Below are 288,358 nucleotides of genomic sequence, written 5' to 3' on the forward strand. Positions count from 1 at the left end.
CCTTTTTAAAAAATTTATATCAGTTGGCTACTGTGACTTAAAAGCACATTTTGCCAGCTGAGCTACTGATCCCTAAAATAACCCATGGGAGATGGAGCACTAGGGCTAATTTTGTCAGCCTGTGTGTGAACCCATGCGTCTCTGTAACCTGGATATCTCTGGCATCCTGCCTGGTACTGTATCACTATGCCAATGACTTCAAGACCAAATAGTTACAAGTTCAGTATTATACACTGGTATTATTATTATGGACGTTCTGGCATGCTGTAGTACTTTTGGGTCTGTAAGAGTCACATGAACAACACTGCTGTCTCCAGTTTCTTACTGGACTTCATCCAGAAGCCTCATATACTCAGTAGCAGTATTGACATTGAAAAGGAAAGGTATTAGATAAATGTGTGGATATGGAAAAAAAATTATAAAGAAAATATGAATTTCAAAACTGAGTTTAAACCTGTATTTATCTTTCAGGTAGTATTGAATTTTAAAAACAGCATTTTTAAATGTGTTTGGCTTACCTAACCTGCTCAAAGACTTTGTGTACAATTACATGGAATCCATTATTTGTATTTGGAGCAACTGAATTCTTTATTTTTGCTCAAATTAGTAGCACACTTAATTAGTAAATAAAGTAAATCAGTACCAACAGGCCTAAAAAATGAAGTGTGACTATATTCTAAAAACCTCAGCAAGCATAGCTTGTTTTATCAACGTAAACAATTGCAATCTATATAAATATATAACACCATAAGTGTACTCCATGTATGATCCCTGCTTTATTTTTTCCCTCCATAGAGCTTTTACAGATTATCATAGCACAATATTAAGTTTTTATTTAAACTGCTGTACACAATAGAAGCCATTACATGGCAGTGGTTACAATTTACAGAAAACAATGTGTTGAAAAAATAAAACCAGAAATTAAATAGTTTATTGGTATAAACTCATTGATGTTACATGTAGTTCTCCTACGAGGAACAGAAGATCCATCCTGCAAAATTCTTGGTGTTAGATGATAAAATAGGAAAGAACAGTGTCTGACAAATTCATAATTTAGTTACCATAGACTGTGTTGTTGGGGAGAAAGCTGATTGTGGGCAAGGATATGGACTTAAAAATGCAGTTGTAGCGATACTGATGATATTTAATATTTAATTGTAATTATTTTTCATCATAATTCAATGTTCATCATAATATTTGTTAGCGCTTGGCGATAGATCAGTCTACATCCATTAGGCAGTGTGGTCACCAGCCATATATACATGTTCTTCCAGGAATCCAGCACCTTCCTGCAGGGAAACAAAGACATTATTTAAACTACAAAAGTTTTTTTTTTATCAGTGTGGATGACCATTTTAGAAACACTGTCAGGCACCTGAGACTGCAAAGGCCCCTTTCCTTCTGAGTCTAATTTGGGATTGGATCAGTTGAACAAATAGCAAAAACATATGCTAAGAAATAAATTAAGCTGCAAAAACAGCAGTGATTTGAAACAAAGCACACATAAATAATTTTCTTGTATTTTTTTAATGTGTTGTACTGTTTAAGTGTTAAGAAGTGACCTACAAATAAAATGCTCCTGAAGGAAGCTACTGCAGCTACTTCTGCTGAGTTGATGAAATGTGATTAAGTCTCCAAACTGAGTGCATGGGGAGTCATTACAGTTTTAATTTATGGGTGCTACTGATTGGAGCATTTCAGTGGCAGTGGCCATGTTTTCCAAGTTTAGTTCTCTCCAAGTATGGACACCAAGTCATTTAGGCAGCTGGTGAAGACACACATAGATCAACCTATCCAATGGATCTTATTTAATTGTTTTAACACAAATGTCCAGCTACAACAGCACTACAATCAAAGCTAACCCCGAAATATTACCGTTCTGTTAAAAGTGTTGTGACAAAGTTGTATACGTGGTGTACTGATATTCTGAGAGCAAATAAAGTGTCAAAGTATAAAAAATAAATAAATCAGATTTCTCACCTGTGAGCGTCACGATGTCAGCTTATTTCTTGTCGGCATCTGCAATCACTGGCTCTGTATAACAAAGACACGTGATATTCAGGATACTGGGTACTGGCAAAGCAAGTCCTACAGCTGAAATAGAGTTTTTACACATATCCAAAAGACCTCGGATTTTAGTACAGCTTTAAGATCCTGACTTACGTTTGACCTCCAGCTTGCAGCTGACAGTTGCCTCTCCGTGATCATTCTTGGCTCTGCAGGAGTACACACCTCCGTCAAAGTTGCCAGGCTTTCGGATCTCCAGGGAGCAGATACCCTGGACACAAATCTGCCTGAACTTGGGGTCATCTCCAATAATCATCTGGTTTTTCATCCACTCAATCTTGGGCTGTAGAAAAACCGATTCATACAGTATAACTGGATGTAAAGAGCAAAACACCTTGCAAAGACTATGAACAGAAGTATTGTTGACATATTTGTGGCTTTGGGACTGAAGCAGAAACAACGTACACACACAGCTTGGGAGTTTAGTGGCATTAAAAGATAATAAATATCTGGTGGCCTCTTTGCATCGTATTGTGCTTAGTACCATTTATCCTACATCCTGTTGGTGACCTAGTGGATTGCAGACATGAAAGAAGAGGTAAGCAGAGATAGTGAGCTAATGAGCTAATGGGTGCAGCTTTCGTATGTTTAAGGAAGAAGGTGCCTATGGAACAGTCTAGCTAGCTTGCACCTCTGGTAAAATCGAATCTGCATGCACATTTAGACTTTAATATTTTAAAGACCAGAACTGTGTCGGAGGTTCTACATATGTAGCGATTATCTAAGCAAAGCAAACATTCTTCAACTTCTGTATTTTGTTAATAACAGGTAGTAGTAACAGGGACCTAATAATAAATGTGAATTACAGTGCTGAAGTATGATGAACCCGGGTGGACATTTGGGGTGTGGTTTTACATGAGATCAGCACTTCGAAGATTCTTACCTAGTTATTATCCTTTTAGCATTACTTGCGATTATTGTGATGTTTCTTTCTTTCTGTAAGAGTCTGTATGAAGAATTTAAAAGAAGGGTACGTCCCCACACTTTTATATGGCGATAATTTGCAAACAAAACTGCAACCAGAAAGTAGCCAATAAAATAGCTTTCACACCTGTCTGTAGTAGATATTTGGATTGAGGTGTTGACATAGAGCATTTTTATTTCGCTTGTCCTTTTAAAATGTGATATTTAGTGGGAGAAGAAAAACTGTAAGTATTTAAGCAAGCAGAAGAGACTGATCACTGATGTTCATTCTCCACCTCACAGTATAAAGCACCTTAAGACAGCGGTTCATATATTATGAATATATGAACCGAATTAGAGAATTACAAGAATGTAAATACAATTCACGTGGATTCATCAAGCAAGTTTTATAAAAAAAAAAAAAAGCTTCAATTGATCTCTGTGATCTAGCTTACAAGCAGTAACTTGGTCCATCAAGTTAATGACTGTAGACTGAACTGAAATTAAAAAGCACACTACTGTTGTCTTGAGACCAACAAGAGCTTACAATTGGTGCTGTTGAAGTGCTAATAGAGTGCAAATAGAGAGAGATGTTACTATACTTTTGGGGATCCCCTGACGGAGCAGAGCAGCTTGGTGCTGTAGCCAACAGTAGTGGCCCGGTCAGCCAGGGATGTGGTAAACTTGGGTGCCTCACTGAAGTCATGTTCCTTGTAGTCAGGAGGCTTGTAGTCAATGCCTGAAAATAGAGGAAAACACAAAATATGTAGAATGAAAAAAATTAGAAACATGAATTGCAGCCATGGCCTTTTCTATACATCCCCTCACATAGGTGATGGAGAACAAAACTGTCTGATGCAGTCATATCGCACATCAAATGGTTTCTAACCTGTTTCTGAGTGAAAAGTCAGTGTGATGTCTGACTGTCCGCTCGTAAGAAAAATAGAGGTAATTATCCAGTGAAATGTCAGAAAAACAATTTGCTGTTGTGTATATTGCGTTGTGCATCACGCTTTATCCAGGGATCACATAACAGATGTGTTTCTATTAGTGGAAACACATCTAATGTGGGCTGTCTCCTGTTTTGTGCCACATGTGAGAAAAAACAAATCCTGAGCAGCTTGTCCGGGGAAAGAAATGTGACTAACGGGGTCAAAAGCCATTTTAAGTCATACAAATTTTTAGCAAGCTAAATCGATTTTGTTTTTTAGTTTTTATTGTAAAACAAATCAAAATGTTCATTTCTGGCTCCAGAACTGTCCTTTATAGAAATGCAAAAATTGTCAAAGATTTCAGAAGTGGAGCATTCAGTCTGCACAAGATATTTTATTTTGAACTGTCTAGATTGTCTGCAGTTCCTGTAATTGATTTCCTCCCAATAAAGGAAATGGAAATCCAGCTGTTCTTGTTGCATTTAAGAGTAAGATTAAAGGGATTACAGTATTCTGTACTAGTGGGTGATACATTTTCTTAATAGTAATCAAATAGTTTAATGTTTATTGGTCCCCTGATTAGCTGTCAGGGATTTCAACCACACTTCACGCTACAGAAGTGAATTTTTGATTCATTTAGTTCTATTCCAAACAACTGTCCCTGCTCTCATTTAAATTTCGTTTAAATTCAAGAAAGGCTTACTGATGGCAGATGCCAACAATTTCAAATTTAAGGCAGGATCCACTGCTGAATGAATGAATAAATTAAAACATTTCTGATATCTTCCTTCTAATGCCTTATAGCTCTTTAAAAAAAGTACCTGTCTTCAAGATCTTGGCCTCTTCTTTTGTAACAGCAGCACTCTCACTCATTCCACACTTGTTTTCACCAAAAACTCTAAACTTGTAGGTGTTGCCCATGATGAGGTCTGAGATGGTGGCATTCAGTCTATGGTAATGCTCCAACACAGTGAACCAGTCCTTTAAACACACACACACACACACACACACACACACACACACACACACACACACACAGACATGATGGATTATTAGCAGACGTATTGGGGATTCAGGACATGCGGTATGTAATTTATCAGAGGGATGCTACTATTAATCATCAGAATGAGTTAGCTGTTATGACCTGAAAACAAGCGGCCCTTTGGTACAGAATACTTACTCCAGTTTTTTTGTCCGCCTTCTGCACTGTGTAACCCGTGATCTCTGTGTTTCCATTGTCTTTGGGTGCAGTCCACTCCAGAGCAACATTGAAACCCCAGGTATCCACAATCTTTACAGTGGCAGGAGGCCCTGGCAGCTCTGCGAACAAACAGGCATGGGTTGAGTATCAAATAGGACAGTTTTAAAGGCATCTCACACAGTATCAGAAATTTACTCACCAACAATTTGAAGGGTAATTTGAGCCTTGTCCTCAAAGTCATCCACCTTCACACACATCTCGTACACTCCAGAGTCCTCTCTCTCAGACGCACGGATGAACAGGATGCTGTCTCTTTCGGTGCTGCGAATGTTCACCCTCTTTGTGTCAAGGGGCTGCCCGTTCTTTGTCCAGGTGACCACAGGTTTGGGTTTTCCCTGAGAGAAGAAGCAAACAGACAGTGAATTCCAGTGTGTTATTTATTACCCATGGAGCGATGCACAGAAATCTTCCAATCTTACTGTGAAGGGGATGGTCAGATTGATCTTGTCTCCAACATTAGCGACATATCTCTGCCTAAGAAAACGAGGCAGACGGACCTTGGGACGATCTGGAGAGAAAATCAATGAGGAAAATAATTAATGGTTATTCGAATTATTCTCTTTTGCATGCCGTTTGCAAGATATGAGAATGCAGGACGCCTCCAACTTGCTCAGTGTAAATCATTCATTCTCTCTTTTAGAACCCACCTCCACCCCATCTCCGCCTCACGTAAGTCACTCCATCCAAGGCTCCATCTTATCTTCACCACCACCAACATCTAGGGTTGTGGCCTAATGCCATCACCCCTGGGATTTCATTCTCTTGTGTTAAGCCATCAGAGTCTAATCACGAATAGCATAATTGAATTCTGTAGATCAATAAATCACGTTCAATTCCTTCTAATGATTTGTCCTTATTGAACAGAGAAACCAAGAACAAGGCTCAGTCATAGGATAGTGACTTGTGAATCATAAGGTACTGTCGCCCTATACATTAGCCTGATATCATTATTTATCATTTGTTTTACTCTCAATGGGAACCATTATTTAACATCGCATTGTCCATTCATCCATCTGTTTGATTCATTTTCTTCCGCTTATACAATTCAGTGCCACAGTTGAGCTGGAGCCTAGCTGTTATAGAGTGAGAGGTGGGATACACCCTGGACAGGTCACATCTACAGACATATTAGAATCACTATTCAAACTAACATGCTTGGCTTTGGACTATGGAAGGATGCCAGGACACTCAGAGAGGACCCACACAGGCACAGGGAGAACACGCAAAGGTCCCACCCACTAGATTGAAACCCAGAACCTTCTTGCTGAGAGATAACAGTTCTAACCACCACATCCTCATGCTGCCTGCATTATGTCTTGTTAAAAAATATATTACAGTCTTTGTCAAGCAAGAGAGTCATTTTTAAAAAATGGGTTATTGTTATTTACACTAGCTGTGATATTTTTTTATTTATTCTTGATGAGTTTGTATAGTTGACTGTATGGGATTAACTGTGTAAATGTCATATATGATTATCTGATGATTAGCTGATGTTGTTTTTAACATTGGGGCTTAATGTATTAGCGGTAAGTGAGGGAGCGATTCGATCTATTTAGTGCATAACAACATAGGAGAGTACTTAAGCAAGATAGTATTTGAGTGTACAGGCATGTAAATTCATATATACGCATCTTTATTAATATGAAGTTGCATATGAAAGAATAAACTGAGACCTATGAACATGTAATTTTACAAACATTACATTTGTATGTTTTCATGCCAAAATCAATATAAATCAAATTAACATAAAGTTGATCTGAATGCCTTAATTGTTGCTTTATTTATTATCGTATTCACAAAAATTGATCTACACTTGTTGTTTAGTTTCTTGCTGTGTAGTCTCTTTTGTGCGATGTACCTGAAAGCTGACAATCAGTGAATGAAAAACAGAAATGTTTCAGATGGTTAGACACTTGGAAGGGTCCTGCTGTAGCTTGTTTGTAAAAGTGATCTGCAGAGAAGCAACACCTGCTGAGTGCAGCCCAGCAACATTTGTCAGGTCTCTAAATAAAGCAGGCGTACTGTAGTCAGTATATCGCTTCTCATGACGCATGATTTGGAGATTCGGTTACCCCCACTCACATCAGAATGCATTAAAATCGCAGATGAGATAAGCAGACACTCATCTGGACACTCCTGAAAGCAAATGATGAGTAAACATTAAATGGGATGTAAACTGTTAACTGTATAAAAAAAAAAAAATCAAAAAGAGGGTAAGCTAAGGTATTAGAAAGTATACACTGCATGTTAGGTGTCTTATCACTTCATGTGGAGAGGATTAACCTTAATAAAGATTTGTGCTGTAAAGTCCATGGCATGTTTCAAGATAAACAGTGAATCTCCAGCGGTGTCATGAGATTTAGGTGTCATCTGAGAGGTTAGAAGGATACCATCCACCCCCTCTCTACTCTCAGTCAGGACAGGCTGGAATTTACCATCCACCCCCTCTCTGCTCTTAACCCTTCCCTAAATGCTTGCAGTCAGATCACTTGACACCATCGATCTTGGAGAAGAGAGCCTGACATTCCCCTCAGCGTGAATCCTGGCAGGGATCACAAAGCAATGCCAACCCCTCCATAGAAAAGTCTGTGTTAACAGCACAGACATCCCAGTTATTTTCTAAAGCTTTGTGGTAATTTTGTAGGAAACCATTCATAAGTTGATTCTATATGGAGGCCACCCGCTATGGTGAACACGATGGTTAATGTGACTACCGAAAGACTGCCAGTTCAGCTGGGATCAAGTTGCCTTCCCTCCCTGTTTGACTCTCCATTACACATAACGATAATTTGTGAGGGGACCCAGAGTCATGCAGCTCCTCCTTATAAAGCCCTCAGGGTCCAATCATCTTTCACAGCAATTCAGCTCAGATACATATACTGTCTATGATTAACACTGTAAGGTGTGCAGCAACAGTAAAACCGTCCACTTATCAAGTGTGTAATTATCACACTGTTGCCAGCTGGGTCGGGGTTTCAACTTAAAGCGGAAACAAGAGAGAACACCACAGTTTTAAAATGCAACATTGCAGGCATGTGCCAACAGGACATGGACAGCTGAGAGGAAAAACATCGCTGAGCTTCTTAGCTTTGACTCCTGCACTTTGCAACTCCCCTTTCTCGTGATAAATGGCGCCATAAACTTTAGGCTATATCTGTTTCAGATGGTACGCACTGTCCACTGTCTTAAAACACTAAATTTAATCATTTAGCACCTGGGAGAAAGTTTAATTTCATATATATGATGTAGAACGTCTGTTTATCGAGTGGATTTCTTAAACAGCACTGATGTAAACATTGGGAAATAAGAGTAGAGAATGGCCTGATTTTGGAATGATTTTTTACAGCTTTTATGGTTGATTAATTGTAAAACAATTAGTTTATGGTATTAAATACATAAATAGTATGGACAATATATTAAATAGTATTGTTAATTCAGGATTTAGTACCCTTTAGTTTATCTTGTAAATAATTGGTTTTCCAAGAGGTAAAATTCCCTTATAGAAAATGTTCAGATTATGTTCTCTATTGGAAACACTTCTTACCAGCGACCTCCTTCACCAACACAGGCTCAGGGAGGCTAACGGGAGGACTGCGGCCACCTTCGTTCACAGCAACCACTCGGATCTTCAGGCGGTCACCAGTGGTTTGGTTCTTGATAATAAAGCGGGAAGACTTCTGCAGTTCCGCATTGACTGCTTTCCAATCCTCAGCTGGATGAGAAAAATTACACACAATGATGAATGAGTTTAAAAAGCTGTTGTTTTTTTTTTCAAAGGAAGAGTTTGCCCAATATGCAAAATGTAGAAAGAGTGAGTTTGATTTTGAGTGAATTTATACAAATTATCAGGCACTAAGAAAAATGTAGGACAGTGAGCACTCCTTTTTTTTGCAGCGTTCATATTCATTAAATTTCTGTGTGGGTCTGCTAAATCAAGCCTGCACTGTATTGCTGCTGACATTAGCTTAGTGCTGTAAGTCTAAATGCAGAACGTCCAGCAAGACTGCAGCAGCTCCTGAAATGCCTCTTTCCTTGTAGGGAGAAGTTAGGTAGCTCGTGATATAACTCTGCGACTGACACTTCAGGAACAGCTGCTGCTGATGTGCCTGACACACTTTAAAACAGAAAAGAATAAGAATTTCCTGACTATATTTTGAAAAAATAAAAATGATAAACTATGGTGCAATTAAAGATGCACGTTGTGAAACCGTAAAATCTGCAGCTGAAAAAGTAATTCAAAGGTCAGCTGACATTTCTGTCAGGGTATATTAATACCACTATCTGACCCCTTTCGTGGACATGCTGCTATATGATGCACGTGGTTCAGAGAAGAGCAGGGCTTACTTCCATCCTTGCAGACTTCAATGGTGTATCCATCTAGACCTGAAGCCCCAATGTTCTCTGGCTGGCTCCAAATGATAGTGACCGAAGTGTCGTTCTTATCCTCAACAAAGAGATCCACAGGAGCGCTTGTGGGCTCTGCAGATGCCACATAAAATACAATTATTACATGAATGAATTTTAAAGACAAAGCCTATAGTATGTTGGAATACATTTTCCTATTTTAATGTTGTAATAAGCACAAAGCAAATTACAAAAAACAATGAAATAGGTTTTGAAATAAAGTTTTCACTTTCAAGAAAAGGTTACCTTTGGGTGGTGGGGGCGTAGGTGGTTTAGGCTCTTCTGGTGCAGGTGCCTCAGCAGCTTCAGCTGATGTTAAACAGGCATTTGTATTATTGTTGGCAGCATATAATGAGCAGAGCGACAGCATCAAATATAATCCAGCTATGCATCTCACAGCTCTCTGTCCTCTTTGCTGGGAATTCAAAGGATTAACAATGCTATCACATGGAGAATTTCCATCCAGTTAGTCTCAAATGACAAAATCATCTCAGTTGTTAAGGAGAGAGAGGAGTGAAGAGGAACACGTTTTCTATTTTTGCAGGTTGGATTAACACCAGCAGAGATTGCTGCTGGTGCAGCCTCCTGTATCGCTGCACTCAAAGTAGTTATTATTAAGTGTTATATATTATCAATTAATGCATTGAGGAAGGTGGAACATGTTTTGAGACTAAGCACTGCAGAAAGTTTTATCAAGAAGTCACTTAGAGTAGTTGCTAAAGCACTAATGAACAAGTGAAGTCCTTTAATTTACCATCATCAGTGGAGGCAGCTGGCAATTCCTCAAAAGCAGGAGTGGCAGCTGATATTAAGGGTTAGTGCACTCATTTTTATGGTAGAAGACATCACTGAGTGTGCATTTCCGGCACGGAGTTAAACGATTCAAATAAAAATGAACACATACTCCTCTGTGTGACTGTGAGTCAAGTCAGTGGGAGCATTGATGTTGGCGCTAGATTTCAAAATCAGTGTTCAACAAGACGAATTTAAGTGTTATAGATTATAGAAAAACGTATTTTAGTCGATAAACATGCACTGTCAACATACATTCCTACAACAAACGTTTCATAATGCACTGTGACTTTTAGGATTATCTGCTTGTAAAACATGCATGTGATGCATGAAAGCACATAATAGGAGGAACTTAACAAGTTAGCGTTTTTGCAGAAGGGCAAAAGTAAGCATTTGAACAGTTCACACTGACCCCTCAGAAGTGCACGTGTCTAAAAAGTTACCATTGGATCAATTAAAGAGTTACCGACTTATCAAAAGTTCAGCCATCGAGAAAAAATGATTAAAGGTGGGCCGTTTGAGACACTGCTGTGCACGGGTAATTACCAGGTGGCGCAGCCTCTCCCTCGGTTGGGGCAGGTTCAGCTTCAGCCGGGGGGGCCTCCACGGGAGCGGGCTCCGGGGCGGGTTCAGGAGCCGGCTCTGGAGCCTTTGCCTCCTCTTTCTTGGCTGGTTCTTTCTTAGCCGCCTTCTTGATTGGGGCAGGCTTGGACGGCATGTTGGAGATGGCAGCTAATTCCCAACTCGTTTAAGTCCTTCGAACTGTATCCAGTGCCATCATTCCTGCGGGGGTGGCAGGCTTATATATGGCTCGGCACTTTCAGACGCCGCCCCCTAATAATGTATTACATGTAATGGATACCGACACCATGTATGACTCAGACCCCACTCAATTTGTCCCAGTCTGCACTCTCACTATACATACTGTACACTATTAACTGCTTTACTAATTTAAAAAAGCCTTTTTAAATGAATTTGATATGATGATGAACTCTATTACTTAATGGTTATTGCAATTCCTAGTAACAGGTCACTCATGTCAACTTGAACAAGAAGCAACAGAATAAATATAACATGTATTTTATTAATTTCAACAAACAGTGATAAGTGGATGAAAGCCTTCAGAAGCATGCCTTATCCATGTATTGGACCCAACTTTGAAGAAATATATCTTTCTCTCACAGATTTAGTTTTTCCTCCTCAGTGATTGTTGCCGCATCCAGAATGCTGACATATTTACAGACTTTACAATGATGCTCTGTACAAAATAGAGAAATTAACTTTTACAAAGGATTCTTTAGAAAAAGAAAAAAAAAGAAATATCAAATATCTGAGTATTAAAAAAAGAAAACATTATCATCTATTATCAATGATTTTCCTAAACAATGCATTAATGTTAACATTTTTTCATCACACAGCAAGTTTACATGCATTTACAACACTTAGAAACCCTTGACATTTGCACATTAGTGACACTGCATACAGCGTAACATTGTTTTCTTAATCTTAGTCCACAACAAGCTTTGCGAAAATATGACTATTCAGCAACATGTATTGGCCTAAGATGTCAGATTGGTTTTTTTTACTTGTTTTAATGCAGACTAACTGCGAACTATTTCCACCTCATCTTTTGATTTTTTAACCTTCCTTGAGGGGACGGTTGTGATTTGATAAACTGGAACTGAATTGCTTTTTATTTCGTTTTTTTTATTGTCATTTGACGATTTACAAGTCCAGCTGCATTACTTTAGTTGCCATTCATAAGGACAAAACACATCAGCTAAACTTATGAACCCTGTCTTCAATGTATCACCAAACAAATCCTCTTCTCTTTAAGGCTCTGTATCTCCAGCTGACACTTTTATCTTGTGGTGCAGTTTGGTCTGAATTAAGAACTCAAAGCCTGACTATATGAGACAAACACAGCGTTTGTCTGTGAATTTCATCATTGCTGATTGCCAACACCAGTAGAAGTTGCTGCATAGTCCCAGTACACTAGTAAGCAAACACAAATCACAGCTACCACAGAACAACAGGCACAACAACCAGTGAATGAGAAGCTGGAGTTGATGGCTTTAGTTAACCTGCAAAACAGATCAGAGAGGGGCTTGTAACACAGTCTGATACCTCACATATTTACAGTAATCAAAGTCAGCATGATGTCAGGGTAAGAGTCCCAGACACTTGACATCGTTTTTGCTCTTCGATGTCTTTTCTTCATTCATTTTTTAGTTTGCTTGTGACCAGTAAGAGCTGCAGATTAGCTTGAAAATTTAAAACCAGCCTTATACAAACAGTGCAATAAAGCAAATAAGCATGAAGCATCTCAGACATAAGTTTTTAGACTTTCTTATTGAGCTGTCTTTAAGTGGTCCAACATTCATTTACAGGTTTTACTTCAGGTGAAGTTTAGTCTGAGCACCGAAATGTTGGGGATAAAGAATTATTTCACCACCACTTGCACAACAATCTGTCATTTACTCCATAGGGGGCGTGTTCACACACATCTACACCAAATTCTTCATAAAGCATTTTAAATCTTTTTAACTCTTGCCTTGGAATAAGCATTCTCTACTACTTGATTCTGCATCATGTGCCCAAAATCCTCTCAAACGTAAATACTGCAGGACATCAACTCGGGTATATACCATATAAGATCTCACATGACTTCAGCCACTACAGAATGTCTTTAATAACATCTCCTATGAACTGTCACACATTTTCTTCCAAATATATTTCATATTTCTTTTGCGGTTGACAGAAATTACAGACAACTTTTTGCTAACCTACCCAGAACATCTACACAGCTTTTATCCAACACTAAAACAGTTTGGGACATTTTTAAGGAGCACCATGAGTACCGTACCTAAATGAAATTAAACATGAGTGGGGAGAAAATGTTATTTTTGTTTGTGAAGCGTGTAAAAAATGAAACGGAAACAGGCAGCTCTAAAGCCACCCTGCTCAGCCATTAATAAAAGTGTTTAGCAGTAGAACTTTGATAAGGCTTACTTTAAAAGCACCTCCTACATGACTGTTATACGGCTGCTGTATAGGTATTTTCTATACATTCATAGTTGAACTTAAAACCCTAACTTGACAGTCAATATGCATGATTAAAGTACAGTATTTGGTTCAGTATATTCGATATTTGCACCAACTAATGTAGATAAAGTAACTACAATGCAATCTGACTGTATTTACAGAATATACACAGTAACTAGTCTGAATGTTTGGGGAAAGACTTGAAATAGATGTGCCTTTTCCTACATAAATGTTCTAGAGAAACAATCTTGAATTGGATTTAAATAACATTTACTCGTTATGTCTTCATTAGAGGTTGTTTGTTAAGTTATATCATCCCTGTGTAGTAAGTATCTAATACCTGATACATATGGCGACATTGGTGGCACTACTTAAGTAGCGACTAAAACAAAATTAAGTGTGCAGCGACAAAGTGATGAACTTACATCACTGATAAATAAGTTCTGTTTTATGCAAAAGAGTATGACAGCAGATTTAACTCATAAACTATGAAAATGATAAAGAAGATGGGAAAAAGTAAAAATATATTTTGAAAATTCCGCTTGGAGTGTTCAGACTTCTTTTTTTTTTTTTTGCTGTGAAACGTAACCATGATGAACTGTAATATATAATATAGAAAGCTGAAGAAACAGCTTAGGATGCGGCTGTCTTAGGATGTTATTGATAAAAGCACCAGTATATTCTGCTTAAGTTGAGGTGACATTGATGTCTTTGTCTTAAGGCATATCATAAGTTTCACCTGCTCGGGCTGTAGAGTTCAGGATTGCATATATGTAAGATTTGGCCTTCAAAGACTGATACAGTAGATATGTGCCAAAGAACCTTGCAAGAAAGACTGGTATCTGTGATGCTGTCATACTCTTTTCCAATGGCTCTTTTTGACAAACACTTCAAGGTGCCCTTGAGCATAAAACAGGATTGACCGTGTGTTTTGTTGCAGAAGTCCCCTGAAGCTGAAGTGCTGAGCTGATGGACTTCTTAACAATCCACTAGCACCAATCTAAAAGTACTGAGGGCTACCATACTGGTAAAGATATCTGATTTATGTGAAGTGATTCTTAAATATATAATTAAGTAAGAGAACATAGCTTTTCATTTAACAGGTTTTTTTGAAAATACTGAATGGGTTAAATGATTTGGATTTAATAAGTCATATTTTCAAACTTCTCCTGCAGGAATGATGGTTTTTAATAGCCCCACAACCATTTCTGAGGGTCCATTTGTTCCTGAATATGCACTGCATACACTGCAGTACAGTAAGCAAAAACAAAAAAATTGGAGAGCTAAGTGTTTAGGTGTGAGCTTTGTATTCAAAGTTTAGGCAGGCTAGGGTCTTCTTTGTCTGGTGATTCAATGAAATTGGCAGCCTCTTGAAGTTTCAAAAGCATTGCCATCTATAAAAAAAACAAACAAAAGAGAGATTTGGGAAATTAGAACTTCTCAGGTTTGCAGATCAGTTTAAGAAATAATAGAAAGTATTGGGACACTGTCTGTATTACCAGAGGATCATTTTCCATGGAGCTGGGCGGAGTCTCTTTGTGAGGCCTCTCCTCACTTGGCTGGCAGGGGCTGCTGGAGCCGATGCTGGGAGGAGGTAGGTGGAACAATTTTGCCTGGTCCTGCTGGGCAGATGGCCAAGGCAGGGTGCCCCTCACCCACTCCACTGGGTCCTCCCATACTGCCTTTTGGCCATGGACCTGAGGAGTCACAACATAGCACCAAAGTAAAATTAGACTACAGCATTTCCTGTGAAAGGAAAGTCGATGGTGCTTTCAGAGAATAATCAAACTGCAAATTAATCTTGACCAAGTTTTATTTCAACAAGAATTACTTATTTTATTTGCTGTTATGGCTGCCCTAATCAATAAAAGCTGATTAAAAGTTTTCACTTTAAATGATTAAAGTGGTTCACCTTGATGCCATCCTTGGCCCCTTCTTGCAGGTATGGTATGATAGAGTGGTTCCAAAGATCAATGAACCATGATCGAAACTCATCCACTGTGACTGGACAGGATAAGAAAAAGCAAGGGCCTAAAGAGAAAAAAGCAGAAAGAAGAGTGAGAATGCAGCAACAACTATCACATCGAAACTAAACCTGTTTCTTCATTCCTAAAGTTATCCTCTCTCAAGTGCTTCATACCTATGAGGAAATCCGATGTGCTGTGCTTCTCTAGGAAGGTGTGCAAATGATACCACAGTTTGGGAACCCAGTCTAACACCCTGATTAGATCCTCATTGGTCAAGTTCCTCTCATCTTCGGACTCCATCAACTTCCTGTGCAAGTATCGCACAAGGAAGCCATTGGCTGGCTCCACATTATTGGAGAAGGTCACCATCCTGAGACAATGAGAAGCATTGCATGTCACAACGCTAGACTTAATAGTTTGTTAACAACATATTTCATTATTTAAGAAGGTTTACCTTAGCTACACAATAGATACATTGTAGTTATAGATACCCTATAAAGACGTCTTTTTATTTTGGTCTTTTGGCTTTTAGAAGCCTATCATTATCCTCTTACTTATAGTACTGGGACAGCATTATTGAATGAAGCATGCAAAAATTCTTCAACCAGCATTAATAGTTTCAACAGGTTATTGCTATATATTAGTTACATAGTCATTTATAACCAACCTGAAGCTGAGATGCAGGCCATGGTTTGCGATCATCTTCACTGGCTGATTGCTTGTTCCAACAATGTAAGGGCTAAACAATATTGCACAGTTAAGGCCACATTCAGCACCTACATAACTATGGTTTATCAAGTTGTATTCACGGAGACGAAGTTTACCATTTGTGATATTTGCAGGTTAGAGCACCATTGACAAGTTCACTGATGGAAGCAGGATCATGAATATCATCCAGAATCACCACCAATGGTATTTCCGTTGCGCTTTCCCGGTCTATTTGATTCGCTAAATTAGAAAGATAAAGCTGCAGATCCTACAAAGAAAGAGACAGAGATTGCAATACAAAATGATAAAAGTAAAATCATACAGGTGCAGACTGGACAAACTCAGTCTGTGGAAGAAGAATTGTGGGGATCTTTAATGGCACATCAGTTTCTGTTACCTTGCATGACTGGCGGTGCATGTTGAAAGTGACCACAATGCCATCCGTGACTTCGCGAGCACTGCGGTCCACCAGGTACTCAGCCAGCCGGGAAGCGAGGTACGTCTTCCCAGTGCCACTCGGCCCAGACAAGATCAGACGACGATGTTTGAGTAGAAGACTTATGTAGTGCTGCATCATGGGTTTGGGAATGAGAGTTTCAAATACCAGGCTGTCCACACACTTCTCCTTCAAACCTGAGCATAGTGAAGGAAAGAAAGAATGACTTGCATGATCAACTGCTCTAATAAACAAAGTTGATGGCCATCTGCTAATTACATTGGATGTATCAGCGATGGTGATAAAGTGCAGTTTGATGCATGATATTTAAATGCTTGATTGGAATTCTGTTAATATCTATACCAGAAAAAATACACATTGCAAACTGGACTGGCTTCAGTCAGAAGATGTTGTGAAAACAGATTTATATTACTTTGCATGTCCTTCATAATCAGCACAGAGCTCAAGCATTTCACTCTGAAAATAGTTCTGCATCAAGTGTAGGAAGTCTTTGCACCCCCATCCCCCAGCCTGCAGAAGTGCAATCTTCCTTAACATCTATGGGGCCCATGTGTCTGACGCTGGTCGACCAGCTGGGCCTGACTGCCCTGAGATCATGTTACTCAGAGCCCTGTCTGGGCTGCCGCTGCTTTCCCAGCTCTCCGAGCACTTGGCTCCTCGCATTCCTGCATGCGAAGGTGGAGCGGGGTCAACCACCAAACCAGAACCATGACTGTTCCCACCGATCATCACTCTGGTTTAGAATCACTGATGGGCTCAACATGTGTGCAACTCAACAAAACAAAACAGTGCCAAAGGGTAAATGCTTATACCATCCTAGTGATAACGCTAAGTGAGCCTCTGACAACAGGTCACGTTGTTGTTTACATCTATATCTGTTTAGACATGACCTTTGACCTTCTAGATATAAATCACATAATTTTATTGTATTGATATTTGTTGAACTTTGTTATAATATACATAGGAATGCATTTGAATTCTTGCATCAAGGCCAAAAATCATTTTTGTGGGGTAAAACAAACAAACACTTTTGACCATTAAATTCTAATTAGTTCTTCCTTAAATATAATTCAGTGTTTGAATCGGACAGACATATGGATAACATGAAGTGTAGTGTTTCAGGTCACAACTGTCGAAAATAATTATTTTAATAAAATAGCGTTTGGGGAGAAATAATGACCTCATCAGCTGCTTTGACCGAGGATCAGAACAGTGCAGTTCATTGGTTTTGACCACAAATGATTGTAGAGAAGTCGCCTCAAGCTAAAAAAAAAAGCCTCATACAAAAATCATTGTGAATTAGGAAATTTGAATGTTGAATTCCAAACTTTACGTTTCAATACTAATCTGAATGAATTTACTTCTAATTCTGTGAATAAAACATCTTAAATTTAGTAGCACTTTAGAAGTTATACATTTTCTGCAAACCTTTCAGTGCCACTGTGATGCTACTGGGGCCTCGTGACATGCAGCGAGAGGGTTGTGTCTCAGGAGCTTCTCCTCCCAGCACTCTCTTAATGTGGCCCATACTGTAACTGTAGATGGAATCTGTAGACAGTCCCAGACTGGAGGTGGGGTCCACCTTGGCTATATATACCTGGAAGAAAAAGTAAAGAAAAGCAGAACTGAGTAAAACTAAGTAAAGAAAACTCCTTACAAGAAGAAGAAGAAAAATAAGAAGAAAAATATGTACAGTACAACAAAAAAATATAACAAAATATACAAAGTATAACAAAAAATTACGAAGTTTTAGAGCTATTCCTCCACACAACACATTTGGTTTTATTACCACCACACAAATAAAATGAATGATCTTTCAAGCCCATTACCCTCGTAACAAAATCAGAAAGTTATTTTAAGTTTACAGATGCAGCTCAAAAACTAGAATTATGAAAAAGTTTGTAATTTCCATTTAGTCTATCATATATTAAATTTTCAATATTAGTTTTGATAGTTAAACCTTAAAGCTCCTTCCATAAAAAAAAATAACTCAAAATATTTGAATATTTCAATTTAAGTTTAAGTAAAGTACTATTAAAATGGTATGAATACTGTGTACCTGTCAGTTCAGTATATGCAATCACAATCATGCAGAAGACTACCGACTTGACAGTTGTCCAGACGATGATCACTGACATTTCCCACAAGGAGAGTAACCTAGCGAAAGTTATTGCTAAAAGGTTGACTGTCTTCAGAGGCTGTACTGAAGCATACTAATGGAAAGTTGACTGGAAGGGAAAAGGGTGGTAGGAAAAGGTGTGCAACCATCAAGGATGTCCTCAGTCTTGAGAGGACTGTTGAAAAAGTCAATTCAAGAACTTCGCAAGGAGTGAAGTGAGATTAGTTTAAGATACAGATATCTTCAGCAAAGTGCTACAACTACAGCTGGACCTGACTGTTGCTCAATGGTACAAAGTCTCATTTTTTTTTAGATGACTGTAAACTTTACATTTCAAAGATTTACTGTCTACTGTTTACATTTTAAAAATCAAGTCCCAAGAGACTGCAGGAAGAGTAGAGAGGTAGAGAATCCAAGATGTTTGAAGTTTAGTGTGAAATTTCCACAGTCTATAATGATTAGGGGTGCCATATCATCTGCTGGTTTTAATGATGGTTGCTGGTCCATGATGGCTTTAAATATTTCACTTTATGTGAATGTAGAAGATATGAGTTTTTGAATTAAATACCATTTTCAGAAGCACTTGTATGTATGTTTTCTGTGTCTTACTTTACACCTCTGAACAGCGCTCCTGATGCTCCTCTTGATGCTTAAGTTAATGTGACAGCTGAATTGTAATTGTAAGCATGCTTCAAATTTGCATTCAGCTTTTTAACAGGTTGCAGTGAGTGAGGATTTCTCACCTTAAAAGCCTGACTGACAGCTGAGTCAAGCATCACCCAATCCATCCTGCCATTCACTCTGACAGTGCCGACAAAGAAATCCTGCTGTTTAACCTCCTGTTGACACAAAGTGAAGTTAATAGGTGATTAACAGGTGGCAGAGGCAATTTAAGAGGAAAGGAAGGATTTAGAAAAAGCAAATTTACGAAAACATACATCTTTAAAGACACGTAGATCTGCAACACAAACCACGACCCTGACACGATGGTCATCTCTCTGTGAGGAAAGGCTGAGAGAATCTGCAGTGTGGATGTCTGCTAAGCAGTAAATCAAAGAGTGTATAAACAGAAAAAAGAAAGCTAATGAGGCACAAGTTGAAAGTTGAAAACAAGCAGTGTTAATTTTGCATTATATTCTGTATCTACTGAACTGTAATTTTAAAAGATCATATTTTATAGACTTCAGAACAAAAGCATGGATTTTTACATCACCATGTATTAAATGACCAAGGAAACAAGTAATGGATTTTGACTTCCTTGACACTGTAACTTTAATTTTTATTGTTATCAGACATTTAATCTCTGGGCATATAGATTCTAAATAATGGCATGAGGCAATTATAGGGATTCTAGAAAATCCAATGATTTCAGTGATACTGAATTACATCAAATTATTTTTTCTTCAAATAAATTCGGTTGAGAAGTTCTTTTTATCATTCAGATAAACATGCTTATTTTCACTGTTCTGTTTTTGTTTGTTTTTTTAAATCTAAGTACTATACCCAGTTATCTGACTCATTGTTGCATTCTTACTCCTATAAATATAAATGTCAAAGACTGAGCTGTACCTGAGCTGCTCCCCTCACTCAGCCCTCTGCTGTAGCTTTTAGGCACGTGCATGGCTACTGACTGTCGGGGTGATGAGCTTCCCAGAGCAGTGAGACCTGAGGACTGGGAAACAGAGCTGGAGGGTCCAGGAGATGGACAGGGAGACAAAGTACCTGTCTTCAGATGGTCGTTCTCAGCCTTCAGGTTTTCGATTGTCCTCTATTTAAAATAAATAAGTAAATAAGCAAATAAAATTACAGATCACTGCACTGTTTACCAATTGCAAAATACAAAACACTAAAGGTTAAGATTTTTACAAAAGCAAATCAACTGGTCTAGACAAAAATCTTCATAAAATAAACATCCGGCTGGAAAATGAAATGCACTTTGAGGCCAACCTTTTTATGAAACAAACAAAAAAACAAAATTACATGTACCTGCATGTTGTTCATGGCCTCCTGCAGCTGCTCCAGCTGATGGGCTGAACTCAGAGCCTCGAGGCGGATGTCTGTCAGTTTACGCTCCTTCTCCCACAGTTCTGAGCGCAGGTCTGTTACAACCTTATCATCACCTGCCTCACTCCCTTCAGAGAGTCTGGTGACAATGAAATTATGATAATGAAAATTATCATTATGGTACTGTAGCAGGGATCAGAGGAATGACAGGAAAATAACAATTTTACAGAGTTCTGTGATATTCTGTTTTCACATCTACGAGAAGTTTGTATTTATTTATATTGTGATTCAATTCCTTATTTGATATGCATATAAATAGAACAATGATAAAGATCCTTGTATGGTACCTTGAAGATGATGCTGAGGATTTCATTGACACCGGAGGGTTATCTCCATCATGGTGGATTTTGGGGGAGGAAGGTGCTGAGGATTCTGGGGTGGCAATCTCTTCAATGTCAGCATATGGCCCAGTTGGCTTTGAGCCCTTCTTACTAAAAGCCTTGTTGAATGAGCTGCGTAACTGTTGGGAGAATACATGAAATTGAGATGTAATAAATAACAAGCCTGGAAAAAAAACAAGAATAAAAGCAAAAGACAGCTGAAAAGAAATTCTTAAAAAGTGATTGTGATGACCTGAGAGTTCACAGAATGTGGCTTTTTTTAAACAAAAAGTAGGCAAATATAAATTTCCAAACAAAAAAAAAGTTGGTGAAATGTTAGATTTACAGCAAACTAGTTTAATAAAACTCATTTAGTATGTTGGGGTTTTCAGTTTCTGAAAATTGTAACAGCAGTTTGAAGTCCACAAGACAATAAATTTAATAATAAACATTTAATAATAAAGCATGATTAAATCATACAGTAATTGTGTATGTTTGAAAACCAGACAAACAAAAAAAAAGGATGACAGAACATTTCCCAACAGTTAGGAAGTATGACTCAAAGCACATGCAGGCTGGAGTGGAAAAGGTTTGAGTTTTATTTATTGTAACAACATCACTCACCTCAAAGACCTAAAATAAAAAAGCGGGGCAGCATGAGGGAGAGACCAGAGTCATATTTAATACGAAAGATGGAACAGGACAGGAGGCGAATCACACACACACAAGCAGGAGCGTAAAGTAGGACAACAACTGACTTTTTCAGTCTGAACACACAAGACACAACAAGAAAAGGAAGCAAGACATGTTCATTCATTTAAAATATTCATCCATAAAACCATTGAGCTGTATTGTTATAATCACAATTAAAAGCAATTATAATTCTATAGCTCCACCATACATTTCAGATGTTATATGTAAGACAAAAAGAACAAAAAGACCCAGTTTTATCAACACAGTCACTGAATGTGGTCAGTCTGATCAATTTGGAATCACTAAATTGATACCAATATTGTTACTTTCATCTCGTTTCCTGATGATTTGTATGAAACTATGAAATGTATTTGTTTTTCCTGCCATATATTGTCCTGCACAGACGCCATACAGGATGGTACATTAAGACTCCTGGTGAACTTCTTAGGCACAAATTTAGTCAGTGACCAGTGTTTCCTCACCCAGCTCTTCTTCTTCTTCTTCTTAGCCTCCTGCTCCTTGAGGCTGCCCATGCTCGAGTGGCTGGTGGTGCTGGTAAGACTGGAGAGGCTTTCTGAGGAGTTCTGGCGGTTGATCTGCAGCTCTGAATACCCAAAAGAAAATAGAAGAGTTGAACAAGGAGACAGAAGTATATGACAGTCAAAATCCTACTGTATATCATAAAGCGCAGTCTGTACCTTTGGGTGTGACATCCGGATTACTGAGGGCCCCCTGAATGATTTCCTGGGCTTCAGTATTTTTGGCCTTCAGAATGTCAATGGTGTCCTTCAATTCAGTAAGCTCAGAGTCCTTAAGGAAACATCAGTATGTAGTCATGTTAGTTGATGGGTTAGTAACTGAGCCAAGATTTTTCTGTACCGACGACTGTGGAATGCCTCTTAGCTTTCACTAAGGATGTCAGGTTGTGTTGAGTGACAACATCGAAATCCTATCATGACTCGCATCTCATTTTCATGACAACTATGCAACTTGGTCTCTTTTTCACTCACAAAACTAACCTAATGAGCAGAGTGCATAGTTTATGATTAACATCACTGGAATTTATTTGCTGATTATGTAGTAATTTCTGTCTGCTTTTAGCTGTCATGTAAGAGATTGTTTATGGCGTGTTTCTAGTGTTACCTACTTTTCTCATCAAATGTCCTCATGTAAATAAATGGAGACTGGCACAGACTTCGCTACCGTTATAGTATTCAATCATCGATGTAATATCGCCAAAATACCTTTTGATCTGAGGAGACAGACAGTGTCTGCAGGCGTGCTGTCATCAGGGCCAGACTTTGTTCAAATGCTGCGACCAGATTAGCCTATGAGAGAAAGACACAGAGTTAAAAGGCTACAAAGAGAGAGTGTGTGTCTGTGTGTGAAGGATGGTGAGGCAGCAGACAGGTATGAGTCACCAGCTGAAACAAATCGATTTGCAGCCTCACACACTCACACCACGTCAAACAAATAGCTTTCTTCATCTGCTGGGAGAGGATAGAAGGGATGGAAGAGTCAACAGCTGCGGATGATGTCAGAGGTAAAAAAAGGACATTATGGTAATGGTGGTAATGTTCAAGGGGATGTAGCACTATGGGACAAAGGTTGTTAACCTCAAAAGCCATGGATAACAAAATCACATTTAATTAGTTAACAGGTACATGTGAGTTTTTCTTTGTTTTACAATAAATAGTTTCTACAAGCATCTTTTTGCAGACTTATATTTTCAGTTGTTTTAGAATACCATCCATGTCCAAAAGTCCACTTGTTACTACCCTCTGGTATACATTTAGAGCTACCTAAAATATATTTTTTGTCTCATACTGCTTGACTCATCCTTAGGTTTGCTGCTGACCTCCTCAGAAGCTTTTAAAGCTATCCTAACCACCTAAGTAAAGATCAGTCAGCTACTGAATTGTCGCTAAGAGCAGCAGACCTTCAGCAAACCTAATATGTTACACTACCGGAAAGACGTTCCAGTAAAACTCATGTCAGCCTACAAATCTATAACCTAAAAGTAAAAAATAAGTTAAAGTTAAACTATACAAAGAGACACCTCAGAAAACTGTGCTGCAACATTTGTTTTAGATCACCTGTTTTATATTAAATAATGAATGTAACTGTTAGCCGTAGCTCTATTTAAAATGAAAATTAGCATTCAAATCGGAAGGCTTACGCCACACCACAACACAAGACCACCATGTCAGATGTCACAAGAGAGTGAGACAGGGTGCTCTGAAAGTAACTAACAAACCTGGCCTAGCTGCTACACACAGCATCCAGAGGTACAGGACAGTGGGAGGCAGGCAGAGGGCAGCAGTGAGTCCAGCAGTCAATGCAGTCCAGGTTGTAAAAAAGAGGGATAATGGTGTTAGGAGAGCGAAAACCTCTTACAAAAACATACGGACAGACCAACAAACACACTTAGTTCCCCATACATACATCAAAACATCCAGATTAGTCAACAGCAAAGCCTGTTAGTGCATGTGCAAAAGAAAAATGTTGTCTACTGCATCAGAAACTGCAGATTAAAGGGTCACAAGCTGTACAATAAGATAATTAAAAGTAGCTGGGATGGGAAAGCTGGTAGAAACAAAGTTACAAGCGAGTAGCCGGGTGTAGGGTTACATGATTTTGTTTAAGAGGATACAGATTTTAATAAATGCGGGGGGAAAGTAGTTATAGAGAGAGAAGACGTAATGCGGCCTAAGTGCAATTAGGGGGGTAAATCTTAGGTTCTGTGTCAAGCATGCTCTTTAAGTCGATGCCAGCGTTACAGTTAGACTACATTAAAGTTAACTAATGTAGTTTTTTTATTTTCTTAGGTTAGCAAAGATTTACACTCCCAGATAAGCCTCACAAAACTGAGGGTACACCTGCTTTTAGTTGGTTATGGGACAAAAGTTCAATGACTTAAATCAAGTGGAATTTACATTTGTGGTTGAGCACTTTGAGAGAATACCTGTTATGTAGCCAAGTTATTATCAGATTAACTTTGGAAAACAGACAAAAAACGAGGGTGGAGGGATACAGGAGGTAGGGGTAAGGCTTACGTACATTGGCAGAAAGCTGCACGGTTAAGTTGGCAACCTTTTCCTGGGAGGATTCCAGCTCCCGTCTCAACTTGCGGATTTGCTGTAGACAAATAGTAAATCAAGTTTGAACAGTATGACCACAGCACCATACACAATACCTCAGACATAAAACCAGAGCTGATGAAGATGTTAAAACAAACTTTGATAATGATAATGCAGTAATGGAATGTGTTAAATGCATAGCTTTGTTTGGTTAAATCAAAGAATGTACAAACAATGTAACATGAAGGTTAATGCTCCACCACAGCAATCAAAATAATCCAGAAATATACTCTAAACCAACAGAAATTGGATAAAAGTCTCTTTTCAACATATTTCTCATGCACTCAGAATTTAATGAGAACTGGCTGTCTTTATGAAATGTTAGAATGTATTGTTAAAGAACACAAAATATTAAAGATAAAACTAAATGAACTGAATGAACTGAGTTATGAGCTTCTGAGATATAATCTCAGACTTCCTGGAGCACCAGTGACACCATCTGATGACAGAACCCATTTCAACAGGAAATGACAGACGGTGAGTACAAAGGCAAAATGGGATCTGAAGATGTATGGCATGTTTGCCTTACCTCCCCTTGTATCCTCTCCTCATTCTTAAGAAAGCATGGCGAAAGTAAGAGGGATAGTGTAGAGGATTCAGTTCACGGGCAGTCATTAAAACTAGTCATCATAGTAAATATAACTCAGAATAGTTATCACTACCCCGATACCAGCTCATGAAGAGGCTTAGGAATCAGCTGGACAGTTCATAAATGCATACAAGAACTTTCCCATGTCAAACCAGTTGATAACTTGTAATTATGGAAGCTGGTCTCCTAATGAGAAATTCACCCTTATCCTACACAGGAAATACTTTTAAAAAACAGCCTCCTGGATGATTTGTAGACATAAAGAGGAAGTACAATGCTACAAGATTAAAAGTAAAACATTTCTTATGCTACAAAAAAGAGACTGTAAATACTCACTGAGGAATGGTTGGATGAAGCATTAGATGCCAAAGACAGCACAGAGCCATGCACTGAAAACACAAGGTAGAGTTGTAAGCTTAATATTAAAATTTAGTTTCACAGAAGGCAGCTTTAATTTGCAAAGTAACAAAGAAATGTTGAAATAATCATAGACCAAAATGATAAATAAATGACTAAAGAATCTAGAAATTAAATATTTTTTAATATACCAAAGGCTCCCACAAATCCTATTCAATATTCTATAACATTATAAAACAGTATGTGACTTAGCTGACTTCATACAGACAAAAATAAAGCATATCCTGTTTAAAATTCATTCAGATTTCTGTAATTAAAAAAATACTTAAGTGTAAAAACAAACCAATTCATTAAGAAACTGAAGTTAGGGGTATCCTAATGTTGGACTCTGTATTAAAATGTCTGTAAATTATCAAAGAGTCGTAGCAGGATTAAAATGTTGCTGTTTTGTATATATTTTCACCACAGATTATGCCCTTAAACGAGTCTAACATTCTGCTTAGATTGCAGATAGACAGATTGTGTGCAGTATGAGTAGACAGCTTTGTTTCATTTGAGGTCATATTGGAAAGCTCCCCTGCAGGGAAGTGAGTCAAACAGACTCACCATCCTCTCCTGGTTCACGGAAAGACCCAGACCGCATCATGCTTTTTGGACGGTCAACCAGGGACATACTGCTGCCCAGAGGGGAGGATCCATAGAGATCGCAGGCAGAATCACTTGGGGGGCCTATGCTGTTGGACCGCGATATCCTTGGGGTACCACTGGAAATTGGGGCAACTATCATAACAGATAGTTGGTATGGTTCAGTGCTCCACACAGATACATATATGCATACAAAACAGTCCTACACCTTGGTACAGTATAGCACTCTCATTCTGATGACTAAGTGTAAAGCAACACTGACACAACAGCAATATATATAGCCTCACTCGACCCCTGTTGCATTCATCTCCAGCATATTTTGAACCTAAACTCAAGTTTAAGTAGATGTTCATATGGCATAATTCAATTCAGATTTTCAAAAAATCTATTTTAAAACATCTGGCCAATACTTTTTCACTCACAATACAGAATGCATTACTGACAACTTGTGCAAACCCTGCTCAACTGTAAAAGTTTTTCTCTCAGCATGAGCTCCATAGCCCTGTCCTCTCAAAGCTCAACAAACAGAAGCATCGCTAATCAAAGATTAGCCCTTAATGTTAAAGCTCAAAAAGTGAGGGTTTTTAAAACTTGTTAGCCAGCCAAAATGGAACGCATAAACTCACCCACATTGGTGAGAGGAATCTTATTGGATAATGGGTGCAGGGTGCGGGTAGGAGAAGGCCACTGAGGGGGGCTATCACTCTCTGTCATGCTGACTATGTTGTGGGAGTGCCGTCTTCCTGGCTTACTTTCTTCACTCTCTGATAGGTTTGAGCCATAGCGTCTGCAAAAGAAAGGTTATTTACTTGAAGATGCAGCATAGTGCATGATTTTAAATAGACAATTTGACAATAAGTGTTTTGACATACTCTAAGCCTTTCTTTGGCAAGGTATTCCGATCTGTTTGCAAGCTGTAAAGAAAAGAGTAAAAACACAATTTTCAGAAAACATGGCCTGGGTCTGCCTAAACATACATTCCTTTGGCAGGAAAGTATCTGGACTATCTCCATCTCAATAAAGAGAAATTTTGTGATAGATGCAGCTCTTCATCTTCAAAATGAGACCTTGGACTCTCCTTTCCCAGAAAAAGGCACATATAATATGAGTGAAATGTGTGTCAGCTGCCCAGAAATGTATAGCCAAACCATCACATCTTAGCTGGGCTTCATCCTTAGCTGCTCGTAGGATAAATGCAAAGTCTTGTGATTGTTCTAATGAAAAGACATGTGGACATTTTTATAACTGAATTCTTGTGCAATGAGCATTTCTTGTATTGCCAATTGAATTAGGAATCCCTGAATGATAGCAAAATGAAAAATAAAATAGTTTTTTGGTCCAAGGTTTTGCTTCAATTTTTTGAGGGTTTGTTTTTTAAACTTTGATGCTTTTTCAAATTAGCTGCAGAAGTATTAAGCATTTTTTCTCCTCTAAGGAGACAAAACCAATTGTCTGTTCAGAGTTACTCTATAGCAGAAACTCTCTAACAACATACACTGATGACATTAAAACTGCATAACCCCTTTCTCCCCCCAAACATATCAGTTTTGACACAGTTTACATTACATATTTCAGACACTTGCCTGTCTGAGAGGGTGAGGGACGTCCTACTCCCAGCCCCCCAGGTTCCTGTACTCCTCTCTTCTTTATCACGGGTGTTTGTTGTAACAAACCTTGCACTTGCAGGCACACTCATCTGGAGGGGCAGGGACTCCAAGCTGCGGTGCATGCCTGACAGTTTGGGGTAGAGTATCGGCGATCCACTCAGGCTTTCACTTGCGTAAGGGCTGGGTGAATCAATATGAAGGACTGGCGCTGGGCTAGGGGTTAGGCGGGTGGCCGTGTGGGAACTAGCCAAGTCTTGGAGCTTGGAGTATGGGGGCACTTTGGGTGGAAGGTCCTGTATTGTCACACAGGAGTCAAGACTGTTTGAGTTGACCTTGTCCAGGTGAGCCAAGCTAGGAGGACGACCTAGAGACTTAGTGTTCAGCATCCTAGGATTGAAGCATGAAAGACATGATGATGAAAAAGGAAACTGAACGTTTTAAAACCTGTTAAGTATTGAATGCAGTTTATTTTAAAGCCTTTTGCCCAAATATATTTTTTTTAATTCAATTTTGCCTTTTTTTTCTAGCTCTATTCACTCCCCCTTCCATGTGCTTGTCCTGCTAGACCTCAGTGCAGATTTTGATACTGCTGACCATAAACATTTTATTACAGCAATTAGAGCATGCTGTAGGTATTAAAGGTAGTGGGATGAAGTGGTTTGAATTGTATCTACCTAACAGACTCCAATTTATTCATGTAAATAGAGAGTTTTATTCACAAACTAAGGCTAATTATGGACTTAGCATACATTTTCACTACTATGCAGACGACACACAACTTTATCTATCCATGAAGCCAGATAACACACACCAATTAGTTAAACTGCAGGAATGTCTTAAAGACATAAATTCAGATAAAACTGAGGTTATTGTACTTGGCCCTAAAAGTCTTAGAAATCTGATTTCTAGCCAGATGCTTACTCTAGATACCATTACCCTGGCCTCCAGTAACACTGTGAGGAATCTGAGTCATTTTTGACCTGGATATGTCCTTCGATGCACATATTAAACTAATATTTAAGACTGTTTTCTTCCACTTGCGTAATATCTCTAATATTAGAAACATTCTTTCACAGAGTGATGCTGAAAAACTAGTTCATGCATTTATTACTTCGAGGCTGGACTACTCCAATTAGTTATTATCAGGATGTTGAAAAAACTCCCTGTAAAGCCTTCAGCAGATCCAAAATGCTGCAGTAAGAATACTGACAGGGACTAGAAAGAGAGAGCAGATTTCTCCTGTATTGGCTTCCCTTCATTGGCTCCCTGGTAAATCCAGAATCGAATTCAAAATCCTGCTCCTCACATACAAGGGCTTGAATAATCAGCTCCCATCTTATCTTAACGACCTTGCAGTACCATATCACCCTATTAGAGCACTTCACTCTCAGAGTGCGGGCTTACTTGTTCCTAGAGTATTTAAACGTAGAATGGGAGGCAGAGCATTCAGCCTTCGGGCCCCTCTTCTGTGGAACCAGCTTACAGTTTGGGTTGGCGCGACAGACACCCTTCTCTACTTTTAAGATTAGATTTGAAATTTTCCTTTTTAATAAAGCATATTGTTAGAGCTGGACCAGGTGACACTGAAGCCCCCCTTAGTTACCCTGCAATAGTTGTAGGCTGCTGGGGGATTCCCATGATGCACTGAGTATTTCTTCTTCAGTCACCTTTTTCGCTCATGTGTTTATACACCTCTCTGCATTGAATTATTCGTTATTATTAATCGTTGGCTCTCTTCTACTGCATGTCTCTGTATGGTTCTGCTGGAGGTTTCTTCCTGTGAAAAGGGAGTTTCCCCTTCCACTGTCACCACAGTTCTTGCTCACTGGGTGTTATATGATCGTTGGGGTTTTCTCTGTTTTCTTTGTATTTCTGTAGGGTCTTTACCTTACAGTATAAAGTGCATTGAAGCATCTGTTGTTGCGATTTGCCACTATATAAATAAAACTGAATTGAACTAAAATGAAAATAAAACCCCTCAGAACATCAATAAAATGACAAACCTCGGTATGGTGGGTGATGACAGTTCGGGGTATTTGCTGCTGCTAGTTCGTCTCAGGCCATGCAGTTTCACGGAAGACTCTCCTGTTGATTCGGATGGTGTGTCCTCTCCTTTTAGCGAAGCACAGTCGATGTCTGCAACCACAGCCTTAGCTTTGGCCCTTTCCTTTTCTTTCTCTCGGTCTGTCTGGTTTACTGGGCCAGTACTTGTTCGATTAGTTATTTTAATGTTGGAGCTACTTGGTTCTTTAACCCTGGGGCCTGAAGAAGTTATGGGTACAGGTTTCAAGGACAACAGACTAGAGTCAATTGTACTGCTGACAGGGCGAGTTGTGGGGCGCCCAATCACACTAAGTGTGCTTGATTTGGCCGGTCGGGGCAGGCTGCGGTACTGAATGCTGTTTCGGGCGTTTGGCCCCAGGAAGCTCTGCTCACTGCTGGCATCAAAACTGTTCTTTCTACCCGAGGGTATTCCTCCTCCTACAGGTTTCACAGGGATGCCAGATGACTTGGGGGTTTTTCCCACAGTAGCAGAGCCACTAGAGATGGTGGCACCCCCTGCTGTCATGACGGTTGCTGTACCAGTTGCTGTTGGTGGTCTCTTGTAGCCAAAGGAGGTTCCAGCAGTGGGTTTAACTAGACCTGAAGGGGGCTTGCGGTGCTCTCCATGATGATCTCTGCCAGCATCTGAACGGGAACGCTGCAGACCAGCAGTTCTGATGGAAATCTTGGATTTGTCCAGTGGCTTCTCACTTTTTGGTGCTAGTTAGACAGACAGAAAGAAAAAAACATATTACATTGACATTAAAAACTTAAATAAATTAAATACTTGTAAAAGCAGCAGGAATTTGGGGGAATGTGATTTGTTCTATTTGTCTTTCAGCCACAATGACCATAGCCTTCCTCTTAATATAATCACACCCTGTCAGAAGAAAGTATTCAAATAAATAAATGGGTGGTTATTTGTTGAGGGATATTTATGGGCTAGCAAACCACATGAGAGTAGAAATGCATGTCATTTTTGCTATTACTGATGAGATAAAACAAAACATCTGTCTGCACTAAAAGAACCTTTATGTGTTCCTTGATGTTTAGAGTGACTCACAAAAAAACTTTTATTTAAAACGACGTTTTAAATAAAAGTTTTAACAATATTTTAAAGCCTATAATAGTGAATTAACCAACTAAATTTATTTGTTCATTTAAGACAAATGGAAGTAAATCATTTTTAAGAGGGTATATTGGACAAAAAGAGTTAAAGCCCGATATTTTTTTCTACTTACTTTTTTTTTTTTTTTTTCTAAACTTTAGCTACTTTAGCATTAAAGTAGCTAAAGTTCAGGTTACAGTACATTCATGAAAGCAGATAGAAAAACAGCTAAATTATGGAGTCATTGTCAAATATAGTATACGGTTTAAAATACAACAGCCAAGAGAACTTTTTTCCACCTTCAACCTGCAGCCAAATTACACAGAACTGGATATAATTTTAACGACTTACTATTTTTAAAGCTAAAATTAGGTTGAGGAAATTAAAATGAAAAGCAGGCCAGCCAAATGTTCTTACTGGAACTCAAATCTAAGCTATTATTTAATCATGGCTTGTTTTGTTAGGGATTAGAGGACATTTAAAAAGCTGCTGCAGATGGAAGGCAGTGCCTCTGCAGACATGTAGAGTAACACACTTTGCTTTAAGATAATAGAAGGTCTGGAACTGAAACTGCAATACTTTCTTTATTTAAGTGAAATGAATTTAAACTTATGTATGAATCATAGCCTAGCTTACATTTAGGAGTAAACTTCTGTATTTATTTTGTTACCAAACTCACATCAACTGTTCTATAAACTGCTATGGACTGCTGGACTCCACATAAAAGTGAGATAATAGACTGTATAAGTGTTAAAGCTATAAACATTTAAGAACATTGGCCACACACCAAGTTACTACATGAGATGAGCAGAAGAAATAATGGTTAGGGATAAAATACACGCGGATGCAAAGTAAAAAAAAAAAGTTTTTAAAAAGAAAATGTCACCTGCGACTTTGAGCATACTCTGGGAGGTATGGGTGATGGGGGAGGTCACACCCACAGGAGGATTTCTGCTTTTCTTGAAACTTCCTGGTTGACCCAAACTTTGAGGCTTCTTCAGTTCCCCTTTACCGCCAAAATCTTCACTAAGACTTGGAGGCTTCTTTCTCCACTTGCTTGGTGCCTCTGTCTTGAGACTTCCTGAGTCAAAGCTGGAGCTACCAAGCTTATGGGTGCTTTTGCCATCCTCACTGTACCAAGAAAGTCCACTTTCCACCAGAGAGCGCTTCTCTGCATCAGTGCGGAGCTGTAGAGAGAGGAAGGACACAATGTGGGCAACCATCAGACATGGTTTGTGTTATCTATGGAATTGACTGTTCTCTGTAATCTTTATCCCATCTGAGCTGCATTCCAGTGGGAAGGAGGGAGAGATAAACTGATACGCCCCAAGGGGATTAAAAAAAAAAACCCCCACAGAGACAAAAGAAAGGAGAACAAAAACATGTCCAAGGATTTAACACTTTAAGAGTTAGATCAACACATTAAACAGTAAAAAAGAAAATATTACAGCAGAGGACAGCTAGAGCATTATTTTTGTAATTTAGGGCTATATAGTAGAGAAAAAACTGCTACACAACAATAGAAAAATCATGTGGTGCACCGAGGAGGTAGCACGGAGGGCAAAATTGGGCATGCTGTTTTTTGGCACCATATTATCCTGTTATAGAGCGACAGATGGCACATTGAGTAGCTCTAGTGTTTATTTCTTCCAAGAGACCAATTTCTAAGTAAGTAAAAGCACAACATTTACCTATGAAAAAGGTAGAATGTGCGGCCACTTAACCAAATCAAATTTGATGCTCATTTCTTTTCAAATTTAACAGAACATCCTTTAGGAATGGAATACTTACATGGCACCTAATATGTTTTTCTTCACAAACATCAATAAAAGAGCTGATAAAAATTTCATAACTTAATATTTTGCGTTCATTTCGCACAGTGTTATGTGGAGAGACAATTATCTCCCAGGCCTTCAGATATGAAGGCAAGTATACAAGTAAATAAGCAGTCCTGGACTAACTACAGGTTGCTCTTTGGCAGGGCATAGGATCAACACAGCCACCTTCCTTTGGGAAAAGCATTATAAGTAAAGCCTTGGGAAGCAGTAAGGTGGAAGTGCAGTAATAGTGGAAGAACTGGAATTCCTTCGATGGTGACAGTCACAATTACACTAGGTACTCAAATTCTGGTTCTTCAGCCAGGGTCACCTAATTCAGCTAGTGAACTTCTGCTGTGTGATAGATGCAGTGAATCCTTAACTAGACGCATTTGAAAACTCTAGCAACTCTGCAAGATGATGATGATGATGATGATTGCACAGTGAAGCCCCAAAATATTCATGAGTGGAGGAACGCTCCCGCCACATGCATTTTTTCTGACTAGCAGGAGAGAGCTGTGTGTACCGTGACAAGGTAAGCTCTGTAGTGGCTTTTGTGGCCTCTGCCAAAGCAAAGGATTGCCTTTAACACACAACAAACTAAATCACATGGTGTGGCTTTGGAAATGGTTTCAGTAAAGAACTAAGCTGCAATCTTTAGCAATCTTTTGCTACAAACAAAATAAGCTGTGGGAAAGAACACATGCCACATGCTGTATTACAGGCCGGTACAGTATTTCACTAACCATAACAGAGGAGTTGCGCCTTGATCCCAAGGGTGTGTTTGGGAGGGAGTTGAGAGACGAGCTGGCGTTGAATTCCTCTGAACTGAGATTCTCCGAGCCATCGCCATCACCATCGCTGAGTCCACTGCTAATGGAGCTGCTCTCGTCCCAACTGAAACCAGACAGAGTAACCACTTAGCAAAAATGTGCCACTGAAAGTGTGAATGTAAAGCACGAAAAGCTGCAGAACTCTGTGTTTGAGGAGAAGATAAGTCTTGCAGCAACATTAATTTGTCCATCTGGCTTCAGCAGGCTGTCTCTGGAGGAGGCCACATGCTTAAACAAACAGGTAATTCCAACTTGGCTATTTTGCTTTGACTTAACAAACACATCAGAGCTCAAGACCATATGGTGAACAACTCGTCAGGCGTATATCCAGAAGATTTCTTTAATTTATGGTATACATACATCAACACTGTCTTTAGGAACTTCAAAAATAAGATTTAAAGCCATACCTACTTGTTAAGTCCCATATATTTTAATAAAAGTGCAAATTACAATTTATTCATTTTAACAAATCCAGAATCTGTGGCAGTTCAAATTTATCAAACGAGCTGTGTATCATAACACTGTGTTTTACCACAAAGTGCCAAATTATAACACCAGACGTCATCAAATAGTTGCTTCCCTGGGTTCCTTGACTTCATAAAATTTATGCCCGTTTGAAACTTTCATCAATCCACAAACCCCACCATTCACAATCTTCACAGCAGCTAATAAACCTTTTTAAACACACTGCACCACAACTCATGTGGGGAAACTTCAGTCTAGCAATCATAATAAAATGGTCAGCTTGGGCAGTAAATTTTAAGTCAGAAAAATGTGAACTTTACCATATTTTAATAAATCGTAATGACAGCACAGCTAGGACAGCACTCTTTGTAGTTTTTCAGCACAGCTTCAAGACATGCTGATGAATCGTGGTAAATAAAAAGTACTGCGACTGACAGTTCAGTGTTTAGAAAACAGTCTGTTATGCTCAAAAGAAGCAGGATGACAGAAATCAAAGTGACAGGCTCCTGAACCTTGCATGACCCTTCCCAACAGCCTTCAATGAAGTCCTGTCTCGCCTTGAAACAGATGCTGCCACATTGGCCCTTCTCCTGAGGCCAGAAGGGATGGGCAGTCCCTGCACACCCCCAGAGAAACTGGTCACTGGGCATCAGGTCTCTGGGTGCATTCATATTTGAAAATGCAGTTCAAGAAAAAGCTTCTCAGTCAACCAAAACATCACAGGATAAAACAGTTCAATCTGAGTGGGAAGTTTAAAAGAAGTGCTTTAGAAGTGCAATGATGCCATGGTGAACTTAAAAATGGTATCTCCAGAGAGCTAAATGCAAGTCCAGCTCATATTTGGTATAATTATGTTCCCCATCATTACTACTGGCAGCCACAGGTGGTAATCAAATTTGTGTTGGCGCTCAAAAATGTTGCACAGTGGAAAAGGTAAATTAATATGCCTCTTAAAAGCAGAGTAACTGCTTGAGCTGAATCAGTTCTTTTCCCTTTCTTTGGTTTCCCTACTGAGCTCAAAATGCTCTTTGTGGGTCTGCAGTCTGCAATTAGCAGAGCCATGGAACATGGAATTGCACAGGAAAATAGAGGGAGACAAAAATGGTTTATACACACATTCAGAATGGATTTAAACACATGGCATGAGTTGAGTTATAGATACAGCTGTAAAACAGGGAAGAAGCTTTTCTTGACACTGTGTGCTGGTTTTAAGGCTTTTTGATGTATAAAAGCAGCGTTTTAGTAAAGCGATTTGTGGCCACAGATATGTGACCTCTTGACAACAAGAGTGTAACGTAAAATAAATGTTGGATTTTAGAAAAAAAAGTTCTTACATACCAGTAAGAATAACAGTGAGAAAAGTTTCATGATTTACATTAGGCACAGATGTTAGTGGTATGTTTGAACAATAACTCCTCTGTCAGGGGCGACAGAGGGGCCATGAATAACCCCACAGGGATGTCAGCCTAGGAAGAGGCAGGAGGGCCTGTGGGCTGTTGATATTACAAGCCAAGCTGTCTGCTCTCGGAGGTAAAATCCAGACAGGGAGAGGGTGGGAGTAGGCTAGGATAGTGCATACTTCATACATTGGGTGGCAATTAACATTTTGTTTTCTCTGGCACAACTCCTACGCATATCTGATTTGAGCCCACTTGTGATTTGTGAGCTGCAATAGTGTGAATATTTCTTCTGTTTTAATAAGATTGAGAGGTGGTTGGTGGGGCAGAGCACGGTGTGGACATTAGTCACTGTCTGGAGCTGGAAGTAGATTTAACAACCTATGGTGGATTGAATGAACAAGAAAAACAAAAAATACATCATTTTTTTTAGGATTAAAAAGCTATCCAGGCTTCTCAGGGTCCGTCCTTTGATAATATTCTAAATATCATATCAGATTAAATAGCACACGGGAGGGAGGAAGCATCTTGTAGGTCAATTTGGCAATGTGTCTGCAAAGTTTCGGCTTAAAAAAAGAATAATGATGTGGCTCCTGGGAGCGCATGACTGTAGCTGAATGAGTGGTGAAGACATCCTTCATTATACAGATAGCTGTGGTAGCAGCGCTCCCGTGTCCTCCAAGAATAAAACTGTGTTTTTCCACAGATGCTATAACTTCAACTGCAAAAACAATGTCTGATCGTGACATTTAACTTCATGGCGCAAAATGTTACAGGTGAACGGAAAAAGTCAAATAATTAAAAATAATATATTAATTAGATTTCATCGATTACACCGTTATGCTATTACACTGATGCTCGACAATAAAGTCATATTTAGAAGAATTTAAATCCATTGAAGAGCTTCATTTCTTCGCGAAGAAACAGAATATTAGCGTCGGGGGCAAATAAAGGCAGATAATGTGCCAACGGCGATTAAATATTAATGATACATTACCTTGGAGTTAAAAGGAAAGTCCTCCTTGCTCGTGTCGCCGGCTGCAGCGGTGGCACTTTACCGACCAAAACACGCCCGCTCATTTGTGACTTGTACGGCTTTAGAGTGAGCGCAGAGTCACTCCGCAAGCAAAGACCCCTGCTCCCTCATTCAGCGAGAGGAAAAGTAGTGTGTCTCTCAGCATTCAAGCAACACCCCCTCCCATAAAGGCAAAAAAAAAAGAAAACGAACGAGGAGATCATAGAGACCCCGATAGCTGCTCAGTCCTCAGCGAGACAACGACCAATTGCCGTGGAGCGGAGTGGTAGTCATGGCAACTCCAATTACTCCCTATGGTGTAATCCTTTACTTCGCCCCATGTAATCCGAATACTTTGATTTATGTTTCTGCTTCACCTGAAGCGCTAATTACCATAAAAAAGATTATCCCAATGAGTCCAAGTACTGTTCTCATTTTTTTCTTCTAAAATATGAATTTTAGTTTTCATGTCTATAATAAAGAACATCTTAAAAATCAGGTACGCATAGCAAAACCTGAGAGGGTTTATAGAAGATGGAAACAGCTGCAAGGTCTGAAGAGTGGAGCCCAGTTCACGATTGCTTTGAACTTTAATGGCCAGCAGGGGCGACGCTTCTGGTTGTAAAAAAAATCCGATTTTACAAGTCTGTGGGAAAACCACCACCAATGTCCATTGACCTATGGCCTCTCTAAACCCTTCACTGATGTGCAGATGAGTTTATGTTAGTTTCAAACATAATGAATATATCAATATGTTCATTTTGTTAGTTAGGATCCCCATTAGAGTCATAAAGGCAGATAAAGCAGGTTATACTTAAGCAGAGCCTACTGTGAGCATTTTTGTTTGGTTGGTTGTTTGGTTTTGTTTTTTAATAAACACTGGATGGATGCACAGGTTCTTTTTAAAAACAGTTTTCACTTTGTTGTATCATTATCAGAAGCATCGGAATGTGTTAATAACAACAACAACAACAGCAATAATAATAATAGCAATATTGATTTTCACCAATTGTACATGTGGCTGTACAACAACTAAATACCAGACTCAAAACATTTCTTATCTGTTGCATAAGCCAAAAAAAAGTTTGTTTTTTTAAATAAAATAAATACATTAAATATGCACGAATCCTAACTGCATAGAGTAATAAATGATTCACCTTTTTTGCATTTCATTGTGCCCCCCCCCTCTTCCAAATGCAGTAAAATGAACAGACACCAACTATAATTGGCAGTAAGGCTGAGAGCAGACTTTCTTAATCCTCTGATGGATGCCATGAACCTTACCCATTATGGCAGCATAAACGATATCGTGAAGCATTAATACTAATGAGCTTAGCTACATATTATAGATACACTGCCACTAGGCCTACAACAAGAAGGGAGATTTGAGAGGTTGCTTTTAGCAACATGGGGTGCTGTAAATAATGCAATAGTGCAAGCTCCTTGTATAATTTTGATTGATTGCGTCCAAAAAGTTGGTTTAATTTACAAGGACGTGTTCCAATGGAAATTTTCCACTTTAGTCATGAGATCAGGGTGATCTTGATGTATATTAAGTGTGTCTTGGTGTAAATTTGTTTTGGAGTCCCTCTTTTCTCTAGTATCCAACAACTGCTGAATGGTGCTTATTGTTCATATAAAACTTCAGAATCACTCATATCCACTGACTTCAGTGCAAACAAAGTCAATCGTAGAGCTGAAATAAATCTTTTAAACATGCTTACAAAAGGACTAAGAATTTAAAAAGACTATGTAAACAGATATTTCTATACTTTGACTTCTTTTTACATTAAGGAGAAGATTATCATGATGAATTTCCCTAAAGATGTTTAACTTCTAAGGCCTAGTTGGAAAAAAGTCATTCCAAGGTAAGGCTTGAATCACTATGAGTGCAACCGCAAGCCCACAATGACACAAGGACCTCCACTGAGGCATGGGTAGCCTTGAAAGGCCTCCCTCCCCCTTTCATTGGCAGAGGTGATGATCTCACCAGATCTCAGCTCTGTAAACCTCTCCAGGAGGTAACAGCTCCGTGGACCAAGAAAGCCCCACACACCCTGTCCACATCATCAGTTACAAATCAGTTCAGTGTGTGCCTAACAAAAATCATTTACATTTGAAATGCAGTAGCAAGACACTTTATATGCAACATGGCAATAAATCATTGCTAATTTCAAAAAGTGGAAAAAACAAATATACAGGACATGCAGAAAAAAAAAGAAGATTTTCCACATTGGGGAATATTTCAGAGCCAGCTTGAATGGGATTTTAAAGGACAGTGGTTTTACTTTTTGTGAAAAATAAACAGCTATACTGCCGTCAGCCTGACTCCCAGACATAAAGGCATCCCTTAAAATATCTTTAGCAGAATGAGATTCAAACCTGATAAAATCTTGTTTTGTCTGTCTCCTTCTTTTCATATCCGTGACTCTATATACTGAAAAGAAGCTTTTCAGTAGATAGAGAAGCTTCTCAGACTGTGGCCCTTTGCGTTTTGCTTACATACAACATGAAACATTTTGTTTAAATACCTGTTGGTTACTTCTAAACTTTACTTTCAAATAGCTAAACACTGATGATTATTTTGTTGCTTAAAATAGTGAAATGATCTGAACTGTTTACGGTGCAAGAAAGACGTGTGTTACTCACATCTCCTGTTTATCTCAGCCAGGCCACAGTGGTAATAAACAAGATGACATCCAAAAAGCCTTGAAGTCATGTTTGTGCTGTAGAGTAACAGCTGTCCGGCACTGATAACCACATGGCATGTGTAAGAAACATCTTTTGTACATTTGCTTACATGGAAAGTTATTGAGTAATTATGCCACCATAAGTATTTACAGACTCAAAGTGCAGATTAAACCCATCTGAGAGAAACACAGCACCTTGTTTTTTTACTGAGGCAGAAAACCATTTTCAGGATTCGACCTCTACTGTTGTGATATTTGATCTAAATCATTTGTTCCATATTTCTCTGGTGCAGTAAAGTGTGTTGCATTGTGCAAGACTAAAAACTGATGAGAAATGAACAGGTTCTATCTCTGTCAGTGGCGAGATGTCTCTTCAGTTTGAATTCATCAGTAAAGACTGGCATCCAAATTAGTAGCAAACTGAATAATGTGGATGTCATAATAAAAGTTCATGTAAGCATTTTCCCCCTGAGGGAAAACAAGCATTACGGTAGCTTTTCATTATAAGTCTGCGCTGTATCCAAGTAGGTAAACTCAGTAATGGTCAAAGAGACTGATAGAAATAGACCTGAATGAAAGCTGTGAGTCCAGCAATGTGGTGCAATGACATTTGATTTCCAGCAGGAGGCACAATGATTTCAAGCTGTGCTTGCTATGGCTACAGTTTAATGTACATGCTCTGCAGCTGTGTTTTAAAATGAGGCACCACTTGGCATTTAGAAAAAAAAGCAGGACTTTGATTTTGAGAGCTTTGATGGCGAGAAAGAGCCGACATTCCTCTGTTGTGTGCGTTCAGCTCAGAAGTACAATGTGGGAAACTGATTTATGTCTGCTTAAATATCATTCATTCAGAGAGACTGCAGATGAAAAAGCTATGCATCTCAGATCTTCACAGCCCCCAATTCTGATCTGTATTGAGGTTGACCATAACTACGCAAATAGGACTGGGCAGCCTTCGGCACAGAGCAGTGGCACATCAGTAAAGCAAATGGGCCTGGGATGCATCACTGACCGTCTCAGAGACTGCAGCTGACCTATCTCTTCAGATCCCCAGAAAATGTATTTGTCGTCGGATTATTGGACTGGAAAATTAATGTACCATTTCCATCGACCTCATAGGAGACTTCCACCTCAAAGACACGGCAAACAATATAGACGCCACACCTAATTCTGAGGCTTTCAGTCCTCTTGGTGCCACATTTACAGCCTGATAGTGTGGAAATCTGTGCTGTGCTGGTATTATGACATTGTATTGTTTCATTGTGTTGTCCTGCACTCTGTTTTTAGTTTCTTATTAATATGGCACTTAACTCTGATCTTGAACTGCTTACTGTCTGAGTAATGCAACTTGTGTACCAGGAGAGTTGAAGCAGAACCAAATCCAATATATGACTTCAATAGTCATATTCAAAAGCGGATAATCTGACAACTCCCACTCTGAAAAAAAAAAAAAATATAGTGGGGAATCACAGATTAACAAATGCCATAAGATTCCCGTTTTTAAACATACCGTTGTGGGGGGAAAAACGTTGATGTATCACATTTTCCACTTGGGGCAGAGTTTAAACACCGTCTGAATCCAAACTGTGCACCCAGACGACCACACGCAGACATGATACACGGATGAGTCATCGTCCCCGGGTGTTGCAATAATTGTCCATTATTCACATGGCTGAGGACGATGGTGAAGGTGGAAGTACACTGGTGTTGGGGGAGTCAGTATGTTAGTGACCAAACGAGCTCCATATTGACCCCAGATGCGTTCGAGCTGCTGACTTTGGAAGAATGAGTGCACTATTTATCTGTCCTACTCAACAGTAACACAAAGGACAGTATAATGGAGATTGCTTTTTTCCATTATTGCCTCCCTGTTAACCATTTTGAAACAAATTCAAATTAACTTAGCTTAAAAATGTGTGTAGTAGACAGAATCAAGAAAATCAAATCCCTTTTTATTGAGCTCTAGCCCATAAATGACAAACTCCAAGTGCTAGCTCACTAAACTGTAATACCAGCAATGCCTGTGGGGAACCAGAATAGAAAAGCCAAAGACCAACTCTTGAGCAAATGTGTTTAAGTGGGTTTTAAAAAACATGTTAGGCCTCAACTGTTGAGGAAGCACTTGGTGACAATAGAAAGGTCCAGCCCAGTCGGGAAAGGGAAATTGAATGCAGACTAGCATGGGCATCTATCCAGGATCAGAGGACTGCAGCAAACCCTGTGCGCATTAGAGAATGTACTTGCCGACACACATAGTTTCCATAAAGCTGTGAAATGTTTTAAAAATTAGAAAACTGCACTCACTTTCACACACGCCAAGCCTTTAACCATGGAAATGGTGTTTTTATCCCACAATATATAGCAAGGCAAAGATAGCAATGACATATATTCAGTATATAAAAGGGCCCAAAGGTCCGAAAGAGGGGGGAAAAAGCTAAAATTATTGTTCCCCACATTTATTTTCATAGTAAATCACGGTTATCATCCAATAATGCAAACAGAAATATAAACAATGCCCTTTCATACAAGCACCTGTCCCCCAAAAACGCCAGATATAAAACAATCTGGTGGTTATCATGCTGTCTTTACATCAGCTTCTCGTTGTCTATCGATTATTCTCTCATTTTTTCTCTGCATATTTCGTTCACCCTTTCTCGCCATATCTCAAACAAACCAGCACAGAATGCACATACACATCCTCCACACATACATCAAATCAGCAGCTATCACACTGACACACAAGGCAGCCCCATCACTGGGTCAGTGGAAGACTGTTGCCATGGCAGCACATCCAGAGCCATGTTGCCGCATGATCAGAAGGGTGATGCTGCTGAACCAGCCCCCTTTCTCGGCTCTGCTCTGCTCTAGCAGTAATAAAGAAAGACATTATCACAGGACAACAGAAAGAGATAAACTATTATGTTACTCTTGTTTTCAGATGCCGTATTTCAGGACGCCGTATGTGAAGCAACTCTAATGATATAGTGTTATTTATGAGGTTACAACATTCGATAAATTTGCCCATTTGCTAATAAAACCATTTATGTACTATTTATTCAAGTCTTATGATAATGTTAACAGCAATGGCTTAAAGCAGGGAAAATAAATGAATCACAGAAATAACAGTGTCCTGAGTCTGTTACAGCTTTAAAGCATTGAATACTCAAGAGCTTACTGCTTGTTACTAAACCAAAGCTTTAAGTGAAAAGGCTTTGATAAACTAACTGTACATGCCCAGCATCAAGCAGCAGACAGATCAAAACGAATCTGGTTGACTGAGTTATGATTCCAAATGATGGCTGTGTCTGCTGGATGATGTATTTGCCGCATTGCATTTGATGTATTGATTTTATTTTAATGTGTTTACAGCCTCCTTATCTATTCCTGGAAAAAAACAAAGCTAATATAGAAAACTGTATGTGTAAGAGCAACAAATAACGACTGGCACTTAATTATTTTTTTTTTTCAAAAGTTCAAAATGAGTCTCCTGTTATGTTATGGTTCCGTTTTATTAGAGGTGAGGTATCTCACATTTTCTATTTCTTATATTAAGAGACTGAGGAAAGGCATAAAAAGCTTTCCTTGTCAAGAAAAAAAAAAAAAAGACAGAAAAAAAGAAAACTGACCTCAGATTCTTGTGGTTATCAGTAGCTCATTATTGAATTTAAGTGCCCTTTGCTCTACTGTAAGAAAAAAAATAATTTGAAAGCAGTCGAAAGGTTAAAACCCATTTGCTTTTCTCCTCTTCCAGTTTAAGGTTTTCAAACTGTTTATCTTCTGACAAAATACAAAAATGAGGCTTTATTTATCCCATTACGTAATTTCTTTAATGAGCATCTGTATTCGACATGAAAAGCTTGCTTACATGAATGCTTACATACACTACAGCTGAATGTCTGTAAAACATCAACCATAACTAACTCAACACCACTAAAAATCACACTGAATGCTGAACAGGAGTCATAATGTAAATACCAGATACGGAAACAACCGCCATCAATATAATGTGATTACTGGTCCACTCATAAACCAGCCTCTCAAAATATGGCTTTTAACGGGATGATAGCATATAAGTGATGGTTAAAAACTGGCAATATGGTGTGAAGAAGGCAGCCGCAGGAAACATTTATGATTCCTGACGTGGTCAAGCCTAAATAAGAAGCCAGCTCAACACACTAATGTAAGCTGAAACACAGCAACTCACTTCCTGAGCTGTCCTAGTGAAATGAGAAAAACTCTTGTTAGCTTCACTGCCAGCCAACATTTCAAGCAGACATCGAGTCTACTGAGGACAAAATGGAAAATGATGTACAATTTTGTTATTACACTGTATGTAATTATGGCAATTTTAGTTGTAACTGAATGTAAACATCCTTTTAGGAGAGAACAGTCAAGAAGAAAACTTGCAGAAATGGGAAATGGACTGGTACTTCTTTACCTCTACTAAATTTTGAGCACTCAAAAGTCTCATTTGCGCAATCACACACACATTCATGCAGTGCTTTTATCTATACCTAATGGAGAAGAGGAGGTGAAGACAAGATCTAAGTGCTTTCAGGATTGCCATCTTGGTGTTCTGAAACCAGAGGCGTCGAGTGAGGGTGGATTTGGCTAAGAAACACAGAGAGCATGCGTGTCCATATGGTAGTAACTTCAAAATCACAAGGTAGGGCCTCTTTAAAGCTCAGCCTGCTTGATCATTCTTTTTGACCGCAATTTATAAAATTACCTCATGATGTTTTAAACAGCACCTGAAACTATTAACTGAGATGACAAAGCAAGGAAGCTGAGGATGATTAGAAGATATGCTTCACTTTTCCAGGATACTCTGAGTGTCTCTTCTTCACTCACATTTTTTCATGTGTTTATACCCCATTCTGCATTTAATCATTAGTTATTATTAGTTTCTTGCTCTCTTCTTCTACTGTCTTTTTTTCCTGTCTTCATGGCAGGTGGGTGCCCCTCCCTGAGCATGGTTTTGCTGGAGGTTTCTTCCTGTTAAAAGGGAGTTTTTCTTTCCCACTGTCACCAACTGCTAGGGAGTCATCTGACTGTTTTTTATTTTCCTCTGTATTCGTTTAGGGTCTTTAAGTTACAGTATAAAGAACTTTAGGGTGAATGTTGTTGCAATTTGGTGTTATTTAAATTAATTAAATTGAAGTAAACTGGATTGCTGAGCTAGAGATGCTAGACTTCATTGTTCCTATAGGGCTCAGAAATTCAATAATGCCATTCCATCTCCTCTGTATTAGTGATTTGACAAAAACGATGGATTACATCACAGCAAAGTCTGCTAGATTGTCTTTGTTCCACAGAGTGTACAATATCAGTGTACAAACATTGATTATGAAGTGTTAAGTCATTAATATTTCATTAACTGTAGGTGTACACTGCACTGTTGGATGGCTTAAGATTAGAATGGTGACAAATGGAAGCAGCAGAACTGTACCTGTATATCCCCAGATCGTCTTGTTTGTCTTTAGACAGGGTATGTATCCTTTCTTTGTAATTAAATTAAGACAAACCAGCTTATGATTAGGTTACATGTTGCAGCTTTCTCTCAGACTTCTCCTGTCTGAAGAAGGCTGGAGCTGATGAGGAGACTGACTTATGTATCAGGTTATTGATGATGAAGACACACCGTAGCAGTGATAACGGTCTTTGTGAACATCTTATGTAAGCAGTGCTCCCTGGTGTGGATTAATCAATATCCATTACGCCTTGACCAATGTGCTGCAGTACCATTAGACTTGTTAACAACATGCCTTTTGTTTTATAATTTTTACAGTTGACTCAGTTTTCCATTTCTAGCCCATTTCTCTTGAGCCTTCAGGATTTTCTTTACATGATCTAAGTATTGCATACTACAACTGCATTAGTGATTTGACATTCTCAATGTGCCATTCATATCTAGCTGATTGTATGGGTGCTCATTTCAGATCAATACGTTTTATGAAAATGTAAAACTGGGGCCTTACTGAAAGGGGAGCAGAAATGGCACCTCTCCTTACAGTCGATTTTCAGTGGGTTTCCATGGTTACGCGGGAGGAGCCTGATCTATTTTCAAGAGCTGGTAGCTTCTCAATGAGCTGAACTGTAAGTGTGTGACAGGGGATGTGGAGTAAATGCAAATGCATCACAGAGAATACTGTAAAAAAATTAATAAATAAATAAATTAGAGCATGTGCTGCAGCGCCTGCTTCAGAAACTGGATTAGCTTGTTATCTACACCAAAGGGTGTTGGTATGTTTATGTGGCACAATTCATTCTTGATATAGAGCACTAGCACCCTATTATTCCTGCAGTCACGTCCAAGCCAAACCAGAAGGATTCCAACCTTCCAACTACAGTATAAGCACGAAAGTTAGTCAGGTTAGAGAGAAAACAGCACAAAATATTTCTGTTTCCTGGTATGTTTTGTAGACTGAGTGACCTGTTATTACGCATAACAGGAGGCATATCCATAGCATGCTTTGGGTATAAATGGTAAAAATGCTCTATGGGGACCCGTTTTTTTCCATCAAGAGTTCTTCCAGTCACCTTGAAAGCATGTCTAGGGATTGCTGACTTTGGTGGCCTAAAACAGAGAGCATGATGAGGCATTCTAAAACTAGTGTTACATAAAATGATTAGCATCTTTGCTGCCTGCGGTGTCAAAAAGCAGAGGTGAGGCTCTCCGCTCACCTCTCTAATGAATTTGAAACACCCCAGCAGAGCTACTGCAGCGAGAAACAAGGAGAAATACAGGGCAGATTTAAATGGACTTTTTAGTGCATGGATGTTACTGTGAGGAATGGACCCGTTTGACATAATCCCGCTTAATCCTGGCCTTATCAGCCTTCTGCTGTTTGATCTTTTTTCACCTCTCTCCTTCAAATTAACCATCTATCTTTACTTGTGAAGCCAGTTCTCCATGTTAATTTCATTTCATTTAGCCCTGTTCTAGTTTGCATTTTCTTCTTCTATGCTCCAATTTCTACTCATCTAAACTGTGCCTCACTTCCTCTCGTCTCCTTAGTGCACATAGTAAGAACGTGACCTGGCATGCAGGGCCTTTGGAGTGCTCCAGAGAGCTTAAGTCCCACTGCATGTGCAACCGTGATAAAGCTGCTACACTGGAGAAGTGTCCTGGATTCTTCCCCTCTCTCTCACGCTCACTGTCAGCTGTCAAGTTGTGAGTGGGAATTAGATAAAGAATGTGAGATGAGGGAATCATGGAAGATGGAAAGTGAGTGAGAAGATGAGCGAAAAAACTGCACAGGTGCAGCTTTCTACATATGTCATCGGAGCTATTTAGTGCACTTGTTTATACTGTGTCTCTTTTCAAGATTCCAACACCCCAGAAATGAGGGAGTGTTTACTTTGTGACTGAGAAAGCCCCAGATAACTTCTCTCCTCAGTGAAAAAGTTAAAAGAAGCTTTCCACACGGTCAGCAAAAACAGGCTCAGACAATGTCTCGGGCAGTTTGAGAAGTCCTTAAAGTGCAAGAAAATACCAAACACGTCTATAGAGATTGCTGATGAAAGCTCTCTGATAAGCCTGCCAAGCAACATCAGGCTCCAGCAACAAAGAGAAATTCATGATGTCGACGTGAAAAGTTTCCTTCATGAAGTTTTTTTTTCTTTGACCAGCAAAATATGCACACATTTGCAAATGAGGACTGATAGTATCAGGTAATGTCCAGCATTTCAAGAAGAGTGCCTACTTATTAAAATGCAGCTGAGCTTCTCATTGACCTTCCTTAAGTCAAAAGATGGAGGACAAACCAGTATGCACCATCTGCAGCAAACTATTGCTTCGTGTTCTCATTTTTTTAAGTGCTCTTACCCGTTAGCCAGGTTGTCATCATCATCATCTGGCAGGCTCTTCCCTAGAAGGTCAGTGTCACTCAGGTAACCAGACTTGAGATCGGGATCATCAACATCAAGGCTTTCTATGAGCTCAATACGAGACGTGCTGTTGAGTCGACTGGAGCAGCGAGCAGGCATTGTATGGGCTGTGTACTGGGAACCACTCTTACTTCCCTGGTATCCGCCACCTGTGGAGGATGGGGCATCGCCAGCTTGAAGACGAGGGCTGGCCTGGCCGTGGCGCCAGGAAAGAGGTGATGAGCGGTTGGATAGGCTGGATATGCTGCGAGCATTGGTTTCATCGCTGTCATAGCCCACATTACTGCTGTCCAGACAGCTAGAGGGACACACAGGGAGAGGGTCAGGGTGGTTTACAAACATGTTCAAAGCAACTGGTTAAGAGTCTTGTCCCGAAAGAAACATAAAAGAAAGACTCCAGATGTGCACAGCACACCCAGAAAACTTCTCTCTTTTTTCTTCTGAGTTTCTCTTCAAAGAAACCAACAGTGGCATTCAGTCGCTCTTGACCTAGATACACCAGTTGTGTTGTATCAAGTTCAGGGAGTAAAACTAGAAAAGATGCTGCTTAGGAGAAGACTAAAAGACGGATAAATTGCTATCTCTGTGTTGCATTGCATATAGCATTTCTCTCTCTTCTCTCTGTTTCTTCAATATACTGCTTTTGTGTACCAGGAAGTATTCCAGGATAGCAAGGACTCTGCTTTTCAGGACCACACACAGGAAATATTAATAAAAATTTTCTCTGTTGTAAGTGGGTCAGAATTAGAAACGTCCTCCAAATGGCTAGGAGCGTCTACTGTGTCTGTCGATTACATAACTAGATGGACCGAGTCACCCAAATAAATATTGCAGTGCCCACGACCATGCAAGTATTTTTATCCATTCTTCGTGGATAATTCATCAACCTGAAGGCTGAGAATTTCTGCATTTGTCAGTGACTTTAAAATACTATGATGATGAAAATTACAGGACGGTCCTGCAAGCAGCCATTAACAAAGTCTCAGGTCAGTCATTGATTAACTGAAGTCCTTTTGATAGCTGCCTAAGAAAAATTTAGCGTGCAATCACACAAATGAGTATTTACTATAATCACAACTCTTTGTTAAACAACATGTTTCAAAGAGGTTGAGCAGAGCAATTACATTAAAACTAAAAAGCTTTAAAGCAGCACTTCTCAACTTTCTGGTATAATAACAGCCATCACTAAACAAGATTAAGTTTATGAGCCAAACAGCCTCTTTAAACATCTAAAAGACAGAATAGCATCGCCCTGTGATAGTTGGGATAGACTCTGGATGGATAGAACTGAAAACATTAGTGCTAAACTTTTCCATATCTGTTAGTCTCTAACTCTGTCAATTATTTTGCAGGTAGTTTATAATAGTTTGTAATCAGTGCCATGATGCACATGTGGGTGTTTAGAACTAAATCTTTGTTATAGATAAGACATAAGACATTACTTATCCAAGAGAGTTTTAAAATATAGAGGCAATGGGTTTGGTGTTAAAATTATGTAAGAAGAAGGAAGGTAAGAAGGGCTGCAGCATTTTTTTTAAACATGTGGAAACATAAATGGAAATGCAGCACATAAGGCAAAAACAGATTGTACAGGTCAATAATGCTGAGGTCTGGATTCTGGGGAGGCTAGTTCATGACTGTATCTTTCTGTTTAGTTATGCTTTTATTTTTTTGGCAGTGTGTTTAGGATCACTGACATGTTGAAAAATGAAGCAATTTCTAATCAGATGCTTTCCAGATGATACTGGATCAAAATCTGGTATTTTATAAGACCAACACCTTTGGGTGAAATGCAGCACTAAACCATGACACAAATGCAATTATCTGTACAGTTATCTGTAGACACTGACTGTTTTATTTCTCCCCTGACCTCCTCCGTACATACTGACAATGATTTGAACTAAAAATCTCCCATTTGTTTTCATCACTCAATGTGACCTGTTGCCACTGATTTTCAGTCTCGTATTTGTGTAATTTGTTATCCCTCAGCCCTTTCTCATTGTTTCCCTTGCTGAAAAATAACTTGAGAAGATTTTTGGTAACACTTTAGCAAACACTCGCTGGATCAACTGAAGGTCAGTCTAATCTCTCTAAGTCTTATCTCAGGTTTTTTTTTTTTTGTTTCTCTGCTGTAGATAGTTTTTTAGGCCTGCCACTTCTTCTTTTGTCCTCAAAACTGCACACCATGCAGATATATGCCACCAAGGATTACCTTCTTGGTGCAATAAACCAATTTTCTGTTATCTTGTTACCAAGTGGCAACACTGTAAGCAGCCACAATACAACTGCTTACACATGATTATGTTATGTATCAATCCAGCAGGGTCTAAGTGTGTTTTTTTCACTTTAAACTGACTTTAATAAATGGATTTATCTCATAATTTTATCAATACATGTATATATACACTTTACTTACCTATGGCTCATCTGGGAGCCCCGCAGACTTGTCATTGTATCTTCTAAATTCTGGCGTAGGTCAAGGACATTCTGCACAGTCCGCTTCCTCTGGGACTCGGGGTCTGTGGGTGAATGATGCAGAAGCAAAGGTCATAAAACATTTAGACGATCACAATAAAAGCCAGACACACGGTGTTCTGAGCTTAGTTTTTAATGTTGAGTCATCTCCATATGCATGTTCTTCCTTTTATTATTTGTATTTGGACTACTGTGACCTGCATCCTCTGTGTAAGAACACCTCCCATGCTTGTTCACATCATTAAGCAGACAAATGTTACTCCATAGGCAGCTTCACCATGGCAACCCCTGCTCTACCCCCCCCCCCACTGAACTGATGTGGTACAGCCTAAAAATGCACCATTGGAAGGCTGCCATTGACTTCGACCTGCCGCCAGGGGGATTCATGCCACACCAGGATCGCTTTTACTTTCTTTCTAGAGATTTTCTGATCTGCTGAGCATTACCTCAGAGTCACTCGGTTCATGTAATAAAGCTAACTATAAGCTGAACTGCAGCCAGAACAGTTTCAGTGAAGGTCAGCTTATTTGGACTATACTCTGTGCACTGCAAAATATAGAGTCAGTGGGTTGTGACCGTGTCAAATCAATATTACAGTACAATTAGGAGCGCTGTTGTGGTAGCTGTAACAAACGAGAGAAACCCCCTGTCACATAAATGCAGGAAGTTGGGATTTTCCCCAGCAATGTTGAGGCAAAAACCCTCAGGCAGAAAGAAATTAATATTCACTGTATTAGCTGCAAAAGCTGAAGCAGAGGCGAGGATGTCAGGGGACCAAAAGACAAATCATATGCTCTTCTCATAAGTAGATATTGAACTAAATCAGCAGAGCACACAGACAGTGAATTCTAAGCCTCAATTTGAGTTTACACATTGAAATGCACTATTGTGATTTTTGCAAGTCAAACTAAAGCCTTGTTTACTATGCCACTCTGAAAAAACAGTGAGCTTTCTGAATGGTGTGTACTTCAGGGTACTATAATATACAGTAGCTACATATGTTAACTGCAAAAAAAGGACAACAACTAATTTATAAGCACACAAGAGCTGGTCCAGAATGAAATATTGATTTCATCTTTAGTGCTATTCTGACAGAAAACTGTCTGGCTCTGTTAGCTTTTTTTGAGTAAAGATTGCAGTGCAGCTGGAATGCTACAGTACAAACTGCAGCTAAAGTCAGCCAAGAATTCACTCCATTGTTCCCCATATAAAAGATACTCAGCAGTTCTTGCTATTGCCAAAAGAAAATAAAACATTTTGGACACTTTTGAACACTCATTATTTTTCATTTTATTACATAAATGTAATCATCTTCTTGCACAATTGCTAATCATTGAGTGTTTATAATCTAAAACATTGCTTTGAGAGATTCCTAGCAGATTAGACATGAATTTCAAATAAAAATGGTATATAGTCAACATCCTGTTCTTCAGTTCTTTATCTGTTTGTAGTCTAGTGGCCTTCTTCTAAACACTATACTCTGGGAAAAGCATAGGCTTCACGTGACCCCAAATAGTTTTAATATATTTGATATTATCAGAAAGAAGATTAATACCTTGAAATTGCAATGCTAACACAAAAATGTCCTATATATGAGATCAGCAGAGGTGTCCACTGAGCAATGAATCTTTTTGTCATATTGCATTCTTATTCAATCTTCTCATTTCCTTTGCGATTAATTCTGGGGGATACACTTCAGCAGGAATGCTAGACACAAAGTGCCCATGTGAATCACATCTGCTGTGAGTATTAGATTTATGTGTTGTGTTCTTGTTTAGTAGTGGTGTGGTACCCTGCATTGCAGTTGGATGGAGAAAGGGAAACTCAGACAGAATGCTGAAGCAGATCTGAAATGGGAAAGTCCTATGAATGATGCAACATCTCAGGAGATACTCCATATACTCACAATGTAGGAAAAGATAAAAGTTTGGAAAGACTCATTCTAAAATAGCTAGAGGTCCTCAGTAATTAACCTTACAAACACTGGTAGATTAACATTAAAGGAACCGCATGTTGCACCAAGTCACCAAGAAATACAACAGCAGGGTCTTGCAGTCTTCTTCAACCTCCACATTTCACTTTTATGCCTGTTCAGGGGGTTAAATTTCACATGGAAATATAAGAACTTGACAGAAAGAGGAAAAAAAGGTTTTTGCTTTAGGGCAAAAAGGAAGGGCAGGATCTTTTTGCAGCTCACATGAACCTTCTTATTTCAAAGGCAGATGTAGTAGATGACAACTGGAAAATATTTATCTTTCTAAGAAAACATGAACTGTGACTAATGGTGGAAAAAAAAAAAAGAGAGAGGTTAACATTAACAGTCATTGTTAAACAATCTATCTTTGTGGAGTGGTGAAAATACATATAACCATATAATCTCTAGTTCCTACCTTTTAAAAATATTGTGTAAGAGGAAAAGTGTCTTTGCTTCTTCATTTAAAACAATTAAAAATGTATAAAACACAGGTATGTGCAACAGAATATTGGGGCTACATTAAGAAAAAAAAAATGTTAATCTTTTTGAGATTAAAGTAGAAGTTTTGAGAAAAGTCCAAAGTCAAAAATATATTTTGAGAAAAAAGTCTAAATCCTATTTTGTGAAAGTCAAAATTTTGAGATGACAGTTGTTGTTTCAAGACAAAGTGCCACGGCTCCTACACCCTCTACATGCCTTGTGTAGAGTTTGTGAAATCGTACTTCAGAATCAGTTTTAGTGGTGGTGATAAGTATAAGGGCACTGATAATATGGTGCAGAAAGCTGCATCTGGTCAGATGGAGAAACCACACAAACATGAAGAGTTGGCAGTTTTGTACAAAATGAAATAGCTGGCAATGGACAGATGCAAGGATACCAACACTTACACCCTCGTGCAATAAATAGGATGGACGTTGTATCACATGACAGCTGATCAATTTGTCTACACACAGCATTTTTTAGAGGCTATAGCAGCCGTGGCATTTTGTCTTGAAACAGCAACTTTGATCTCAAAATTTCTACTTTATTCTCAAAATGATCAATACAATTTTTGTTTTTCTTACTGTGGCCCTAATACTCCTTTCTAAGTATGCGATAACAAGTGTTTCCCCACTATTACACTAGAAATACCACCTTAAAAGAAGTAAAATGAGAATGATAATGTGGCCTTTAAAAAGTTACCCTTATGATAACCTGTGTAAAAGTGAACTTCTCTGACACTTGCGTGCCTCTGTAGCTTCAACAAAAAAGGCAAACATAACCATAATCTCTAGATCCGCTGTGATAGATATAGACCACTGCTTCATTTCTGAAGATCTGGCATGACAGATTCCAATTATGACAAAATGAGATTTGTTCATCCCCATGTTGTCTAGGGTAGATGGGTTTTATCAGATGTATTTCTGTCTGTACTACTCTACTATTTTGTGGACTTCTTGTATGTGCTTTACTTTGAAAATAATGTAATGCAACTGATTTTTTAATTTATTCCTGCTCTATTCCAAATTCTGCTGCTCTGCGAAGCTATTCTAGATCTGAGGAGGGAGTTTTTTTATGTATCCATGTGCATGAAACCTTGCCTTGTGATGAGGAAGTGGTATGCACAGTAATGCTCCAGTGTCCTGCACAAACATAAATGGTTAAATTAATAAATTACCCTATTAACTAAGATGACCATTCTTGCCCTATTGGAAAACAAAGAGACCCACTATACTCATAAATAAATGCATCCTTTCAAGGAGCTCATAACGAGAGATGCTGCTGATGCAGAGCACATTAACCAGGCTTTGAATGTACTGCAGACATGAAAAGAAATATTTGCAGTAACAGGCATGTTCACTGTAAAAGTTCTGTAAACTGGTAAAACATAACATTCTGTTACAACTCTGACACTGCTGTCTTCAACCCAAAACAACGACATTACTACTGTAACATGAAAATATTTTTTCTCAGTTTCTTGCTTATTAATTCTTCTTCGATGCTAAAACTTAAATGTCTTTCCGTGTTTCCATGTATCCTGTTTCTGGAAGGCTATTTTTCTTTTCACAGTTCATTAAAATGATAAAACAACTTTTTCAAAAATGCCTTCCATTTGAGCCAGAGGAATACAGAAATATCAGCCTCAAGCACTGAGCTGCAAATTTAAGCTAATAAAGCAGATATGGGTGTGGCGCCGAACCTCCAGAACTCTTAGCAATTTTGGTTGTGGCTCCACAGTTAATTACACAAAAGGGATTCGAGCAGCTGACATGTATAACATTCAGCACAGTATAAAGTTCCCACTGGTCTCTGCAGTATGTAAGTGTAACCAGTATGAATGATAAATGTCCACATACTAATGAAGCGTGGATAACAGATCGAATCATTACAGATGTGTTCATTAAGACGCAACAGCAAACATGATGATGTTGAGTTGAATGGAAGAAGACATGCTTGCTTGTCTGTCAATGTATATAAGAGCAAAGATTAACAGTTGTGAAATACACACACTCCAACATGCCATTTTATACATCTCACGATTAGATTTGATGTTCAGTGCATCCAAATTAGATTATAATTAGATACACAACACACCTGCAATTAAATACAAAGCTATCTATTTAGAAAATAAACAAATACAACATCTAATCATCAGAATCATAATCACCACTATATTATAATCAACACCTGTATTAATCATAAAAGCTTTCCCAATACAAAACCTGACCTACAACCTCCACAGACAAAGACATTTTCTTTGCCATTTGCAGTGTAGTAGTACACTGGGTGGAAGCCGTCTGTCAGTGCTCTGCAGATGAATGAAGCTGGGAGGAGGCTAAATGTGTGTCTCTGTGCCTAAAAGGAACTTAATATGGCATGCTGTTATTCCCATTTCTGGTTTTTGGAAGCATATGTGGAGAAGCTGATGGACCCTCGAGTGCATCTGCACATGTTGCCATAAATGAGAATCTTTCGGAAGGAGATCAGCCTGTTGGTAATAATCCACAACTCCCCCAGGCCTAATGCAATCAGGCAGCAATGTTATGACTGCAAGCGAAAATATTTCACACGCCCAAAACCAAAGCACAAAAACCTGAGTAGCATGCTAGAGGAATAAGAATCATTTCAGCTTCATGTTAAAATGCTAAACAGTGCCTGTATTCAATAAAATAAGAGTAGCATGCTTTGCAAGCATGAAGATGTCTTTGTGCTTCCCCCACCCCACAGTTGGTGAGCTGTGTAAAATCCGTTCAGGGGAAATGTGGATCGGGAGCAGCAAGCAGGTGCCGTGTGGTGGCCGTTTCAAAGGGGGGCGTGTTGCAGATTTGGTTCATAGCACATCGTATTTGAGAAGCCCAGTGGTGGCAAAAGCATTAGGGCTTCTTGGCTGTACTCACCTAACATCTGACTGAAGAGCAGCTGCTCCAGGTCACCCAGCACTGTCACCACCAGCTCTGGGTCCACTTTCAGGAAAGGTTTGTCTGCTCCTTCTTCTCCTTGACCCTTGGCACTGCATTCCCCTCCAGCTCCAGCTCCAGGTTTCTTTCCATTGGCCTTTGCCTTGCTGGACAGGATCTCATCATCTGATTTTCCATCCTCAGGTGCTTTGCTCAAAGGCTTCACTTCAGCGTAAGGACCACGAGGTATGCGGCTCTGCTTGTTCAGGGCAGAGGGAGCAGCCAGAGGGCTAAAGGGCTTGGGTTTGCCTTGGAACAGTGAGTGTTCAGATTTGGATAGGTTTCGGGAGAGAGGGGCACCCCCTCCAGCACTGCTGCCACCCCCTGCTGTCTTTGGCTTGCCCGTTTTGATCTGCCCTGTTCCAGGCTTGGCCATGTCATCACACCACTTTGGCTCATAAAGGTGTAACTTCTTCTCGGCGTCAGTGAGCACAGCCAGGTTTGTCATAGACCTCTGTTTGCGGAGATTAGAGGGCACTGGTATCCTGCCCTCAGAGCTACCTGCCCGGTAAACCTTTAGTTCTCCCCTCTGTGTGCTCTGGGGCACTCCAGACTTGGCCCTCTTAGCTGCCATACCAACTCCTTTGCCATCTGCTTGGCCGTATGCCTTTGTGCTATCCGTCCTTTCCATCTTTAAATCTCCTTCTCTGTCTTTCACACTATTTCCAAGCATTCCTCCTGCATGAGACCATATCAAAAAGCATCAGGAGGAAGAAAACCGGCTTCTACACTTCCTTCTCTTTGTGCAAAATTATATATAGAAATGGTCCATTTAAAGCAATCCTGCAGCCTTTCCTTCCTCTGTCTCCCTCTGTCTCCTTTTCTTCCTGACAGGCTGCTGCAGCTGCAGCTGTTGCAGTGCTGCCCAGGCGCTCCCTTTCTCTCCTTCCTTTCAGTCCTCCTTTCCTCTTTTTTCCACAGTCCTCCCTTCAGCACACCCTCATGCCGCTGAACCGCGCAGCAGCAGAATGACAGCGGCGGAAGACGCAACAGTGCACCCTCCTCCCCTTGCTCTCTGCTGCCTCTCCCTCGCCTCCGCCTTCCCTCCCATCCTCCCTCCTCCTTCCCTCATTTTTCCTTCATTTAAAGATGCTTCGCTGTGTCTCAGCAGAATATGTAAAATACAACAGAATGAGGAAAATAGATCATGTGCGGCTTTTTTTTAAACCGGCACAATTTTCCTCTAACACAGCACGTTATCGCACCATCTCCTCTGGTTCCTTTGTTCTTCCCCTCCCCCTTCTTCACTCACTGTTCAATACTCTTAACGTGGTGCATGAATTGTTCTAGTGGAGGTGTTATTAATGTGTTAAGTGATACCCATTTACATATGTAATTACATCCTATAGCATAAATTAGGATGGCTGCCAGATTGCAACAAAAGGAGGAACCTCTATTATCTACAGGATTTCTATTTCTTTAAGATATCTATTCTTGATTTATGCCAAAAAAAAAAAAAAAAGGATAGTGGACCTTTAGTCATACTATATCAACAATAAGCACAAAAGCATTTAAACTTAATGTCAACAGACGAAATAAGGAAAAGTAACTGAATAGTTTTGTTCACTGCTTGAAAAAAAAAAAAAAAAAAAAAAAAAGAGGAAATATGACTTAAAATGTAGTGTATCTGCCAAAAGAGTGACTTCACTTTTGCAGACTGGGAGAGCAACAAGATGTGCCAGTGTAAGCAAGTAACACACCCAAAACCACACTTTGGAAATATCTTTACGTCACCAAAAGATGCATTTAAACACACACACACACACACACACACACACACACACACACACACACACACACACACACACGCAAAGATGCATGCACGCACACTTCAAATTGCAACTCCAGTCACATCATTTTGTGCAGGGTTTATTTGCTGACATACGAGTATAATCGTCATTCAGTATTAGACACAGCAGTCTCTGAAGAGGATTCAGGAGGCTCAGGCTCTGCAGAACTCGCATGCAGGCTGCTCTATGGAAATACTCTTTCGAAAATGCTGCATGTCATCCACGCCAGATATGCACAACCACAGCTGCCAAAAACCCCCACAAACACTTAACTGTGACAATGAGAACATGTTGATATCTAATCCTTCTATGAAATAAAAAAAAATCCTTTAAAGTACACAATTCACTTAGCCAGCATGACTAAAAAAAACGCTACATGGTGCAAATCCACCGGATATGTTTGACCTGCTTGCTTAAGTGTCGAGAGGGTTCAACTCTAACTCTCACAATAGGCTGGCAACACACTCCAACGCCTTTTTTATTAGGCTTTCAGAGCACCTGGGGTGGCTCATGGACTAGCAACCCTGTTTGATCTGGCAATTAGCTTCTGGAACAATGTCAACTCTTGTTCTTCCTCATCACGAGATCCAAGCCTCCCTGCCTGACTTGCGATCACTGCCGGTGACCTCACTCTTGCGATGCAGTGAATAACTGGTTTGTTTAGGGAGTGGGGATTTCATAATGAATCATAGGATCACAAGCCCCCTATGCATAAAGATTGCATCAGACATTGACAAACTGAATACTTTCTACCAAATGATGTTGAAAGTCCCTTAAGTGGGCCAACTAATTAATTTGGACCAGAGAGGAATAATTCAACATCAACTTTAGAACAAACAAAAAACATTTAGAGTATAAATCCCATTAACTTTATTTAAAAATTTTGTCCAGATATGGTCATTCCCTCTCAGAATTAACGGTCCTTTTCAGTTTTATCTAGTAAGTTTCTGGTTTACGACATTGTTAACCCTTTTACACATAGTGGTCAATACAGTGGACCTCTATTCAAAGGCTGTTTTCTTGTATTTGTGTCAGTGTTGATGGTATACTTGCACATAAACCACTACATTGGACACTGATGTGTCACTCCATACCCTGCCACCCACTGGTCGTTTAATATTACTATAGATGTGTGACGTGTTTCATTGTAATTATTGTTATTTAACCCTGTCAATTATGACAACCTCAATCAGGATTTTTTCTTAAGTATTTTGATTCATCTTTTCATGCCTAAAAATGAATAAAAATACTTCAGGAAAAAAAAAATCCTGATTGAAGTTGTCATAATTCATGCATGACAGGGTTAATTATGTTAGCATGCTGAAACTAACATAGAAAGAAACTCAACATCTAAATAAAGTTTTGACTGGGTTTATATGCAAAAACCCTTTTTGCCTGATGTAGGATTTATGGCACGTCATATGTTCATTTGCTTAGCTCTTTGGCAAAACAGCGGGAAAGATTCTGGGAACGCAAGCCGCACAGATGCTGTGAAGACATATTTGTGTGCAAGCCTCCAAAAAGCCAAGAGAGGCCCGATGGTGGTAAATGCTTGTGCAGGTAGCTTCATAACAAAGATAAATTGTACAGATACCAAACACTGGTTGTAATGTACAGATTTCAGTGTTTTTTAATTAATAGTTTTGTTATAAATTTCCTTGGTGGTAGCTAAGATAAACGTTGAATTAACACCAGCATTACAAACATGAATAAGTCCTATTACTGGAAGTTAGTAAGAAGACAATACACATTAACAACATATAAACCTCATTAGTGAGTGTCACCTTTAGAAAACATATAAAAACTGAATTTAAACTGCATCATCAAGCGAGAGGTGGGTGGAGCTGAATCTTTAATTTGGTTTCTTTTGTATGTGGGTCTGATTCACATCCTCCAGGAGGCCATATGTGAATGCAGGTGTGTGTGTGTGTGTGTGTGTGTGTGTGTGTGTGTGTGTGTGTGTGTGTGTGTGTGTGTGTGTGTGTGTGCGCGCGCGCGCGCACGCACGCACACTTCTATGGCAGGACAGCTACACAGCTGTCTGTGGTGCATTTCCCTTTTTCAGCACGTGTAATCATTTTTGGGGTGCTCAGCTGCTATGATGCAATGCACTCAGGAACATCAGGCAGACCAACACATGTGCATGAAGGGGAAAACCACAAAGAGTCACATGGACATTACTGGGCTTTCAGACAGAATGTGAAAAAGGCCTATTGCATTCTGAAAGTGTTTATTTGTAATGGTTTGTGCCATGCTGAGTTTGGAGAATATATTGAAATTTTTTAAGCAGCACCCATCACTCCATCAACTAGTGATTTACTACATATTCCACTTACTCGTGCCATTGCCATTTCCAGTTAATGAAACACAAATGTGTGTGCCTAAAAAGAACACAACATCTCTGATTTGTGAAAAATCAATGTTGCAAATGATCTAAACAACAACTGCCTTCCCGCTTCATATGTAAACAAATAGGTGGGATAACATATATTACACTGAAATTGATATTGAAACATATTGATCACAAAATATTGTCAAGAATCATATCCAAGCAATCAAACAACAACCATACAGCCAAAGTCATTAGAAACCATCTGTCCAAGATGATTTGAACAGCCTCTTTGCCATGTGACTTGACATAATGTGTGCAAGTGTACCTTTTGCAGAGAGCTGTAGGTCGAAGCATAGAATTAAAAGCACATGTAAAAATTGTGTTGAAGTCATATGGTAACTAATGCGATGCAAGAGTCTCTAAATACAGATGTAATGGAATCATTGTGTTAGCTGGAATGTGAGAAGCCCTTAAGGGCTTCTCACATTATGATTTTTTTTCCTGAACGAAAGTCTACTGATGAGCTCAAGCTGCAAGACACAATAGCAAAGGTTAAATGGTCTTGTCTACTACTTGCTGTTTGTAAAGTAGTGAGTCTTCCTATCCGGAAACTTTTCTAACTGAACAGTTATTTCTGCCGAATGGAACCATCAGTATTACACATGTACTTCATCTTCCAGCTATGTAGCTGAAGACATATGACAGGTTACAAAGACACATCTCTATGAATTTAAGCGTTCCCTAAGTCTTTCCACTGGGGAGAAGAGAAACTCCCAGACAGGAGGTGAAAGCTGATCCTCCCATCAAACCACTCAGTCTCTCAGTCATGCATCTGTCCACCCTCGGCAGAGGACCACTCAGTTGCTGGTCTGGTCTCTCCCAGAGGAGGCTGGCTGAAGGCTCTCAACCCTCAAAGTGATTAAGATAATTAAGAAGTCAGTTAAAGGGTTTTCAAATAGCCCGTGGCATTCATGTGAGGCCATTTTCAAAGTCTGTGTGATTTGGGTGATCCAGAAATAAACAACATAACTAATTCAAAATACTTGAATGCATCCCTGTAAATTCAGTTTTACTGGGATGAATTTTGCTAACTCAATCATTAAAGAGGCCATCACTGTCTGTTCATTTGAGTCAATATCGCTTGCTGTTAGGCTGAATGTACTAGTTGCCCAACCAAGACTAAATCTGGTCCAGTTGTAGTTATTGATTTCTGTATTCAACTCATGCCAGTAATACTCATACATGTCCAAGCCCATGTCCTGATATACTATATAAATATCATTTTGGTTCATTGCTAGTTGGCTGCAATGCGATGGGGCTCATTATATGTCCTATATAGCACACTATAATATTCATGTTTTTTGGCTGTAAATGATGGGATTTTAACATGCTGAAAATAAGGCCACACCCACACAAAAAAGGAAAAATGATATGATGCTTTCATAAGCTGTTACAGGTGCAAAGATGCTAAAAATTGGCTCTTTTAGTCCATTGGTAGGCGGTTGCTGAGCAACATAATGGTCACAATATCTACTAAAAATAAGACCATAATATCATTTAGTGGATCTAAAAATTAGACGTTACTGTCATGAAATTGAAATTAAGCAATGCCTTTATAAAGTGTTACAGGTTCATAAATGCCGCCAATGGGTCATCTTAGCCCATTAATATGTGGTTGCTTGGCAACATGATGACATCATGCTATATCATGCAGAATTCAAATATTTTGCAGATATAAATTAGTTGCTGTTATGAAATTAAGTATGATGCCTTTATAAGTTATTATAGATGCCTAAACATTACAAATAGGTCACCTCAGTCTGTTGATAAGTGGTTGCTAGGCAACATGATAACATATTTGATAAAAATAACCTTTAGGGGTCTAAAATGTACCGAAGTGCCAAGTTTTGATGTTCAGCTTTTGATTGTGTAGGAGTTCACAGACAGACAGAGACTTCATGCATGTAAGATACACAAATAAACTGGTATCTGCAGCCATGCGATTCAACACTATAGTGTATGTATGCCACTTACTGCCCAAACAAGTTAAATCTGCTGATGCTCTTCATTCTCTTTTCTAAACATCATTGACACTGGGTCAAAGGTAAATAATAAAAAATAACCACAATATTACAATCAAGAATTCAAGAGTTCAGATAAAATTGATTACATCATGGTGGGGTCCACGTTTTAAATGTTCCACACTCTGTTGCTCACACTTTGAGTTTTAGTTGTTTGTGTGTTGTTGTCTGAAAAGATTAGTGGTTTTTCATTTTTGACCAGTTTATTACTGTCAATCATTGTGACAGTTCTAAAAGAACTTGGTCCATCTCCAACAATGGTTAAAAACAATGTTTAATATTAAAATATAAAATATAGAAGCTTCTGTGTAACAGTTTTACAACATACAGGTTTAAATAATAATTTTGTTCTGTGATGTCTGTTTATTTCTCTTAATTAATATTACTTACTTACAGTAGAGCTTTAATAAAATAGTCTCTCTAATTTGATTTAACAGATCTGCCATGCTGGTAACTGCTTCAATCTTCATTTGGAAAAGTGTATCCCTTAAAACAATGAAATAGTGACCATACAAAATATTTTAACACACTGTGCCTGTTTATGTTCACACGTCATGTTTGTATTACAGTGTCCAAGCAACAGGATGTGTGAGGAACAGGGCTGATGCAAAAATAACTCAACTTTTTATGTTTTACACAGCAGGGATGCAAAAAAATGGAAATTTGATTGTAATGGCACATCAGAGATGTCAAAAACATTGATAAACAGTGCTGCATTAACAGTGGTGTGCGATTTGAGAGAAGTACTCTCTGCCAACAATCTGTTTTCCCACATGCACACAAAGAAAAAGTGAAGTGCTTCAGGAAATCCTGATGAACATAACAGGTGGTACAAGCAGTATAAAGATTTTGTTGCGAGTTGGCGGCAGTTTGGTGAGAACAACTGTCAAGCTGAACTGAGTTCAGTGTCAACAGTCAGCCATATAAAAACTTGTGTTACACGATGCATATAATACAAATGGAAAAACAGGGTTTTTTTCTTGTTTTCCTTCTTTTTTTGCATAAACTGCCTGACCCTTTCAGTTTTAAGTGAAAAAAAGTTCATTTTTGTAATGAATTAAATAGGTCCTTTGGGGATAACAATACTAGAAAAGACTTAAAGAGTGAAAAGAAGAAGAGTGAATTGATTTAAAGTCAAAGACTGATGGAAATCCATCAGTCTTGCTCATAATTTTTAGCATCCTGAATTCACCCTTTTTTATCATTAAGCATCAATTTTACTGGGTTTATATTGGCACCCATTTAAAAGCACATGTGAGTGTTTCATGTATTTGGAGGTGATTTGTTTGCCTTAACTGAATATCAAAGAGCAAAGAATAAACCATAAGAGAGAAATGGAATACCAGATAAAAGATTAATGAGTTTTACCTTAAATTTGATGCCACTTCCACAAAAGAGTTGTTGATTTTTCTTATATTTATTTACTCATATGAATGAGAATAATTAAACATTTCATACGACAACAGCAAAGATCACAGAAATTCCAAAGTCTATGACCCTCCAAAGTTATTTGGGAACTCCTTAGAGGTGCAAGATCCCACATTAAGAACAACTGCTTTATAACAACAGATGTGTCCAGTAGAAAGATTAAGATTTCAAAAAGACTCACCTAGATCATCACAACAGACCTCCATGGAGTCAGAGGAGCAGTCACTGAGATCATCCAGGGAGGTATCTGTATCCTCGTGAATCTTAAACCTACCAAAAAAAAGAAACAAACAAACAAACGGTGGTTTAAATCCATGTCTGTTTAGACATAACTTCTGACCACTGAATACTGCATTCAAGAGAGTGAGGCTATATGCATAAACTAACAGACACCAGGGAGCGGAGGGGGGGGGGGGGGGGGGGAGGGGGGGGGTTGTCTTTCTTTTAATAGCACCATGAATAATAAAAAAGTATGAGAAATTATGAGTGTGCATTATTTTCTCTGTGTCCTAGAAATAAACTGCAATCTATTGTATATCTTCCTATCTTAAAAGGTGAAACACTGCCCTCACCTGAATCTAAATGGAGCAACAGCAGCCATGTTGACCTTTCCTGGCTCACTCCCTCTGCGTGGCAGGTTGAATGTTTGATGGGAAGACTTTGATTTGTTGAAAAGCTCCCTGTCAGAAGCTTCCAGGTCATAGTTGGAGATGTTCCTCACTTCTTTTTGGAAGTTCTCTATTCCTGCTGAAGATACTCCTGGTATCTCATTCCCATTTGCATTTTTACTATAAAGAAGACGTCCTCTTCCGTAGCCTACCTGAGGATTTGGTGGGCGGTGTCGCAAAGTGTTACCCTCTTGTGCATTGTCCACACTCCTCTGACGATACTTTCCAAAGGTCCAGTTCTTGTTAGTGTTTCTTCTTAACTGAAGGTCTCTCAAAGCTTTCTGGGTTATCGTGTCGCTGCGGATGTCTGATGTGTCTTTAGAGCGTGGAACTTCCCTCTTTGGTATCTGAGGGCTGCTGTAAGCTGAGCAGGTTCCATCAGCTCGCCCTGCAGCTGCTGAGCTTCTATGTGAATGCATGCTAGTCTTTTGGTGCAGCAGGTTGTTCTTTAAAGCGGCACCTCTCAGCAACTCCGCAGCTCCTGAAGAACCAGAGAATGAAGAATATGTAGGCCGTCGTTTTGCGCTGTGCTGATACTGCATTGTGGGATTTGGGAGCCCACTATATTGCTCTTTGGGCTCTGCCTTTGAGACCGACATTGTGCTTCGAGGTGACGGCAGACTGGAGCTGACACCTGCGTCACTCTGCCTCCGAGATATGACTTTGATATTCACTCCGCTGCTCATGGTTGTTAACAGTCACTGCTCTGAGATCTGGAAAAGAATTCAGGAAAGACAAATACAGTACAGCAGTTACAACAAGTACAAGATAAAAATAGATTTTCACAACAGCAGCAGCAATAGTAGTACATGTTTGTAGCAGTATTATGTGTAATAATAAATATTCAAATGTTTCAATATTGCCTTCTGTTATTTTGGTTTATTTCTGATTAGTTCAGTTCCAGTGTCAAGGTTGAATCTTGATTATTAAGAGGTGGGGGGTGCGGGTTGGTGTGGGATGGGGTGAGTACTTCTACTGATAAATGGCTGATATGGCAGGGCCATCAGCTAATGCATTCATCTGGGCCTCACAGGCTAAATAAGCTGGCTCAGATGAACTGTTCAGTCTCACTTCCAATTCACCTTGAATTAACCCTGTTAATGTCTGTGGCTTGATTAGTTTATGTTTATTCAATTATCTTCAATTACACATCTTGTGTGGACTCCTTGCCACTTACTTTTAGCCAGTTTGTGATAAACATTCTGCAGATTTTAATAATGCCACCAAACAATGACAGAGTTGGTTTTGTGTGGGGAAAAGAAGTGTTAGAAACAGAAAAATCAGTGAGCATTTATTTAATGGATGCAGACCTTTAAACATTAACATAAGGGCTAAGTCACACTATAGTACATAGGATCACAACGTCTTTGCCCGGTGACTGGACTGAATTGTTTTTGCCGTAAGCAACCAATTGCAAGTAGCTGGAGTGACCAACTAGTTGACCAGAGGTTAAGAGTGTGACCGCTTTGACTGCAAGGTCACGTGGCTGGAGGCAAACTGTCTCTAGATAATTGTGATCTTACTTTGACTAACTACAGTTAAGGTTTTCAAATACTATCTAAGTAATAAATGCAACCAGACTGCCAGAACTTTGGAATCAATCTGCACCAGAGAGCAAAAACTCATCTCTGATGCCTTTTTTTGTTACAGGCTACTAAACTTAACTGGTTTCCAACTGGTTTTATTTCAGTTATATTCCTGTATGAACCAGAGTCAAATTCTTTGTTTGCGTGTACAAACATAGCCAAATTACATTTTCCACAAAATACGCTTTCAAAATCCTACTCAATAAGAGAATAGCAAATCAGTTGACACTGGAAAATCTATAGATCTAAGTGACCTTCTTACTGTTATATACTGAAAAAAAATAACATTTTTAAACCTTTCTGTGCACATCAAAATATACAAATGTTTATGTGTAGACATTTATCTTTGTGGATGATGGATAACGAGTGAGATTTTTATCTTACTAAATACTGTAAAACAGCTGCACATTCCAGGCTGTCTGCTTCAGAGACACAGTTTCTAACCACATGACTTACTGAGTGAATACAAACATGAGCGAGTGGGAAGGAAGAAAGAGGAGAAGATGGTTTGAGGGGAAGGAGCATTATACCATTATGTATCGATTACAGCATCAAAGTAGCTTGAAGGTCTAAAAAACAGACCAGTCACCAGTTCAAATTCCTGTTTGGGGAGAAACACTAAGATCAGAAACGTCTCATGATGTTTGTGTGCCCTTTGATTGCACCTCGACATGAAGCAGTGAAGCAAGAAAAAAAAAATCCAGGGTTAATAATAATGAAAGGAAAACAACACTTTTTTAAAAAGATACAATAGATTAAATTGAATTGTGATCAAAATAAGAAGAAAACAATTAAACTGCCTAATTTCTAATTAATCAAAGCACCATGTGCATTTCAAAATGTGCCATATGCTTCAACAGCTTTGCCTAATGTATTCTTGGTCCTTTACCCACAACCTCCAGTGTGAAACGTGCTGTGAAAGCCAGTGGCAGACTGACACCATTTGGCACATGCGGTAGGAGGATGGCTCCTTTCAGGCCATGCCAACACCGTCTGTCCCTGTCATGGCCAGCAGACAGCACCTCTCCTCCACAGATACAATGTAGTGATTCAACAATATATACCACTTCAATGAACTCAGTGAGGATGACTTTCCTGAATGGATTGTATAGTAGGTGTTGCAGATTCACATTTTCTTTCCTAGAAAAACTTTCTGTCATTAAAGCCCTCAGTCAAAACTGGAATCCGTTTTAAGCTCGGCAACTTTAATTCTCTATATTTTTTAACTATTTTCTGTGTAACAATGATGGAAATCAAAATGCCCAACCACTGGATCAGACATAGTGATGTTTCTGAACCCCTTTCAACATTGCATAAGGCTATACATTCAACACCAAATCAGATAAAATTGATGGAATAATCACACATTTATAGTTCATTTAACAACTACAACAAATATTGTGCAAGTATTTGGCTATTTACATTATTGTAAATTAAAATCTAGATGGTTATCTGTTTTGGACATTTCACTTAGGGGATGATGCGCCTTTTCACAGTTTTCTGACACAGTTTCATAGATCTAAATATAAAATTTATGGTTCGTAGATAATACAAAGAATTGGTTTCAGCCCTACGATCAGATAACTACAAAGACTATAGTGGATTCTGATTAAATATACACAGAAAGGAAAATAATGAGCATGCCCTGTTAACCCTGTCAAGGCAGACGTTGCCGATTTGCAACAGTTAAAAACTAACAACCTGATTATCCCACATACATATTTTATGAGTTTTTTTTACTCAGAAGTACCACTGCAGGACTTGGTTGTGCATTTGCAAAAAAAAACTTAATTTGAGCCTGAGAGGGTTAATCTTTCTGAATATGTACATACAAAACCTCATTTAAGCCAATGTAAAAAAAAAAAAAACCACACACACACACACACACAAAAAAACCCCTCCTTTGTTCACATGACTCTAGTGTCTGGGTTTTTTTTTTTTATGATTAGCAGTGTGTAGTTGTAGTGTAGACATTCCATTAGCTACACAATGCTCATAAAAAAAGTTCCTGAAATGTTTTCAATCGCTTCATGTTTGTCTTTTAATATAGAAATCATTCATTTTACTGCAGAGTTTGTTGCACTAGTTGTTTCAGTGTGTAACAATTAGTTTTTGCATTTTTCTTTCCCCAAAGCAAGGTACTTTTTGGCATTTAAAAAACACTTTTATTTTGTGTTTACTGTATTAAGCTAAAGTACATGCTTCCCAATAGTTTGCCGAGATACAGTTTTGCAAGTGCTCATTCCATTAATTTAGTCTATAATGTGATTAAACATGTGATTTTAGTCTAAATAAATAACTGTTACTAGTAGTAGTTTTAATGATAGTTTTAAATAATATTTGGTAATAAAATCTGCACAATACTTCCATGTGTTTTATTGGGTTTTTTATGTATTACTTGAGTGATGCCTTGAAACCCTTATACGTACACTGAAAATAAGGAAATTGGGTGGTTGTTACATTAACTAAAGTCTAACTTGTAATTTGAACAAAATAATTTCATGTTTCTATGGTGAGCGTAATTAAATCATGTAGGATCTGTATGAAAGTCAACAACTTAATTTGTTCTTGTTGAGATGACATGATAGGATCTAGTAAGAGCAGTTAGTTGCCTGGACTCACGAAATTTACACACACCATGTGTATTTCAACCTGTCAAGGACAAAAACGTACAGAAAATTCTGCATCAAGACTTGCAATCATAGCTTTCCTACTTTTGTTAAGCCTCGATTTACAGGTTGTTGGCGTGGTGGTTAGTGCTGTTGCCTCATAACAAGAGAGTCATGGGTCCAAAACCACAATCTGGCTAGTTTGCAGTGGGGTCCCTCTGAGTACTCTGGTTTCCTCCCACAGTTAAAAGTCATGCAGTTATTAGAGTTAAAATAAGAGTTAATTGGTGATTCCAAATTACCCATAAGTGTGAATGTGAGTGCAAATAGTTGTTTGTCTCTTTGTGATAGACTGACGAGCTGCCCCAGTCCCCCTGCAACCCGGATAAAGATAGGAGGATGGAAGTTGTTGTAAATCCATTCAATTTTTATGTTAACCAGACTCTAGACTTTGTTGAACATTATGTAATATGAAGACAACATTTAATTATTTAAGTATTTAAGTGACCGAGCAGTATTGGGGTAAAACTTATTGAATAGTGTTGGAATAAAGTGACAAAACTGTGAAGGACTAAAATATTCCAAGAGCTCAACTTATTTCATTTAAACATGTTTCCATCATGTTTTATCAACACAAAATGCACAGGTTTATTGAATATGAATAAGTTGTGTTGATTTAACTCAGTTGTTTAAGTTTCTGCCAAAGCAAAACAACTGTGTGCAACCAATGTCCACTACTGAATTAAGTAAATCCAACATGTTCTTTTTTCAGTGTATGAGAAATACTGCTTATATGCATATGGATATGCACACACAAACACAATGGTTTTCATGTCATATTGAAATTAAAGCCACAACACACAAATACAAACAATTTAACACTGATAATTTAAAAGATTGCAAAGATAACTTATATTAGTTCCATTTTTTTATTTTTTATTTAAATTTAAGTTTTCTAAATAAATAACATGGTAGTATCCTCATTGAAAAAAAGTTACAGTTTTACCTATATCTCAAATAAATATTCTCTTTTAAATCTACACTGGCATAGCCAAAAGAAAATTTTTCATCTCACCTGAATAAAGAAGTGTCCAAACTTTGTGTTCCACAAAGAGACAATAAGCAGTGTGATGTGCAGGCTAACTGGCTCTCATAGTAGAGCTACACCTAATAGGGAGATGCAACTTAAAGTAAGAGCGCTGTTTTGCAGAGAGCTTTGGCAAATGAGAAGTCAGTGAGAAAACTAGAGGGAAACCTTCATCTCCAACAGCTCAACAATCTCTAGTTTCTCTTCTCTTCCCCGAGGCCACATATACACACACACACACACACCCACTTCACCTATTATGACCAGAGATTAGTGAGTCATACTTAAGTCTTTTGCCATTGGAATCATGTGTCACAATTTAAACGTGACTGTAAGCTTTTTATTTATTTATTTTTTTAAACATGCCAGTCTTTCAGCAAGCCATCATCAAAGCACCTTGCCAACTCTATGAGGAGCTAAAATTGCTAAAATTGTTCTCCAAACCTATCATCAAGCAAGAAGGCCAGACTAAAGATACTTAAACAGACCAACATCATGTCTGCAGAGGATCAGTTTACTCTACTCTAAAGTGTCCAGACTGCTCAGGAGCCCTGTACAGCTGATAATGTCAGGCCTGATAATGTACTCATAACACATCAGCAGATTAAATTTCAGGAAACGCCATTAATCCATTTTGGAAAATGTCTGAAATAAGGATAAAAAAAAAAAATCTAGAAATAATCAACATTCAGTGAACCTTTTAAATGCTTATCAAGCCACATGTAACCATTTTATTTCGCTTGCAAGGCCTAATTTTGGTGCTGGAGAAATACACAGTCCCAATCTCTTTGCTGCTCACGTTTCTCCCCATGTAGCCCAGCTCCAATAGATAAGCGCTGAATGAGTACATCATTACATTATCTACATAATTCAATTTTCTCAAGACTGTCATATTATCTACTTTTACAAGTTGCCTGATCTAATTGTTATATATAGCACCAAGGCCCAGATTCCTGATTTTCACCATTTCTTTCTGTGACCTAGCTTTCCCAAGGAGAAACTCTGCTGGGGGAAAAATGAACTGAGGTCAGCTCAGAATGATCAGCAGCACACAGATGCACACATCCAAATTTAATATATGCATATGAACTATGAAAATATGTAACTAATGGAAGGTTCTTCTTATATTTGGTGTAAGGCACAGTGTAAGTGATCCAGTTTCCAGAAGATAATTTAATCCAGTTAACAAAAAAATGTTAAATGAAAGTTGCAAATAAAAAAAGAAAAGAATAAATAAATAATAAATAAATAAAATTTTATTTATATATCACCTTTCTAGACAGAGTCAAAAAGTGCTGCACAAAAGATAACAAATAATAAAAAGGTAAAACAGACAATATAAAACAGGTAAAAATTAACCAAAAACAGTTTTAAAAAAGGTGAGTTTTGAGTTGTTTTTTTTAAAACCAACTACTGAGTCCACAGTTCTTAATGTATGAGGGAGAGAGTTCCGGAGTCTCGGGGCCACAGTGGTAAAAGCTCTGTCACCCTTAGTTCTCATCTTAGTCTGTTTTATAGCAAGTAAGCCCGGATCAGATGACCTCAGGGACCTGCTAGGGACATAGGGCTGTAGCAGATCGGAGATGTAGGCTGGTGCCAGTCCATGCAAGGCTCTGAATGTCAAGACCAGGATCTTAACATGTACTCTAAATTCAACAGTAAGCCAGTGTAGTTGAAATAGCAATGGTGTCACATGTGAATACTTGGAGGATTTTGTCAACAGCCTAGCTGCAGCATTTTGCACAACCTGCAGACGATCCAGAGAACCTTACAAAAGTTACAATAGTCCAAGCGTGAGGAAATAAATGCATGTATAGCAATCTCCAGTTCAGGGTGAGATAAAATAGGGCTTAACTTAGCCACACTTCTTAAATGATAAAAACAAGACCGAACCAGAGATTTCACGTGCCCATCCAATGTGAGAGTCGAGTCAAAAGTCACACCTAAATTCCTGATAGAGGATTTAACATACATTAAAAGAGGACCAAGGGTTTTCACTATCTGGGATAAAAATCTGTCCGCATATGAGGACTTCAGTTTTCCCCTCGTTGAGTTGGAGGAAATTTGCAGCCATTCAATGTTTGATGGAAATATCGTGATGCATGCTCAATCATCCAGGCAAGGACATCCCAAAAAGTTGGTTCTGTTTATCTAAATAAAAAGAATCAGCTTTTTGAAATAAGAGTAGCATTTGATTTATCTTGTTGCTTAATAATCAGTGTTTTGTGTTGAGCCACATTAGTGCTGTGTGACTGGAGCTCACAAAGTTAGTCAATTTACTAACTTTACACTTTCACATTTGGGTAAACTGAGTGAACTTTGATTAGCACAATGTATTCACTCATTCATATTCAATGTGAGAAGAGACACTCAGATCTGCTTTTACCCAGCCACCTCCTCCAGCTTTTCTTGGAGTGGTGGAAGAGTGGTTGTGGGGGACCAAAGCATTCCCAGACCAGCCGAGAGCCATAATCTCTACAAGTCCACGGGGCCTCTGAACCTCCTCCCATTTTGACAATCATAAAACACATTACCTAGGAGGCATTCAGGTCAAAGGCTACCTAAAACTGGGTACTTGCAATGTGTAGATGTGTAGTGGTGCTACTGTAAGCTATCTAGTAAGTGCAGAGACCCTTCAAAAGGAGATTGTTTCTGCAGTTTGTATCCATGAGCTTATCCTTTTGTTGACTACCCACAGCTTTTGGTCATAGATAAAATGGGGAAGGCAGACTGTTTGGTGAACTGACAGCTTTTCTTTCACTCACAGCTCTCTTTACACTACAATAAAGCTGTATGGCACAAGTACCATGGCAGACATGGCGTCAGTCCTTTAAATTAAATTTCCTTCTCCATCCCCCCTTACTTGTGAACAATATCCTGATAAAGTGCAGCCCTGGTGAAGCTGAACTCCCATTGGGAACTGAGTCTGACTTTTAATGCAAACCAAACACTCTATGGTTGTACCTGGACCAAATAGCCTGCAATCATGTGTCTAATACCCAATATTACACTTATAAATAATAACCAATACTACACATCTTTATGGTGGAACACTGTAGCAAAACTGCAGCAGAGTTCCAATAACCAAAGAGCCACTCAGGTTTGAATCAAGCAGGTCTTTTCCTACCAACCATATCCCTCAAGGTTTCAGTGCCACTGCCACAAAGAGTCTATAAATTGGGCATGATTCAGCACCTTGCTGATAGATACCAAGATGGCCGGTGCATAAAAATAAACAAAAGCAAGGAAGTACCCCTGATGTTCACCTGTGAAAACCTGAATAGTGGACACAAGTATACCCACCCATGATTATTGCCTCTCATCTGCAACTTCTGCCCTTCTCCAGTACACTGGATCCTGATCTGTGTTGTCAGGTACACATTACTTTATCTGCACCGTTGTTTGTTTAAGTAATATGGAAGATGTTAATTTTAACAAATGACGAGTACTAGATGTTGTGGTTCTATGCATCTATCATATAAAAAACAAATCACATTTTATTCCTGTGTGTTTGATGACATATTAATTCATTTTAAGAACAAATTATAATTTGTTTTCAAACACGTTTTTGTGAACATCTAATATATTTACAGCAACTGTTTAAGTGCCCTACTGAAAAACTCGCCATATTTCTATTTTGGGAATTACTGCAAGTTTTTCAGCGATCACATCACCTCCCTAATTTCAACACAATAGTTAAGTAATCCCTCCTCAATCCATCACACTGACTAACACATTTATAGCACTCTGCAGGAGCGCTCATCAGCCGTGTGTCTGCTTACATAGAAAGGCATGTACATTGTTATGTAAAGTGAGTTTCGTGATCTCCAACTTCTCATCACTTCATTTAGTCTTGTAGATATTTGTTGTTCTTCAATTAGTGAAATGTTACCATGAAACTATTAACTACTGACATATTGTCTTTTTTTTTTTTATTAAAGCTGTACTTTTTGTGATGTTGAGATTAGAGGGGACATTTAGGCAAGTGCATTAATCCAGGGATTTACCCTTATTAGTCGCTTTATGTAATTAACCATGGTCAGTAATGCTAAGGCAGGATCAACAGCATTAAAAAGTTACATATTAAGTCCATATTATGGGCCACTGGTGATGTATTGATCTATGTGTTTTAAAGCTTGAGTGGAGCACTTGTCCTTATAAATGAGCATCAAATACATTCATGTTCTTGCCAAATAGGCAAAATAAATGCTTACTAATCCTATTAGAATGAAGTAAAACTCCCAGTACTGAACAGTATTTCATAGTTGCATCCCAGCATATTTTCCCTGCACTGGTTTTTATACATTTCTTGTCAACGACCAATGCGTGGCTTGCAGAGATGAAGAGGGGAGGAACTGTAATGGATATGTATTGGGGAGATGTTAACTGCATATAGTAAATAGTAGTTTATTTATGCATGGGTCTGCTTGTAGTTTATCACCTTACGTTTAGTGATTATCTTGCTAGCTTTAATGATCTGTGCAGTTCATTGATGTCAAATTCTGAGCCATCATGCAATGCCTTCATGAGGCAGCAACCAACACAGAAGCATATGTTGCCAAGTGCTCAAAAACCCTATGATTTCATGATAAGGAATAATCGCCACAACCAGCAAGTATATAATGATTCCTTCTACCAAAAAATGTCAATTCAGAGATTTTTTTTTGGATAAAATGTGACTATCTTGTTATACTTTCAAGTGTAAACTATTCATTTTTTTTGTTCATTTATTTCTTTATAAATGAGTTTGAACTAAATTCCTTTCAGTGTACTGGATCCTATAGTGGAATTACCTAGGGGGCATCCAGGAAAACTTTCTGATGCTACAAATAAGGGATCAGAGGACTGATTACAAGCTTAAGATGAAAGTGATTGTTGGATGCAACTGTCAGCAGCAGTTCTTACAGATACTGCAAGTGCCATGTATAAAATAGGGCTCTAATTTCTGTAATTTTCTGCGCACTTGAGCTATTATGAGCTGATTTCGGTTCCTGCGCATGGAGGAGGACAAAAAAGGGGGAACAGGCGCATGATGGTAAAATGCAAGCTGCATCCAGAATAGAAACAGCTACATTATATTGCAGATGCTGAGAAAGAGCATCGGCTCCAAATATCCACACAGACAGCATGCTAACACAAAGCAAGCCAATAACCCAGAGTGATGACAAAGCTGAGTCTATGTTGACTTCAATCCAGCAGCCTGATCCTGAACTTGAACAAGTCACAAAGGCAGTAAGTCAGGTTTGCAGCATTGTGGCCTGCATTTCTACCTGTACATCTTTCTATAGTAGAATTACAGTGACAATCAATTTGTAATTGTGTTGAACTGGCTTTCAGCTTTGCAGTGTTCATGCATATACACTAAAAGAAAGAATGGATGTGTGCCCTCATTAGGATAGAGATTTGTGTGGCATGTGGGACTGTTAACTGGCAATTATGTGACATCTTATGAAGTAAACTGGAAGTAATGTAACGGGTAGTGTAGCAAATTACTTTCTCCAAGAAGTAATTAAGTAACATACTGTATTATTTAGTAATTAGTTGTCGTTTAAAAAAAGTGAGTGAGGTCATTTCATGTAGACATGCCACATCATGTTGCCTCTTTGACATAAATGATTTAATTTATCTGAATTACAACAAACAAAAGTATACACAGCCCTGAAGGATTATGAGCAGTGCGGTATGTTCAGCTGTGAAATCCCTTAAGCGCACTAAAACAACCTGCTGCTGTAGTTATGCAGCTGTTATGCAACTGACACGGTTGTTTGAGGTGAACAGAAACTCCTATAGAAAAATGAAAACGTTTGCCCTGCATGCTGCAGCACCGTGATGAGTCTAAGTGTGGGCAGTTGTCTGTGATGGTTCAACAGCCTTGTGAACTGGGTTATTAGAACAGGTAGGAGGGGAAATGTGGATCAAAAATATACTTTAATCATGGACCAAACTCCAGCAACACCCAAAATAGAAACAGTGATTCAGATCATGCATAAGAAAGTAAGACATGATTTGTTACTTTCATCTTCCAGGCTGCCTGAGGTTAAAAGATTTACAAGTTTCTTTTCTTTAGCCACATTCTGCTGAAACTATATGATTGATGACTGACTGACTACACTGAACTAACTTACACCATACCATGTACAATAAAGCAGATAGTTTGCCAGTGACAGTCTTTAGTTTGCAGACATTTATTTTACATGGTCAAACTCAGACTCACCAAAGTCCTTCTTTCACTTGCCACAGTCAAAGTCACATCTGATATGACCGACTGAGCATCTGCTCATGCCATTCCCGAAAGCTGTCACCACAATCAGCTTGTCACAATAGCCAGCAGTAAAATGAAAGGCAGAGTAAAGCCAGGGCTTTCTTTTCTTTCTCTTGACACAAACTTGAAAATTGTACCGTATGACAAGGTGCTTCACTATGATAAATGAATGACAACTACCATACATGTAAGAATTCGCTTAACTACAACACACCTTTAGCCAGAAAGGAATAAACTGCTTACAACAGTTTACAAAGTTGCAGTGAAAACTGTGTACATTAACACTGGTGAACAAAAACTCATGGAAATTTTAACCCTCTTCATCTTGCAGTGTTATCAGTCCAGATTCAAACAAGACTGAGCTTTCCTCCTAGTAGGGTCTTAACATAATCCTAGCTGAAGCCTGTCAAGTCAGCAAACTGAACTTTTCCGCAAACAGCTAAGGTTTCCACGTGAAACACAAAAAAAATAGTGAAACAGTCGTGCTTTTGTTATACAGTTCTCTCTTATAATGCATTGTCCCAGTGCTACTGCACATGTGGGGTTCAGAGTTTGTGTTCTTTTCCCAGAAACTGGTGATACTGTTTAACTTAAAACACAGTCCATTGCTTCAGCCACATACCTGCCAGCAAGAGACCTCCACAGCTGCCAGATGTTCAACACAGTTCACACATCCAGCAATGTGGCGTCCTGTGAATGCTTAACAAAGAATTTGAACCTCCCTAGGTTAATATGCATACTGTTTTCACTAACAGTACACCAAAAATGCTCTTCCATCAGAATCTGCTCAGCTGAGCAGATACTGATGGAAGAATAGGGGAAGAATGGGGGGCAACTGCGCTGAAATGTCAGCGTGCCTGCAACATGTCACTCAGCAGCTGACAACAGCGACATAAATTGTAACCAGAAGACTTAAAACTGAGGCGCTGCTCTTCCTGGAGGTTTTCTTAGTCAAAACAATCATTTGTTTATTTTTATATGTGTACACTTTAACAAAAAAGCAATTAGAATGAGTCATGACATGCATTAATCTTTCTTCCACGCCATTTACATAAAAATGATCCAGAAAAACCGTATGTGAGTGCACAGCTCAGCCTGACATTGTCACCCAGAAGCAGCCCACGATTGCCATCTTTGGCATGCTTCCCCTGGCAGCCATCACTGACCCTGCATAAACAACAAAGCTAGAACATGCACAAAATGGGAGAAGTCACCCCTTGTCATGTCTGAGCTCTGACAAAGGTTTATTCTGAACACCCATTATTATATAACAGCTTTATAGGGAACACATAAAATATGTATCAAGTTTTCCGAAGCCGGCATACATGTCATTTTCGGTTAGCCAAGGTGGAACATGTCTGCTACTGGAGCGTGTCTGCGGACGAGATTTTCCAAACACACACACACACACACACACACACACACACACACACACACACACACTGGATGCAGGACGCTCTGAGACGTGGCATTTACAAGAAGGGAAAATAAATAAATAAATCTCCCTTTGAACATCATGGTCTCCAGCATTTGAAAACATCCCATCATAACGTCATTGTGCATGCGCGTGTTGTTACATCACAACTGTCGTTGTTATTGATGGTATTTGTAACTCAAAATGAGCTATTTTACTGTTCAGTAGCTCACTGACCAGAATGCCTACACTGCTACTTCTTTTGACAGGATGATGAAAAGGAAACTACAAAGCATCTGCAAATGCGGCAGGTCTGAAAGTCTTTTGGACATGATGGGTACTCCCGGGAAGAGGCTAAAATATGCCCTTAGCTACATTTTCTAAAAATCCCCATAATAAATGTCTCACCACAGACGACTGTTTCTGTGTTGCGTCATGATAATCCAGCAACTCTGAAATTAGTTAAGTTCAAGTTGCATACATGATAGATCTGTTTTATTTAGAATGACATCACCCACCATTAGTGTTATAGTGTTATGCCAAGCCCCATGTATGGACTCCCTTTGTAGAATTGAATTACTTTATGGTTTGCACTGTATGCATTAGTGCATGCTCACGTTGAATGGTACTTCAGTTCTGTTTAGTACAGACCAGCATGTGTCTGCGGAAAAGCACTACCAAGTACCAAATTGAAAAAAAAAAAAAAGTGCTGATAGAGCATGCTTTGTCAGATTTTTTTCTTGGTTTTTTTTTATCCCTCTAAACATCACATTGATGTTACACAGATAGGCACATTTTTACCAGACAGCAGTTTGACTCCCAGTAATTTCAGGATTCATAATCCTCATCGTATTCTTGCCCAACTAATGTTATTCCCATAATGTTAGCAATCTAACACTTTCCACTAAGATACTGAAGCTTACCTTCTAAACATCAGCATAGTGGAAGTGCCAGCATGCACACAGTACGTTAGCATGATGAGTGCAGCATGTAGCTTACACAACCACCTCACAGAGTCTCCAGGAATTTCTTTGTTTTCCACTGCATTGTGGAGGAGTTTTTCTATATCATTTGGGAAACCATTAAACATCTGAGAAGTTGTTTGTTTGCTTGTTTTTGTTTTAATCTGCCATCGAAACTGTAGCTGAGTTTTGGCCATTCGGAGATGAAAAGCTGTAAACAGTTGTAAAGATATTTTCTTTCAGTTGGATTACTGGTCAATGAAAAGAACTCAATGAGCTCAGTGCAATAAACCCAATATTTGAATTTATATCAGCCTCTCAAAGAAATATCTTGAATTTTGGGCTGCTAAATACTCTGCTGAATCTAGGCCTATTGGCATTGAAGCAGCCATTAAAAATCACACAACATATTAGCACACGGACTTGATAAAATGATATATTTCATTATTTTTCCCTCCTTAAAACTAAAACTCTTTAAATTTCAAAGGAAGTCTTGTCTTCCAGCACTGAAACAAGAGCTCATATTGATTCAGTCTTTGATGAGGACATCAAAAACCAAATCACGAATAATCACAGGCTACTGGAGCTCAGTGTAAACTTAGTAGATTAGCAGTGATATGGATGAGCCTGACGCAGAAGTAGCCTCCAGCACAAACAGTTATGAGTCAGCAGTATATCCCAGACATTTGCTAGGCATATGACTCCCTGTACAAGGCACGGACAATAAAAATCTTTGCAGGAATTAGTTGAGCTGTTTGACTGTGTCCTATTCCCCTCAGGCCCTTTTTCTTTTTTGTCATACACATGATAGAAATCTCTCCACAGGACACTGCTGTTAAAGGACTGTGTGTGCCGATTCCTCGCATGCTCAACAAATACTACATCAAAATGCACTTATGGTAGTAGAATCATTCAACTGAGATGTTTAGAGAGAACAGGAAATAAAAAGCTAGTATTAACTAAATGAAGTCTAGTTTAATTCAAAATAATTTAACAGGTAGCATATTTCTTGCAGACATTGTTTTCTCTATTTATTAAGCAAGAAACCCAAACTTACCTATAACTGACGCTGACAAAACTTAATGAGATGCTAACAAGCTCAGAACATGTGGATGCTGAGTGATGAGCAATATCTCCAGACCTCCATCAGTCCATCCTCGTTGCAGCCCATGTGCTCAAAGTCCTGTGGAAGTCTACTGTCCGGTATGCAAATACCCAGAACACCAAAGAAGCAGCTTCCAGCTCTGAAGCATCTCAGCCTCTGTCCGATGCCTGGATCAAAGTGGGACTGCTCTCTTCCCGCTTGCATAACAATACTCTAGACACATCCTCAGCTGCTGCTGGTGCCTGTGGATGGGACTACTTAGCTACCAGGCGATCTCTCTCTGACTTGCAAATGGACCTGGCACCGTTCCAGTCCAAGTCTTTCTGAACAAAAGTGCTGAGCTTAAACTGGGTCATATACCTGGTGAAACGCTCATAAAACAGCCTCATACTCTGCACTTAGTAATCTCTGGCGCTTTCTGTCACTGCGTAGCTTGGCGGGTTGCGTATGCATCTTTTCTGCCTGGCGCTCGATGTCCTGAGTCACAGCTAGAGCCAGTGAACTGGACTAATTTGAATTGTCAATGCATGTTTGTAGTTTGCTGCCTACGGGGCACAGGCAGCACGACCCCTACTGAGAATCTGGGCCAAAGGAAGCCGGCTCAGAGGTGTCAGCTCAGGAAAATAAAGAATGACAGGAGCGATGATATGGTGACAGCATGGGTTCACACATTTTTTTTCCTCATAATCTTTGAGGCTGGGATTACAAACTGTGACCAAGACAGCCCTCTCTGTGTGGTACAACCAAATATTAGAAAGCGAGTCATATGATCAGCTTACAAGGTTGAATATGTGCAGGCTAAGGACATGTAGTGGAATATAACTAAAATTAACCTGTGCTGAAAGCAATGAAACTACACACTTCAAACGGGTGTGAAGACGGAGGGCAATGAGTGATTTGATGGTGGGGTACGCCATAATTCTCGCACATTTGAGAAAATTGCCTGCCCTTGAAGTTAAATCGCTCTGCAGGATGACTTAAGTTCACAAGGGGAGATTATAGACTGTGGCAGTTTAGAAATTAGACCCCTATGTCCTCTGTGTCTGAGTCTTAAACAGGAGATAAGTGAGGATTACAGTCAAAGATGTGCACTGGCTGGACGCAGAAATTTTCAGAAAACTGTAATTAATCCTCACGCTGCACAGATACTCCACACGTTTGCTGTCTGACCTTGAGAGATACAAATTACTATCTACATTATAAGATCCCTCGCACAGGGCTAAACATAGTCACAGCTTAATTAAAGGTGGCAAGATAAACAATCAGTAGTATTACAAGCAGGTACAAACATCTCAAGTGAACTGCAATGATAAAAAAAAAAGTCCTTCATCGTCTTATTAACTGTGCACTTCACACTCTGATGCTTGCATGTGCTGCGTCAGATAATAAGCCTTGTCACCTTTTGCATCAGCACACAGCACATATAACACAGACAGAAAAACGGGTGTGTCTCAAACATAAGCTCTGCCCATATGTGACCTCTGCTGGCTAATTCGTGTAGCTACATCTCTACGCCTCTCATTATGGCCACAGTGCGTGCTGCAAAGCAGGACTTTGCAATGGATTCAGTAAAACATCAAACTGCTGCTCCCTGAATCAGACAGAGAGGATTGTTCAGTGCTGAAATCCTGCCAAAAATCCCTCTAAACACAATTATCTCATTCCCACCCCACCCTAAATGCATCCAATGTTTTTGCTGAACAAATCACGGTTATATTTTTCCATCCTAATCTGCTCTAATGACATTAGACAAAACATTGCAAACACTTTTGGTTACTTGTGTTTGAAAAGCTATTTTTGCTTTCTCACACAAAATAATAGAGATTCAGAATGGAGGGAGAACAGGTTTACTGCTAAAAAGTTTAAATTCAATACACCTTTCAATGTGCCGAAAAGGGCGCCTAGTGCAACCAGTGACTTTTGCATCAGTCTGATCCTTAAATGCAATATTTAAGGAAGTTAATCAGAAAATTACTAAACAATATTGTTTATTATTTCCTTTTCTTTTCTTTATGTCTTTTTCCTTTTTCTCTGTTTGATTAAATGGTGTGGAAAAGGTCAGCAAAAAGTAAAAACTTGCCATAAAAATTTATAAAGATGAAGGTAACATATTAAAGCGCTTGTTTAAACTAAAGATATAAGGTGAAATAAAACCAGAAAGTACTCTCATTAGAGAAGCTCAGCTGTGTAAATTTGGGGCATTTTGCTTATAAAATGACATAGATTACTTTTAAAGATTCCTCCACTAAACAGTTTAATCTTAAGTAGTGAAATGAAAACAAACACAAAAACAACCAGTGAAAAATTGGAAAAAATTAGGCTACATGAGGTTGTTTTGGCAGAAGTAACACATGACAACATGAACCAAACTATGAATATCAATCAGTTGAATACGAAACACTGCTGTGTACCCAGCCAAACACACCAACACAACACAAACACATTCTCAGTGTGAAGTCAGCTCACCTCTTCCTCCTCACCTGATAACTGGCAAAGCTTCTGCAAGAAATGTTGCCAAAAGCAAGATCATTAGCAAAGAAGTGCTGGATTTAAGTCAGGTGTTTTGTTGTGTTTTTAAAAAAAAGGACCAAATTCCTCCATGAGACTTCAAGAGCAATCACTGCTCCTCCACACACTGATGGATGGACCACAGCCCAGCTCCGTCACTGCCTCTTATCATGCTTTCCCTCTCAGTCTGTGCTCTTCCTCTGGATTAATCCATTGAGTAGCTGTCACTCCACCCCTCTCTTCCTCTTGTTTCCCTCTCTGTCATGAGCCTAATCACATGTACACATACTCTACAACTAGCCAAGGCGGATGTCCACAGAGCAGAAACAGAGGGCTAGTGTTAGCCAATGGCAGGCTATAAATAGGCTTCTTGAGTTCATCATTGTCTCTTCGTATGATGGTGAAGAGCCTGGAGGGCTTAGAGGGAGGGAGAAAGGCACAGCATCACTATCTGCTGGCTTTTACTTCTCTCCTTGCATCGGCTGTAATCTCCATATCGGTTTCACTTCTCCTTATCTGTCTCTTTCATAGGGAGATATCTGAACCTAGCATCAATCATGTTTACGAATGAACGAATGAATGAAAAATAATCCAAAATACAAGAAACTGTGACTCTGTGTTATGATTTACTGAACAGTGGGATGATTTATATCATACCATGCATCAATCTCTTCCATCTGAAAGGTCATGCGTGCATTTTTTTTTCCACCAAGAAGGGGAATGCCTTCTACAATTGTTGAATGTCATAGTGCACAAGATCAGCAGCAAAATGTCAGCAATTGTTCTTAAAGCAGAAGCAGGTAAATGCACATGCCACAATAAGCAAAGCTGCTAGTCTGCCTTAATAGACGTACAGACATGTTTAGCTTCAGTTCTTTTTCACATAATGTCTGTTGCTTTTATGAAATTTTATATTTCAACAAACAACAAACTGTAAGCGTTATTATTGTGGGAGCATTTAGGAACCACAGCAAAGTGGGGATTCCAAGTTCTGAGACGCATAGTGCATAAAAGTCTCCAACGCTCTGCTGACTCAACAGCAGAATTCTAAACCTCCTCTGGCATTAACATCAGCACAAAAACTGTGCACCAGTAGCTTCATGGCCAAGGAGCTCCTGTAGGTGTAATGTGTCGGTGGCCCAGTACTTTTGTCCATATAGTGTACATGTGAACTAAATGCAACTCGAGAGAAATATCTAAACTACTGCCCACAAAGTTGCATCAATCACTTAAACTCAATGATGTCTTTGAAGAAATTACTGAAGGAAAACGAACGTTGCATCTCTTTAGTAAAACACCTTGTAAGGAAACAGTACAAACTTTATCCTTTATTCATGCTTATCTGAGAGAAGGAATGTGTGCAAGCACTACAAAAACTGGGATGTGCACATTTCCCATTTAGACAAACACAAATGACTTTCTCCCTAAAGAATAATAATGCTCTTATCTAAAGTCAGAACCAAAACAGTTAAAGCTGCTCTCAGCTGCAACATGGCAGACAAATGATTTCATTTTTTTATTTTTTAAAAAAAAAAAAGGTTCATAAATATTTCTAATGGGTTTCTTTATTCCTGCCAAATCACACAGCTAAATGAAAAGTTCTGCTGCTCTTTTGTGCTATTTAATTATTTGTTTCTCTAGTGCAATCTTACTTCTATGGTTACAAAGAAGGTAAACCTAAAACATATATTTTTTGTCACTGGGACTTGTGGAGGATGTACATGTACTTTATATCTTGCTTAGTTTTCTCAGAATTTTATTCAGTCTTTTTATATTCTAATGATTTTCTTTGCTTATGTAACGTACTTCGAAATACATTGTTTGAAAAAAAAAAAATGCATTTCCATTGCCCTGCTTTTCTTCCTCTTGTTCTTCTTTCAGGTGCTCCCTTTAGGGGTCAACAACAGCTCATCTGCTTCCATCTCACTCTATCCTCAGGACCATCTTCTGTCACACCACCCCTCTGCATTTCCTCCATCACCACATTCATCCTTCTATGAGGTCTTAATCATCCTCTCTTGCCTGGCAGCTCCATATTCAACATTCTTTACCCAGAATACCTACTATTCCTCCTCTGCACATGTGCAAACAATATAAGCCCTGTCTCTCTGTTGCTTTGACCGTGTGTGTGTGTGTGTGTGTGTGTGTGTGTGTGTGTGTGTGTGTGTGTGTGTGTGTGTGTGTGTGTGTGTGTGTGTGTGTGTGTTTAAAAATAAGTCATTAAATGATGTTTATCTAATATTTACATCAGTTTTCAATTCTCAAAGCTCTCAAAATTCAACCTTTTACCTCTTCTTACCACTTGGGACAATGAGTGTGCAAACTTACAAGTTGCAGACATTTAGTAATTTGATTCAAGAATACAATATAAAACACATGCCACGACAGTGAATCTTCATTCCTTCTCTCTCCCATCTCTCGATAACTACTCATTATCTTCCTCCTCCTCTTCCTCCCTGCATCTCTCTCCCTCCGTGTCTTTTTGTCACAGCTCCTCCCTCACTTCAACATGGGCCTCCCTCTGTTTCTCTGCTAACAAGTGTCTCTTCTCAGCTCAGCTGTCTCACTGTTTCATCAAACACCCACTGAGAGGAGCGTCGTTTTGACTTGTTACGGGTAAGATAAATTTGAATAATTTTTTTATATCTCAGCACTTAATCATACAATTTCACGCTGCAGCACAAATTTGTCTTTGCTTTGTGCAAGCAATAAATGCACGATGGAAGTTTTACTTGAAATTGAAATGTTTGGGGTTTTTTTTTTGTTTTGTTTTTTTAAATTGGGGAGTAAATATAATAACGTAAAAGAAGCACTGTAGACACACAATTTAGAAATAGTCAAGAGGCTTTTCCTGAGCATCAGTAGCACTGGCATCCAATAAGAAATAACTGCTGTTTAATATCTAAAAATACCTTCAAACAAACTTTCATTTTTTGAGACAATTTTATGTGTGATTAGAAATAATTAATTATACATACAAAAAAAAAAAAAAAACCACTGTTGGATCGTCAAAAGTTGTTAACAATGTTGTTGTGACTACAAAACAAATTGAAAGTAGATTATTTGATTTCTCTGTGTATGACAGCACGAGCCAGGCATATCTGAAATGTCACATAGTGTGTTTGCCATTAAAATGCTTTGAATTTTTGAAACCCAGAGCGATATTGATGTGGTGTTTATACAGAGCCTCACGTCATTTTATCTCAGTAAGCTGGTTTAGTGCTATCTAAAAAATGCAAGATACTTTGCATTTTACAATAAGGTCTGAACAGCCCTTCTGTTATCCACTCAACCCAGCAGGCTTAAACTGGAAAACAGAAGAAAGAGCAATATATCAGAGAAAACTGGTGCTTCTCCTTTTATAGGAATTGTTGTATCTAGCCTCAAGTGCTGCAGAAGGCCTCTGTCTACTGACCAAGAATGATCTGATCATTATATATACAATGGATGAGAAATATACATAAGCAGCTCTCCTGTGTGTTTGCAGAATGCCTTTAGGGGGAGGAAATAAGTGTGGCTGCTGCCAGAAACCTGTCTACTTTGCTGAGGAAGTGCAGTGTGAGGGAAAGAGCTGGCATAAATCCTGTTTTCTGTGCAGTAAGTATTGAGAACTTAAGGTAATCCGAATCATTTGATCAACAACTTCTTTAAATCATAAGAAGTGCCCGGCGGGAATGCAGAGTATTTGGCATCACAGGAGTAAAGTGAGCATCCACAGCTTTTCACTAAGACATCTCAGTCCTTATTTGGATCCACTGCAAACATGTGACAAATACTTGGGGGCTTCCTTTTATGGCGAAGGAAGGTACACACACTCAGTCTCAAACACTGAGCAGTATTTATCTCTGAGACTGCCACTGTGGTGTACACCATTCCCTTCTGTCACACAGACTTTGTGGGTATGCCACAGCTAAACATCTGTTTTTAGTAAAAAAAAAAATGGCGGCTTGTGGTGGGTGACTGCTTTTGAAAGATAAGCTCGTGCTGTAGATGCTTGAGAACTAACGAAAGAAAACTATGTGTATATTTGTTTTTCTCCCTTTATCTCCGTTTTAAGTGGTGTGTAAGAAAAACTTGGACAGCACAACTGTGGCTGTTCATGTGGATGAGATCTACTGCAAATCCTGCTATGGCAAGAAATATGGGCCAAAAGGCTATGGCTACGGAGGTGGAGCTGGCACGCTGAGTATGGATACGGGAGAGGGTCTTGGAATCAAGCCTGAAGTGTGAGAAAAACATCACTTCCTCCTTTCTTTAACTGTTGAAACATTCAGATGTATAACAAAGAACTCTATCAAAACAAAGACTAATATTTTATTTGTGTTTGATTTACCACATGATATAATAAAACACACCAAACCTCTTCAGGTTCTGTATTTAAAGCTTAAATGACAGATGAGTACGAGGAAAGAAATACATTGAATTTCTTTTTCTTAATTCCATATGAAAAGCTTTTCCCCCCCCCATGGCAGACAAGCTCCTCATCGCCCTACAAATAACCCCAACTCCTCCAAGTTTGCCCAGAAAGCAGGAGGCTCAGACGTGTGTCCACGCTGTGGGAAAACAGTGTATGCAGCAGAGAAGGTTGTTGGGGGAGGCAATGTAAGTAAGAAAAGCTGCAGTCGCAATGTGCAGTCTTGTTTCAAAATAAAAGTAGATGACGATTTAAAACATTTCTTTCATGTCTCTTCAGTCATGGCATAAGAGCTGTTTTCGCTGTGCCAAATGTGGAAAAGGACTGGAGTCCACAACCCTTGCTGATAGAGATGGGGAGATCTACTGTAAAGGTTTGTGTATAAAAGTATTATATAAAAGACAAAAATATCCCCGGGTTCACACTGATTAAATATAGAAAATGCCATTTTTATCTTGTGTAATAAGTGTATAGTACATTTATATTATATTACCATATTTTAATTACCAAATAAAAAGACCGTAAACAGACATGTCAGTTTATAACTGACAAAATAATAAAGCATATTAAACACTTCCCATCTCTCTGTTCAAAGTCACTCAACTGAGTAACTTGGTTAAAGGACAAAATAACATTGAAAATCACTATGATATCTCTGGTAATGTGTAACCATGTTTGAGTTGAACTGCATGTCCACTGCCAAATTACTTGAGACAGATGCTCAAATGGCAGCAGCTCTGACACATTGACCAAGATTTCATTAAATTTATGCATTCATTTTTTTATTTTTTTTATTTTTTTTATTTTTTAAATTAACACCAATTCTAATGACAGGCCTCATTGATTTTATGACTGTAAGGCCAATCCAATATCAATGATCAATGAGGCCAATCCAACACTTTGTGTGATATTCATTAATCACAGGAACATTTCAGCAGACAATTAAGTATATGTTTTCCACACATTCCTTCTGTCTTCCATCAGAAAGCACTAACACATTTATGCATTGCAAAATGGTCCACTATAGGTCTTTCTCAGTTCTAAGTTCATGCATTCGTAGTAAACCCTTGACAAACAGCAATAAAATTATAATTTCCCGGTATATAGTTAATATTTTATATGCTTAAATGTTGATATCCTTATCAAGCTCATAATTCCAGCATTAGTTCTATATTCTATATACAAATTATGCACAGGATTTCTCATTCATTTTAATTTCCTTTACAGGTTGCTATGCAAAGAACTTTGGTCCAAAGGGTTTTGGCTTTGGTCAGGGTGCAGGCGCTCTTGCTCATTCCCAGTGAAGCCTGAAGCCTTAGCTCACCTGGGACTGACATCTGGTGGGCTCTGATATCACAGCTTCTGGGATCTCTCAGTCAACATGAAGCTTATTTCACTCTGCCCTTTCACTTTAGCTACAGGCAATGAAAAATGAAAGAAGCACACATCAGCAGCTCTTTGAAAATATTCACCAAGCAAAGTCTGCTCCTTACTTGATGTTGCATTAGACTCCAGTGTATACAACCCCAAGTCCAAAAAAGTTGGGATGTGTACGTGTTATAAATAAAGATGGACAGAAGTGATTTGCAAATCTCATAAATCTATATTTTATTCACAATGGAACACAGAAAAGGCATTACATGCTTAAAATGAGGTATTTTACTTTTTCATTTTGAATTTGCTGGCAGCAGCATCTTTCGAATAATTTGGGATCACGACAGAAAAGGAAGTGCAAACGTAAGACTAAAAAACACAAAGCAGTAGGAACAGAAATTCAACAATCTGGAAAACACTGCATCCACAAATTGATGATCAGCATTCTGAAATTTTACCAGAAAGTAATATACCATCATCAAAAGATTGAGAGAATCTGAAGAAATCTGTGTCCAAGGGACAAAAATGAAAATCAGTACTGGAATCATGTGATCATCAGTAAACTCATCGGGACGACATTAAAAACATAACGGTCATAGATATCACCTGCATGTACTCAGGAACACCTCTAGAAACCATCGTCTCTCAACACAGTTCACTGTGTCATCCACAAATGCAGGTTAAACCTCTATTATTAGTGCAAATACAGAGTTTACAGAAACAAGTTCCAGACTTGTATGGACCGTTAAAGGAAGACGAGTTGGTACACAGTGGTAAACACGGCCCTGTCACAACTTGCTTGGGACAAGGCTGTGACATGTTTTTGCTGTCAGATTCAAAATGACCACATTTTATTTTAAATTTGTACATTTTCTCAGTTTACACATTTGCTATGTTTTTTTATTTTCTGTTGTGAATAAAATGTGAGTTTGAGATTTGCAAATCATGGCATTCTATTTACCTGATTACATTTGCTACATTGACATAAGTGTAGCAAACACATCGACAAATGTTACACTGACATCTAATTCTACTTTAGTAGAAACACAAAGTGTGCACTCACTGAGTAGTTAACAATTTGGCTTAAACAGCACTAGAACATGTACACAAAAGCAACTTGGCTTATCGAGCGCTAAATTTAAATAACATCTAAAAACAATAGACAACAAGAACAAAAGAAGAAATTATACACTGACAACTGTGAGAAAACAGTCTTAAATCATGCCTCAGTTACATTGGTGCTGAAGCTTTTCTTACTGCCGAATGTTATAAATAATATCTTAAGAAATGCATTTTTTGCTCTAACACAAAATAAATGTAATGGCAAAAGCAAACAGTAAGTACTTGTCGTAGTGCAAAGTTTTTCATTGTTGCTTTTTTTTTTTTTTTTTATATCTGCTACTCAGATCTGATTAAATCAGAATGGATGTTTATGTGATCTCAAGTGTGCTTGACAATCTTTCTAAACGATCATCTAACTTAACAACATGCCAGTTGTTGTGGTGAACAACAGAGCCATAGTATTCAGCCCCATCTCTGGCTGCACCGAGGAGTTGGCACACTTGCCAAAGCGCTATGCAGCTGTGGTGGTGGTATTTGTAGAGGAGCTGTTTATTTTGGCACCATCTACAATATGTGTGAGTCACATCGGCAACAAAACTACAGCAGAAAGTCACGCAAACATCAAGTGTTACAGGGAAAAGCGTAACTCTTTCATTTTGCTGATATGCTTACATAAATCTACACTAGTCACCAGAATGTTATGGCTAATATTGTGTAGGCGATTCAGTTGCAGCTGAGGGTTTCCTGTGGTGTCTGCTATGGACTGAACTTATTCTCTCCTTCATTCTTTCTTGGCAGTCTGGTGGCAGTTGCAGTCCTGTTTCTTAAAACCAGTGTTTTGTTATGTGTTGTTTGGGAGTGCCATTGCCGTAGGGATTTGTGCCATTTTTGGAACAATGTTTATGTGGGTGGTAACATACAGATAAGAGTCAGTACTCAAGCTTTTTGAATCGACAGCATTATCAATCACACATCCCTCGTCTGTGATTTTAATGGTGCAGCAGTTTGTGTTAAATAGGAAAACCCCACAGATCCCCTTAAGCCAGTTTCTGTAGAAAGCAACAGAGTAGCACTCCATCACAATAAGATGCCTTTTTCAATTATCAATAGGTCTGTCTTTAAATTTCTCCATATATTGAAGTAATGTTGGTGTACTTGTTATACACTACCATATCACATTAAAAATCCAAGAGCAAAGAAGGGAATATGCTGTCATGTGACCACTCAGTGACAGGGCACTCAGTTCTATGTCATATCAGACTTTACAGAACAAGTAGTGGCACTACAGTTTATCCACATACACAGTAAAAAACCTGAATCATTCGGTTGACATTTTAAAGTTTGTCTTAGGAAGAAAAAAAAAAAAAAAAAAAAAAAAAAAAAACCAGAAAACACCCAGAGACTAGTGCAATGTACACCACATAATCCCTTTTCATCTGTATTTATCCTTCCTGCTTCCTGGAAACAGTGCTACAAACACTCACAGGACTGCCGATTCTGCCATATATGCTGTGGAATCAGAATCAGCTGCCATGAGCTAGGAGGGCAACTCAAATCAGATGCAGGGATTGAGTCCTGACTTAGTGAGAGCAAAAGATTATTTCCTGCATAGTCCATTTCACATCCTTGCTTCAAAAATAATAAATAAATAATAATAAGACACAGCTTGAATTATAACTGAAAGAGTACAAACACATTGTACTCTTGCTATAGTTTTGAAAAACTAAATGTTTTCCCAGCTTTCAGTCATCACTGGGTGACAGGCCTGGGCTGTCCCAAGTCCCAGTCTTGCCTTTTGATCTGCCCCTTTATAAAAGCAACACATCAAACAAATACAACCATCAATTTAAGAGTCTTCTGATTAAAGATGACTGTTTGTGTCCCATACTTGACAGAGCTTCAACATAGTTACTTTGTCAAATAACTGTTTGTGTTCCAGCAGTCAGGATGTCCACTGGACAGGCGCGTAGCCAGTTGACTGACTATACTGCAAACTCATGGCAACCACCCTCTATCCTTTCTGGCTGCTGCAGTTTCTGATATTGACAGCATATATGGAAACAATATAGTGCCCCACTTCTGGTCACATGCGACCAACAGGTGGTGCCCGTTATCCAGCAGATCTAGGCTTTAGCAAATTTACAGCCACATGTTTTAGGCTCTGTGGATGGTTATATCTGGCTGTCTGTGTGAACTCTAGATCAAAGCTGCTGTATCAAATCAGGACTTTGTTAGGCTATTATGTACATGACTGACTTTCAAACTGGACTTTCATGTTTGTTGTACTAAGTGGAGAGCATGTCGGTAACACAAACATCGCCCAGACACAAATAATTTCATGGATTACTTTAAGGACTTACTGTCCTTGTGAGTGTGAACTGAGCACACAAATGTGTGTTCACAAAGACAGCCATATTCATCTGTGTTTTTATTTTGCTTGGAGCACACAAACCCCCAAATACAAAGCATGCACACAATTGCAGACTGAGACCCAGTATCAAAGAGTGGCAGCATCACACGGTGTTGCAATTTGTCTATGTTTAGTTGTGAGGCCGTGGCCAAATGAACACTGGAAACTGCATTCCTGTCTTAAAACCAAGGGCTTAATGTTGTCTGCAGCCATTATCCTAATCAGACCAATGGGGCCCTTCAGTCTCAAAGGGGACATGGCAAGTCTCCAGTATCTCTTTCAACAGCCACAGAAAACTTCAGAAAATCATCTGTACTAACAAGACAGACTGTAGGCTGCTTTATAGTTGATTTAACTGAGGTGATGAGGAGGTATACACAAAACTCTGACCAAATGTCAGAAGAAAACAATAACTGATCCCGCCTAGAATTTTAAATAATTTACTTTTGTAAAAACAGACTAAAGATGAAAAATTTATTCAGAATGATGTCGTTTATGCCACTTTGCCACACATTAAAGTTCACACATATTATTATGAAGAATAGAAAAGCGGTGATCTGTCAACACAACACAAGCAGCACAGGCACGATTATCTTGAGACCACCCCCTCTTATGGTGTGTGTGTGTTTTTCTATTTAAGTCTTATTGTGATAGAGAGGAGGGCCAAAAGGGAGCTGGAGATAAATGTTTCACTGTTCTTCTCTCCATCACTTCGTCTTTGTCTGCATCCACAACATCAGCAAAGAAAGGTAATGGCATAGTCTTCCTGCTACACCGAATACTAGCCAGTGTAGTTTTCCCTGTTCTTTTTCACTTTGTAATGTATTAATTTTCAATATATAATTTTATTACCAATATATAAACTGCTGGTATTTAAGAAAAGATCAAATAATATTTTTTTTCCAGATAATACTTTGGTCTATTTCAGCAAATAGCAAAAAGTAATAATAATTAAAAAAAAAAAAAAAAGACATGTATTACAGGTTACCTGAACCGAAGGTGACAACTCCTTTTTTTGGTTGAGTTTGATCAGTAGTCTGACATTCAAAGATTTAAAGTTCAATTACCTACAGGAAGAAAAGCAAATCATGATAGTTCTTTTTTTTGTGCAAGAATTTAAAATTGTTTTTCATAAACCATAAAAATAACAAATATGTCAAACAGTAAATAACCTGAATAGCAGGAAATGTATTGCTCTTTTTTAAGCATTACAACAAAGCACTCCCAGTTGTTGATCTGCTAACACTGTTCAGTAGCTCAATAGAAACCTGTAATCCACAACTAGATTCAGTTCACTCCCTTAATAAGCAGTAAAGGCCAAACTGCTTACTTCAAGACAATAAATTATGAAGGGTGTCTGCTTGTTTTGTCTAATGTGCCTATAAGCTAAATATCTGCATGGCTATAAATTAAAACAACAAAGTACTGTAACACAATATGTTACACCATCGATGGAGAAAAAAAAGAATATCATATGTGTCATATAACTTGGTGAACATCAGTCATGCAGTTTAAGTCTGGGATGTTCTAAGATTTATAGAGCCAGTCTATATTTGTGTCTTGATCCTACAAAGCAGTGAGGGGGAAAGTGGGAAATAAATGCTATCAGGAGTGGCTTCCATGTCGAGGGCCTGGCATGCTTTTCCATGTCTGCCATCACTTCCCTTTCATTGTTATCAGCACTGAGAGGCAACTAGATGATTTTATCCAGGAGGCTCAATGAGCACAAAGTAACAATGTCTGATAAATATAATAAAAAAACATTGCTAGATAAAATAAAGTTTTGTCATCCGTTATCAATTTCATGAATAACCGACCTCACTTGTCGTAAAGAATCTGGTATAACAGGCCTTGGGATATCTCTAATGTATACTTTAAGTCTTTTAACACTATACCATTGACTCGCCCATTGTGTCTTTAAGTGGTTCCCACTGTCAAGCACTTCAAAAGCAAAAGGTTTTATTTTTGTCTTCCAGGGGGAATTGAATAGTCAAGATGCCTGAGAAAGCGTAAGTATATTGAGTTTCTATTATTATTTTAATTGCCGATTGAGAGGATCATTTACAAACAGTAAATAGAATTTAATCAGTAGAAATATAATTTAAACATGACAGGAGCAGTCAAGAATTACAATGAATTGAATTTCCTGTCATCAATAATAAAGCACTAATGTTGGCCTTCTGTTTGAACCAACAGACCAGAGGTAAGACTGAACTAAATAGATTTACACTTACTAATGCTTCAAAAACAGCCACTTCAATCAGCATTACTGTAGACTAATAAAATGTCACAATATGATTAAAGAAACTGCTTTTTGCAGAGGAAATCTAAAATCTCAGCCTCTCGCAAGCTCATGCTGAAGGTGAGTAATCTGCAGCATTTGGCACACAATAATATCTCACTCAGAAGGATCGATCAAATAATTACATTTACTTGGTGTCTCGTGTTTCAGAGCTTGATGGTAGCCAAGGCCAAGGAGGAACTGGAGCAGGAGATTGTAGAAAAAGACGAGCAAAAGGCAAAGTTTCTGGAGGAAAAAGCTCCTCCAATACGGACCGGTGGCCTCTCCTTAGCAGAGCTACGGGTACCATTTAACATTCATCATCATTTTGCTGCCACCCACAGACTAAAGTTACGTGTGGTTACAGAAATTACACTGTCAAGAACTCAGCTATTCATCTCAGGACATTACGGGGAAATGATCTAACTTTGCAGATATTATGTGAGGAGCTGCATGCCAGAATAGATGTGGTGGACGAGGAGCGCTATGATATTGAAGCCAAGGTCTTGCATAACACCAGAGAGGTAAAAAACACAACTGTAGCAAAACTAAAAAAAAACAAAAAACCCTAAAATAAATGTATATATCAACATCAAATAGATACATTTATATCTGTATGTCACTTTATAATATCTTATTTTGGCTTCAGATAAAAAGGTAAGGGGTTTATGTCAAATTATCACCTCTAGATCAAAGACCTGAACATCAAGGTATTGGACTTGCGAGGGAAGTTCAAGAGACCTAACCTGAGAAGGGTGAGGGTCTCTGCTGATGCCATCCTGCGCTCCCTACTGGGCTCTAAACACAAGGTCTCTTTGGATCTGCGAGCTAACCTAAAATCCGTCAAAAAGGAGGACACAGAAAAGGTGAAGTCATGAGAAAGAAAAGTAAAATATACAGACACAGCTACCGACAGGGCAAAAAAAAAAAAAATGAATACAGATAATCATTTACTCCCCTTGTGCACAAGATGTGCACATCAGGTCTTCTGCTGATGTTCTCGCCAAGTATGAGTGGCAAACTGTGAAAAATCATATCTCTCATATGTATTCTGTGTGTGCTGCAGGAGAAGACAGTGGAGGTGAGTGACTGGAGGAAGAATGTGGAGGCCATGTCAGGCATGGAGGGCCGCAAGAAAATGTTTGATGCTGCAAAAGGCCAAAACCAGTAAAACAGCTGGCGAACAAACGGCTGGCTTTCATCTAATCACCATCACTTGCATACCAAAGATTTCTGAGCACAAAGCATAAGGGATGCTTGGTGACTTCACATATTCAAGTCGTTTAAATACTCAGTATCTTTCCTCAACACTGAAATAAACACAGCATCTCTATTCTCATCGTCCCTGAGTCATCTTGTTTCGAAGAAGTGTTCAGTGATTTCTCGGTTTCTTGTTTATTTGTGTAAGACACAGAAGCATATCCTTTGTAATAAAATAGCCTAAATGAAACTTTACTTCAAAAAGCACACAGATTCAGTTCTGTACAGCTGCACACGCGAAACAAAATTACCTGCCAAGAGATAAACGTGCTCAACAGTACAGCAACTGGAAATCTGCAGGCTAAGGTAGCATACAAAGCGCACATACTTACTGTAAGTTTGGTAAGTGAACCAGCAAAGAATAAACCCTGCGGGAAGAATCAGTCTGCCATGAAGACTCCAGGACAGGAAACTCCAGTTTTAGCTCACTCGAGGATGAGAAACAGAGAAGAATCACAGAAGCAATGGAAAAACACAACTATCTTAAAAACGCATCTGTCCAACATGACTGGACTTTTTGTGGACGATGAAAACGCCACACGAACCTGGAACTGGAGCAAACACTGGGCTGGGGACCAGTAGTTTAAATAGACCGCGTCATTGCAGTCTGCGCATGCTCCGTGTAGCCAAAAAAGAAGAAGAAAAAAAGAAAACCACCGCCGTTTATTGAGCAGTGAATTTTGCACATGTCCCTGCATAGGTCAATAGACTAGACACCACGTTGCCATTTGCCGACACTAGCCAAGTGTGCTTGTAAGTTCTGGGACCACACCCATCTCTGAAAATATGTTTATCGACTCGATGTGAAATAATATGACGACGTGGATGACTGAGAACCGGTTCTCAGTCATCCACGTCGTGAAAAAGGTATTTCGTCTGTGAAGGCCTTCACAGACGAAATACCTTTTTCACGGTATTGCAAAATTCCGTTTAGTCTTGGACAACTTCTAACTAAAATGCCCACCAAGCAAGTTTTCACAAGTCAGAATAATATAGTCTCCTTTCAGTCTCACTACTCTCAGAAAGAAGGAATATGTTTCCAAAATGAAAAGCAGAGAAAATTGTTTTCCTCTGCATGCATCAGGAAAAGAAAAGGGGGGTTCATGTGGGTTGTAACCTTGAGGTAATAGGCCTACTTAAAAAAGCGGAAGTTGTTGTTGACCCAACCTGTGCACGGAACCTTTCACCTGTAACCTCTTAACCATCATTTTCATGTGAGCTGGTGCACTGAGTGGTGACCAGTGTGTGACAGTCACTTTTCTTTCTTCATATTTCCGACATATAAAGAAACATAATAAACGGTAGTTTCTGCTGTTGGATTGGATCTAATAAGGGGGAAAGTTTGGTATTTTGCTAAATTGCCCCCCATTAGTTACTGATGACCAAGGATGCTCAAAATAATTCCTAAAGATTGCAAACTGGTGCTCTGGTCCATATCAGCAAATTTTGATTTTACCACACGGTGGCAGTATTTGCTTGTGACTTCACTTCAAACAACGAGAATAATTGTGGGTTCGGTAATGAATGCGTTGAGTAAACGTTCAGATGAAAAAGCTATCAATTAAGTGAAAGTTGCAGTGATAGCCGGTGGTACAGTAAGAAAAACAAAACGTGCTGGAGTTGAGAGTCTGTGTGTCGTGGAATTAAAGGGAATTTTATAAGTGGAATTCCGAGGAATAAACCTAAAGGCTTATCTGTGTTGTTTTAGTCGTTGACTCAGGTGCCAGAAAGGTGGGGTTTTTCAGCAATAAAGTCAAGAAGAGAAGGTGTGACTTGACGGCTTTTGATCCATTCCGCTAAACAAATATTTAGAAAGTAATATGACGTCTAAAAGGAGGAAAAACAAGTTTGATTTCAAAAACGAATAAAGCCTAACATGGCTTACGAACATCTGTTTTACATACTATACAGAGGCGATTCTAGGTTCAAACGTAGGGCGGCTCAGCTCTCAATCATAATGACAGCAGTGCCTTGCAATTAATATTAATGGAATATGCTGTTTGCATATGCAATTAACATTGCAATTAACAAACCTCAGTTCAGTTGGATACACATTACAATGCTGGATGAGCGATTGTAGTGTCTAGGAAGGATTCAGAGTGAATAATCACAGATTTCAATCTAATCTACCAGTTTTCTCTCATTTCTCATCCTTCTTCTTCTTCTTTGGTGCAACCCTATAAATACAGGGTACCCCTTTGGCCTTTCCCCTTTTCTACAATTCCCCTGTGGGAGAAGTTGGTGTCATTGTATATTTAGCCACCCTGATGTTTCTGATTGTGTTTTTAGTTCAGATATTGCCATCATTGTGCCTCTCTTTGGTAGATACTGTAAATGTGTAGTACGTGTGTGCCACATATGTGTTATAGACACAGTTAATAGCATGAACTGTGTCTATAACTGTGTCTTCCCTACTGTTTCCATTTGGTTGCAGAGGCTGGGGTGGGCAAGTTAATGACTTGGAGGTCTTTGTTTCTTTTACCTTTCATTGTCAGACATAACGCAGGAACACACCGGTTACACAGACACTTCACAAGTCACAGCGTTGTCCCTGCATTATCAGAACAGTTTGAACTTTACAGTTTGAACATCTTCTTTCTGCCACAGGAACAAACGTCTTACTTAGTCTATGAATGACAAAGCAACAACGTCTCTGTGTGAGTGCACTATAACATCATGACATCAACAACACTGGACATAAAACTTGTTTTCAACCTGATGTAAACATACACGTTTGGAAAATATAACACTGAAGATAATTCCAGAAAATAATTCTAAAATATGCTATTATTAGTGCTATTAATATAGCTATTTTTAGGGGTGCTCTGATGAAATTTGGGGGTGCTTGAGAACCTATGTACTATACCAATGTTAGAGATCTCTCCACAGAACATATCTTTATTAACATGATAGTGTTGTAACCTGTGGTTTGCATCACGGTTGTATTACATGGAAAGCAGAGGAATAGATGCTTTTACTTTGTAAAAAGCAAACTTTCAAAAAAGAAAAATGAATGATTAAAAAAAAGGTCAACATCCACCTTTATATTTGTGAGCTTCAGCCTCGTTCTTTATGCGTATGGCAAAATAGTTTTTGAATCAAAGAAAATCAAAATAATGATATGACACGTACAAGCCAAAATGTGAAAATGTGACCAGCTTTTTTTTGTATGCTTGTTTTTTTAGTGGACAAATCTTTAACAAACGTTCATCTCAAATGAGACTGAAACAAGACAGCATGTTATTTACCCTGGTCCACACTTATGGGTACACAGGGTTGCATCATTGAGCCTGTTAGGAAATCACACTGACAGTAAATTCCTCGACCAAACTGATTCTGACTCTGTGAATGATTAACACAAACACAATAATGTGCATGCACACAAAAATACAAAAAAAGAAAACATAAATATAAAATTATCTGATCTATGATGTCACTCTGTGTAAATACTTCACATAAAAAAGCAATAAAGAAAGAAAAAGAAAATTATGATAAAATGCCATAATTCATCGGGCATCAGTTTCATATTAGAAACATGTCAAGAGGTTCACTCGGTGCCGTAAAGGAATAGTTTTTACAATTTCCGGCAAAGAGCAATGTTCTTTTTCAGTGGTCCTATATGAGCTCATTTGCAAAAAATGTAACTGACTGTACTTTTGACAAGACGTGACTGACATGTGATAAAACAGAGCCAACCTGAAAAGAGTTAGGGTGGAGGAGGAACTCCCATTGAATAACCTTTGCAAAGAAAGTTTTGGCTTCAGCTGTCAAGACTAATCTTGTGGGGTCAAATACATTACCAAAAACACCGGGAGTATCAAAAGACTTGGCACGGTCATAAATGATGTTGTTGGTAGCATGTTTTTGCATGTAAGGACTGAGGGCAGAGTTTATGATCAAAGACAATAAACACAGGCTGGAGTCTGAAAAAGGGTGTGAATTTTATGTGAGTACTGTTTTTGGTATTCTGCTGTGGGAAAAACGCAGTTACTTCACTGTACAACAAAACTGCAGGCAAACCTTGTAGAAATGTCATACCCATCTTCAGAATCCTAATAGGAAGTGAAAGCAAATATCAGGAGAGCCTGAGCCATGCAAGAATGTATTTGTGTGCAGACAGAAATATTTTTATAAGTATTATAGGTAACCTAACTCATGAGAAACTGAAACCTTCAGAGAGCAATAATCCTGTGCTGTTTGGCGGCGGTTTTACAGAGTAAAAATAGTCAAGGCAAGTCCATAGAGAATACATGTTTTCCCATTCTAGTAGATGCTATCTGCCATCTGTTTGCAGGTATGTGCCCACCCATTGTAGACATGGGCAGCTTGCCGCCATGTGATCCACTACTGGGTTTAAAAGCTTATAGCCCACAGTGAAGGACACAGTATACAATTCCCCATTGAGCCACATTGCACGAGCTGGGTAAGTCTGCATGCTCCTGTTCTGTCTTTTTAAAAAATCTAACAAAATCTGTAACTATTTTATACTTTTTTGTTAGATTTTGGGTTTCTCTCAGTCTGTAGAAGCCAAGTTATTAACTTGGCTTCTATGTATATTCGCATTTACAGGAACTGTATCCTAAACATGTCAGACACAGAGGATGCCGAATACGAGTAAGTACTGAATTATTTTCTGTAGAAACAAAATCGACGTTCGCAAAGTTATGCCAGCGCAAATGGAATTAAAAAGTGAAAGAAAATAAAATTTTGGTCTGTTTTTTTATTTTTTCAGAGGACAACGTGAGTCATTTTGTCAGTTCTCCTAACCCATGCATGGGCTAGATAAGTTTTTGACCGTTTCTGTTTGCACTCTAGTTTACAAGCTGCAGATTCATGCAGCTGCATGTCTGCATGCATTACATAAATCCAGCTACAGTAGAAATGCCTCACCCATATTTACTTTGCCAAAGTTCATTGCTTTTCGCTGACCTCTGCTCTTTACATTGTGAAAGAGATGAATATATTATTGTTTGTTTATACAAACAATATCTATGACAACAATGCAAAATTTTGCTTTTTTTCTTTTGTCTGCCACTTTGTTGCTTTCCACTCTTCCATTTAAACATTCATCATTACTTAACACAGTGCATCTGCTAAGCTGCTGGCTTCACTGCACAGCCCACTGTATTTTTGGCATCTTGTTGCCACTGTAGAGATGGCTGCTATTCTGTAGCTTTTCTGCCAGATTGACCTTTGTCCTCTGAGTCAGTCCTCTCAGTCTGAGATGTGAGATAGTTCACCTTTTATAAACATCCCAGTGGATCTGTCCTTTCCAGTCAAATGGTGCAGTGGGTCACCATTGCAGAGACAAAGGATCATACCTCTATTTCTGTCTCCTTTGTGGGGCTGTCCAACCAAGCCCATGTGAAGATTGGCTGAAACCAAGCAGCACCTGTCTCCCTCTATGGAGATAACAGTAGCTGTTAGTGAGTAATGTAGGTCAGGCTATGTTCTCAGTAGAAGCCCTTGGGGAAGGTAGCAGCAGGAGCACAATACACACGTTCGGTTTTATTCCTGTTAGAGGACCTCCCGAATGCTGGTTTGACTTACCTTCTTTTCAGGAGGCTGAGTTTCCATTTGTGCCCACAAATGTTTGATGGAATGATTCTCCCTACAGACGTGCGGTGAGGATAGGAAAAAAAAAATCCCCAAAAACAAAACAAAACAAAACAAAAAAGCAGAATTTAAAGTACTCTGAAAACAGGGAAGCTGGTCGAAAAAGCCAAAAAGTAATTTCCCCACTTTATTGATATTTTTTGTCTTTGGTTTAAAAGGAATTTTTAAATACAGGAGTGTTATGACTAAAGCCACTTGTATTGTCTGGAACACTATCCGAAAAAGCTAGTATTTTAATTTTAATATTAACATAATACAGTCAAGCAAATATAAAAATATAACACAACTATAAGACAAAAGACAGCATCATAAAAAGAACTTTAACTCTATTAAAAAATGAAGTGATTTAAAATAATCAGATTTTCTTCTTACATTTTCAGGTAAGGTATTACAAAGCCACGGGACCATTATTGCAAAGTCGTGTCACTTTTAGATTCAAGCCTAGACTTGACAGAAGGGCTCCATCTAAGGAAAAAAAGTCTGCAAACTAGCTTATAGCATTTCTGTTATGTAGCTTGGAGGGGTTATCCAGATGAGCTCTAAATAACAAACTTTTCATCTATGATGGAAAAGAAGGAATTCCAAAAGTCAGGTAAAAGGAAAATAATGTGTAAAAACATTAAATGTTATTATTTTTTACAATTTTCACTAAACTAAAGTTTCATAGTTGAGAATGCACCTGAACCACAGAAAATATGTTTCTTTTCTTTAGGTGTATATTTTATAAGTGTAAGTAGTTTGTAAGTAAAGTTATACATTTTAAGTGTTAACTCAAAATGTTGCATCGATAGATAAACATTCTTTGTATGGACAGAGACTAGTAGAGACATGAAGATGTCTTTCAAGATAATCTGAAGCAGCCTGTTCTAAAGTGAACAAGAAACGCTTGTATGACTGCATGGCCCTTTATATCTATCATCTCTTTGGGAGACGTTCCTCTTAACGGACTCATATACTAAGTGCTTTACGAGCCTTAGGGTCATTCCAACGCCATCATCACTGACAGCCACTTAGTGACTAAAGTGACAGTGACTAATGTTTTTGTTGCGTGAAGATTTTGTGTAGGTTGCGTCTCATTATTAGGATTTCTACTTCCATGGCTTTATGCTTTAAGCTGTGAGCTTTTTGTTTCTTTAATCAGCATTGACATTGCATATCATCTTTCAGAAGATGCCACAGAGGAAAATGAAGGAGGTACGGAAGGGTTATTTACAAAACACAGGAACTACTGTGTGTCAAAGGATAAGTGTTCTAATATTTCTCAGTGCTTTAATTTAATTTACTAAATGCTTTGATTTTTTTTTATTGTGGATACACAGATGATGCAAAGCCCAAGCAAAGGTAAGAAAAGTTTTAAAATATTTGTATAAGTCAAACACAATACAATTTCCAATAAAATACATACTTAGGTACATTTTTTATTCTTGTTTTCCTTAGGCCAAATTTTGTGCCTGGCTTGGCAGCTCCCAAGATCCCAGATGGAGAAAAAGTGGACTTTGACGTAAGTTAATTTTAAGGCCAACTAAAATGAACAAATAATCCAAACACTCGTAAACTATAGTCCTTTGTTGTTTAAATAAAATATGAGCTTGATGTTTTCAGGACATTCAAAGGAAACGAATGGAAAAAGACCTGACTGAGCTCCAGACTTTGATTGAAGCTCACTTTGAGAAGCGTAAGAAGGAGGAAGAAGAGCTTATTGGCCTCACGCAGCGTATTGTATGTTATTTTTTTCTTTTTATAGTTTCAACAACCATTTGATTGTGTTACGTTTCAACTGAAAATGTCCTTCCTTTTCAATATCAGGAGAAACGCAGGTCTGAGAGAGCAGAGCAGATGAAGATCAGAGCAGAGAGAGAAAGAGAACGGCAGAACAAACTAGCAGTAAGTGTAGTTGCTACAGAGTAACATTTTCAGAACATAACAGATATTTCCTACATGTTTAAGTTGTCTAAGAATCCACAGTTGTACCTATGAATTGTATTCAGTTTGTGCAAATTCAGACACTTCCAGCAGTCAAAATAGTGTGAACAATCAAAGGTACTCTACATCATTTCAACAGGAAGAGAAAGCCAGAAAAGAAGAAGAAGAAGCCAAGAAGAGAGCAGATGACGATGCAAGGAAGAAGATGATTCTGTCCAACCTGACTTTCACTGGATACAGGGTAACAATCTAGTTTACCATTAAAGCATCTTACTATAAAGTCCATATAAAAGTGCATTTCCGCTTGTGCTTGTTTCCTTTCCAGCAAACACAGAGTGGGACAAAAAAACCAACAGAAAGAGAAAAGAAGAGAAAGATCCTGAATGATAGACGCAAAGAATTAAATATTGATCATTTGAAAGAGGACAAACTCAGGTAAAAGGACACTGTTACTAAAACACTTTACTTTCTCTTGATTTATTCAAAATATCTGTCATGTACATAAAAATTATCTTTATTCAAGATCTGATCACTATACAGTAAACTGTGATAACATTTTCTCTACAGAGAAAAGGCTAAGGATCTTTGGGACTGGTTGCGCCAGCTAGAGGCCGAGAAATTTGAACTTCAGCAAAAATGCACAAAGCAGAAGTACGAGGTAAAATGTCAACAGATTCTTGCTGTTGCAGACAAAGATTTCCTCTGAGTGGACAGATTCAGGCCAAGATGAAAACAAAGCATGAAAGTGTGGTGCCTGGGAACACCCATTGCAATGAGTCACAACTGTTTTCTTATATATAATGAGTGGAACTCAGCCAAAGATCCAAAATAGAAGGGATATAGTACTCATCTAGCCAAGGTTTTGGTGATTGTGACCCACACCTGTTTTCACAGCTTGGCTTGTGGATTAGGCAGAGGAACAATAGGAGGGTCCACGACCCTCTTTGGGACACTCCCAATAAGACTTAAAAATCTGAGATTCTCCACCAATTGCTCTTAGAACTGAAGAAGCTTCTCAGATGAGAGGTGAAACGTCTTCAATAAACTTAAAGAAGTCCAGATGTTTTAATGCTTGTCTGTCTTTCTGTGTTAGCCCTGCAAGAGATTCCCGGGGTATATCTGCCCTCTAGTAGCTGAGACAGGCTTTAGCCCTCGCCCCATGACGCTGATAAGCGTTAGTGAATAGATGGATGGAGATGACTGGGTCAGAGCAAGTGGTCCAAACAAGGAACAGTGGTGAACCAGTAGCATGGATGGCCAAGGCTCATTGATGCACATAGGGAGAGAAGGCTGACCCCTGTGTTGAGGTCCAACAGATGTGCTACTGTAACTCAAATTGCCAACAAAGTTAATGGTAATTCTTATTGCCCCTACTGGTGCCTTTGCACCACTGAAAGTGTAACGGCGGGATGCACCGGTGTGAAGAAGAGGTAGACCCAAGAGCAGACACGGTGGAGACAGAACTAGGTTTCCAAAAATAAAGCAAACCTTTATTGCGGCTGATGGCATGACAAAAACTATAAACACAGAGTAACTAAGCGGGCTATGAAACACAGTGTCACAATAAGGGAAACTACAAAAATATGAGATGAGGATAACAGATGATCTGAAACTGACTGAGCGGAAACACACAGACTAAGTACACATAAGGAATGATCAAGGGAAGAGGAATCACATGGGGAAAACAACTGACAACAATTAACACAATGACAGGACAGGGGGCGTGAAACTAAATACAATGAACAAAAAACACAAGGCTCTTTCAAAATAAAACGGGAAACATAACAAGACCCAGACATGACTCGAATTTGACAAACAAAGAAAACTTGGACATGAAACATGACAGATAAACACACGAAGACTTAACCTGACAATCTGACACAGAAAACTTCACACAGGGATGAGACAAATGGGGAGCTTGATAAATCATAAACTAAAACTGTAACCTAGGCATGACAGAATGTAACTAGATAAATGAAAATAACATCAAGAACCTCAGAATACTGGGTCACATGACCCAGGACCATGACAGAAAGTGCTAAAAATGGGCACATGAGGATCAAAACTGGACCGCGGAGCAATGGAAGAATGTGGCCTGGTCGGATGGATCATGTTTCCTTTTACACCTGGCAGCAAGACACCAGTGATACCTGCTTGGAATCCTTGGGTCCTGCTGGATAAACAAGTACAATCCATGGAGGCCCCGCCTTGCCGCTTACAGGGCTTAAAGGATCTGTTTTTAACATCTTGGTGTCAGATACCATAGCACACCTTCAAGGGTCTAGTAGATACCATGCCTCCATGGTTCAGGGCTGTTTTGCCAGCAAAAGGGGGATCCGCAAAACATTAGCTAGGTGGTCATAATGTTATGTCTGACTGGTTTAGATTTAACCTCCACAGTTACTCTTGAAAAAAAATTGTAGTTTGATTTTCTTTCATGTTTTCCTAGTTGCACGGTTTTTATGAAGATGTGATGATTTTTATATAGTAAAGCAAATGCTAAGAAGTCAACATGTTGGTTTTTCACAGTATAGATATCAATGAACTGTTAAACTACTGTTTTCTCAGGTCACGGTGCTGAGAAATCGTGTCAGTGATCATCAGAAAATGTAAGTCTATTCTGTTGTGGTGTCTGTTGACATTGAGTAGCAAAGGTAACGTACAAAAATTAGGATTTTATTTGCTTTCTAACATATAGCATGGACTAAAGACTGCAAAGCTGGGTAGAAATGTAGAACTACAGCAAAGTAAGAGGAGAAAGTAGTAATGAAACTTATCAATAAAAGGTTTCCACCTCCTCTCATTTCACCTTCTCCCCCCCCTGCTTTCTAACAACAATGGTCTCCATTCTTTTGAAACAGTAGAAGAAGTAACCGTTTGTCTTGGCAACCCCTATAGTAGGGCTAAAATTTCCTGAATATATCCAGTCAAACAGGACTGGGAAAAGTGTATGCTGGCATGTCTGAAGGACACATACACACCCAAATTAAGACCATGCATATTTTTCCAGCTGACGCCATGTAGGCTTTACAATAAATATAGTGAAGGGCTGAATAAAAACTAAAAAGTTCTAATACTGGTTTTCATTCAGAATATGCAAAGCAGGAACACACCTGAGTCGATAAGAGAAAAACTTTATCAGACTGAAATAAATCTGAATTTATAAAAACCTCCATAGGTTATAAAGGTACAGGGGACACGGACTTGTGTAGCAACAACAGATAAACATAGTAGGCAGTTATTGGTTAGCACATCCCATTATACAGCTATTAAAAAGCTTTGAGTCACTCGAGTATCTGAGGGCTGCTTTTGTAGTGTGTTCTCCAACACAAATGAGTAGAGTCATGGTAATTCTATATTCAGATCATATGCACAAAAATACGCACACTGTTTATTTTTTATTCAAAAATTTTAATCACTAAAAACCTTTCACTAAAGTATTTTAACTCACCATATTCTGAAAATAATTCAAATGATAATGAAAACATAACTCTTGTAAGCTACTGAAATGCACCCAGTGTGGCATCAAGTTTGTGGAAGTCACAGGCACAAACATTTGACATGGGTCTGTAAGTATTTTGACCATTTTTTTTTTTTAGTAATTTTGCAATTTTATCTATGTACATTGAGATTTAACAAAATATTGCACTGCATTGCAAAAATGACTTTTTCTACAGTCACCCATTTCTAAAGGCTCAAAAGTAATTTTCTGAAAAATGGTTTCATGGCTAGATAAGGCCTCTTCCCTTGTTTTTCTTGACATCTTAAACATATAAAAGAGTTTATTCCTAATGTAAAATTTGCATTTGGTATCTATTCACTTTTTATTTGAAATTTGTTCCAAAGACATGTTCATGCAAGTGAGCGAGGCCATTATTAATCTGAGAGACAGCATCAAAGAGATAGCAAAAACCTTTGGAATGGCCTCATTAACAATCTGGTTCTTAAAAAGGAGGAATGCACTGGCCAGCTCACCAACACTAAAAAGTCTCAATGACCACACAAGACAACTAAAGAGCATGATGACAGAATTATTTCCATGGTTAAGAGAAAAAAAGATTTTTCAACATCAGACCCAGTCAAGAAAACTCTCTAAGAGGTTGTAGTATAATTGTCAAGATATACTTTCAAGAGACAGTCATAAATGGCCATAAAAAGGATTTAAGGTGCAAACCACTGATTACAATCAAGAGCAGGAACAGCAGCCACACAATAGGTATGAGTTCCTAGCTTGGCCAGAAAACATCTAAAAGAGTCTGAACAGTTCTGAAAAAAATCTTTAGACAGATAAAACCAGGAGTAACTTCTACCAGTATGATGGAGAGGAAAAGTAAGTAGAAGAAGCTCTGTTCTGAAGTATATCGCATCGTCTATTAAACACGGAGGAGGCAAAGTTATGGCACAAGTGTGTATGCCTGTTACTGGAACTAGGTCACTAGCTGCAATTGATGTTTTAACTGCTGATAAAGGTAGAAGAATGAATCCTGAAGTGCACAGGGCTACACTCTCTATTCAGATTCAGTGAAATGCTGCAAAACTGATCTTAATGCAATTACTGCTTAACAGTGCAAATGGATATTGACTCGAGTTACTTCAGAAAAAGCAACCCAAGATTTTAGCAAGACAAAGAAATGTGATGTAAAAAGTCAGTGACATGAAGTTCAAATGTTAGAAAAGACACAGGTAAGCCCTAAGACAGAAAATTTACCTAAAATAATTTAAATTTCAAATGCAGCCACAGTGACTTATTTGCATCAGTAGAATGAAATACATTTCTAAAGATCAATTCAAGGGTCAGCTCACAAGGAACGCAGCCACTCAGCCTTGCATACAGGTTTTCACAAACAGATATACGACCAGTGGGAGTGAATACAAGGTTCAACAAGCACTACAGATGACCACCAAAAAGCTAGGCTGTGTGCTCGCTGATATGATGATTCTCTGCTGACTTTCATTTTATTCTCAGTTCAAAGGGAGGCAGGAGCAAGCGTGGCCTGAGGAAGTAACGTCTGACATCAGCTGGAGAAAAACCAGCAACACCAGCAATCTGTAAACGACTGAGAATAAGAAGCTGGATAATAATATTTTCTTAATACTTGAAAATGCAAGAACAATAAAAAAAAGTACGCTCTTTTAGATGTTGTTAGTGGAATACAGTGCATGTTAAGTTACTGATAGCAGACGGATCAGATGATGTGGTTTAACTTGTGTTCATCTGACCATGTGTAACACGTAAAGATTTTTTTTTTTTTTAAAACTGAATCCAAAAGTTTAGAAAACTGACTGAAAGAAATAAGAGCAACTGAACCTATTCTGGTGTGTAGGATTTTGTGATTGCAAGAAATTTAAATAAACTTGTATCTAACAAAATGGATGTAGCATTTGTATCTGTGGCTCCAGCACTCGTGGGAACTTACAGATGAATACCAACTCTATGATAGTTATAAAAGCCACACCTGCTTTAATGAAGCCAGATTGTAGTTTTTGCCAAACTGGACTTAATAGTTTTATGTGACAGATTCCAGTTAGTTTACTTTTACTTTGCCATGCTGTTTTATTTGTGGCTTTTGACATATGACATCCACATAAGGTTGATGCATTCTCACAGTAATACAAGCTTTTTATTAATGAACACATTCAGACACATAAATCTCCAGTGTACAATGAAGTGATTATTTAAAAAAAGGTCAGCTGTGCCAGAAGTCTAAATCTAAATAACACCCACGGACCCAAAATCCCCTCATGGCTGTTCAGTGGATTATGTGGTTTGAAATGTGGACGACCAAAGTTCAAATCTGGTCAACAGTTATATAATAGAGTGAGCGCAACAACAGCTGCAGTGCCTGGATTAATAAAATAAATCATAGGGGTGGAGTAAACAGAATGTGAGAGATGAGTTGCTAATCTGTCCTGAAGCATTTCAAACTGCAGTCAAGGGGTGTGACAAGACATGAATGAGATTGGAAACTTCTTCATGCTGAACCAGTGACCGTGAAAAAGGACTCAGAATTACTCAAAATTCTTGGATTACCTTTGCAGCCAAAAGAATATATTTATTTCAGCTTTATTACCAGTACTGTGTTCAATACAGCTAGCTAATTTCAAAATGGCAATCATACATATGAAATAGATGGACATCCCAACAGCAAAAGTTGTATTTACAAATGGAGATACACATCAAATGTCCTACAGCAGCCATGCTAACAGAATATCATTTATTTTTATTTGGTTATGTTATGCATTGTCAAAATTTTTTACATGTGCATTACATGCTATGACACACATTTTAGTGCGAGATGAAAGCCGAGGCATTGTGTCACTCTATATTTATGCAAGCTCACGGTTCCAAAGTGAAGGCTTGGACACAAACTGTATATAAAAACATGACATGACAGCATTAAAAATGAGAAAAGCAAATAAAAGTGTGCACTTTCTGCATTTTCGCTCTTATTGTACTAGACTTTCACCCATATTCCAACAAGGAAACAGAAATTTACATCATATATAAGATCATGTAGTGATTTGTTCATGGATGCACTATGTAGAGTTTATGGATGAAATGGGAAATGTTGCAACTCTGCTTCTGTGATTTTATGTCCTGTGGGTGTGTAGACACATTGCAGGTGAGTTACTTCACTGAACAACTTTCAGAGGTCTGATAAGCTGTTAATCAACAACCTGAAGTGACCGCTGTACCGCCATGGTGATGTCATTCACAAATAAGGACTTGCTCATCCCTTGCTGCAGGATAAATAGTTAAATATAAATGAGTGTTCTGCATCGGTCAATACACTCGTCTAACAGTAAGTGGTGCATTCAACTCAAACATTTACCTCATTTGCTTTAATGGCAAAGGTAAAAAATGATTTATCTTGACAACAAACATGTGCAAACAAAGTCCCCCAAGTGATTTATAAAACCTGAGCTGCGGGATTCCTCAGCTACATCACTCATGTCTCAGTCGTTTTTAAGCTGGCATTTTAATCCTTCAATCTTTCTACATGTGATTCTCACAAATACCCGAGGGAGGTGTGGAGTCTAAGGTAAGATAATCGGAGGACACACCCAAACATGACAGATCTTAGCACTCACCCGTTTCAGGAAGCTTTGTAAATCTTTGTCTGACCAAAGTTTGCAGAGAAACAGGGCTGACGCTTTGCTGGATTTAGGGAAGTATCTATGAGAGAGGGGAAGGAAGTGTTTAAACTGGATTGAAAGCATGTACAATTTACAAAAACAAATTCCAAACAAATCATAGATATTCCTCACAGCTTAAATAAACCTGTTTGTTTATTTATTTAAGTCATATACAAACCACCAACTTCTCTGCAGTTAAACAAAGAATCTTACATGTTTTTGCTGAGATCGTTCAGGGAGCTTATCAGCTTGTTGTTTAATAAGTTCTTGTTCATCTCGGGATTCCTCATAAACAGGCAGCTGGCAGCCTGGCAGGCCATGGCAAGAGTATCATCAGATTCATTCCCTCCCGTGGTGCCATTGCTGAGGATCACCAGCAGCTCTGGAAGCCCTTTACGACCTTTAATGATAAGATAAACAAAATCCCCTCACTGTTTAACACAAACTAACATTTGTAAAGCTGCAAAGGATTTTTCAGGATGATAAATTTCACGGTAAAGACTATTCTATTGTTTTAGGATGATAAAATTAAGAGTAAAATGCCTTTTGTTTAGATTTAAAATAAAGTACACAATAAAGGCAAATATAAAGATTTTGAATTAAAACCAATTCTTACTGATGGCACTGTGCAGGACAGGGTTCTTTGTCAAGTTGGCTATTAAATCCACTGTGCTCCTCTGCAGGTTGACTTTTTTTGAATTCAAGAGGGGACTGATAACCTGAAGCCCATTCAGTTTCTGTACAATGGTTTGACCAATTGCCCTGGAGACCTGTGAATACAAGAGCCCATATCAGCCTCTGAACTCAGCAAATGACATGACAGCTGTAGATGCAACCAAAATTAAGTTTAAAAGACAAGTGAAAATTTTATCAGTGTTAGACAACTATTTGTAACATATTTCTCCTTACGAGGCCTTCCTGTGTAGTGAGACTCTGCAATATTCCACAACAGGCTTCCCGTGTTTCTTCTCGCTGGCTAGAGCCAAGCAAAAACAGGTAACTCTCCAGGGTTTTGGAATGAAACAGCCAGCTTGCCCCAGCAGGTTGTGACTCTTCAATAACTGGGAAGTCAAAATGATACTGGACAAGAAAGAGAGCAAGATCTTTATCTATCTCTGGCCTACTAAATTGTCCTCCATAAATGAGTTGAAAAAGCATTTTTTAATCTCTAAATACAGGTGATTGTTTTTAAGTAGTGGAGACTCACAGTGTGCATAACAATTTTTGCAGGAACATGAAGTAAATCTGGGCAATTCAGAAAAAAGTGATGGTATTGAATGCAATACGGCAGCGGTCCCCAACCCCGGGGCCTCGGACCGGTCCGTGAGTCGTTTGGTGCCGGGCTGCGAGAGTTGAGGCTCAGGTGTGAAATGTATGGTTTTCAGGGTTTTTATCGGTTTTCAGCGTTATTTTGTTATCGTTTTTATCGTTAACTAGGTTTTCCTGGGTCTTTTCAAGTGTTTTATGAATAAATTTTCTTTTTTTCGGTACCGGTACTAGTTTTATTTTGTTGTATTTATCCGCGACACCTTAAAGGCCGGTCCGTGAAAATATTGTCGGGCATAAAGCGGTCCGTGGCGCAAAAAAGGTTGGAGACCGCTGCAATACGGTACTACACGTTGAAACCCATCCTGCGTGCTCTCCTTATTAATGTGCCTATTTGGATTTTTTTTTTTATACAGCACATTTTATCACAGATGATGTCAATGTACTTTAAGTTAAAGGAAAAATCATGAGTAAAAATGCATAAAAAAAAAAGCCATTTCATCACAGGGTCAAGTACACCACACAACAATTCATCCCTCCACCCCCAAAAATCATGTAGCAACTCTACAAAATGTTTAATACAATTTTGTTTATTGTTAAAAGATTTATTTTAGAGGTCTGTTTGGGTTATAAGCCAACCGTGAAAGAGAAAGTCGGAGATGTACCAAGGGGACACGCCTTTACGAGATTTGAAGACTATTAAAAGATTTCTCAGTCTCTGTTGTGACTATTGGATTAGTCATTTCCGTGCATGTCTAAGAACTGTGGTTTTTTGCTTTTTGAGTAAACATTTTTTAAATAACTATTGAGATGGTGAGATGAAGATATAAACCATTTTCTAAGCATCAGTTTCAGATACACTGAAAAAAAAACATTGATTTTAAGTAATTTTTCAACTTTACATGTAATTTTGTTGCATGAGTAAAATGTAAAACAATACATTTAATAGAATCTGGTCAAATTAAATTAACTTGATCGGTATGCTAAGTGTATTTCTCTTATTGATTAATTATTTGAATAAATATACCTTTGCTTTTAGTTCTATTCAGGATAAAAAAAAATATGTTCTTTAAGTGCTAATATGCTTTTCAGGTGATGTGACTTTAAAAACTGACATACAAACCCAAAATAATGTTTGAAGAAGATTCTGTCTCTTAGTTTATTTTGGGGTTTTTTTTTACAAGAACATGTCAGTTTTGTTTTGAATCAGCTCTAAAAGTTTTATCAAATGAGAAACAGACTGAAGTATAAGGTTACAATTATCACAGACATTTAGGAGCCAGATCGGAAAGTTTCCCACTGTCACTGTCAATTTCAAACACTGGAATTATTAATGACTTCTATAATGTTGGTACAAGTGATAAATCATTTGTCACCCTTCCAGCAGAGGGGAAAGGTAGGAACAACAGGTTCTGTCAAGACTGACAGGTACTTGTAGGCACGTTTTAAACTACTTCTGATAGTTCAAAAGTACTACTTAGGACTTTATCCATTCTAATATGTGCATTTGTCTTTCTCACCTCACGTTCTAGTGATTTGCTCCGAGTGCTGAAACAACCGATGGGACTGATATTGTCCTGGCTGTTGCTCCTGTATATGTTTTTACCCAAAGCATTGATCCTGATGAACAGCTCAGGAGCCTCGGCCTCCAGCTGGAATGTCAGATTGTGCAGGATGCACACACAGTTTTCGGCTGACTGATTTCAACAGGGGAAAACATAGAGACGATAACAGTCACACATAGGAGTTCATTGAGTTCACTGACATGAAACATGTGCAATGTAAACTAATAAAAAAGATGAATTCAAATGAATTTTTATTGACATAGCACCTAATCAAAACATTTGCATCAAGGCGCTTTATACTGTAACCCTACAATAATAAACATAGAATAATGGAGACAGATTTTCAATAATTATAATAATTACATCATGAGTTATTATGGAAAATTACTGTAACATGACAGATGGTTCTTTAAGATCATTTGATTACATAACAAAACAAAACATAGCACTTTTTGAGAACTTTCTAGGTTCTAAAAACATATGTACAAGCTGAACACAGCAGTTACCCTGCTTTCTCTATAGTATGTTATGCAAAACTTACATATACAATGCTTTTCACACAGTTTACCTCATCATCTTCTTTTCCTGTTTGCACACACTCTTTGATATAAGCGACCAAACAGTCGATCAGACTCCGACATTTTCTCATTGTCTGTCTGTAGCTTTGCTTAGAACTGCTGAGGTTTCTGTTGAAATTAAAACACAAGATACATGCTAATTAGACACCCCAGAGTAAGAAATACTGTTGGCAAACCCATCTACTTTTTAATATTGGTAAAAATGTGAAAGTACAAGCAAAGTATATAAATACTTTACTCAGTCATTGTATGTACTCCACTGTGTTTATCTGTCAGACTAAAGCAGTTACACAAGGCCTCACAGAAAAGGTATCAAGAATTCCCTTGAAAGAAATCACATCTAAGAACAATCGAACCCTTACCTTAAAAGTAAACAATGTTAATCCTGTACAGTCATTATTAAAACAGAAAACAAACAGCTGCAATGTAGAATAATACAGGAAGTCAGGCAGGTTCTTTAGATTGGAGTCATGTTTTTAGCTGATACCCTATCATACTCTACGTTATTAGATTACAATGTATTACCAACAATTACAACAGACCTCTGAAGACAATCCTTCAAAAGCAGCAACCCCAATGAGTCATTGAGCAACCCTGATAAAGAAGCTAGCTTACCTTAAAAAAAACCTCATACATATTTTTTAAACACATGTTCAAATTGACTCAAACAGATTTTTGAGTTAATAAACTACCTTGTGTGCATCCATTATAACAATGGAACAACAATACTCAAGAAGGCTGTAGTGTTTAAATAATGTTCAGTTGTTACTAAGGGGCCAAAGGCGTGCAAAGATGATATCCCAGAAACCCTCAGCAGCCAGAACTGTTCATGCAAGGCAGCCTGGATCTACGTTTTTATGCTGTTTACAGCTAATTCTGACACTACCATTTAAGTGTTGCAGTAGGGATCAAGACAGACCAGAAAACATTTTTTCCAATGTTCTTTTATCCAATTTCAGTGAGTTTGTCTACACAGTAGCCTCAGTTTCTTATCCAACAGGAGTGGAACCTGGTGTGGACTTCTGCTGTTATAGCCCATGTGCTTTAACATTCGATGTACTACGGTTTCAGAGGTGATGTTCTTCAGGCCATGGTTGTATCAAGTGGTTATTTGAGTTTCTGTTGCTTCATTAGCTGAAAGAAGCCAGGGCATTCAACTCTGTTCTGAGCCATCAAGAAGGCTCACTGGATATTTTCCCTTTCTTGGACCATTCTCTGTAAATCCTAGAGATGGTTGTGTGAGAAAATTCCAGTAGATCAACAGTTTATGAAATACTCAGACCGGCCCATCTGCCCACAACCATGCCACACTTGAAGTCATCTTTCCTCTCCATTCTGATGCTCAGTTTGAGCTTCAGCAGATCCTGTTAATTGTGTCTACAAACCTGAATGCACTTAGTCGCTGCATGTAACTGGCTGATAGGATATTTATGTTAAGTAGTGGAATAGGTGTACTTAAAAAAGTGCCTGGTCAGTGTATAATCTGTAAATCTCACCTCCATAATGATTATTTAAGACCTCTCACATGTGAAGGAAGCCAACTCTTACACAGTTTTATGCTGCCTTTGGTTTATCACCAACCTTCTCTATCTCATATCATTATAACCCAGTAAAATAAATCAGTAATTAAGGAAAACAATTATAAAAGATTGTTACATAATGCAAACTTTACTGGTTGTTTGATATGTATTCACTGCTCAGAAACACAAAACAGTAAAGGAAAAGCAATGAATTCATTGGTGATGCTCCGCTAGAACATGCTTCTTCTTACCTAAGACATCCTGTGGTGTGAAAAAAGATGTCAGCATCTTTACTGTTCCCATTGAGCTGGTTGGGACCTGTTGTGTAAGGAAGAATTACACGCTCCATTAAAACGGGCAGTGCACTCTTCAGCAGCTCTGGCTTCAGATGGTCTACAGAAGACAGATTCCACAGAAGACCTGGAAAGATAAGGAAACATGACCGGTTAGATCAAAATGTCAATCAGCACTCAAAAAAATGAAATTGGGTGGTTGTTACATTTACAAAATTCAAACTTGTAATGTGAACAAAATAATTTCATGTTTCTGTGGTGAACGTAATTAAATCATGTAGGATCTGCATGAAATCCAGCAACTTAATTTATTCTTGTTAAGATGACATGATACAATCTAGTAAGAGTGGTTAGTTGCCTGTATTCACAAAATTCACAAGATCACACAAGAGTTCAAACCACAGGAAAATCACTGGGGTTAGAAGAGACAGACAACCATACACACACTACGTATATATGCCTTAGCTATTTATTGCGGTTTAACCTGTAAAGGACAAAAACGTAGAGAAAATTCTATATAAAGCCTTGTAATCATAGTTTCCCTATTTTTTTAAGTCTAGATTGACAGCTCGGTGGCACGGTGGTTAGCACCGTTGCCTCGCAGCAAGAAGGTCTTGCAGTGGGTTCTCTCTGGGTACTCTGGTTTCCTGCCACAGTTAAAGTCATGCATAAGTTAGGTTAATTGAAGTTTCTAAAATATCTGTGAACATGAGTGCAAATGGTTGTCTGTCTCTCTGTGATAGACTGGTGACCTGTCCAGTACTCTGACTCCCACCCTATCACATCTGGGATAGGCCCCAGCATCACTGTAACGCTGGTAAAGATAAGAGGAGTGCAAGTTATTATAAATCCATTAACAGTTTATGTTAACCAGACTCTAGACTTTGTTACACTTTGTTGAACACTCCAAAAAAACAACTCTTTAAATGAACGTAAAATGATTTCCACATTAATAAATGGCTTTCTATCACGATTAAGCATTTTTGTTGCACTAACGTAATTTGCATGGGTTGGATCAACTCAGTTAAATTAAGTTGGACTCAACTGTAGTAAAACAGTTGATTCATCATTAATTATGCAAGTTAGTCCAACTCAAGTACATCAAGTTGCAATAACAGAATTGCATAATGCTAAAATAAGCAATTTAATTACGTGGAAATTCTTTCCATGATTTTTTTATCTTCAGTCAAAGAGTTATTTTTTTGAGTGAAATAGTCAATCACTGCCTGTCGCAAAAAATATAAAAGAATTCATGCTGATTTTATAGGTTTAGGTTTATATATGTATTTGGCTGTTTTCTCAACTGTTTTACTATTTTACGTGTTATTCAGATGCAATCATAGAGTTAACTGTTCCTTCTTCAACACATTTACAGAATCTTTGTTTAACTGCACCTAAATGAAAGCCGTTTGGGTAGTTTCCTCTGAAAAACAGTAAACATATATAATGTGCCAGAACTTGATGAGTATGTAAACACTGTTATGTAATACTACACACCAGTGGCTCCCTGTCAGACTTGTTTGGTTAGGTGTGTGTCCGTTTGTATAGAGGTGCATATTTCAGTGTGATAATATGTACCTGTCAGCTGTTTCTGTAGCTCTAAAGAGTTTGCCTCTTTGAGCAGAGCAGCAGCCTGCGTGATGCCACCGCAGCGCTGTATCTCCTCTTTGTTTTTCTCGTTTTTGAAGGACAAGTTACGAAGAGCAGCTGAGACTGTAGAGGTGACTTGCAAACTGGGGCTGCGCAGCAGATTCACCAACGGAGAAATGCCATTAAGCTTTAAGACCTGTGGGAACACATGACTTCAGGATAAGTGCAGCTTGGAATCATTTTTTTATTAGAAAGAAAATGATTTTTGTTCAAGTGATCATTTAGCATTGAATCCATGTGAAGCTTAATATAAAATGATTGCATTATTAAAGACCATAAAGTACATTTTAACAATGGTATAATTTAACGGCTACTCAGCATTTGCTGTAATTGGAAACTGCATTCACTGCTACTACAAATCCAATAAAGCGTCACTGAATAAATTATGACTGAAATCTGAAGGATTTTAAGTTTAACTGGTTTTGGTAATATGCCAGTTGCAATTTTTTAGAGTATCAAATAAAAGATTATTTATATAGCACCACATCACAAAAGTCAGCTGAAGGTGCTTTTTACTGTAACACAAGTGATTCATATTCCATGCATTTCCTTCACCTTTGTCATTTGCCATGTCTCATAAAAGCAATACTGATCCAGGTTACACTTAGGAGGAAATGATAAGCATTCCAACACCACAGCAAGATAAGATAAAAACATATGAACATATTAAGAACATATTAAGAATGAGGTAAGCTACCTCCTCTTTAGCTTTGTCGTCAATGAAAGTGTTGTGCTGGATGTAGGAAGCTCCACAGTGCTGATACGTCTCCTCATCACTGGCTAGATAGTCCACAGCCTCCTTCATAGTAATATCAACTTTATCAATTTTGGCATTTCCATTGGAGCTGTGAAAAAAATATTTAGATATTTGTTTTTTTATTAGCAATTTTGTTTAATCATAACATAAAATTTAAATGTGAAATTCAGGAAATGATAAACTGTATTTTCCGACTCACCCAGAATCCATTTTGCTTTTGAATGAAGGCTCGGTAACGATCAGCTTTGGGGATTTAACTGTGTCTATTCGGCTGTATATGAACTGATTGTTTGCTTTAGTCTGACCATTTGCAGCATACTGTGGTGGGGGTACCGTGGTCCTCGTTATAAACTGGCTGGTGCCGCTTTGTGACCTGCTGGCACCAGTCTTCGTGGTTTGGATTCTCTTTGATGGGCCCGAACGCGATGGTACAGTGCGCTGATGTAATACCAGATTGGGCTCGCTGCGGCTGCTGTTGCTCTGACCGGCTCCCATAGGCCCAACTGGGGCATAGTGACTCTTATATTGATAGGCAGAAGATACTGTGTATCTGTTCGCACTGGATCCCTGGGAGATGTTGGCTTTTTGCTGGGTACTGTTTTTCTCATAGCTGAGCTGCAGAGCCACAAAAAAGATACATGTGTTTGCAATCAAATATATTACTGTGTCACGAAGACTTATTTTACCAGCACTGAGACTCGCATGGAGCAAATCAAACTGTGAAAGAGCATTTTGGTTTGCAACCCTGTGGTGTAATGCCTGGCAAGCTGTTAAATAGATTTTTGTGGGAGGAGCCTCTGGAAGGATCTGAAAACAATTTTTGTGTCTTCACGTTTTCTATTCAAACCTTATATTTACATAGATAGATAGCTACATCTATACATATACATAAAAGAAATAAAATAATAAAATAATGATAAATCAGTACTTCCCAAAGATAGCAATGCAGGTAAGATTTTAGAAGGTTTGGGTGTTGAGCAAAAATTACCCCACAAGACTTGTCTCCAAAAATATTCTGACTCTGGAATGATTCCAAAAATACACGTAAAAAAAAAATAAGGAAACAAGATTAAACTTGATGTGTGATTTTGAATCCAACCCTCAAAGGGTTAATGATTGACCATTGTTACACAATTTCGTTCTCAACAAGTCCCACAATGTGTCTCAGTGGAATATTTCATTCACCCACTATCTGATGGTTGATTTAAGAATTCTTTTATTTTTTAAAAATATAAATACATTTTTGATAATAGTGCCACTAATTAAACAACAAAAACAATAATATTAATACTAATAAAAGAAGATGATATAATGTATGTGGTATTTTTTTAAAATTTAATACAGTCTAAAATAAGGCTCTAATATAAATAATGTCTTTTGGTAGTTTTTTGCCACAATTCCGAAAATGTCAGGAATCATTCCTAAATGCCACAAAATATTTGTGTTTACAAATAGTGAAAAAAAAAAGATATTCATAATCTTACACTTCTAGAGTAGCCATTCTTGAGAAGCATAATTCCATTTGTGCTCTGCGGTGATTTCGGAATTTCTTCAAACACAGAGTCATACGAAGGGCCTGAGGAGAAATGTAGACATTCTTAAGCTGTAAAACAGTACAATAATCACCTGATTTATGATCACCAATTTACAGCATTTGCCTTTAGCAAAAAAAAGTTAAACTTCTTGTTTCCTGTCAGCATATCTGATGTAGTGTTTATGCATAAATTTACCGTGCTGATAGAAAAAAGAAGGAAATGAAATAAAAGTTAGACAACACTTCAGCCTAGTAGAAAGCAGTGGCCTTAAGTGGGAGCATAAACATATCAGCGTCTATAAGGGTTCTTGTCTTTAAACATGTAACGGTCACACTGGAACTCTCATTTTATGAATCCATGTATTAAATTCTGTGAGAAAGTAACACTACACATGTGACATCCACTAACTTTTGGTTTCTTCCTGAAAGAAAGCTTCACTGTGTGCGCTCTCTTTTAACTCTATTACGCCTTTCCTCATAACAACTGATTGCACTCTGTTAGTTAGTTAGGCTTCTGAACAAGTGTCCATTTGTTTACTGACCTTTATGTGCACACTCTGCAGACTGTGCTGTGCTGGACTTGCTTGCTGACATTACTCAAATTATTTCTGAAGTGCATCCTATTGTAGCTCTGTAAGGTCAGTTTTGCAGTATTTGCGGTTCATAACAATCTTACGTTTGTCTTTAAAGCTACACAGGCTTATATTGTCATTTCTATTGCACCGATACTCTGAATCCCCAGTTTGTGAATTGTATTTAGGTTATGTAGCGTCTCTTATAAAAATCCAATCTTTGTTAAATGTTATAATGTGAATAAATATTATTTCCTCCCCACACTTTTTATAGTAAATGAACATTTGTCATACTTCCTGTGGTATAGTAAAGCTGAGCTATGTCAAAAACAACATCTATAATAACTTAAATAATTTGCACCTATCTTTCTTATTTCAAAATATTTCTTATATTTTAAACACAGGTATGTGATTTGCTTGTGTTGTTTCTTTTTTTGTAGTAGCAGTAGATATGATTTAAAAGTACACAGATCAGAGGTGACATTAATATTTCTTTGCAGTTTATGCTGTACATTCAGTTGCACAACCAGTACATTTTGTTAACAAAAAAGCCTAAATTATGTTTAAATGCCTTCTCAGTACTACTGGGGGGAAAACAGGATGAAAACAAGAATACTGAAGCCTTTAAGCAATTTATCAGTTATTAAAAAAAAATTCTATCCTGATGCAAGGGGTCTCCTCTCCTGACCTGACGATGCACCCATGGAACACAAGGGCTCAATGATCAGATGAATAAGCATGAAAATGCAACAAATCAAATGCTATCTTAATTCAAAGCTGAAGTTGAGCTGATGTCGAGTACTCTCCAGCACAATCAAACACTATGCATAAGGTAATCTTTCAGAAAAATATTAGAATCCAGAGACTTGGAGAACCAATAGCAAGGCATTCTAAGACTGATTCTCTTGTTATAACCATAACAAAAAGTCAATTTTTCATTTTGCTTTGATGCATTGTATTATTCAGCTTGAGCTACAGTTTCTCTGTAATTAAAAACAGAATATTATCAACAAAAACATCTACAAATGATTATCATATTAATATGAAGTTTTGGTTTATGTTGGCTTCATATTCGAACATAAAAAGTTATGAATTTCGTCTTGAGGGACTAAGGAGAGATGGTTTTGTGTTCTGTATAGACCTTAAACGGTCTTAAACCCAAACGGGGGAAACACGTTTCTTGAATGGCTTTCTACACGCTAGCCTTTCAGTCCTGAAGAAGACGACAGGGTCAACGTTTTTAACTGCTTTCTTTCACTTTCAGGTTCACAATCTCCAAGATCTCCTCCTTGATACTCCTAAGCGTCCAAAGCTGTATCTGTGCTCTGGGTGTCGTGGCTGATCTTACTTGTTGGAGACAAAGAAGTAGATCCACTCCTGCTGCTGGTGCTGGACTTCGACTTTGTCCGCTTCATACTTTGAACTTGCTCCAGGACACGTTGCTGTGCGCTTCGGTTCTGGTTAACCGACGGCATCGCAAGTGACGTGTCGTCCACATTCCCGATGGAAATGACAGATTTTAACGGGTTTCCTTTCGACATTTTTCTAAATGTCCCGACGGCTCCGCGGGAGATAAGTGAAATTCGACAGCCGCCGAACGTGCAGTCTGAAGAAAGGCGCACCTTGCCCTGCCCTGCGCAATAAACCGCGCCCATGCGGACACAATAGGACAACAGGACTGCCGTAGCGTGACACTTTTACTTTTTTCTGTTGTTTTAACATACAAGCATAAGAAACAGTCTGGCAAAGAACATAACATAGGCGCGTTTAAAGTACTGGAAAATAATAACAGTGAAGCAGTCTATTTGTCATCGAATATTTCTACTTTATGTAACTTCGTTGTAGTTATGCTGCAAGTAATTATTCACCTAGAAATGAATGCCAGGTTTAGTTTTTGTTTAACCAAAACCTATGACAACGAGAGAAAATACTAGATTTAAAGCACACATGTCAGCAAAGTGAACTTGTACACACACACACACATACACACACACACTGTTTGAACTGAAAAGGTCAATAGGCACTCACTCAAAAGATATCAGCTTAAAAACAATCACAGGAGTAAAAACTGATTGAATAACTGAGTGATTAAATGTTGTGTTGTTTGTGTCATGGAAACAAGACTTTTGTTGCCAACTAAAGTCAAGAAAATAAGGGTAAGGAAAAAGAAAGTGTTGAGTGAAGTTAACCCATGTTTAGACCTGTTCACACGCTCTTTTTCCTCCTCCTTGAGCACAGAGAAAGCCGGAAAAGGCTGCAATTTCTACAGCATGCTGCAAAAGAAATAAAAGTATTAAACAAAACAGGTGACTTTGTTGACTTATATTGTGTGCAATATGTCCCATAACAGGATAATATAACTTGACTAATAATAACTCACAAGAAAAAAGCACAACTGATAAGGTGCTACTTACATGTTTGCTAAAATTTACAATACAAGTTCCTTTTGCACAACAAAAGTCTGTAAATAGCCTTTTGAGACTATCATTTACATTACCAGTATCCTTTTTCCATTTTACAAACGCCAGGCTATCACTTTGTTGGAGCGAAAATTTCAAACCAGTTCTGATGAGTTGTATACCTATATCATTTATGGAAGGTTATTAATTAGATTTTGGAAAGTGCAACAGAATAACTTCCAAACATACAGTTTTAATCAAAGTTGCACAGGTGTACAACACCTTACATGTCAGCGCGTCTTAAACATATGCCATATTTGTGTTTCAACTTTGAAACTTCTACCTTGTGTGCAGTTAATGTATTATTCATATTTGCAGTGGGGGGGGGGGAGCATTTGAATGCACCACACCCATGTCTGAGCTTGTCTGCTGTGCATGCTAAAGGTGTGAGCTGGCATCTAATCTATCATGTTAGGTTGTCGGCTTCTTATGTTCTCACTGGCTTTGTTGTTTTCACAGCCGTTGTCTGGTATATTTATGATTGTGAAGGCTGTTTTTTTTAAATCAATGACATACTTAGAGAAAGACCTGTTCTGGCACTGTACTGTACTGTACTTTGACTGCTCTCTAGTGGTGAATATGTGAATCTCAGGGAATACAAACTACAGTTTGAAATGTCAGACGCCATCTCCTGACGACTTGTCAGGTCTACATAGAGCCACAGCAGTTCATAAGCATGTGCATAAAGTCTTTATTATTGCTTTCATGATCATGCCCATCACAGTTTCCAGTTGGAATGAACATCAAGTATCTGAAATTCTATAAATCATAATGAACTTAAGAACTGCGAAGTGCTTCTTCTTCACTGAGGTGAGAGTAAACGTTCAAACTCTTGAGTTACAACATGGTATTTTAGCAATGTAACATATTAAGCAATCTCCTAGCAAAACTATAGGGAAGTGGTTCACCAGGTTAATCAACAAAGTGCACTGCACACTAACTGATGTATTCTGTTTTTATTTTCTGTGGTATATTGTGCTTTGTAAAAATGTGACCAAAGGAGGTCAAAGTCAAGAGCAGAACATTTTCAGTATTTTCAATCTATACTTGAACATATGAGAGGAGTGTAGATTGTCTTTAAGATTAAGACACTATAAACAGAGAGCATGACAAATGATACATGCATACAGACTTGGTTCCTTTATCTACAGTACAAAGGATCCTGACAAGTGCTGTTGTAGAGGAAAAATATTACTGACTGAAACGTAAACCTCCTACATGTGGAGTGTCTGTGTCTTCTATTGCAATGGAAACCACAGAGCTACTTTCTTCATGTATTTAACACATTAAAGACCCAGTCAAACTCAACCTGGAACCATAATCTCTGTGCAGTTGATTATTAAACTCAAAAAAGGGAAGCGTTAAATTAAAAACAGAAAAAAATGGTCCCGGTGAATCTACTGGTGGGTGGAATGCAAATCGGACCTGAGGCTAAAAAACACAAATGGTCAGACTTAATGACCTTCAGCATAACAGCACAGAAGCATTACAGTACATTTGTATATTCTAGGTACATCAAGTGAAATCTAGGTGTAATAAAAGCCTACAGATCTCTATATAAAAGTATATAATGTCAATGCATGTGCCCTGCACTACTTTCAGAGAAGCATTTCAATTATGATTGATTCTGCAATATGAATATAAATCTCCAAAACTAAAATATTCAGGGGAGCAAAGCTCCTCACATTTTCACTATAAAAGTGACTTCAAAGTCGCCTTTTCCACTTTGACATTCTTGGCCTCTGCATTACTCCTCTGGCTCAAAGGCACCGGGCTCCTGAACCTCTGGGGGCCTTCCTGAGGGATTATGAAGTTGAGCTAGACAAAAGCCCTTAAGCTTCTCTTGCAGACTACCTATACCCAGCCTCATCTGGTCTTCAGCCCCCTGAAGTGATTTCAGCTCCATTGTGTAAAAGATGTACAACATGGAGGTGGTCAGCAGAATGGCAAAGCACAGCACAGCCAGCAGGTAGAAGGAGGTACGAGGGAAAGGCTGTTCTGCTCCCAGAGCTAAGTAGGGCACCGCGGCGATGACCAGCTCCAGGAACAGCAGAGCCAGCCCCATCACTCCAGTGCGTGCTGCTGTGTAGCGCATCCTCTCAGCACAGTGCAAGCCCACTTTGACTTCAGTGCGGGCCTCAGTCACAATGTCAACCAGTTCAGCCAGTTTCCCTAAGTCCATGAAAGAGAGACACGAGAAAGAGTGGAGCCTTTATACCAGTACAAAGCTGGAGAGCAAAGCACTGCAGAAAGTGTTGAAGAGTCAAGCTCTATACTGGACAGGATTATTGTTACAACAGAACATTAAATATTCACTGTGCTCCATGTTATTTAACCCACTGTTCCTGGCACAATTTAACCATGGATGAAATTACAACATGTGGCCTGGAATAGTCCTTTTGGAAGAGCAGCCAGAAAACAAAACAAAACACCAGCATATACTTAAAGCTGGCAATACAGCCTGGCTACAGAGCTTCTCTAGGGCTGTTATTTCTTTTTCTTTCTTGTCTGACAGATTAAAATTGCTCTGATAGGTAAAAGTGGAGGAATCAAAATGGATTTTCTATTGAATAATTTATACCAAAGTAATTGGACAATCAATCACCTTTACATGAGACAACCTGCTGGCATGGAGTGTGCAGATACCTGTAGTAGAGTCCTTATTCTTCAATTTTCTGTCACTTCCTGTTTCAGCCGGAGTGTGCGGCTCCAGCCTCAGTTCAGCAGTGAGAGCTTCATGGTCGGAGTATGGGAAAGGATGGTTGGGAACGGAGCCTTTGGTAGTGGACATGGAATCACAATGGATGTCGGCTTTTGAAGAACCCTGGGAATAACAAGAGGGCAATCATGCTTTAGCAGTTACGTGGCTTTATGAAAATCATCAGATGACATGCTGCTTTCACTCACCTTAAATAGTATGTAGTCGATTCGAATCCCCTTCTCAAAAGGTACAAGCTCCTTTTTACTAATAAAAGGGTTGTCTGCTATAAGAGTCATACCATTCTCACATCCCTGCAAGAAAAAAAAAAAAAAAAAAACTTGCTTAAATTCAATTTACATAAAACCAAAGTGTAACAGAAAGCTGCTTCTACTTTTACAACCCTGGCATTTCTTGAATACCATTTTACTTTGCAGCTCAGACCTTAAGATATGAGACCACAATGACACAGTAGCAAAGCTACTTTTGAGCCAATCTGTTGTGTGCAGCTCTAAGAACCACAATGAATAGCCAAGACTTTATGGTCCAACTTCCTATTGCATCAAAATAAATGTGTTAGAGCCTGCATAACTGCATGCATGGCAACTCTATGACTGCCACTGTGCCTCGTATTTCAACTTGAAGTGATGTAAATTTAAATGCACTAAAATCTGCAAGGATCTACATAAATAAAAACAGGTACTTGATTTCATTACTGCACTCACTGTTTGAATACAGATTAATACTTCTACATACATCAAATTTAGCTGTTTCTAAATAAGAGTCTTGCAGTCCAGTGTAAGCCCTCAGTAGTCTGTTCCCAAGGTCCTGAGGGTGCATGTTGAGGTCACCACCAACAATAACCACATCTGCACCAGCAGAGGTGTGGCTAAGAAGCACAGAAAACAAACAAACAAACAAACAAACATGTTAGTCATTGTATTCTACAAACTAGATAAATGTTACTTGTAATATTACTTCAAACATTTTAGTAAATATGTAAACAAATATAAAGAAACAAGCAAAGGCACACTACCGAATGAACTGCTGCAGCTCCCAGGCCTGAACCACTCTGTGAGGTAGATAAGAGTCCTTCTCTCGGGAGTACTCTGCATGCAGCTAAAATCAGTACACAAGGACAACAGCACATTGATCAATAATAGAAAATCATGTACAGTTAGGGCTGAAAACTGCTGTTATGAAACCTTACATGAGTGACATAGACATTTGCAGTCAGGCTGCCGAGGTTTAGGATAGCCATGCCAACAGCTTTACCACCAAACCAGTCTCCATGGTGAGCCTAATTAACAAGGAAAATAACAACTGAGAATAAACAGTGAAAACGAAGGGTGATATGAAGAGTACAGATAATTTTGCATGAAGCCAATGCAGGGGGAAAAAAGTTGACACTAATACTGTCGTGCTATTAGGGTTTTGCCAAAAAATTGAATTCTTTGTTACATATACTTAACTACAATCCTAATAAAAAACAGCTATTTTTAGTTTGGTATTTACCTAACATTTGTTGCTCCTGGTTCTGCTGCATGTTTTATTTATTTCTTAAAGTTGTGCATTCTCACATAGAGCAATAGCAAAAGAAAAACAACTAAAATTACTGCTAACAAAAAAAAAAACTATTTTCGAAGTATGTGAATACAGTAATTAAATGAGCTACTCCCCTAATGTCTACTCAAAAAGTCTGTTCACACATTTATAAATCAATTACAATTTCACAATATATTTAATACAGTTAAAGCCTTTTAGCACAAACAAGTAATTTTACTATTGTTGATGCAGTGTTTTACTTTGGTGAATTTTAAAGGTGCAACTCTTACAGAAGATTTTTTATTTGTTGATAAACACGAGTACAAGATACCGTTTTCTCCATCTCCATCTCTCCAGACTTACCATGTAAGGATAACCATTCAGTGAGTAGCGATAAAGAAATGTGTCGCGGATTCTGTGTTTGGAGAAAATGGCCAGTCCACTGCCTATGACGCCACTGCAAAAGAAACATGTGACAAAAAGTTATAAATAATGACTCATGTACTTGGTTTCCATGTAGTTCAACAGTATCTTAGTCTAAGTACAAATCGGTAGTATCTGCAACAGATGTGAGAACTTATCTATTAGAGTTGACATTTTTGTGAGCTACAGAGGGGATTAGAAAGGTAGAACCTTAGCTTAATCACAGTCTTGTTCTTTTGTATGGAGGTCAAGGAAGAATTAAGGAGAAAAAGTTAACCCTTGATAGTTTCAGTGAACTTCTCACACACACATATATATATGTTATGCAAGCACATTTTACAGAGATAAAGACATTATGGCCTTTTGAAGATATGACCAATCACGACCTTTAATCTCAGACTGAGATGTTCAAGGTTAAAAATTAGAGAAACTATTTCACAGTGAGCTTTTGTGTGAGACGGCAGAAACATTACCTTCTGAAGTAATGAGAGTGAGGGTGACAAGAAGCAAGTTTCTTTTTCAAGAAGAGATAGTCTTTCTCACTCCACACCTGTAAAAACATTTGCATGTCACTCAGAAAGTTGAATACCACACATTATTACGAGTATTTACCCATGTCTAATTTTAATTTATAACTTATGGTCAAATTACTTTCCTTGCACTGCAGCCTACAATTTGTTAGGGACTGTTTGTAATTTTAAATCAGTCCAGATGAGACTGAAGTGTAGACTTTAACCATGGCAAGTTGAGGCATGTTCCCTTTTTGATTCACAACAAATAAAGCAGGAATTGAGTCCAAGCATTGAAATTTCAATCTTGTATGTTTTCATTGGCCTCTTGTATGTTGTTAATGCAAGTGAAGGAGGGTGAAACCAAAACAAACCAATGGGTGGGACAGCAAAACATACAGGTGTAGCAAAATCAACAATATGATATCATTTTAAAAAGAAAGAATACACTGGCCAGCTCAGCAGTACCAAAACACGTCTTGAGGAGGCAGAGGTATCATTATCAAGGTCATGAATAGAAACTAGCTGTACAACGAGCTATTGTTGATTACACAAGATTAGAGAAAGACCAGATTAGACTTTGTCAGAAAATGTCTACAGGAGCTGGCATAATTCTGGAAAAGATTCTTTGGACAGATGAACCCAAGAGTAACTTGTGCCATGATGACTGGAAGTCAAAAGTATGGAGAAGGAAAGGAACAGCTCATGATCCAAAACATAGAATATCTTCTGTCAAACAAGGTGGAGGCAATGCTATGGCATTTATGGCTGCCAGTGTTTGATAACGTGACTGCTAAAAGAATTAGCACTCTGAATTCTAAGGTTTATAGGGTTGTATTCTGCTCAGATTCAGACAAAAGCTCAAAAGCTGTTAAACTGATCACAAATGATGCTGCAAAAGCAAACAAGAGTTTCTGAGGCAAAGAAATAAGATATTCTTCAACAGCCCAGTCAGTCCGAGGCGGTGCCTCTGAAAATGGGAGACTATGTATAAAAATAGGTGTAATTCCTGTACATCAATCACATATTGAATATTTTATTTAAAATCCACTGTGGTGCTGTACAGATGAGAAATTAAAAAAAACAAACAAACAAACATGTAGTTTCCCAACACATGTATGACCTGCAGAGTCTCTGTTTTTATCAGAACAGTGAGTCTGCAATCAACCGTTTTGTAAGCTGGCTTCCACCTACCTCTTGCAGTAACACAATATCATGCTGTTCCTTATACAACATTTCACCAATCATGGCATAGCGCTGTGGACAGTATTTGCTTAGATATCGGATCCCCCTGCAAAAATAAAGCGCATGGAGCATGACTTATTTTTTAATGGGTGTATCACAGCAATGCATTAAGAATCTCCACAAACCACAGCCACTGACCAGCAGTTCAGAGAGAAGACCCGCACTCTGACAGAGTCCATGTTAGACATGTTGGCGTATCAGTGAAGCTTCAAATCAGGAATGTCGGCTCACGTGAGGTGACTAGGATGGATCCTAAAGTGTCACATAAGAACAGTTGTTAGATACTGCCTGAGCTTCACTGCCAATGTAGTTAGCTGAACATCTGGGTGTGCTAATACACCCTATAAATACACAGGCAATAAGGGAAAAAATCTGGATAAGAAGGGGATATGCACATATCCAAATAACACAGAAATAAAGGTTGAAGTGACAAAAATTAAAATTAATAAAAAAAAACTGCTTGGTAAGCACAAAATGTGAAAACGCAGCACACTGCAGCCTGACTGGCAGCTGACATGTTCAGCAAAATTGTTACTGACAACAGTGTAAACAGTTTGAACAGTTCATGTGAAATGCTCAACTGGCTGTGTAATATTACATATTGATAAAATGTGCAGATGTGTTTTTGCAGCTGTGTATTATTTATTTTTTTATGTTGTAGATACATATTCTTTCTTCCTGCACTATCATCCATCTGTAGGCTAAAGACAAATTTATAATATAGGGCAAAACACATGATTAAAAGCTGACCTAGGCAGAACTTACTATGTCACATGTTAGGCAAATTTTGCAGGTTTTTTTTCCCTTTTTCTTTTTAAAGGAGACAAAGTTGGAGTACAACTTGCCTGCCGATTGCTGACATAGCTAGAGAGAAAAGGGGGAAGCAGCAATGCAGTGAAAGAATCAAAGGGTCAGAAGCATCATTGCTTTAGCCCACACAAAACATGATAGTAGAAGCTTATAAACTGCCTGGCCAAAAAAAGTCACCACCTGGATTTAACTAAGCAAATAGGTAAGAGCCTCCAATTGGACAATTACTGCATGGGCGATTAACTTTCAGCTGGCAACAAGTTATTTAACCCCAACTGGTGCAATGAGTTGCTTCTTATTTCATAAACAACCATGTCGAAAAACATCTCGTGGTCGTGGAAAAGATGTTAGTGTGTTTGAGAAGGGTCAAATCATTTGCATGCATCAAGCAGAGTAAACGTCTAAGAAGATCGCAGAAACTACTAAAATTGGGTTAAGAACTGTCCAATGCATTATTAAAAAGTGGAAGGATAGTGGGAACCTATCATCTTCGAGGAAGAAATGTGGCCGGAAAAAAAATCCTGAATGATCGTAATCGGTGATCACTTAAACATCTGGTGAATTCAAATGGAAGAAAAACAATAGCAGAACTCAGGGCTAGGTTTAATAGTGAAAGCAAGATCATTTTCACACGCACTTCAATTTTCTAGGAAACATAAAGATTCTGACTCTGGAGCAATGGAAGAAGGTCATGTGGTCTGATGAGTCCAGATTTACCCTGTTCCGGAGCGAGGGGCGTATCAGGGTAAGAAGAGAGGTAGATGAAGTGATGCACTTATCATGCCTAGTGCCTACTGTACAAGCGTATGGGGGCAGTGCTATGATCTGGGGTTGCTGCAGTTGGTCAGGTCTAGGTTCAGCGAAAGTATATGCTCCACGAATGAGGCCAGCTGAGTACCTTGCTATACTGAATAACCAGGTTATTCCATCAATGGGTTTTTTCTTCCCTGATGAAGCGGGCATATTCCAGGATTCATCGGGCTCAAATTGTGAAAAAAATGGTTCTGGGAGCATGAGACATCATTTTGACAAAAGGATTCGCCACCACAGAATCCTGACCTTAACCCCACTGAGAATTAATGAAAAAAAAAAAAAATGCAACACTGGATGGAAATAAATATTTTGACATTGCAGAAGCTTATCAAAACAATGCCACAGGGTGCCTAATCAAAGCTAAAGGCGGTCCAATGAAATATTAGACTGTGACCTTTTTTTTGGGTGGCCAAGCAGTGTAGCATAAATAAAATATACAATGTCCTTGCTATTTAAAGACTAGCATTAGAAAAATGGTTGAACAAGGGGTTCTACACCAACCACAAAGCAGTAAACTCACAATAATTACCTATCGTAGCCAGATAAGTGTTTCTATTAAAACTCAAATGTGCCCAAATCATTCAAAGTCTGTTTAATGCAGAATCAGTGAAGAAATGCAGGTTGTTCTCGGTGTTATGGCAGGAAAAGCAGATAATATTCCCGGAACACTCAAGAAGATAACATTTTAGATACCTCGGTACTTCCACTGCTACACTAGGAATGCTTCATTAGTGGAAATTTGATACTATGTAGTATAAAAGTCAAAGTGTTAATCGCTGGTAGGTAAGCGTAGTTAACTAGTGAGTGTAAATAACTGCTAGTAAGTTCCAGATATCCGTTTGGCTAGTCTGTAGAAGTGAAGCTGGGTCTAGTTTCCGTTAACCTGTTGCCGGTTTTTATATTATGATTTATTAATTGGTTTAACTCACCTCGAGTCTGTTGACGTCAGCTGAAGTTAACTGGGCCGTTCATGCAGAGATGCGTCGTAAATTTATACAAAACACTTCCTGCTGCCGTACTAGCTCACTATCACTGTTACCCTAAGTAATAATAATGAAGACAGCACATTATCTGTCGGTCGGCATCTCACGAAGTGAACAGACTTTAATGGCATTCAACGTTTAACATTGCTGCGTGGGTTTCCTGTCTATGTAAAGTCAGAAGGAAATAAATAATGGTTATGACCTCCGGTTTTATTTTTTACCACAAAATAAAACCAGAACATCAGTATTACTATTTTTAGCGAGAGGAAATATCTCATTCCTGTGTATTTAAAATAAAATAATTGCTGGTATAAATGCTTTGTTACACGGATTTCATTTTAAATATCCCAAAAATTACATTTTGTAAAAGTACTTTTATTTTGAAAACCTTGTTTCCGGACTTAGGCTTCCTTGGCCGCGCTCAATTGTGGGACGTGAAGTTCTTTAAGCCAAAAACCATGGAATCAGTTGAAAAGGCGCTCAGACTAAATTAAAACAGTAAAATGAATATATTTCAACCATTTAAAAACTGCTACAGCAAAAATGTGTAAGTATTATGACACAAACAAAAAATCTAAGGAGTAAATGCAATGGCACAGCTAGGGCTGTGCTTGTGCAATATGACCAAAATCTCATATCCCGATATAAGAATTCTATCGTCCCGATAACTATATATATCACAAAAATGTAACATTTTCTCTAAATTCTGTGAATCTCGGGCAGCTTGACTTGCGTGAAGTGTTTCCAGATGGGCGTCGTGTACCTGGAGTCCAGTGTTTTAACCGATGCATAAAACTATACATTTTTAGACATAAGTTGTAACGGCCGCAGTTTTCTTTGTGAGTAATGAGTATTTATTACACGGCGTGCTGCGAGGAAAAGCCTGTTCTGACGTTTGAGTCTAAGGTTTATTTTTTAGCACCTGGCGGCTCTTTTTTACTTCTCATCCATAAATAATCTGCTCTTTCACGTGAGTCAGTTTATTTTGAAAAGTCTCAACAGGATCTTGAGCTTTATTGTGAAAGGTTTATGTGGAACATAAACAAGTGGACACGCGATGCTGTTACCGTCGTTGTTGCTAACCACAACGCATAAAAAACGCGCTTGTCCGTCCATAGTGTGGTTATATAAAATATAAAAGAATAAGAGAACTTTAAGAAATTAATATAGCCACTAGAGTGACCATCAAAACGATGAAAAAATATTGCCGTAAAGAGTTTATTTTGCGACACCACGAAACAAACGATAGCATAAAATGAAACGATAGATGTTTTTATATTGTCATCCGATATATATCGTTATATCGAACAGCCCTAGGCACAGCAATAAGTCAGGTGGTAAATAAGTCAAGTGAAACAAAATCTGGAAAAATGGGTGCGCTAATGCTCTATAAATACTCGGGCAATAAGGACAAAATATGGAGAAAGTAAGGGAAATACACATATCCGAATATCACAGAAATAAAGGTTAAAATGACAAAAATTTAAATTAATAAAAACTGCATGGTAACACAAAATGTGAAAGCCACAGCAGGCAGCACTCTGCAGCCTGACTGGCAGCTGATAGGTTCAGCAAAATTGTTACTCACAACAATGTGAACAGTTCATGTGAAATGCTTAATTGCCTGATTAATATTAGATATCAAGTCAAGTCAAAAAGACTTTGTCTATCCCCATGGGGCAATTAAGATAGATGATACCTTGCCAACCATACATACAATACACAAACATCACATTGGGGAGACAGGTCAGGCTAGGTAGCACTGGCCGGTCGACCACACAAGCAGCGACCACCGAAACCATAGAAAATGCACAACATGAGGAAAGACAAGGAGAAAAAAAAGAACTCCTCCCAGGCTGAGCTCCAACATGGAGATCAGTTTGAGAACAGAAAAAAAAAAAAGCTCAGCACATAGCACATGAATCATCACATCTCACAATATAGAAGACTAAGCTTCGAAGGCGTTTGGAAGGGGTGGGGGGTGAGTGTAGGTCTGTGTCAGTGTACATGCGTATGTGTGTGTGTGTTCCGTGTTCAGCCGAGAGAAGGTGTCCCTTCACCCAGTTAGGCAAAAGTCAACAATCTTCCGTCGACGCAGGTGGCCTTGAATGAGGGAGAAGAAAGTCACAACAAACAGTCTTATTATCTAATGGAGAATTTGTTATTCCCTTCAGCTTTTGCCTTGAGCATCCAGCTAGAGCCAGGGGGGCCACATGAGATGAAGATGGTAGTTGTTTTGGTTAGTCCGAACAAACTGCTTCCAGTTTTACAGTAGGTTTAATGTCCGTCACTGGTCACCAGGTCTCTCAATTCCCGTTGTTCTTCTTCAAGATCTTATCCATATAACAGAGCCATGAGCTTCTCCAAGATCGCATCCATATTGCGTAATAAAAAACACAGTGTGAGTGCTCACAGCCCTGCCCATCGTCTATCATGTCGGCCAGCCTTGTGGGATTTTGAACAGCTGTAGCTGCTCCTTGTTCTTCAATAAGCCAGGTCCGAGCCAGCTCCATTCAGCCAGAACTCTGTTATCATAGTTCCGAACTGGTAGATGTCGTTCAATGTCCTCCATCGAGAGTGTCGCCAGACACACGACGCAACCGACCATCGAGTATCCGGCAGCAAACGTCTCCGCAGGACAATTGGGCTCTCCCAAGCCCAGGAAGATGTCAATTCCGTTAAGGGACCAGTTGATCAAATCCATAATTCTTCTTTAGGTTTTTAGAGAACAAGTCTGGGAGACTCTCTTAGGATTAGAGAATAAGCGAGACTATACAAGACATGAGAAGCCAAGCAGGAAAGATAAGGGAGAGGGGGAAAGTGCGACCGCCTCCTTCAAGAGCCGAGAGAATGATAAAATTTGCAAATCTTTTATTGGAGCTGTGTATTAATTTTTTTTCTATGTTGTAGATACACATTCTTTTTTTTTTCTGCGCTATCATCCATCTGTAGGCAAAAGACAACTTTATATTATAGGGCAAAACACATGGTTAAAAGCTGACCATTGTAGTTAAATCTGTTAACTGTCATAGGCAGCTCCATATTCAATATTCTTTGTCTATTATATTCACTATCGCTACTCTGTACATGTCCAGTCCATCTCAGCCCTTCTTCTTTAACTTCCTCTCCAAATTGTTTAACCTGAACTGTCCCTCTGAAGATGGATGGATGGATGTCCCTCTGATGTACTAATTTTTAATCCTGTCCATTGTGGTCACTTCCAATGGAAATATGAGCTACCTTTCATTCCTCTTCTCTCCAAAGCATGCCTGCATTTCTTCAGGCTCTATTCCACCTGCTCCCACTCTCACTAAAGATCGCAGTGTCATACAATGGCTTCATACTTTCTCAGTATGAAGAAAGATCCATCCATCCATCTTCATCCGCTTTATCCGGGGCCGGGTCGCGGGGGGCAGCAGCCGAAGCAGAGAAGCCCAGACCTCTTTCTCCCCAGCCACCTCCTCCAGCTTATCCGGGGGAACACCAAGGCGTTCCCAGGCCAGCCGAGAGATATAATCTCTCCAGCGTGTCCTGGGTCTGCCCCGGGGCCTCCTCTTGGTGGGACATGCCCGGAACACCTCACCCAGGAGGCGCCCAGGAGGCATCCTTGTCAGATGCCCGAACCACTTCAACTGGCTCCTTTCGATGTGGAGGAGCAGCGGCTCTACTCTGAGCCCCTCCCGGATGGCTGAACCTCTCACCCTATCTCTAAGGGAGAGGCCAGCCACCTTTCAGAGGAAGCTCATTTCCGCCGCTTGTATCTGCGATCTCGTTCTTTCGGTCACACAGCTCATGGCCATAGGTGAGGGTAGGGACGTAGATCGACCGGTAAATTGAGAGCTTCGTTTTTACACTCAGCTCCCTCTTCACCACGACGGACCGGTGCAGCGTCCGCATCACTTCAGCCGCAGCACCAATCCATCTGTTGATCTCCGGCTCCCTTCTCCCATCACTCGCGAACAGGACCCCGAGATACTTGAACTCCTCAACTTGGGGCAGGAACTCTTCCCCGACCTGGAGTGGGCACTCCACCCTTTTCCGGCTGAGAACCATGGCCTCAGATTTCGAGGTGCTGATCCTCATTCCCGCTACTTCACACTCGGCTGCGAACCATTCCAGTGCGTGTGTTAAACAATCTGGTTAATAAGTCCACTGCTCTCTCTCGTAGACATCTCCTCCCCCACATAGGTCATCTGGACTAACCATCTTTTTGGCTTCAATTCTCTTCATAGCAGCCTTCACTTCCTCCTTACTTACCCTTAGCAATCCCTGATTTCATAACTGTCCACCATCTACCATCATCTCTCATTTTCTTCATTTATCAGTTCCTTAAAGTACTCCTTCCATCTTTGCAGCAAACTCTTTTCACTCATTAGCACATTTCCATGTCTATCTTCAATCACCTTGACCTACTGCACATCATTTTCAGCTAGATCTCTCTGTTTAACCTGTCATTAGTCCTTTTCTCCTTCCTTAGTATCCAGTCTCACATACAACACACTGTAAGCCTTTTCTTTTGTTCTCCAGCTAGCCTTCAGTACTCCTACTGTCTTCATGTCTGACTATATGGAGAGAGGAGAACCTTCCAGATAGACAACCATTTCTATAGCACTCTACCAATCAGACCTGCATGGTAGAGTGGCCAGACAAAAACCAAACCTCAATAAAAGGCACATAACAGCTGGTCTTTGCCAAAAGGTACCTACCTGAAGGACTCTCAGACCATGGGAAACAAATGAGACAAAAATTGAACTCTGAATAACAAGCGTCATGCCTGGAGGAAACCAGACACTACTCGTCACCTGGCCAATATCATCCCTACTAGTTATGGATCAAACAATACCGAAGCGCTGTTTTGTGTATCCAGAACAAAGACCTGAAGCCCTGTAGCGGTATCGGTGCGTGTATCACGTATCACGAAAAATCACCAATACAGCTGCTGTGTCGTACAGCGATGAGGCACCAAATTATGTTTATTGGAAAGTGAAAATTTTGACTCATCTGCATTCACGTTGAGAAGAGAGAAGATTGTCTTTAGTGCAGTTTGTGTGTTTCTTTTTGCCACATTTGTGAGAATGTGAGAAAAAGGAACATTTTCTCCAGACTGAGATCATTTTGATCTCCTAGCACCAAATAAGGTAAATGTTTTTCCCTTTCCTTTTTCTACTTTTGCTCAATTGTCATCAGTTATTTGTTATCCAGTTTTTTTTTTCCGAAGGACTCATTTAAATTTGTTATTAATTATTTTGACCAATTTAACTTTCTCATGCTTAATAGACATATGTAAACCCTGCCTTCACATACAAGTATACAAGCACTCCCACTATCACAAGCACTTAGATTTTCTAAACTTCTCTTTCTCACTTATAATTCCTTGCAAAAAAACCCAACAACAGCATTTGATATAGTGTATTAGTCAATCAATCATTTGTTTGCTATAATAAATCAATCAATAATAATTGAAATATAAATACTTTTATCACACTTTTTGCACAGCATTTTATCATGAACTGGTTAAACAGGACCCTTCATCATTCATGTGATGTCTAGATGTCAGAATCAATTAACGTAGTTCAGTCTTTCTTTGTCCAGGTGGTCTACAATGACTATTTAAATCCTGCAGATGTTGCTATTGTGTTAGACACCAACAGTGTCACACGTGTAGACACAATAAGGGCAATATGCAACACACCCCATGAGGTATCATCTACCCATCACTAACCACTACAGTGAAGCATGGTGGTAGCAGTATCATGCTGTGGTGATGTTTTGGGTGGGAAGAACTGGGAGTTTTGTCAGGCTTGAGGAAAAGACTAATGCAGCAATGTTCAGAAACATCTTTAATGATAACCTACTCCAGAGTGCTCTGGACCTTGGACTGGGGTGAAGGTTCATCTTCCAACAGGACAATGACCCCAAGCACACAGCCAAGATAACAAAGGAGTGGCTTCAGTACTATTCTGTGAATGTCCTTAAGTGGCCTGGCCAGAGCCCAGACTTGAACTCGATTGAGCATCTCTGGAAAGATCTGTTAGTAGCTGTACGTCCCCATACAACCTGATGGAGCTTGAGAAGTTCTGAAAATTAAAAGGGAGAAACTTCCCCAAAATAGGTGTAACTCAAAAAGACTGAAGGCTGCAATTGTTACTTCAACAAAGTTTTGAGCAAAGGTTGTGAATACCTATGTAGATGTTACATTTTTGTATTTTATTTTTAATACATTTGCAAGAATTTCAAGCTAACTTTTGTTAAGGGTATTGTGTGTAAAAGTAAATAATGAATATAATCAATTTTGTAATAAAAATCTAACATGATAAAATGTGGAATAAGTGAAACATTGAATAGTCTATGGAAGGTTAAAAGACAGCAAAAAGCAACAAATTATAACACACATAACCTTATTGGAAGGCGACAGTGCTAACCACTGCACCCACTGTAAAATGAATCACTATAGACAAAACAAATTTACAAACAGGTTTAATGACTTTTCTGGGGGGGAGGGGGATGGCCCCAAAGGCACCATGCGTCATGTATTGTTAGATACATTTGTTGATTACATAGTCCAACTTCTACTCAAAGTATAAAATTGCAATGCACATTGGTAACAAAGACAATAGTAAACCATCTTAAACCGAAAAACAAAGAAGAAAACTGCCCACACCATTCAGAATATGATACATTAGATATCTCATTATTAATTATCAATATCAGCACAATCACACATTTTTTTTTCAGTGAAGCATATGGCAAACACTGAAAGTCAAGACAACTGAATCAAAACAAAATATTAATCTTTATAATGGCAAAAATGTCTGTATAAAAGATAGACTGAGATACCTACTAGAGGAGGAGTGTTATTGTATCTAGCTTGTGAAATATGACATTCAAAGCCAGGTGCAAGTATGCCACCATACAATATTTTAAATTTGAACTTGTCCAGTGAACCTCACAGAGTAGACACTCATCTAGCAGGACCCATGAGTTGGCAGTAAATTCTATCTCTAATATAAGTCCTACAATACTTTTAACATCTCCATCATGGTGGAAAATCATCACCAATACCCCACCCTTCCCTCCTGCTATTTCTTGTTCAGCCCTATAAATAACAATCAATGGTCATACTCCACAGCACAGAGACAATAGCTCTCTTTCAAGACAGTTATTCAGATTGATGTAACAATTATTTCATATGTAATGTCAGTAAAAAAAAAAGTCTTAAATATCAAAAAGTATTTTAATTAATGAATGCAGCTTCTCCACACATTACAGAGAGGAGTGAAGCAAATGTACCAACTTCACAGCATACAGTCTCCTTTTTAAACAAAAGAAACAGTGGTTAACTTCTCTCTGCTTTAACCATGGTCTCTGTGCTGAGTTTAGCTGATCACAAATATGAAGACCCCCCCACCCCCAAATACTCCTATGTAACATATATTCCTTTAGTATCCACTTACTCACAGTACAGAAACAATTCATTTTATTCAGTAACGCTACATACCTCAAGGCAGAAAATAAGCACTGTGTTGCTGCACTTCTTAATCTTTTAAGTGCAACCGAGCACACGTCTTCAAACAGAGAGAAATAACAGGGCATCTCATAAGTAAGGCAAAGCCCTGGGTTTATGTCAGGAAAGCAAAGGTTCAAGACATCCCTAGTGTCAAAATCAGTTATAGATAGATGCTTGTAAGACCTGATTTTTTTTTTTAAATTGTGTAATAATATAAGTATTAAAAAAAGAACCTTAATAACATGGCGACACAATTAACCTTCTCCCTGTACACTTGGACTGTAAAACCTGGGATGTTGTTTTTGTTTTTTTGTAACATAGACCTCATCAGAATTAGTTATCCCACTCCTCTGCGTGCCTGAATACAAGAACTGCCCCAAAAGATGTTGATCTGAGGTTTCTTTCCACATTTTCTTTTCAAAATACCTGTATGAATATTTTCTTTTCATTTAAAAACAAGAGGTAGTAAAAATAAGGCAATCCGAAGTGGCAGGCAATCATAATCTTTGGAGAAAAAGGCACTTGGTTTCCTAAACACAACTTGACTCCACTTCCATGGTAATTTTCTCTCTACTTTTTCAATGCTATTTACACTTCTCTTGTTGCTCAGAGTGTGTTCCCTTGGATACTTTAAGAGTCTTTTCAACCCTAAACACGTTCTCATCCCCTCGATAAAACATTTCAGGCTCCATCGATTTTTGCAAAAGTGACCCACTTCATCTAAATCATGTTTAAACACATGGAAAATAACTTGTCTGCAATTCTTCAAAATTTCTTTGCGTGCTGGCATGTTGAGATTCGCTCTTTTTTTTTTTTTCCTTGGATACTTTTTTAAAGCATATAATGTGTCCATGTTAGTTCGGTCTAGCATTGCTTTGAATGTTTTCATAATTTCTCCTGGATCGTTGAGCTGGTTAAAGAGAGACTGTGCCACACTTTATTGTGTGGCTTTTCCAAAACCTCCCTGAAGAGCTGTTAGTCTTTAACAAGTCTGTAGACGTGATACTGAGCCCCGTGTTCACTCGTGGAAACCTCAAAAACAAATGCTATACAGAGCAAGGTTTCCTGTGTGTCGCGATTCGTCACCACCTGAGGAGAAGAACAGTCCATTTAGAAATAAGCCCATAATGATCAGCTGATTTGCTGATAAACTGGCCTTAATGTGGATATTAAGCGTAAATGTAAGGTTAAATGTTGAATTAAGCAGCTATAATTCGCTGTATTTTACCTGTAGGATAGTGAAGTTTTCAAGAACACTGTTCATCATGTATTTTTCAGGTAAGTGTTTCAGTTTGTGGATAAAGTTGATCATGTACTCGCACATAGGAGAGCGGTGGATCCTGTAAACACACTTTCCTCCCTCTAGGCGGGCATACTCTGTCTGCAACACACACACAGGCGAGTCAAGAACAGACAACAATGTGCATATAATATTAAACATACTTCTCAGAAAAGACTCAGTTAAAGCACCAGCGTACCTCTACTTTTTCGACAACTTGCTTGCCAAATGAGCAGACTTTGGTTGAAACAGTGATCGTCATGTTCTCAATGCTACTGTATTGACTGCTGACACCATAGAATGAACCTGGACCGTCTGGCATACCGCTGCTGTTCAGATCAGCCTGCAGAGTGCACACATGTCATCATGACAAAGGGCCCTCACATGACATCAACTTTAAATTGCATAAATAAATAAATAAATAAAGATGTGGATGTAAGTTATTCAAAAGAACATTTATTAACCAAAGACAAACGCAGTATAAATGAAGCAACATTCTATGAAATGCATTGCCTCTTATCTTGAAATCATGTAATTTATCACCACATGTAGCATGGTATTGTAAGAAAAAAAAGCAGTTTGCATAATTTCCAATTGTAGAAAACAGAGGCATGATAATATTAAGTGACAGATTATAATAACAACATACCCAGAACTTTACAAGGAAGAAAGCATTTTGGGGCCCTTTCTCATAAAGCTCTTTGAGCCCACCCTTCTTCTCAGGGAACTTGTCGTAGATCTGCCGAATGTCCACAGCCTCAAGGAGCGGATCGCTGTAGGAGGGATTGGTTTGTCCGATGTGGACAAACAGGTGTTTGCTGTACTATATTGGACAGAGATAGAGCAGATGATAAACGTTGGCTATAGGACTTGATTTAGTACAAGGAGCACGAACAAAAAAAACCAAAACAACTAAAACACAGCCCTCATGTATTAATGCCACTACACTTTTAAACAAGTTCTTATTACTCACAAGCTGTTTGGTTGGGATATGGTGCAGACCATATTTAACTCACATTGTCTGGGTCCCTCTGGACCTCCATGAAGGCTGAGTACTCCAGCAGCCTCAGCTTAGAGGAGGCAATGGTCCGATCCTGCCAGACTGGCACTGCAGTAGCGGCTGGTGCAGGAGGTGGCGCCAAGGGCTCATAATCTTCATGTATGCAAACACATATGCATAAGCATTAATATATCACACCCATTTTCCTTTTCTGGTTTCCATTTATTGATTTATTTTGTTCAAACTTACTTGGTATGGGTTGGTTTACAGAACCTGGTAGGCTCGAGTATGGGGGCTGTGCAAATGGTTTGATACTGAAAAGTAATGAATGAAAGTGAGAAAAAGACTCCAATACCAGATTTTTGTGACACGTGGGTACCTCAGTTATGCAGAATTGTTAGTGTATCAGTGTAAGCATGTGTTGCTGCACCAGCTAGGCGTAAGTCCACCTGCTTCATTGCTTAATAGTGATGCAAAACAGCATCATTTAATTGTGCTTTTGCTGACAAATTCATAAAAATGCATACAATTATTTTGTGTGAACACAAATCATCAAACACTACAAGGATTCATCTACCACATTCCTCTTTTCTTAATAAAATCTGAAGCAGTCTATTGCCTGGTGGTGGTGATGGTGGTTTACATCAGTGCAGAAAACATACAATGCAGTGTAGAAGAGTTAGTACTGCTTTGTGCTCAATGTTGAACCTTGGCTAGGGGGAACTTACGCATGGCTGGTGCGGCCAAGCCCAGGAGTCCTTCCCGGGTTGAAATCTAGAAGCAGCCTGGTGTACAAAAACGTTATTCATTAAACATTCCCTGCAATACCCACCTGATATTAAACCTAACCTCATCAGTGATTCATTTACTTATTCATGCTTTTACTTATCTCTATCACCAACGTCTTACTTCAGAAAGAATACCATGATACCACAAAGTTCCTGTGCGTTCAGTGCAGGGGTTTACTTACTCCTGAGAAGGTCCAGGCTGTCCTGGGATTTGAGCAGGCCAGAACTACAGAGTAAAGAAGAAAATAAAAGTCAGTGCCCATTTGAATCACTTCAAACTGCAATGAAAAACATTAACGCCTTTTAATTGCCAAAAATTGAACAGCAGTCTCACTCTGGCTGGTGGATACGGGGCCGGAGGCAGTGGTGGAAGATGTTTATTTATTATACTCGGAGAGACGATCTGTGCAGATGACAGCGCTGCCATGTTCTGCAGGGCTTTGTCCTTAGATGCCTGATCCTGCAGGTTGACAGAGAGAAACAAGAGGAGTCAGCCACAAGGTGGCAGCCTAACCTCGGCATAATCCAATGCAGTATGCCATCCTAATGATAATACAAAACAATGACACTGTTTGTGTATGTTTCATAAATGATTAATTAGTCTATTCTAAATAAAGTTAACATTGGCTTAGCTCAACATTCAATCTATTGTAAAGTATCAATACAACATTGTTTTGAAGATGTTTGTTTGAAAGAGCAGCTGTCAGAAGGAAGCAAAGAGAAGTACAGAAAAAAAATCAAGGTCAGTGTGTTATAAGGCTCACCACAGGAAAACAGAATAAAGAGATTCAAGTTGCAAGAGCACACATGGACAATTTAGATTAAAATTTACTATGAGAAACTTGAAACGTAGCATAAAAATGATCCAAATGCAGCCAATTGGTGTCTAAATTACCTGGAGTATTTTTTTTGTAAATTATCATTATTTTGAAAGTACACATTGTTTCTCAATTACAAACATGTCAATTCAGATTTTTGAAATGTACTATTTTCCTCTTTTTCTAATGGCAAAAAGCAATTTAGCCACCAAAATGTGACTTTGCAATTTAAAGAAATACGCCTCAGAAGCGAGAACCCGAATCAAAGAACGACACCTTATGCCAAGCAAGCAGAACTCTGACTTTTGGCGGAGGTTGGAGGATATTAAACTATTGTAGCAGGATGTGGAGCAATACTGTGCTCAAAGCGTGGCTGTTTTCGAAGCATTGCTTCATTGCGGGATTGCAATGGGTTGGGGCGCCATGCCAGCAGAGGGCCATAGCAAAGGGACAGTGCAGTGTTGCTGCCAAACAAAGGGGAGGAGGGAAGCATATTGCACAAGTCAAATTCACTTACCAAATTCATCGCCTGAATCAAAAAAGAGAGAAACCATTAGTACTGTTCAATTCTCAAAGCTATATTGAGGTTAATCTTTTTTTTTGGTGGGCATACGTATAAATCTGAGCGTTCAAATCCAGGTCCATATTTGATTTTGTTTGTATTGTGAAAATAATGAATAACTAACAATTTCAAGTTGTTGTAAATATGTGGGGAAACACGAAGCCAATTCATTATTTCATTGAGGAAAGAATGAATTTGATTTTTTTAAAAGAGGATATAAAATCTGAGTGCAATTCAAAACATAGGATTATTTGTTTTATTTCGATAACTCAGCAGATATAAAATCTCAAGGAAGTTAAATCCTTATAACTTGTTACTTAATACTTATCGCTGTGCAACATATGAGATGTACAGCGGGTAGACATTTGCAACTGTTACACTTCAGATGTACACTTCACTTAAAGAGCGGCTCGGAAAACCTTTTTTTTCTTTTTTTGTTTCTAGAACTTTGAGTTGGATAAACTCAGAGTCCGTCATGGCTGCCCTCGACCTCTGGGTGTTAACGTTTCAAAACCAAGGCAAAAAGTAAAAATGACCTCGTCAATCCTTGCACCTATCAAAAATGCACTCATGATGCATTATAAATCCAAACAACTGAACTAAATATATAATCAGTAGTTGATTTACAAGTTAAGTAAATGTTTAATGGGCTTGGTGTAAAGTGTATTAAATCGATTATGATTTTTTTTCTTACATGGACACAGAAGGAATGAGGGTATCTAATGCTTTCGTGTCAAAACAGAAGAAAATAATCTTTATTCTTATAAATTCTAATAAATTATTCCATGTTAACGTTTTCAAACAGAAAGTGGGCTCCTTCATCCTTTATGTCTTGTCCAAACAAGACAGTAATTTTAAAAGTGTATTATTTTTTCATTAAAATATTCATGTGAGATAATTAGAAGGACTAATAAAGTGACCTCTGTGAGACCTGTACGGTTAGCGGAGAATTTGTAGACAAATAAGGGAGGAACAGGGTGAAGATTTCACCATGAAAAGTCTATGTAATCAGAAAAACACATCTCATTTTAAATGGGGTCTTTGTATTCAACATAACCTAGGAGTTTGTAGACAGCTCAGAAATAAAGTCAAAATTTATGAAAGGTGATGCTTGATGCATCTACTTCTTTTTAATTTAGAATACTAGCCACCGTTGGGTGCACTGCACTGAATATAGGATGTCACCACTGACAAAATGAGACTACACAGTTTTTTCTTCTGTCTTTTTAAACAAAGAAAATCCCTGCTATGAATGCCATTTCCCCCCAGATTAGTCTGTGTTAATTCAAGTTTAGGCTTAGGTTAGGATTCAAAAGATCACAGTATCTTTAGTATCAAGTAGTGTCTGGATATAGTTTTTTACTCATATGTGAAAATGCAAAAAACAACAAAAAGCATAAAGAGTTGAAAGAGGATTTACGAAGTTTGAGAAAAGTCAAAAGGAGGCACAAGATTACAATGGAGGATTATTTTTCTATGTTGACTTTTACAAAAGGCATTACAAAGAAGCACACTCTAGGAGCTCAGGATGTCAGAGACAGTTTTAGGGAAAGAAAAGGTCTCAGAAGAGTATAGTGTGATGCAGCAGCATGACTGGCACAAAGGAAAGATACATAGCTGGAGCAACATGCAGCTAAATGATCTTTCATTCAAATTTCATCAGCTTGTGCAGCATTCATTTCAAGTAGAGGCTAGAGGATGAGATAGAATAATTCAGAGGATGAGATTGAATGCATTCCTACAGCTCAAAATCGTAGTAAAAACTCTCTCTGTCGGTGCATTGTATGCATGGCACAGATGCAATATTATGATGATTTCTAAAGCTTAACTGTTAAACAATAATGCGCATGGCAAGCTTGCATCTACTTATGCAGCCAGAATAAACCTCATCTTAAAGCAAGGACTGATAAATATATTCACAAATTAGCAGGTTAGTGCCAAGCCAAGCATTTACCAGCCCCACAGGCCGCAGTGAAGCGCATACCTTTAGCTTTGACTGGATCTCGCGAGATTTTCTCCGGGCGAGAACCTGCAAGTGGCTAGAAACCTGCACAGAAAAATAGCCAAGAGGAGGAAAGAAGAAAGGAGACAGAGAGAGAAGAGAAGAAAGAGAGAAGCCGTAACCAAAGAGGAAAGAGACGCCCAGTCAGTGTTGCCGGGAGGCAGGCTGGCAGCACCTACCTTTATACCCGCCTGGTATTCACGAACTTTCTTCCGTGCTAACACCTGTATGTGACTAGACACCTAAAGGGGTGTGAAACATCATTTGAGCATAAAAATAACATGCATGCAGATCCATGCACACAGGCCACACATCTATACAAGTGCTGATACACACACACACACACACACACACACCTTTTACAGGATCATGACACACACTAAGAAATCTACACATAAAATAAGAAAGTGGATTTAAAGGACAAAGCCGTTATTTTTTCATATTAAAGTCTAGACAGTTAATTGAATGAGCTAATTAATAAAAATGATAAGTTAAAGGTTTATTTATAAAGACAAAATGTATTTGTTTAATGTTTCAGTTTGATAATTTGTGGTCTATACTATTTTTGTCCAAAATAAAATCAATTGTTAATAATAATAATAATAACAATAATAATACAGTAAATTTTAAAACCAGACTTGTCCTCTGAAGTACTCATAATCCACTTTTTTTTTTAAGGAAGCCACCAGACAAAGCTGTTTTGATGGTGGATTTTTTCTACGTCACCCAGTCAGCAGCTGGACCCAAACATTAAAGTCGTAAAAAACTTGATTACCTGTTTTCTTGTCCGGGTTTTGCCTGTTCTCAGCTTGATGTACCTCGCTATTAATTCATTGCGACCTGTAAAAGAGAGACAAAAAAAAATAGTGGGGGCTTATCTTACAGGATGGTAATTGGATTACACTAAGCACAGACAGACAAACAGCAGGTGTCTCCAGAGTCACTTTTAATACGATGACACACAAACTGGCAGACAGATTGAAAAAAAAAAATATCATTCAACATTTGGAGATTACTTGCAATATCACAAATTGGACAGAAGGTGGCACTCTTCTCAAGTCTTGATCTCATGTCAAAAGAAAAGTAGTGTGGCATTTCTCAAAGCTCAGAACACTTGTCAGGAGCCACAGAAACACCTCTGTTTCCTATAGGGAGATTTTTTTTAAGCAAATTAGCAAAGAGTACATTTATTTGTTTTATCCCTGGGTTTTCACTAGATTGTTTCACACCTCCTTAAATTCAGCTCACATGGCCCTGAAGCCTAATTACAAAGAGTACTTAAAAACAGAACCGCGTTTTTTTTTTTCCCCATGCCATAACATCTACACTCGACATTCTGCACAAACAGGTTGTGCAGAGAACAGGATTCTATTTCGGGCTTTCACTGTCCTCTATATCTACAGTGCGGCGCATGTGATTCATCAAGCCATACCTTTTCAACAAACTGCAGCTGTGGTCATGCAAAAATCATCTCTGGAGTATGAGAAGTGCAAAAAGTGTTATTATGTTGTCTCAATGGAAAATCAGTCCATCAGTGCTTTCAGTTATCTTCTCTGCCAAGTCACGCTTATTAGGTTTCTGTGGCTGAAAATCGGGCCAGAGGGAGAGGCTGAACTGCCGTATTATTATGAATAATGGCCTTAACTCTGCTAAACTTGCTGACATAAATTTACACCAACAAAATTGGTCAAGATGCGCCTTCATGAACACACAAAAGACTATGTGTCTAGATGTTCAACAGCTTTCCAGACACATAATGGCAGCAGAAACAAGTCCTGTTTTTTTCACTTTAGCACTTGGCCTCCGGAAGGCCATGGTTAGTGCAATTACCATAAAAGTACTGCAGGCCATCTCCAGTAGGCTTGCAGTACTCACCGTACAAGCCAACCACTCAGTCCGGCAGTCGGCCAGCAGAGCAGAGCTGAACTGTCTGCCGATACTGAGGTAGTCCCTCCCCTTCTGCCCCGGGCCAAGGATGGACACACCCGCTTCAGCGCCTCCGCATTCCTAGCATTCCTCTAAGCCTGTCACATCTGTGCTAGCCAGTCTGATTGGCCTGGGCCCGTGAACACAGCCAGAACTCGGGTGAACACACATATGTTCATATGCACTCCCAGCCCTGGGAGAAGCAGGGGTTAGAGCTGGAGTGAAGGCCATCAGGATGGGGTAAGGGGCAAAAGGGCAGCTGAGAAGGGCAGTAACTCTTGCAGGAAACACAAAGCCATAACTGTCTCTGCCAGCAACTGCCACCTGGCAGTAAAGTAGCCCATTTCCCAAAACAACAGCACCCTGTGACCCCGCAGTCAGCAGACAGCCGCACCTGCTGCCGACCATCCCAACAGAGTGTGGCAAAGAAAGAACAATGACATCAACCCCCACCCAACTGTCACTCTCAATCGCTTCAGCTGGCGAAAAAGCAATGCAGCAACAACAACCCCACAGTTCTGATATGAATATAACCGATGTCTCACTGTACATTACTGTGTACTGAAATTAACTTGGTGCTACAGGCTTGACCAAGAAAGATAAGAACTTGAAAGATGTGGATGAGGTGTAACTCGCACACTTTCCGGACTACAAAGAGGTTGAATAAAACTCAACTTTCTGTTATGGTGATGTCAAGATGTTAAGGTTTTTGAAACTTCCCACAGTGATGAGCAAAGTAATGGCTCTGAATTGTGTGGTAAATGATAACCTTTCACCTGTTGGACAGTGAAGTTCTTTAGTTGAGGTGCTGAGAACCAAGTCTTCATTTTGTGGACCTTGGAGGTGTAACTTATTTTGTAAAGAGTTTTTCTTTTCTTTTTTTTCAGATGCACAGCAGCTGAATCATACTGGTAAAGCTTGCAGGGGAAGGCCTGAACAACTAAATGTAGTACCAGGAATTATGTCAACCATCTGAAATGAAAAGCATGACATCCTTTAAAGATGTTACCTACAGCTCATAAGGAAGTGACTTTGTTTTTTTTTCTTTTTTGTTTGTTAGTTTTTTTTATTTTAATTATATATTGCCAATCTCCTTAAATGGGTACAAACTGCACAAGCCAACATTATAGCCCAGTTGTAACTAGATTACATCTAGACACAGGTAAGAAAAATTGGAATTCAAATTGTGGATAGTGATTTTAAGCAAAGGTGATCCCGCACCCTTATTTTAAGCAGGAATAAAAAGGTTCCTGACTATAAAAATATATGGAGGCAGTAGGTGTAATATACTCCGAAAATAAATTAACAAAATAATTCATTCATTAATTTCTTAAAAACATCAAAGCAGTAGCAACAGTGTATGCCAGTAGCTGTTTTGTGCTAATTAATACTTCAGCAAGTTCTTCTTTAGAAAGAATACCCAGAAAGACCGGTTAGATTAGTTGATACTTTTTAAGGATACTACTTCCTTAAAACTGTAAGACATTAAAAAAAAAAAAAAAGCAACAGAGAATTACTGCGTCTTCAATCCGCACCCGTAGTAGCAACATCTGCTCAGATTTGACACGGTCAGGGGGATCAGAGCGGGAGTAGCACGGACTGCAGGGGATCATGACAGGTGCTTACAAAAACACAGACACACTTGTACAGTGGTATGCAAAGTCTCATTGTCCTCTATTTTCTCTACATTTGGTCTTTCCATCTCTCTTTCCGCCTTTTGAACTGTTTATGACTTTTTTGTTGATTGCTCAACACCCCCTCAGATCGCTGCAGGCTGCCATTCTTAACCTTTTCATTGACAAGACACGCCTATCTTTTTCTTATACTACATTACTGCTGGAATTTTCCACTTACACACCAAGATAGTGAGCAAAAAGGTACTCTCTCTTCACTCCCCATAACCCCCACCACCCAGAACCTTTTATACGCCCTTATTATCTTCTCTCCTCCCTTGTCATAACACTGAGATAATCCAAAATTGCTAACATACTGCTCAGCCATGACTGAAAACATTCCTTATATCTCAGTGAGTAACTGACAGAGAAGCTACATGGCTGCTCAGTCATCATTACAAACCAAAGCTGCCCACCCCCTTTTCTTTTTCTTAAATATGTCCACATACATGCTGTGTTTTGTCAAAGTTGTGCACATGCACCGAACCTGCTGGCAATTCAACATCAGTCCACGAAGGTAGGAACAGACATAAACCCTTGTTTAGCACTCAAATCTTTCTCTACTTTTATTACCCAGAGTGCTCTTTAGTAGTGACAGCTGCAGGTCTAAAAGAGAAAAAGGTGTGTGCTTTGGGTTTGACACACCTGTTGAGGCCAGAAAACGTAGGTGAACAACATGTCAGCACAGCCCCAAGGCCAAACAAGACGGGCAACATTTTTTCCATCTTCTAACGACACTTCCTCTAAATTTACTGTGTGCCATGAGCCAACCATTTCATTTTACCAAGAATAAAGTTCCTGACTCTTGTTTAAATGTTTTATTTTTCATTAATCTGAAAAGATGCATACGATAATCTTTACCTGTAACAACTGAGTTCCTTTAATCTGAACAAATGATCTGAAAAAGCAACCAAAAGGTTTGACATTTTGGTAAATATTTACTTACGAATAAGATGAGATGACTGACTCCCCTCACCTGTCTGTTATAAGGTTATTAATATAAGCTTATAAGCTTGCATTGTAGCATAATATGCATTATAGCTTGCATTGAATTTTGTAAACAGGTTGCTTGGTCCTATCCCCAAGTTTTAAAAAAAAATCCACAAACAAGCAGCTCTAAAACTTGTTAAAGGCATTAAGTATATTTAAAAAGTTGGAGCATAAAAAATAAAAGTCAAGTATGGGGGTCATAAAACCATTAAAGTTTGCTTTTATAGGGGCATGAATTAGCTACTTGACTTTGAGACAGTGACCTCTGAGTCTAAAACATAACCAACCTCATTGGTGTTCAATTTTTCAATTGTAGTGTATTGCATTTTACTTCCTGCATTGAATGCAAGCAGAATCAAGCCAATTAATTAAATAATAGCAACTTAGGGTAATAAAACTTTAGTGGCAATGTGTCGTCTTTGAGCAATATTTTTTTCTCTCTTGGACACTGTACTTGGAGAATGACTTTTACGGCGCCCTGCAGCTGCTAAAACACCAGTTTACACAGAAAACCTTAAATGCAAATCAGAACCATTTACCATTTACTCTTTTAATTTAAAGCTTTTAATTTCATGGTTGTGCAAGGGGCAAATTGTGTGTGCCACACCTTCTTCTAAAAATGCCCCTATACATTCTGTTATTAGCATTAATTAATTTCTTTTTACCTCTTACAAAACTGCTACAATCACTTCTGTTGCACTACGTAAGATCAAAACCAACTTAACAACAATACAATACAATATAGTAAGAAGAGGCTATTTTGAACTGGACTCATGTCGGTTGACAATTCTGGAGCTGTGACAGAATGAATATATTAGGGGTGCAACAATACACAAAATTCACGGTTCGGTTCGATACTTTGATGTCAAGGTTCGATATTTTTTCAATACAAAAAAATGTTCATGCTTTTTTAATTTGTCATTTATTAAAATTATAAATATATATTTTAACTCAAAAGTACAGTTTTTAAATTTAATGTTGCTGAAACAACAAAGTAATAAAAAAAATAAATATATCTATAAATCACTCATCTTTGGAAAAGAGAGTTTATTACAGAGAAATGGCTCTTTCCAAAATAAAAGCTATACTATCCGCTTCTTCTGGGCTATATTCTCAGCAGCATATTAAACATATCAGGTCCCCATAAGGAGAATCATGTGCTAACGGCTGTCTAAATGACTCGGGTAAAGTTAGTAGCATGCGTGTTTGTTGTTTTTGTCTGCTTCCACTTGTCTTTGCACTAGGATGATGTCGGCGTAAATGTGCAGTCATATTCATTGTGTTCCCACTAGAGCTGCCAGCGTTAATCTGAAATGACGTTAACGCAACAACACTAACGAGCTACCGCGGCTCGCCCTGTGCAGCAAACTGCGCTAACGCAGTAGTTATCACCCATGTAATTGAGCATTGCTGACACATCCGACATACTGTTTTACTTTTGTCCATGACGCGCTTACCTTCAGGGTCATACTTCACATGAAGACCAAAATAGTTCCAAAGGCCAGATCTGAATGAGGGTGGGGGAGGTTCAATTTGCCAAGTTGCAACAGCTTAGTTTCTGTCTTGCTTGCTTGCGCTGCGCTCAGTGGATCTGCACTCGACAGTGCAGCCTAGGCGGGCGGAGTAGTCGAACGCAGATCCACTGAGCTCTCAACACAGACAGCCTTGTCAGAAGAAAAGTTGATAAAATAAATTTAAAATTTTGTATTGTTCGATACATATGCCTACCGAACTGAAAGCACTGTATCAAACGGTTCAATATCGATAAGAGTATCGTTCCACCCCTAATAAATATATGTATATATATATATATATATATATATATATATATATATATATATATATAGAGAGAGAGAGAGAGAGAGAGAGAGAGAGAGATTTACTTTTTAACATTATGAATCTGATTGTTAGCACATGATTTAATAAAACTTATTGTTGGGCTTATTTGAACTTTCTGTCACCCCTGAGCTATGTAAGTGACTGGAAATGGCACTGGGAAGTCTAGACAGGCTTGTGGAGCAGTGAACACATGAGTATAAAGTAGTCTTTTCTTGCGAATGGAAAATTGCAAAGGTTTCCCAGCAAATAAAAATCCTGGAAGAAAAAATGGAATTCCCAATGGGAGGGATGACTTGCCTGCTTTTGGAGGCCATTGGAGTCTGAGACTGCTAGGTAGACAGTCTTACATACAGTGCAATCGTTAACATTCCCCTAACCTCACGTCAGGGCAGCTTTTAGATGTCTGAGGTAATCACCTTGTGAGAAGGCTTCTTCTGGGGGCATTCCTTGGCTCTCTCAGCAGAGCCTCAGATGACTTATTGTAAAAGGAGAGGGTGTTTAATGCTCTAGAAAAAAAAAGGGCTTCTAAAAGGGGTCTTGACAGTTTGTTGCTGAAGGGGCAGGTTTGTGCAAAGCCTGCTTCTTTGTTGGTGTTCTCATGACAAATGTATGGAAGGGAAGACACAGCACTGCACAGCTAAAGTGGAATACAAATTTACTTGGGTAAATTTGAAAATGCTTCAAAAGTTTATGTGTGTGCAAAAGTCAAAGCATGTTCTAAACTAGCTCTGGCACCTAGTAGAAATATGTCACAATATTTTTCCCATTATATCATATGTATATGTTTATGCATGATATTCAAATCTGCCAAAATAAAAAGTTGATAGATGTTATTTGATTTCATATAAAAATTAAAAATATAAAATATAAATCGCATATAAAATTAAATCGCATTGGATAAAACCCAACCAATCTTGTTGTCAACCAGTACTAACCTGTCATAAGTGTATCAGCATAGGTGTATCCTGTGCGCTAGACACCTACATAAAAATTTAGATCTTTGGGATAATTTGTGCCATCACATAGTGAGAGCAAACTGAACTACATTATTTACAGTATATGTATATGTCATTTATTTGTTAAATCCATGCTAAAACTTTCCTTTTTTCAGGCAGATTAATCTGTGACCGTATTTAGCGTATCAGCAAAACCATAAAATATTCAATTTAAAATTATCCAAAAGAAAAGCAGTATGTCAGAAATATTTGATAAACAAACTAATTATTAGAAATTCATCTACGCAAACAAAACTTTAAATAATTTTTGAGTAATCGTTTAATCCACCACGCGTTTCATGACTACTTTGTTCCTTAAGGCAGGTTGAGAGTAACAACAGAAGCTGCAGCAGTGGCTGAGTAATCTCAGGTATGTGCCTGTCCTTGAATATCCGAATCTGCTGAACAAATGAGGATAAGATTCCATCTTGGTTGAATCATGCCAAAAGAATCCCATCTGACGTCAAGCAAATAAAAGCCACACAAGAAACAAACACCGATGCTTCTAAGATACACAGTCCCTCTGACATTTTGATGGCCATGATTGATGGTTTTTATGGTTGCACTGAAGCTACAATAAGTTTAAACTTTTAGAGCCTTGATGGACATTAATTAAAGGGCAGGAAATTCTTACTAAGCACAAGGGGGCTGAGTTACAATGCTGAAAAAAATATCACTGCAACTTAGCAAAATCAAAAAGAGGGCACAGCAAGTACAAACGTAAAAAAACCAGCTTGATTTCTCGCATTCAACATTTATGGCTCTTCAGCTACATTTCCAAGATAAAATAATAAAATCTCATTAAGAAAACAGTCTCGACATTAGGAATGGGAGAGTACGATCAAAATAATCAAAGACAAGTGTGTTAAATTTCCCACACCTGCATGCGAGTGAGTCTACGGAAGGCCTTGCCAACATATCCATCTGGAGCGTTTCAGGACATTAGGGGCTCAACACCTGCAATTTAATGGACACGCTGCAGGAAACAGCGCAACTATTCCGAAACCATATGGATGTTTAAACTCTTCGGCAGAACAGCAGGCCAATGTGATGTTTTTGTTCTGAGTCTCGATTCATGCTGGGCTAATTATTGCTAATTTAACTGAGCCATCCTGCATCAAACGCAACAGTTCTCCTGAAAACCGGCTTTAACCGGTTACCTAAAGGCAAAATTCTCCCAGTGATACCAGTGTGTTTAAGAAAAAAAAAAAGTATATAAGATGTTGTTCAGAGATAAAAAGAAGACAAAGAGGTTGTGTGTCTAACAACATAATGTCGAGAAGGACAGGTTGTGAAATAGTAGGAGGGAAAAAAAAAAAAACCAAAGCAATAAAAACACTCTGAAGAAAAAGACAGGTGTAAATCAATGGGAGAGCAGCCGATTTGCTCTCAGGACAGCAATAACCAGCTCTGAGAGTGCTGGTACGACTGGAAGAACCTGCCCCTGGGTCACAGCACAACAGGTACAGACTTGTTAAAGAGAGCTCTGAGTGGAAAGAAAACATTCTGTAGCAAAGTTTTGAGCGCAAAAAGAAGAAAAGTATTTTTCTCATTTCTTTTCAGGAAAGTATTACCAGTGTTTGTTTTTCTTTTAGCCACAAGTCTCTGTGGAATGAATGTTTTTCTCATTTTCGTGCATTCATTATGGAGTGGATTTCCATGTAATTGTTGTTCTTTTGTTACTCTGGCAGTTATCCAGTGAACTCACCATACATCTTTCCCTCATCTGACAAGATGATTTTCCTCCTTCCACAGGGAGGGTAGATGGCGAGGGCCTCCTGGAAGCTCTGCTCAATGTCTGGGGACCACACACCCTCGGCATCCCCGTCCATGGTCTTGTCTTCATTGTCCCCGTCCAGCCCATCTTCTGGGCTACCGTTGGCACTCCACTCGTTGGACGCAATTGTGGCGGCTCCACCTGGGCCCAACCCTGAGCCCCGGTATCAAAGGATCTGTAGGTGATCTGTTGAATACAGTTGCATAAACATTTTTAAAAGTCCCATACTGATCACAACTTTTATGATCATCACCAGAGCACAACCCAACAAACAGTGTTTTTCACCCAAACAGCAAGTTAAAGGGTCTGAGGAAATGTAGAAACAGTTTATTGTTAGTCCAGCGTTATTTGGAAACGCTCATTGAAAAAGTATTGTCTGTTTTGCCAAATCCATAATTTAACCCTTATTTGTTGTCAAAAAAGAATATAAAACAAATCAGTGAAGCACAATGTTTCACTTCAGTTCCTATTACTATTATAATTATTATTACTATTATATATTTTTTCTCCAGTAAAACCTCACCTAGTAGAATTTACAGATGTTGCCATAGTAGAAGTTTGATCTTTTATCAAGATCAAAGCCATTGTTTACACAATGGCATCCATGCTGGTCCCAGCTTTACACTTAAATGTCCAAATTAAGCGTGACATTATCTGGCAACACACATAAAATTGTCTTATTTTTGTGCGGAGGTCATGAATTTGATGGACACGCTGTGATATGTGCTAAGCAGCAGGCAAATGGGTCAGGAGTGAACAACTGTCTCACATTGTTCTTAGAGTTTATGAAGCAACACTGCTGAGCTTCAAAAAAATAAATTTTGACTTGATGCCTTCTATGAACAGACACCAGATAACCTTGAGGAGATATCTAGTAAAACTCAATCAATTCAGTTAAATCTAAGACAACTCAAATTCGACTCAAATCTCAAATTTGTCTTTTTTCTTTGAAATCCTCACAACTGGAAACATTTGACTTGAGCAAAAAAGATCTCCTTGAAAAAGGAATGTTGTTCATCTATACAGCCACTACCTTCTTTGACGTTTTTTTTTTTATTGCAGTCATTAAATTTGCAAGAATAAACAATGCAACCCGTAATCATTATGATAATTTCCTTGATTTTATGTCTCTGAAATGGCCAAATGAATTCAAGATATTCCATAAAACGAAGTTTAAAGACCTCACTAATCAGCGCTGGCCTCAAAGAATTCTTGTGGTCTGGGAACTGTGTTCCAGTGTGGTTGGCTTATGGCTGACTGCAGGCATGGCTCTTAAGTATTTTTCAAGCTGCTTTTTCAGCATTGTATTGTTTCTAAAATGGAAGTCTATGAGGTAACCATTATCCTCCCAGGATGCTTATGTTTCTGCTTCAGCATTTCTGCAGATACTGACAAAAATAAAGTATAATGGATAAATACAGACCCCAGCCAGTTCTTTCTTTCATTACTGACCATTATTTTACGAGGTTTAGAAATGCAGGATATCATAATAGCATAAAAATCAACCCATAACATTTCTATTCTCAGGTGAAAATATAAATGAGTAACAATAGTGAATAAAACCCCTGTTTGTAATGGCAGTTTTACAGCCAAGACATTTATAACATCCTCTCTATATTGCAAGGTAAAGAAACTACAACTTCACAAATGGAAACAACGGTACAACACACTACGAGGAACTTGATGAAACAAGAGAGAATAAACTCCCTTTTAACAAGAAGAAACTTAAATATAAGTATAAAAAAAAAATACTATACATACACTATAATGTATGAAATTCATCATTCATGAGCACAGGAATCTCTCCTAGGCTTTCTTTTTCCATGCTTTTCATCAGTACGTAGAACAACACACACACTTTACAATTACTGTAGCTATAACAAAATGTCTGATGGTGAAAAGCAGAGGCGAAGGATTAGTGATGCTTTCATTCCCTTCCCATCATCATTTAAAAGGAATTACAAAAGATCAAAGGTGAATAGAGTATGGCAATACTGTTCCTGCAGTGAAATTCTACCACAAGCAACATGCAACATTAATTTTGACACTGAACCAAAGCGAGAGTTTGAGAAATATCCACAAGTCAAGCTGCTAATTTTAGCTGAGAGGGTCCTGGTTACGGTGGACCCTTTGAGACAGGGTCACGGTGTTAAAACTCAACACTGAAACTGAGCACTCATCAACAGCTCAAATGATCTCAGTCCTCACGAATCACTGGGCTGGACTGCTCCCAGTGACTGCTAGAGTTGGGGTTAGTTTAATTATAATCTATCTAGCCAATTTGTGGGAGGGAAAAATTGTGATACTTTACTGATAAATAAGAATCAAAAATGTGTGCAAGTAAACAATTAGAAAGCCCTGCACTGACTTGTGTAAAACCATTTCATAAACTATGAATTGCCATTTAATTACTTATGTAGAAAAGAAAAAAAATCTGGTTTTAACTTCTAAAAAGTGATGATTTCTTACATTTTGCACTGCTAAAGAAACAAAACAAGAAGTGGAAAACAAACCAACAATAAAAAAGTTTGGGCCTACAATGTCATGTGGGTAGATAAATTAAGACATTGGGAAATGCTCGTTATGGTTTCCAACAGCAAAATATGATGATTTCAAGTGCAATGTTTTATTTCACCAACATCTCAAAACCCTAAAATAATCAATCTACTATAATACATGGCATATTCTAGCATCACATCTTTACATTTTAGAAGCTAAAACCATAAAATGTGTAAGCAGACTGAAACAACCACAAGAGTTTCGCCAGTGCGATTTTTACTTTGTTGTCACGCTGTCCGCATTGGAACAAATTAAAAACTAAACCAGCACAAAAGGTCCACTTCTACAAACAATAATGTAATCTTCAATACACGTCTATCTCAATCTCAAGTATAGCATACGGTGGTCATATAGCTTGGTGTGAAGATGTCTTTCAAAGTATGTCATTAATGTGTGCGCAGGTGCTGCGGGGTAACGGGCTCAGTAAAGCCGAGACCGTAATCATAGGCTGATGGCACAGTTAGGGAGGCGTGGAGGGAGAGGTGGCTGCTCTGTTGTTTATCTCCAATTATAGCAGAGAAAACACTGCGAACCTCCTCTGCACTGTGAGCAGTGAAGAGCCGCAAACAGCGCTCAATGTAACATCAGATCCGACGACCTCAATGGAGCTCCAAGTGCTCACAAGAGCGTGTTCAAGTGAGGTGCTGCAAAAGAGAGGCTCTTCACTAAGAGAGGGGCCTGAATTCCAGACATGTCCTTATTAAGAAAGGGCTGCGAGTGCTCACTGTTTCTCCTCCTGCCTCCCTTGTGTCAACCCAGCGCCCTCCCCTCCCTCCCCTCCAACGAGCACTCAGAACGTCTTTACCCAAATAAGGACAGGAGACCAGGGGATGCATGTATGGGAGGAGGAGTGGGTGGTGGGTGGGTGGTTTGGATGGTAGGTTTAGAGCAGAGGGGGAAAAGGGGTGTGTATGGGGGGTGGGGGGGGGGACTAGGGGGGGACTTTGGAGGGGGGAAGGGGGGGTCCAATTTAGGCGTCCACTTTGGAGTCTGGAAAACAGTGGGATTGTTCCAGCTGGAATGCAACATCAGCAGTGAACACGCTCCCACTTTGTGACGCTCAGAGCTCAGACTAGAGGGAGGGCATTGTCAGTGGAGCAATTTTTCAATACATCTCCGAGTGGAGTCACAGGATTTAAGTCAGGACAATGGCCCCGACATCATGATAAATGTTGGACGGACAGTCTTATGGACTCAAACGCAACAGCTAGTTTCATACTTGTAGAGAGCTCCAATTAAATGAGTCAGCATGAGGAGGTTTGGGATTTAGTTGTCCAACATGATTTACTCCCAAAATACCAGTAAAGCAGTTGTAATTAACATACTGATTCAATTAGAAGATCTCTCACCAATGCACTGTAATGTCCCTTCGAGCCAGTTTGGGTGAGAAACTCCACAGCATAGTAACAACTTGCAATGATTAAAATACAAACAGTCCTCAGTGTTGATAGAAAAAATAAATCAGTTGACTGATGTTGAGTGGCATTAACTGAATGAGCATGTTCGATGAGCAATAAGTACTTGTGAAGCAAAGGTGATAGAAAATCCTCAGTTCCTCATTCTCTACTCGAATAATTTACAGTTCTTTTTCCTGTTACATGAGATTTAAAAAGGAATATCCTTAATGTTTTGGGCTTGAAATTAAATACAAATTAAAGTGAATGACATCATTCTGGTTTTGCACACCAAACACAGCCTTAACTGAAATGGCACTCCCAACAGCAGCAGCCTCCTCTAGCAGGAGAACGCACCTTGCAGTGTGGCAGGAGCAGCTCAAGGAAAGCAATAAAGTGCTCATGCCTTTTACCAGGCCTCTAAATTCCCAGATCCCAATCCAGTAAGCATCTGCATGTTACACAAGCCCGATCCATGGAGGTACCACTTGCACCCCACACGTCCTAAAGGATCACCTACTTCTGTCCTAGTACCAGTAACTGCAGGACTATCATCAAAAGGTCCTACATCGATAATAGGTCAGAGCTATTTGGGTGGCAAGCTTGCCATTTTAATATCATGGCCTAATTAACATTTTACTTAAGAATGAATCAATTGTGTTGTGTGAGACAAAAATGAGACGGTGGTCACTTTCATGAGTAAACCATAGTATGAAATATAAATCTTATAAGGGTGATTTCTGTTTCTTTTCCATTCAGCTTAGACAATTGTGACACACTTTGGCTCATTTTAATTTGCTGACATTTCATAGCACAATTGAGAAACTGTTATGGAACTGATACTGATAATAACCAGCAGCTCCCATGTACAAAACTGTGTGTAAGACTTTTAGATCTTTTGCCAGATGGAAACACTTTTTTTAATGTGTCCTGGTTGGATGACACACTGCTCTCACATTTTACATAAAAATCAGGGACACACCTCCCCTCCCTCTGTCTGGGAGTCAGGCCATGGGACTCTGAGACCAACATGCTACAGAATTCCAATGTGCAGCAGGAATGTAAATAACACTGCAAAGCTATGTGGCTCGCACAGTCACTGAAACAGCACCATTCATGCACCAGAATCCCTCTACCCATTTTCCCAGTCCTGTACCCAGCGATCACATTACATTCTGTTTTCAGCAATCGGCTTATCTCTGCTCCGGCTCCATCTACGAACTGACCGGAGTTTGTTGGCACTGCTTTGAGTTTACCTTCTTCTGAGACAGGGCTGTGTGTGGTAAAATGTACCAATGAATTCCAGAAATTCTACTGAGTCACTCTCAGCTGGCTTGCTTGAGGAAAGTTGTCAACATAGCCTTAATCAGGAAAGGGAATCCATAAGTCACACAGAATGGAGGAAATCACTTACAAACACCTACAGGCCGAAAAACAGATTCTGTTTCTTTCAGTAAAAACGAAATAGGTGTCTTGGCATTCAGCAGTTGGTAGGATAACATTTAGTCAAACAGAAAAGGCAGAGCTGACACATTTTTATTTGTTGTCTGTTATTCCTCAAATTTATCTTCCACTGAACATGATATCATCTTGGGTCTCTCAAATGGACCAACCAGATGGGTTTCTACTTACGCAGCGGAATTCCAAGACTACAGTGAGGCAAGACCTTGAGTCAAACTTTCTCTGTCATGTCTGATTTTTATGGCCTGACGGCAACATCTCCTCTCGAGTCCAGCGGTGGGAAAAGAACATCTGTCGAACCTCGAAGACGTTTAAGACCAGACAGGATGGATCATAGTAATACATTTTAGCAGAGACTAAACATCCCACCGTGAGAGCCATGTGAGCCCACTGAGCTAGGACAGCAGTGTAAGTACCAGAAGGGCACAGTATGTGTCCAATAGCTTACAAGTGCAAAGTTAAGCTTTAAGCTTCTGCTGTATAGCAATAAGGGAAACTATTATTTCAACGCCCAGGTTACACGTGTCACAGAAAGGCCTCCCAAAAAAACAAAACCACAACTTAAAAAAAATGAAGCCAACAGCTTCAGTTCTTCTAACGGCCACTTGAGGCTGGCTCCTAAAGATCATCAGACTCCATAGACCCCTATGCTAACATTCAGTCATGGAAATTACTTGTTTATAGCCATATACAAAAAAATATTTCGGTCTGACTAGCCAACCCTTCTTCACAGCAGTACAGGAGCCAAATCTTTTTTCTTCTTTGTTTTCTGCTAAAGTTAGGGATGTGACAGAGGGCCATACGCATCTTTTCTAAACAGTCTACAGCATTGTGGGTCAGCCTAAGAGTCCTGGGCCCACCGACTTCAACAATGGACCCATCCTGACAGCCCATGATAAGTATTTTACTAGGTTTTATTTTCTATTTTCAAAATAATTATTTCAATAAAAATGAAACTAAATGCCCTCCCGACCAATTACAAGTGCCCATTTCACAATGACAGTACTTGTTAAATCCGAGGGAGCATGTCATGGTTTAGCAGAGCAGGAAGAAATTTTCCCTCAACTTTCTGCTGTCGATGTGACGAGCATAATGTTTGACTCCATTTGAATCCGTTTTGGTTCCACTGAACTTCTCTGTTTATGAGTTATTTGCACACTCCGTGAAAAAAAAAATTTGTCATGAGAACTGTTGACAAATTCATCACTTTTCATTAATACATTTGTTTTTTCTTGCAGTTTCTGGCTGTGTAAAACGCCAGTAACAAGGCTTAGATGGAGAATGAAGTCAATGCAGCAAATACATTTTCTGTTGAAAATTGAAAAAAAAAATGTTATAAAAATAAATTCTTAATTTCTTTACTGCTTCTTTTTAAGCAGTAAAGACCAGACAGGATGGATCATAGTAATACACTAGAAGCTTTAATAATAAAACCATCAACTACTCTGGTTACTCCTACTCTGAATTTAAGGTAGAAAACACAATCTTGTAAATGTAACTCATTTAAAATTTTAAAAACACCTGAAGTAAATATAACATGAATTCTGTGATCTCTAATACGTTGGTACAGAAATCATCCTTTTTTTTTTTTGCCATTGTGATATTTAAGCCTTTAACAGCAACTATTAAAAAGTTGAACCTGGTCCACAGGACTGAAACAGTAGAAGACACATTGGAGCCAAGGTTATAAACAAGATATCTGACACAGCCATTAGATATATTTGCAATATATCTTTACAGGTGTTTTCCTTTTATTTTTTAAACAAAAAATTCTACATGCCTTATCAAAATGAAGGTGTATGTAATGCAACACGCGCATTTGCTTTAGGATTTTGTTTCAGTGTGTCAGCCATAATTTTTTATAGAATCAAGTTATTTATAAACCTCACTAGCTGAATACCAGGATGCAAAAACCTATTTTGGCTGTAATGTTAGTACATCTGATTCATTTGGCCACTTGGGGTAGTGCATATCGTTTGTATTATTATTGTTTTTTTCGGATAAAGCACAAACAAAGCACCATGAAAGGATCAGCTTCCTTCATCTGTTCACATCTCTGTACACCCCATGACTCAGTTCTACTGACTCATGTCCCAAAGCAGATTGTTAACAGATTTCCTTCAAATCTGTCTCTTCCACTGTTGATCCATCAAGCCTGTTGTGTTTGCATGTCTCTCTGTCATTGCTCACAGTCGGATTGTATATTCTTCCATCTGTACACTACAAGATTTGTTCCTGTCGTTATAAATGAAGTCTTTGTTTAGTTGCTGTAAGAGTTGGGACACTTGTTGGCAAAGAACAGGCCCCTACTGGCAGACATAAGCCCCCCCGCTTAGCTGGGAGTAAAACACACCTCCACTGAACTTAAAGTCTCGTGTATACACAGTTACAAATCACAGACCCAAACTCCTCCACATTAGAGAAGCACACATCTTGTTAAGGTTGAAGGGTGCTCACAGCTGTAGGGTCAGTGCTCTCGTTCAAAGTGAGACCCCCACCACACACACCAACAGTCTGACAAACACACACACACATTTAACAGGGGAAACAACAGGTCTTGGCGGCAGAAGGAGCAGCTGCTCTCTAAGGTCAGATTACAGATAAAGAAAACATTTTAGGTTCCGGGCCAGGAAAGCTGCTCTCTGACAAGAGCTAGAAACATGGCCTTATTCCTCCTGACACAGAACACACATATGCACATGTTTAACTGCAGCACTGCTCCTTCATTTAGGAGATAAATCTAAGGTGATGAGCTGGCACAAGTGTCAGGCTGTGTGCTCTCTGCGTTTGCTGAAGGCACCACTGCCTTTTTAAGACTCATGAAAGCACGAGCCCATCTTCCAAAAAAAAAGGAAAAAAAAAAAAAAAAAAATCAGTCACCACCTTCCCCTCTCCCTTCTGTGTCTGTGTTTGGCCCTAATAAATTCTCTCCAGCTCCTCCAATAACTTCCTCCTACTTCCTATCTGGCAAGGCACTCAGGAAACAATCAGAGCTGAGAGTGAGAGGAGGGCTGGACGGCCAACAGCTCACACGGCAAGAGACAGAAAGAAAGGCAGAGGGAAAAGCTAAGACAAACACATGAACACACACGTACCACATGCACACTCTGTCAAGTCAGACATTTGCAGTTTGATACCAGCTGCCTGCCCGAGGAAAAAAATAAGACTCAGAATAACGTCTTGCACGCAGAAAAGAAAGCGATCTGAGCTGGAAGTGTCTGGCACACATTCCTCGATTATTTACACCATGAAAATGAAGAGAAATGACTATTATTTATTGCTTTCTTTTAATCATTTCACATAGCATGGAAACCGACTAACATGCTGCATGGAGGCAAAAAGAGGTGGCTGGTTTCCTATGAGTCACAGAGTCTAAGGCGGATAAATGAGTATCACACGTCAAGGCACAGCATGAACATAAGGCCCGATTCATTCATTTGTTGTTCTATTTTAACACTGGATGCTGCTGGCTATTTGGTCTACCTTGAACTGTGACACGTTCAGAGATTTAAGCCTAATCCAGATGAAAAGGGAAAGACTGACACAAAGCAGGGCCAGAAAGCCAGAGAGCTTTTTTTTTTTTTTTTTTTCTTTACAGCCTGAATCAGCATTTTAATCGGAAATTTTCTGGGGAACGTAGCAGAGAAGCCATTCTAGCCTGAATTGGTCATTTTGTGGTGAGAGGAGCGGTTTAAAGCCATAATCTGTGAAACCTTTAAGACATGCATAACTTTGCAGCAGAATGCACCAGCCAATAATTCATGCAACCGTATAAATCGTGGCACAAGGCATTTAAAAGCAGCCACGGCTGTGATCAGAGCTGTATACGAGCTGTATCACAAGGAGAAAAAAACTCCAATCTTACATAAAAAGCACACCCAAAGGTTAAACTTGTTCTTCTGTTGAAGACGAAAGTTTAATCAGCCTAAAAACGACTACACCTGTGATGTTTTATATTAGGAGCAACTAAAATGAACTGTGCTGCAGAGGGAGATCATCCCCCAACCCAAAACACTGAGCAGAGGGATTAAAGGAGTTTCACATGAGTGCCCTTGGGTCACTGGAGCTCCAGTGCGACACAGGCCACACACACACACACACACACACACACACACACACAGACACTTTATGAAGCAGTGCAGGAGTAAGCCTCCTGTTATTTATAATGGAGGCTGGAGAGGAGACAGACATTGTCACAAATAACATTTCTTTCTGAGTTCTTCTTCTTTCGAGTAAAGAAATGTGGAACATTGCTAACTCTTGGTTGCCAGAGGAAGAACAACTAAAACCTTTAGCAACTTGGGGACATCTGACACAAAGAGTATTCTGTTCTCAGCCACTCCCCAGCTCCTCCCCTCAGTGGTCTGAAGAGGAGGCCAGAAAGCTTATCTGTTCAAACCTCATGGTTTGGAGGATATGTAAACATGTGCAGTGAATTAATGTGAATAAAATGTTGATAAATTGCATTACTGAGGACTTTCAAAGTGAATTCTGTTTTGAAAGATTTTTACACTTTCTTTTTTGGCTCTATGACTCCAACAAGTAGCTCAGTCCAGCCGTTACTAGCTGACAGTGTCAAACTGCATATTGTAATCCAGATCATCATTAATGCCTTTCTGCTGAGAGCTGCAGGCTTTTCTCTTTGCGTCCTCACCGCACAGACATAAGTGGTATTTGTTCAGGTCTGGGTTGACAGAGGCAAAAGTGTCCACCATTTGGATGAGAACTTCTGAAACTGGTGCTAAAAAGCGACCAATGTCTGCACAAATGGGCAAAAGCTCATTAGCTGGTCTTCTGTGGGTTTGACACAAACGGGTGAAGCTGCTACTGACAAACGGTCAACAGACCTGCATCCAAAGTAAACTCTCTGCAGCGCAAACACAGGATGCACTTCACCACTGGAATTAGCCCTACACCACAAATAATTTGAAATACCTATAGTAGCTACAGTTTCTGATTAAGCATATTTAAAAAGAAAAATCAAAAACATAAGGGGATTGATTTGTTACCCTAATGAAGAGAACACATGCTCATTAACTCTTCCCTCTACTAAACAGCCCGAAGGAACACAGCTGGGGATGAAAAAAGGAGAGAAAACAGCCACTTTTAGGGGATACTACCACAAGTAATCTAATTGACCTCCGTGACATGGTAAAGCTATAAAACTTTCCCTTAATTTAACTCCTACACAAGTACAAAGTGTAAATGCTGAATCCGCAATCGCTAAGAAATATAAAGTATGTTCAAGGAAAAAAAAAAGACCACATTGTACAGTGGGAGGCCTGATGTATTCAGGCTGCATGAAAACAATGAAAGAGAATCTGACGGAACAGCAGAATGCTTAATCCTCTCCAGATTTACCCATCAGCATCAAAATCTATTATTAGGCATCTTGGCGTGTCTCATTTACCAAGGGCACATTGTTTGGTTGTTCATGTTGGTGTTTCATTTCAGAACATTTCCACATGTAGGTCTTAAGCAGGCCCCAAACTGGAGATCTGGCTTCTCAACCATGACCTAACGTGACAGCAAGAAAAGAGACACCCTATTTGATAGCCGATTATCCTTTTGCTTTAAAAGGCTTTAGAGCGGGCTTAAAGGGCTACACCAAATCAATGTCATACTTTAATTTACAACTGTGTTTATGAAAGACAATGATGTGAAAGAAAAGAAAAAAGAGAAAGGCTTTCCTTCTGCCTTGAATTTTAGGAAATGTTGCAGGGGAAACAGTAACAGACGTTAACAGGTTATTCTGCTAACAGCGACCAACCTGACAGACCGCATTCTGCCGTTGAGTCAAACGTGTTGACTGTCAGTGATTTAACTGTGCAGTTCATATGACCGCGCAAACTTAGGATAAAGGAGGTGCCAACGTTTGGCTCTGTCAAAACGGACACATATTATTTTCGCCTAGGTCTCTACTAACCACACACAGTTGTATAGCAGGTGTAGCCTGAGGTGGCACTCATATAATTATACAATTAGCTCGCTACGTATCCATGCATCTCAAATCTTCACCTATGAATTATGTACTTAGAAGGACTTTGCAGTGTATCATCACATGCCACGTTTGAAAAAGTCAAGAACAAAGAACTACATAGATAGACAGATAGTTAAATAGATAGACAGATAGTTACTTTCTATAACAACTTTTATTCTGTGGTTTACACTGCATAGTCTTGTACACCTCAATATGCATGTACATAAATAAATTTAGATTTTTCTTTAAGGTGTAATTCCAGATGTGAGTGAAAAAAAAGCTTTGGTTTTCTAATCTAACGCTTTGATTCATTGCAAACCATTTAAAAAAATCATTCATATTAATTTGTTGAGTGTTTTGATGAAGAAAATGCTTGATTTAAATTTAGCCTTAAAAATGTATTAACATACTACAATGTTGTTCACAGTCTGCCCGGCAAGAGCTAAAGCGAAAGCAGACGTAGCTGAGCTGACACACACACACACACTTTTATATGAGATAATCTTGGTTTGTTTAGGCGTTATCAAGAAAACTACTCTGTATTTGTAATTCCATGTAGGAAGCATCAACAAGACCTCCAGAATTTATTTAACCTCGCTTCCTAATCAAGAAGCTGTCTTACCTTAGTGATGCAGAGGTCCAAATCACGCTGATGTTGTGTATTCCTCTAAAACGTTTTCGTCCAAATCGTCTCTCTCCGTGCTTGTCTGTAAAACTGTTGGATTCTTCTTGAGGAGCAAGGCTGGAAGAGTTGGATCCAGGTATGAACTGTCCGGGACAGAAAACAAACATGTTTTTCCCATTTCCTTCTGTCAAACGAGAAAACCCTTTTCTTTTCTTTTTTTTTCTTTTAGGTAAAAGTATGTGCCAATGAGCGGGCTACCGGTGGAAATATGATTGCACATAGGCTGTCAAAGATATCCATGCACACTGGGAAAGTCAAACACAATAGAGTATCAAACTGCAAATGTTTTCTTCCCTCCCAACGCAGGGAGCTCCGCGGAAAAATGTAAAAAATGACAATGATCTGAAAACTTCACCGAGACAAGCGGCATGAAAAAACTCCCCAGAAAAAAGGCTGTGGACAGAAAGAGGGAACATTTGTGGAAGACTTACCTTTTTATACTTGCAGTCAGCTTATTCTCCTCAGTGGGGGAAACTGATCAATTCAGTAACTTTGTTATATTTTGGCGCGCTGTTGTTTTCCTTAATATTTCTCAGAGGTTTGACAGTATAAGTGGAATGTTAAGTATGACTTTGGTATGAAATCAACGCACTACACTGGAAAACGAAGGGGGAGGGAAAAAAAAGACTTTCAAGGAGGAGCCATTGGTGCGCGTCAATCAACAAGCTTTTGGAGGGGGGGTAGTGACTTCACCGCAGGCCCCGCCCACAAAATCCCTGAACGCTGATTGGAACCTCTTGTCCGAAAAACCAGTCTGGCAGTACATACACTCGCAGAAATATGTCAAAGGTAGGAAATATATAAAGGGCATTTACATAAAAACACTGGAACAGTCTTTAAATGAATCTTTCTAAAACATCATCATTATTATGTTTTATTACTGTAGATAACTTTAAAGAAACATGGAATATTTAATGTTTCAAAACCTTAATGCAATTTTTAAAATTTTCTAAATAATAATATATAGGGTTTAAAATGGAAAATTGTGCAGTTAGTTACATGTGGAAATATTATCCTATCCAAAATATTAGTGATAAAAAGATGAGATAATATGGTATAGTATATAAATATAAACAGAACAGAGAAGATCACAACAAATTACATCACTACTAATCACTACTGAATAAATTGGATTTATATGTTGGAGGTATTTTCACCTGCTGGCTCATCCCCAAGAGGCGACCACAAGCGATGGGTATGCATATCTGATTTGGCACAGATTTCACATTGGATGCCCCTTCTGGCACATAAATGATTACCTGGGCTCGTGACCCCCTGAGGCTGGGTTTATGTCTTCTCTCATTCTAAAAGCAGGAATCTTTTGCATGTAAGGTGAATATGTTCACTACTAAACGATGGAGTCACCTTCATGTTGCCTCGGAACTTAATTTTAGTCTTAATTTTACAGTAAGACAGAGAAAAAGAAAATGTTAAGGTCCCCTACACACTCAATAGAAAAATGATGCCATCTCAATGTCACACAGAACAAACAGCACACATTCAATGGTTTACTCTGTGCGTCTGGTTATGTTGATATTTAAATTTCTTCAAATCTATAGAACAGAAACCTCAGCTTGATGTTTGGTACTTAATAATGGAGAAATACTACAAATATACAAATGATGTATTATGAAAAGCTTTAGTTAGAAATAGATAACAGACTCAGCTTCATTGTCATTCAACCATTTGACATCTTCCTCTTTCTTCTTATAATTTCCTTAGATCTTAGTATATGCAGCATGCTACTAAATAACAGGTAAAAGTGGAGACATGACTAGAAAAAAAAATACTATATTAAAAAAAGTACTAAAATATTGTCTAATATTATTTATAATATGTCATCCAGTCTAAGGTTTTGATTATTCTCAACAGTTTAAATGCAAATCCTTCTCTTAGACAACTTTCATGTGAGGAACACAGTTTTCTTTTCCCCCCTAGAATTCTGTTTCTTTAATTTTCCCCTAACAGATGTTGACATTAATGCAGCCAAACCTGCATAACTCACAGAAAGTAATTTAAAGCTCCAATTTAAAGTCTAAATGAGGCAATAAGTCAATTTTGAGTCTGAACTATCCTGTAAAATAAATAAGTAAAACCATTTCATTAGAAAAATCAGAATCAGAATCAGAATCAGAAAGGGGTTTATTGCCAAATGTTGAGCAGGTTTACAACATTAGGAAATTGCTGCGGTGCTTCAGTGCAAACATGGTGTCATAAATAACACTTAAATAGACATGAAAAAATAAAAGTAGGGATAAGAATTAAAAGTGCTACGTAGAAAGATATGTGCATGAGATATACATGAGATATATACATGAGAATAAGAATTAAGAGTGCTACGTTGAAAGATATATACATGAGTGCAGGTGGTGATCAGTGCCAAACATGGAATGATGCAGTGAACACAGCGTAGGGTCATGTGTTAGTGGCGGGGACAGTCATATGGTTATTGTTCATGTGTCCAACAGCAGAGGGGAAGAAACTGTTCTTATGGCGAGAGGTTCTGGTGCGAATGGACCGGAGCCTCCTGCCTGAGGGGAGCAGGTCAAACAAAACAAAACAAAACAAAACAAAACAAAAATGTTCAACCTTGAGGTAAATTAAAGGGTTAAGTCCAGATGTAAAGGGTGTAGATAGCTTTTAGAGTTTACTTACAAAATAGACAGTTTCACTACAAGTGGGGTATTTCCCATAAATGAGAATGAGAATCCGAAGGAGCATTACTACTGCTTAAATGTTATTGACAGACAGACACAAAAATGAAAGCTGGACCTTTACTAGTAATGGAATATTTTATATTATATTAATATTATATTATATAGTATTTTCTTGGCATTTATTGTATAATTACCTCGAGTATATAGCCAATTAGTGAGTATAATCTGTAACAGTCTTTGTTGTAGTTTTACTTTCACATTTTAGTCTAACTATACAAATAATAATACATTTGTCATGCAATTATACAAATATATGCTGTAAATGCTCATATTACACTAAATTCCCATAGAAACTATGAATATTGCTCTCCCTCGTATTATCGCTTATTTACTGGAAAGAGGGTTTAACTAGTAAAATGTGTGTATCACTGTAAATCTTATAAGCTTACACTCACACCTTTCCATCCAGCAACAGCTCCTTCTGTTGGTCAATAACATGGTTGCAACATTTTTAGATTATGAACATTTATACACCACACACATATAAGACAGTAGTGTACAGTCATTTTCACACATTGTGTCTAAGAGTACAAATGTATCAGCATGACTACAATAATGTTGGCAGTTGTTTAACTATTACTCAAATTACAGAAAAAAACAATGGGGTAGGAAGAACTCACCTTACAGCATCTCTCCAGAGGAGCTGCCAGTTTTAGGCTTCATTTAATTTGCGAGTCTGGACAACTGCCTGAGCAGGTTCAGGCAGAATACACACCTCTCACTTACTCTGGAGGCCCTCGGTTCAAACAGGTTTTTCCATGCTGAGTGAAGCTCCTCTCAACATGCAGGCAACTGAAGAAAATCGTGGGTGTTTGTAAAACTGGAAACTAGAATGTGACTGAATATCTGCCAAGCGCTCTCTCACATGAGAAGATAGAACTATAAAACATATTTTATAAATATCTGTTCTAACAGATTTAAAAAAAAAAAAAAAAAAACATGCCGTAAAAACACCATTTGTAGGGTTGGAAGAAGGATTGGGGTAACCTGCACGTCTTGTCATTCTGTGGTGGTACTGAGTGGTACTGGCCATCTGCAAACAGTCACTAGCACTCTAAATTTACTATATTGCTGTGAATCAGGGCGACAAGAAAAGATAAAAAATGACAACAACAAAAACATGACAAAAACATACATTTATACAAGCTGACTTCAAAGCGATTTAGTTAACAAGGAAATTTAATTCATTTGAATTATTCCCATAAGCCTGCAGCGAAGGCAATGTTTATGAATATAAAGAAATTAAAAAAGACAACATACAAAAACCTACAGGAGTTCACATTAGAGCCAGTTATCTAGAAACATATATATTTGGAGAAACGTAACATACATGCCTAGAAAAAAGATTTTCACACCTATGTGTATATTAATGTATACAGATACACAAAACGGTTTCACAGTCACTAAATAAAATTGAATAAACTTAAAATAAAAGTGTGTCTTTTGTGCAGATGATTACTGTCACAAAGTATAATTTTCATTTTGCCCTAAAGAGAAATATTTTTATTGTAATTTGGTGTTTCTGCGGTCACATTTGACACAAAAAATTGGCTCTATACAGCAACACAATACGTCAAAGCACAACAAAGCAAAAAAATAAATTCACGGTTTAACATCCTTTAATGATGTTAGTAGTCTTCAAACACCTTCATAAATGAGGTGTACAATTATCTCCCTGAAACATAACTCTCCAGTCACTGGACTCCCAATGGTGTGTCTTTCTGTAGTTCCCAGAAGTTCAGATGATTGCAGTGAAATACTGAGAATGAAAAACAGAGGATTCTTCTGCACCATGTCATGCAAGATCAGACGATAACATGACAACAATTTTGTGTCTTACACCTGGGGGCACTCACACGGATAACAGCAGCACAACAGCAGGTATTGTCACATTTGAGGAACCATTGCTGTTATCGACACCTATCACAGGAAGTGTAGGCGAGTCCAAAGACGCTGGGTTGATCTGATGTGAATGTGGGTTTGTTGCATGCTGGTTTAAGTGTGAGTCCACAACTGAAGACTTGTCTGTTATTCACAAGCGATTTTGCCATCAAAGCTGGAAAGTGCGATGGCAAAGGCCTGCACAGCGCACAGCGGGTAGTTGTAATCCAGTGTGAAAATGTCATCAGCGATTCGTCCAAACTGCATCACAATGTAGTCCACTGGAAAAAGCAAAAGAATTCATTAATGGAGGAATTATCTTAATAAATAAATAGGTAGTGTTTCGGTAGGTAGGTACGTAAATAGGCAGGCAGGGAGTTAATAAGATGGATCATGGCAATGTACGTACTTAGAAGTAATAAAATATTCAAGCTGAATCCCCATATTCGTTTATTCTGCATAAACTGCTTGGTCAGTCTAAAGACTGTAAAGCAAGTTCAGCATATAAACTTCAAAATTGACTTGGGATTTTAAAACAAACAAACAAACAAACAAACAAACAAAACATTTGGCATAAATAAGAAATTTCAAATATGAAAAACTGCAGTTCTAAATTTCAGAAGAAATCATTTTTTAAAAATTGTATCTAAGGGTTGTACAGGCAGAAGTAAAATAATCACTGACCAATGTCTGTCTTATGAGACATAATTTAACTGGCCACTTTATTAGGTACAGTTTGCTAGTACCAGGCTAGGCCTGCTGTTGGCTTAAAAACTGCCTAATTCCTTGTGGGGAAGCACAGCAATGCAGTGGTTAACAATATTGCCCCCAGTGCACACCTTAACATGTTCTCGCCGTGCATGCATGGGTTCAATCCAGTTCCTCCAGCACCTTCCCACAGTCCAAACACATGCATGGGGTTAGGTTAACTACGATTTTATTTGAGAGATTTTATTTCATATTGACATAACATAATGCAGCCGGCTGCACATCCATGATGCAAATCTCATGTTCCACCACATCCCGAAGGTGCTCTGGTGGATTGAGATCTGGGGACTGTGCAGGCAATTTCAGTACACTGAACTCACTGTATTCTTTGGGGAATAATTTCTCAGATGATTTGAACTTTGTGGCATGGCACATTATTCTGCTGGTTGCAGGATATACTGTGGTTATTGGGAGATGGACATTGTCAGCAGTAATACCCAGATACTCATTTAGGTTGTGTAGATCTTTGTGTTGTTTTATGCATTGCCAGTAAACTGCTTTTCATTTCTTTGCCCAACTATTTAACATATAGTAGTTGTGGACAAGCAAAAGCCACTCACGATCTTTGTTGTGGACAATCTGGAAGTTCTTGATGGAGGCTTGGGTGACCCTGCCGTTGAAGTTTAGCACATGAGATGCCGTCTCTTCGTTCCACACAGGCGTCTTGTTGTGAAGCTCGATCAGATTTTCCATCCTTCTGTTTTGGAATCTTATCAGCAAGCCATCACATTCCTGCAAAGAATTAACAAAACATAAGTGGTAAACATCAACATCAAATAGTTCATTCCCACTGGCCTTGTGTTGCTCTTAATGCTATAGACAAGGCTTAACAAGTCATTTGTGAATATTCAAATTTATTGTTTTTGCTTGAAAGCAGAAAAATAGTAAAGCACATTATTATTCTAATGATTAAGATGACAAATTACAGTTATTTATCTGCATTCTTTAGAAACAAAACTAATCTCAGTTGTTGGGTGTTACGCTTGACTGCACAAGAGTGCAGAGTTAGAACACGTAGTAAGCTCTCTCTGTCTCATTCCTCTTCTCTCCGCAGCACACCTCCACCTCTCCAAACTCTCTTCTATCTGCTCCCTCACTACAAATCACAATGGCCTCTGTAAATATCATAGTCCACAGACACCTTGAATCCATCTGCACTACCCTCACATAATTCTCTACCACTTCTGCCTTCCTCATGCAATGTCACAGTTCTTCTCTTGTAGTGGTGCAACGGATCCAAAATCTCACGGTTCGGCTCGGATCACGGTTTTAAGTCACAGATCGGATCAATTTTTGGATCAGCAAAAAAAGAAAAAAAAGACAAAATTGTTTGCCTATTAAAAACATTCAGCTCAAGACTCATTCCACGAAATTATATAACAACAAATTAAGGTGCAGTATAGGGCAGTACAGGGCTTTCCGTTGACCTGGAGGTCCACCCATTTGTAGTTGGGCAACAGAAGATGCCTGGGACAGTTCAGCCATAACTTTAAACTTGTCCTGCTCATACATGCCTTGGTACAATCTTGTCACTGAAGTGGACGCGCAACGAGATATCATAGCGTGGCTCAAGCACGTTCATCATAGTTTAAACCCCTTGTTTTGCACAAGGGAATACGGCCTCCCGTCTGCAGCTAAACACCCCAGTAGCTTTTGTAATAGCTTTAGCCCGGTCGGATTGGGGAGCAAAGGGCTGCTTAAATGCAGCAAACTCCTCTACTCCTCCACTTGGACCACTAGCGCTGGCCATAACTATCACTTGACAGACTGACTACGCGCACCATACACATACTTTTTTCCTTCTTTTTTGAATCTTCGGCTCACGTGCGTCCGGAGTGTGATCGGTTCGGATTACGGATCAACCGTGATCCGTTGCACCACTATTCTCTTGGCACCTTATCATATCTAGATCAACAAAAACGCAGTAAAACTCCTGGACTTCACTTCACGATCAACACTCTCAAAGCAAATATTGCATCTGTTGTGCTCTTTCATAATATAAAACCATATTTGCTGCTCAGTTATTATCAACTCCCTACTTAATCTATCTTGAACAACTCTTTCCCATATCCTCGTGGTATGGTTCATCAGCTTTATTCCTTCTGTAGTTACTGCAGCTTTGCACATCACCATAACTCTTAAAAATCAGTACCAGTACACTTCTCCATTCATCAGGCCTCCACTCACTCTCCAGGATTGTGTGACTTAAGATTGTGTGACTATAATATCAGATTTAAGCAAGGAGTGAATTTACTTTTCATTTCAAAAACAAAACAAAAACTATGACTAGTCAATTCATATTGAATTTTCGTATAGGCCTTTATCTTTTGCCCTCATTGACCTGGTGTTTTATATGATTGTATTTACAATGAATTTACATTTCTTGGTCGGAGGGGTACTCGCTCGTTGTCTTTGCTCATTCCTGGAATGATGACAGTCATCCTTCTGGGTCCTTTTATTCCTAAGACATTGGTTTCCTGTTGTCAAAAATAACCAAAACAAAATCAAATACAGTTCTTATTATTCATACAATGTACTGTAGTTAAACGTTCTGCAGTAAAGTGACTTACGTAGATGATGCCTGCTAACTCTTGCCGAGCGTTAGACATGTCTGGAAGAGCTTTTTCTGGATTCACAGCGTTGTCAAACACAGTGAACTTAGTCCCCATTAAATTTGACCTGGGCAATGTATAAAACACATTCAGTTAAAATGCACCTAATTAATACTTTATATGTGACAGTTTGTTTACCTTCTTTGCAATTTAAACAAAAATCCTTTTACCTCAGCTTTCCCACAAAATTCTCGCCTCCTCTTGATAAATCTGTGGCATCGATGGAGATGAGGTAATTTGAAGTTGTACTTTTCTTTCTTTTCCGTCCAGCCAGTAGAAACGTCTACAAAGAAAGAAAGAAGGGGGGGGGGACAGGACACAGACAAATGACAACTGTCCATGATAGCAGTAATTAAAATTAATAAATGAAAGGAGAACTACTGAACGTGCTGTTGTACTGTGTTTACAACTTTGGTCTGCATTTTGCAACTTTTTAAAACATGATACTGACCTTTTTTTCATTGTCTAGATGAAGGTAATACAAAGGGTAGAGGCTCTTATCCATCCCTCTCTGATCCCGAGTCACTCTGCATTTCACAGTCACACCCTGCGGAGCTGGCTCCATCACAAACTTCTCCAAGTTGTCAAATTCAATTTCAGGTGAGGGAGAGCGCTCCTGATAAAGAAGAATAGATAAGAACATTTCAAAACATGGTCCACTCTGAGTGAAAGTTAAAGTGTAATATGACATTAAGTGATTAAAATGTTGTGGTTGATTTGTTTGAAGTCAGATACTTTTTTCTTCTTCCCTTTGCCCTTCTTCTTCTTTGTTTTTTCTTCTTTTTCTGATTCAGAATCATTGCTTTCGTCTGCCTTTGCTGAAAAAAACAACAGAGCTGTTATACGCTTGTCTGTGAATACAACAGAGGAAAGCTTTAGTAATAAACTTGCCTTTTTTCTTTGTCTTCTTGTCTTTGTCCTTATCTGCTGATGTTTGAAACATCGATGCAGAGCCGGAGTTGGATTTTTTCTTTGATCTGGTTGACTTTGTTTCTTCTTCACTGTCATCACTTTCCGATTTGGCCGCTGTTCAGTAAACAAGTGTAAAGTGTCTAAATTTTTGTCATTTTAACATCAAGCATCAAGATGGATGCTATGCGGCAAAGCATTTGGTAAAGTAAACAAAGACAGAGTTTTACAGTTCGTCAGTTTAAAAAATGCAATCACCTTTCTTTTTGCTTTTTGAGTTTTTGTCTTCATTTATCTGGAACATTGAAGCTGGTTCCTTCTTCTTGTCTTTTTCCTTTGACTTGGATTTTTTTTCTTTTCCATCAGAATCTTTGTCATCTAAGGAAAAAAAGTATATAGTTTAATAGAAATGTTGTCTATTCTTAAATGTGATAGCCTGAAGAATTGGAAGCACACACTGAGAAATGTAACAAAATGTAAATTCACTTGTAGAGTGCAGAGAGTAATCTTAGTGAACACTATGGTGTGAGTTCCAAAAAATGCAAACTGTTATCAGTTAAGTCAACAAAGATTTATGTGTGAAACAGATGTGTAGCAACAGAACTAACTTGGAGCGTGCCATCTTGACCCAGATTCGGACAGCATGCGAATGTGAGAGTGACTAGGGCTCAGCTTGGATCCACCCGAATTTAGATGTTAAGTTTCCATTATAGTAGTACCTTTTATTAATTTTCAGAGTTAAGGAAAAGCTGATGAAGCAAACTGGGACGCAGACGACATATTTTAGCCCTCAGTTTGTTTACCTTTATAGGATTCAAGCTGCTAAAACCTGGAGTGTATAACTGGGAGGACATCAAAGTGAAGTGAAGGATTTGAACAAATTCCTTGCGCAAATCTGTGGAGCAAATTTCTCAGAACCTCGATTACACTTGTAACACTCTCAGTGCTTCCTCTTAAAACGTTTTCCACAATGACGAATTTGTCCCAACATGCCCTCCCGTTTAGACTTACTCCCGTTTAGACTGCTAAAAGTTGTTAGTCCTCCCTGAATGTTTTTGGCAGTGTTGAACTTTGGGGATTAAAAAAACATAGTTAAACATCCGCTAAGGTATGCACTGCTACACTGGTAAAAACCTTTCTAACTCCCTGCCAAGTAAATTACAGAGTAACATTAGCATTCACTTAAGAGTTAAGTTTACAGTTACCTAATATTTACTCTCTTTTAACGGTCTACTGTATCTTGAGGATAATATCTGGCTGTTTTTTTTTTCTTTTTAAATCTCCACTATTTTCACTGTTCCTGTTGTTTGTGACTGAGCAAGAGTGCACAGTGAGTTTTAGAGCTGCCAAGGAAAGCTGACAACAGGACAACCAGAACAAAACTATTAAAGCTGCAAGCAGAAAAAACAAAATGAGGTGAAAGGTGACAAAATGCTTTGGAGAGCATTTTGAGATTGATCACATAAGTAATTGTGTGGCCAATCTTCTATTATAAATACTGTATCTCATGCAGAGATTTGAGCCAGTAGTTCATTTCTGCAATCAAAGAATGAGTCCTGCTAAAACCAGCTCACTGCAAAATTCTTGACAAACAGGTGAGTTAGAGCGCTTTGGGAATAATTATAGCAACATCATTTCCAAATATCTTATGCTCAGATTCACTGAGCAAATAAATGAAGGGAACAGAAGCAAAGACTGGTGGGAGAAGGTTATAAGCGCCCTGAGTAAAATATTCATGTTTACACCTTAACATGTTCACAGTGTCAGCCTGCAGTGTCAGTTCTAAAATAACTGAGGAAGCCTACAAGAACAAAAACCTCACATTCTACCATACAACACCAACTATCAGCTCCAACGTAATCGTGTGATCCCTTCCCAGATGTTTCAAGCCCCACTTACACCTTGCCTCAAGAAACCACAAAAGCTCTCATGATGATGGGGTGAGACAATGTGGTGCAAGGTTTCACACCTTGACCCCGATGATGGCAATGACCCACGCCTTTTTTCACATCTTGGCTCACGTCATGATGACTCACATGATTAACAGTGGGTCAGTCACCATTAGGATCACCTCCAAGAGGACAGCCATCACTGGGGGTTAAATACCTGGGAGTATTTTGAGAACTGAAGCGTCTTGAAGAGCTAAAACATCGCAATGAACTGAAAAGATGTCAAGCTGCCTTCTGTTCAAGCACTCAATACTATTGCAACAAGTGCAATTTTATATGGTGATGCCACAACATAAAACCACAAGAATGTCAAACTTAAGGTTCACTTGGACACATTATCTGGGAATCCACAGTAGATTAAGTAGTTTGTTCAATCTGGATAAAAGTTGTGGACAGACCTACTGAATGACTCACACTGCTAAAGCCATGCTGTTAGCAGGACTAAAAATATCCACATTCTAGCAACACCTGAAAGTGATGATGGGATGGAATAAAGAAAATATCTCTTAGAAAACATGGCTTCACATCAAAAATTCAGTTCTGTTTGGATTATTTCACTGATTCAGTTTTCCGATTAATTATTCTGTTTATTTATTCAGAATGTTTTATTCACTTACTTCAAAAACATGCTGGTGTGTAACATCATGCTGCAATAATTAATTACATTTTCCACAGTTAATTACTTAGAGGAAAACCACTTACTTCATTATTATGTGACAACACAGCCAAGTAAGGAAGTGTTTCCACTAAATGGCTCACACGCCATTACACAATAACATCATCTAATCCTCTTAATTACAATCTGGTCATATAACTTCTGTTTAGAGCACACCATTAACGCCCTTTAGACAACAGCTTTCTTCTCCTCATCGTCATACCTTTAGTTTTAGTTTTCTTCTCTCGGGTGGAACTTGCAGATGGAGAACTATCCTTGGTTGTTTTTTTCTTAGTTTTCTTTTTCGGAGTATCTTCACCGTCCTCTTCATCGTCATCATCTGAGTCTGAATCTATAGTAATGGAAATCAGTGCACTCATGGCGTATTTTTGTGGGAGTTACTTAAAGTGTCATTGTATAGGAAACACACCCCAGCTTTAACACATCCCAGTGAAAACTCAATATTACAGTCATTGCTGACTTACCTTTTTTCTTTTTTGGAGCACTTTTTGCTTTCTTTTTAGTCTGTCTTTCCTTTTCTGGTTCCTCTTTGTCTTTTTCTAGCTTCTTTTTCTTCACTTTCTTCCCATCTATAATGTTGATAAGGAAAAAGATATGTAACTGCTTTCGTTAGACTACAATAGAGATGAGAGAGTAAAAGTTGTTTTTATCTCCTCACTCTGAATGGCAGAACTGTCCTCTTTGGCTACATCTTCATTCTTCTTTGTCTTAGCTTTTTTGGGCTTGGTCTCAATTCCATTCAGCTTGGCTTCTGTTGTACCATTGGCCTCTTCTTTCTTCTTTTTTGGTTTCTATAGATTTTCTTTAAGCACACAAAAAGATTATTGGCAATACTCATAGAGCCCTTACTACAACTGAGCTAAATTAAAATGGTAAGACATAAAATGCAGTGAAAGATTTAGTCAAACTAGCGAGACTGTTATAAGTACCAACTCACCATCACAAATTCAGATGTGAGGAAAGCAGTGGGAAGAAAGACAATAAAAAGATGAACAGAAGTGGTATCATTATTTTTTTCCATTCTAAATGATTCAAATAAAATGAAAGTTTATTTTGCACTGGTAGCTCCTGTCAAATCTGCCGGATAAGTTTAGCTTTTGATTTGTAAATCAGCATAAAGACTGTTTAAAGGAAGTTAAGGAGAAACAGGGCATGAGGTAATAATGATGTATGCATGTAAGTCTGTCTCATCTAGAACTGAACAATCTGTTTCTATTCTTGATGAGACCGTTTCATAAGAAACACAAGAAAAGGAGAAACAGGTTTTGCAACAGTTTTATGAAACCTGCCAAGGCCTTCAAGCCCTGGAGAAAACACCCACTGCACTGCTTTGTGATGAAGTCATGCCTGCTACGATTCCCTGATGAAAACGTGAGAGCTAAAATGGGATCGTAAATTACGAGAAAGTATTTTATACTCAATTCTGATTCTGAAATATAAAGTACATTTGTTTTGTGCATCTTAAATGCAGTTATTTATAACTCTTCTTTTTTGGCTTTTCCTTCTTTATCATCTATAACACAAACCTCTTCCTAAAGTGTATACAAGTTTAAGCCAAGGGGGCTCTACATAAACTACATAAATAAATAGTTTAAAAAACAAACAAACAAAACAAAACAACAAAAAACAAAACAAAACCAAAACCAAAACAAAGGGAAGTTATCCTATTCTTTCTTCGCACACCAATCCCCACACCACCACTCTGTCATTACTCCTCTGTTCTTCAAGTTACAGAAAGCCAGCTTGTAAAGGGGGACCAAATACAATCATATTGATGCAATTTGTCTAATAAACCATAAGTCACTCTTCATAGGGAGGGGGGTTCTTTTTCCGCCAATGTCTTAGCAGGACCCGTTTGGCCGTAGTAAGAGCCAAAATAATCCATCTTTTTGTATAACTGGAAAAATCTCCATCAGAAAAATCTGTGGTTATACAGTTTTGGTGAGATACCAAATCTCCTTTTTAAAACACTGAAAATTACCTCCATTATATTTCCCCACCAATCCCGAAGTGCCGAACAGCTCCATAAGATAAGATAAAATCGAAGCATTTTGACCATCACATCTCCAACAATCGTCCGTAGAGGCCAGGTTCCATTTATACAATTGTTGCGGTGTTCGATGCCACCTATGGATTATCTTAAGTTGAATAAATCTACTGCCTGTTTCTTTATACATAGTATTAACATTTTGAAAACATGAATCCCATTCAACTGAAGATATGCCCAATGCCATAAATAGTCCTTTCTGAAATATCTATTTATTAAAAAACAAAAAATCATCTAAGCAATGAGATTAGCTTTGATATTTTTTCAGTAAAATACACACAGCCTACATCAGTGATATTAAATTAAAAGTGTTTTATTTTACCAAACATCTCATTCATATTTTGAGTCTCAGGACTAAACTTTTGTGCTAAGTGACAGGAACAATATGTCACCATCTAAAGTCACAGACAACGAGGTCAGTGTGATCGCTACCACCGGAGACGGGAAAAGTAATCCTATTAAATACAGGCCTATTTGCGTCCACAGGAAATCCGCATCTCAGAGTTATGGCAGCAGATTTGACATTTGCTGTATTGTGATGAATTGTTGCATTAAAGTTATCAAATGTCACTGGACACTTTAGCCACATTACCACATTTGTTTATTATATATGCCTATTGGTATAGCACTTATGATTATTGATGCTCATTTTGTAAGTTTAGACTTCACCAACAACAGTCACAAGTGTAGTTAATTTTGGTCAGTTGTACAACTACACAATATGCAACTGTATTATTCTCAAATATAATGTTACTGAGTCAAATTAACAAATTTTACTAATGGTGCAAGATTTGCCACAAAATCCAGGACAATACATAAATAAATAAATAAATAAATAAATAAAAGTTAAAGTAAAGTAAGAATTAAGACAATGCTTTTGCAGTTGCATTTGGTTCAGACATCCACCATAGCAGCATTCCAGTTTGCTTGAATGTCTGGATTACTGACTGATTTCAATCCCTGAAGCATGCTTCCGAATATGTGTCCTCTCCACAACAAACAGAAATATGAGAAATTCACCTGTACAACTTTAAACTTTGCAGTATATCGATAAATAACGTCATGTGAAGTGTTAAGTTACTCTTATAAAAGTAACTTGTGTGGTCCACTTCCCAAATATTGGCACATTTCATCCCTGAGAAGCTTAAAGTCCAGAGAAAAGTAATCTTATTTAAAATATTTTTTTAAAGAAAATCTACAAAAACCTAAGTTCAACCTTTTACCTTCTCTGCAGACATGACGTGGCCTCCAAATTCAGCTCTCCCACCGCTTCTTTTTATGGCTTAGAAAATAAAAAAGCAGACCTCTCAGGGGAGATGATGACAGAGAGAGAAAACCCTGTGCTCACTGCATCTCCATCAGCAGAAAGTTGTTAATAGGATTTATGTGTAAAGCCATCTGCTCTGCAGGAACACGTCAACGGGAGAAACCAAGAAAGGCTCGGGAGGAGGGAGAAGAGTTGTTTGTCACGTGTTTCAACCATTCAGAAAACTACATGAAAATTTTCTTTTCAAGGTTTTCATGCCAGTGGCTGCTCTATATGTTTTATCAGTCTGTTGTTGCGAGCACCCCCTTCTGTGGCATGCTGGGGTGCAGGCATCAAAGCAAACAGACTAAACAAACGCATCAGGAAGGCCGAGTCTGTTGTTGGCATAAAGCTCGTCACCCTGGAGGAGATGATTAGTGACAGTATGCTGGCAAGACTGTTGGCAATCACGGACAATGAATCCCACCCCCTCCATAATACACTGGACAATCTGAAGAGCAGTTTCAGCAACAGGCTTCTTCAACCTCGCTATCTGAGGGAACATTACAGTAGGTCGTTCCTTCCCGCTGCTATCAGACTCTTTAATTCATCCACTTGGGTCAGATCCACACACGTGGAACACAATTAATCACACATCAATGCACTCTGTCACTTTTGTACACCACTACATATTTGCACACATACTTGCCATTTTATATTTATATGTATATTCATATTTATGCCTATATCTCTATATTTATCTATCTATCTTAATATTTATCTGTCATAACTCGGTTTCTACTGTTTGTTGTATATTTGCTGCTATGACAACTCAATTACCCTCTGGGATTAATAAAGTTTCTCTGATTCGGATTTCGGAACCAATTACTTCTAAATATGTGAAATGTCAACAAAGCTGACAGTTAGTGATGTTTTTATTTATTTATTTTTTTGATGAGTTAATTGTTAATCCCAATAAAAATCCAAAAGTCCAAGACCCAAAGATATTTTGTTTCATTTCAAGGAAGAAGCTTGAGAAGCATTAAGAAGAATCATTCAGTCCATGACAGTTTTACAAAAACAATTAATAAAGCAGTAAAGAAACAATTTATAAAGCAGTCAAACTCTTACCCTTGATATAGCCTGCAAATGCAATGGTGGATATATTAGATTAACAGGTCACTGGGCCTAAGTAGGTCCACCCGATAGCAGCACATAAAGCTTTCCCTTCTTATTGGTTTAGCGCTACTTGGCCTGTATCATTGGAAACTGAGTGTGGTAGCGCAGTAATAACCATTCTTCATCCATAAACCTGATGGACGGCATGAGGAGAAAAGGAAAAAAAAGATGAAAAATGCTTGCATGGTAAGGACTATCAAAAGCTCTAAAGTGCTGCATGGAATGTTTACATACTGTACTTGCCATTCGTCCAGGCCTCTTTCATGATGTGTTTGTGGCATGAATTGTAAGACATCCAGCAAAAATCGTGTGATTTTAAACCTACTTGTACATATTTATACGTATTACAACCAAAATGTACTCATTTATAGACATACAATTCTTTAGTAGGTGTGTGGTTCTTAGGCAAGGGTGTCTCATCTACTCACAAGCCTCCATATAAACAGTGAAGCCCACAAAGTAGTCACGTGATACAAGTTGTAAGAGGATTTTCATCAAGCAACAGGTCCCCCCATGAACTTGCAGACAAACATGATGCCATGACTGTTCAACTGGGATTACTATAATCAGCTATTCACCATCTGTGCACATTTTGTTTTGATTTTTAGCATCAACTCTGTAGAGAAACAATTTAAAGAGATTCAGAACAAACAAAAATGTGCAGTCTTAATTCAGGTAGGTGTAACCGCACAGTCACACTGCATTACAAAAAGACTACTGAATCTAGAGATCTGGTTATAACCACAAGCCCTGCGGTTTCCTTCCTGCTTTCATTTAAAAATAGAGATTAAAAATTAGTGTCACTATCAAAAACAAAGTGTCATTTCCTCAGCTGACCACCAGATGCTGCTGTACCCCAAGAGACAGAAAACAATGCATGAAGCAGCTGGGAGACACCAGAGGGAACATGGAGAAACTGTAATTTGATTCATCTCGACATATTTTAAAAATGACGGCTTGAATCACAAGCTGTCACATTCACAGTTAAAAAGGAGGTTTTCTTCATCATCGTGTCCCATGCGGCTGTAGCCTGAGTGCTCACAGAGGGAATGGGAGGAAATAAATCAAAGCAGAAGTGAACAATAACAAGTAATAGGAAACAAAGACGGGAAAGCACTGTGTTTTGTAGTTTTATATGGGCCAGACTCTTTGTTTTTCTGCATCACTGTGCAGCTCACACTGTCCAGACTGCTGACTGCTGAAAACGCTCTGGACTAATGGCCTTGCTGGCATTTCTGCAAATGCTTGACAGTAACATGGCAGCTGGCAGGCGGCCTAAGGAGGGCGAGTGACCTTAAGGGAGCAGCAGAGAAGCCATCACGATCTTAAAGAGACAGAAACCACGGTGTGTTTCTCACCATACAGTGTGTCTCTCACCATACAGTGTGTCTCTCACCATACAGTGTGTCTCCAGCCCATTTTATTTTTATTTTTATCACCACGAGGAAGATAGTAAACATCGTCAAAGCAATGAGAAGCAGTGTCACAGAGTATACCAGCGCGGCTGTAAAAGCAGCTCTTACTATGCCAACAACTGTAACAACAAGCCTGAATGAAATGAAAACACATTAATCTTTGTTATGGTGAAATGGAGGCCATTCAAAGCAGTTGTGCAAACACTAAGCAAAGAAGATATATGTTGAAATACATATAGCTTGACCTTGGACCTGAGGAGGGGGCATGATCGTGGTATTTTAGTTCACCCATGGGTTTAGTGCTGAAACAGCATGCTGGTAAGGACGTGAACCCGGTGGTACTCTAAAACCGAGTGAATCAACTCAGAGAAGGCCCATATTGCAGGAAGCACAAACAATGAAGACGAAACAGGGAAATCTGGTTTACATGAGTATATCCCCAAAGGGAAGACTGTCTGAGGAAGGTGGAAGGATAGCAAAGAAGACAATGGCAGGAGGTCTTTTCCATTCATTATAAATGGAAATATGTTATTCAGGAACAAAAATAGCAGCTTGGGTTGTACAAAGATCAAACCTCTCAAGCATACAAGCACAATTCACCTACAGACATAACACAATAACTGCATTCATTTTAAGGTCTTTATGGTATCATATTTATATTCTGATTTACCGAGCTCTTCTTGCTTAGTTCTTCTTCTACTCCTCGCGTGTGGGAAAGTCCTCATCATTTCGTCACCTAAAAGTCAAGGAAAATCTCAACGAAACATTTAAACTGCTTCAGTGAATGTATACTTGCTGACATTGACTGTTACAATAGTACCCCATCTAAGCACTAATTTTAAGAACTGAGGCTGACAAGTTAAATCATTTCAAAATGTTGCTTTTCTGTTTAGATTTTTATTTCTAATGTTCAGAAATAATTTTTTAAAATGCATGGACAAATAATGAGACATATTGTTTTAGCTGTACACCATGATCACCCCACTGAAGGCCCATTTGATGCCAGGAAAAAACCCTGTAAACAGAGTTGTTAGTGGAAATCTTGACATATTGCTAATGCAAGAGAAAAAGCTAAACAATCCCAAACCTCTTTTAGGATTTGTAGTGAGTGTAGAGATGGCTGGGTACAAATCCATGGATACCGTACTGTGTTCAGCTATAATACAGGCCACTTGAGTCCAACATGGACAAACAGACACACCTAAATGAACAAAACTCTTCATTTATGCCACTGATATATTGATTTTAGTAAAGGGTGAAACAATAAATTATCTTTCTATTTGCATAATTGAGCTTTTCCAAGGGTTAAATTGATGGGAAGATTAAAAAACATGCTGAAAACCAAAGTTTGCTAAGGCACAAACATAAAAAATTGCCAAATCAATGAAGGAACAAATTAGAAACACTGGCTCTCTCAGAAGCCTCGCTAGTAGCTCATTCTTGTTTATAAAATCCTCCGAGCTGGATAATAGCAGGTCAACTAAAGGCTGTATAACATAGAGTGTATTAACTGAAACTACCTAGCCATAACACTCTTGAAAAAGGTTAAAGGTTGACTTAGATTGTAGGTGACTAGGTGATGACAAATGTAAACAAGGGTAGAGTCCCAGTGAAGAGAGTCCTTACACATTGGCACCAACTAAACCTGTAAAAATATACAATAAACACAAAGATACACATATATGCATAGGTGAGTGTGCTTCTCATATGTGATACTTGTACATAGCTGTGTGAAGGGTCATAGTGTTTCCTGAGTATAGATAGCAAAAGTAATACAATGTTGCAATGTAGCAGGGAAGGATTCAGAATCTAGAAATTTGACACAAACTCGAGGTGTGGTCAAAAAGCAAAAAAACAGTTTATTCTTTATTTAGATTTTATAGCACAGTACTGCCCACTACTCAAAAAAGTATTAGAATAACAACTAAAACCCCTTGAGACCCAGAGCTTACTCTTAGACTATAAGAAAATCACTACTCAGGCTAAATTACTGCATCAGTAAAAACATAAACCTAATTTTTTTTGCACTTCCTGTCACTGAGTTCATTATTCTTTAATGCCATTCTGTGTAAAAGTTGCATAAAAAGCACAGTAGGAGCGCTATAAATTCTTAAGAAGGCAGCAACGTGGAGGGTCAGACGAGAATCCCGGGGCCACTCGGAGCAGAAAAGAAAAAAGAAAAAGGCAGAGCAGCCAGGATCTTGTGCGAACTGTAACACAAGGAGTGCTGAGCCTCGTGAGAGCTTGACACACATCTGAAAAGTAGGACAAAGTATCCAGGAAAGAGTGCTGTAGCTTGCATTTCCTATTCTCTGGGTGTCTGTGATAGAGACCAGGCTTGCTTGAGCGATTCAAACCATCGTGGATCTCTAACAGATGTACTGCTGCCTTAAGGATTGAGCTGGCATGAGCTGACATTACCCTGAGAGCAGAGTAAAAGTCCTGAGAGCGGTCACTGCCCTGAGCCCCCAAGAGAGTGTGGGTGGTGGGAGAGAGTGCAAAAAGACAGCGCTCTCCTCACAGATTTGTCCTCGCTGTTCTTCTGAAACAGGCAGTGCTCTTTTGAAATGGTGCCAGCGGAGGCTGGCCCAAATCTTTGCAGCTGAAACTTTTACAAGCTCGTGAGCAGAACGGGAAAGACACAGAGTAAGATCTGTGCAAGGAGTTTGCAGCTCCTACGTCTTCCTCAGCCTGTCGAGATATAAAAAAAAGCAAAGAGCCACGCTTTCTTTCTTTGACAATGTATATAGTCTTCAAGATTATCAACAGAAATGTTCTGGATCGAAGACTGCATTGGAAGAGAAAGGCTTCAAAGTATGTGTAAGAAATGAATAAAAGAAAAATGAAGACTCAGTGACGTCACTCAGGAAGCTGTCTTGGATGTTGCCTGAGGAAAGATGCATTGTCTGTGGCATTCTTGGCAGGGACACCCTCGAACATTAAACCTGTACGCTCTATTCAAGACCGGAATATGGGATTATCAAAGTGATTTTCATTTCTCGGTGAAGCTCCGTGTGCAACATTATTTTGAATCTGTTTATTTTCACAGATTGGCCTGCACTGTTGCCTTTGTTTTTGCTTCATAGCTCGATGACACAGTTTGTTACTTCAGGTTGTATTGTGGTAAACACCCGAGGCCACTCATTTATTTCGCTATGTTGACAGTAAACAGGGCCTTCCACTCTCAGCTACAACAAAACTACACCAAAGTCTGAAAGGCGAACTCTGCCTTTGCTGCTTTGCTCAAAATCTGAATAAAGACACAGGCAGGTGCAGAACAACTAAAGACGTCCTGAGCGACGATGAAAATGGGAGGCATGTACTACCTGGGAATGATGCCAACTGCTGACAAAAGCCTTTAATGCTCAGCTCCAAGAGAAGCCTTTAACTCATTTGCTCTGAAATGCTACAGGAATACTGAAGTCTTTCCCAACTGTAGATAAATCTGTCAAACCTTTTGGCTTTGTTACAACACAGCATGTAAGTACTCACTTCTGATTTCTTTGCCCAAGCTTACATCTCTGTCTTTTTCTCTGCATTTCTTATCCCCTCCCAGCTGCAAATCCTACAGTAAAGTGAGATGTCTATTTGATGACACATAATCTTTGCTTCATATGGCTTTTCCCATTTAGTGTGGGGAACTTCAATTCTACATGAATTTTGTATATATTGTGGAACCATGTAAGTAAAATTTAGTGACTATGTGATTTGTTTGCCGAGCTCCCTTTCTCCTACTGTCTCTCTCTCTTGGCAGTAAGGCAAAAGTGGGCAGGGAGAGAGGAGGGCATGGCCCAAAAACTGCTCTCAAGCCCCAGCCCCTGTTCGAGTGGGGTTGCTTGCTGGTACACTACTCAGCCTTTCCCTAGTCTTGCAAGCAAAAGAGAGGGATGTGGAAATGTATTCTTGACTCTTTTCTAAGCCGCCTTTATTTTTCGTCTGCACCACCGCCTTATTGTTTGTTGGTGAACGCTATCCTGATCTTGACAAAAAAACAAAAACAAACCCTCAGGTATTTCTCATTTTTGATTATCTTTCTGTTTAGGCCTTGATGTTCCTCTTTGTATTCAAGCCTCCCTTTATTCATGTCTGCACTTTTACACTCCCTTTACTGTCACCTTCCACACTGTACACGTGTCTAATTCGCTTGCACCGAACACAAAGCCTAAATCTTAACCGCTACTGAGAAGGGATTTTGTTCCACATACTATTTGTTCTGCTAAATGCATTGCAAGCAAAGCTTTTGTATAAACTTACTGATGTGAGAAGTCTGTTTACGTAGCACTATTTGATAAAAACACATGCCACCAAGTAAAAAGAAATTTTAATACTGACATTACTGCCTCTTAAAGCACAAACCTGCAGCAGAAATAAAAATTCTGGCATATTTTACAGCAAGTCGTAGCCTAAAGACATTGTAACTGCAGTAGTTTGAACAAACTTTGCCCTTGGAAAAAAAAAGAAGTGATTATTAGCCCCACGTTTCAAACAGGAAATTCTCTGTAATAAAAAGGCAGTTGGTGCTTTTTTCTAAGAACTTTGGTGTTTGTGTTGCAGGACTGCTGCATAGATGCACGAATTCTGCAACATCAAAAAATCCCCCCGCTGCACTGTATCTGCTGTTAAACATCTATTACTGCGAAAATGAAAAAGCATCCTGTGGTTTCAATCATACAGTGAAACTAGATTATTAATGTAGTTTTCTCGAATACTGCTGTTTGACAGGCCTGTTTGAAAACCAGTATGAACCAGATCCATCTGTTGCAAGCACTGTACAATACATGAAGGGGCTTGTATTAAGGATTACAGCACTATGTTTCACATCAAGCCTCTCTGGTTTATGAGTGTTTGTTTTCAATCTTAAAAGCTATTGAAAGCAGCGTTAATAGTTTAAGTTAGTAAATCTACAGGAAAATTCATTTTTTAGACAAATTACACTCTTGCATGAATTAGACTTACGCGAATTGACTTTGTAAACATTTTGGCATGTGCTGCTTTGTTTGCGTACAGTCGAGTCAGCTCTTAAGTTTGTGTTGAGTGTGTGCAACACTATTATTGCATACTGTACAGAAAGGCTGAATGAAGAAAAAAAGAAGTGGGAGGAACGCAGGGAGGATGGGCAGAAAGGGAGAGAGAGAGAACGAGAAAGAAAATGAACTTATTCCCTCCTCCCCCCCAAGTTCTCCTCAAATGAACTTGCTTTGCTGCTTGATGACATGTTGTTTGGAAAGCCATATCCTCTGCTATTTGTGCTTCTCTCCTCCCCGTAATTGGAGTTACTTTGTAGTTACCAGGATCAAAGTCTCTCTTTTGGTGTTGCTTTTTTATCAAGTCGTGCCACATACACACTTCAGCTCTTCCTGTTAAAGAAAAAAATAATTTTGGGCTATAAACAGCACGTCTCACTCTTTAGACATCAGCCGTTTTACACAGTCTTGAAATCAACAAAGTTACGAGCAAAAGCCATGAGAGATGGTTCATCACTATATTAGCAATTTTGTTAATATCTGTTGAATATTAAGTCAGAAAGAGGACAGATCATATAACAGTAGTTTCCTACTATTGCTAGTAAAAACTCTACTTTAAAAACACAGCCATGTGATCATTTACACTTGCAAACACTCGCTGTACTGATACTAAGGAGCCAATGTTGACAAAAATATGACATTAAAGAGTATTTGCTAAGATTTTTTTTTAACCCAGGTCTCATGAGAATGTCACTGTATATAAAGATTCATATGTGAAGCTGTTCTTAACTCAGAAGTACGTATAGCATGACAGGAACATGGCCTGCAGTTATAGACCGAGGAAAACTTCCCAGCCTGTAACAAAATATGAACCACAGACAGAAGCCTTCGAGCCTCATCGCAGTAGTAAAATACCACGAAATAAACAAACCCACTCTTGCACTTTACTTCACATTAGATGAAAATATTTTAAAAGTGCAAGTTGTCAGCATTAGCCTTTTAGCTGTGATGTAAAATGTTATTTTAGTTTAGTCCATGGTTAATGCACAATTTTCCTCAGTGGAAGTGTTTAGAATTACAAAAATAAAATTATAGTAAGTTTTCAGTAGTATCTTAAAATATCTTTACACTGCACTTTCATTGGAAAACAAAAAAAAAAAGAAAAAACTGCAGCAATTCAGATACCATCGAGCTGAATGTATTAAAGAGGAAGCCGATATGTAACCACTGATAACAAACAGCAACAGCTCATATGTTAAATAATTTTAAACACAGAATTTACTGCATTAACTGCAAATCAGCACAGCAACTCTGAACTATAGACCAACTGAAGTCCACACCAAATGTCCTTCAGATCTGGGCATATTTTATTTGTTAAAGGGTCAGAGATTCAACAACTAAAACCAGTCTAAGGGTATTCTAGCATGCTGTTGGGAGTTAGCCCTGTTCGAATCAGAAGCAGATATTTAATGGTGTTCCAGTGGGTCTACCTTGTCGCCACAAGAACGAACACCAGCGTGTGGGATTAGACCCAGAGACACTTGAACATCTCCACCTGGAGCAGAAACTCATTCCCACTCATGCATAGTGCCCTTTTCTGGCTGAGAACCATGGTTTCAAACTTGGACATGCTAATTTCTCATCCCAAGGCAGTGTAAGCTGAAGCCTAAAAAACCCACATGATCTGCAAAATGTAGAGATGGGATCCTGACCCCACCAAACCTAACACCCTCCACCTCTTGGCTGTGCCGTGAAATTCCATTACTAAAAATTAACAGAATGCGAGTAAATAACACTGAATCCTCTTTCTAAAAGAATTGCTAAATCCTTTTAGCAAGTACTTCTTGTAAGAAATTGAAAAAAGTCAGCTATTTGATTTTCAGTTGACATGAAATATGTTTTAATATAAAGACATACTGCCCACAAGATGTATATTCACTCTTTTTACTTTAGTTTAAACAGGATCAGGATGGACTCACACAAAAAATAAATACCTGTTCAACATATGGACAAAGCATGCTTATGGAACAATGGACCTTTCTTTAGTAGTATACACCTAGCTCACATAGCCGGCAATGCACTGAGCATCTGGCAGCAGGCACCATACCTTACTGTGTGGCATCACAACCCTTGTCTGACATGGCATTCTCTGATTGCTTGGCTGCCAACACTCTCCTCCCCCCTCAGTTATGGGCTCTGCCATGCTGCATCCACGACATCACCCACTTTTGTCTCACTGAGATTCAGCTTGGAGGGCAGACAATGCCCATTTCTTGGCACAAAACATTGGAAGGAGCAGCATAGGAGAACCCAGATCAGTCCCCGACACTCATGCCCTGTATTCCGCAAATCATCACGGACCAGCGCCAGTTTGAAATGGGTATTTTTTATGCATTATTATTGCCTAAATACTCAGTTGTTTGCTATCTGAGCATTTGACAACACAGATTTCATTAAGAAGTCATAAGTTTGCTGCTGTGAAATGAGCTTCTCTGGGCATATATACATACCCGAGGCAAAAGAGAATAACCGTGTCAGTGATATACTGATTGGAATGCTAATTGTTCTGAGTATCAGATAAAAGTTATGGATGAACAACAGAGCAGCCATTTTCCCTTGATCTGCAGCTTGTGAATAAGACTATTTCAAAGCGTCACTTCCGGTTGTAAAAAGCGAAATTCTTCTAAGAAACATATGAGTCTAAACGGTCACATATCATGTTACATTATGCAGGTGGGGTGCTAGTTTATCATGCTGACTGAATGGAAGAAATGGTGCAAGTTATATTATTACTGTAAACAGATGTTAAACCTAGCTATAAATTATTAGTGAATCGTATAGTGATAGTTGGTCACAACACAAATTTGACAAATTTGTTCTTGCTTTCTCTCCATCCCCTCTGCATTGGCCAGCCAGTTAGAAGAATCTGGTACCATTAAGCATCTGATTAATTCATCATCTCAGTTAATGCCACTCACTCCCTCAAGCCCCAGTGAGCATGCCCTGTCACCACAGCCACACAGACTGCCAAAACATTTCAATCACTGTTGACATTAATTGGGCCAAAGAGGAATTCAGAATGTTAATGAGCAGCCAAGCGGCTTTTCAGTGACCACCGTTCACATGCAAATTTATGCAAAATGTTCCAGCCTTTGCACGGTCTGGTCATCTACCACAACACTGCCTGGGCTGAGCTGTTTCGACCAAAGCATGGTTCTGTCTGGACTTGGACAGCTCCACCCAGCTTGTGTCCCAGACTCCAGCTGGCACAGTAAAGAAACTTCTTTCTCAGTGGCTTTAAATTGGCTGTCACACTGAGCAAAAAGGGCAATTTTGAGAAGTCAAACCTTCCGTTTCTCTATTAAAGACCCCCCCCCCCCCCCCCCCCCCCCCACACACACACAACAACCACCACCAAAAACACCCAAGAACAACCAATTTACATTGCTCTTTGTACATTCCCCAACATTGTTTGGAGAGGTCTATGTTTTCAAGAATTGCAAGGAGGAGACAGTCGCTCCACAGATGTTGAGGATGGGTGCCAAACAGCTCCCTAAAATGGCTGAGGTACAGCCATTTTTCTTCCTTCGCTATGCATTACTTTCTGGTTGTAGAGATGGAGGGAAGCAAACTATAAAAAAAAGACATGATTATAAAGAACTTTGTTTTTCTAGTTGTCTTGAATTATGGACAAATTATTAGAAACTTTTGTCTTACTTTATGTGCTATTTTTTTTTTTTATTAACTTTAACTCATTCACTGCCAGCCATTGGCAGTGAATGAGTTAAACCCATTGACTCATTCACTGCAATTGACGGCTATAGACGTCAATGGCAGTGAATGAGTTAATTATACAGGGTAACGTGTCTGTCACATTTCAGTCTTTAACACTTGTCAAATATATTTTATATGTCAAGAGCCAGTAGTCAGATACAGGATATCAGTTACACAAACACAGCAGCTCTATAATGAACTAGGCCTTGATTTTAGAGCTTAGGTTAAAGTGGAATGTGGAAATGAAGCTAGAAAGTAATTCTTGGTAAATCTGCTACCATACTACATCATTCTATGGTATCAGTGTATTTAATCGATGTGGTCGATAGTGGTCAGTCGAAAAATGAAGAAAAGACACTAAAATATTTCAGCAACTGTTTTTCCGAGGTGAATACTGACATCTAAAAACGTGTGTTTTTTCTCTTTGTCTCACAGTTTGACTGACACATTTTCTACTGCTACGTGAAAAACTATCTGTCCTTAAGGTTGAGGTAGTAGATTGAATAGTTGTGGGGTTTACGTCCTCCTTTTGAGATAACTATACAATCTACTGTCTTTCCTAAGGAAACAGGTTAATCTGCGGAGATGCCAAATCCTATATGCACGAGAAGCTCCCTGGATAAAGGAACGCATCACTTATGAAAGTACAAATAATCTACCCACACCTGTTTAAAGACAACTGCAGTCCAAAGAAAGACTGTCATTTAATTATGTAATCGAACAGTAGAACCTGTCTACCCTTTCTAATTGGTGTATACTGACCAAAGCCTTGTTATTAAGGATTTTCATTTGGGTTTGAAGTTGAGCCTAGCAAGGTGAGGTAGTAGGTTGTATAGTTTGTGGGATGGACTCAATCCTATTCAGGTGATAACTATACAGCCTATTACCTTCCTTGAGAGGTACAATAAGTGCTTGAAGGAGCCACTCTGATGCCATCTTGTGGCAAAAAGACTATTATAGCTCCACAAATGATCTTAACTTTGGGACCTGTATTGTATTGTAACCTGCATTGTATATATCTGATATAGTAATAACAGATTTACAGAATAAAAAACAGGCATATTTTCACTTGACAAGTTAAATTTAAATGAGCTGCAATATAATTCAATGACAAAATGTATAGCTTAAAGAACGCATTTCAATGAGCAAATGTTAGCCATCTAATTTCCAGTATGACTTCAGATTTGTAAAACAATTTCTTTGACAGAATATGTAAATCCACAAGTATTTAATATCCAGTGTCACATTAGGGAATTTGTATTACGTTGATATTAATACTGTCAGAAAGATCACAGTAAAAGTTTTACATGAACAGGCTACCAAATGATATATTAGGTTTCAAAATTTTGCATTTTGCAACTTAGTGGAAGAACTATGCAACATTAGGTTAGCAGATGGGTAAACTGAAAAAGAAATTCTTGATAATATCGCAACTAACCACAAAGTAACAAAAGATACAAGGCCTATACATAAAAAAGAAGAACTCGAAGCTCTGTTTCCCATGTTTGCCTTCTAAGCTATAATTTTTTTCAGGTTCTTTAAAATATGTTTGCAAAGATATAAGGAAAGTTTGTATAGAATAGATCTGTACTATAGACTCAAAGAGAAGAATACTGCCAAGAATATTGATACTGCCAGTTGAGTCTGATGAGTTTTAATGTACAGTAATTTACACAGTGATACATATAAAATAATCGTACTGATTGTCTGAAGTTGTTTTCATTACATTTATTATCCAAAATCAGTATCCGGGGTCTGCATCTGAGGGCTAAGGGGAAGGTAGCCTGAGTTATGTATGTATATACCCCTCTTTTTTTTAATCCCTGTCTTTACTGGCTTGCATTTTTCATAGAAACATGTAGATGTCAATGTAAATGCCTGCCTAAAGGAAACATTTCTAAATAAACATATCTGAAAACATTATCCAAAATCAGTTACTATAATAAAATTTATAATAAAATTAAAAGGTTGTACATTGAATTTTTTCCTTAAACCTAGCATAATCATTTCTTTATTAAGTCCTGATGGTTGAACTTATATATATATATATATATATATATATATATATATATATATATATATATATATATATATATATATATATGTATGTAGTTTTTCTCTACACTGCTAAAACATTAAATTCAAGGGGTTTCACAAAAATGACGCATCAGTGGCTTAAGAATTTTATAAATGTTCCTCCATTTTCATTTCATTTTAATGAATTGAATATTTTACTGCCAAGCAGTGTCATTATCAAGGTCTGGAGATGTGGGTACTGAAGGTACTGAAGATGTGAGTGCTGACAGACATAACATGATGAATTGCACACTCTAAAAAAGCTATACTCTGCACAGCAAATTGCTGCAAAAGTGATTGGACAGCGCTGCTGCATACTGCAAACGCAACCCAGGAGTTTCTGAAGGCAAAGAAATGTCATTCTTCAATTCTGAAGTCAATGACTTTTTAGTTTAATAAAAGTCAGAACTCAGGCATCAGTTACCCCTACACAATTCCATTTTATTTTACTTTAACTACCACTTCAAAGAACAGTGAATTTAATTTTCGAACAGAATACACTGTCTGTTGATATTAATGGAGAGTCTTCATATCAACATATGACGAACTAGAACTTGAACAGAAACAGAGAAAGAGTGATATGAAACTTTATCTAAAAACTTAACTTTAAAAACAAGAGGAAGTTGGTCTTTTTTTCTGCACCAGTTTACACAATATAGACAGAAACATGTGCTTTACATCAGTACACACTAGGGCTATCTCTAAAACAACTATTTGCATGCCATACCCTCAGCAGTAAGCTACAGCAAATATTTAAAGCTTTGGCTAGATAGTGAAACTGCTATATTAAAAAAAATGTTTAGTCCCCTAGTTGGCCTTAATGAAGTGAACTAAAGCGGCATCATTACTAGTTTAAATGACATGGACTCCAAGGATGTAAGCTGAGATGGATTAAATTTCCACATTTAAAAGAAACTAATATTTAGTGTGCCCAGTGACAGACTGGCAACCTGTCCAGGGGGTACTCCCACCCCTTTCCCTATAACAGCTGGGATCTTGTGACCCTGAATTGGATAAGAGAATAGATGGATGGATGAAAATTTAAAACTGAATACCTAGCAAACATATGAGTATCTAAATAATATAATATTTGGTTCTAGGCCTGACACACACCAAGGTAATCATCAAGTCACTGGTTTTAATACATACATTTCAAAAGCCAATCAAATTTGATCCCTAATAAAATAGAATTAAACAAGGAAGTCAGCCTTCATTCATTTTGGGCCAGACTATCATTGTTACTGCTGGACTTGTCTGTTGTCTGGCTTATCTGTGATTCCTGCTTTTCTGTTCCACATGAAATGCACTCTTTCCAGATCTTTAGATATGCTCTTTTGATTTTTTGTATTTTGAATGCATAGACAACTGGGTTGACAGCTGAGTTAGCATGAGAGAGCACAATCCCAGCATAAAAAGCTTTTTTTGGTACCTCACTATTTCCAAAGTGCTGAATACAGTTCATTATGTGGAGAGGGAGCCAGCACAGGCCAAACAAGGCCAGTACCAGAAACAGAGATCCCGCCAGCTGTTTCTCTTTCCTTAAGTAATTGTAAGAATTTCGGGCATGGCCCCCTGGTTTGTCTCGAAGGTTTCTTCTGATTGTGCAAAACACATAGATGTATAAAGCAGTCATTACCAACAGAGGTGTCAATGTGCAGAGAAAAAAGTTGAAATAAACCAGGTATTCCATTGGGATGACATCTGTAAACTTGCAAGCTGTATAATTTAAAGTTTCATTCTTGTGCCATCCAAACATAGGAGTAAAGCTGAGAGGAACTGCAGCAAGCCAACATGCTGCTACCACACAACAAGAGAGTCTCTGTGTTACAGTCCTTTTGTACCTATAAGTAAAAAAAATTACTATTAGTTTCAAACTAATTGTAATTATTTTTAATTACATAAAGTTTTCATAAAGTTATTAGTATGGTGAATGCTTGTAAATTAAAGATGTGGTTATGCAGGCCATCCTACCTGATAGGGATACACACCCGAAGGAAACGATCTACAGCAATAGCTGCAAGGCACAGAACTGAAACAAGAGTCAGCAGGATGATCACACAGCTGATGAAGAGACAGGTCTTGAATGAAGTCTCCACTCGATCATCCACCACTACAGCCAATGGTATTGCCACACAACCTACTAGAAAATCAGCCACAGCCAGCGAGACAATAAGGCAGAAGGTTGTCTGCTGAATGTTTCTACTGATCCAAAGGGCCAAAATTACCAGCATGTTACCCAGACAGCAAGTAACGGCAATGAGCACTTCCACCACGGTATAAATAGTGTCTAACTCCTTCATTGTGCGTCCAGTCTGGTTGGTGTGTGCAGGTTAATGGTGCAGCTGCATTATGTGCAAAAAGACTATTATCACCACATCTCCTTCCGGTGAAACATTTGAGGAAGTTTTTTTTCTTAACTTTCAATGAGGCTTGTTTTTTTCTTGATGTTTGACCACACACTAGGGTTTTGCATGATTTTCAATATGCATGTTTTAACGAATGTCTGGTTGCACTTTAATATTTTTCTGGCCTAACAAAAAAGAAAAAGAAACCAAACTGTAGGCATGTTGCATTATGTGGTTTAGAAAAACAGTTTAAAAAAAAGAACCCTCATAGTCTTTCTGCTGAGAGGAAATGAGATATATCCTGATAACAACTTGGCCAGATTATACTAAAAACATCTGCTAATAATTATTATAAGTTTACAGAAGCAGCTTTATGTTATATCAGATAAATTACAGGTTTAGCAAAATATAGCAACATAAATATTTTGTCCCTCTGTTAGGGAGTCCTTGTTTTGAAAATATCATTCTAGAGCCTGAATGGGTAAGGTGACCAACCTTTAAACAGACCATAAATAAGGTTAGACAAATATGTGATTTTACAACAACTCCCCCCTAAGCTGACAGGAGAGTTGCTGACTGGTATTGGCCAATATGCTTAAAAATGTCATAATGTGAAGTATCAGTACAAATTTTTAACAGTGAAACAGATCTGTACTAAAAACAATTTATTTAAATTACAAAAATGCAGTATAAGAAACTATGTATACTGTGAGCATGCATGGTGACAGTTAAAAAAAAACCCAAAACATGTCCATTCCCAGCTTGTTTTGGGAAGTGAGTGATTCTCTCTCTGCTGCAAGTATGTGGTTATAATATAACACATAAAGCTACAGCACTGTAAAGTGCAGAAGGGGTTCTTTAATTTACTCTAAACCGCCATAACCAGTGTACCAGTCATCTAAATGTACCATGTTCATTGCACCAGTTATTAGGGTCATGCAATATCATACTGTCCATGAAAATACCAATATAAATGTTATGTAACATGCAAGTGCCATGTTGCTATAGAAACACCATGCCTTTGTGCTCCCTAGTAAGTGTGCACGACGAGACAAGCCTCGTCGTCAGGGCTTGTCTGAAAGTAACAGCCACAAGGGAGTCTCCAATAATGATAAAAAGTGAGCTACTTCAACAACCCTCAGTTTTATTATGTGACGTTATCATGCACCTCCTGACAAGTGACCAGTTGAATCTATTTGCAAAACTAAAGCATTAAGCATTATGTTATACTTCTATTTAAAATGCCCAGGGAAAGCACTAGACCTAGGCTACCTTTGACTCATACCATTTCACCTATACTGGTGTGTCTCTACTGTTGCACTATAATGCTGCTGCTTGCACATTGTTTCAATAAACACTACAGTAGCTAATTAGGAAATAAGGATGGAAAACGTATTTCATTTACTTGTCTACAAGCTGCGAACACTGATAAAACATTGTTTAGTTTAACATGAGCATGCCAGAGAGGCTTAGACTAAATAAAAATGATCATGATTTCACCACATTGGAAAGACTAAATAGTTCCACAGTTTAATAATAAATGTTTAATTTTTTTTTAAAGCAAAGATTTTCAGGAGCTTAAAGATTTAATGAATCCAGAGAACTCCCAAGGCCTTAAAATCATATTGAATGGCAATCATCGACTTGTGAAGCACTGCATTAGCAACAAAAAGGATTCTGGAGAAATCAATGCATGTGCTCTGAAACAGTTCTGAACACATTTCCATTATTGTTCATTTAACATAAATAATAATGCAAGTATTTAATGGCTGAGCACAAAACTGTCAGGATCTGTGTGCAGCAGGCAGGAAAGTAGGCCCCAAATGCAGACTCGTGAAAGTGAAACTTATGCTAAAAACCCACAGCTTTATTTTTGGCATAGGTCAAAACAAAACCTGAACTGGGGCAGCTAGAAATTGAGTTAGAAACAGAGCACACAAGCCAGAGTGAGGGTGTGAACAATCAATGCAACAATGAATAGGAACACACGCAGACACTTCAAAACACTACTCTTCTTAATTTATTAAAATATTTAGATCCAAGTTTAATATTTAATATTACAGTTTGCCTTTTCTTAGAAGCTAAAATACTGCTTGACTGTCAATAACATTGTTTGTAATGCAATGAAGAACCAGCATATCAACCTTAAGTGATCAGTTGATCCGGGTTAAACTATACCTCAACTTTAAAAATATAAAAACAAAGCCCGCTCCAAGAAAACAATATTGTACATTCAAGGTAGGGTATAAAGCAGATTCTAGACCCATAGGCTGTCTCTTGTGTTCTGCATTAATTAGTATTTTTCAGAGTAGGAAATAAGTACAACTAGCATCTTGCTAATGCTATTAGCATAACATTAGCTATCTTATTTTCAAAATCAGACTTTTTCCAAATATCCAAAATACATAAAATATAAATTGGCATTCTGGTCTACATATAAATATATAAAATGCCACAATGTTTGCGAACAGTTAAGTAGTGTCACATCGAAACGTCAGGAGACAGATTAAACAAACGATATTGCTAATAGTTGCATGAAAGATTTAGGAGTCAAAACAAACATAACCTACAGACTATCTAATATTTAACAATAAAATGTAAACTCTTAAACTCTTTCATAAATAAAAACTAACTTACCAGTTTGTGTTAGCGTGGAACAACAATCCAGAAAGCAAAATGAAATTTTCTTGAAATCAGTAACCAGATTAATCCTCCATTAATACTATTGTCATTGGTCTGTACCATCCCTTCAAGTCTCCCATTCAACCCCCCACCCCAAAGAAAAAATAGTTAGTGTATAAACAGGTTCTGTAGTGTATTCACCCTTTACAGGTTTCACTCAGGTGCAGATGTGTATCTTTGCGTGAGCACAAAGGGGATGAACAGTGCTCTGAGGAGTGAGAAACAGAAGCGACCTATGGGGACCTATGTTTTTTTTTTTTTTGGCAGCCTTTACATAGAGCCTAAGGTGTACAATCAAACTAAGAGGTGAATAAATTATTGTTCCTCCCTTTGAAACAACAGTGGCCACAGCGACAACTGGTAACATAAGTGGTAACTACAGGACTTTTAACCTCTGACCAATTATTTTGAACATCTGTTCATTTTTGTGGCCATTTTTCTAGTTCAGGGTCATGGGGGATTGAAGTCTATCCCAGCTATAAGGCAGGGTACATCCTGGGCAGGTCACCAGTCTGTCAAAGGGCTAAATGGGAACACAGACTATGAGTTGCAAACAGTGTTAGGGAGTAACAGAAGACATGTACTGGAGCTACGTATTTAAAATACAAAATATGAGTAACTCTATTCCGTTACAGTTACCGTTTAAAAAGGTGGTATTCAGAATACAGTTACTTTGCTGAAATAAAAGGATTACACAGCAGTCTTTTCCTGTTTCATATGTTAGGCTATGCCCTCTCTATTTCTGGTAATTCCACGCTGGTGGAAACCCAAACAAAACACGCATTAAGAGGCTCTAATGCCTGGGTCTTAATCTCGCGGCCCATGTCACCTCTACTTGCGGCCCGCATAATGACGTGAAGAAATATTTTTTTTAATTATTGTTATTGTTCAAAAAATTATTTAATATGAAGACAATAGGCAGAGTGTTACAGGCATATCCCCAAAGAATGTAGCCTCATGGGCAGTGTAGTCCAGTTGTAAGTAAGCTATTCAGACTCGACTGTATATTGTGTCTGTGTTTTTCTCCGAAACAATAAGTTCCGTTGGAGCAGCCTTTCAACGCCTCTCTCTGTCTAGTTTTCGGCTGCAAGCCCAACACAGAACCCGACATATTAGCCAGAGGTCCCTTTATATGTTTCGGAGCCGCGGACCTGTTTTATTTGAAAAGTAACCTTCCCAACACTGGTTGCAAACTCATAATCTCTGTACTAGTGTTGTGATGGTCGCGAACGAAATGGCTCTTAGAGGCCGGCTCTTTGAGGAAACGAAGGGAGTGTTTTTCTTTCTTTCTCTCACCCTCTCACTTTGTTTTTGCTACACGAGCCTTGTGTTTGCTGAGCAGAGGGGGGAGGGGTGGTAGTTACACTCAGGGTAGCACAGGAACAGAGCAGGAGTTAGGAGAAAGAGAGCCAGGCGCAACAACAAGAGATAACATTGTCACATTAGAAAGGTATAGTAAAGAAAATGAGTGACACTAAGAAAAGAAGCAAAATCTGGAACCATTTAAATTTTATTGACAATACAAAGGCAGAGTGTAGAGTCTGCAAGAAAAGGATATCATATACAGTAGAGCCGGCTCCACAAATAACCTGCACTGGCACCTGAAAACTGTCCACCCATCAGTGCAATGAGAAGATAAAACAGAGTCTGTTGAGTGTGATATTAATGAAGGTGCCAGTGTATCTACTGCAACTGTTGATGCTGCTGCTGCTGCATCTACAGCGTATTCCACCACAACCACTTAAATCAACCCAGGGCTCTATTACACAGTTTTTGCAGAAGTCTGTGACCCCAGCAAGACAGAACTCAATTGATAAGGATCAGCCAAAAGTGATCGCACTTGATTTCCAACTATTTTCAGTTGTGAATGATAAAGGATTTGGAAAGTTTATTCATGCACTGAATCCTATGTATGTAATTCCAAGCAGGAAAACACTTTCCCAAAAAAATCCCATCCCATCCCAGGCCTATATGAGAGAGAACGGGCATCTTCTTTTTGTTTTGCATATTTGAAATTCATTGTGTTATGGTTTGCAGTGTTTTGTGTTGTTTCACTTTAAATTTGTTTAAAAGGAAAAAGATGAAAATTTAAATAGTTAAAAGTTGAATTGTAAATAGTTGTTTTTTGTATTTTATAATTTTTTTTTTTTACATTTTATGTGGAGTGAATAAATAAATTTATTTATATAATAAATGTATGTAAATAAAAACATATCTTTTTACATTAGTAATCTATTTTGTGCATAATTTTATATTATTGTTGATAATAAATTAATTAAAGCAACAAAACAACCTGAAGAGCCGGTTGGGAGTTGAAAGACTGACACTGGATTGCAGAATCAAATCTCTTAAGGCAACCGACCGTTGACGTACCTTGCCTGTGCATTCATGCACCCTGTAGAACAGAGTTTAGTGTGGAACAAGTGGTTGGGAAAGATGGGCAAACAAAATTTTTAAAAAGTGGCGCTAAAAAGCTAAAAAATTAAAAGAAAAAGAAAAACAGATGCAGCAAACTGTATCAAATTAGTAACAATAGTTATCAGGGCTGCTGTCAACAGTAGTATTAGCCACAACTGGTAATGAGCGCTTGCAGTCACAAGAGGCTGCTGTTGCTGGCACTTGCTTTGGAGCATTGTAGGAGGAGGGACAGCAGTTCTAACAACAGAGTGAAGAGATGGAGAAAGGTTGTAAGAAAATAAATGGAAGAACATAATTAGGAAGGGAGAGATTCAAGGATACAAGTAAAATGATTGGCTACTTCCACCTGTTTATTTTGTTTCCCCTTTTATTTCCCCCCCTCCTCCCCATCTACAGCATAATCCGACTTAGTGGTGTGTGTTTCACCTGAAAACTCAGCTAAATGATTATGTCAGAGTGAAATAAATTCTACATTGCACCGGGATGCTTGATGAGGATGTTGAGAATAATTTTGTTGATTGATACCAGTAATAGAAGTGTTACTGTCATGTAATCCCTGTGGCACATGTGGAAGCGGATCCCTGCAAGGCCATAATCAAATTAATTTTTTCTGTTTATAGGTAATGATGGTTTGTGCATAACGCAGGTTGTGGAGCAATCAGGTGGCTGATTTCATTGTACAGCCTGTGACAGATTGGGACAAAAATATTTTGTGTAAAGAAATTTAACAAGTCTTCACTATGTTTGATAAATGTATCGCCACTACAGAGAAATTTGTAGTATGTTCAATATGGGCTCTGCACTGTTATGTGTGTGACAGAATAACTGCCTTACTGTGGTGCAATTCACAGATTTTTTATTTTCATAGTACCTTATGTGAGAGAGCATAAATAATAGGTCAACATACTAATCAATCTTTTGGTGTGAGGTAGACTTGTAGTCAAGACTGCCTAAACAAAAACCAAGACAATACCAAGACCAGAGGGTATCAAGACCAAGACAAGACCAAGACCAAGACAGACCGAGTCAAGACTAAGACAAAGTCGAGACGAGACCAAGACAGAGACCGAGACCGAGACAAAAAAGTCTTTAAACTGCAGCCAGATGCTGCTTCATTTACGGGTGTCAGGCATATTTATGTGTTTTTGCGATGCACTCGCACAGCCCTCCTCACCGCTGTCTACTGTCTCACTCACTTACTGAGAGGACAGACGGACGTTCCACTTGACTGTCGCATCTCTCACCCTCTCTGTTTTTCACATAATGATAATATCCTATATCCTCACATGTGATTGGCCACAATATGGAGGGATTGAAGTATAGCTGAGCCACTGTGTGAGAGCTGAGCAGCAAAAGGAAATTTAGTGGGGCTTTTGAGCATGACACATTATCGAACGTTACGTTGTGTGTCATGGAAACTGTTGACTCCAAATCTCCCGACCACTATATCGATCTGAGACATCAAGACCGAGACAGTGAGACCAAGACAAGACCGAGGGATCCGAGACCAAGACCAAGACCAAAGTCTGTCAAGACCAACACAAGACCAAGACCACGTAAAAGTGGTCTTGAGACCGGTCTCGAGACCACTTTTACATGACTTTACAAGACCAGTCTCGAGACATCCAACTCTAGTGTGAGGCGAAGAAAGAAGCCTGTAAAACCAATGTGTGACAACTTGATGGGGATAGATAACCATGACTTTGAATAAATAAATAATGGAACCAAATACATGTTTCTTAGGCATGTTACATTAGCTTTTAATAACCACATTGCCACTAAGGAATATTTTAACTTTACTGGACTGTTTCACGAGAAAAAGAGGGAACAAGCAAACTGCCATAAGGATATGGATAAACAACAACAGGGTTCTATGTTACAGTACTCTGTATTCACGGTTATTTCCTCAGTACTGATAATGTGTATAGATTGATTATGGAGTGACAGAGGCCTGTAAGTCTGATTCAGTGTTTTCTCACAAATGTCCTAATGCATACACTCAGGCCTGAGATCTTAGGCAACCGGCCAAAACAACATCCAGAGTCATCGCTTTCTTTAAAGTGAAGTGATCTTACTGAATATACTTATGGGCAGACATTCAATCTGCTTGCTTAAGCAACTAAAGACCATCCCAGTGATTGCTCGCTCAGTAATGCTGCCAAAGTCTTTGCATCCTTGGATGGACAATTAAATTAAGCTTTATAAGTAAATGAAGTTTTTCCTACTACCTGTGGGTAATTCATGTTATAGAAAAGCAGTTCAAAAGAAAGACCTGGGAAACAGTTTGTGTTTTAAACTTCAAACAGTCAAATGTTTATTAGTTTATTTCCACATAAATGTGCATTCTTACATTTAAGCAGCTCTAAACTTAAGAGGTATTTGCAGTAGACTGATTGGAATTATATCTGTAAGTGAAACGAGCAATACAAGAGAACTTGACCTGTCAAACTGTCTTTGTTTATATAAATCTCTCTTTTGAAACAAATGATAAGCATTTCAGGTGTTTTCTTTATTAATTTATGCAGTATAATAAATATACTATTAACTTAGTTTTCCTGTTAGCCAAATTTTGGTTACTAATGTTGGCTAGTAATAATTTCTGCATTAGCAAACATTGTGACGAATGCTAACTGAATGCTCAGACCATGCCATTGGTCAGTTGCAATGTTGATCCTTGACCAATGATGATATAGGAACAATACAAACACAGGGATATCAGATCGTCCGTATGTATTTGTATGCTAGCAATAATTTCCACCTATACAGTCTATGAATGCCATTTGCTAAGCTGGCTAAAATAAGCTGATAATGTAGCACTCCACACCCTGATCCACACCCTGATCCAAAGTGGGTCAAAGGCATGCCAGGTAGGCTTTATGCCAGTGTGCCAACACATGAAAAGCCAGAACTACAGACAAGACATTTCAGGCATTGCTGCAGTAGTATTTTCTTAGAGGATTTTTATTACATTCTAGAAAGCACTTCAACTTTGGTTGTAGGCTGATATATGTAAATCATTTTATAATACCATATTGTACCACTTCATTTATAAAGCACTTTTAGAAAACAACAAGAGGGCTGACCAAAAAGCAGAAAGGGTAAGAGATGCAGAAAAACAAAAGCGCTGTAGAAGTTAAACAATAAAATAGTACATAAAAAGTATCTCAGAATAACTGTTAATATCTCTCACTGGGTCAAAGGTCAGGGAGTAAAACTGTTTTTTTTTTTTAAACAAAAAAAAAAACCCCAAAAAGAGAGTGACAGAGTGAGAGTGACATATGGGTACAGCAGTTCAGACAGATAAAATGGAGCACAACTGTTAAGAGACTTTAAACAACTAAATGGATTTTAAAATGGATTTGTAAACAAACCGGATGCCAGTGAAGGAAAGCTAAAATTGGAGTGATGTGCTCTCGCTTGCACCAATACTTTGAGTGGCAGTTTTTTTTTTGCACTAGCTCTAGGTGAGCAATACAAGGCTGGCTAATTCAGATAAAAATTGCACTGCAGTAATAGAGATGAGACATTTTGAAAGCATGCCTTAATGTTTCAAGGTGAGTTTCGACATAAGGCCCTTAATTTTTGACAGGAGCCTCAACTGGAAAAAGCAGGATTTTAGCACCATACAAGGTAAGATAAAATGAGTTCTAATGCAGAGCCATCTTGAGGTTAAAACTCACTATTATTAAACCCTTTTGACAGTATTTCCTGCCAGTTATTACAGACCGCAGTTCCTCTCAAAAACCGCAAACACACACACACACACAGTCACACAGATACACACTTAATGCAAGTGAAACTCTTGCTGCAGGATGCTGCAGGAGTCAAAGTCCCTCCCCTTGATTTTATGACTTGTGAGAGAGTGAGTTGGTGAGAGCGAGAGAGTAGAGGACGTAGAAGAGTGGTGATGCAGGGTATCCAGTCCTGTCCAGAGCTTGAATGACATTCTGAGGTTCAGTTCTTCACCATGCCACCATGAGCATAAGCTCCACTCACTGTGAAAATGGCACAAATAGGAAATTCCTCCAGTCAGGTAAGGAACATAAATAATGATAAATGGAAAGTCTGAACTAAATGTATTTCTTTAAGATAAGTGGGATCTGTGAAGTGTAATAATGACTTCCTGTCCTGTCCAACCTCACGAGCACATGGATATGGTGTACATCTCCATTGAGACCACTATTGCTCTGGCCTCTGTGGTGGGGAATGTACTGGTGGTGCTGGTGGTGTATGAAAACCGGGCTCTCCGCAACGCAACCTTCTGCTTCATTGTGTCTCTGGCCATGGCTGACATCGCTGTGGGACTTTTGGTCATCCCTCTAGCTATCGTTATCAGTGTGGGATATTACACTCAGTTCTACACATGCCTCTTCCTGTCTTGCCTGATTCTGATGATCACCCAGAGCTCCATCTTTTCCCTACTGGCAATAGCCATCGACAGATATCTGCGAGTCAAAATTCCTACCAGGTGAGGAACTGATTTAAAAGCAGTTGTTTGTGTGTTTGTTTTTTTATTGTTATTTGTTTTATCTGAAAAGGTAAAAATAAATTAATTGGAATAAAGTAGTGAAAGTTGAGAATTACAGTATCAATGTAGTAAATCATGATCTGTTTACATTAAGAAGAACTCAATATTCATAGCAGAACACCATAGGAAACTGATGTCAGCATCCTCCTTGACCGATAAAGACTGCCTGATCCAGTCCATTGCAGCTTTCCTGTCCAAAATTAATCATGCAAATTAGTCATCCACTGATCTAGGTTCTGTACAATATTCATCCTACTTATAAGCATAAATTTATTTCACAAACATTTTAATTGATATCACATTATATAGCATGTGTCTTTTGAACTTGAACTAGCAGAACATATGGTGTTAATCTCTTTTTAATTGTCTTTAGAGTCAGAGAGCCTAATATGTGCTCAATCGAGTGAATTAGGTTCTCCATCTTCATGACTGCTATACAGCACCATATATCTTTGCAAGGTTTAATGGAAATAAAAAGCTTTTAAGCAAATTAAAATGTTCCTGTCTATGTAAACAACTGACAGAGGTAACATTTTTACGAAAGCTGGCAGTCTACCACACAACATTTTTATATATCAGTTGGATCCTGATGTCAAGTGTCAGTTGTGAAAACTTTGAAAAATCTCAAAGGCTGACATTGGACCAATGAAACACTATAACTATAGTACTCATATGCGCATTTAGGTGAATCGGAAACCTGTCTTTTCTTTTTCATCATACTGCGCAGGTACAGCATCATAGTGACTAATGGGCGAGCGTTTGTGGCAATTTGTCTGTGTTGGATTCTTTCCTTCCTCACTGGATTGGTTCCGATGATTGGCTGGAATAACCGGGATACCGCAAACCGCAGCAACGCCAGTGAAATATGCTGCCAGTTCACCGCTGTTATAAGGATGGACTATATGGTGTACTTTAATTTCTTTGTCTGTGTGGCACCACCACTGCTGATAATGATCACTCTGTATGTGGAGATCTTCAGGGTCATACGGAAGCAACTTAACCGCCGTGCTGAGGCCACCTGTGATGGAGACAAGTACTTCCGGAAGGAGCTGAAACTAGCCAAATCGTTGGCCTTGGTGGTGTTTCTCTTTGCTTTGTGCTGGCTCCCAATACATATCATGAACTGCGTCACTTTATTTTGCCCAAATTGTATCAATCCGATAGCCTCAAAGGTAGGGATTTTCATGTCCCATGTAAACTCGGCTCTTAACCCGCTGGTTTATGCATTCAAGATGAAGCATTTCCGTGCCACACTCATCCAAATCATTCGCCGCTGCATGTTATGTAAACCCGTAGAAGCGACCGCATACCCTACAAGCACAGTAGTCCTAAATTAGAGAGTGAATTTAAGTGTAAAAAAGGACTGCGATATTTCTGTTCTTGGTTTCCAGTGATGGTGTATCAACAATACTAATGGGATTACATGATATATGGAACTGATAAGGAAAATAAACCCATTAGCTGGAATAACACAGCACTTCACTGAGTCTTGGGAAACACCCATATCTTAACCATTTACATTTCTGTGAGTTTCATTAGAATAAACCAAGGTTGCAGTGAGAAAAACTGAAAGAAAATTATTTCTTCATCAGTCTGGCATTTGATTTGTTTTGTTTTTGTTATTAAGTTCTTTCCTTACTGATTCATATTGAATTTTTTAATCATTGTAATGTGCTGTAGATAAACATCATAAATGATGCATTCAATATTTCATGCTCAGAATGCTTCAAAGTGGAAACAAGAGATGTATTTCCCATTTTAACAAAATACATTCTACTCAGTGAGATGTTGCAGGTATGTCTTAGACATCGCCAAAGTTATTATATTTCAAGGACATTATCCATGTCTGTGCGAAAGCCACTGGCATTCCATAGTGGGTGAAATATTGCAATATGTGCCAAAGTGGTCGACTGACTTACAAATGAGATTAGATTCATTGCAAAGATTGAATTTGGAAAACCACATACTAGATGCTTGATGAGTCACATGAACACAGTCAGAAGAGTGAAGAGATTTACTGGCATAATAGCAATACAGAGTGCAGTTTGTTCTTTGGGTTTCACATAAACAGTTCAATATATGCTGAGATGAAAAGGCTCTGCCTTGAATGCAAATTAATCAATTCAGGCACTACACCAAATGAGACAAAAACTCTGCCAATATCAAAGCCTTTCAGCCATAAGTTTTTATCACAGGATGCAGGGACTTCCTCAGTGAATTCACATAGTTGAGGCCATATTTCACAAGCTGTGGCAGAATGGTGAAAAGGCTCTGGCGCATTTAAAGAAATTAACAACAGAGCATTATGCTCAAGTGATTTATTCCAACTCCAAGGCTAAAGCTTCTGCTAAAGCCGCATTGGTTCTGCATCGTCATCAGTTTGACCTCAGGACTACATCCACTCAGTACTTAATACATAAAAGCGGTATAATCCTTTTAGAATATTAAATGATTTTCCATTTGATATGCTCAGAACACCAGGCTTTGTGTTAAAACAATGGGGTTCAAAAAGGTATTTAATTATCGCTCAACATGTCAATATGTACTATATATTACCATCTCTAACCTTCATCCTCGCTGAGGGATTTGAAACTGCTGAGTGTGGTCTAATCCCCAGCACTCATCTTAGAGAAGCAGGTACCGCATAACCAACCTGGCATTTACTGCCTTTGCACCACACAGCCCTGTGAGCACTGGCCTAACAATATCTACAGTAGAGAGGTAAAAGCATGGTGTAAGTAGGAAGTGTCTATCGTGACTTCATCACACAGAAACTGAAATCTTCGCAAGGTAAGACTATTCATATGTATAGTTGGAGAAACATTTAAGGCTTCTAAAAAACGCTATCACTACATCAGTTTGCAAAATCATTTCTTACGTTTGCTTTTTTAACATTTTCAAGCAGCAACAGAATTTTGCATGCCCAACCAACTATAAGATGGCTGACACTCATAGAGAAGGAGAAGAACAAGGGGAAGAACAAGATCTAGAGGCTCCAGAAGAAGATATGGATGATGAACATAATGCCTTGCTACACTTAAGCAAATACCGTGAAGCTCAGTTTGCAAAACCGTGGGAGCAGTGGACCTTCAGAGATAAAGCAAACTATTACATGGACCGCATCTTCCTTGGGCTTTTGGTCACTTTTTTGGTCATTTTTATTGGAGAGTGTGGCTATAAAATCTGGTACTTGACAAACGTGAATGCGATTGTGGAGTTTGTTTCAGATTTGGTGGTCTTTTTGTTCGATTGGCTCTTCACGCAGGACAGACAGGAGCAGGTGGCTGAACTATAGGCTGCAATGAAAGGATTACTTGATTTGGTCTTTTTTTGTGTGTATTTTCTGCAATGTTTTACAACACAAAAGATCACTAGAGAATTTATCTGCATCTTAGCAAGGAATTTTTGTAATATTACCAGTACCTGAGCACTATTTCTGATCATTTTTGATGGAAGTAAACATATTGAATGAGCTGTCTCACTGTCATGCACTTCAATGATTTGTACCATGTGGTTTTCCCCCCAAACCAACTATGTAATTAAAAAATTATTAATTTCAGCTATGATTTATGAATGACAACTGCTATAACTATGTTAGTTTCTGTTACGGGCTAATTAATATGTTAATATATTTTAAAGTTGGAACATTGAAACATGCGGTGCAAATGCTTCGAAGAGTGCTGTAAAGCTGATTTAAAGGACTAATTTTTTAGGTGCCAATTCCTGTTTAATTCTCAATTTCCTTTACTCCTTAACATTTAGATGCATTTTATTAGATATCATGTTACATTTTTATTTATGTATATTTAGAATTGATTTATATTTGCTCATAAATATTAAATGTAGATATGTGACTTAATTGTTACAAGCCAGTTAATTTACTATCCAATCTGTACATGGAAAGTGAATAATAATAACAACAATAGAATGTTTTTAGTGTATTTTTATGAAAGGTGTCATTCTGCTACAAAAGGTTTCCACTAAATCATGTTATATATATATATAAAAAAACCAAACAACAAACTTATAATGGAGCAAATACAAATGTAACTTAATTGTTTGACTTCTTCACCAAAAACCAATAATAACATGGTTTCTTACTTGTAAAGTTACATTTATAGGTGTAAAATTTGGCAAATTATAAGAGTAAAATTATAATAGCAACGACCCAGTGCACAAAAACGATTTTCTGTGTGCTGTTTTCCTGGAGATAAGCCACCTAAGTTGTTTGCACAATGGAAAATAATTTCACCAATATTTTCAACAATAAAAAGAAATTATTCTCAGTTGGGCACTTCCAGAATAAATGTACAGTGGTCTTTAGATCCGAAACTGCAGTTTAGACCAGCGTGTATTTAATATTGAAATTATAATAATTGTTACCGATTTATTTGGTCAGTGAGACGCTTGACTTCATTCTGTACCACATTACCCACAATCCAAGTCAAACAATGATTCTGACGTATACATCTGTCATCAAACAGACCAATGAAATCGACGCACTCCATCTCATACAACCTCCGGTACCGCCTCTCTTCCTCTTCCGGATTTTCTAGCGTGACCGACGTTTCGTGTCTATTTAGACTTAAAAGTAAGTCCAAATATCCGTCACATTATAGATGTTAGTTTGTATCTCATTATGATTTTTTAAGGTGACCCGTGTTTGATGGTTGATTTTATTCGGCTACAAATGTGTCGTTGTTGCCTAAATTACTGTCAATAAATGGAGGACTGCTACAGACAAACACTGGGCGCCATGCTGCCTCTGTCAGTCCCAACTGATGTATCCCAGCTTACATGGTTTACACCAGCATAGAGGCTGTTACACCATGTGTTCTTGGCACTGAATACAAAGTCGAACAGCGACCTGCATATTTAGTATGGTGATTTTTGTCCGTGTGTAATGTTTAGTATTTTTATTTGTAAAACATCAGCTACACTATAGCTGAACTGCTAAACCTGGGTTCTCCGAACATATTTAAAGACTCAAAGTATAATCTTAAAAGCACTAAAGAATCAAAATATTCTTATAGAACTACTAGTAGTTATACACTTCAGTTTTTTGCTTTATGAAAGTACTCATCGTTGTCCTTAAATAAAGTTATATATAAATTCACTGAGGGTGCGTGCAGGCCCCCTAGTGGCAGACCTGGAGTATTTCTGAATGTCAGACTACTCGATAAAAATACAAGTTAGAAATCACCTTTTCCTGCTTTAAAAAAGAAAGGTGCTAATCTAACGTATTTTGGCCTTCCACTCAAATGAATATTTCCAAGACTATGATTTATCATATTTTTAACCAGCTAGTACTGTACAAAATACACGTTTGCCGATCATACGGGCAGCAAAAAAAACGACATTTCTGTTGAGACATGTAGCAAAGACTTGCTTTAACTATATATGGACTATTCATGTTTCCATGCGTGGTCACCCACTACAGGCCTATTTTGAGAGAAAAGAAATACAGCTAAACTTACACTTTCTGAAATTGTTACCTGTTTATCTTCTAGTAATATAATTAGCAGCACCAGTGCTCATTATACTCAAGTTCTCTAATCTCATGATTTTCTCCTTTTAATTACTTAATGTAAAAAATCATCAGGCCATCAAGACTAACTGTAACACAAACCGGAATATTGAGATGCTTTTCGAAATGAAATTTTCCAATTTACATTCGTAACTTGGCACACAGATTCTTCACTTCTGTTTCGTTATCACTACAGAATGCGTTACGTGGCCGCTTACCTCCTGGCTGTTCTCGGTGGAAACGCCAATCCTTCTGCCAAGGACATCAAGTCCATCTTGGACAGCGTGGGAATTGAGGCCGATGATGAACGCTTAAATAAGGTTTGTTGCTAAAACATTGAGCCTTTTCCTCTGAAAATGTGCCGTGGCTGAGTTGTCTCTTCTCTGCAGGTCATTAGTGAGCTCAATGGTAAAGACATCAATGAAGTTGTGAACTCAGGTAAAGGCCCTTCTTTGAAAATAACTGCAGAGGTCAAGATGATATATACACTGGAGCTGGCTAACAGTTGTGTATCACTTTTTTCTTCCACAGGCCTCTCTAAGTTAGCCTCCGTACCAGCAGGCGGTGCCGTGGCGGCACCTGCTGCAGCTGCTGCTGGTGGAGGTGCTGGGGCTGCGCCTGCTGCTGGTACGTATATATTTGTATATCTGTCATTAAAGAAGAAAATTTAAGCTTCTGCAAGTTTGGATGATAAATTTGTACTAACGCTGAAAAAGTTTAGCTGTGTGGGATCTCAGCGCTGGTAACTACTCTCTGTACTTATCTTTTCATTAAACAACATCTTGTTGTTTGCAGTGGAAGAGAAAAAGGAAGAGAAGAAAGAAGAATCGGAAGAGTCCGACGAAGATATGGGTTTTGGTCTCTTTGATTAATCTGCCTTCTCTGTGTTTAAAAAGCAATAAAAATGTAAAAGGTTTACACAAAATCACCTTTTCTTACTGTCCTTTAATTGATATTTATTTTAAATAACCCTTACCTAATTGTGACTGGGCAAAAGTAATCATTCACAAAGATATTACAGTTGAACTGTCTGGGGCTTGACGCTAAAGCTTTTGTTTCATGTTAAAAATAGACAAGACTAGGAAGCCAGTCATCATTAGGCAAACCAGACCTTCCGTGTGGTCTGTCTGTTGTATTGTTGGTAAGATAATTGAAACCACATAATGGTATGAGCAGTGAGGGACAGTCCATGAACCAGACCAGACCAAAATAATAAAAAACAAGATTGAAACTGGTGTGTTTAAGGCTTAGGAAACGCATAAATGACCTGTAACAACAATTCAGTCACAAGGGGAAAAACAAAAAACAGTATAGAAATTTGTAAAACGGGTCTTTTGGAACATGGAAAAAAAATACCAATAAAGTGTTGATAGTATAAATTGTATAATTATCAATGCAGCCATACAGACACAATGATTCTTAATTTTTAAAATTACTGCAAGACTCACGAGAACAGGATCAACGGGAAGGGGGGAAGAAGTCAATCAGTAGATTGGTAATGTGCTTCAAACAACAGCTAGCATAATGTTCAGTGCTCTCAATAGTTATTTCTCATGGTAAAGATGTTTGATTGCCCAACAAGTTGAATAGTAATGCAGCTGGCATTGATGGACACCTTAGTGACCTGTCATTGATTACCTGTGTGGTTTCTCTGTCACAAGCCAAAATGCTGCAAGGGCATAAATTAGAAGTGAGTCATTAGTCACATCACAATATATCTTTTGCAATTGATTTTTTAAATTGCATGACAGCATAAATAGTCACTCAGCTGTGACCTGGATTTTTCCACTACCTGCCATCTTCCACAAACTGCTTTTGCCTTACATAAGATACCCGAATTAAGGTCAACGAAGTAAGCAACTTAATCTCTTAACGCTGCCTTTGAAATGACTAACTACTCAAAGAATTAACGCTGATGTGTGGGCTTACTTTGCTTCAAGTTTCACTAAATCAGATCTCAGTGGTTCATGTCATACACAACACTCATAACTGTGTTGTGTTCATCATGCAGTTCCATTTGTCTTTTTCTCGTTTTTTGTAGAGCACAGCACAAAATCACACGTGTTCATTATTTTTAGTAGGATACTGAGACAGTCATAGTATTTCATAATAATCATATTGACTGTTGATTTCCATTTAATATTTGCTTGTTCCAAATATATTAAACTCTATCAAATGTATACAGATTCTTTATACACTTTGGATTGTCAATGTAAAGCTTTCTTTATTTATTACAAAGCTGATGAAAACATACTTTATTTATAATTGCAGTAGTTTTAACAAGTCAGTTTTATTGTCAGGGTTGTACAGCTTTTAAAATGTTGTTATATGTTAGTTGTAAAACACAAAGGTGTGGCTGACCCAAGGTCTTTTTATTGCTTCAGCTTGCATTCAGTTAGAACAGAGTTTCTAAGTTTTTGTTACTTTGATATGAGGTCATGCCTAAAGTCAACCTGCAACTGCATACATTGTATGGACAAAAGTAGCGAGCCACTTGCACATTATACCTACACGAGCAACTCCCGTTACAGTACTATGCTGGAATTCGTGCTCTTATTTCCACAGAAGTTTGGAAAGGTCTACCACATGGCTAGGTGCCTGATTTTATATAGCTGTGGCAATGGGATTGAAAACACCTGAATTCAAAGGTTAAGAGGTGTGGCCCATGTATGTCAGAAGCTGATGGCTTTATTTCTTGAAGCCTGCTTCCTAACAGGTATAAACAGATCTCTAGCCTCTCCTAAACAGGTTTGAGCAGGTATGTAATAGTCTCAGGCTGATGTTTGATTTGTTCTATTAGCTTCATTCTTCTGTTTCTCAGGTGGTGGAAGGATAATGAATTTTTTTGAATACTCTTCACCAAATCCAACAAATTAAGGGAGATGCAAGTCTTAATTTTTGCTGTTTTTATTGTCAAGTTGATCTTAAATTAAGCCAGCCTTTAGATATACATCAATTCTCAATGAAAAAAATATAAACATCTTTTTAGTATTTAATATGAATGCCAGCATTCATGAAAAACAAACATCAGTCACATTTTAGAATACCAAAATATTCAAGAATCTTGCACCAAGTTATTTAGCTTATACATAAAAAATTGCACTGATCTTTCACATTTTTACAAATTCATATACACAATTCAACCTAGCAAAATGTCACAGTTTTTTCGTTTTGTGAAGCCAGCTGTGTTTGTTAGTAGTTTACTTATATCTCAGTTGAACCTTAATGTGAAAGACAACACTCATGCACTCAAACAACATCCAAACAGTTTTCTCAGCAGTCGTTCTGTTGCAAATTTATAGTTTAACAAGCACTCAAAAACAATATTAAGAAAACATAACATAGATTACAGCATGTGTCTCTTTGCAGGCTTAAAGCATTTCTTAGCTAGCCCCTTTGTAAAAAGGAACTCAGGTGTGCAATGCATCCTTAGCCACATCTACAGTGCTAAGAGGGGTTGTCAAAATTTAATGTGCAGCTATGTTTCTGCTTGGCTGCTTCTCAGTCATCACTGTCAGACCATGGATGATCTGTGCATGCCTGTAAGAGAACATAAGAGTTTAAATAAAACAAACTTTTTCAATGTCATTTTTAAAAATAAACAATATCGTACGCTATATTTAGCATCTTTTTTAGGGATATACATTCAAATATTGAAGCAAGGGAGCATTTGCATTCCCATTTTAATCAATAATTAACTGATAACATGGTTTCATTATTATGAGAACAACACATGAAAGCTGTTTCTTTCTAATGTTTACTCTCTTTGCTTTATCCCTCTCCATTTCATCTGATTCTTACCTGTCTGTATTCAAATCGGTCCTGTAGATAACGGTTTCCCAGACCAGTAATGTGGCCTACATTCTGTTTGGAGAGTCCGGCTATCCTGGCCGTGAAGTCGAGTGTGAAAGCCAGTTTGACCAGCTCAGGTGCTGTTGGTAAGACAGTTGGAGGTTTTTGGGTCGATGAACCTTCTTTCTCAACATATGCATCAGCAAGCTTTTGGAAGGAAGAGTATGTCATCTGCTGAAAGAAGTAGCTCAGGGTGGGGTTATCTTTCATCTGTAAGACATAAGGAGAAGAGGAGGTCTGTTAATACAATCTGCTTTTGATTTACTAAAATAAACATGAAGTCAACAGCTACTGAACAGTTATACAAAATGGGATAAAAAGCTAATTACAATTTAATAGAGTGCAAGGCTATCTTATCAGGAAGCCTAAATAATCATTAGCTGTAGCTGAGAGAACAGAAAGCTTTTAGTCTGATTCATGATGGGTCCAACTAATGATCATTTACATTATTGATTAGCAACCCATTTATTTTCTCTTTGTACTGATTGTTTGGTCTATAAAATGTCAGAAAATTAAAAATGCTCATAGCTCAAATGTGGATAATATCTCTAAAGGCCATATTTACATGTGCAAATGTTTTTGAAATATACCAAAAACAATTTATGATCCAATAATACAAAGAAAAGCAGCAAATCCTCAGACTTATGAAGCTGCCGTCATGAAATCTTTAGTATTTATGCCTGATCACATTTCTAAATAGTTTGTATTGCCAAATGCAGCCATACTTATTTAATGTGTGAACCTGTTGTATGAAAAAACAAAAAACCAACTGTAGTTTCAAAACACGCTGACATGCTGCTAAGTAGAACTTTGCATATTTAACTTTACACCTCTTCCTGTTCTCATGTAGGCCTCGTTTACTACTATTCTTATTGTAAAAACAGAAAACATGCAGGAGTAAATGCCCATGACAAATTCACAAAAACCCATTAAGTATTGCAGACAAACACAGGAACTTGAACATGAATTTGTGACGGAGTTTGTACTTTTTCACTGGAGTTGGTAATGGTTATCTTTATAATAATTTGAGATTTATTAGTTAGCTTTTGTTTTCTGTTAAAACACATTTTATCTGTGTAATTAAAAACAATTTAAATTCAAGGCATTATATACAGGCCGACTATTTCACATAAAGTATTTCAATATTTGTAATTTTTCCAAGACTGACAGTTAATACCAACCTTGACATCTATGGCATCACCCTGTTCCTTCATCAGAGCAATGATCCTGTTAATTACTTCCTCTGAGACCAAACAGAAAGAAGAAGTGTAATTAATGCTCTGAGCAGTTCACAACATTGTTCACACCACAGTCTGCTACATGTAACAATGTGGGTTTAAGTGTATGGTATAGTTACATTTTTAGCACAAGCCTTCCATTTGGTTTAGGAGTTGTTTTACTTTTCTTTCATCAAATTTGTTGTCAATACTGAAGTATTTTCAGACTGACATGTACATGACTTAAATTTAGAGAACTAAACAGTTTCTTACCATCTGAAAGTGGTGCAACCTCTTCTTTTTCTTTGACCTCATGGACAATTTTTTCCAGTTCCTCTGACACCTTCTCATAATAAGAGTATGTTGGTGTTACACTGACAACAGCTGCAAAGTGAAGATTTGGTTATTTTTAAATGTGTATTTTTTTGTATTCCAGTGATTTGGCTTACTATAAAAATGTAAAACATAACAGTGATTATTAACTAAGGTCAGTTCTCCCACAGACATACCTTCAACTCCAGTGATGTCAGCAGGTTTGTTTGGTTTTGTCAGAGATGGCTGCCTTTTTGAGAATCTTCTTCTTAGGGACTTTTTTCTTGTTGACTTCTTTGGTAAAGTGACTGGTGTAATGGGCAAGCAGTTAGTTACTGTCTCAGAGGACTTGGACTTGTCTGGTGGACTGTCCTGCTCGTCGTCTTTATCCTCATTGTCCTTCCGGGTGAAAAAGCCAATTATATTTTTCCAAAATGAGGTTTTCTTGATCTTCTTTGATTTTTTTGTCGGTTTCTCTGGTTCTTCGGGACATTTCTCGGTTTGGTTTGGTACATGTTCGACCGGAGAGAACGTATCAATTTCTTTGCCATCCACATTCTCAAGTGAAGGGGCCAAGTGAAGGGAGGGGTCGCTGGAATGATGTCTTTGTCTTTTTGGCACTGTCACCCATTTTTCTTTCCTCCCAGCCACTTTAAGCCCATGAGTGCCATCATTTAGGCTGAGGCTACGTTTTACGTATACCTCCAGGAGACGGACTGTATCCTTGGGAGGCACGGAAATCAACTGGCTGTGAGGAGGCCTTTGTTTTTCTTTCTCTGTTTCCATGTTGGACTCTGAAAGGTAACACAACACCACATATACAACACATCCTTAACACTTTTGAAGGATACGATTTCAATCCAAATGACCTGACAATGGATGGTATCATCTTCTCAATTGTAACAAACAAAACAAAACTGAACAATACTGAGAAAAATGTAAACATTTGTAACAATTTTAGACCTTCAAATTAATAAATGTAGCAAGAAAGTAGTCGGCACAATAATCATTAATTTCAACTAAGATGGCAAATATTTTTTTTAGTCTGTTGTTAAATTGGAATAAATAATAGTAGGTAGCTCCATATAACCCGTATGGAGATATTTAACTTCCCTTATCTGAACAACAGCACAACCGAAAGCTAAACAGAAAAACAAATACGAATCTGGGACTTTCTGAAACCAGGTTGCTATTAAGTGTTCGTTAAATGTTCTACTTTAAACTACAAGCGGTAAAATTGTAGAGGCGGATTATACCATTAACAAGTTGGAGGAAGAAGAAAGACTGCAAAACAAGAAGAAGAAACGCATTAGTACCATTAGCAGTAGGCCAAAATGTAGACTCACCTTCACACACCGCAAGTATCTTAAATCTCTGCAAGGATCTGTGCAAGTCTGGCTACCACCACTCACGGTTCTTTTTAAAAAGTTATATGGCTCCAAAGTCCGGCTGCCTGCTCAAAAAGCCTCCTCCTAACTCCTTCGCGGAGTGGGCGGGAAGCTGGGAAAACACCACCTGTCTTCCTGCTTGCATTCGTGTCCAAAGTAGACGTCAGACTCAACGTGTGTTTACAGTTTCACCCTCGCTCTCGGTTCTGCTGTAAAACAATATATCCACCGGGTGCTTTGGCCGATTTTTACAGGAAGACATTTTGCTTCCTTTCAGCGGCTGCATTTAGAGGAAGCAGTACAAAACGCGACGTTTTTTAAAATGACGTAATCGTAGTGATTTTTTTTTTGTTATATTTAGGTCATTCAACCACTCTTGCGCGTGTTTTTCTTGATTTGTGATAATATGTGGCTGTCTCTTTATGTATTCTAATACAGATGTCTTGGAAAAGTAATCACGAAACTACTTGTATTATAATAATAATAATATTATTATGATTAGCAATAGTAGTAGTAGTAGAGTAATAACATTGTTCTCATTTATTTGCCATTGTGTCTTTAGTCCTGTGGTGGGATTCGTTTCCAAGGAAACTACTTAACTAACAATCAATATTAACTGTACTGTTTACTTTCCACTCACTTTTTAAAGAATATATTACAAATGTTCCATAATTTATTTTTTGTTGTTATAGTTTAAAACCGAGCACCTCTAACATTTCACTTGGATTGCACCATTTGCTTTAATTTACTTTCATTAAAACCTTTATTCCCAAAAACTGACTGGATGCTCTTATGACAACATATGATAACACAGTTCCCAGGATTTTGTAATCACAACTTTTCCCTTGCAGTTTTCCAAGCATAGAGCACTGTTATGCATTGCGGTGAAGTATTTCCAGGAAGTGGTTGTGATCAGACAAACTATTTTTGTTTAATTGTAAAACATGCCTATCCCTTATTTATGTGCTTACTTATCAACAGTCTTTCTGTCTGCAGCTGACTCTTATCAGTAGTCTGTTATCTGGCTGATTTACTGGAAGTCCATAGAAGGTGCAACGTTAAGGCATGTTAGTGGCAGATACACAACAGGAGACAGTAGTTTAATAATCTTTCAGTGATTAATTGCCCCATAGATTCCTTCATTTGATCTTATAATAGAAGAAAAGGTTTCAAACCACATCATATATCAATTTAATTTGTGCAAGTTTTTGAGTTTCTCTATACTGAAGCATGGTCCATTCTGTGTCCTACAACAATCACATACCTGTGCTTTACTGGTATGGTGGTCTAGGTTATAGAGCTCAGTTTCTGTTGAAAGTAATTTAGAGAGTTGTTATTTAACTTTATGGTAATTTTGCAGGCTGCTGATAACCTTACTGAATTTTCTCTTTGTATAGGCGGTTAAAGATTAACAGAATCCCAAACTGGAGCCTCTCATGCCAGTAAGCTACATCATGTTTTATGAGCCTTTAGTTCATCAGTGTGTTATTACATAATCTGAACAACAGGAAACAAATTCACACAAAAGTTATGGATACCATTGTGGTACATAGACTCACCATGTGCATGAATGTCATGGCAATTTTGCAGGTTGTTCTTTGTCCAGGGTGGAATGATTGATACATTTATACAGTTTGTAGTACCAAAGTGAAGCCACTGGGTGTCCCTCTTAAAACATGTTCTGGAGGCTTTCACTGTCAAACAAGCATTTACATTATTTCCCTGCAGGCCATAAGCCATAGAGTAGTTTACTTTTCTTATAAGTATTTAATCTCAATACACATATGTAAGTATGTATTTTTGTATTCATACATTTCATGCTATTCCATGCTGCAGCACAAATTTAGTCACAAATAGTACTATACTATATTTATTTGATGCTGTTTTCACTTGTTACCTTTACAGATTAAGGTTTGTTTTTTGTTTTGTTTTCTTTAATGATAAATTTGACTATATTTTTGCATTCAAAAATATGGTAAGCCTACATAATTTGTTGATCCACAGTATACAAAATAGTTTCACTTTTGGTATCCACATGTTTGTGTAACATTTTCAGTTCCACAGAACTGTGCCTTTATGATTGCATCATTTCCAGTAATTTTTCACAAACAGACTGCATCAGATCCCTAACCCGACTTTATGAAAAACCTTGGCTGTTGCAGATGTGCAAAGCACCTTGTGGTCTTCAAGGCAATGCATTACTGTCTGGTCCCACATGATACTTCAGGTCACCTTTTTCATTTTTCATGGGTCTTAAGCAGGACAAATGTGAGACTCACATTTCGTCCCACAAGATCTGGTCATTGACCTCAAGGGCTGACGCAGTGCAGCGGAGCAGCCACAGCGCGTTTACCTGCTGTAAATCTTTATCTGTTTGAATAATTACTCATCCTCTGTCTAGGGACTCTCCAGTCTTAAAATGATAGATGAGTATTACCCAGGTAATGCAGAGCTGTGCTAACAAAACACATATAAACAGATACTAGGGCATACAGTGATTACATTAATGTCTCTAGCCAATAATACTGCTGTACAATACACCCTAGAGGCTTTTTGATTAAATGGTGTAATAGCGTATATGATGCATTGAAAGCTAGCCACCAGAAAGTGAAACTGAGTTATGTAAGTTCATCATCATGTCATTTAACAACTTAAGAGGTTTCTGAAACAAAGTCCTTATACTTTTAATGCTGAATCAGAAAGGAAATACAAGCAGGAATCTGTTAATGTGTAACATAGTTTCAGATTTATTGTAGATGTTAAAGAGGAAGGAAATCCAGTTCACTTAAGACAAATCTAAGCAGTGCATCCAATTTTTACTGCAAAGCTCAGTGATCTTAACAGTTGGAGACTACAGATTTTAGTAAATAAGAATAAAATAGAAATAAATAATTTATTTGTTTTTATATATGTTATTCAGTAGAGCAGTATATTTTGCATAAACCGCCAGGTTCATGAAAATGGCCACTTGAGGCTAACTGTCAGCCCAAAGCTAGCACATCTACAGGATGGCATAACAACAATTTAGTTGCTATTGCTAATTTTCCTCATCCTTGAAATTGTTTTTAAAAACACATCTATTTAAACTAAAGTGGACCTAATCTGCCCATTTCTGCCTCAATATTTTTTTAATTCTTGGACTCCACTAAAGTAGTTTTTGCATAACTTAGAGGTCAAGCTAATTCTTATTAATCTGCTTTTTATACTGTAAGATGCTTGAAACAGCTGTTTAAGCTCCTTTGCCTTTAGGACATTTTTCCTTGAAATCAGCTTTCTTTTGATTGGCTAACCCTTACAGACTGACAGTTTAAACACCAGGTGGTTGGGCTTAAGTCTAGGATTATTTTATTTTAAAAAGTGTAAACCGCATGTATGTGTAAACTTCACTCTATTCCTTTTGGAGAATGTGAAAAAATCCTTGGTATATAGAGATATCCACAACACCTCGTTGTGTTTTGCCTTGGTTTTTGTTTATAATTTATTGTAGTTATATAGTGTAGTTATATTTATATTTTTGAAATGAACTAGTCAATTAATAAAAATGAATAATCAGCAGAGATCTGTGTCTACATGTTAAATCTATACAGTCTAAAGCTAGTTTTATACTTTCCGTGTCCCAGAGTCCACGGGGGTCCACTTGGGTTCCAGTGACGTAAATTTCTTCAACGGACGGTGAATGGAAGGGTCCGTGGATAATTTACCTTACAATGCACCAACTACGCATGCACTGAGTTATCCGTGACTGTGTCCGCCACTAACTATAATCCAGGCTTAAAGTCCGTTGGGGTATGTTTTGTTTCTGGGTGTCTTAAAATTCTCATTTGCAAACATGTCTGTCTCTGATATTGTCTTGTGTCACAGACTTTAGACTTACATTAGTCACATTACAACGCCCCAGCTGGTGGACTTCAAAGAAGTATTGTAGGGATGACTACTTGGTTGCGGTGTTCCTAATTGCTATTTTTTAACGTTAACATTAAACTTGCTAATGTTAACGTAAAAAATTAGTTAGCTCCAACTCACCTAAATATGGTCGCTTCATAACATGGTGTCATAAAACCCAGATGGTTTTCGCCAAATGCCAAACTTTGAGGATTCAGAAAGTACCAGAAATAACGTCACTTTTATATAAGAGAGGGTTGCTAAGTCTTGCTAAGAAGGAATTGTTTGGGTTATGTTAAATGATATCTGATCTTTACCTTATGATATTAAGTAACATTTACTATAATCCTTTCATTGTTTTAATTTTTTAATGACATTTATTGACAATCAGAAACATAAAATATCATCAGCCTTATCCAAATAAGGAAGACTGAGATATGAGGTTCTTTAATTATTACCTAGAAGTTGATTCATGCGTGATGATTACATTTTAGATGTAACATAGATGATCTCCAGCATAGGTGAACAAACAAAACTGTTGAAAGGACTTCCCAACAAAACCCCATCTGTGGAGCATCGTGTTATCACATAGTGCCAGGATGCCTGATCCCCTCTCCACTGTAAAGAGGTGTACGTCCACCTGTCTGTTCTTCATCCTCGAGTGCTGAGAGAGCAGATGGAGTACCTTGCAAGATTGGTTTGTCCTGTGCCAAAAATCTACTGCTCATTTGTTATAAAGCGGCTCTTCTTTGGTTTTGTTTTTCTAAGGTCATCATATTAGTTCATTAGTTAATAAAGAAGCTATAAGAGTAATGCAGAAGCCGTGTCTAAAAGTCCTCAGTCAGCAAACTCATGGCACAGAATCAATGATTCAAGTAATACCGTAGGTGAACGTGGCAGAACTTTAATCAATATTAAAGCTGTGAGGATTGCATTGCCACTCATTGCAGCGCTGCCTTCACACTTTGATCAAAACTCTATAACAACAAGGTCATCAAGCATTGTTTTTACTGGGCTTGTTCCAGCATCCAAGTCACTGGAAGAAACTGGAGACCTTTTAGAGTTTTATTACAAACACAAGCTGCAGAGGTCCAAGTGACTTTGCCCTCAGGAGGGTGTGAACTACAGTACACAGGCTGCTGTCTGTGCAGCTTTGAAATTGGCTTAACGTGTCTGCTGACAAAACAGTAACCCAATCTACAGATATGAGACTCATTGTCTGAGCTTTCATGTGAGACCAGTCCATTGTTTTCTTTTAAAGCAACGAGACAGAGCTTGTCACTAACTTGGAGAGTAAAAGGATAAACAGAGTCATGCAACAGTGATATTTTTAGATCCATTAAGGGGTGCAGTACAGTGTGCTGTGTCACAGTGACTGGACCATCTGCTTTGAATGGATTTCTTGGGGTGAATCTTTATGTAAGGCAGGATAGATGTGATCTCTTCATTAAACACCCAATGAATTATAAATGATAGCCTCACATTAGCTTTGACCTTGCCAGAGCCACCTGTCTGTTAAATGCTAAAATGCTACCAGACCTTGTCTTTGGGCTATCACTGTACAATCAGTGATCAGTGGGGCAGAATGGTGGCCCGCTGACCTGAGTGTTAACTAGAGACACGAACAGGGCTCCAAACAGACGGTAATAAAACAGTCAGTATGTTTCAGCATGAAAACACTGCAACTACTTTTTTGATGGAGGAAAGACTTAGCACAAAAAATGCATTAGATATATAAAGTCTACACTCATAATACCTTGATATCGTTTACACATACCAACTGAAAATGTTTCCTTCCTGTGACTGTATGGGACAGTAAAACAAGTTAAATAGTCAGTGCCTAGCCTTAGAAGCCAAGATAGATAGTCTTATAAATGATTCATAAGGTCTGCATATTTAATTTGGTGCTTTTGCTTCAGAAACGATCCCAGTCAAAGGCATTGTTAGGCACACAGTATTAGAATTTCTCCATCCAGTGACGAGCTTTGCCAATAGAAAGGAAAAGCTAATCACGTTTCTATTTCACATTTTTGACTCAAAATCCACCCATTTTTAGATTGCTCTATAATTTGATAATCCCTTTTTGATCTTCACACCTATTTCTGACAGAAATTCTATTCTTTATAGGCTTTTTTTTTAGAGAACACACAATGACAAACATCTGCTCCACCAGTCTTGATATACATCAATATTTAAAACAGCCTGACTTTTTCTGTCTCGTGATGTGACACAGTGTTAGGCATGAGTTTTTATAGAAACCTGAAGATACAGAGAGGGATGCCATCATGATATCAGCAGAGAACCAACAGCGAGTAGGCGTTAATAACAGCTAACATGAGGCGTTAATGAGTATTCATGCCTAAAGCTATACACTGAGACTTACACCTCCATTCATCACCATTATTATTAAACACAGGGGAGAAAAAGATGTTTTAAACATTTAAATTAAAACACAGGTGCATTTCATCCCAGAAAAGAAATTATCTAAGGAAACTTCACACTTTTAGAATACACGTTTAATGAAAGGCACTCTTTGCTGAATAAATAAAACAGCAAATTATGACTTGAACTGTACAATGTTGACACACACAGTAAGAGTCCTTAGATATTAAGTGCTTCATGACATTGTAAAGTGCTGAGTACCCAGGTGACGCTGATGTCACCTTATTGCATTTTAATTACAGGTATTGCTCTTTCCATGGGTGAAAAATACATTTTTTTTCATCTGCACGTCACGTCATTGTTGCATATTGTGAGGTTATTAGAAAGGTACCAACTGTTTTTCAACTATATCCATTTACACTTTAGTACAAGCAGTATTTATATGTTTCATAAACTTACATACAGTACATTTTCAAGGTCAAAATGTGGCATGCATATATAGTACCAATTCAAATAAACTGTGCACATTTATCATTTGTTCTCTTCTTTTCTCAAATCCACTTAAGGTATTGGCTTTTCCCATCACATGGAATACAATGCACATTACTATTATGGTTAAAATACTACAATGCATTCAGCCACAGTAAATATTCAAACGTTCATTTGCTGATAACAAGAAGTAAACCTCATTCCAGCATACTATGCCATGCAGTTAAAAATGAGAGAAAGAAGGCAAATGGAGATATGTTCAAATAAGAGTGTAAAGTCAATTTTTTTTGCCTTTGTCCTTTCTTCAGCTCCCTCAGATACAAACTGAAGACACATGTTCTTTCACATTTTTTACACATTTTTTCCCCCTGCCAACAGTGGATGGTGCAAAATTCCAAAAGTGCTTAAGAGATATGTGGAAAAAAGCATTAAGTGCATTGGATTGATGTGTTTTTTAAAGGGTAAATTCACATTACACTTTAGAAGGTGATCCATATATCTAACGTGCATAATTTGGAGCAAAATCCCAAATAATAAAAGAAAAGTTGATTTTAAAAGCTGAAACTTTTTCATGCAACTACTGCATGTACAACATTATACTCTATTATATTAGATTTATATTCTTCAGCCATCTAAAAGATTTATGGCGGACATGCTAATGTGCCAACTGTTTATCACACAGATATTGTTATGCTGTGTCATATGGAGAAGTGCTGCTTCTCCACAAGAATAGATTTGCTGATAAGTCACTGCGTGTGCTGATGTCCTCTTGCCTGGATACATTCATCTGTCCTTGAAAATCATGCCAAGTCCTCTCAAGATTCTGCTGATTATGATGAAGTATAGACTGACATGGGACTGTGATGTAATATGAGTACTGAATACACTTCCAGTTCTACTGCTGCTCAAAATAATTTTTGATTTGTTTTCTTCCGTCACTTAGTCTGCTAATACAGCCCAGAGGGACATTGTACAACTGCCTGTCCCGTCGTTACAGTATTTACTCTAACAATAACATTTTCCAAGATTAAGTATTTGCCTCAAGTACATAATTGCTATGACATTTTTCTTCAAAGTGCACTGAATGAAAGATAATATGTTATACCTTTCAGTCATTCTCATAAAGGTAACTGACAGTAGTTGTAGTAATTGCACTTTGACACATTCACATGCAGGCAGACAACTTCTGTGAAAACTGTATCGCCAAACATACATCCATAGATTTATCCATAACCCTTTACCTAAGTCAGAGTTGCAGGGTGGCTGGAGCCTATCCTGGTTGCCACAGGACCACACGGTTCTTATTAATACTGTAATTTATCTGCACAAATGCTGCCATGTTTGTTGTATAAAATAGAGAGAAAGATAAACTGATTAGCCAGTGTATCTTATTAATGGATATGTTTGTTTTGTCCATTTGTTTTTCATGCCCTTTATATAAATAAATACTTGAGTTTCTTTATCAGTGCATGCCATTCTTTTCATTCTGCCAGGTGCTGTTACTTTTGTTTAGTGAAAGTGTGCTTCCACACTTATTTGCAGCTGACATTTTCTGGGCAGCCTCTGCTGCTGCATCCATCACCTGTTTCTCCTCCTGCTCAGTCTCACGGTGGTAAAAATAGTTGAAGTTGGACACGATGACAGGGACGGGCAGGGCAATGGTCAGGACACCAGCAATGGCACAGAGAGTGCCGACCATTTTGCCTCCCATGGTGATGGGGCACATGTCGCCGTAACCCACAGTGGTCATCGTCACCACAGCCCACCAGAAGCCATCAGGGATGCTAACAAATTGTGTCTGGGGCTCATCCACTTCTGCAAAGTAGATGGCACTTGAGAATAGGATGACTCCTATAAATAGGAAGAAGATTAGCAGGCCCAGTTCCCTCATGCTGGCTTTCAGGGTCTGCCCCAAAATCTGAAGTCCCTTTGAGTGTCGGGAGAGCTTAAAAATTCTGAAGACTCTCACTAGTCGGATGATTCTTAAGATTGCTAAAGACATGTTCTGACTAGAGTTCATATCGTCATCAGGTGTTGTAGCCAGCTCTGTTCCCAGGGTTACAAAGTAAGGAATAATAGAGACGATGTCGATGATATTCATGATGTTATTGAAGAAATCACTTTTGCTTGGGCACACTACGAAGCGGACACCGAGTTCAAAGCAAAACCAAATTATGCAAATAGTCTCCACTATGAAAAAGGGATCAGTGAAATATGCTAGCAGGTTTTTAGTGGTCTGATGAAGGTTAGCATCTTCTCGGGTGCCATTGATAAATTGGGTTACACCCGGAATAAAGTCATTGTCCTCCCTGAACTCTGGCAGAGTCTCTAGGCAGAATATGAAGATAGAGATGACAATAACAAGGACAGAAACCAGAGCAACAGATTTGGCCGCGCTGGAGCTCTCTGGGTATTCAAACAGTAGCCAAAACTGTCGCTGGAGTTCATTGGTGGGCAAAAGAACTTCTGGCTCTTTGATAAACCCTTCATCTTCACGGAACTGCTCCATTGCTTCATGACCCAATTCATAGAAAACAATTTCATTTGCAAATACATCTAAAGGTACATTGGCTGGTCTGCGGATTCTCCCTCCTGACTGATAGTAGTAGAGAATCCCATCAAAAGATGGACGGTTTCTGTCAAAAAAGTACTCGTTTCTCATTGGGTCAAAATAGCTTATCCTCTTCATAGGGTCTCCAAGCAGTGTCTCTGGAAACTTATTCAGGGTGCTGAGCTGGGTCTCAAACATCAGTCCTGAAATATTGATGACAACTTTCTCATCTTTTTCTTCCATGTAGTGCTTTTCAAACAAATCTTCACTCTCGTAATAATCCCTCGGCATCTTACTGAAGACACTGTTGGTGGGAGACTCACTGTTGATCAGGAGCTTTAGATTAGAGATCAAACTGCCACTGCTGGAGTTGGCTTTGGTGGTCAGTGTAAGAGGAGTGGAAGGTGAGAGCCCCTCTGCACCAGACTGATGGCTGCGTCGTCTTCTGTGTGGTGACTGTTGAGGAGAAGTCAAACGCTGGGTTAAAAGGTTCTGATCAGCGGCCTCTGATGTAGGTGAGGTTGGGTACCCAGAATCACTTGGGTCTCCCAGGTTGATGCCAACATCATCCATGTTCTCAAAATTAACTAGTGGCACCTCCATTGCCTGTCTTGTCACTAGCCACAGCTCTGTCTATCAACGTTTTTTTGTAGACAGAGGAGACACCACAGCCAGTGCCACACGGAAGATCCTGGCAGGGGCTCCCTCCTCCTGGTTATCATTCAGGCAGCTGTACACTACTTTTTGGGTTCAGACCTCTGTGTAATCTGTGAAATAGGGGTGGGAAAAAGGAATGTTGTGAAATTGGACAAATGCTGCAATACACCTCTGTCAGCTCCTGTTTAGATAAGCAGAGTGCCAGCCATCTGATACTTTGCTTGTGCAGTTATCCCCCCCACCACCCCCCAAATTCTCTCCGATAACCTAAACGAAAACACAAACTTGGCAAATTCGGCCCTGAAAATGCTTACATGGAGTATGGATGGTATTATTGCTGATATGTATGGCAAAGCTGTTTCATTATAGAAAAACATCTGAACTTTCATTTATGACTGAAAACAGAGAGTCATCAAAACCAAAGCACATTTATTTTGTCTCAGTATCTAAATGTTTGTCTGTAAGTACCTAACTAGTGACTTGTTTAATCCATCGATACGCTGTTCAGCCTCAGGATAGTCTATCAGCATCACATTTACCTTATCTCTAAGAGGCTGTTTATCATTCCGTTTGTCTGGTTCGGACAGGTAACCAAATCCTGACACACGCTCGAAGGCTGCAACCTCTGTGTCCACTAGACACCAAGGGCCCTGACAGACTTGGGACTCAGTTTCCACTTGCAATGTAGCAGATAATGTAACAGTCTGTTCTTATGTAAGAATATTATATAGAGGTTATGCAAACAACTGAAATGGTATATTGATATATGTTTGGAAAGGAGTTACTGAGCCCAATAAAAAAAACGGACAAAAAAGTGCTTTTTGGACAAGGTTCTTGGATCTCAGACATTTGAATCAATTATTATTATTATTATTATTATTATTTTTTTGCTGCAGAAACCTTAAAATTGAGTTAACTCAGCATTATCTCACACCAAGATGATACTGAAAGACACAACAAATGATATTACCTTAACAAGGTCTGAACATCAAAGCACTCCCAAATCACATCCAAATTTTCAATTAAAAAGTTAAAAGTTTAAATCCAGCTGTGTGCAGATGCCTGTACCACTCACCCATGTCCCCGCTCTGCAGAAGTTATTGTGTCCTCTCTAATCCTGCCTGGCAGCTCCGCTCTGCTCCCCTTCACTCCCTTCACTCTCCCTTATCCAGACTCACAATCAAGAGTGTCTCAAGCTCTATTAAAGCTCCCACTGGGTAATTTAACACCGAATACGAAACCAGAGATGCCAGAGGTACCCACACATACTCACAAATATACACAGTCGCACACACGCAAACACAGACAAACTAAAACACACGTAAAGCGAACTCACTGTACTTTAAATGTGGGGGTCACCTGGCTTTGTTCTCCCTCCTCCCTCCTCCACCACTGGAGATAGGTAAGCTCTGTGATAGGACATTTACTCCGCAGGAGCCAATCGCTGTTTGATGAGGCAAAGGGAGTGTGGGACCCCCTCTTTTCCGCCTTTCCTGCAGAGTAAGCACCCACATACAGGATCATCCAACCCACCCTCACCTTGGGATTTAACCATATTTTTTCCCTGTTACAATACTTGCCATAGCTCTCATTACCCTAAGCAGAAGAACACATCATCCTAGGGGCTTCACCTCCCTTTTATTTACACATGTACACAGATGTGAACTGTTACTTCACCTGCCATTGACAAAACTGTCACAACTGTTTTCTAAATCTTAACAGAAATCTGCTTTTTACAATGGCTCTGCAAACATGTGATGCAAATCTATAACGTGCTAATTCTAGTGTGTGAAAAATATGAATTACAACACATATTTTAGTGAATTCTATTGATAAATGGTTGAATTTTTCCCAGGGGTTTAGTATATTCTGATTGTGCTCTCCCCTTGGGGTGTGAAGACTTAAATACCTCTGCACCTTCTGCAACTGAGATTTTGTCAGATTAATAAAGCAGCTAAAGTCCAATTCAAATTGAAATACTTTAATTACAGAGATGCTATACTAGTTAGTATAGTTTAATTGAACATAACCTTGCACTTTCTCAGAATGTCATCCTATTTGGCAGCACAGTTTGATTAATATGTTACTGGATATAAAACCAGTTGATGGAAACCAGAAATCCTTCCTTCATCTCACTTTTGCTCTGCTGCAGCCAGGAATCGGCTGTCTCCTGAGCCCCTGTAATACTGAGCAGGACTACTTCACATGGCTTCAAGGTCACAGAAAACTATTAAGACTTTACAGTCTGTGCTTTCCCATTGATCATCAACACTCACCTCTTGACATGTCATTATGTGTTCTCACATGAACATCATGCTCATGTACATTCATAAATATTAACTTAGGGAAAATTCATGCACATAGAGCATGGCCACACAGAGACTTGCATGTGCAAACATCACCCAGCTAGGTCAACATTCTCAATATGTAGGGATCTTTTTCTTGTGTGATCCTGTTATATCCTGGACATGTCATTGAGAGTGCAGTCAGTCGAAGCATGACCTGTCACTTAAACACTTCATAATAGAATTTGTGACAGGCAAAGAAGGACAGGAAGATGGACAGCGAGGGGTGTTCATATACTACATGAGTCAGGCTGAGAGGGTAAATAATCGATGTATTCCTCTGCAAAACAATTTGTCACTGAAATGAGGAAAGGGGCGGTAAATGCCTGAGATATGAGCTCCAGGATGACGTGGGCTGCAGCTGCTGCAGTGTTACTTGTCTCACGAGTACCGACAAGGTACCAGAGGGATAACGTCCCTCCCTCTGCCCTTTCATGCAGCCCTCAATCCATCATCCATAGCTCCTCCCTCCCAACATTCAGCCCTCTCCCCGATGACACTGTCACCTTACCGATAAACACAGTGTGTTGACAAAGCATTTTCTCCAACGTGAAGGCTTGTGTGAACCATACTGACGCTGCATGGGTACAAATCACCTCCTGCACACCTTTATGGAGCTTGACTTTGAGCCATGGACACCTGCTAGAAATAGTAACAACAGTTTATGAAAGCTTAAAATTTGCAGTATTTGAAAGAAGTGAAAGAAGTATCAAGTTTCTTTAGTAACCGTAGCAATGTCACACCCTGAAAACACTGACATAGGTAAAAATCCAGCATTTACTTTTTAATCTAATGAAGAGTAGTGTTTACTTTAACTAGCACTAGGAAATACATTATTAGAATGCTTGATTCATCTCTCTTTTGCTCTACAAAGTGTACTTTTGCAGAGCAAATATATATGTGACTACAGTGACTACATGCCAAAAAGATAGTTATACTTCCATAGAGATTAAGATGCCGTGTAGCTGATTAATATAGTTGATTAACTGATTATCAGCAAATGTGAGCCCCTCTATAAAAGCAGACAATTTGGCAGTTTGCTGTCTAGAGCATTCAGCTGTGTGTTAACACATTGCAAAGAAGAAAAGACATTAACAGTGATCTTAGAGAAGCAACTGTTGCTGCACATCAGTTTGCGAAGCAGTTTAAGGCCATTTTCAAGCATTTGCAGTCCATTATTTTACAGTGAGAAAGTTGATTCACGTGTGGAAAATATTCAAGACACTTTCCAAAATCTTCCTCGGAATTTTGGTCAGACTGTGGAATGCTGAAAGAAGCTGCACAAAACCCTAGTGCTTCATCTCACACTTTATTGGCCTCAGTTAAATTTTTGTTAAGTGTGATTTGGTATCTATCAGCTTCAGCTGGGCAACTCCTCCGTATGCCAAAGTATTCTAGAGTCGATGTGAGACCATCTGTCCGACAGCTAAAGTTTGGCCCAATCTGGTTCATGCAACATGACAATGATCCCAAGTCTACAACACAATGCCTGAATAAGGAGAGTCAAGGTATTGTAGTTGTCCAGGTAAAGTCCAGATCTCGACCTGAATTAAATTAATATTATATAGAAGGTACTGTTGAATCATGGGCTGTTTTGTTTCTAACAGACCGCAAAGAATCCTGGGAAAACACATTTTTTCCCGACATGACTATTTGTGAAATCTCACGGGTAAATTTACCTTCTGACTGATAGAATTTTGTGCCCAAACTATATTATAATTTATTGGGTAGTTTAAATATATTATAAGTGTAATTTCTCAACTCTTTTGTTCAACAGGGACAGCAGATATTTAAAAGGCGAAATGCCAGAAAGGAAGTATAGCTGAACACTGACAGACTGCATGATCAGTGTCTTAAATCCTCCATCCACCAGGATGCCCCAAGGGTTTAAAATAATAATGCAGCAACTTATAAAGCTGTCAAATAAACATTATATTCTGGCAGGTTCAATGTTTTTGAAATGTATACTGGCTTTAACTTGAAACCACTGACTTTTTTCCCCCAAATGCTCAACAGCAAACATCTTTACAGCGTTATACATAAAATAGTTTTCATCTCTATAGCAAATTCCCCCACTTATGACAGCTTGCTAGCAAAGCTTTATAGCATTTGCTGATAACATTAATTGCTCTAACACCCATAACCTGCCACCAGAAGAATCTCTCAGTCTTTCTCTTTTGGCAGTTGCTCCACTATCTTCAACGACTACTCCTCAACTGCTTGCTGTTTGGAAATGTTTCTCCTTGCCTGCAGCAGCCTTAAAACAACACCACAAGGGGAGTAACAAACAAAGTAAAGTTGTGGGGGCAGAAGCTAAACAACGAGCTGAAAATTAATTAATGCTGAGCAGGACCACAGATTCAGTTGACAATCTGCTGTTCTATGGTGAAAGAAATGTGCTTTACACTGTAATTTGAAACACTGTAAATAAAAAAAATATTGATTTTAGCTTATTTAACTACTGTTTTCTAGTGAATGTTCTCAGTTGCATTCAACAGCTACACTATTTACTCACTGCTACGAGACTAAATACACCGTTTGAAATGACAATGAACATAAGCTGGGAACTACTCATCTTGTGCACATGATCTAGGTAATACTATCTCAGAAGCCCATATGCTCAGAATGCATTGGCTTGCCCATTAAGGGTGACAGGATTTCAATGTGCATGTCAGGTGGCACGGATTAGACATTCCAGCCTTGTAATCTTATAGTGAGGTAACGACATCTGGTCTAGTAATCCTATATATTGCAGTAGAGGTGTCTTCATTGCAGAGTACTATATATAAAACCCTTACACAAGTCAAAGTATAATGTTAGGGAAGCTAAAGTGACATGCTCATCCAGGAGGATTTAAGATGCAGATCATATGACTGCTGTATCCCCCTATGTTGTATCTTTGTTTAACCATGGAAAAAAAGATTAAAAATCTAATTTTCCAAGATTCATTTTCTTGTGAATATAGGAAAGGATTATTAATCATCTACAAATAGCATAGATTTCAAAATTTGTGAAGTACTGGCCGCCCACACACATTCAGATCAACAGAGGGCCATTTGATGCAAAGACTCAAAAAAGCTCAAAATTGAATCACAGGCTCTGTAGGTAAGATTGAAACTGTTGCTGTCAAACTGCAATCAGAGAGCCTGATTCGAAAAAACAAATTCGACCTGCATGGGAGGCACACCAGCAACAAGAAAGCTTGGCAGTCAGCAAAATCCCTCAACACAAAGCCCTTTTGCCAGCAAACACATTCGCAAATTCTAACATAGCTACTCTAGAAAGATGAATGAAGACAAGAATTTCTGGCCACAATAAAATTAGATATGTTTGGTGCAGACCAAGGATACCAGCTGTAAAGCCTTAAACTGGAAATATTGTCATTTGGGGTTTCTTCACAGCCTCAAGAATCAGGTAGCTTCAAGTTTTCAAAGTGTTGCAGATGAAGCAATGTACCTTGCAGTATGGGGCACCAAGTCAGCAAAAGACTGATAAAGAAGATCTTGTAAATAAAACAAGAACAGATTCATGCTGGGGTTATAATAGGCCAAAGGTACTCAGTTTTTCCAATAGAAGAATGATAAATCTCTGTTGTTTTTTATTGAATGAAATGATTAAATAAGCCACTTTCTTTGTGATGCTTTCTTTGTGATGTCATCTACTACATATTCCCTTGTCTGTATGCACTTTAGTAATTGGTTGTCAAATGACTGTTTAACCTATTTTTTCACATAACTGAACATACAGGTCTTGAACTGAGGTTTTAGGTGACGAACATGCTAGTAATTAAGTCTTTATTCCACTGTACACACTTCCCTTCAGTAGACTAAGGATGTGGTCTGGATTGGATGATAGAGAGACTCCAGTGTTCATTCTGTGGACTGAGGACTCCACTAAGGAGATTATGTAATATAGAAGATCAGCCTGGAGAATCACCCTCACAGATAAACTGTGATGACTAAATACTACAGACTTAATTGAAATGTCTGGATTGTTTCCAGCCAGCCTCACTAATCAAACGACAAGTGCTAATCTTAACTGACTCTTTGGACCCATCATAGCAGGAGGAGGTTAACACTGACAACAAACCAGTCATGGTGCAGCCACGACTATTAACACCACAATCCTCTGTGGTGGCTTAAACTCACTGGTTAAAATATAATTTTCCTTTACCAACACATCTTTCCTCTATTCCTTTTTGTTGTTGTTGTTTTCAAGTACAAAAACCATCTTTTTTAATTTTTTCTATAACTAATGCATACTATCATTTCAAAACAAACAAGAAATTCCTTCAAAGCAACATAACACACTGTGGGAAGAATTATTCTGAAATCATACAGCAATGATGAATGCCACACACCACCCACTGTTTTGATATCAGCATTGCTCACTGTTGGACAGGGAGGTTCCATAGCTGCAGGCGCTGTTTGCTCATCCAAAGCCTCCTGAGTTACACCAAGCCTCCTCCTCATGTTCCCATATGGCCTGTTGATGTGTACAAAACATTAGAATGATGAGATTGATGAGTGAGATTCACGAGAGAGAATCCTAGCTGAGATTTTTTAGCATTTAAATATTTTTGTGATACAAAAACAGGTATTTTTATATTCACTAGTGAAATATCTCACAATCAAGACTCTCATCTGTGTAACTGTAATACTGTTCAGTATTATTCTTAGTAATAAAAAACTTCACTGCTAAACTGTAAAAATGCAAGCTAACAAATGTTGTTGCTAGGAAAGTTTTCAAATGTATTTTATTTGACGCAAAAATAAAGATTTGCTATTGGCAACAAGCAAAAACATGTCAGTCCAAATATGTTTCCCTATAGTTGCCCTAATACATTTTTCTAAGCCATAAAACAAGAATTACTGAGTTACCCAGGAAACTAAGCTACAAAATAATCTTAGAATTATGTTTGTTTTGCTACTTCATTCCAAAAATAGTACAAAGTCTTTTTATATTAATAACTGTGTAATAGTAACGCACGTTTTCAGTGAAATGTAAAGCCTCTATTTAATTTACCTCTTCATCCAGCCGTGAAAGAAGCTTGTCTGCACTCCGTCACGCACAGAGTTTGATTAAATATCTGACCGGGCATTTGCAGAGTCTTAAGGAGCAGTTGTAAATCTCTCCAAAGCGTGAGGTTTCGACAGAAGGGAGGGCAGTTACAGTTAAATATACAAGACAGATGTTTGGAACAACAACAATATTCGAGTCATTTAGTCTTGTGCAGCATGCAAAAATAAACACAGTAAACGTTATCTCATGTTGATAACGTTCATTAAGCTTTTTGCACAGGAAATGCACAGTGTGTAGGGAGATATCAGTGAATGTAACACTGTAGTAATCAGCAATAGCAACAAAATTACTGCACACAGGGACAGTAGATGTCACTGTAAAACTTCTTTGTGATTTCTTAGTGGAAGCTTCTTCTTTTCAGTCATTTGTCTTGTCCATCTGTCCTCCTGTCGTCAGTATAACAAGCCTGAAAGGAAAGCACACCTGTGTTTATGCAGCACTGGGATCGTTTTTCTCATTGCTAGTAAAGTCCTGAACCTGTCTGTCTGCCTGCCAGGTGCTCTTGTGTGGCTCACTATCAAATTTCACACCCGTGCGTAGGATTCACTGGTCACATGCCAGTGTTTTTTCTCTGCGCGCTCACCTTTTTGCCCTCACTTTGGTCCATTTAATGTTTTTTTTGAAAGTCAGTTGGGGTTGATAGACTTAAGGGAGAAAAAGAAAATAAAACAAATGAAACTGAAATTTTATTTATTTATTTTTTGTTTTATTTTCATGTCTATCTGTGTGGGTTGAGCCACTACACAGACACAGGTTCATTTTGTATCAATTAATCTTAATTTTATATAACTAAAAATTGCTTTTAACTCTTAGCTGTGCTAACCTTTTTGCTCTAGTAATAGTAATTTTGTTTTATTAGTCATTTGCCCAGCCTAGGAACCCCATAGTGTAGTGGGTTACACATTTGCCTAATGAGCACCCTGGTTCAGTTCCACATGGTGACACAAAAGCCCTTGTGATTTGCGTCAGGAAGGGTATCCAGTGCAAAAAATCTGCCAAATCAAATACACAAAGCTGCTTACTGTGTTAATAAGGGAGTGATCAAAAGCATCTCTCTCTCTCTCTCATTTTGGATCAGGTCTGTGTTAACACAACTTTACAATGTTTCCAGGAGAGGACATCCTTGCAAATTTCCCCCAAGGTCAAGCTGTGTAATGCTCAGAGACACTGCAATAAAAACCCAAGTGCTTCATCACAGACTTTACAGGCCTCAATTATCATGTTCAGGGCTAAAGTTCATGACAGTACACTTAGAAAAGGACTGAACATGTATGGGTTGTTTGGACGTATTGCCAGCAAGACTGGAATGTACAACACCTCTTGCCAGCTGTCAAGCATGGTGATGGAGGAGTGATGATTTTGCAGCCACATGATAGAACAGAGCATGACTTTCTCTGTATTAAGTCAAATGTGAGGCAATTTGTCTGACAGCTAAAGCCAAAACTGGGTCATGCAACTGAACAATGATCTCAAGCACAGCTGCAAATTAACAAGAGAATGGCTGAAAGAGAAAAGTATCAAAGTGATGCAATAACCCAGTCAAAGTCCAGGCCTCAATCCAACGGAAATTCTGTTTGGCACACCACTGGGACAAAGTTACAATGATTTCATGGCCTGAGATAACATGAATTCATATTCAATATTCTAATAACTTGGGTTCAGTGATGGGGAGCAGTGAACTAGTAATTTAACTATATTTTGTCATAGCTTAGTAATTCAGATAATTGACACCAATGACTGAATTTCTTTCATTTCTTTTATTTTTATATAGTTAAATGCAGAAAAACATTTTTGTTGGAAAAGGAATGATACAGACAAAACTGTACCATACGACTTTTTGCTTAGCGATTTATTCTTTTAGAATGTTTTTTTTAATAAATCCACTCTGATCATGCTCTGTTTTTCATCACATTTCAGTGTAAACATTGCAATGCAGTAAACTGTTCTATCCCTAATAAACGTGATTAACATTCAGCACCTGTCTTCCACATAATGCAGGTTCTTGTCTCTGAAGCCAACATAGGCCTTATCACCACAGTACAGCTCTAAAACTCACACAATATGCACGGTGCAATCCTCTGCTTCTAATACACTCTCCTGGAATACCACTTCTGTTTGGCTTATAAAATATTTCTGTACCAAACTCTTGTCTATAATCCTCGTGAGGTCTCTGGTTGCTTTGTTCAGCCTCCGTGTATTCGTATGTGTAGGAATTAGATACCTCAGCGTGTGTGACAGAGGTGCTGAAAAGCCCTGCTTGCGGCCATGTTGGTGGGGACAGATGGACAGGTATTCAACTCTAAACACTGGGTATCTTCTTATCCAGTGGAAAGCTGTTGGCCATTGTTGCCATGGTGTGGCTGCATGGGCTGCTGCTTCAGGAGAATAGAGAAGCTAGCCTATAAATCTTTCAGCCTGCAGAAGTCAAAGCGGTGGTTTTCACACACCACTGTGGTTCTAATAATGAAAAACTAGCTAATAGCAGTTTATTGAGAAGTGCTGTGTTTACACTTCTATACTTTCCTTTATAAATGACTGAAAAACATCCCAGTTTAACCTCTACGTATCAATGGTATTGAAGTACCATCCATCATAAAACACAATTTCACCCTACTATTATGACTTTGCATTCCTCAGTGGTACTTGATCACTCTCTTTGATCAAACATGAATAATGAATGAAGGCAACCTTCTTGCACCTGACATGAATGCTCCACCCTGGAACTCAGCTCCAATTTCTCAAATGATAATACAGCCATTTAGGGTCAGAAGGCATAGAAAATACTTCTCTGCCTTATAGTTCACTGCATTAATTGCTTATTTTTCAGCAATCAGCAATCAAATCAGTTTGATTTGATTGCTGATTGCTTCGGAGTTTTAACATATTTAGTCACTCTTACCTTTAACTACTAATTATTCTGCTGCCTCAAGTGGCAAATAGCTGGTACTGGCTCAAGGGATAATCCAGTTGTTTTGAGTATTTTCAAGTGTCGAACTGGACACCTTGGCAATATTTGACAGTCTATTGAATAGAATAGAATAGAATAGAATTCAACTTTATTGTCATTGCACATGCACAGGTACAGAGCAACGAAATGCAGTTTGCATCCATCCAGAAGTGCTTTAGTGATATAGATACATTACAATATATATTAGCAATAATATAGATATGTAAGTATATTACAGAAATGGGTCTATTATGGTATGTTATAATGTACACGGTATGAAGTATGTTGTGAATATTCTATAACTATAGGTATGTACAGGCTGTAGTGAGTACAAGCTATGTACAGGATATGAACAGGATATAAATATGAAAAACTATACAGAATATGAAATAAATAACTTTACAGAATCTGAGATATACAGCTATACAGAAATGGGAACTATGCAAGTTGTAAACAGTTGTAGGATTAAAGATTATCGAATGTACAGAATGATTATTTACACAGAGCTATACAGTAGTGCAGTTAAGATAAGTGAGATATGTGGATAATTTCTACAGAGGCTATATAAAGTGCTAGTGGTTGTGAGTGGTGGTTTCAGTCCATGTTATTATTGTGTGTTTGAGGGTACAGTTGTCCATTGTGGGTGTGTGTATGTTCAGTCCATGTGTTAACGTGGGTCAGATGCCAGGAGGCAGAGTTCAGGAGTCTGACAGCTGTGGGGAAGAAGCTGTTCCGGTACCTGGTGGTCTTAGTCCGGAGGCTCCTGTAGCGCCTCCCAGAGGGCAGGAGGGTGAAGAGTCCATGTGATGGGTGACTGGGGTCTTTGATGATTTTCCCAGCCCTTTTCAGACACCGCTTCCTGTAGATGTCTTTTATGGCAGGAAGTGGTGCTCCGGCGATGCGCTGGGCAGTTTTCACGACCCTCTGCAACGCCTTCCGGTCCGAGGCAGAGCAGTTCCCATACCAGACTGTTATACAGTTGGTCAGGATGCTCTCGATGGTGCAGCGATAGAAGGTCACCAGGATGTCTGAGGACAGGTGGTTCTTCCTCAGAGTCCTCAAGAAGAAGAGGCGCTGGTGAGCCTTCTTGACCAGCTTGGAGCAGTTGGTCATCCAGGTGAGATCCTCGGAGATGTGGACACCCAGGAACTTGAAGCTGCTCACACGCTCCACAGCCGTCCCCTTAATGTGGATGGGTGGATGTGGGTCAGCATTCCTCCTGCAGTCCACGATGAGCTCCTTGGTCTTCTCGGTGTTAAGTAGCAGGTTGTTTGTGTCGCACCACTCAGCCAGACGATCCACCTCCTCCCTGTAGGCGGCCTCATCGTTGTCACTGATGAGGCCAATCACCGTGGTGTCATCTGCAAACTTAATGATGGTGTTGGAACCATCAGCAGGTCTGCAGTCGTGGGTGAAGAGGGAGTAGAGGAAAGGGCTCATCACACAGCCTTGTGGTACACCGGTGTTCATTGTGATGGTTATGTACAGGGAGTGCAGAATTATTAGGCAAGTTGTATTTTTGAGGAATAATTTTATTATTGAACAACAACCATGTTCTCAATGAACCCAAAAAACTCATTAATATCAAAGCTGAATGTTTTTGGAAGTAGTTTTTAGTTTGTTTTTAGTTTTAGCTATTTTAGGGGGATATCTGTGTGTGCAGGTGACTGTTACTGTGCATAATTATTAGGCAACTTAACAAAAAAACAAATATATACCCATTTCAATTATTTATTTTTACCAGTGAAACCAATATAACATCTCCACATTCACAAATATACATTTCTGACATTCAAAAACAAAACAAAAACAAATCAGCGACCAATATAGCCACCTTTCTTTGCAAGGACACTCAAAAGCCTGCCATCCATGGATTCTGTCAGTGTTTTGATCTGTTCACCATCAACATTGCGTGCAGCAGCAACCACAGCCTCCCAGACACTGTTCAGAGAGGTGTACTGTTTTCCCTCCTTGTAAATCTCACATTTGATGATGGACCACAGGTTCTCAATGGGGTTCAGATCAGGTGAACAAGGTGGCCATGTCATTAGTTTTTCTTCTTTTATACCCTTTCTTGCCAGCCACGCTGTGGAGTACTTGGACGCGTGTGATGGAGCATTGTCCTGCATGAAAATCATGTTTTTCTTGAAGGATGCAGACTTCTTCCTGTACCACTGCTTGAAGAAGGTGTCTTCCAGAAACTGGCAGTAGGACTGGGAGTTGAGCTTGACTCCATCCTCAACCCGAAAAGGCCCCACAAGCTCATCTTTGATGATACCAGCCCAAACCAGTACTCCACCTCCACCTTGCTGGCGTCTGAGTCGGACTGGAGCTCTCTGCCCTTTACCAATCCAGCCACGGGCCCATCCATCTGGCCCATCAAGACTCACTCTCATTTCATCAGTCCATAAAACCTTAGAAAAACCAGTCTTGAGATATTTCTTGGCCCAGTCTTGACGTTTCAGCTTGTGTGTCTTGTTCAGTGGTGGTCGTCTTTCAGCCTTTCTTACCTTGGCCATGTCTCTGAGTATTGCACACCTTGTGCTTTTGGGCACTCCAGTGATGTTGCAGCTCTGAAATATGGCCAAACTGGTGGCAAGTGGCATCTTGGCAGCTGCACGCTTGACTTTTCTCAGTTCATGGGCAGTTATTTTGCGCCTTGGTTTTTCCACACGCTTCTTGCGACCCTGTTGACTATTTTGAATGAAACGCTTGATTGTTCGATGATCACGCTTCAGAAGCTTTGCAATTTTGAGACTGCTGCATCCCTCTGCAAGATATCTCACTATTTTTGACTTTTCTGAGCCCGTCAAGTCCTTCTTTTGACCCATTTTGCCAAAGGAAAGGACGTTGCCTAATAATTATGCACACCTGATATAGGGTGTTGATGTCATTAGACCACACCCCTTCTCATTACAGAGATGCACATCACCTAATATGCTTAATTGGTAGTAGGCTTTCGAGCCTATACAGCTTGGAGTAAGACAACATGCATGAAGAGGATGATGTGGACAAAATACTCATTTGCCTAATAATTCTGCACTCCCTGTATATATGTATGTATATTGGTTATGTGCTCTGAAAGCATTATGCCTAGAAATCAGCAATGAGGTGAATTCATTTTTTATCCAGATTATCTGCACTATTAGATTTGGCACTATATCTGTGGCCTAATTGCACTGGAAGAGTGTACACATATAGCAACATACAATACAATGGGTTGAAAGATAGTGAAGAAGTTGGTTTATACATAGATAACACTGTGTGTTTACCACAGATAGTTATGTAACTGTTTTACCTTTAAACTTCATTTTCCCTACATTTTGTTTACAATAAGTGTAAATGTAGGCTGCCTTCTTCATTTGTAAGATAAAATGAACTTGATGATTAACATCTTTTACAAGCAGTGTAAAGCAGTAAAGGTTGTTATTAATCGAAGTTATCTTTTATAGAAATCCTATGAGTATTTTTAACTGCCACTGCTGTTGAAACCCCTCACATTTCATTAAACTCCATAAAAACAAGTAGTGTTGTCGGAGTGTTTCTGGGCAAAGAAGCACCAGCAGTGCCATCTGTACAATGAAGATGATGCTTTGTTTCAGGCCCCTTCATCAAGTGATCATTGCATACATAATGAATAAGCTCAGTGGATGCAGTGGGACACACTGAACCACACATGGAGCTGCCTTCATTCTGCTGCTCAGCTCATTTTCTGTTTGCAACTCTAAATTAGATTGCCTATTAAGCACATTTGAATGCCCCCTTTTCATCAAGATTTAATTTCCTTCAAATGATTCCTCTCTGTTTGATTCCATGTGATAGAAATCGTATGTGCCAAGATAAGACAACCAACATTTTCTATAAGGGACAGGTTTGCATTTGCAAACCCATTAGCAGAAAAATGCATTTTTGTCGAAAAATAGAAAGTGCACAAGCTGTGAGAATGTGAAGGGAAGGCAGTGAGAAAAAGCTGGTAGGTTTAACCTCCTAAGACCCAAACTCTTTCATGGCATGCATTTTTTATTTCTCTTTGCTATTTGGGTTGATTGGGACCTGATGAATGTAAAAACAAAGAATTACCAGATTTTTTTTTTCCACATATGAGGACATTCGTTTTAAATTTTGATAGAAGTGATTTTGATAGTGTAATGTCCTCGTAAGTGGATATCAGGCCCTGTAGAGCAAAATTTAGCATATTGGTCTAGACAACCTAAAATGTGATGTCCACATATGTGGACGACAGGGCCTAGGCGTTTAAAACAAAAAGTATACCGTTCCTGCTTTGTGCACAATCTCAGAGTTGGATGTGGGATGTAAAAGGGGGAAGAGGCCTAGGGACTGAGATGTTGATAAAATATTAACTCACACAGGATATTTAAAGCCTCTGACATTCTTTCATTGCTCAACATGTTAGAAATGGCCTCCACAAGATGTGTACACAGCCAGCAGCAGGGATGGACTTTTCCCCTTAGGTTAAGTAATCAAGAAAGATCAGCGATTGATCAGAGTGGACTGGACTGATTAACATGGGGTGACAGCAAGTTTAATGAACCTACAGTTTAAATGAAAACTGCTAATTTAGATCATTGATATCTGCCATTTTAATCACAATTAAGCAATGTGATTCACTTCACTGTGTTCACTTATTGCATTCAGTGAGTTTTATTTCTCAACTTCGATTAACATTCACTGAATTGCAGTGACTGCATAAATGTTTTATGGACACATTGTGTGGTGTATTTATAGCATTTATTGGTGCTCCATTCTTGATCATGGCTCACTCCAATGGCAACTGTAGTTCAGATACATCACACATATTTATACATGAATTACTTTTTGTTTTTGCCATTTATATATTGTTAAATACAGAGAAATAATTTTGGTAACTAAATGGAAAATATATATATATATATATAATAAAATATTAATCTAAACTCAGACTTGGTGAAAGTGATTGGACAGGGATTTGTGCCAGTCTGTTTTATACTGTTAAATATTAAGTAATTGCATGGATAGCTTTAAAAAAAAAAACCAAGTAATTAAATTTTTTGAGAAACAAATCTATCACTAGATATCACCCATTAGTCAGCGAGCTACTGTTTTAAAGCCTTTGACATTAAACCCCAATGTGATGAGCAATGGGCAACTCCAAGAAACTGCAGGATCCCCATTCGGTAATCAGTTATAGTAGACCCTAAAACACAATCTTCTTTATTTTCACTATCAATTTGAACATTATTTGAAAAATAAACATTATTATGGAATAATTATTCGATTATGTCTTAAGATAGACTTTAAACTAGCAAATAACGCAATAAACTCAGCAAGACTTCACTTTTCATACTTTGAAACTACACCCATCCTGCCTGTATAGTTCATGGGGGGTAACAACATTCCTAGCTCTGCCCAAAAGTTAGAAATATCCAAAAGAAAAACTGGAGTTTTAAATTTAACTACATGGAAGAAAGCGATTAACCATCTTCTCTTGAAAAGTGACTGATGGATTCCATTTAAAAAAAATTATTAGAGTTGCACAAACTGTTGATAAATTTTTTTTTTTTTTAATTTAGATTATGTAACTGAAAAATATATAGATATAGTTAGTGAAAAAGCACACATTAAAGAGCCATTAGTTACAGTTTATAAGCTGTGACATATTTCTGGCACATTTACCTCCCTCTGTCTGTTACATTGTGCCTCTGCTCTTTCAATGATAACTTTGGCCTCTTCAGACCGTCTTCGGACAATCTAACATTAAGATATAAACAGCTCAGAGCTCCTAAACATCAACTTCCTTTAGCTGTCACTGCCTCAAATGATAGACTGCAAAACCAACTTGTACAAAGATTAAACATACAGTAGTCTACTGTGTTTAACTGTTCTGGTGTATCTCAAGCTTGTGGGTTGTTGTGCATGCCCCCAGCACAATACACAACAAACTGAAATTTATCAAGGCCATTAATCACTGGTTTCTATGTGACCTACACCCCCGTTCTTCATTATGTAAAATCTTTTTTTTTTAATTGAACACAGGTTTGTTGAGTTTGTTTAAATCAGTTGACTTCAGAGTATCTGGCCATCAGTAGGATGTTTTTAACCCAGCCCATCTGTTATCCCAGATAAGTGGAGTGTGCGGTCTAGTGTATGAATGTATTGATTCTCCATTGACTATGAAGGAGAACGGTTAGACGGTCCTACTCCATCTAAACTCCCAGGGCTACATTATGTATCTCATTAGACTCAATTACTGATTAGACAATCAAGAGTGTTTATGCAGAGAACAGCCTAGTATTTTTTTTCAAGCAGCTGTTTAAGCAAGCTCAAGTCTAATCTTGAGCTACTTAGATTTTACACTTTTTATTTCTCTATTTACCTTTTTTGTTATCTCTAGTTTCCAGATGTCAGATGTAGGGACGTAAAAGATTGCACATAAAACAAAACAATGTTTTATATTTTATTTTAATATAGAGTGTATATAAAAGCTTAATCAGGGCCTTCCAGCCTTTATCTCTCTTAAAATTTACAGAAAAGCATTTCCCACTGCTGCTTCAGTTGTTCAAGGGCAAAACTAAATTTGAAAAGTTTGAAATATTTGGTATATGTGAGAAAACAATAAATTTTGATTTTTTTTACTGGCTTTGATCATCTCATGATCCTTCAGAGGGAGGCTGACCCTTCAGAGGGAGCTGTGAACCACTAGTCCACTTTCCTTAACCCTGACACACTGTTTGTGCCCAATTTGACACATTTTGAGAATTGACAACAGTATAAATTACCTAAAATGTTACTTTTCAGTCAGAAATTTGATTACTTTTCCTAAAGTGACCCAAAATGTACAAAACGAAAAACATATTGAACCTGTTACAGATCAAATAGACCTTATATCTATTCAGATGGACTTTAGACCCACCATTGTGAGTCAAATGAAGGAAAATGGTAGTTTTAGGGAAATCCTGAAACTGTCAAAATATAAAAGGCATGTCTGTGTGTATTCCTATGGGGCAGTGGTGATAGAGTTAATATGGGACCTTCATATTGTCACAAGAGCTGTCTGTCTTTCCACCACATTTGCTCAGGTTCCTGCAGAAACAAGCACTTGCTGGTCTTTGGAACAGTGAAACAGTGAAGTACAGGAATGATCATATATGGGGCACAGAAGGAAGTCAGATTCAGAAGGTGTCTTGACAGAGACACGAGATCTGCACCTTGACTTAAGACCTATGATCTATGATAGACACGTGATATTGTTTGATATTACAAGTTTTTCCTTAAAAGCAAGTATCCTCCCTGCTCACTGGAACATTTTTTAAGACTTAATCATCCATTTATAAATGTCAGGCTATTTATGCATTTTGAGTTTAAAAATATAGCATAGAATTTAATGCATTCTTGCATTAAATTCTTCTTTGTATATATTATACATGGAGTTAACTTTGTACAATGTATACAGTTAGGTCCATATGTTTTTGAACAAAGACACCATTTTTGCACACCACCACAGTGCGTTTTATATAAAGAAGGAATAAAATATTAAAATGAAATAAAAAAAAAATTAAAAATGTGCTTGTAAGAATGGCTTCCGGCTTTAATTCAAGGAGTTTTACAAAAACATTGCTTTAACTGTTTTTGAATTAGATTAAACAGAGCTGCCATTCTCAGAGGCTTGAAATTTTCTAATATGATACAATCATATTTTACATCACTCACAGAGGTATTCATCTGCTAAATTAATATTTAACTTTTAAATCTTTCGAATTCAATCTCAGGCTCAATTAAGAATCTCAATGCTTCTTCCACAAGGTGTTTTTAACAAATTGATTACAATTACAGATTTTGTGTAGTTTCAGCAATGCCACCCTAGAGGGCAGTAATCATTTCTTCCATCGCTAAATGGTTTTACAACTAAAACTGAATGCAAAAAAAACCCTTCTTCTTCTTCTTCTTTTTTTTTTTTAAATGCTAAAATATAATAAAATGAAATAAAATAAGCCTGTGACTTGTACACTGCTCTAAACAGCTAAATTTAACAATTTCAAAACTCATGACACTATTTCCAGGACTGGATTTAATTAGAATAAAGCTTAACACCTTGTAATAACAGGGTGTGGTCTGATGCTGGGCAGCCCTGTTGGATTAGCTCCAAGTCCCACAGCACTCGTCTCCTAATTACAAGCTGGTAAGCACAGTGCAAGCCTGTATGACTACTCATCCATGCTCCTGTGGGTATGCTACCATCCCTGACAAACAACACACAGTCTCACTCGTTGCTCCCTCACAACAGTTCTGTGGCAGTGGCAGCAACCTGCAGCAGGGCTTTGTTCCTGCTGCCTGTGTCCTTGCTCAGGCTGCTCTGTCCCATCTGCCTGTCGCTGTTTGCCCCGGTTTCAGCAAAGAGGCTGCAGAGAGCTGCACTGCATCGCTGGATCAAAGCAAGACTAATGACTAAAGCAGAGCTGTAGCTACAGCACCGAGGCCCCAAGTGCTCCTGTTCACAATGCATTGCTGTAGTTAAAGCACAAGTGGACTAAAGATAGAAGAGCACAAGGCAGCAGCTTGCAAAACCACTCAGGTGTAGATGTGTCTGGTGAGAAGACAACACAAGATATCATAAGAACTCAAGAATAAAAGAGTACTTCACAGATATATAGGAAATTTCAACGGCACATTTTATGGATCTAAACGAAGAAAAACTCAAATAAATAAATAAAAAAAACCTTTATTTAACTGCATACAAAACAAGCTGCTTTTATTAGTACATTTTTTTCCTAGTATGGATTTTTACATTTGGATGTCAAGACCAGAGATCCACAGAAAGTTCACTGAATGATTGAAGGATTTCTTTAAAAATCTTTCTTTCTCTTCACCTTTCTGTGTCTCTGCTCACATTCTCCTCCTTCTCCTATCTCTTCCACCAACAAAAAGCTATTAATAGAACACCCTGCTCTCTCTTTTAAACTGCAGGGAGCATATTCCGTGCACTTAAAGGGAGGCAGAAACTGAAGATACCAGGAGGCGTCTGAAAATGTCCTCTACACTGCCCGTGGCTACAAAGATGCCGGCTGTCCTAAGAATAACAACAAAGAAGCCTTTGATCGATTTACGGCATTTTGTATCAGCACAGATGCTCTTCAGCTAAAATTAGCACCTCAAATCATTTTCAGACTAAATACCTTGTTAACATTGTGACGTGTGGGGAAAAAAAGGGTGGATAAACAGTTAAAAAACACCTCTGCTTGTACTGTGTTCATGCCAAAGTCAATAAAACACATGATTTTATGACCAAAAAGGGGCAGAAATGACACACAATAAACACACACAACACAATTTCAAATGAGTTATTATTGGCTTCATTATTGATATTACTTTTTCATGGTTATGATCATTTGGAAGGATTATATGCCTTTTTTTAAATTCTGCATGTTTTTCTTGTCCATAGATTGTCCTTTTTGTTGTAAAGTGCAGATAATACTATGTTTTAAATTCAGACTTCACATACAGTATATAGTACATGGTTTTTACTCCATCATCCATTGGTTACTATTTACATTATTCTGTCATAGTTCATTTCATAGAAAGAAAATCCATTATCCACTGTATCAACATTGATGGATGTTTTCAGGCCTCTATGAAATGGGGAGGACAAGGGAAGGGGGGGTGAGGTGAACAACTGTACAAATTTCAGTGGATGCCACACTATCAGGCTCTGGGGTCAAAAGAAAAAAAAAAGTCTTAAACACACACATGCATTAAGATTGCATATTGACTGTATTGTTTCCTGTATGTATGAGCCTTGTCACACAGAGCTGACATCGCGGTTCAAACAAACCCCAAAGATCAGAGAGCTCATATTCACATTCAGCTAACATGTGAGTGTTTGACATACAGCAGCAGAATATTGCAAAAGTGTTTCATTTTTGCTTTGAGGTTTCTTTCAAATGCTTTGTCAGCTCTTGGGATCGAATTTATGCCCGATAAAACAGAAAAAATGTACTGAACCTTCTTTCCCCCCCAAACTACCAGCTAATAACCAATCTCTGCATAGATTTCTCAGTGTATTCACTGTTGGGCACCCTTCTCATGGAGTGGATTTGCTGGTGGGTCCCTCAGCAGGTGAGAGATGAAATTCTTAGAGGCTGTGGTGCTCCCCATAAAACAACACAACTTCATGTATAATTGACTTTGTTTAGACTGAAAATTAAAAAAAAAAAACATTGTGCAGATTAAATCTGTAGGTTTACAGATGAGCATGATTCTACTTGTCTTTGTGCTTTAAGCAGAAATAATTGCTGATATACAACTACAACATTGTGAACTCCAGTAAATGAGTTGCTACAGTGAAGTTGGCTGAGGTACAATAGCATGCCTACTGTCAAACAAATAGTTAAATGCTAGCGTGTAACATTTATGTTAAATTTCTGTCCAACAAAATGGTAAAAACAAAGAAATGACAATAGGATTTGACGCATTGGCATGCATAGACATATTTTTTGGTCAGACTGTGAGTATGTTCTCTTTTCCCCACATACAAAGATATGCAAATGGCTGTTGCATAAATGCAGCTATACAACCAGGCTAATACACTGACATTCAGCAGTTCTCCTTCTCTCTCCCTCTCAGACTCACAGAGACACACTCACACACACACATGCACACAACTCAAACACCCAAACCAATACTCAACTATTGATCAATAAGCTCTTGGTTAAATTGTGGAGCTCCAAAGAGGTTAATTCTTTCTTTCTTTGCGTTTTTTAAGAGATAGCGTGTACGCTTTTCACACCACCACCTCTACCATAGGATCTTGAGAATGTTGCTAATCAGCTGTTTTTTTTTCGGTCCTACTTTGAGTTATGACCTTTTCAGGATCTCAGTCCACCTTCAAGCTACTCTTAAAAAAGCAACACATGCAGTTTACTTACTAAAATCCCCTAAAAATGTTTTGAAGATACAGAAAAACAGATTTGGACAAAGAGAGGATGTCAGAAGCCTCGGGTCAGGCAGTTGGACGAGCACATATTGGCAGCGATGTTGTTAAATCACTTTGCTCCTGCAGTTTGAAACTGCAGTGAGCAGAATGAAACCCTTAGAATAAAGATGTACATCCTGACATGACAGAATTCATCAAGACAGTTCTTGCTACAGACCTCCTCCTAATCCATCACCTTTCTAATTACAGAAGACATCTGTGAAAAGATGTAGAAAGGCAAGAGACTCGGATATGAAGTCCGAGGACCCTTAGGTTAGACAGTATCTGCTACACTACTGCTAATTATCACTTCCCATATTGATGTTACTGCCTTTGACTGTTACCTTGGCAGTGTTGAGCAAACAGTGGAAAATCTTACCTGGAAACAAGAATCAGAACCTAATTCACATTTGATGGTAACTTTTAAAGACAGATTGTGCTTCTGGCATCAGAGTGTTTTCAGCGGACAGCCAGACTCTATTTAGATTCTGGCCAATTTAATGTCAATAAAGGCTTTCTGAGAAAAGATTCTGGTTAGGGATGACACAGTTCAGTACCACACGGCGCCTTTCAACAACTACTTCACAAAAGGCAGTTTTGTATAAAGTGAAGCAAACGTCTAGTGTCTAAATCCAGGACGTGTATCAGGTTTGCTGAGAACTCACCAGCAAAGAAAATGGCTAGTGGAAGTGTGTCTTTGGCACTCCAGACAGGCTCCGACACAGGTGAACAACAGTGTTCATAATTATCATTTAAAAAAAAAAAAAAACATGGCAATGATCTGCACATTGTGGAAAGACTCTTGCTTTCTCTTAAAAGTTTGATATTTTAGGTTTTTTTTAAATTCTCATAAAAGTATATGAGCATTATATATATGTGTGTGTTTTGTCTGTATACATTTACTGTTTTATACATAAGAAATAAATATGTCTATTGTAATAATTATACTCTTTTTGTCTTAGAGGCTTCTTCTTTGAGCTTAAACACATGCTAGGAATGTTTCTGAGGTCATGCAACACTAGGAGAGTAGCGTAAACCCAGATACAAGGCAGTTTGGGGGAAGCATTTTTCTATACACTAGTCCTTAAAAGTTAGTATTTTGATCGTGAGGACGTGATCATGTGACAAACCTGTGAGAAAAAACACCACTGCAAGTCTATCACATCTGCAATTGCGATAAATGTCCAAAACTAGGGTGTGAGTTAACGCTCAAAATCACAGCTCGTAGCTCAGTTTACAGCGACCTGGCAAAGGTTAATTGGTAATGACTTCTACGTGGAATGTTAATATTGACAAGGATACCATATCCTGTTACATGTAGGATTTGGCTTTATGATTATTTCTTAAGAAATCCTCTGACATAGAGTTTTAGGTTCTTGTAACAGCTACCTGCAGGCATCCTTTTAAAAGTGTGGATTTGTACAGAAGGCAGTGTGCAAACAAATATACAGTGGTGTGATGAAGCAAGTGGCAGTCGAGAAACAAGTGGAAATTTCTCAGTCAGATAAAAATGTCATGCAATTATCTACTGACTACGTTTACTAATAACAGCACCTACCTACTGGCTATCAGATAAGTCACAGTTAGTCTACCTATCTATATATGAATAAGTACTTTATGTGTGAAACTGTGGAAAACAAACAAAACAAGAAGAAACATTCAAGTTGTCCTCAAAGCTCTGCAATAAGACCAGTTTGGGTGAATGGAGGGAGAAAGCTTGCATTGCAATACGTACAGTACATGTAAGACCAAAGCAGTGAAAATTCAAGGCCATTCTCAGTCATTCATCAGATACTGATGTCTACTGGGAACAAAGGTGTCAAACCATGAGCTTAGTGCTTATGGCTGTCATTCATCCTTGAAATTATGTGGTGTACTTAACCACCAACCTCGTCACAAGTCACCCATAGGCCGTGCCAGCGCTGGACTGGGCTTGCTTTATGCTCGCATGTCCTTTTTATCTCTAAATAGTGTAGCATAGGACAGTTTTGTTTCACTGGCTCCAGGAAGCAGCATATGTAGCGCACAAGTAGGGCTCTTCAGAAGCGCATGGCAGAGCAGTGTGCCTTGGGAAATGAGGGATCAAGGGACAGGGGACTTAAGCGGGACTTGTGTGACTTTTTTTTTTTTTTTTCATTTTGAAAGCGATTCTTTTCTCACTGTGTTTTCTCCACTTTCTTTTTGTGCACTACTACTGTGAGCGGGAAATTTGTAGGTCTTATCATTTACTTTTCAAAACAGTCACACAGAAAAAAGCCAACTCCATGCAGAAATGCTAAATTTTCAATTTCCACTCATTAATGAGGAGTTTTAAGGACAAGCTGTGACGAGTGAAGACAGGATGGGCGTAGAAGGAGTGAATGGTATTTGCAATATTTTTCAGTCAATCATCAACAGCATGAATTCTATTGCCTTGATATTTTCAGCACACATAAGATGGGAGGATGTATGCCTGTCCCACCCAGATGCTCAGCTCCACATTTCCCACTGTGACAGGGAGGAAAATATAAGATGACTACACATCTGTAAGCATTTTGGTGATGTTTACATAGTTTGTGTTGGCCAGCGTGCAGTTGGCTGTCTTTAGGTTCTCCTCCTGAAAGTCCTCGTTGCTGTTGTTCACAGCCTCCTGGATCTCCATGTAGTCCGATTTACTGATGGTGGAGCCACTCCGACTCTTTTTCAGCTCCTCCGCTGAATCAGCTTTGGTCACGTTGACCTGCAGATACTGCGCCTGTTCTTCACCTTCAGTCTCACGGTGATAGAAGTAGTTAAAATTTGACACAATGACAGGCACGGGCAAGGCAATGGTCAGCACACCGGCAATGGCACAGAGGGAGCCCACAATCTTGCCACCAATCGTAGTTGGGACCATATCACCGTAGCCGACTGTTGTCATTGAGACCACAGCCCACCAAAACGCATCTGGGATGCTTTCAAACTGTGACTCTGGCTCATCTGCTTCAGCAAAGTAGACAGCGCTTGAGAATAGGATGACTCCTATGAAGAGGAAAAAAATGAGGAGGCCAAGCTCTCTCATGCTGGCTTTCAGGGTCTGACCCAAAATCTGAAGCCCCTTAGAGTGACGAGAGAGCTTAAATATTCTGAAGACTCGCACCAAGCGGATGACCCTGAGAATGGCTAAAGACATGGCTTGCTGACCTGCTTGACCATCCTCTGGTCTGTCTGCTAGCTCTGTGCCAAGAGTGATGAAGTAAGGGATGATGGCAACAATATCAATAATGTTCATTATATTACCAAAAAATCCTGCTTTGCTGGGGCAGGCAAAGAAGCGCACTAGAAACTCAAAGGAGAACCATATAATGCAAAGAGTCTCTAGGATAAAGAAGGGGTCAGTGAAGTAAGTGGCTGTGTAGCTGATGATTGTGGTGTTGGTCTCAGGCGAAAAGACTTCTGCTTGAGACTTATGCATTTCCTCTTCATCATTACGGAAAATGGGCAGCGTCTCCAAGCAGAAGCTGACTATAGATATGAGGATGACCATGACAGAGATTATGGCAATAATCCTTGCAGGACCTGAGCTCTCTGGGTACTCAAACAGTAGCCATACTTGTCTCTGAAACTCGTTGTCAGGAAGAGGGCGCTCCTCCTCCTTGATAAAACCCTCGTCTTCTCTGAACATCTCAATTGCCTCCTCACCCAGCTCATAAAAGCGAATCTCCTCTGAGAAAATATCTACCGTGACATTGACTGGCCTTCTTAGTCGGCCTCCTGATTGGTAATAATACAATATGGCATCAAAGCTGGGTCGATTTCTGTCGAAAAAGTATTCGTTCCTTAGTGGGTCAAAGTACCGCATCCTTTTTTTGGGGTCCCCCAGCAGAGTCTCTGGAAATTGGGAGAGCGTTTTAAGTTGTGTCTCAAAGCGCAGCCCTGAGATGTTGATGACCACCCTCTCACAACACTCATGGTCAGCCTCTGGGTCGTAGTCCTGCGGGTGACCCGGGTGCGCCGCCGCCTCGTCAGAGGGGTCGGCTGTGGCAACAGTCATTCTGCGGGGGGAGGAGGCCTGCACTTTTCAGTGAGTCTGGGTCCTGCAGCCTGAAGAACTGCAGGCGGAGGCCAGGAGAGGGAGGGGGCTCAACACTGTAAAGACCTGACGGCCACAGGATGTCACCTAGGATCTGACTGCATATAGAACAGAGAAAGCAAAGACAGACAGCAAGGTCAGGTAAACCTGAGACATGATTCAGCACTCAATACTTCTTACGTTTAGTGCAGAGATGTAAGGAGTTTGCGTAAGCCTGAAGATCAAACAACTCAAAATAGAAGAAAATGAAGCCACCCTCTAAAAACTGTCATAAGATCCGATATGAAATTATGTAAAGTTAGACTGTCATGAGAAAACTGTCAGAGCTAAAATGAACAAGTGGAAACTTGAGGCTGTCACTCCTGCTCTTGACTTTGGAAAATTAATATGTAAATAAGCAACCCGCCTTGCATATAAATTACTTCAATGCAGGTAAATGCAGGGGCTAAGGGGCAAATAACACTTACAGGGGCTCATAAATTAGGACACTGATCTGCTGCAATGAACAATATGTGTTGAAATGAATGGGAATACCTTTTCTAGTGAAGCCAAGCATGAATATGGCAATGCAGCAGACACCAAATTCATACAGACAGCTTCCTGTCTAGAATATCATCGAAAACCACTGCAGTCTAAACACCAATGTATGTGACATGCTTAAGATTCACTGTTGTGCCAAACAAATGCAATACACAGCTGCAACATAGACATGACTTCAGTCTAGTTTTGATGGAGCATTTTAGTCTTGAAATGGTGCCTGTTACTGAAATATTCAAAAACATCTATAAATAATTTATCCATAGAAGGAAAAAGGTTCCAAGAGAAAAACTGTATTTCTCCTCTGCATCATCTCCACTCACAAAGTAGGAGCACAGTTTTATAAAATAAAATAATAACGCTTATGACACACACAGCAAATACATAACTACAGGTTTACTGGTCACTATACATTCTTCTGCTGCAGCGCAAATCATTCCGCCAACTACAAAATGCTACGACTCATGTTCGCATTTAATGGAACTGGAAATGATAGGTAAAGCTGCTTTAATTTCATACATACGTGCAGACATCTTTTTCCCCATCTGGATGTGATTTGATGCTCCTGCTGGACGCTGGTATTAGGCAAGTGAATAACCAGCTGCGCTCACCGGGCGTTCTGATTCCAGTGCAGGTATAAAATGAATTTCCAATTTGGGACAGTCGATGATATTCACCTCATGTTGTCTGCGGCATCCTTGCCGTGTACACCGGGTACAGTATGTGCGGGTGTGTCCTCGCTTTCCCCTCCCCGACTCCTTTCCTCCGGGTACGCTGTCGTGGGATGGCGATTGGCAAAAAAAAAAGAAAAAGAAAAAAGAAAGGAAGAAAAAAAAAGGGAGGAGGGAACCGATCAAGGAGGTGCTGGTGCTTCCCTTAATAACCAAAGGTGCTGGGATCAGCAGAAAAAATCTTCCACCACTGTTCTCCTCCACGCATGTATGACTGTGTGACGAGCTGATGGCTGCAGACAGCCTCAAAGGTAAATAGTCCCCATAAGGTGCTCAGAAAGGCAACATCTGCAAAAGGGGGGGGGGACAAGGCGAGGCGCGGGGGAGGAAGGGAGCTTAAAAATATAATCTTATTACCACGATTTAATAATTTGAAGGCGTGTGAAAATAATTCGGTTGCTCAGAAGAGTTAATCTATGCATGCGTCAGACAGTCAATTTACATTTTTATTTATAATTTAGGCATAAATTAGCATCTCCACCAGATTCCAGACTGAGATGCAGACATGCTCAGGCAGTGCATCCCAGTATCTAATGCAGGGACAGTTCTGAGAATCTCCTAATAGCCTACATGGTGAGCAGAGCAGCCTCCTCAGACACTGACTTGAAACGACATGCGTGAAAGAACCGCCCTACGTAGTGGGCTAGAAGATTATGCAATTTCACTGAGCAGGAGACCCACGCACACACATAAACACACATGTAAAGTGGCCTTTATGGCCCCTGCATGGTGTCAGCACGGTGGGAGGCGAGAGATTTTTACATGAAGAAAAAAAAACTTTCTGGGCAAAATATCTCTGTTGTCAGCTTCGGCCGCAGGACTGGTATATAAAGCTTAGTCAAACCTGCAGTCAGGCATTGCTATGCATACCAAGAGAAGGGCTGGTGATGGAGAAAGGCAAGGGCGGAAAAACGCGCTCCCCATCTGCACTATAGCTTAGCGCTCACCTTATCTGCAGTATGGGCAATTTAAAGGGGTACACAGCTCCACCACTATTCAGCAGCACTGCTGATGGTTAAATTATCTTCTCAAATTGCAATGCCAAAATTAAGAGTAAAAAAAATATTCATTTCTGCATATTTAGTTTATCTTCGAGAAGTTTTCAGGCATTTGATAAAAAGCTGATATATCAACCTGTGGCTACTGTTTTAGGAAATATGTGAGCATGTTCATGCAATATGTGAGCATATTGCAGAAACAACATAAATGCTTGTGGGAGGAGCTTTTTTGATAATCTTTGTTCTCTTGTGCGTTATTAGTATAGTGGAAGTAATAACAGCTTTACTTCTTTTTTAATGCCTGTTCATGGCAGTTACACTAGCAGTCTTTCCTGGCAACACAATTCATGAATAATAGATAGAACAGAGGGACTAAAATAGAGCAAATCCTCCATCATTGCCCCTTGCTATATTCAGAATATAGAACAAACTCTGTCCTTTCATCACTATTGATACCTGAGCTGGGAATCAATACTGGAGCTGGGAATGAAAGCGCAGTGGCCAGAAGTGACCTCCTCAGAAGCCAAAGGTCAGTGGGATTCCCTTGGATGAGCAAGGGAGGGAGGTGATTCAGGAGAAACAGGCAGTGGGGCAGACAGCAGGATGATTTGTGTGAGACCTGACTCTGCCAAGGCTTGTCCTGCCAGACCCCGAGACCATCATGGCTCCCAACCTCTTCCCTGCTGTCTGTCTGCATGCCTTCCTGCTGCCACACAAGCTGATACCTCTCTGTATCTCATAATGGCTTTCCCAGGTTACTTATGACAGCATGGTCATTATTTATGAGCTGGGGGCCTGTTAGAAAGACTGCAAATGCTGTCCTTGAAACTCATTTTCTTACTATTAGGTGTTTTTCTTAAATTAAAAAGTGAAGGTTGTCTACACTCTAAATGCTCTGTGTGCCTTAATCATATGGGGATGTTCAAATGGCTGGCTGGATGTATAAGTTGGCAGGCGAGGGTGTCAAGAATGAATTTGTTACCAAGAGGTATTGATTTCAGCATCTCCATCAGATGTTTTTTTTGGCTCACTGACATGCAGAAGAGAAAATAAACCTGAGAACTGAGAGACTGAAGGGTCATTCTTACTGATGGATTAGAGGAGCAATATGTATATATACATATGTATATATATATATATACACCAATGAAAAATATATACCTACAAAAAATGTTTTTTAATGTTTGTAATGTTTTTTTAAGAAAGGTAGGTAGCTTCAGAAATACTGGAAAATCACTGGAGGATTAGCTGTATTTAGTGTTTCCAGGTGACACAAAAGTGAGCTTACAGTGTAGCAATTGGTACTGCCATTTAGCCGGTACAGTCCCTGGAGTGCAGTGGTCTTTTTATTGATGCTGGAGGTCTGTGATGCCGCCTTACTCCTTCATACTGCATTGCAGCAGCCACAGGTTTCCAGCACACACACAGACACACACAGGAACGAGGTTTTAAACATAGGGTCCACCATGGATCTCTTCAAAACCCTGGCCTGCCTATTACAAGCTCCATAATAACCAACATAATGTGATAAGATAGAAAACAGGAGAACAGACGAGATCGGGCGTGTTCAGGGTGGTATGGCCGTAAGCCGTAAAAAAAAAAAGATAGAAAACAGGAGGCTGCATATCGCATTCATGTTTGGATTTTCTGCTGCATTAATACAGATTTTCTGCTTCCAGATATGATGATGCAACACTCTCCTGTGTAAATCCTCATTAACAAATTCTGTCATGCAAAATCATCAACAAGACTCCTAGAACAAGAACCTTGCACTAAATCTTATCCTATATATTTTGTGAATTTTCTCCTGATTCTTTTCACTCCTTGGGCTATAGAGCAGTCCAACAATTTTGCTGCTAAAGACATTTTTCCAGTGCATCTTCAGTGAGACTCAATTTATTTGACCCTCTGGGAGATGAGTCATTTCAGCATTGCTGCTCAGGAACTGAGTTGCCCTGCAAAAGAGGCAGGTTACACATACAAATATGGGACCAGGAATGTGGACACAATAAATAAGTGGCTATGGTACATGGCTATAAAGCAATATAGCCCCTTTTGTCCTTAGTGTCCCCTGGAGCTAACAGTACATCTGAGGTAGAAATGGAGAAAGGGAGGATAGGGAGGACGGAGGACTCTGTAAAGAGAGGGAGGAGAAGAAAAAGGGAGGGAAGGAGAGAGTCATGCTCGTCAGATTGAGGCCCAGCAGGAAGAGGGCAGATGCTGGAAAAGAGCCAGACAACAGGAGAGAGACAAGGACACTGGCCCACTGCGGTATATTGCCAAGCTCCAGCACTTTTAGCCAGATCTCAGAAATATGCACATACGGCCACTACACAAGTTAATTTCTCAAAACTTACAGGCTTGTAGATTACCTGTAGAAGTTTGTAACGTAACAAAGCATGTATACTGCATGAGTTATGTTTCTGTCATGCAAGACAAAAGTTAGTACATGCATCATTTTGCATACACAAGAACACCTGCAGAAATGACAGCAGTACGGTCCTGCTGCCGTAGGCCCCGGTCTGGATGGGCCTGGGCTCCCTTGCCTTGGTGGGTGCCGAAGGACGGGGGTGCCTACTGGGGTCAGCGGGGGAGCTGGCCCCAGGGAGGGGCATCTTGCTCCTCCCTTCTTTTCCTCCCCATCCCCGGCTGCCTCCCTCTTCCCGCTCCAACACACCCACCCACACAAGTAGGGCCTTGGGGTGCGGGTGTGTCACCAGGGTGCAGGGGAGGCATCCCCCCCCCCTCCCCTCTGGCCCCTTCTGGCCACCTGTGCCTCAATTTTATTCCACAACTTAGACATCCACATTACTCACACTCTCATAACACATACATATAGGGCCTTGAGGATGGGCACGTTAACGGCGTCCAGTGGACGGTCTGTGTATTTAACCCCACCTCTGGCGCCAGTGCCCACCTCTCAATTTTAAATCCATGTAGACATTGAGGATTCTCGGGAGGGGCCGTGCTAACACCTTCTGCTCTCTGGCAGCAGCACCATGCTCTCTCGTGTTTTAAATGCACCTTAGAACAACACACAGCAACACTACACATGAGCGAGAGGAGGGAGGTTTGGGGTCTTCACACACCCCTGTTCTCTGCTGGCCATCGGGGCGGGGGGGCTGGGAGGAGGTGTTGGCCGTACGATTGGGATCTGGGATTCGGGGCCTCCCTGCTGCTGCGGAGCCTGGGGTGGTCTGCTTGCCTCCACCCCGGGGGAAAGGGTAACATCTCCTGGGTCTAGGTGCCGTTTCCCCCTCCAGCGGCAAAGGTACCTGGACCCGGGGTATAGAGTTTGTTTGGGGAGTGTGATTGTGTGTAGAGTGTCCATGTATGTCTATCCCTACATTGGGTGAGTGCTGAGTATTTGTATATGTGTGCATGAGGGTGGGAATGCATGATTGTGTCTGTGTGTGTTTTTCTCTTCTTTCTCTTTTTAAGTGCCCTTTCTCACTGTCCCTCTTCCCTTCTGTTTTTCTTTTCCTTCATCTTTCTTTCTCCCCTTCCTATCCCTCAGTCATGTCTGTCCCGTCTGTAACAACTGAAAATAAAATAAAATAAATAATAACAACAAAGGTCGATCAAATGGACCAATACGGCAAGGCCGTGATGATCCATTTGGCAAAGTAAATCCACTGGGTATCCTTGTTGGTCTTCAGACAACAATTCTGACGGCTAAAGAACCAAATGGGACAGACAAAAAAAAAGAAAGAAAAAAAAAGAAATGACAGCAGTAAACTGCCCAAAACATTTTGACTCCATTCAGTTCTGTAAGCCACCCTGCTGCTGAAAGGAAGGTCTATGAGTCAGTAAATGAGTGAGTCAGTGTCACTGTTGCAGGATACTCTGATGCTGCATTATACAATGCTTCTGTATGACAAAGTGAAATTTAAGTCAAGGTAAGAGCTTGCAGGAGCACTAGGTTATATTACACCAAGGTCAGAGAAGAAATAAGATACTCTGTGTATCGGGGTAAGAGGGTAAAAATAAAACTTTATGTCAGTAAATGTAAGCTTTCTTTTACATGCACAGGAAGGCTCTGTAAATCAAAGTCATTACTTTGTTATCCACCCTTGAATATTTTGCTAAAGTGAGGTTTTGCATCCTTTTTGTAAAAGTTGAAACGGTGCATGAAAGAATTTGCTTGTGTGTATTAATGTCTGACTTCCAGTGCTTGACAAAAAGTGCAGCACAGGTGACCATTATCAGATGTGTGGGATTTACAGTGACAGCTACTATGTCACTGATGATGCAATGCCCTGGTTTTTGTTTGCAAGTGAACCAAAACATGTGCCCCTGCCTTAAGCAGGAGTCTGGTCTGCAGTCGACAATGCTGCTGAGGGATGCAGCAGCCACTCTGAGTCACAGGACACCTGAGCGGTGAGTCAGGGCTGCACAGTTTCCAGGGTCACAGTGCTTCAAACTTCGAACCTCACTCAGATGTGACTATTCTTTGTTGATCTAATTCATCATAGATATGTTGAGATAAGGACAATCCTAGAAATAGTATCAATATCAGAAGAAATTGTCCCAAGTCAGCATTGTCGCTGTAGCTGGGTGAATCGTTTGCACAGCCTCCTACGGTTGCTACAGAAACCATTTCTAGGGGCAGCAGAGGGAGGATTTGGACTGTGACATCACTACAGCATTTTTGGTGCCAACAAGATATTTCAGGTAAAGTTACAGCATGATGACAAAGCACATTTTATCCGCTTGCAGTCAGGTGGATTAGTTAAATATAAATGTGTTTAGGAAAAGTGCGAAGTCTTTATTTTCCATCTTTCCTGTTTCACACTTTCACATCTGGTGCATGTTTTACAGCATATGGTGCAGTACCCTACATTACACTACAGTACTTTGACTCCTAGCTTTCTGTGTGGCCTGTGGGGGGATGGATATACGTATGCTTTCTCTAATATGCTTTCTGGGCTTTTCCTTGTCTCACTGAAAGCTCTGAACACTGAGTCTTGATGCAGAAGAGTGAACTTTATGAATAGCCCCCAGAGTGCCATTATGTGTTCTCAAAAGAGCAGATGGATGAATGGCACCGAGAGAAACAATGGCAATATGTCTCATAGTTTCTATTTTTGGCAACACTGAGTTACAGTTTTAGGGCAAATACCGTACTATAAAAAAACATATCATCAGCGCAGGAAGGAAAATGTCCAGTGCTGTGAGTAATTGTACCGGACACCGCCATTTCTCATCTGGGTGCTTCTATAAAGTTCAAGGATGACATGAGGCAGCTCTCCTGGCAGACACTCCCCATGTTGGCATGCTGGGTATCATCAGAGGTAGCACGCTGCTGTGAGGCATGACTCCTCTCATGTGGAGAATGTTGGCATGATGAGGGCAGCAAAGAGATGAGAGAAAAGGGAAGCTCCAAACAGGTCTCCTCCAAACCCCCCACCCAGAACTGAACACAATCCTGGATTTGCATCTTTGAATCCGCCTGCAGCAGCAGAGTCGGAGAGAACCAGCTGTGGAGCTGTCTGCGATTTTCTGTCTGTGTGTGTTTGTGTACTATGCATGTAAGCTCAAGTGTATGCACCTTCCCCTCCCCAGTGCTTTCTTTTTTTCTAATGACCAAGATCCCACTACTGAGTGCACTGAGGTATACCAGCTCTCACTGTCTTACAGCTGTGGAGTACTCCAGCATGCTCATTCCAACCACATGGACATCCACAGAGGAGAAGTGACACAACTTGGCACATATATCAAAGCCATAAGTGTACATTAAGGATGAGTAATTATTTGGATTTTAATTCTTGGTCTGCAGTGAATAGAAAAAGAAGATACAACGATACAGAACAAGATTTTGTGTTTGCATCTTTGGCTTTTTTTTTTTTTTTACATTTACATTTCATTTAAGTAAAAAGTACAAAAGTACGACATGTATTGAAAAAGGTCCTGAATTGTAAATAAATAGGTTGACATGTTAATCTTTATGTATTTGTTATCATGTTGCTATATTCTTAGCTCTAAATGCAGAAATGAACAATCCAGTGTTTTATCAATTTAGAGCATAACAACACCGATCTCCTAATAAGATAATCTCTAATGTCGTTCTTACCTTTCACAAAACCAAAACATTAATAGAAGATATGTTGTACTGGAGATGTATCTTGCAAGCACAGCTGTCGAGCTTTGTAGATGATTAATGGTAGTGGGTAAATCACAAGCATCGTTTCATTTTCTCCTGGTTAAAAATACATTAAAGAAGGGGGAAAGAGAAGGTACAAAACCACTCAGCAGTTCTGAGGCAATGCACCTGGAGCTGCAGGACACATGGCATCTTGTCTGCAGAGCTGAGAAAACAGAAAACTCAGCAAAGAAGTGTCTAATGGTTAAACCAAGCCACCTTACTTTAAAGTATGTTTAAGGTGACTTTAAGTCATCTGTAGGTTTCTGTACCTTTTCAGATGTTAGGTTCATGTTTGTTACACGTTTGTGCTTGTGTTTCTGTGAAATCTCTAACAACAGCTTTGAAGAGAAATTAACTTGTTAACATGGATCAAATTTTATGATACCCAGGCGGTTTCAGTCAATTCTGTGATAACACCATTACAAAGAAATACTTTTGTAGATCCCTTTAGAAAACATTACAAGCAGGAATATATCAATTTCATGATATAATCATAGCAACCTTTCTGAAAGGCATTTCACAAGGCTATTGTTACATCCCTTTGCTTTTTCTTGGTTAATGTTTCATCATTTTGTTTATTTGTTTCAATGCTGCACTGGGAACACAAGATATGGCTTTAAAAGCAACAGTCCGGAAACAGGATAGCATACTGCAAAGTCAATTTCAAGTAACCTTGGTGTCCTTTTTAGTGCTTGTGCAAAGTTTTTTCCCTTTTTTCCCTAGCTCTAGCTTGCAAACTGTAATTCTCTTTGTCTCATGGGAAACATGAGAATTATGGGTCACACTAGACGCCTCTGGATTTTAAAGTAGTTTCCTGACCTGCACGACAAATCCCAGATGGTCACGTTTGCTGGTTCTAGGACAAGACACTGTATCTTCCTCAGCGGTGCACGTGTAACAATAGTAAAAATAACAATAATCATTGCTAGATTCACAATTTTGTCTTCAGCAAAAATAATATTTTTATCTTCCACAGATTGAATATAATCCATAGATGCACATACAAAGTACTTGTAAGTGGTTCTTCCTCACTTTGCCACAAAAAGAGTTTGCAGATAACATGAAGGCAATAAAATTCTTCAATGACAATAAATTATTGTTCCTACCATAAAGTCTAATTTTATAAGGCCTATCATTTTCAATGTCTGTTGACAAGATGATGTGAATATAGCCTTGAGGTCTTAGTGTTGACTTTATACAAAAGATGATTAAACCTTTAAATTTATTATGTTATGCTAGTGTATGGAAAAATGGAAATAACACCCCTGTAATCAGTCATAAATATATATAACTGAATATTAATGTTTCTAAAAATGTTAGCAAAAACATTTAATCTTCTTAAAATAGTGGCTCTGCATTTAAATTCCAGATACGTGCTGTCAGCCACCTAATAAAGTGATTTTTTACTGCTTCTTATTTCATTCACAGAGAAAAAGGCACCATAAATTTAAACCTTCAATGAAGTTACTTCTTTTTTGGGATCGGTTCTTCATCTGATAGATCAAAGTCTCTGCCGGCTTCTTATGACAAACTTCCATAAATCTCCAGTAAACATAAACATAAATAGACTCGTTTAAGATTTTGTAAGGGTACTGGGGCTTAAAACCCACAATCAAAACCAGTCACAGATACAAAACATTCAAAAGGTTTTTTTGATTTTTTTTTAAATTGTTAAAAATGCTGTGAGAGGACAATATTACATACAAGTTGGTCAAAAGAACACACTGACTATTTGACAAATCTTTAAATGTGTATAAAGGCACCATATACCACATATTCACCCCTCAAGACTCTATCTTCCAAGTTCAATGTTTAAGCCCTGCCTGAAAGCAACAATTGTACTGAGCCACTAGAGGGCAGTACTGAGCTATTTACAGGTCTATTTCGTCTATCAAGGTTCCACACCACGCATCAATTTTGAAATCAAGCATGACTCCACAGACTGTTCAGAGGCCTTACAAACAAGTGAAGTACTTAATGATACATGACGCACTTGATGAAAATGGTGACTTTTAGTGTGATGTCCCAGTACATATTAAAGATGCCAATTACATGATACTGAGAGAGCTCCAGATCCTCCAAATAAAAATAATTAGATGTTAAATTTTTATGAGAAGATTGTTTAGCCAATGTATATATTTTTCATACCTTTGCTAAAAAAAATCGGCCTTTAAATGTTAAGGTGTCACATTTTAGTTATGCTATTCTAAAGATTAAATCATTAATCATTTAATATAGAAAATGATCAACAAGTGAATCTATATGAAAAGAACTACAACTCAGCTCTAAAATTAACAGAAGCAAAGTCATAATTGAACTTTTGTAACTGAACTTTTGTAAACTTCTCATTTATGATGCAAACACTCATGTATTATTAGAGAAAATGCTAATCTGTAACGAATTGTTGGACTGACTGGAGTTTTGCTTTCTGTTTAGCTACACTGTACCAAAAAGCTCACGTGCACAGTTCTGCAGGTGGGAGATGAAAGGCAGCTGACATCCGTTGGTGTGCCAGCTCACATAATGGCGCTTTTACATCTGAAAAAGAGAGCAGCATTCAGTAATACAGTGAGACTGTAGCCTTTCATTGTGTTCATGTAATCTGAAGCTGTGGGCTTCATTTTCCCTAAATAGTTACAGTAATACTGCTGCTTGGTTGATTCTGCCTTAACCATCTTTAAGGGAAGCGATGAATCGCCAAACCCAACCCAAAATAATACGCACCATTTTCCCCTCCAAGGACAAGAAAGCAAAACAACAGTTTGTGAAGATGCAACACAATGCCACGGAAGCATGAGAGGGGGTTACCCAGGAAACCACCGTAGCCATGGAGACTGCATCACAAGGCGGTTCAACAAGCGGAAGGCGGCGATGCGCCGCGCGTTCTACCTCCCTTTATCTATTCTGTCATCACTGCGCACATGACCTCAATCACACAATTATTCACAGTTTTCTTGTTTTCATGCTCCTCCTGCTCGCTTTGGACAAAGTTTGCTAAGATGCAGCACATTTATTCTAAAGAATATACGAGTGACAGGTGGGACCTGAGTCAGTTCATTTGAGTTTTATTCAATATAGGCTATATAGGCAGTTCTGAATTAAAATACACTGTACGAAAAGCTCAACTCATATTTTATGATAAGCGTTTCCATTAACAGCACTCTGCGTTTTTATTACCTGAATAATAATCCGAACAACATGTGGACAGGTTATGATATTAAATATAACCGAAACAGGCATTGGGCTATATAAATTACCATAGTCTATTGATTTCCACGAAGCACAAGACGTCGTTTTTGGACTGGTGGGTAGATTCAGTAGAAGACTATATGCTACACGTCTATCCCAGTCATGAACACCAACAACGGTCGCATTATAACATCAAGATATGTAGGCATCGTGTGGCTTTATACGCTGAAAAATGTCTGTTTTAACAAGCTTTTTTTTTATTGTTATTATTTCCTCTGATTTGAAGCAAACACTTTTTCTGTGCGTGATTTTTTTTTCTTTTTTTGCTCAGGTTAATACTTGTTGATCACGGAGAAACACTGAAAACAGAAAAATCTTCACTGAAGTATTTTTGTATCGTTTCCATTTGCTTTGGTGCAAATAAAATAAAGATTAATACCTTGTTAAAACAGAAGTTTACAGCTTTCATCCACAGATATGGACTGACACGTTACGAGTGGCTATATAAAAATATTATAGGTACTGTCTCATCATGCTTCATAAATGATCCATGGCGGGGTTCATTTACACGTCCGTGAAGATCTTTTTGATGTTCACGCAGTTCTGGTTGTTTTCGGTGGTGAAGTTGGGTTGTTTGAACGCACTGTTGATGCCCTCCTCTATCACCATGTACTCTGACTTGCTGAGAGATGAGGAGCTGCACGACCTCCTCAGCTCCTCTGAGGGGAGGTGCTCACAGCTACCTGTAGTGTGATACTGTGGGTACTCCTCTCCATCAGTCTCTCTGTGGTAAAAGTAGTTGAAGTTGGACACAATCACTGGCACGGGTAAGGCAATGGTCAGCACGCCTGCTATTGCGCACAGAGAGCCCACTATTTTACCACCAATAGTGACCGGATGCATGTCCCCATAACCAACTGTGGTCATGGTGACAACTGCCCACCAAAACGCATCTGGTATGCTGGAGAAACTTGAAGTGGGGTCGTCTGCTTCTGCAAAGTAAACTGCACTGGAGAAGAGAATAACTCCGATAAAAAGAAAAAATATGAGCAAGCCAAGCTCCCTCATGCTGGCCTTGAGGGTCTGTCCCAAAATCTGAAGTCCTTTTGAGTGTCGGGAGAGCTTAAAAATACGAAAGACCCTCACCAATCTTATCACCCTCAGGATGGCGAGGGACATCGCCTGCTGACCGCCGTTGGTTTGCCTCTCGGCCAGCTCTGTCCCCAGAGTGATAAAGTAGGGGATTATGGCGACGATATCAATGATATTCATTATGTTTTTGGAAAAGGTAGTTTTGCTGGGACAGGCAAAAAACCTGACCAGCAACTCGAAAGAAAACCATATAATGCACAACGTTTCGATGACAAAGAAAGGGTCTGTGAATGGACTTGACGTGAAGGGAGCAGTGCCATTAACTGCGGGTGCCACTGTGGCTTGGTCTCTGTCATCCCGGAATTCCGGCAGAGTCTCCATACAGAAAATAACAATTGAAATTAAAATAACAAGCACTGAAACGATGGCTATCCCTCTTGCTGGCCCAGAGCTTTCAGGGTACTCAAACAAAAGCCAAACCTGCTTCTGGAAATCATTTTTGGGGAGGATGCGCTCCTCTTCTTTTATAAACCCTTCATCCTCGCGGAATTTCTCCATGGCCTCCTCACCGAGTTGGTAAAACCTGATCTCCTCTGAGAAAATATCAATGGGAACGTTAACAGGTCTCCGTATGCGCCCTCCTGACTGGTAGTAGTAGAGGATGGCATCAAAGCTTGGTCTGTTCCTGTCGAAAAAGTACTCATTTCTCAGTGGGTCAAAGTAGCGCATCCTTTTCCTCGGGTCCCCCAATAGCGTGTCTGGGAACTGGCTGAAAGTTTTCAGTTGCGTCTCGAAACGTAAACCAGAAATGTTGATGACCACCCTCTCGCAGCATCCCTGGCGACTGCGCTCATATCTGTCCACCGACAGGTGAGGCGCTGAGAGCACGGCGGACTCCTCCAGCATGTTTTCCACCGTCATGACGCCCTTCTCCTCGGCATAACCCCGGTTGTCAGACTCGTTGCGTCCCCTGTGTCCCGCTGACGCGTGCGGAAGGATCACGCTGGAGGTCTGGTCATCCATACAGGTGGTTTTCAGTCTGGAGGAGCAGGGTGCGCCACGCCACTCCCAGCCAAAGCTTACAGCTTTGGAGAGTTGAGGCCGACGCCAGTTACAGCTCCTCCAACCATCACCTATCTCTGCCTATCCACACGCTGAAGCGCTGCACTCCCCTCTGGCTTTTTTTTTTCCAAACACGCCGACACCCACCCACAGCGCGCATATGTCTGACATACGTCCACCACCCGCCCAATCGGAAATTAACTTGACACTTAATGTCGAGCACCCACCCTTGTGTGGCGAGCCGAAAACACTTGATGAAATCAGATCCACACCTGTTAGATCCAAGTTTTATTCTTACGCTGTGAGCTCGTGCGAACCCGTTATTATCTTTATCACGTGGGAATGACAACAAATCAGCACGCCTGCCAGTTCCCTTTTAGCAAAAATAACATAAAGGGCACGAATCCAAAATGTATGCGATTCACCTCCAACACAAATGCAAAAAAAGAAAATCATAGAGGAAAGCAAAGTCCTCGTTCTAATCTTCAATTGAATCTTATTTGTCCTCTTTTCCAACAAAAACAAAACAAAACAAGTGTTGTTAGATACAGCTTCACTTTTCCAACAGAAATGACATCATAAGAATTTCGATAATCAACCGAAACAGAGGGATGTACCGGGGCAACTAGATACGTGCCGTTTTCAAGCAGCGCAGAAAATGAAATTCTTGCATTTCTGCCATGTGTCTTCTTTCTTGTTGAGGAGGTGTTGCTCTCCATGGTGCTGAAAACAAGCGCGCCCCAGTTGGTAAATCTATGCGCGCGCTCTTTATCAGCACTCAGCTGAGTTTATTACGTGCTCAATTTGTGTGTATTCGTTTATAGATGCTCTCCTGGATATTGCCAACATAGCACATAAGCTCCAGGATCAGTCACCTCATTTCCACTCGAAACGAGTGCCCTCTCACACACACACGCACACACACACACACACACACACACACACACACACACACACACACACACAGAGAGAGAGAGAGGGAGAGAGACTTGCCATGTGTGCCATGTGTTGATAGAATCGCCTCAAAGAAGAGTCTGAGTGTCAGTCTTTGTTACGGCTGCGATTAATGACGAAAATGCAAAATCAGTGTTGTTTCTAATTCATCCTGACAGGCTTCATCAAAGGAGTCTGTCACCGTCTGTGGTTTAGGATGACAAGCAGGGTTAATGAGGTCAAATGGGATTCAAGGCTAATGCACAATGCACCCTTTTGTTGTTCTGCCATTCTAGGTTTTCATTTCAACATGTGAACACCAAAGGAAAAGCTGAGCCTCTCTTCTCCCCAAATGCGGCAACATCTAGTACTCTACTACGAACATACTTTAGAAAATCCTCTTAAAGCGGATGACACTGATCCAAAAAACCTACTGACCACCACTGCTTGGGAGGTGGGGGAGTGGGGGGGGGGACATCATAATATAAAAAAGACAAGTGGTATAGTTCTGTAGTAATGAATTTATCAAGTTTTAGAAAAAAAAATCAGCTTATTTATCTTTTTAAGTAGATGTCTAAGAACAACAGTACCATTAATTCTCTTTTGTGAGGACCTGGAAGTAACACATTTCCCAAAGAAGGGCCTTTTCTTTTCTCCAAAGAAAATCTTGACTCGCCATGATAAAACTAAAAGTATTCATCTAACTGTTCAAATATCCATTCTGCGTAATAGATCTAACAGTGTCTAACTGTTTTTTTTCAAAGACCCACCTACCCCATAGATCAAGGCTTAATAAGATTTTTTTAAGAACCCAGTTGGCACAACAGTCATGATACTTGTCTGTTTGTATTAATGGTAGTATGTATAAGCTAAGAAATAAATTACACCAAGGTGCAAAAATATTAATATCACAAAGGTATAACATTTTTGCCCCCAAAGTGTGGAAGCAAACAGAACAGCCTTAATGATGGTGCACATACACATTTTATTCATTCTTAAAACACACACTGTCATGCCCAAAGTGATCAATAAAAAAGCAGAGTTACTTAACTTATTGACACTTGGCTGGTGTGTTTGTGACCATGTGATCATGCAGGTCACAAACAGCACCGCCATTTCTCCAAGTCAGTATCTCAGTTCTGGACACCCTCCTTTGTCCTTATGACTTTACATCATCCTCAGTCCAATATCAATCTTATCTCCTCTTCTTTGCAGGTCAGAATAAAATGACCCCCCTTTGACCCTTCTTGATCAAATATCTTGATCCAGCTTTGTACTACTTCCCACACTGACAGAAACCCTACTTCTTACTAATCTCTCATATTCTACAGCAACAGACTGCAACATCTGAAGAGCATTTCATTTTAAAAATCATAGTTCAATACAGCAATTATGCTGTAGAACAGCGGTCCCCAACCTTTTTTGCGCCACAGACCGGTTTATGCCCGACAATATTTTCATGGACCGGCCTTTAAGGTGTCGGGGATAAATACAACAAAATAAAACTAGTACCGGTACCGAAAAAAAGAAAATTTATTCATAACACACGTGAAAAGACCAAGGAAAACCGAGTAAACGATAAAAACGATAACAAAATAACGCTGAAAACCGATAAAAACCCAGAAAACCATACATTTCACACCTGAGCCTCAACTCTCGCGGCCCGGTACCAAACGACTTATGGACCGGTACCGGTCCGAGGCCCGGGGGTTGGGGACTGCTGCTGTAGAACACACAGTTATACACAGTTATTTCATTTAAATAGCTTTAACGTTACTAACATTTATTGTGAAAATGAAATAATAAAGTGACTCACTTTACCATTTCATGCTGCTAGTTCTGATTGCAGACATTTAATAAATGTCAATACAAGTCAGCAAACACAGAGTCCTGATGTAGAATTTAGACAGTCAAAGATAACAACAAACAAACAAACAAACAAACAAATAAATAAAAAGAACAATAACGCTTATAGCTGATTTTCCTTGGCCACTTTACATGGAGCCCAATATTGAACCATTGATTTAATTTATAGTGAAAACAATGCGTGTATGTGGTTCCCATTACCTAGAAGAATTATCTGACAGGGCCTCAAATAAAAAATGTTTGATAGCATATGAAACATTTTGATATGTGAAAAAACAATGCATAACAGAAAAGATATCAGTCCAACCTGATGTCAATGTAATGACAGGACCCCTAACCTGATCCAGATTTCACATTAGCGCTGATTCCAGCTTCCCAAATCTGAGGATTTATAACTTTTTATATCTATTTTACTGTCTTTGACTTTTAGACAGGTAGTTGGAAAAAGTCGGAAATCTGAAAACACATACTTGGAGTGTGGGAAAAATTGACAGCCTAAAGAAAATGAAAGAAAAATAATTAATAAATGTATCAAGAAAGTGTTTAGTAAGTTGATAAGCAGTGGCTATAATCATCTACTTACAACAAAAATTATACTATGCTAATAAGAGGGAACATACTAAGAAGACTTTCCACATCCTGCTATACCACTACTATATATATATACAGTGATGAGGATGATTATTGTGGGAATGCTCATCTAGGGCTTAAAGATAGAGTCATGAATAGACGTTGCTTCTCCATTTAATTTAAAAAGAATAAAAGTGGAGTGCTGTGGGGCGGAACTTCACGTGGCTTTATTTATATAACTGAATTTCTTGAAGTCTGGTCATGTTTAAGTAATTTTAGTGTAATCTCTAGTTACACCAATTCACTCCCACTCCACTGTTAATAACGTGCACATAAATTTGATTAAAAAAAATTATCCTTTCCAGCAAGAATATTATGCTGCTATTAAAAGTCTCCCAGTGGTTGCAAATCAGTGCGCATGGGAAGTTTTGTCTGGGTCTTTGTCTCCATGGCAACAAAACATCAAGTGTTTTGTAAAAAGACAAGGAGTTAAGTTGAAGAAGTTACATAACTTCCGGTCCGACTCGTGCAGGAGCGGGTGGACCAAGAGTTTTGTTGTTTTTTTTTCCACATTCCCACTGAGGGATGAACACATTACATATCAGAACTGAAAGGAGCCGGTCTGTTTGCATGTAATGCAAGTGCATTTTTTAACTGCAAGGCCACTTATTAAATGCAAATGAACCAGTTTAACATGAAAACACAGACATAAAGTTTCAACCCTGGACAGGAGAATCACTTGAACTTAAAAATAAATGCCCATTAAACCAGCTTTTGGCTTTTGACCCTGTGAGAAAAAAACAAAACACGTTATGGTGGGAGTAGCAAAGTTGGTTGTTTATATACAGGAAAAGTCATTTCCTGATTGCATTGTTTACGAAAGACAAAGAAAAATTAATAAAATAAACTTTAATTAATAAATTCACCTTCAGATGCCATCACTAAATTAGCCAAGCTGTCAGACAGTTTTTAAAACTGTCAACACTGCAGGAGGTTTGTCGTCTTTAACTTAAGCCAAGAATTCTTGGTAGATTTTAGATATGTTCTGCACATGCTTATTTCCAATATCACATGCATTTATAAACGCTTAAAAGCATTTCTATTCCACAAAGTCACTCGCTTAATTTTCCAAGCCCTCTATCTATTGGCTGCCTGCTGAGAATAAAACAGACCTATTATGTATCCAAACCTCTGGAGCTGAAATCCGCTAAAGATAGCCTTTTATCAGTCTGGGAAGTTAGAAAATGACTTATTAACTCTGGTGGAAGCTGGAATTTTAAGTGACAATACAAATGATATTTTGTGTCTGGTCTGAAGGAGAATTTAATATAATAATCCCTTCCCAGAGATCATAACTGCATTTTTCATTCTTCAACATTGTCGACGGTGTCAGAGGAAAAGGAGGATGGTTTTCATCAGAAGTGACAGTGCTTGGACTGCTCTTTGAGTAATGAGGACCGAGGCTTTTTTCTAACTGTTCAGTCTGGTTCACAGGCTCACACTGGTAGATCAATAGAGGCAGGGAGAGAGAGAGACCAGCATCTATCGATCAGTGGTGCATTGGCTGCGATCCCGCACAGAATCATCGAGCATTCACACTGTCCATTGACACAGCTATCATAAGTCACAGTGAAGGTCGAGGTCATAAATAATGCAACAATGCTTTTCTTACCACAGTTTTGAGCAGCCACACAAGGGGTTAAATGCGGACTGGAACTGCTTGTTCCCCTATAAGTCCATATCAAAAAAGCACTACGACAAATTCAGTCTGATCAACTTGAGGCAGTTAATATGTCATAATCATAAGCTATCAAATACTAAAATGGCAAACCTGTTTACTGATAAGCAAAAATATTGTGTCCACCGTGTCTATGTTTCTGCTTATGCTGCCTTCATAGCTACCAACATCTTTATCTAAACCATTCCTTTGACCTTGCATAGTATGAAATGGACCAAGTCCATGCAACAGTACATGAATGCTGGTGAAGAGTTAACATTGTTGCTAGAAATATCTACCATCTGTTGTTCCTGAGGTGGCCCATTAGCTCTCCTACAGGGGACTCTTTGCCTCATGTGCTGGGCTACTGAAGGAAAAACCCTCACTGGCTCTCTGTCATTCAGTGTTTGTCCTCTGTCTCCGTGTGTTTTAAAGTGATTGTAAACAAGGATGAAGTATGTGATGACATCTCTTGGACAGAGCATGTCGGGTGTCGCAGATTAAGAAGTGGTGATGCTCTCCTCAGTCGTCCTCCCACTCTCATTATATCATCTTTGAAGATTAGGTCAAGCTGGTACATTTGGTGGCTACGAGGCAGCTTACCAGATTTCTGGCTGAGTTTGTGCAACTTTTCTTTAAAGGTATCTTGCTGTGAAAGCTTGATGAGAATAAGTGTGCTCTTCTTTTCCTGCTTATTTAAAGGTTCTGTCATCCTAATACACTTTACAAGTTGTTGAATCTGATCAATGATGTTCACAGTTCGTATCGAGAACCATTCACCATCTATTCTGAAAACCTTGGGTGTGAAAAACTATTTACTTTGGAGTCTTGATTCAGTACTTGGATTGCCATATTTACAACTGTTCCTACCAACCGCTCTTAACCTCCTAGGACCTGGCGTCCACATATGTGGGGATGACATTTTGGGTTGTCTAGACCAAAATACTACATTTTGCTCTACAAGGGCCTGATATCCACTTACGAGGACATTATACTGCCACTGTTCTATTCAAATTTTAAACAAATATCCTCATATGAAAATCTCATTTTTCTCAGAAACAAAAATTAGGTAAAAAAATAAAAATAAAAATCTGGTAATTCTTTGTTTTTACATTCATCAGGTGCCAATCAGCCCAAATATCAAAGAGAACTTTAAAATGCATACCATGGAAGAGTTCGGGTCTTAGGAAGTTAAGCTGTTTTGCTTTTTAACTGTTTCTCTCTTGCATAGGATCTCAGGTCGATTGAGCCAGTTTTAGTTAATCAGCTCTGCTGCCATGAGGCCAATTATGACTTGATCAGTTTTGACCACGATCTGGTGCCAAGCTCAGGGGTCAAAGGTTTCTCTAATTCTCTACAGTTTGGGATGAAGAGACGAAACCTTTTAGCTAAGTTAATGATGTAGTCTGGTACTATTTGTGAATCTTTCCAAAAATGCTTTCTGTTAGCCCCGAGGCTTATAATTTCTTTAGTTTATTGTTCACAATAACAGAGCTTGGTGCAGGCACAGTGAACTCACTTACCTATGAATACACAATAAGGTTTTCTAAGTCATTCACATAACTCTCTTGCACTGGGTCCAGAGTGATGGACAATGGTTCATCCCAAACAACACCTTCTGACATATTGTTTGTAGTACTGTCTCTTCAGGTCTAAGGCCACCATCTAGAAAAAAAGACTAGACTCTAATTAATTTGGATAATAAAAAACTTTTTTTTAATTAAAGCAATATTAGTCATGTCAGCCTGGAGATTATACCTCACATCAGTAAACGTTTTTAATGATACTCTTTGTTTTTTTTCTCCATTTTGTTCTCTGTATTTTACCACCTTGTCACTGCATTTTTATCTTTACTAGCATGGAAGTTATCACAAATCCGATCAAATGCAATCTTATCTGTTTGTCAAAAGTTAGAAACCCATTGTGGGCTGTTGTGTGCTGATCTCAATTCTGTGAGTGCCACTGAAAAAGCTGCAAATACAAAAATTTTGGAATCTGAAATTCGAGTGACCATCATCAATTCCTATATTTATACTAAACATGCTTTTCCTTCCTGAAACTTCGAATAGATAAAGTGAACTAGGATCCTTTATTGTACACAGGACTGCATCTCTCACTCTTTCCTTTTAACTCATCCGTATTATAGAGTCCGCGCTTTGCTTCGATGACCTTGAGGTTTCTTTGGTTTTCAAGCTTTTTCAGTTGCTGATGTGCGTCAGTGGCTGCCTCCGTTTCAATTTCAACTCTCTTTGGAGGTAACTGTGCAGCTGTCTGTGCTCTCTTAGCTGAAACACTTGAGGACACTGAGGGATGGTCTGAGCCATGGCCGAGTGCGGTGGCTTTGGGGCTGTGGATCTTTATATGGATCTAGCATATTCAGTGAAACGCCATGTGTTCTTTCGCTTTAGCATCGAATTCCTTTGAGTTCATAGTCAGGATTCTCACAGTCACTTTAGAGAAGCCATGTTTTTATGTCCCAGTGGTCATTACCATTAACATGTTATGGCTTTCTCTACCGATTTATTGTGGTATTTTTTGTCTTTTCCAAGCTTTGATCAAAATTCGGTGTCCTATGATTTGTAGTAATGCTTGCTAATTATTGTGAATATAACAAAGACACTTAAAGAAAGACCAATCTCACAAATCACACCAAAAACTATAGAAATTAAGCAACTTAAAAAAACAACAAAATCAATTTTAGAATACAATTTTATTTATTATTTATAATACTATTAATTTAGAACAATATGGAAAATTGATGTACACTTCTTCTGTTGCCATGGCAACACATATAAGTAAGTCTTACTCTTGTAAATTGGTCTAAAGATGCCAGTCCATGACATGGCAGACAGATGGATAATCACACTTTTACAGCCCACCCACAGCTTATTTAATATCCCCAGTTAACCTAGCGTATATTGTAGGTTTGAACCTAGAACCTTCTTTCTGTGATGTGATAGTGCTAACCACAGCACTACATCCTGCCATCTGCAGTATTTGTAATATATGGTAAAGCAGAATAAGTGCTTAATAATTCTTAATATTTGCAACACTGGAACACATACTAATAGCCAACTAATCCATGTTGAACATACTGTAGTTTCAAGTAGATAAGGTCGTAATAGTGGAAACAATAGTGGCAATACATGTCAACTGTACTTTGAGAACCTTGATGCTAAGAATTTTGCAATATACATGCTGTATGCTTCTGTAAGTCTGCCTCACTGGCAAGGAATTGCGAGCAGCTACCATTTCAGCAATGCATAAAACAAGTGTGACACATACGGAGGACAACAAGGAACTCGGCTTCACATTAATTCATGTGCCTTAATGTCATGGTGTTGCACTTTGAAAACAAACACTGAACGCATAAACATTACCAGTGCATACATATATAGGACTTAATTTTGCTTTGATGTGGATTACACACATGCATGTAAACAAAAGCAGACAGAGACCAGTAAACTCAGCCTTTCCCAAATAAAATTAAATGTTTGTACAGAAACGCAAATCCCATAACTCAACTGATGAATGACAAATACTTGTGATTAGCATCATCTGACCTTTAACACAGACAGCACCAAATATGAATTTCTATCAGGCTCCAAGGCACAGTTGCAAGCAGCAGCCATGCTGTCCACAGGGATATGACTTAATGTCATCCAAATATAAAAGATTACAGCGGTAGTCATGGATGTGAAACAATACATGTTCTGTTGCTATTCCAAACTTCATCCCTGCAGTGACGTGTGAACGTCTTGGGTAAGAAAGAAGTCACATTCTGGAGAAAAATATCCAGCCCGCTTGATTAGAGGTCCCTGCTGAGAAACTCTGCCCGTCTATGACACCCTCCACCGTAATGGATTGATAGGGCTACAGAGAATGACCCCCCTGAGCACTGCCCTATTGCTTTATGCCTACCTCACACAAGTTAGTTCTCAATAACAAAGAGACCACAGGCATGGCTTGGATGCTAATAAAGTCACTTTGATTGATTGTTGACTGAGTTTGGTCGTATATTTTGCGAACAGGTTGTTTAAGGTGGAGCTATGACTAACAGAATTAACAGTGATGGGTCTTGGATTGACTGCCATACACAAGTGTTGTGTTTAATAGCTGTTTTATACATGAAACATCATCATAACTATTAAACACATGCTGTGTTATGCTTTCTATGTATGCTTTGTTTGGCTTAAGACTATGATTATGTCTGACTTTAAAGATTCAATCCACTATAATGCAAAGCAGGCAATTCTAATATTTGAGAAGATGAAATTACTGATTATTGCTGCATTAAATGGAGCTATACAGGAGCACAAAAATTCTGTACCTACAATTCCAACAGGTACGATTCAGGATTTGATCAACAAGTCATCACTATCATGCCGACATACTTGTAATTCTTTTTTATTTGTATTTGATAATTTCTTAATATTAGGCTGTGTTATTACTGCACATTATCAAGCTTGCATCTCCCTGAAAGAAGTCGGCGTGAGAGACATCTTTGAAGTGAGAACCACAGTTTGTAAGGAGCAGATGGGCTGACTAATGTAACTCCTGACTGGTGCTGTGTGTCTCACTGCCAAATCACACTGAGAGATGGCAGAACGGCTCATTTGGGAATGTAGCAGGCTGCAGCAGGAATCACCAGGAAAGAGAGGAGCAAGAGCTCAATTAAAATGGTTATCACAATAAACAACACCCAGCATATGCTTATTTAATCGCTGTCTTTTTGGCTGCAGACTCACTTCTCTTGTTTATGTGACAATTTGATATTGTTTCTGAATGCCAGAAGATGTGGAAATCTCCATGTACCTCTGCACAAGAACACTGATGCAAAACATCCTTAAGAGGAAGCATTTCATTGAAAGTGTGGGTGGCTTTACACATGAACTGAAATGTAGATAGTCTAACCAATATATTAGCTTCAGGCTTGAAGTAACCCAGAATTCACACTAGGTTTCTACTATCCAGACTTTCAATATGAAATCTGCCTTCATAATTACATTTCAGCTTTTTAAACATTTTAATTTTCACACTAGAGATGTATACACAGATTTAAGCACCACTGAAACAATTACTGCTGCTGCTACTGTTGCGACATAGCTAAATTCATCCACCATTTACTCTGTGATGTAGAGAGTAATTAAGCAGTTAACACTGGCTTACAAAATGTTTCCTCTAGTTTTACAAATAAACAGATATAAAGGTAATCATCAATGTCACTGCTTAAGGGCAATTTAGAAAATACATGTAAAATTTTATATTCCAAAATGAATGTGCTGTAAAACAATGCTATTTGTGAGTAGGATAAATAGTTATATGAAGAGATAAAGATATGTACTGATGTCTACAGTCTAGTCATGTTTCAGGCCACTCTTAGATTTTTTTTGCCAGACTAGTTGCCAGAGTTAAAATTAGCATGCTTAGACTCAACAAACCACCACTGTAATAGGCTACATTGCGTGACCACAAATTGTCTGCATGCAAATTTCAGTATACATCATTAAATATCCAACACTACCATTACCAATTTACAAAATGCCCATAATAGCATAATGCTACTGGCAATATTACAGGGAAAACAAAGTATTCACGGGGTTTTAATTAGTCCTGTAAAAATCTAAGCACAAATGTATTGCTTTGAGGTGATCATGTAGTGCCAATCAAATACACTTGCTTAACTGATCATTACCAAGCATAAACATCTCTGTAAAACAACAACAAAAACAAACAAACCAAAAAAAAAGAAAAAAAGAAATAAAACAAACAAAAAAAATCCTAAAGGCTATATGTCAGACTCAAATCACCTCTGTTAGCATGTTAATGTTAAAGTTCATGACATCCAAATAATCTTTTCCCTGAAAGAAACAAAATAGCATGGATTGGAAAGTTGCATTTGAACCAACCACTGCTTCTTAGAGAGCCCTGCAAGGGACATTGGAGAAAAAAAAAGATGAACTTTTGCGAGATCTCCGCTACTTTTTGATAGTTCTGTTTCTGTCCGTACAGAAGGGCCCACGGAGTAGATATGGAGGAGGATTTAAAACGTTTCCCGCAGTCAAGAGAGGTCTCACAAGAGGACATCATGCACATGCAACAAGACAAAGCTACGGAGGCCCGCAAGGGACACTGTAGAAAAAAAAAATGAAGATGAACTTTTGCGAGATCTTGCAAAAGTTCATCTTTATTTTTTCTTCTCCAACTGTCAAGCACGGTCTTGGAGGGATGACGATTTAGGCTTGTTCGGTAGCCTTTTGAGTCAAATGTGCCCACAAACCTAAATGAAAGATTGGCTGAAATTCCTGCACAATGATGTGAGAGGCTGACAACGTCTCACTTCATAGTGAGAGACAAGTAAAAAGATTACTTTACGTAATTGCTGCCATAGGTGGTTTTATAAGCTACTCAGTTATGGGGATTTACTTAATTTCTCTGCATAGAGTCCTGTGAAAACTTTCTACATCGCAGGAATGTATATCAGCGACAATTTTATATTCTGTCAGTATTTTTGTGGCCAGTTTTAACATAGATTGCTCACTTTTCTGGATAGTTTTTGTAAAAATGTAAGACAATTAGACTGGTGCTACATCTAGGCCTGTCATCAGGAGAATTAGACTCCAACCTCAATATGTTAGACATTTTGGACCAAACTGCTGTGTTTTCTTGTCATTTGTGATTTTTCCATTTATTTACAGGAGAAGAAAATAGGAAACGGGCCAAAAATAGAAAATACATGTGCTGGATCTGGCCAAGTCAAGCTAATATCATTGTGCAGACAGGTGGTGGCATAGCTTTGATGGTATTTAGGTTTTCCTTGTAGTAACCATGGTAACCACTGTAAAAATAAAAAAGGGGAGGGGGGGGGGGATCCCAGTGCTTCAATGATGCAATGGGATTTTGCCAGCCCAGTATTCCAGGCTGTGAAATTAACACACTGAGATTAAATTTCACAGCCTGCTGCCCACTACACACTGTTCTCCAAGCAGCTGAATCCCCACATGTACACACACACACACACACACACACAATGCTTTTGTTTACACATAGGTAGGAAGATATGTAAAGCAGGATTAGCGATATCCTACATATTTGACTGCGTGATTTACAATCTATATATATATATATATATATATATATATATATATATACTGTATGGGATGCTTCCATAAATGCAAACAAAGATCACCCACATAGTGTCATGTATGAAAACAGAAACACACATACTGTCACCATGCTGAAGTATCACCGAAATAACAACCCCACGACTGCAGTTAATGATGTGGCTGTCTGCTATAGATGTTTTCCAATCAAATTCTCCTCTGGAGCCCTAGGTGGAGAAGATTCTTATTATGTACCTGCCACTTGTGATTCACTGTCTCAGCACTGGTACATTGACAGGAACATCATTTATACTCCAGTTATTCCACGCTGACACGTGCCGCCGATTGAGAAAGGGCTGTATAGATTAGAGTTGTCTGAAGAAAAAAAAAATTCATCTCTTAGTGTAATTCTGTTTTACTAGATACTGGCTTCAGTATAAAGAAGTCAAAGAACACATGTAGGCAAATAATGACAGGTTTTAAAAACAACCTCAGATTAGCTGAACTAATTTAGAAGAGAAAACCAAACCAACTGTAAAATTATTACCCCAAGCAAGTGTCATCTTTCACAGTTTATACTTCAGTTCTTCTGTACTGGTTTTGCAGTGGCATTCAAAGTGCTCTAAAAGCAGACAGAAGTCTCTAGAATGGGATTTAAAAACAAATGGGAAACAAACAAAAGATAAAACAAAAGCAAAACACAAACGAAATGCAGAAACACTGACACAGAAGCACACCTGTAGTGCTGTTGTAATGTAGTAATAAACTGGAAGTGGTCCCAAAAGTAAAAATATGCAATACAGACACCAACACATTACAAAGTTTTTCATTTAGCGAGTACAGTTTGACTGTCATTGTAACTAAATGGGCCCAAAGGCTTAATAAAAATGAGGGAAGAGGGAAAAGGCTTTCAGACATGTGGGGTATGATGATATGCACAAGTCAGGCTAGGCTGGGGACAAGCATTGCAATTTAGTTTAGGCTATAAATGCTGTGAAACCAAGACTAGTTTAATTTTTGTTCACCTCCAAAGGCTTAGAAGAGTTCTTGCAATGCACTACTGAATAGTAAGCCTCATGCTCTTAAACCTCATCTTTGTGTTTTGAGTCCTTGGAATTGTTAGGATGCCTGGGTCGTTGACCCAGGGTATTTGAGTTTATTATATTATTTATACTTAGTCTTTGGTTTCTTTGAGTTCTGTCTCATGGTTTATGTCTCTGTCTTCTTTAGTTGCTCTGTCTCCCCTATCACCTGCATCCCCTTGTCTAGTTTGCGTCTCTGTGTGTCCTTAGTGGCTATATCCCCGTGTCCAGTCAGTGTCTGTGTCTGCCCTGGTCCCACGTCTCTGTTCCCTCTGTTGCAGTGCGTGCGAGTCTGTGTCTTTGTTCAGTTTGTGTTATGTGTTTCCTGTTTTACTTTGAAAGTCCATGTCTGATGTTAATGTGTCTGGTTTTGCTTCCCCTTGTCTCGTTAGGCCTGATTTGCCCCAGCTGTGTTTCCCTCCTGTTACCCATTCCCTGATTGCTCCCTCTGTGTATTTAAGCCCTGTGTTCCTCTGTGTCCATGTCGTGATCTACCGTTTTCTTAGCTGTGTGTTCTGTCATTCCTCCGGTGTAAGTTTATTTTGATTTTTCCAGTTATGTTATATTTGAGTTTAACATTAAAGTTGTTTTGAGTTCACATCTGTTTCCGGAGTCTGCACCTTGGGTCCTATTCCTGCCTGCACACAGCCACACCTAACAGAAGATCGCGACCAGAACATGGACCCTGCAGACTCTTCAGCTTTTGGATTCAACGCTGAGATGGAGCGGATGATTAAGCTCCTTGACCGCATTGCTCAGGCCAATGATTTGAGGACCATGGCAGTTGGGCTAAGTGCTGTAGATGCCATCATTCGGAGCAACCCTCGGCTTACTCAGTTTTCTATGGACACTGTGCTGGGCGGCTCCATAGCTGCCTGGAGGGAGCAAGTCAGGGCTGGCGAGCTTGCTCTCTCTACCTTCACTTCCACTTCTTTACCGCCGCCCCAGGACAACACACACTTACCACCTGCCTCGTCGCTACCTCAGACTGCCTCTCCTTCCTCACACCAGCCGGGACCTTGTTCGCCTGCCCATTCGCCTGCCTTTTTCCTGGCGGCCATGTGGTCGGATGAGGAGGAGGTCTCCGTATCTCCGCCAGTTTCAGTTCCCTCATCTAGAAGGAAGCGACGCCATCGTCACTCCTCTCCTCGGTCATCCGTCCAGCAACCTGTCCCCGCTGGAGGGTCGGTGGAACCGCTTCAGCCGCCTCTTCCTGCTGGAGGGTCCGAGGGGCCCGTTCAGCCTCCCGACTCCGCTGGAGGGTCCGAGGGGCCCGTTCAGCCACCTGTCTCCGCTGGAGGGTCCGAGGGACCGCTTCAGCCGTTTCTTCCTGCTGGAGGGTCCGAGGGGCCCGTTCAGCCTCCTGACTCCGCTGGAGGGTCCGAGGGGCCCGTTCAGCCACCTGTCTCCGCTGGTGGGTCCGAGGGGCCCGTTCAGCCACCTGTCTCCGCTGGTGGGTCCGAGGGGCCCGTTCAGCCACCTGTCTCCGCTGGTGGGTCCGAGGGGCCCGTTCAGCCACCTGTCTCTGCTGGAGGGTCCGAGGAACCGCATCAGCCACCTGTCTCCGCTGGAGGGTCCGAGGAAGCGCTTCAGCCGTCTCTTCCTGCTGGAGGATCCGAGGGGCCAGTTCAGCCTCCTGTCTCTGCTGGAGGGTCCGAGGGGCCCGTTCAGCCGTCTCTTCCTGCTGGGGGATCCGAGGGGCCCGTTCAGCCACCTGTCTCCGCTGGAGGGTCCGAGGAACCGCTTCAGCCACCTGTCTCCGCTGGAGGGTCTGAGGAACCGCTTCAGCCACCTGTCTCTGCTGGAGGGTCCGAGGAAGCGCTTCAGCCACCTGTCTCCGCTGGAGGGTCCGAGGAATCGCTTCAGCCGTCTCTTCCTGCTGGAGGATCCGAGGGGCCAGTTCAGCCTCCTGTCTCTGCTGGAGGGTCCGAGGGGCCCGTTCAGCCGTCTCTTCCTGCTGAAGGGCCCGAGGGACCGCTTCAGCCACCTGCCTCCGCTGGAGGGTCCGAGGAACCGCTTCAGCCTCCTGTCTCTGCTGGAGGGTCCGAGGGGCCCGTTCAGCCGTCTCTTGCTGCTGGGGGATCCGAGGGGCCCGTTCAGCCACCTGTCTCCGCTGGAGGGTCTGAGGAATCGCTTCAGCCGTCTCTTCCTGCTGGAGGATCCGAGGGGCCAGTTCAGCCTCCTGTCTCTGCTGGAGGGTCCGAGGGGCCCGTTCAGCCGTCTCTTCCTGCTGAAGGGCCCGAGGGACCGCTTCAGCCACCTGCCTCCGCTGGAGGGTCCGAGGAACCGCTTCAGCCGCCATTAGCCTCTGCTTTGGCTATGCCTGGTCCAGCTTCTGCCTCGGCTTCTGCTACACCTGGTCCGGCCTCAGCCTCTGCAGCTCCGCCTGGTCCGGCCTCAGCCTCTGCAGCTCCGCCTGGTCCGGCCTCAGCCTCTGCAGCTCCGCCTGGTCCGGCCTCAGCCTCTGCAGCTCCGCCTGGTCCAGCCTCCGAGGGTTCAGTTTTGTCTGCCCCTGAGGTCTCCAATCTGTCTGTTCCTGCACGTCCTGCACGTCCTGCCCGGCCTGCACGGCCTGCTCGTCCTGCCCGGCCTGCTCGTCCTGCCCGGCCTGCTCGTCCTGCACGTCCTGCTCGTCCCGTTCGGCCTGCTCGTCCCGTTCGGCCTGCTCGTCCTGCACGGCCTGCTCGTCCCGTTCGGCCTGCTCGTCCTGCACGTCCTCTCCGGCCGATGACTGGACGTCATTGCTGTCATGGACGGCCCCCTGAACTACGTCGCCGTCGGTGCCTCCCGCCCGGCCGGCCTCCTGATCTGCTCGGTCGCCGTCGGTGCCTCCCGCCCGGCCGGCCTCCCGATCTGCTCGGTCGCCGTCGGTGCCTTCCGCCCGCCGGCCTCCCGATCTGCTCCGTCGCCGTCGGTGCCCTCCCGCCCGGCCGGCCATCCCGATCTGCTCCGTCGCCGTCGGTGCCTCCCGCCCGGCCGGCCTCCCGATCTGCTCCGTCGCCGTCGGGTGCCTCCCGCCCGGCCGGCCTCCTGATCTGCTCGGTCGCCGTCGGTGCCTCCCGCCCGGCCGGCCTCCCGATCTGCTCGGTCGCCGTCGGTGCCTTCCGCCCGGCCGGCCTCCCGATCTGCTCCGTCGCCGTCGGTGCCTCCCGCCCGGCCGGCCTCCCGATCTGCTCCGTCGCCGTCGGTGCCTCCCGCCCGGCCGGCCTCCCGATCTGCTCCGTCGCCGTCGGTGCCTCCCGCCCGGCCGGCCTCCCGATCTGCTCGTCGCCGTCGGTGCCTCCCGCCGGCCGGCCTCCCGATCTGCTCCGTCGCCGTCGGTGCCTCCCGCCTGGCCGGCCTCCTGAACTGTTTTCTGGGCTCTTGGGCCGTCAGCCTCCGGGCCGGCCCCCTGACCTTTTTGTGAACTGTTTTTCCTGGCTGCCTGCGCCTGTCATGAGCCTGTTTTTGTTCTGTTGCTTTCCAGGCTCCGTTGTTGTTCTTTTTCTTTTTTTTGTTTCTGGCTCTTTGTTTGGTTTGTTTCGAGCCCTCCATCCTGTTTCCCCCGCCGCCCACCCTGGTTCGGTTGTTTTTGTTTTTGATGTTTTGGTTGGGCTGTCTGGAAGCCAGCCCTTAAGGGGGGGGTACTGTTAGGATGCCTGGGTCGTTGACCCAGGGTATTTGAGTTTATTATATTATTTATACTTAGTCTTTGGTTTCTTTGAGTTCTGTCTCATGGTTTATGTCTCTGTCTTCTTTAGTTGCTCTGTCTCCCCTATCACCTGCATCCCCTTGTCTAGTTTGCGTCTCTGTGTGTCCTTAGTGGCTATATCCCCGTGTCCAGTCAGTGTCTGTGTCTGCCCTGGTCCCACGTCTCTGTTCCCTCTGTTGCAGTGCGTGCGAGTCTGTGTCTTTGTTCAGTTTGTGTTATGTGTTTCCTGTTTTACTTTGAAAGTCCATGTCTGATGTTAATGTGTCTGGTTTTGCTTCCCCTTGTCTCGTTAGGCCTGATTTGCCCCAGCTGTGTTTCCCTCCTGTTACCCATTCCCTGATTGCTCCCTCTGTGTATTTAAGCCCTGTGTTCCTCTGTGTCCATGTCGCGATCTACCGTTTTCTTAGCTGTGTGTTCTGTCATTCCTCCGGTGTAAGTTTATTTTGATTTTTCCAGTTATGTTATATTTGAGTTTAACATTAAAGTTGTTTTGAGTTCACATCTGTTTCCGGAGTCTGCACCTTGGGTCCTATTCCTGCCTGCACACAGCCACACCTAACAGGAATAGCCCCTTAATATATCTGGTCCTATTGTGCCATTGTACACAATATGAGTAAAGATTACTGGCAATTTATGAGATTGTAGCACTTACAGGATTTTTGCATTATTGTGGTGAACTAATACACTGTCCTTAATCTGTACATTCCATCAATACATATTTCCAATAGCATTTCCAGAAAATCCATTATGTTATGACCTTGATTTACCTGCAGAACAATATCAGATATTACCATAAAGAATTAATAATTCAATTACTGTACATCAGATTGCATACCCTATAGATTAATACTGGATATACAGTAATGTGGGTCAAGATTTACAAAAAGATCAGAGATAATGATCCAAGTTGCAAAAGTTGCACATCTACATTTATTTTCACCTTTAAATTAGGTGACAAAAGGAAATTAATATTTAAGAATGTGAAATGAAATATATACTGAAATACATTCCCTGGAAAACTGTCCAAAACATCTGAATTTACTTAAAAAATAATTCAAATTACATTCAAGTCCAATAATCTTTATTTAGACTGACTGCTTCCCTATGTCAGTAACCACTGACTACTTCAACAGCTTCACATAGGTCCAAGGATGTGAGACTGAAGCCGCATATCGGTGATGACAGCGACAGCATCCCCGCATGACTCTAGGTTGCAGGACCATTTACCTTCCCCGGCATCAGTTTGCATTGAAATATTTGCTGATAGTGCTGTAAGAGGATGGCTGAGGCAATGATCCAGGTCAGTGGAGATGATGACAGTGCCTGGGCACAGCTGTGGGAAAAGACCCAGCGAACGACCCATCCAGTGTTATTTAAAAAGAAATGCACAATATATTATTTAAAAAAACAGAGTGTAACGAAGTACAAATTCAATTAGCATATTTATAAGTGTTTATTTCTACCAGTGATGTAAAGGTGCAAAATGTACAAAGTTTACAACACAGTTCAGAGGACAGATCACCTAAGTGTTTGATCTTATTTTGCACACTGAGCGGAAAGGTGTGAACCATCCCTCTGAACCACACTGTAATTTTCAGGGGTTATTACTGTTAACAAACCATAACAATCAAATCCAATCATCCCACATTCAGAGTAGGCTCCCCTTCATTTCTTTTTAATGGTAATGGATGAGCAATTCATCCTTTCTAAAAATCCAAACAAAAGCAAACAAAGCAGAAAGCTTTATGAGGACAGACTTCAAAGCGTGAGTTCTCATTAGACATGTTATGCCTTTGAAGAGCCAGCAATCCTCAGTGCAAAATCACAGATGGATATCTCTAAAAGCTCTGTTTTTGCCTCCCACTGGGGTTCCTGTAATTATAAACACATGAGCTGAAAGTGTTGTTTTTGCCTTTAAAAATGTAGCATATTTAGAACAAAGTGTTGTTCTGTGTGTCGGTATACTATCAATGACCTGTAGAATCAATTCCTGTACTGACACTTTGCTACTGAAAGCCAAAGTGTAGCTATAAATCCTGTTGAACTCTATTTATTTGCTCCATTAAGGGGTTCTGTACTTGTACTAAATCATGTTGCAATGATTTAATGTGAGAAAAATAGGGCAGTTTGGTGAAACTACTTATAAGAATGGTTTCCAGTTGCCATCAGCATCATAATTCATTGAAAAATATTACACTGTGACTCAATATCAAATTCAACCCTGTAATATCCAGTTTTTAGTTTTATTGTCACTCCTTTCTTGGATTCTCTCTAAGTTCTGTTTTTGTCTCCACCAACTCCTGATGTATTTGAAGCATGAGTGCATTCTGTGATCTCTAGTTTGGTGTCTTACTGCCTGTATGTGTATAGTTATCAAGATCAACTGAAATCAGATTAAAACATACAGAGTTTTATATTTTAATATCTTTATTCTAGATTCTATACAATACTTTAGTTATTATTCTATGTTCCATTTAATATCTTATGTCCTATGTTTCAACATAGAGTAGTGTCTCAATTCCATTGTATTTAAGGTGACAATAAATTCAGTTCAATTCGATTCAGTTCAATTCAGTGTATTTAGTGTAGTTACTTCGTGGCTCTTCCACAGCTATATACTCCATATGTTCACTATGTAGATACTGACTTTTACTGGCTGCTGTGATCATGGCTGAACATAGATGTGGAATTCAAAAAAAGCTCAGTTAAGCTGAGTGAAGTTCCAGATTTGGTGTTATTGTGCATATCTGTAGGTCCATCATTGCAAGCGATCCCTTTCACGTTATTGTTACAATATTTTTTCACTATGAAATTTTGACTTCAGCTAAATTAAGGTTGGGCAAATTATCCATCACCCTCCCAGTTGTACTGCATCAACTGAGTAATTGGTCATTATATACGCCCAGACACAACAAAATACAGCATTGAAAGGAAAAAAAAAACATCTGTGAAGAAAGAATTGTTTCACATTTCAGAGAAAAATTTTTCGTCCTCTTTTCTTAACTTGCTATCAATATGGAGACTTATTACACTTTCTTACTTACATTTCTTAGAGAAACAGGTTGCATTTAATCTGGACTGGTCATCTAGCTCAGTATCAACACTGATCTCATTCTCTAAGGAAATACTCCTTTCATATCCAACTAAAAACTTAAGAAATAACAAACAAAGGCAAGACTCTCAAATGATCACAGAATTAGCAGTTCCAGATTAGAGAGACATTCCTAAATCAATGTGTGCTGTTTTGGTACAGACTAGCCAATCTAATTATTTACATAATGTTGTCTGTATAATTCTGTGAGTTTAATTAGGACCTCCATTAAAGCAAATTGCTTAAGTTTAATTTGTGCAATGCCCCAGGCTGCATGAAATCAAATTAAAATATTATAGATGCTTTTTGAATTATTTTGTACACATCTGCACATTATTGGATTTAACAATCAATTAAAAAAAAAAATACAGTCATACATCATAAAAACATATTTTTTTAAATGAAATTTTTTATGGGACTCTTTACAGGACTCCCATGATTCATTATTCCACAGCTTGTAAAGCCACCTTTAGCAGCAATAACTGAGCTTAACTAAGGTGAACTCTGAACACTGTTTTGTGTAACTGAGTTTTGCTAGCATGTTGTTAGCATCCTACCACAGTAGTTGAATGGGTTGAATTCTGGATGTGCAAGTGCAACACCTCGACTCTTCTTTTTCAGCCATTCTGTTGCAGATGTATTGGTGTGCTTGGAATATTTTTCCTGTTGCATGGCCCAGTTTGGCCTAAACCTTAGCTGCCACACAGATGATCTAAGAATTGATTCTGAAATACTTTGATATGCAGAGGATTGTTTTGTGATTGCAAAACAATCCCAAAGTTCTTGCAAGTTCTTGGGGTAAATTTACTAGAATGTAAATTCCTGGGAAGGGAGTGTTGTGTTAGCACACACACCTCTGCTTTTATAGAGGTGGTCACACTTGCTGATGCCCAATTACTTGTAAATGCCTCTGAGTGCTACTTGTCCTAATTCCTATGGAAGCAGTAAGGGTGTACTTGATTTTTCGCAGTACTTCACATAATCATGTGAAAATTTTCTTTTTCACACTGGTGTAAGTATTTTCAGGATAATTCCAAGTTGCTGTGGTGTTAAAGATGAGATGCGTATTTTGGTTTTTGGTAAACAAACAGCTAAGATGTAATATTATAATTCCCATAGCCTCCACTTTGTTATTTTCAATGAAACATACAGTATTTGTCCAGATATGATCAAACATGAGAAGTGTCGGGCTCATTTACTGGAGCGAGCAGAGCTTGCAGTTTTCACACAGATACAGTAATTCATGCACACAATGAAGACAGCAAAAAGTGACATATTTATTCAAAAACATCCGCTCCGACTTTATATGTGTCACATTTGATACCGCTCACATTTGTTCTCTCAGCACATCTCACTAAACAAACAAGTAAGAGATATTGGACACAGTGGCTGCTCATGCCACACCAAAGGGAGGTCTCACTCCTTCCTGCCTGTGCAATTGCCTTAGCTCAATGATTTATGAAAAGGAGAACAATCTGCACACAGATGGGACATAGATATAAATATTCTGACCAGTCAGAAGAAGGCCAGAGTACACTTGTATTAGCTCAGGTGATCTATAACTCAAAGGGAATTTGAACTATGCTGGATTCAAGTACAAAGAAAAGTCCACCAGTAAATGGTTGAAAAATAAAGGGAAAATGCAAAGAACAAAAAAGTTCTGAACCATCAAGTTAATCAGTCATACTTAAGATGTAATTTTTAATATATCCTCAAACAAAACTGAGAAATAATTCTT

At 39.0% G+C, this 288,358-nt stretch overlaps 16 protein-coding genes and 1 long non-coding RNA gene across 40 annotated transcripts; 6 read left to right on the forward strand and 11 right to left on the reverse strand.

The window, feature by feature from the left end:
* Positions 1–757: 757 nt before the first annotated feature.
* On the reverse strand, positions 758–11,148 carry mybphb (myosin binding protein Hb). The gene is made up of 12 exons (XM_040006612.1): positions 10,906–11,148; positions 9,814–9,876; positions 9,508–9,642; positions 8,708–8,875; positions 5,583–5,671; positions 5,303–5,498; positions 5,083–5,222; positions 4,724–4,883; positions 3,573–3,709; positions 2,164–2,350; positions 1,981–2,034; positions 758–1,289 (listed from the first exon to the last, which is right to left on the reverse strand). Exons 1-11 carry the CDS (start codon positions 11,075–11,077, stop codon positions 2,003–2,005), a joined length of 1,479 nt encoding a protein of 492 aa, XP_039862546.1. The 5' UTR covers positions 11,078–11,148; the 3' UTR covers positions 758–1,289; positions 1,981–2,002.
* Positions 11,149–11,423: 275 nt separating this feature from the next.
* Positions 11,424–94,616, reverse strand: nav1b (neuron navigator 1b). Of its 12 annotated transcripts, none has more exons than XM_040006497.1 (33): positions 94,181–94,616; positions 63,419–64,227; positions 63,028–63,116; positions 49,745–49,847; positions 47,267–47,626; positions 33,785–33,935; positions 32,108–32,408; positions 30,074–30,833; positions 28,047–28,457; positions 27,336–27,377; positions 27,090–27,250; positions 26,425–26,598; positions 25,798–25,850; positions 25,402–25,425; positions 24,793–24,870; positions 23,990–24,001; positions 22,977–23,060; positions 22,431–22,542; positions 22,215–22,336; positions 21,664–21,672; positions 21,007–21,179; positions 20,642–20,798; positions 20,225–20,423; positions 19,594–19,694; positions 19,399–19,494; positions 17,965–18,133; positions 16,477–16,712; positions 16,196–16,347; positions 16,039–16,110; positions 15,545–15,741; positions 15,317–15,435; positions 14,904–15,101; positions 11,424–14,798 (listed from the first exon to the last, which is right to left on the reverse strand). In XM_040006497.1, exons 2-33 carry the CDS (start codon positions 64,198–64,200, stop codon positions 14,715–14,717), a joined length of 5,781 nt encoding a protein of 1,926 aa, XP_039862431.1. In that variant the 5' UTR covers positions 64,201–64,227; positions 94,181–94,616; the 3' UTR covers positions 11,424–14,714. The 12 variants fall into 12 exon arrangements, with proteins under 12 accessions (XP_039862431.1, XP_039862454.1, XP_039862463.1 ...); XM_040006520.1 differs by having other exon boundaries at positions 23,990–23,998; positions 94,181–94,615; XM_040006529.1 differs by having other exon boundaries at positions 19,594–19,691; positions 94,181–94,615.
* csrp1b (cysteine and glycine-rich protein 1b) lies at positions 83,532–88,169 on the forward strand. Of its 2 annotated transcripts, none has more exons than XM_040006720.1 (6): positions 83,532–83,663; positions 84,535–84,644; positions 85,105–85,273; positions 85,499–85,649; positions 85,741–85,834; positions 86,689–88,169. In XM_040006720.1, the coding sequence occupies exons 2-6, from the start codon at positions 84,536–84,538 to the stop codon at positions 86,763–86,765; spliced, it is 600 nt and encodes a 199-aa protein (XP_039862654.1). In that variant the 5' UTR covers positions 83,532–83,663; position 84,535; the 3' UTR covers positions 86,766–88,169. The 2 variants fall into 2 exon arrangements, with proteins under 2 accessions (XP_039862654.1, XP_039862663.1); XM_040006729.1 differs by having other exon boundaries at positions 85,520–85,649.
* tnni1b (troponin I type 1b (skeletal, slow)) lies at positions 90,085–93,926 on the forward strand. Of its 2 annotated transcripts, none has more exons than XM_040006752.1 (8): positions 90,085–91,056; positions 92,284–92,316; positions 92,504–92,510; positions 92,612–92,669; positions 92,760–92,891; positions 93,023–93,112; positions 93,278–93,454; positions 93,655–93,926. In XM_040006752.1, the coding sequence occupies exons 4-8, from the start codon at positions 92,661–92,663 to the stop codon at positions 93,757–93,759; spliced, it is 513 nt and encodes a 170-aa protein (XP_039862686.1). In that variant the 5' UTR covers positions 90,085–91,056; positions 92,284–92,316; positions 92,504–92,510; positions 92,612–92,660; the 3' UTR covers positions 93,760–93,926. The 2 variants fall into 2 exon arrangements, with proteins under 2 accessions (XP_039862686.1, XP_039862678.1); XM_040006744.1 differs by having other exon boundaries at positions 92,628–92,669.
* A 3,568-nt stretch (positions 94,617–98,184) lies between the features above and the next one.
* On the forward strand, positions 98,185–106,634 carry tnnt2b (troponin T type 2b (cardiac)). The gene is made up of 13 exons (XM_040006706.1): positions 98,185–98,271; positions 98,418–98,462; positions 98,581–98,588; positions 100,632–100,658; positions 100,784–100,805; positions 100,902–100,965; positions 101,067–101,183; positions 101,271–101,348; positions 101,527–101,628; positions 101,713–101,822; positions 101,955–102,045; positions 103,956–103,996; positions 106,354–106,634. The coding sequence occupies exons 2-13, from the start codon at positions 98,434–98,436 to the stop codon at positions 106,391–106,393; spliced, it is 729 nt and encodes a 242-aa protein (XP_039862640.1). The 5' UTR covers positions 98,185–98,271; positions 98,418–98,433; the 3' UTR covers positions 106,394–106,634.
* Positions 106,635–106,989: 355 nt separating this feature from the next.
* pkp1b (plakophilin 1b) lies at positions 106,990–119,961 on the reverse strand. Its single transcript, XM_040006601.1, has 13 exons — positions 119,608–119,961; positions 117,638–117,729; positions 116,353–116,768; positions 116,094–116,241; positions 115,325–115,532; positions 113,705–113,873; positions 111,924–112,041; positions 111,311–111,487; positions 109,434–109,604; positions 109,141–109,294; positions 108,738–108,924; positions 108,480–108,564; positions 106,990–108,128 (listed from the first exon to the last, which is right to left on the reverse strand). The coding sequence occupies exons 1-13, from the start codon at positions 119,912–119,914 to the stop codon at positions 108,054–108,056; spliced, it is 2,307 nt and encodes a 768-aa protein (XP_039862535.1). The 5' UTR covers positions 119,915–119,961; the 3' UTR covers positions 106,990–108,053.
* Positions 119,962–121,389: 1,428 nt separating this feature from the next.
* On the reverse strand, positions 121,390–129,863 carry smpd2b (sphingomyelin phosphodiesterase 2b). The gene is made up of 11 exons (XM_040006674.1): positions 129,691–129,863; positions 127,277–127,390; positions 127,088–127,184; positions 125,858–125,934; positions 125,325–125,418; positions 124,627–124,716; positions 124,453–124,535; positions 124,173–124,305; positions 123,626–123,730; positions 123,365–123,542; positions 121,390–122,890 (listed from the first exon to the last, which is right to left on the reverse strand). The coding sequence occupies exons 2-11, from the start codon at positions 127,324–127,326 to the stop codon at positions 122,466–122,468; spliced, it is 1,332 nt and encodes a 443-aa protein (XP_039862608.1). The 5' UTR covers positions 127,327–127,390; positions 129,691–129,863; the 3' UTR covers positions 121,390–122,465.
* Positions 129,864–136,204: 6,341 nt separating this feature from the next.
* tead3b (TEA domain family member 3 b) lies at positions 136,205–165,586 on the reverse strand. 8 transcript variants are annotated; one of them, XM_040006621.1, is made up of 16 exons: positions 165,411–165,586; positions 164,917–165,062; positions 152,832–153,086; positions 144,476–144,540; positions 143,880–143,942; positions 143,683–143,745; positions 141,654–141,665; positions 140,653–140,778; positions 140,501–140,544; positions 140,259–140,315; positions 139,780–139,844; positions 139,547–139,683; positions 139,180–139,353; positions 138,730–138,873; positions 138,480–138,632; positions 136,205–138,340 (listed from the first exon to the last, which is right to left on the reverse strand). In XM_040006621.1, exons 3-16 carry the CDS (start codon positions 152,953–152,955, stop codon positions 138,227–138,229), a joined length of 1,341 nt encoding a protein of 446 aa, XP_039862555.1. In that variant the 5' UTR covers positions 152,956–153,086; positions 164,917–165,062; positions 165,411–165,586; the 3' UTR covers positions 136,205–138,226. The 8 variants fall into 8 exon arrangements, with proteins under 8 accessions (XP_039862555.1, XP_039862567.1, XP_039862585.1 ...); XM_040006633.1 differs by lacking the exon at positions 140,259–140,315; XM_040006651.1 differs by lacking the exon at positions 143,880–143,942 and having other exon boundaries at positions 165,411–165,585.
* A 2,849-nt stretch (positions 165,587–168,435) lies between these two features.
* On the reverse strand, positions 168,436–180,728 carry LOC120718240 (tubby-related protein 1-like). 3 transcript variants are annotated; one of them, XM_040006689.1, is made up of 11 exons: positions 179,762–180,728; positions 177,150–177,282; positions 176,694–177,060; positions 174,125–174,244; positions 173,693–173,983; positions 173,409–173,573; positions 173,128–173,240; positions 172,916–173,024; positions 172,724–172,822; positions 170,906–171,077; positions 168,436–169,858 (listed from the first exon to the last, which is right to left on the reverse strand). In XM_040006689.1, exons 4-11 carry the CDS (start codon positions 174,155–174,157, stop codon positions 169,725–169,727), a joined length of 1,116 nt encoding a protein of 371 aa, XP_039862623.1. In that variant the 5' UTR covers positions 174,158–174,244; positions 176,694–177,060; positions 177,150–177,282; positions 179,762–180,728; the 3' UTR covers positions 168,436–169,724. The 3 variants fall into 3 exon arrangements, with proteins under 3 accessions (XP_039862623.1, XP_039862615.1, XP_039862628.1); XM_040006681.1 differs by having other exon boundaries at positions 177,150–177,293; positions 177,429–180,728; XM_040006694.1 differs by lacking the exons at positions 177,150–177,282; positions 179,762–180,728 and having other exon boundaries at positions 176,694–176,822; positions 176,956–177,004.
* Positions 180,729–184,514: 3,786 nt separating this feature from the next.
* On the forward strand, positions 184,515–192,820 carry LOC120718287. The gene is made up of 2 exons (XR_005692440.1): positions 184,515–186,387; positions 186,933–192,820. It is a non-coding gene; the product is annotated as an uncharacterized LOC120718287 (long non-coding RNA).
* A 1,009-nt stretch (positions 192,821–193,829) lies between these two features.
* On the reverse strand, positions 193,830–195,571 carry LOC120718293 (adenosine receptor A3-like). The gene is made up of 2 exons (XM_040006770.1): positions 195,164–195,571; positions 193,830–195,033 (listed from the first exon to the last, which is right to left on the reverse strand). Exons 1-2 carry the CDS (start codon positions 195,490–195,492, stop codon positions 194,403–194,405), a joined length of 960 nt encoding a protein of 319 aa, XP_039862704.1. The 5' UTR covers positions 195,493–195,571; the 3' UTR covers positions 193,830–194,402.
* A 7,787-nt stretch (positions 195,572–203,358) lies between these two features.
* LOC120718321 (adenosine receptor A1-like) lies at positions 203,359–208,935 on the forward strand. Its single transcript, XM_040006815.1, has 3 exons — positions 203,359–205,105; positions 205,893–207,955; positions 208,071–208,935. Exons 1-2 carry the CDS (start codon positions 204,753–204,755, stop codon positions 206,500–206,502), a joined length of 963 nt encoding a protein of 320 aa, XP_039862749.1. The 5' UTR covers positions 203,359–204,752; the 3' UTR covers positions 206,503–207,955; positions 208,071–208,935.
* Positions 208,936–209,633: 698 nt separating this feature from the next.
* On the forward strand, positions 209,634–211,620 carry rplp2 (ribosomal protein, large P2). Its single transcript, XM_040006826.1, has 5 exons — positions 209,634–209,756; positions 210,889–211,012; positions 211,082–211,130; positions 211,224–211,319; positions 211,488–211,620. The coding sequence occupies exons 2-5, from the start codon at positions 210,890–210,892 to the stop codon at positions 211,562–211,564; spliced, it is 345 nt and encodes a 114-aa protein (XP_039862760.1). The 5' UTR covers positions 209,634–209,756; position 210,889; the 3' UTR covers positions 211,565–211,620.
* Positions 211,621–213,583: 1,963 nt separating this feature from the next.
* On the reverse strand, positions 213,584–217,753 carry LOC120718315. Its single transcript, XM_040006801.1, has 6 exons — positions 217,420–217,753; positions 216,271–216,867; positions 216,035–216,145; positions 215,726–215,787; positions 214,494–214,754; positions 213,584–214,232 (listed from the first exon to the last, which is right to left on the reverse strand). The coding sequence occupies exons 2-6, from the start codon at positions 216,857–216,859 to the stop codon at positions 214,194–214,196; spliced, it is 1,062 nt and encodes a 353-aa protein (XP_039862735.1). The 5' UTR covers positions 216,860–216,867; positions 217,420–217,753; the 3' UTR covers positions 213,584–214,193.
* Positions 217,754–223,754: 6,001 nt separating this feature from the next.
* LOC120718300 (potassium voltage-gated channel subfamily A member 10) lies at positions 223,755–237,869 on the reverse strand. Of its 2 annotated transcripts, none has more exons than XM_040006790.1 (2): positions 234,793–237,869; positions 223,755–234,252 (listed from the first exon to the last, which is right to left on the reverse strand). In XM_040006790.1, exon 2 carries the CDS (start codon positions 227,366–227,368, stop codon positions 225,677–225,679), a length of 1,692 nt encoding a protein of 563 aa, XP_039862724.1. In that variant the 5' UTR covers positions 227,369–234,252; positions 234,793–237,869; the 3' UTR covers positions 223,755–225,676. The 2 variants fall into 2 exon arrangements, with proteins under 2 accessions (XP_039862724.1, XP_039862717.1); XM_040006783.1 differs by lacking the exon at positions 234,793–237,869 and having other exon boundaries at positions 223,755–227,532; positions 228,498–234,385.
* Positions 237,870–245,750: 7,881 nt separating this feature from the next.
* On the reverse strand, positions 245,751–255,100 carry LOC120718337 (potassium voltage-gated channel subfamily A member 2). Its single transcript, XM_040006837.1, has 2 exons — positions 253,874–255,100; positions 245,751–252,911 (listed from the first exon to the last, which is right to left on the reverse strand). Exon 2 carries the CDS (start codon positions 252,772–252,774, stop codon positions 251,278–251,280), a length of 1,497 nt encoding a protein of 498 aa, XP_039862771.1. The 5' UTR covers positions 252,775–252,911; positions 253,874–255,100; the 3' UTR covers positions 245,751–251,277.
* A 6,264-nt stretch (positions 255,101–261,364) lies between these two features.
* LOC120718342 (potassium voltage-gated channel subfamily A member 3) lies at positions 261,365–267,091 on the reverse strand. The gene has a single exon (XM_040006852.1). It carries the CDS (start codon positions 266,526–266,528, stop codon positions 264,978–264,980), a length of 1,551 nt encoding a protein of 516 aa, XP_039862786.1. The 5' UTR covers positions 266,529–267,091; the 3' UTR covers positions 261,365–264,977.
* Between the last annotated feature and the right edge of the window lie 21,267 nt (positions 267,092–288,358).

This window comes from Simochromis diagramma, unplaced genomic scaffold, assembly GCF_900408965.1.
Source record: "Simochromis diagramma unplaced genomic scaffold, fSimDia1.1 OVJJ01000320.1, whole genome shotgun sequence".
Lineage (NCBI taxonomy): Eukaryota > Metazoa > Chordata > Actinopteri > Cichliformes > Cichlidae > Simochromis > Simochromis diagramma.

Bases quoted from the DNA above. Each gene is read 5' to 3' on its own strand.
- mybphb (XM_040006612.1), bottom strand. From the start codon at position 11,077: ATGCCGTCCAAGCCTGCCCCAATCAAGAAGGCGGCTAAGAAAGAACCA. The intron at 9,877-10,905 runs GTAATTACCCGT...GTTTAACATCAG, and splicing joins GGGAGAGGCTGCGCCACCTG to CTGAAGCTGCTGAGGCACCT. The intron at 4,884-5,082 runs GTAAGTATTCTG...GTGTGTTTAAAG, and splicing joins AGGCGGACAAAAAAACTGGA to GACTGGTTCACTGTGTTGGA.
- nav1b (XM_040006497.1), bottom strand. From the start codon at position 64,200: ATGAGCAGCGGAGTGAATATCAAAGTCATATCTCGGAGGCAGAGTGAC. The intron at 49,848-63,027 runs GTGAGTCTTTTT...ATTCACCCACAG, and splicing joins GGTCTGTTGTGATGATCTAG to ACCCCGAGTCCCAGAGGAAG. The intron at 15,102-15,316 runs GTGAACCACTTT...GTGACTCCTCAG, and splicing joins GGGCCAAGGATGGCATCAAG to GTCCATGGCCAAAAGGCAGT.
- csrp1b (XM_040006720.1), top strand. From the start codon at position 84,536: ATGCCTTTAGGGGGAGGAAATAAGTGTGGCTGCTGCCAGAAACCTGTC. The intron at 84,645-85,104 runs GTAAGTATTGAG...CTCCGTTTTAAG, and splicing joins TAAATCCTGTTTTCTGTGCA to TGGTGTGTAAGAAAAACTTG. The intron at 85,650-85,740 runs GTAAGTAAGAAA...ATGTCTCTTCAG, and splicing joins AGGTTGTTGGGGGAGGCAAT to TCATGGCATAAGAGCTGTTT.
- tnni1b (XM_040006744.1), top strand. The intron at 92,670-92,759 runs GTGAGTAATCTG...CTCGTGTTTCAG, and splicing joins CTCGCAAGCTCATGCTGAAG to AGCTTGATGGTAGCCAAGGC. The intron at 92,892-93,022 runs GTACCATTTAAC...CTAACTTTGCAG, and splicing joins TCTCCTTAGCAGAGCTACGG to ATATTATGTGAGGAGCTGCA.
- tnnt2b (XM_040006706.1), top strand. From the start codon at position 98,434: ATGTCAGACACAGAGGATGCCGAATACGA. The intron at 100,966-101,066 runs GTAAGTTAATTT...TGATGTTTTCAG, and splicing joins GAGAAAAAGTGGACTTTGAC to GACATTCAAAGGAAACGAAT. The intron at 103,997-106,353 runs GTAAGTCTATTC...TTTTATTCTCAG, and splicing joins GTCAGTGATCATCAGAAAAT to TTCAAAGGGAGGCAGGAGCA.
- pkp1b (XM_040006601.1), bottom strand. From the start codon at position 119,914: ATGGGCGCGGTTTATTGCGCAGGGCAGGGCAAGGTGCGCCTTTCTTCA. The intron at 109,605-111,310 runs GTGAGAAAGACA...TTTCTTGTCCAG, and splicing joins GCAAATCACTAGAACGTGAG to TATCATTTTGACTTCCCAGT. The intron at 108,925-109,140 runs GTAAGAATTGGT...TTATCATTAAAG, and splicing joins TGTCCTGCACAGTGCCATCA to GTCGTAAAGGGCTTCCAGAG.
- smpd2b (XM_040006674.1), bottom strand. From the start codon at position 127,326: ATGTCTAACATGGACTCTGTCAGAGTGCGGGTCTTCTCTCTGAACTGC. The intron at 125,935-127,087 runs GTAGGTGGAAGC...ATGTTTTTACAG, and splicing joins ATATTGTGTTACTGCAAGAG to GTGTGGAGTGAGAAAGACTA. The intron at 124,536-124,626 runs GTAAGGTTTCAT...TACTGATTTTAG, and splicing joins CAAATGTCTATGTCACTCAT to CTGCATGCAGAGTACTCCCG.
- tead3b (XM_040006621.1), bottom strand. From the start codon at position 152,955: ATGGACGGGGATGCCGAGGGTGTGTGGTCCCCAGACATTGAGCAGAGC. The intron at 140,316-140,500 runs GTAAGTAAACCC...TTTGTACACCAG, and splicing joins CAGCCTGGACCTTCTCAGGA to GCTGCTTCTAGATTTCAACC. The intron at 138,633-138,729 runs GTACGCTGGTGC...TGTGTGTTGCAG, and splicing joins AAGTTGTCGAAAAAGTAGAG to ACAGAGTATGCCCGCCTAGA.
- LOC120718240 (XM_040006689.1), bottom strand. From the start codon at position 174,157: ATGAAGACAAAAACTCAAAAAGCAAAAAGAAAG. The intron at 173,984-174,124 runs GTGATTGCATTT...TTTACTGAACAG, and splicing joins CTCAAAAAGCAAAAAGAAAG to CGGCCAAATCGGAAAGTGAT. The intron at 169,859-170,905 runs GTGAGTGGCTTT...TGCTTTTTCCAG, and splicing joins GATTGTCCACAACAAAGATC to TGGACTACATTGTGATGCAG.
- LOC120718293 (XM_040006770.1), bottom strand. From the start codon at position 195,492: ATGAAGGAGTTAGACACTATTTATACCGTGGTGGAAGTGCTCATTGCC. The intron at 195,034-195,163 runs GTAGGATGGCCT...TTTTACTTATAG, and splicing joins CGGGTGTGTATCCCTATCAG to GTACAAAAGGACTGTAACAC.
- LOC120718321 (XM_040006815.1), top strand. From the start codon at position 204,753: ATGACTTCCTGTCCTGTCCAACCTCACGAGCACATGGATATGGTGTAC. The intron at 205,106-205,892 runs GTGAGGAACTGA...CATACTGCGCAG, and splicing joins CGAGTCAAAATTCCTACCAG to GTACAGCATCATAGTGACTA.
- rplp2 (XM_040006826.1), top strand. From the start codon at position 210,890: ATGCGTTACGTGGCCGCTTACCTCCTGGCTGTTCTCGGTGGAAACGCC. The intron at 211,131-211,223 runs GTAAAGGCCCTT...TTTCTTCCACAG, and splicing joins CAATGAAGTTGTGAACTCAG to GCCTCTCTAAGTTAGCCTCC. The intron at 211,320-211,487 runs GTACGTATATAT...TGTTGTTTGCAG, and splicing joins TGGGGCTGCGCCTGCTGCTG to TGGAAGAGAAAAAGGAAGAG.
- LOC120718315 (XM_040006801.1), bottom strand. From the start codon at position 216,859: ATGGAAACAGAGAAAGAAAAACAAAGGCCTCCTCACAGCCAGTTGATT. The intron at 216,146-216,270 runs GTATGTCTGTGG...TTCACTTTGCAG, and splicing joins TGACATCACTGGAGTTGAAG to CTGTTGTCAGTGTAACACCA. The intron at 214,755-215,725 runs GTTGGTATTAAC...TATGTCTTACAG, and splicing joins GTGATGCCATAGATGTCAAG to ATGAAAGATAACCCCACCCT.
- LOC120718300 (XM_040006790.1), bottom strand. From the start codon at position 227,368: ATGGAGGTGCCACTAGTTAATTTTGAGAACATGGATGATGTTGGCATC.
- LOC120718337 (XM_040006837.1), bottom strand. From the start codon at position 252,774: ATGACTGTTGCCACAGCCGACCCCTCTGACGAGGCGGCGGCGCACCCG.
- LOC120718342 (XM_040006852.1), bottom strand. From the start codon at position 266,528: ATGGATGACCAGACCTCCAGCGTGATCCTTCCGCACGCGTCAGCGGGA.